Source organism: Alosa sapidissima, chromosome 14 (assembly GCF_018492685.1).
Source record: "Alosa sapidissima isolate fAloSap1 chromosome 14, fAloSap1.pri, whole genome shotgun sequence".
NCBI classification, from domain to species: Eukaryota; Metazoa; Chordata; class Actinopteri; order Clupeiformes; family Clupeidae; genus Alosa; species Alosa sapidissima.
The window spans coordinates 1-232823 of record NC_055970.1 but is presented as its reverse complement, the minus strand read 5'-3'; the positions used below and the strand labels follow the sequence as shown (position 1 = coordinate 232823).

General features: G+C 41.2%; 4 long non-coding RNA genes, 553 other non-coding genes and 1 pseudogene across 557 annotated transcripts; 554 read left to right on the top strand and 4 right to left on the bottom strand.

The window, feature by feature from the left end:
* Window positions 1–20991: 20991 nt before the first annotated feature.
* LOC121682392 lies at window positions 20992–21909 on the top strand (annotated as a pseudogene).
* Window positions 21910–38675: 16766 nt separating this feature from the next.
* Window positions 38676–45733, bottom strand: LOC121681121. Its single transcript, XR_006021991.1, has 3 exons — window positions 45339–45733; window positions 39132–39278; window positions 38676–38902 (listed from the first exon to the last, which is right to left on the bottom strand). It is a non-coding gene; the product is annotated as an uncharacterized LOC121681121 (long non-coding RNA).
* LOC121681122 lies at window positions 41257–44719 on the bottom strand. The gene is made up of 3 exons (XR_006021992.1): window positions 43985–44719; window positions 41909–41943; window positions 41257–41704 (listed from the first exon to the last, which is right to left on the bottom strand). It is a non-coding gene; the product is annotated as an uncharacterized LOC121681122 (long non-coding RNA).
* A 48951-nt stretch (window positions 45734–94684) lies between the features above and the next one.
* LOC121682372 lies at window positions 94685–95440 on the bottom strand. The gene is made up of 3 exons (XR_006022537.1): window positions 95375–95440; window positions 95094–95152; window positions 94685–94750 (listed from the first exon to the last, which is right to left on the bottom strand). It is a non-coding gene; the product is annotated as an uncharacterized LOC121682372 (long non-coding RNA).
* Window positions 95441–100723: 5283 nt separating this feature from the next.
* trnav-cac lies at window positions 100724–100796 on the top strand. The gene has a single exon. It is a non-coding gene; the product is annotated as a tRNA-Val (tRNA).
* A 110-nt stretch (window positions 100797–100906) lies between these two features.
* On the top strand, window positions 100907–100979 carry trnav-aac. The gene has a single exon. It is a non-coding gene; the product is annotated as a tRNA-Val (tRNA).
* Window positions 100980–101089: 110 nt separating this feature from the next.
* trnav-cac lies at window positions 101090–101162 on the top strand. The gene has a single exon. It is a non-coding gene; the product is annotated as a tRNA-Val (tRNA).
* A 293-nt stretch (window positions 101163–101455) lies between these two features.
* Window positions 101456–101528, top strand: trnav-aac. The gene has a single exon. It is a non-coding gene; the product is annotated as a tRNA-Val (tRNA).
* A 109-nt stretch (window positions 101529–101637) lies between these two features.
* trnav-uac lies at window positions 101638–101710 on the top strand. The gene has a single exon. It is a non-coding gene; the product is annotated as a tRNA-Val (tRNA).
* Window positions 101711–101827: 117 nt separating this feature from the next.
* On the top strand, window positions 101828–101900 carry trnav-cac. The gene has a single exon. It is a non-coding gene; the product is annotated as a tRNA-Val (tRNA).
* Window positions 101901–102010: 110 nt separating this feature from the next.
* Window positions 102011–102083, top strand: trnav-cac. The gene has a single exon. It is a non-coding gene; the product is annotated as a tRNA-Val (tRNA).
* Window positions 102084–102193: 110 nt separating this feature from the next.
* Window positions 102194–102266, top strand: trnav-cac. The gene has a single exon. It is a non-coding gene; the product is annotated as a tRNA-Val (tRNA).
* Window positions 102267–102376: 110 nt separating this feature from the next.
* Window positions 102377–102449, top strand: trnav-aac. The gene has a single exon. It is a non-coding gene; the product is annotated as a tRNA-Val (tRNA).
* A 109-nt stretch (window positions 102450–102558) lies between these two features.
* trnav-uac lies at window positions 102559–102631 on the top strand. The gene has a single exon. It is a non-coding gene; the product is annotated as a tRNA-Val (tRNA).
* A 118-nt stretch (window positions 102632–102749) lies between these two features.
* Window positions 102750–102821, top strand: trnav-cac. The gene has a single exon. It is a non-coding gene; the product is annotated as a tRNA-Val (tRNA).
* A 109-nt stretch (window positions 102822–102930) lies between these two features.
* trnav-aac lies at window positions 102931–103003 on the top strand. Its single transcript has one exon. It is a non-coding gene; the product is annotated as a tRNA-Val (tRNA).
* A 109-nt stretch (window positions 103004–103112) lies between these two features.
* Window positions 103113–103185, top strand: trnav-uac. Its single transcript has one exon. It is a non-coding gene; the product is annotated as a tRNA-Val (tRNA).
* A 118-nt stretch (window positions 103186–103303) lies between these two features.
* On the top strand, window positions 103304–103375 carry trnav-cac. Its single transcript has one exon. It is a non-coding gene; the product is annotated as a tRNA-Val (tRNA).
* A 109-nt stretch (window positions 103376–103484) lies between these two features.
* On the top strand, window positions 103485–103557 carry trnav-aac. The gene has a single exon. It is a non-coding gene; the product is annotated as a tRNA-Val (tRNA).
* A 109-nt stretch (window positions 103558–103666) lies between these two features.
* Window positions 103667–103739, top strand: trnav-uac. The gene has a single exon. It is a non-coding gene; the product is annotated as a tRNA-Val (tRNA).
* Window positions 103740–103856: 117 nt separating this feature from the next.
* On the top strand, window positions 103857–103929 carry trnav-cac. Its single transcript has one exon. It is a non-coding gene; the product is annotated as a tRNA-Val (tRNA).
* A 110-nt stretch (window positions 103930–104039) lies between these two features.
* Window positions 104040–104112, top strand: trnav-cac. Its single transcript has one exon. It is a non-coding gene; the product is annotated as a tRNA-Val (tRNA).
* A 110-nt stretch (window positions 104113–104222) lies between these two features.
* Window positions 104223–104295, top strand: trnav-aac. The gene has a single exon. It is a non-coding gene; the product is annotated as a tRNA-Val (tRNA).
* Window positions 104296–104404: 109 nt separating this feature from the next.
* trnav-uac lies at window positions 104405–104477 on the top strand. The gene has a single exon. It is a non-coding gene; the product is annotated as a tRNA-Val (tRNA).
* Window positions 104478–104595: 118 nt separating this feature from the next.
* trnav-cac lies at window positions 104596–104667 on the top strand. The gene has a single exon. It is a non-coding gene; the product is annotated as a tRNA-Val (tRNA).
* Window positions 104668–104776: 109 nt separating this feature from the next.
* Window positions 104777–104849, top strand: trnav-aac. The gene has a single exon. It is a non-coding gene; the product is annotated as a tRNA-Val (tRNA).
* A 109-nt stretch (window positions 104850–104958) lies between these two features.
* trnav-uac lies at window positions 104959–105031 on the top strand. The gene has a single exon. It is a non-coding gene; the product is annotated as a tRNA-Val (tRNA).
* A 117-nt stretch (window positions 105032–105148) lies between these two features.
* Window positions 105149–105221, top strand: trnav-cac. The gene has a single exon. It is a non-coding gene; the product is annotated as a tRNA-Val (tRNA).
* A 110-nt stretch (window positions 105222–105331) lies between these two features.
* Window positions 105332–105404, top strand: trnav-aac. Its single transcript has one exon. It is a non-coding gene; the product is annotated as a tRNA-Val (tRNA).
* A 110-nt stretch (window positions 105405–105514) lies between these two features.
* Window positions 105515–105587, top strand: trnav-cac. The gene has a single exon. It is a non-coding gene; the product is annotated as a tRNA-Val (tRNA).
* A 10594-nt stretch (window positions 105588–116181) lies between these two features.
* Window positions 116182–116254, top strand: trnav-uac. The gene has a single exon. It is a non-coding gene; the product is annotated as a tRNA-Val (tRNA).
* Window positions 116255–116371: 117 nt separating this feature from the next.
* On the top strand, window positions 116372–116444 carry trnav-cac. Its single transcript has one exon. It is a non-coding gene; the product is annotated as a tRNA-Val (tRNA).
* Window positions 116445–116554: 110 nt separating this feature from the next.
* trnav-aac lies at window positions 116555–116627 on the top strand. The gene has a single exon. It is a non-coding gene; the product is annotated as a tRNA-Val (tRNA).
* A 110-nt stretch (window positions 116628–116737) lies between these two features.
* On the top strand, window positions 116738–116810 carry trnav-aac. Its single transcript has one exon. It is a non-coding gene; the product is annotated as a tRNA-Val (tRNA).
* Window positions 116811–116919: 109 nt separating this feature from the next.
* On the top strand, window positions 116920–116992 carry trnav-uac. Its single transcript has one exon. It is a non-coding gene; the product is annotated as a tRNA-Val (tRNA).
* Window positions 116993–117109: 117 nt separating this feature from the next.
* On the top strand, window positions 117110–117182 carry trnav-cac. The gene has a single exon. It is a non-coding gene; the product is annotated as a tRNA-Val (tRNA).
* Window positions 117183–117292: 110 nt separating this feature from the next.
* On the top strand, window positions 117293–117365 carry trnav-aac. Its single transcript has one exon. It is a non-coding gene; the product is annotated as a tRNA-Val (tRNA).
* A 110-nt stretch (window positions 117366–117475) lies between these two features.
* On the top strand, window positions 117476–117548 carry trnav-cac. Its single transcript has one exon. It is a non-coding gene; the product is annotated as a tRNA-Val (tRNA).
* A 110-nt stretch (window positions 117549–117658) lies between these two features.
* On the top strand, window positions 117659–117731 carry trnav-aac. Its single transcript has one exon. It is a non-coding gene; the product is annotated as a tRNA-Val (tRNA).
* Window positions 117732–117840: 109 nt separating this feature from the next.
* Window positions 117841–117913, top strand: trnav-uac. Its single transcript has one exon. It is a non-coding gene; the product is annotated as a tRNA-Val (tRNA).
* A 117-nt stretch (window positions 117914–118030) lies between these two features.
* On the top strand, window positions 118031–118103 carry trnav-cac. The gene has a single exon. It is a non-coding gene; the product is annotated as a tRNA-Val (tRNA).
* Window positions 118104–118213: 110 nt separating this feature from the next.
* trnav-aac lies at window positions 118214–118286 on the top strand. Its single transcript has one exon. It is a non-coding gene; the product is annotated as a tRNA-Val (tRNA).
* Window positions 118287–118396: 110 nt separating this feature from the next.
* On the top strand, window positions 118397–118469 carry trnav-cac. The gene has a single exon. It is a non-coding gene; the product is annotated as a tRNA-Val (tRNA).
* Window positions 118470–118579: 110 nt separating this feature from the next.
* trnav-aac lies at window positions 118580–118652 on the top strand. Its single transcript has one exon. It is a non-coding gene; the product is annotated as a tRNA-Val (tRNA).
* Window positions 118653–118761: 109 nt separating this feature from the next.
* On the top strand, window positions 118762–118834 carry trnav-uac. Its single transcript has one exon. It is a non-coding gene; the product is annotated as a tRNA-Val (tRNA).
* Window positions 118835–118951: 117 nt separating this feature from the next.
* trnav-cac lies at window positions 118952–119024 on the top strand. The gene has a single exon. It is a non-coding gene; the product is annotated as a tRNA-Val (tRNA).
* Window positions 119025–119134: 110 nt separating this feature from the next.
* On the top strand, window positions 119135–119207 carry trnav-aac. The gene has a single exon. It is a non-coding gene; the product is annotated as a tRNA-Val (tRNA).
* A 110-nt stretch (window positions 119208–119317) lies between these two features.
* Window positions 119318–119390, top strand: trnav-cac. Its single transcript has one exon. It is a non-coding gene; the product is annotated as a tRNA-Val (tRNA).
* Window positions 119391–119500: 110 nt separating this feature from the next.
* On the top strand, window positions 119501–119573 carry trnav-aac. Its single transcript has one exon. It is a non-coding gene; the product is annotated as a tRNA-Val (tRNA).
* Window positions 119574–119682: 109 nt separating this feature from the next.
* On the top strand, window positions 119683–119755 carry trnav-uac. Its single transcript has one exon. It is a non-coding gene; the product is annotated as a tRNA-Val (tRNA).
* A 117-nt stretch (window positions 119756–119872) lies between these two features.
* trnav-cac lies at window positions 119873–119945 on the top strand. Its single transcript has one exon. It is a non-coding gene; the product is annotated as a tRNA-Val (tRNA).
* Window positions 119946–120055: 110 nt separating this feature from the next.
* On the top strand, window positions 120056–120128 carry trnav-aac. Its single transcript has one exon. It is a non-coding gene; the product is annotated as a tRNA-Val (tRNA).
* Window positions 120129–120238: 110 nt separating this feature from the next.
* trnav-cac lies at window positions 120239–120311 on the top strand. The gene has a single exon. It is a non-coding gene; the product is annotated as a tRNA-Val (tRNA).
* Window positions 120312–120421: 110 nt separating this feature from the next.
* On the top strand, window positions 120422–120494 carry trnav-aac. Its single transcript has one exon. It is a non-coding gene; the product is annotated as a tRNA-Val (tRNA).
* A 109-nt stretch (window positions 120495–120603) lies between these two features.
* On the top strand, window positions 120604–120676 carry trnav-uac. The gene has a single exon. It is a non-coding gene; the product is annotated as a tRNA-Val (tRNA).
* A 117-nt stretch (window positions 120677–120793) lies between these two features.
* Window positions 120794–120866, top strand: trnav-cac. Its single transcript has one exon. It is a non-coding gene; the product is annotated as a tRNA-Val (tRNA).
* Window positions 120867–120975: 109 nt separating this feature from the next.
* On the top strand, window positions 120976–121049 carry trnav-aac. Its single transcript has one exon. It is a non-coding gene; the product is annotated as a tRNA-Val (tRNA).
* Window positions 121050–121158: 109 nt separating this feature from the next.
* On the top strand, window positions 121159–121231 carry trnav-cac. The gene has a single exon. It is a non-coding gene; the product is annotated as a tRNA-Val (tRNA).
* Window positions 121232–121340: 109 nt separating this feature from the next.
* Window positions 121341–121413, top strand: trnav-uac. The gene has a single exon. It is a non-coding gene; the product is annotated as a tRNA-Val (tRNA).
* A 117-nt stretch (window positions 121414–121530) lies between these two features.
* Window positions 121531–121603, top strand: trnav-cac. Its single transcript has one exon. It is a non-coding gene; the product is annotated as a tRNA-Val (tRNA).
* Window positions 121604–121713: 110 nt separating this feature from the next.
* Window positions 121714–121786, top strand: trnav-cac. Its single transcript has one exon. It is a non-coding gene; the product is annotated as a tRNA-Val (tRNA).
* Window positions 121787–121896: 110 nt separating this feature from the next.
* trnav-aac lies at window positions 121897–121969 on the top strand. The gene has a single exon. It is a non-coding gene; the product is annotated as a tRNA-Val (tRNA).
* A 109-nt stretch (window positions 121970–122078) lies between these two features.
* Window positions 122079–122151, top strand: trnav-uac. Its single transcript has one exon. It is a non-coding gene; the product is annotated as a tRNA-Val (tRNA).
* A 117-nt stretch (window positions 122152–122268) lies between these two features.
* trnav-cac lies at window positions 122269–122341 on the top strand. The gene has a single exon. It is a non-coding gene; the product is annotated as a tRNA-Val (tRNA).
* Window positions 122342–122451: 110 nt separating this feature from the next.
* trnav-aac lies at window positions 122452–122524 on the top strand. Its single transcript has one exon. It is a non-coding gene; the product is annotated as a tRNA-Val (tRNA).
* Window positions 122525–122634: 110 nt separating this feature from the next.
* On the top strand, window positions 122635–122707 carry trnav-cac. The gene has a single exon. It is a non-coding gene; the product is annotated as a tRNA-Val (tRNA).
* A 110-nt stretch (window positions 122708–122817) lies between these two features.
* trnav-aac lies at window positions 122818–122890 on the top strand. The gene has a single exon. It is a non-coding gene; the product is annotated as a tRNA-Val (tRNA).
* A 109-nt stretch (window positions 122891–122999) lies between these two features.
* Window positions 123000–123072, top strand: trnav-uac. Its single transcript has one exon. It is a non-coding gene; the product is annotated as a tRNA-Val (tRNA).
* A 117-nt stretch (window positions 123073–123189) lies between these two features.
* Window positions 123190–123262, top strand: trnav-cac. The gene has a single exon. It is a non-coding gene; the product is annotated as a tRNA-Val (tRNA).
* A 110-nt stretch (window positions 123263–123372) lies between these two features.
* On the top strand, window positions 123373–123445 carry trnav-aac. Its single transcript has one exon. It is a non-coding gene; the product is annotated as a tRNA-Val (tRNA).
* Window positions 123446–123554: 109 nt separating this feature from the next.
* On the top strand, window positions 123555–123627 carry trnav-uac. The gene has a single exon. It is a non-coding gene; the product is annotated as a tRNA-Val (tRNA).
* Window positions 123628–123744: 117 nt separating this feature from the next.
* On the top strand, window positions 123745–123817 carry trnav-cac. The gene has a single exon. It is a non-coding gene; the product is annotated as a tRNA-Val (tRNA).
* A 110-nt stretch (window positions 123818–123927) lies between these two features.
* Window positions 123928–124000, top strand: trnav-aac. The gene has a single exon. It is a non-coding gene; the product is annotated as a tRNA-Val (tRNA).
* Window positions 124001–124109: 109 nt separating this feature from the next.
* trnav-uac lies at window positions 124110–124182 on the top strand. The gene has a single exon. It is a non-coding gene; the product is annotated as a tRNA-Val (tRNA).
* Window positions 124183–124299: 117 nt separating this feature from the next.
* Window positions 124300–124372, top strand: trnav-cac. Its single transcript has one exon. It is a non-coding gene; the product is annotated as a tRNA-Val (tRNA).
* A 110-nt stretch (window positions 124373–124482) lies between these two features.
* On the top strand, window positions 124483–124555 carry trnav-aac. Its single transcript has one exon. It is a non-coding gene; the product is annotated as a tRNA-Val (tRNA).
* A 109-nt stretch (window positions 124556–124664) lies between these two features.
* trnav-uac lies at window positions 124665–124737 on the top strand. The gene has a single exon. It is a non-coding gene; the product is annotated as a tRNA-Val (tRNA).
* A 117-nt stretch (window positions 124738–124854) lies between these two features.
* trnav-cac lies at window positions 124855–124927 on the top strand. The gene has a single exon. It is a non-coding gene; the product is annotated as a tRNA-Val (tRNA).
* A 110-nt stretch (window positions 124928–125037) lies between these two features.
* On the top strand, window positions 125038–125110 carry trnav-cac. Its single transcript has one exon. It is a non-coding gene; the product is annotated as a tRNA-Val (tRNA).
* Window positions 125111–125220: 110 nt separating this feature from the next.
* Window positions 125221–125293, top strand: trnav-aac. The gene has a single exon. It is a non-coding gene; the product is annotated as a tRNA-Val (tRNA).
* Window positions 125294–125402: 109 nt separating this feature from the next.
* On the top strand, window positions 125403–125475 carry trnav-uac. The gene has a single exon. It is a non-coding gene; the product is annotated as a tRNA-Val (tRNA).
* Window positions 125476–125592: 117 nt separating this feature from the next.
* On the top strand, window positions 125593–125665 carry trnav-cac. The gene has a single exon. It is a non-coding gene; the product is annotated as a tRNA-Val (tRNA).
* Window positions 125666–125775: 110 nt separating this feature from the next.
* Window positions 125776–125848, top strand: trnav-aac. Its single transcript has one exon. It is a non-coding gene; the product is annotated as a tRNA-Val (tRNA).
* A 110-nt stretch (window positions 125849–125958) lies between these two features.
* trnav-cac lies at window positions 125959–126031 on the top strand. Its single transcript has one exon. It is a non-coding gene; the product is annotated as a tRNA-Val (tRNA).
* Window positions 126032–126141: 110 nt separating this feature from the next.
* On the top strand, window positions 126142–126214 carry trnav-aac. The gene has a single exon. It is a non-coding gene; the product is annotated as a tRNA-Val (tRNA).
* A 109-nt stretch (window positions 126215–126323) lies between these two features.
* Window positions 126324–126396, top strand: trnav-uac. The gene has a single exon. It is a non-coding gene; the product is annotated as a tRNA-Val (tRNA).
* A 116-nt stretch (window positions 126397–126512) lies between these two features.
* Window positions 126513–126585, top strand: trnav-cac. The gene has a single exon. It is a non-coding gene; the product is annotated as a tRNA-Val (tRNA).
* Window positions 126586–126695: 110 nt separating this feature from the next.
* On the top strand, window positions 126696–126768 carry trnav-cac. The gene has a single exon. It is a non-coding gene; the product is annotated as a tRNA-Val (tRNA).
* Window positions 126769–126878: 110 nt separating this feature from the next.
* On the top strand, window positions 126879–126951 carry trnav-aac. The gene has a single exon. It is a non-coding gene; the product is annotated as a tRNA-Val (tRNA).
* A 109-nt stretch (window positions 126952–127060) lies between these two features.
* On the top strand, window positions 127061–127133 carry trnav-uac. Its single transcript has one exon. It is a non-coding gene; the product is annotated as a tRNA-Val (tRNA).
* Window positions 127134–127250: 117 nt separating this feature from the next.
* On the top strand, window positions 127251–127323 carry trnav-cac. The gene has a single exon. It is a non-coding gene; the product is annotated as a tRNA-Val (tRNA).
* Window positions 127324–127433: 110 nt separating this feature from the next.
* Window positions 127434–127506, top strand: trnav-cac. Its single transcript has one exon. It is a non-coding gene; the product is annotated as a tRNA-Val (tRNA).
* Window positions 127507–127616: 110 nt separating this feature from the next.
* trnav-aac lies at window positions 127617–127689 on the top strand. Its single transcript has one exon. It is a non-coding gene; the product is annotated as a tRNA-Val (tRNA).
* A 109-nt stretch (window positions 127690–127798) lies between these two features.
* On the top strand, window positions 127799–127871 carry trnav-uac. Its single transcript has one exon. It is a non-coding gene; the product is annotated as a tRNA-Val (tRNA).
* A 117-nt stretch (window positions 127872–127988) lies between these two features.
* On the top strand, window positions 127989–128061 carry trnav-cac. Its single transcript has one exon. It is a non-coding gene; the product is annotated as a tRNA-Val (tRNA).
* A 110-nt stretch (window positions 128062–128171) lies between these two features.
* trnav-aac lies at window positions 128172–128244 on the top strand. The gene has a single exon. It is a non-coding gene; the product is annotated as a tRNA-Val (tRNA).
* Window positions 128245–128354: 110 nt separating this feature from the next.
* On the top strand, window positions 128355–128427 carry trnav-cac. Its single transcript has one exon. It is a non-coding gene; the product is annotated as a tRNA-Val (tRNA).
* A 110-nt stretch (window positions 128428–128537) lies between these two features.
* On the top strand, window positions 128538–128610 carry trnav-aac. The gene has a single exon. It is a non-coding gene; the product is annotated as a tRNA-Val (tRNA).
* A 109-nt stretch (window positions 128611–128719) lies between these two features.
* trnav-uac lies at window positions 128720–128792 on the top strand. The gene has a single exon. It is a non-coding gene; the product is annotated as a tRNA-Val (tRNA).
* A 117-nt stretch (window positions 128793–128909) lies between these two features.
* trnav-cac lies at window positions 128910–128982 on the top strand. Its single transcript has one exon. It is a non-coding gene; the product is annotated as a tRNA-Val (tRNA).
* A 110-nt stretch (window positions 128983–129092) lies between these two features.
* Window positions 129093–129165, top strand: trnav-cac. The gene has a single exon. It is a non-coding gene; the product is annotated as a tRNA-Val (tRNA).
* Window positions 129166–129275: 110 nt separating this feature from the next.
* Window positions 129276–129348, top strand: trnav-aac. The gene has a single exon. It is a non-coding gene; the product is annotated as a tRNA-Val (tRNA).
* A 109-nt stretch (window positions 129349–129457) lies between these two features.
* Window positions 129458–129530, top strand: trnav-uac. Its single transcript has one exon. It is a non-coding gene; the product is annotated as a tRNA-Val (tRNA).
* Window positions 129531–129647: 117 nt separating this feature from the next.
* trnav-cac lies at window positions 129648–129720 on the top strand. Its single transcript has one exon. It is a non-coding gene; the product is annotated as a tRNA-Val (tRNA).
* A 110-nt stretch (window positions 129721–129830) lies between these two features.
* On the top strand, window positions 129831–129903 carry trnav-aac. The gene has a single exon. It is a non-coding gene; the product is annotated as a tRNA-Val (tRNA).
* A 110-nt stretch (window positions 129904–130013) lies between these two features.
* Window positions 130014–130086, top strand: trnav-cac. Its single transcript has one exon. It is a non-coding gene; the product is annotated as a tRNA-Val (tRNA).
* A 110-nt stretch (window positions 130087–130196) lies between these two features.
* trnav-aac lies at window positions 130197–130269 on the top strand. Its single transcript has one exon. It is a non-coding gene; the product is annotated as a tRNA-Val (tRNA).
* A 110-nt stretch (window positions 130270–130379) lies between these two features.
* trnav-aac lies at window positions 130380–130452 on the top strand. The gene has a single exon. It is a non-coding gene; the product is annotated as a tRNA-Val (tRNA).
* A 110-nt stretch (window positions 130453–130562) lies between these two features.
* trnav-cac lies at window positions 130563–130635 on the top strand. The gene has a single exon. It is a non-coding gene; the product is annotated as a tRNA-Val (tRNA).
* Window positions 130636–130745: 110 nt separating this feature from the next.
* Window positions 130746–130818, top strand: trnav-aac. The gene has a single exon. It is a non-coding gene; the product is annotated as a tRNA-Val (tRNA).
* A 109-nt stretch (window positions 130819–130927) lies between these two features.
* trnav-uac lies at window positions 130928–131000 on the top strand. Its single transcript has one exon. It is a non-coding gene; the product is annotated as a tRNA-Val (tRNA).
* Window positions 131001–131116: 116 nt separating this feature from the next.
* trnav-cac lies at window positions 131117–131189 on the top strand. Its single transcript has one exon. It is a non-coding gene; the product is annotated as a tRNA-Val (tRNA).
* Window positions 131190–131299: 110 nt separating this feature from the next.
* On the top strand, window positions 131300–131372 carry trnav-cac. Its single transcript has one exon. It is a non-coding gene; the product is annotated as a tRNA-Val (tRNA).
* A 110-nt stretch (window positions 131373–131482) lies between these two features.
* Window positions 131483–131555, top strand: trnav-aac. The gene has a single exon. It is a non-coding gene; the product is annotated as a tRNA-Val (tRNA).
* A 109-nt stretch (window positions 131556–131664) lies between these two features.
* On the top strand, window positions 131665–131737 carry trnav-uac. Its single transcript has one exon. It is a non-coding gene; the product is annotated as a tRNA-Val (tRNA).
* Window positions 131738–131854: 117 nt separating this feature from the next.
* trnav-cac lies at window positions 131855–131927 on the top strand. Its single transcript has one exon. It is a non-coding gene; the product is annotated as a tRNA-Val (tRNA).
* A 110-nt stretch (window positions 131928–132037) lies between these two features.
* On the top strand, window positions 132038–132110 carry trnav-cac. The gene has a single exon. It is a non-coding gene; the product is annotated as a tRNA-Val (tRNA).
* A 110-nt stretch (window positions 132111–132220) lies between these two features.
* On the top strand, window positions 132221–132293 carry trnav-aac. The gene has a single exon. It is a non-coding gene; the product is annotated as a tRNA-Val (tRNA).
* Window positions 132294–132402: 109 nt separating this feature from the next.
* trnav-uac lies at window positions 132403–132475 on the top strand. Its single transcript has one exon. It is a non-coding gene; the product is annotated as a tRNA-Val (tRNA).
* A 117-nt stretch (window positions 132476–132592) lies between these two features.
* Window positions 132593–132665, top strand: trnav-cac. The gene has a single exon. It is a non-coding gene; the product is annotated as a tRNA-Val (tRNA).
* Window positions 132666–132775: 110 nt separating this feature from the next.
* Window positions 132776–132848, top strand: trnav-aac. The gene has a single exon. It is a non-coding gene; the product is annotated as a tRNA-Val (tRNA).
* A 110-nt stretch (window positions 132849–132958) lies between these two features.
* trnav-cac lies at window positions 132959–133031 on the top strand. Its single transcript has one exon. It is a non-coding gene; the product is annotated as a tRNA-Val (tRNA).
* A 110-nt stretch (window positions 133032–133141) lies between these two features.
* trnav-aac lies at window positions 133142–133214 on the top strand. The gene has a single exon. It is a non-coding gene; the product is annotated as a tRNA-Val (tRNA).
* A 109-nt stretch (window positions 133215–133323) lies between these two features.
* On the top strand, window positions 133324–133396 carry trnav-uac. The gene has a single exon. It is a non-coding gene; the product is annotated as a tRNA-Val (tRNA).
* Window positions 133397–133513: 117 nt separating this feature from the next.
* Window positions 133514–133586, top strand: trnav-cac. Its single transcript has one exon. It is a non-coding gene; the product is annotated as a tRNA-Val (tRNA).
* Window positions 133587–133696: 110 nt separating this feature from the next.
* On the top strand, window positions 133697–133769 carry trnav-aac. The gene has a single exon. It is a non-coding gene; the product is annotated as a tRNA-Val (tRNA).
* A 110-nt stretch (window positions 133770–133879) lies between these two features.
* trnav-cac lies at window positions 133880–133952 on the top strand. The gene has a single exon. It is a non-coding gene; the product is annotated as a tRNA-Val (tRNA).
* A 110-nt stretch (window positions 133953–134062) lies between these two features.
* Window positions 134063–134135, top strand: trnav-aac. The gene has a single exon. It is a non-coding gene; the product is annotated as a tRNA-Val (tRNA).
* A 109-nt stretch (window positions 134136–134244) lies between these two features.
* On the top strand, window positions 134245–134317 carry trnav-uac. The gene has a single exon. It is a non-coding gene; the product is annotated as a tRNA-Val (tRNA).
* Window positions 134318–134434: 117 nt separating this feature from the next.
* Window positions 134435–134507, top strand: trnav-cac. The gene has a single exon. It is a non-coding gene; the product is annotated as a tRNA-Val (tRNA).
* A 110-nt stretch (window positions 134508–134617) lies between these two features.
* On the top strand, window positions 134618–134690 carry trnav-aac. Its single transcript has one exon. It is a non-coding gene; the product is annotated as a tRNA-Val (tRNA).
* Window positions 134691–134800: 110 nt separating this feature from the next.
* trnav-cac lies at window positions 134801–134873 on the top strand. The gene has a single exon. It is a non-coding gene; the product is annotated as a tRNA-Val (tRNA).
* A 110-nt stretch (window positions 134874–134983) lies between these two features.
* Window positions 134984–135056, top strand: trnav-aac. Its single transcript has one exon. It is a non-coding gene; the product is annotated as a tRNA-Val (tRNA).
* A 109-nt stretch (window positions 135057–135165) lies between these two features.
* Window positions 135166–135238, top strand: trnav-uac. The gene has a single exon. It is a non-coding gene; the product is annotated as a tRNA-Val (tRNA).
* Window positions 135239–135355: 117 nt separating this feature from the next.
* trnav-cac lies at window positions 135356–135428 on the top strand. The gene has a single exon. It is a non-coding gene; the product is annotated as a tRNA-Val (tRNA).
* A 110-nt stretch (window positions 135429–135538) lies between these two features.
* trnav-aac lies at window positions 135539–135611 on the top strand. Its single transcript has one exon. It is a non-coding gene; the product is annotated as a tRNA-Val (tRNA).
* Window positions 135612–135721: 110 nt separating this feature from the next.
* On the top strand, window positions 135722–135794 carry trnav-cac. Its single transcript has one exon. It is a non-coding gene; the product is annotated as a tRNA-Val (tRNA).
* A 110-nt stretch (window positions 135795–135904) lies between these two features.
* On the top strand, window positions 135905–135977 carry trnav-aac. The gene has a single exon. It is a non-coding gene; the product is annotated as a tRNA-Val (tRNA).
* A 109-nt stretch (window positions 135978–136086) lies between these two features.
* trnav-uac lies at window positions 136087–136159 on the top strand. The gene has a single exon. It is a non-coding gene; the product is annotated as a tRNA-Val (tRNA).
* Window positions 136160–136276: 117 nt separating this feature from the next.
* trnav-cac lies at window positions 136277–136349 on the top strand. The gene has a single exon. It is a non-coding gene; the product is annotated as a tRNA-Val (tRNA).
* A 110-nt stretch (window positions 136350–136459) lies between these two features.
* On the top strand, window positions 136460–136532 carry trnav-aac. Its single transcript has one exon. It is a non-coding gene; the product is annotated as a tRNA-Val (tRNA).
* A 110-nt stretch (window positions 136533–136642) lies between these two features.
* trnav-cac lies at window positions 136643–136715 on the top strand. The gene has a single exon. It is a non-coding gene; the product is annotated as a tRNA-Val (tRNA).
* A 110-nt stretch (window positions 136716–136825) lies between these two features.
* On the top strand, window positions 136826–136898 carry trnav-aac. The gene has a single exon. It is a non-coding gene; the product is annotated as a tRNA-Val (tRNA).
* A 109-nt stretch (window positions 136899–137007) lies between these two features.
* Window positions 137008–137080, top strand: trnav-uac. The gene has a single exon. It is a non-coding gene; the product is annotated as a tRNA-Val (tRNA).
* Window positions 137081–137197: 117 nt separating this feature from the next.
* On the top strand, window positions 137198–137270 carry trnav-cac. Its single transcript has one exon. It is a non-coding gene; the product is annotated as a tRNA-Val (tRNA).
* A 110-nt stretch (window positions 137271–137380) lies between these two features.
* Window positions 137381–137453, top strand: trnav-aac. Its single transcript has one exon. It is a non-coding gene; the product is annotated as a tRNA-Val (tRNA).
* A 110-nt stretch (window positions 137454–137563) lies between these two features.
* On the top strand, window positions 137564–137636 carry trnav-cac. Its single transcript has one exon. It is a non-coding gene; the product is annotated as a tRNA-Val (tRNA).
* A 110-nt stretch (window positions 137637–137746) lies between these two features.
* trnav-aac lies at window positions 137747–137819 on the top strand. The gene has a single exon. It is a non-coding gene; the product is annotated as a tRNA-Val (tRNA).
* Window positions 137820–137929: 110 nt separating this feature from the next.
* Window positions 137930–138002, top strand: trnav-cac. The gene has a single exon. It is a non-coding gene; the product is annotated as a tRNA-Val (tRNA).
* A 110-nt stretch (window positions 138003–138112) lies between these two features.
* Window positions 138113–138185, top strand: trnav-aac. The gene has a single exon. It is a non-coding gene; the product is annotated as a tRNA-Val (tRNA).
* Window positions 138186–138294: 109 nt separating this feature from the next.
* trnav-uac lies at window positions 138295–138367 on the top strand. The gene has a single exon. It is a non-coding gene; the product is annotated as a tRNA-Val (tRNA).
* A 117-nt stretch (window positions 138368–138484) lies between these two features.
* trnav-cac lies at window positions 138485–138557 on the top strand. The gene has a single exon. It is a non-coding gene; the product is annotated as a tRNA-Val (tRNA).
* Window positions 138558–138667: 110 nt separating this feature from the next.
* trnav-aac lies at window positions 138668–138740 on the top strand. Its single transcript has one exon. It is a non-coding gene; the product is annotated as a tRNA-Val (tRNA).
* Window positions 138741–138850: 110 nt separating this feature from the next.
* On the top strand, window positions 138851–138923 carry trnav-cac. The gene has a single exon. It is a non-coding gene; the product is annotated as a tRNA-Val (tRNA).
* Window positions 138924–139033: 110 nt separating this feature from the next.
* On the top strand, window positions 139034–139106 carry trnav-aac. Its single transcript has one exon. It is a non-coding gene; the product is annotated as a tRNA-Val (tRNA).
* A 109-nt stretch (window positions 139107–139215) lies between these two features.
* trnav-uac lies at window positions 139216–139288 on the top strand. The gene has a single exon. It is a non-coding gene; the product is annotated as a tRNA-Val (tRNA).
* A 117-nt stretch (window positions 139289–139405) lies between these two features.
* On the top strand, window positions 139406–139478 carry trnav-cac. The gene has a single exon. It is a non-coding gene; the product is annotated as a tRNA-Val (tRNA).
* Window positions 139479–139588: 110 nt separating this feature from the next.
* On the top strand, window positions 139589–139661 carry trnav-aac. The gene has a single exon. It is a non-coding gene; the product is annotated as a tRNA-Val (tRNA).
* Window positions 139662–139771: 110 nt separating this feature from the next.
* Window positions 139772–139844, top strand: trnav-cac. The gene has a single exon. It is a non-coding gene; the product is annotated as a tRNA-Val (tRNA).
* Window positions 139845–139954: 110 nt separating this feature from the next.
* On the top strand, window positions 139955–140027 carry trnav-aac. The gene has a single exon. It is a non-coding gene; the product is annotated as a tRNA-Val (tRNA).
* A 110-nt stretch (window positions 140028–140137) lies between these two features.
* trnav-cac lies at window positions 140138–140210 on the top strand. Its single transcript has one exon. It is a non-coding gene; the product is annotated as a tRNA-Val (tRNA).
* A 110-nt stretch (window positions 140211–140320) lies between these two features.
* On the top strand, window positions 140321–140393 carry trnav-aac. Its single transcript has one exon. It is a non-coding gene; the product is annotated as a tRNA-Val (tRNA).
* A 109-nt stretch (window positions 140394–140502) lies between these two features.
* trnav-uac lies at window positions 140503–140575 on the top strand. Its single transcript has one exon. It is a non-coding gene; the product is annotated as a tRNA-Val (tRNA).
* A 117-nt stretch (window positions 140576–140692) lies between these two features.
* Window positions 140693–140765, top strand: trnav-cac. Its single transcript has one exon. It is a non-coding gene; the product is annotated as a tRNA-Val (tRNA).
* Window positions 140766–140875: 110 nt separating this feature from the next.
* On the top strand, window positions 140876–140948 carry trnav-cac. The gene has a single exon. It is a non-coding gene; the product is annotated as a tRNA-Val (tRNA).
* Window positions 140949–141058: 110 nt separating this feature from the next.
* On the top strand, window positions 141059–141131 carry trnav-aac. The gene has a single exon. It is a non-coding gene; the product is annotated as a tRNA-Val (tRNA).
* Window positions 141132–141240: 109 nt separating this feature from the next.
* trnav-uac lies at window positions 141241–141313 on the top strand. The gene has a single exon. It is a non-coding gene; the product is annotated as a tRNA-Val (tRNA).
* A 117-nt stretch (window positions 141314–141430) lies between these two features.
* On the top strand, window positions 141431–141503 carry trnav-cac. Its single transcript has one exon. It is a non-coding gene; the product is annotated as a tRNA-Val (tRNA).
* A 110-nt stretch (window positions 141504–141613) lies between these two features.
* Window positions 141614–141686, top strand: trnav-aac. The gene has a single exon. It is a non-coding gene; the product is annotated as a tRNA-Val (tRNA).
* Window positions 141687–141796: 110 nt separating this feature from the next.
* Window positions 141797–141869, top strand: trnav-cac. The gene has a single exon. It is a non-coding gene; the product is annotated as a tRNA-Val (tRNA).
* Window positions 141870–141979: 110 nt separating this feature from the next.
* On the top strand, window positions 141980–142052 carry trnav-aac. Its single transcript has one exon. It is a non-coding gene; the product is annotated as a tRNA-Val (tRNA).
* A 110-nt stretch (window positions 142053–142162) lies between these two features.
* On the top strand, window positions 142163–142235 carry trnav-cac. The gene has a single exon. It is a non-coding gene; the product is annotated as a tRNA-Val (tRNA).
* A 110-nt stretch (window positions 142236–142345) lies between these two features.
* On the top strand, window positions 142346–142418 carry trnav-cac. The gene has a single exon. It is a non-coding gene; the product is annotated as a tRNA-Val (tRNA).
* A 110-nt stretch (window positions 142419–142528) lies between these two features.
* On the top strand, window positions 142529–142601 carry trnav-aac. Its single transcript has one exon. It is a non-coding gene; the product is annotated as a tRNA-Val (tRNA).
* A 109-nt stretch (window positions 142602–142710) lies between these two features.
* Window positions 142711–142783, top strand: trnav-uac. The gene has a single exon. It is a non-coding gene; the product is annotated as a tRNA-Val (tRNA).
* A 117-nt stretch (window positions 142784–142900) lies between these two features.
* trnav-cac lies at window positions 142901–142973 on the top strand. Its single transcript has one exon. It is a non-coding gene; the product is annotated as a tRNA-Val (tRNA).
* Window positions 142974–143083: 110 nt separating this feature from the next.
* On the top strand, window positions 143084–143156 carry trnav-aac. Its single transcript has one exon. It is a non-coding gene; the product is annotated as a tRNA-Val (tRNA).
* Window positions 143157–143266: 110 nt separating this feature from the next.
* On the top strand, window positions 143267–143339 carry trnav-cac. Its single transcript has one exon. It is a non-coding gene; the product is annotated as a tRNA-Val (tRNA).
* Window positions 143340–143449: 110 nt separating this feature from the next.
* trnav-aac lies at window positions 143450–143522 on the top strand. Its single transcript has one exon. It is a non-coding gene; the product is annotated as a tRNA-Val (tRNA).
* Window positions 143523–143631: 109 nt separating this feature from the next.
* On the top strand, window positions 143632–143704 carry trnav-uac. The gene has a single exon. It is a non-coding gene; the product is annotated as a tRNA-Val (tRNA).
* A 117-nt stretch (window positions 143705–143821) lies between these two features.
* On the top strand, window positions 143822–143894 carry trnav-cac. Its single transcript has one exon. It is a non-coding gene; the product is annotated as a tRNA-Val (tRNA).
* A 110-nt stretch (window positions 143895–144004) lies between these two features.
* Window positions 144005–144077, top strand: trnav-cac. Its single transcript has one exon. It is a non-coding gene; the product is annotated as a tRNA-Val (tRNA).
* Window positions 144078–144187: 110 nt separating this feature from the next.
* On the top strand, window positions 144188–144260 carry trnav-aac. Its single transcript has one exon. It is a non-coding gene; the product is annotated as a tRNA-Val (tRNA).
* Window positions 144261–144370: 110 nt separating this feature from the next.
* On the top strand, window positions 144371–144443 carry trnav-cac. The gene has a single exon. It is a non-coding gene; the product is annotated as a tRNA-Val (tRNA).
* A 110-nt stretch (window positions 144444–144553) lies between these two features.
* trnav-aac lies at window positions 144554–144626 on the top strand. The gene has a single exon. It is a non-coding gene; the product is annotated as a tRNA-Val (tRNA).
* Window positions 144627–144736: 110 nt separating this feature from the next.
* On the top strand, window positions 144737–144809 carry trnav-cac. The gene has a single exon. It is a non-coding gene; the product is annotated as a tRNA-Val (tRNA).
* Window positions 144810–144919: 110 nt separating this feature from the next.
* trnav-aac lies at window positions 144920–144992 on the top strand. The gene has a single exon. It is a non-coding gene; the product is annotated as a tRNA-Val (tRNA).
* Window positions 144993–145101: 109 nt separating this feature from the next.
* trnav-uac lies at window positions 145102–145174 on the top strand. Its single transcript has one exon. It is a non-coding gene; the product is annotated as a tRNA-Val (tRNA).
* Window positions 145175–145291: 117 nt separating this feature from the next.
* Window positions 145292–145364, top strand: trnav-cac. The gene has a single exon. It is a non-coding gene; the product is annotated as a tRNA-Val (tRNA).
* Window positions 145365–145474: 110 nt separating this feature from the next.
* Window positions 145475–145547, top strand: trnav-aac. Its single transcript has one exon. It is a non-coding gene; the product is annotated as a tRNA-Val (tRNA).
* Window positions 145548–145657: 110 nt separating this feature from the next.
* Window positions 145658–145730, top strand: trnav-cac. Its single transcript has one exon. It is a non-coding gene; the product is annotated as a tRNA-Val (tRNA).
* A 110-nt stretch (window positions 145731–145840) lies between these two features.
* On the top strand, window positions 145841–145913 carry trnav-aac. The gene has a single exon. It is a non-coding gene; the product is annotated as a tRNA-Val (tRNA).
* A 109-nt stretch (window positions 145914–146022) lies between these two features.
* On the top strand, window positions 146023–146095 carry trnav-uac. The gene has a single exon. It is a non-coding gene; the product is annotated as a tRNA-Val (tRNA).
* Window positions 146096–146212: 117 nt separating this feature from the next.
* trnav-cac lies at window positions 146213–146285 on the top strand. Its single transcript has one exon. It is a non-coding gene; the product is annotated as a tRNA-Val (tRNA).
* Window positions 146286–146395: 110 nt separating this feature from the next.
* On the top strand, window positions 146396–146468 carry trnav-aac. Its single transcript has one exon. It is a non-coding gene; the product is annotated as a tRNA-Val (tRNA).
* Window positions 146469–146578: 110 nt separating this feature from the next.
* trnav-cac lies at window positions 146579–146651 on the top strand. Its single transcript has one exon. It is a non-coding gene; the product is annotated as a tRNA-Val (tRNA).
* Window positions 146652–146761: 110 nt separating this feature from the next.
* trnav-aac lies at window positions 146762–146834 on the top strand. The gene has a single exon. It is a non-coding gene; the product is annotated as a tRNA-Val (tRNA).
* Window positions 146835–146944: 110 nt separating this feature from the next.
* Window positions 146945–147017, top strand: trnav-uac. The gene has a single exon. It is a non-coding gene; the product is annotated as a tRNA-Val (tRNA).
* Window positions 147018–147126: 109 nt separating this feature from the next.
* trnav-uac lies at window positions 147127–147199 on the top strand. The gene has a single exon. It is a non-coding gene; the product is annotated as a tRNA-Val (tRNA).
* Window positions 147200–147316: 117 nt separating this feature from the next.
* On the top strand, window positions 147317–147389 carry trnav-cac. Its single transcript has one exon. It is a non-coding gene; the product is annotated as a tRNA-Val (tRNA).
* Window positions 147390–147499: 110 nt separating this feature from the next.
* trnav-uac lies at window positions 147500–147572 on the top strand. Its single transcript has one exon. It is a non-coding gene; the product is annotated as a tRNA-Val (tRNA).
* Window positions 147573–147681: 109 nt separating this feature from the next.
* Window positions 147682–147754, top strand: trnav-uac. Its single transcript has one exon. It is a non-coding gene; the product is annotated as a tRNA-Val (tRNA).
* A 117-nt stretch (window positions 147755–147871) lies between these two features.
* trnav-cac lies at window positions 147872–147944 on the top strand. Its single transcript has one exon. It is a non-coding gene; the product is annotated as a tRNA-Val (tRNA).
* Window positions 147945–148054: 110 nt separating this feature from the next.
* Window positions 148055–148127, top strand: trnav-cac. The gene has a single exon. It is a non-coding gene; the product is annotated as a tRNA-Val (tRNA).
* Window positions 148128–148237: 110 nt separating this feature from the next.
* Window positions 148238–148310, top strand: trnav-cac. Its single transcript has one exon. It is a non-coding gene; the product is annotated as a tRNA-Val (tRNA).
* Window positions 148311–148420: 110 nt separating this feature from the next.
* trnav-aac lies at window positions 148421–148493 on the top strand. Its single transcript has one exon. It is a non-coding gene; the product is annotated as a tRNA-Val (tRNA).
* Window positions 148494–148602: 109 nt separating this feature from the next.
* trnav-uac lies at window positions 148603–148675 on the top strand. The gene has a single exon. It is a non-coding gene; the product is annotated as a tRNA-Val (tRNA).
* A 117-nt stretch (window positions 148676–148792) lies between these two features.
* Window positions 148793–148865, top strand: trnav-cac. Its single transcript has one exon. It is a non-coding gene; the product is annotated as a tRNA-Val (tRNA).
* Window positions 148866–148975: 110 nt separating this feature from the next.
* On the top strand, window positions 148976–149048 carry trnav-aac. Its single transcript has one exon. It is a non-coding gene; the product is annotated as a tRNA-Val (tRNA).
* A 110-nt stretch (window positions 149049–149158) lies between these two features.
* trnav-cac lies at window positions 149159–149231 on the top strand. Its single transcript has one exon. It is a non-coding gene; the product is annotated as a tRNA-Val (tRNA).
* Window positions 149232–149341: 110 nt separating this feature from the next.
* On the top strand, window positions 149342–149414 carry trnav-aac. The gene has a single exon. It is a non-coding gene; the product is annotated as a tRNA-Val (tRNA).
* Window positions 149415–149524: 110 nt separating this feature from the next.
* On the top strand, window positions 149525–149597 carry trnav-uac. The gene has a single exon. It is a non-coding gene; the product is annotated as a tRNA-Val (tRNA).
* A 109-nt stretch (window positions 149598–149706) lies between these two features.
* On the top strand, window positions 149707–149779 carry trnav-uac. The gene has a single exon. It is a non-coding gene; the product is annotated as a tRNA-Val (tRNA).
* Window positions 149780–149896: 117 nt separating this feature from the next.
* On the top strand, window positions 149897–149969 carry trnav-cac. Its single transcript has one exon. It is a non-coding gene; the product is annotated as a tRNA-Val (tRNA).
* Window positions 149970–150079: 110 nt separating this feature from the next.
* On the top strand, window positions 150080–150152 carry trnav-uac. The gene has a single exon. It is a non-coding gene; the product is annotated as a tRNA-Val (tRNA).
* A 109-nt stretch (window positions 150153–150261) lies between these two features.
* On the top strand, window positions 150262–150334 carry trnav-uac. The gene has a single exon. It is a non-coding gene; the product is annotated as a tRNA-Val (tRNA).
* A 117-nt stretch (window positions 150335–150451) lies between these two features.
* trnav-cac lies at window positions 150452–150524 on the top strand. The gene has a single exon. It is a non-coding gene; the product is annotated as a tRNA-Val (tRNA).
* A 110-nt stretch (window positions 150525–150634) lies between these two features.
* On the top strand, window positions 150635–150707 carry trnav-cac. The gene has a single exon. It is a non-coding gene; the product is annotated as a tRNA-Val (tRNA).
* Window positions 150708–150817: 110 nt separating this feature from the next.
* Window positions 150818–150890, top strand: trnav-aac. The gene has a single exon. It is a non-coding gene; the product is annotated as a tRNA-Val (tRNA).
* Window positions 150891–151000: 110 nt separating this feature from the next.
* trnav-cac lies at window positions 151001–151073 on the top strand. The gene has a single exon. It is a non-coding gene; the product is annotated as a tRNA-Val (tRNA).
* Window positions 151074–151183: 110 nt separating this feature from the next.
* Window positions 151184–151256, top strand: trnav-aac. The gene has a single exon. It is a non-coding gene; the product is annotated as a tRNA-Val (tRNA).
* Window positions 151257–151365: 109 nt separating this feature from the next.
* On the top strand, window positions 151366–151438 carry trnav-uac. Its single transcript has one exon. It is a non-coding gene; the product is annotated as a tRNA-Val (tRNA).
* A 117-nt stretch (window positions 151439–151555) lies between these two features.
* trnav-cac lies at window positions 151556–151628 on the top strand. The gene has a single exon. It is a non-coding gene; the product is annotated as a tRNA-Val (tRNA).
* A 110-nt stretch (window positions 151629–151738) lies between these two features.
* Window positions 151739–151811, top strand: trnav-aac. Its single transcript has one exon. It is a non-coding gene; the product is annotated as a tRNA-Val (tRNA).
* Window positions 151812–151921: 110 nt separating this feature from the next.
* On the top strand, window positions 151922–151994 carry trnav-cac. Its single transcript has one exon. It is a non-coding gene; the product is annotated as a tRNA-Val (tRNA).
* Window positions 151995–152104: 110 nt separating this feature from the next.
* On the top strand, window positions 152105–152177 carry trnav-aac. The gene has a single exon. It is a non-coding gene; the product is annotated as a tRNA-Val (tRNA).
* A 110-nt stretch (window positions 152178–152287) lies between these two features.
* Window positions 152288–152360, top strand: trnav-uac. Its single transcript has one exon. It is a non-coding gene; the product is annotated as a tRNA-Val (tRNA).
* Window positions 152361–152469: 109 nt separating this feature from the next.
* Window positions 152470–152542, top strand: trnav-uac. The gene has a single exon. It is a non-coding gene; the product is annotated as a tRNA-Val (tRNA).
* A 117-nt stretch (window positions 152543–152659) lies between these two features.
* On the top strand, window positions 152660–152732 carry trnav-cac. Its single transcript has one exon. It is a non-coding gene; the product is annotated as a tRNA-Val (tRNA).
* A 110-nt stretch (window positions 152733–152842) lies between these two features.
* trnav-cac lies at window positions 152843–152915 on the top strand. Its single transcript has one exon. It is a non-coding gene; the product is annotated as a tRNA-Val (tRNA).
* A 110-nt stretch (window positions 152916–153025) lies between these two features.
* On the top strand, window positions 153026–153098 carry trnav-aac. The gene has a single exon. It is a non-coding gene; the product is annotated as a tRNA-Val (tRNA).
* Window positions 153099–153208: 110 nt separating this feature from the next.
* On the top strand, window positions 153209–153281 carry trnav-cac. The gene has a single exon. It is a non-coding gene; the product is annotated as a tRNA-Val (tRNA).
* Window positions 153282–153391: 110 nt separating this feature from the next.
* On the top strand, window positions 153392–153464 carry trnav-aac. The gene has a single exon. It is a non-coding gene; the product is annotated as a tRNA-Val (tRNA).
* Window positions 153465–153573: 109 nt separating this feature from the next.
* Window positions 153574–153646, top strand: trnav-uac. Its single transcript has one exon. It is a non-coding gene; the product is annotated as a tRNA-Val (tRNA).
* Window positions 153647–153763: 117 nt separating this feature from the next.
* Window positions 153764–153836, top strand: trnav-cac. Its single transcript has one exon. It is a non-coding gene; the product is annotated as a tRNA-Val (tRNA).
* Window positions 153837–153946: 110 nt separating this feature from the next.
* trnav-cac lies at window positions 153947–154019 on the top strand. Its single transcript has one exon. It is a non-coding gene; the product is annotated as a tRNA-Val (tRNA).
* A 110-nt stretch (window positions 154020–154129) lies between these two features.
* Window positions 154130–154202, top strand: trnav-aac. The gene has a single exon. It is a non-coding gene; the product is annotated as a tRNA-Val (tRNA).
* A 109-nt stretch (window positions 154203–154311) lies between these two features.
* trnav-uac lies at window positions 154312–154384 on the top strand. Its single transcript has one exon. It is a non-coding gene; the product is annotated as a tRNA-Val (tRNA).
* A 117-nt stretch (window positions 154385–154501) lies between these two features.
* On the top strand, window positions 154502–154574 carry trnav-cac. The gene has a single exon. It is a non-coding gene; the product is annotated as a tRNA-Val (tRNA).
* Window positions 154575–154683: 109 nt separating this feature from the next.
* trnav-cac lies at window positions 154684–154757 on the top strand. Its single transcript has one exon. It is a non-coding gene; the product is annotated as a tRNA-Val (tRNA).
* A 109-nt stretch (window positions 154758–154866) lies between these two features.
* On the top strand, window positions 154867–154939 carry trnav-aac. The gene has a single exon. It is a non-coding gene; the product is annotated as a tRNA-Val (tRNA).
* A 110-nt stretch (window positions 154940–155049) lies between these two features.
* On the top strand, window positions 155050–155122 carry trnav-cac. Its single transcript has one exon. It is a non-coding gene; the product is annotated as a tRNA-Val (tRNA).
* Window positions 155123–155232: 110 nt separating this feature from the next.
* Window positions 155233–155305, top strand: trnav-aac. Its single transcript has one exon. It is a non-coding gene; the product is annotated as a tRNA-Val (tRNA).
* A 110-nt stretch (window positions 155306–155415) lies between these two features.
* Window positions 155416–155488, top strand: trnav-cac. The gene has a single exon. It is a non-coding gene; the product is annotated as a tRNA-Val (tRNA).
* A 110-nt stretch (window positions 155489–155598) lies between these two features.
* On the top strand, window positions 155599–155671 carry trnav-aac. Its single transcript has one exon. It is a non-coding gene; the product is annotated as a tRNA-Val (tRNA).
* Window positions 155672–155780: 109 nt separating this feature from the next.
* trnav-uac lies at window positions 155781–155853 on the top strand. The gene has a single exon. It is a non-coding gene; the product is annotated as a tRNA-Val (tRNA).
* A 117-nt stretch (window positions 155854–155970) lies between these two features.
* Window positions 155971–156043, top strand: trnav-cac. Its single transcript has one exon. It is a non-coding gene; the product is annotated as a tRNA-Val (tRNA).
* A 110-nt stretch (window positions 156044–156153) lies between these two features.
* On the top strand, window positions 156154–156226 carry trnav-cac. The gene has a single exon. It is a non-coding gene; the product is annotated as a tRNA-Val (tRNA).
* Window positions 156227–156336: 110 nt separating this feature from the next.
* Window positions 156337–156409, top strand: trnav-aac. Its single transcript has one exon. It is a non-coding gene; the product is annotated as a tRNA-Val (tRNA).
* A 109-nt stretch (window positions 156410–156518) lies between these two features.
* trnav-uac lies at window positions 156519–156591 on the top strand. Its single transcript has one exon. It is a non-coding gene; the product is annotated as a tRNA-Val (tRNA).
* Window positions 156592–156708: 117 nt separating this feature from the next.
* On the top strand, window positions 156709–156781 carry trnav-cac. Its single transcript has one exon. It is a non-coding gene; the product is annotated as a tRNA-Val (tRNA).
* Window positions 156782–156890: 109 nt separating this feature from the next.
* Window positions 156891–156964, top strand: trnav-cac. The gene has a single exon. It is a non-coding gene; the product is annotated as a tRNA-Val (tRNA).
* A 109-nt stretch (window positions 156965–157073) lies between these two features.
* Window positions 157074–157146, top strand: trnav-aac. Its single transcript has one exon. It is a non-coding gene; the product is annotated as a tRNA-Val (tRNA).
* A 110-nt stretch (window positions 157147–157256) lies between these two features.
* Window positions 157257–157329, top strand: trnav-aac. The gene has a single exon. It is a non-coding gene; the product is annotated as a tRNA-Val (tRNA).
* Window positions 157330–157438: 109 nt separating this feature from the next.
* Window positions 157439–157511, top strand: trnav-uac. The gene has a single exon. It is a non-coding gene; the product is annotated as a tRNA-Val (tRNA).
* Window positions 157512–157628: 117 nt separating this feature from the next.
* On the top strand, window positions 157629–157701 carry trnav-cac. The gene has a single exon. It is a non-coding gene; the product is annotated as a tRNA-Val (tRNA).
* A 110-nt stretch (window positions 157702–157811) lies between these two features.
* Window positions 157812–157884, top strand: trnav-cac. The gene has a single exon. It is a non-coding gene; the product is annotated as a tRNA-Val (tRNA).
* A 110-nt stretch (window positions 157885–157994) lies between these two features.
* trnav-aac lies at window positions 157995–158067 on the top strand. Its single transcript has one exon. It is a non-coding gene; the product is annotated as a tRNA-Val (tRNA).
* Window positions 158068–158177: 110 nt separating this feature from the next.
* Window positions 158178–158250, top strand: trnav-cac. Its single transcript has one exon. It is a non-coding gene; the product is annotated as a tRNA-Val (tRNA).
* Window positions 158251–158360: 110 nt separating this feature from the next.
* On the top strand, window positions 158361–158433 carry trnav-aac. The gene has a single exon. It is a non-coding gene; the product is annotated as a tRNA-Val (tRNA).
* Window positions 158434–158542: 109 nt separating this feature from the next.
* On the top strand, window positions 158543–158615 carry trnav-uac. The gene has a single exon. It is a non-coding gene; the product is annotated as a tRNA-Val (tRNA).
* Window positions 158616–158732: 117 nt separating this feature from the next.
* On the top strand, window positions 158733–158805 carry trnav-cac. The gene has a single exon. It is a non-coding gene; the product is annotated as a tRNA-Val (tRNA).
* Window positions 158806–158915: 110 nt separating this feature from the next.
* On the top strand, window positions 158916–158988 carry trnav-cac. The gene has a single exon. It is a non-coding gene; the product is annotated as a tRNA-Val (tRNA).
* Window positions 158989–159098: 110 nt separating this feature from the next.
* On the top strand, window positions 159099–159171 carry trnav-aac. Its single transcript has one exon. It is a non-coding gene; the product is annotated as a tRNA-Val (tRNA).
* Window positions 159172–159280: 109 nt separating this feature from the next.
* trnav-uac lies at window positions 159281–159353 on the top strand. The gene has a single exon. It is a non-coding gene; the product is annotated as a tRNA-Val (tRNA).
* A 117-nt stretch (window positions 159354–159470) lies between these two features.
* On the top strand, window positions 159471–159543 carry trnav-cac. Its single transcript has one exon. It is a non-coding gene; the product is annotated as a tRNA-Val (tRNA).
* Window positions 159544–159652: 109 nt separating this feature from the next.
* On the top strand, window positions 159653–159726 carry trnav-cac. Its single transcript has one exon. It is a non-coding gene; the product is annotated as a tRNA-Val (tRNA).
* A 109-nt stretch (window positions 159727–159835) lies between these two features.
* Window positions 159836–159908, top strand: trnav-aac. The gene has a single exon. It is a non-coding gene; the product is annotated as a tRNA-Val (tRNA).
* Window positions 159909–160018: 110 nt separating this feature from the next.
* trnav-aac lies at window positions 160019–160091 on the top strand. The gene has a single exon. It is a non-coding gene; the product is annotated as a tRNA-Val (tRNA).
* A 109-nt stretch (window positions 160092–160200) lies between these two features.
* trnav-uac lies at window positions 160201–160273 on the top strand. The gene has a single exon. It is a non-coding gene; the product is annotated as a tRNA-Val (tRNA).
* A 117-nt stretch (window positions 160274–160390) lies between these two features.
* trnav-cac lies at window positions 160391–160463 on the top strand. Its single transcript has one exon. It is a non-coding gene; the product is annotated as a tRNA-Val (tRNA).
* A 110-nt stretch (window positions 160464–160573) lies between these two features.
* Window positions 160574–160646, top strand: trnav-cac. Its single transcript has one exon. It is a non-coding gene; the product is annotated as a tRNA-Val (tRNA).
* A 110-nt stretch (window positions 160647–160756) lies between these two features.
* On the top strand, window positions 160757–160829 carry trnav-aac. The gene has a single exon. It is a non-coding gene; the product is annotated as a tRNA-Val (tRNA).
* Window positions 160830–160938: 109 nt separating this feature from the next.
* Window positions 160939–161011, top strand: trnav-uac. Its single transcript has one exon. It is a non-coding gene; the product is annotated as a tRNA-Val (tRNA).
* Window positions 161012–161128: 117 nt separating this feature from the next.
* Window positions 161129–161201, top strand: trnav-cac. Its single transcript has one exon. It is a non-coding gene; the product is annotated as a tRNA-Val (tRNA).
* A 110-nt stretch (window positions 161202–161311) lies between these two features.
* Window positions 161312–161384, top strand: trnav-aac. The gene has a single exon. It is a non-coding gene; the product is annotated as a tRNA-Val (tRNA).
* Window positions 161385–161494: 110 nt separating this feature from the next.
* On the top strand, window positions 161495–161567 carry trnav-cac. The gene has a single exon. It is a non-coding gene; the product is annotated as a tRNA-Val (tRNA).
* A 110-nt stretch (window positions 161568–161677) lies between these two features.
* On the top strand, window positions 161678–161750 carry trnav-aac. Its single transcript has one exon. It is a non-coding gene; the product is annotated as a tRNA-Val (tRNA).
* A 109-nt stretch (window positions 161751–161859) lies between these two features.
* On the top strand, window positions 161860–161932 carry trnav-uac. The gene has a single exon. It is a non-coding gene; the product is annotated as a tRNA-Val (tRNA).
* Window positions 161933–162049: 117 nt separating this feature from the next.
* On the top strand, window positions 162050–162122 carry trnav-cac. Its single transcript has one exon. It is a non-coding gene; the product is annotated as a tRNA-Val (tRNA).
* Window positions 162123–162232: 110 nt separating this feature from the next.
* trnav-aac lies at window positions 162233–162305 on the top strand. Its single transcript has one exon. It is a non-coding gene; the product is annotated as a tRNA-Val (tRNA).
* Window positions 162306–162414: 109 nt separating this feature from the next.
* On the top strand, window positions 162415–162487 carry trnav-uac. The gene has a single exon. It is a non-coding gene; the product is annotated as a tRNA-Val (tRNA).
* A 117-nt stretch (window positions 162488–162604) lies between these two features.
* On the top strand, window positions 162605–162677 carry trnav-cac. The gene has a single exon. It is a non-coding gene; the product is annotated as a tRNA-Val (tRNA).
* A 110-nt stretch (window positions 162678–162787) lies between these two features.
* Window positions 162788–162860, top strand: trnav-aac. The gene has a single exon. It is a non-coding gene; the product is annotated as a tRNA-Val (tRNA).
* A 110-nt stretch (window positions 162861–162970) lies between these two features.
* trnav-cac lies at window positions 162971–163043 on the top strand. The gene has a single exon. It is a non-coding gene; the product is annotated as a tRNA-Val (tRNA).
* Window positions 163044–163152: 109 nt separating this feature from the next.
* Window positions 163153–163225, top strand: trnav-uac. The gene has a single exon. It is a non-coding gene; the product is annotated as a tRNA-Val (tRNA).
* A 110-nt stretch (window positions 163226–163335) lies between these two features.
* On the top strand, window positions 163336–163408 carry trnav-cac. The gene has a single exon. It is a non-coding gene; the product is annotated as a tRNA-Val (tRNA).
* Window positions 163409–163518: 110 nt separating this feature from the next.
* Window positions 163519–163591, top strand: trnav-aac. The gene has a single exon. It is a non-coding gene; the product is annotated as a tRNA-Val (tRNA).
* A 109-nt stretch (window positions 163592–163700) lies between these two features.
* trnav-uac lies at window positions 163701–163773 on the top strand. Its single transcript has one exon. It is a non-coding gene; the product is annotated as a tRNA-Val (tRNA).
* A 117-nt stretch (window positions 163774–163890) lies between these two features.
* On the top strand, window positions 163891–163963 carry trnav-cac. Its single transcript has one exon. It is a non-coding gene; the product is annotated as a tRNA-Val (tRNA).
* Window positions 163964–164073: 110 nt separating this feature from the next.
* Window positions 164074–164146, top strand: trnav-aac. The gene has a single exon. It is a non-coding gene; the product is annotated as a tRNA-Val (tRNA).
* A 110-nt stretch (window positions 164147–164256) lies between these two features.
* trnav-cac lies at window positions 164257–164329 on the top strand. The gene has a single exon. It is a non-coding gene; the product is annotated as a tRNA-Val (tRNA).
* A 110-nt stretch (window positions 164330–164439) lies between these two features.
* On the top strand, window positions 164440–164512 carry trnav-aac. Its single transcript has one exon. It is a non-coding gene; the product is annotated as a tRNA-Val (tRNA).
* Window positions 164513–164621: 109 nt separating this feature from the next.
* On the top strand, window positions 164622–164694 carry trnav-uac. Its single transcript has one exon. It is a non-coding gene; the product is annotated as a tRNA-Val (tRNA).
* Window positions 164695–164811: 117 nt separating this feature from the next.
* trnav-cac lies at window positions 164812–164884 on the top strand. The gene has a single exon. It is a non-coding gene; the product is annotated as a tRNA-Val (tRNA).
* A 109-nt stretch (window positions 164885–164993) lies between these two features.
* On the top strand, window positions 164994–165067 carry trnav-cac. The gene has a single exon. It is a non-coding gene; the product is annotated as a tRNA-Val (tRNA).
* A 109-nt stretch (window positions 165068–165176) lies between these two features.
* On the top strand, window positions 165177–165249 carry trnav-aac. The gene has a single exon. It is a non-coding gene; the product is annotated as a tRNA-Val (tRNA).
* Window positions 165250–165358: 109 nt separating this feature from the next.
* Window positions 165359–165432, top strand: trnav-cac. Its single transcript has one exon. It is a non-coding gene; the product is annotated as a tRNA-Val (tRNA).
* Window positions 165433–165541: 109 nt separating this feature from the next.
* On the top strand, window positions 165542–165614 carry trnav-aac. Its single transcript has one exon. It is a non-coding gene; the product is annotated as a tRNA-Val (tRNA).
* Window positions 165615–165723: 109 nt separating this feature from the next.
* trnav-uac lies at window positions 165724–165796 on the top strand. Its single transcript has one exon. It is a non-coding gene; the product is annotated as a tRNA-Val (tRNA).
* Window positions 165797–165913: 117 nt separating this feature from the next.
* Window positions 165914–165986, top strand: trnav-cac. The gene has a single exon. It is a non-coding gene; the product is annotated as a tRNA-Val (tRNA).
* Window positions 165987–166096: 110 nt separating this feature from the next.
* On the top strand, window positions 166097–166169 carry trnav-aac. Its single transcript has one exon. It is a non-coding gene; the product is annotated as a tRNA-Val (tRNA).
* Window positions 166170–166279: 110 nt separating this feature from the next.
* trnav-cac lies at window positions 166280–166352 on the top strand. Its single transcript has one exon. It is a non-coding gene; the product is annotated as a tRNA-Val (tRNA).
* Window positions 166353–166462: 110 nt separating this feature from the next.
* Window positions 166463–166535, top strand: trnav-aac. Its single transcript has one exon. It is a non-coding gene; the product is annotated as a tRNA-Val (tRNA).
* Window positions 166536–166645: 110 nt separating this feature from the next.
* trnav-cac lies at window positions 166646–166718 on the top strand. The gene has a single exon. It is a non-coding gene; the product is annotated as a tRNA-Val (tRNA).
* A 110-nt stretch (window positions 166719–166828) lies between these two features.
* On the top strand, window positions 166829–166901 carry trnav-aac. The gene has a single exon. It is a non-coding gene; the product is annotated as a tRNA-Val (tRNA).
* Window positions 166902–167010: 109 nt separating this feature from the next.
* Window positions 167011–167083, top strand: trnav-uac. The gene has a single exon. It is a non-coding gene; the product is annotated as a tRNA-Val (tRNA).
* A 117-nt stretch (window positions 167084–167200) lies between these two features.
* On the top strand, window positions 167201–167273 carry trnav-cac. The gene has a single exon. It is a non-coding gene; the product is annotated as a tRNA-Val (tRNA).
* A 110-nt stretch (window positions 167274–167383) lies between these two features.
* Window positions 167384–167456, top strand: trnav-aac. Its single transcript has one exon. It is a non-coding gene; the product is annotated as a tRNA-Val (tRNA).
* Window positions 167457–167566: 110 nt separating this feature from the next.
* trnav-cac lies at window positions 167567–167639 on the top strand. The gene has a single exon. It is a non-coding gene; the product is annotated as a tRNA-Val (tRNA).
* A 110-nt stretch (window positions 167640–167749) lies between these two features.
* Window positions 167750–167822, top strand: trnav-aac. Its single transcript has one exon. It is a non-coding gene; the product is annotated as a tRNA-Val (tRNA).
* Window positions 167823–167931: 109 nt separating this feature from the next.
* trnav-uac lies at window positions 167932–168004 on the top strand. The gene has a single exon. It is a non-coding gene; the product is annotated as a tRNA-Val (tRNA).
* A 117-nt stretch (window positions 168005–168121) lies between these two features.
* On the top strand, window positions 168122–168194 carry trnav-cac. The gene has a single exon. It is a non-coding gene; the product is annotated as a tRNA-Val (tRNA).
* A 109-nt stretch (window positions 168195–168303) lies between these two features.
* trnav-cac lies at window positions 168304–168377 on the top strand. Its single transcript has one exon. It is a non-coding gene; the product is annotated as a tRNA-Val (tRNA).
* A 109-nt stretch (window positions 168378–168486) lies between these two features.
* trnav-aac lies at window positions 168487–168559 on the top strand. The gene has a single exon. It is a non-coding gene; the product is annotated as a tRNA-Val (tRNA).
* Window positions 168560–168669: 110 nt separating this feature from the next.
* Window positions 168670–168742, top strand: trnav-cac. Its single transcript has one exon. It is a non-coding gene; the product is annotated as a tRNA-Val (tRNA).
* A 110-nt stretch (window positions 168743–168852) lies between these two features.
* Window positions 168853–168925, top strand: trnav-aac. Its single transcript has one exon. It is a non-coding gene; the product is annotated as a tRNA-Val (tRNA).
* Window positions 168926–169034: 109 nt separating this feature from the next.
* On the top strand, window positions 169035–169107 carry trnav-uac. Its single transcript has one exon. It is a non-coding gene; the product is annotated as a tRNA-Val (tRNA).
* A 117-nt stretch (window positions 169108–169224) lies between these two features.
* trnav-cac lies at window positions 169225–169297 on the top strand. Its single transcript has one exon. It is a non-coding gene; the product is annotated as a tRNA-Val (tRNA).
* A 109-nt stretch (window positions 169298–169406) lies between these two features.
* Window positions 169407–169480, top strand: trnav-cac. Its single transcript has one exon. It is a non-coding gene; the product is annotated as a tRNA-Val (tRNA).
* A 109-nt stretch (window positions 169481–169589) lies between these two features.
* Window positions 169590–169662, top strand: trnav-aac. The gene has a single exon. It is a non-coding gene; the product is annotated as a tRNA-Val (tRNA).
* Window positions 169663–169772: 110 nt separating this feature from the next.
* trnav-cac lies at window positions 169773–169845 on the top strand. Its single transcript has one exon. It is a non-coding gene; the product is annotated as a tRNA-Val (tRNA).
* Window positions 169846–169955: 110 nt separating this feature from the next.
* On the top strand, window positions 169956–170028 carry trnav-aac. The gene has a single exon. It is a non-coding gene; the product is annotated as a tRNA-Val (tRNA).
* A 109-nt stretch (window positions 170029–170137) lies between these two features.
* On the top strand, window positions 170138–170210 carry trnav-uac. Its single transcript has one exon. It is a non-coding gene; the product is annotated as a tRNA-Val (tRNA).
* A 117-nt stretch (window positions 170211–170327) lies between these two features.
* On the top strand, window positions 170328–170400 carry trnav-cac. The gene has a single exon. It is a non-coding gene; the product is annotated as a tRNA-Val (tRNA).
* A 110-nt stretch (window positions 170401–170510) lies between these two features.
* On the top strand, window positions 170511–170583 carry trnav-aac. Its single transcript has one exon. It is a non-coding gene; the product is annotated as a tRNA-Val (tRNA).
* Window positions 170584–170693: 110 nt separating this feature from the next.
* On the top strand, window positions 170694–170766 carry trnav-cac. Its single transcript has one exon. It is a non-coding gene; the product is annotated as a tRNA-Val (tRNA).
* Window positions 170767–170876: 110 nt separating this feature from the next.
* On the top strand, window positions 170877–170949 carry trnav-aac. The gene has a single exon. It is a non-coding gene; the product is annotated as a tRNA-Val (tRNA).
* A 110-nt stretch (window positions 170950–171059) lies between these two features.
* Window positions 171060–171132, top strand: trnav-cac. The gene has a single exon. It is a non-coding gene; the product is annotated as a tRNA-Val (tRNA).
* A 110-nt stretch (window positions 171133–171242) lies between these two features.
* Window positions 171243–171315, top strand: trnav-aac. Its single transcript has one exon. It is a non-coding gene; the product is annotated as a tRNA-Val (tRNA).
* Window positions 171316–171423: 108 nt separating this feature from the next.
* trnav-cac lies at window positions 171424–171497 on the top strand. The gene has a single exon. It is a non-coding gene; the product is annotated as a tRNA-Val (tRNA).
* A 109-nt stretch (window positions 171498–171606) lies between these two features.
* On the top strand, window positions 171607–171679 carry trnav-aac. The gene has a single exon. It is a non-coding gene; the product is annotated as a tRNA-Val (tRNA).
* A 110-nt stretch (window positions 171680–171789) lies between these two features.
* On the top strand, window positions 171790–171862 carry trnav-cac. Its single transcript has one exon. It is a non-coding gene; the product is annotated as a tRNA-Val (tRNA).
* Window positions 171863–171972: 110 nt separating this feature from the next.
* Window positions 171973–172045, top strand: trnav-aac. Its single transcript has one exon. It is a non-coding gene; the product is annotated as a tRNA-Val (tRNA).
* A 109-nt stretch (window positions 172046–172154) lies between these two features.
* trnav-uac lies at window positions 172155–172227 on the top strand. The gene has a single exon. It is a non-coding gene; the product is annotated as a tRNA-Val (tRNA).
* A 117-nt stretch (window positions 172228–172344) lies between these two features.
* On the top strand, window positions 172345–172417 carry trnav-cac. Its single transcript has one exon. It is a non-coding gene; the product is annotated as a tRNA-Val (tRNA).
* A 110-nt stretch (window positions 172418–172527) lies between these two features.
* On the top strand, window positions 172528–172600 carry trnav-aac. Its single transcript has one exon. It is a non-coding gene; the product is annotated as a tRNA-Val (tRNA).
* Window positions 172601–172710: 110 nt separating this feature from the next.
* trnav-cac lies at window positions 172711–172783 on the top strand. The gene has a single exon. It is a non-coding gene; the product is annotated as a tRNA-Val (tRNA).
* A 110-nt stretch (window positions 172784–172893) lies between these two features.
* Window positions 172894–172966, top strand: trnav-aac. The gene has a single exon. It is a non-coding gene; the product is annotated as a tRNA-Val (tRNA).
* Window positions 172967–173076: 110 nt separating this feature from the next.
* Window positions 173077–173149, top strand: trnav-cac. The gene has a single exon. It is a non-coding gene; the product is annotated as a tRNA-Val (tRNA).
* A 110-nt stretch (window positions 173150–173259) lies between these two features.
* Window positions 173260–173332, top strand: trnav-aac. Its single transcript has one exon. It is a non-coding gene; the product is annotated as a tRNA-Val (tRNA).
* A 109-nt stretch (window positions 173333–173441) lies between these two features.
* On the top strand, window positions 173442–173514 carry trnav-uac. Its single transcript has one exon. It is a non-coding gene; the product is annotated as a tRNA-Val (tRNA).
* Window positions 173515–173631: 117 nt separating this feature from the next.
* Window positions 173632–173704, top strand: trnav-cac. Its single transcript has one exon. It is a non-coding gene; the product is annotated as a tRNA-Val (tRNA).
* A 110-nt stretch (window positions 173705–173814) lies between these two features.
* trnav-aac lies at window positions 173815–173887 on the top strand. The gene has a single exon. It is a non-coding gene; the product is annotated as a tRNA-Val (tRNA).
* Window positions 173888–173997: 110 nt separating this feature from the next.
* Window positions 173998–174070, top strand: trnav-cac. The gene has a single exon. It is a non-coding gene; the product is annotated as a tRNA-Val (tRNA).
* A 110-nt stretch (window positions 174071–174180) lies between these two features.
* trnav-aac lies at window positions 174181–174253 on the top strand. The gene has a single exon. It is a non-coding gene; the product is annotated as a tRNA-Val (tRNA).
* A 109-nt stretch (window positions 174254–174362) lies between these two features.
* Window positions 174363–174435, top strand: trnav-uac. Its single transcript has one exon. It is a non-coding gene; the product is annotated as a tRNA-Val (tRNA).
* Window positions 174436–174552: 117 nt separating this feature from the next.
* Window positions 174553–174625, top strand: trnav-cac. Its single transcript has one exon. It is a non-coding gene; the product is annotated as a tRNA-Val (tRNA).
* Window positions 174626–174735: 110 nt separating this feature from the next.
* Window positions 174736–174808, top strand: trnav-aac. Its single transcript has one exon. It is a non-coding gene; the product is annotated as a tRNA-Val (tRNA).
* Window positions 174809–174918: 110 nt separating this feature from the next.
* Window positions 174919–174991, top strand: trnav-cac. The gene has a single exon. It is a non-coding gene; the product is annotated as a tRNA-Val (tRNA).
* A 110-nt stretch (window positions 174992–175101) lies between these two features.
* Window positions 175102–175174, top strand: trnav-aac. Its single transcript has one exon. It is a non-coding gene; the product is annotated as a tRNA-Val (tRNA).
* A 109-nt stretch (window positions 175175–175283) lies between these two features.
* trnav-uac lies at window positions 175284–175356 on the top strand. Its single transcript has one exon. It is a non-coding gene; the product is annotated as a tRNA-Val (tRNA).
* Window positions 175357–175473: 117 nt separating this feature from the next.
* Window positions 175474–175546, top strand: trnav-cac. Its single transcript has one exon. It is a non-coding gene; the product is annotated as a tRNA-Val (tRNA).
* A 110-nt stretch (window positions 175547–175656) lies between these two features.
* trnav-cac lies at window positions 175657–175729 on the top strand. The gene has a single exon. It is a non-coding gene; the product is annotated as a tRNA-Val (tRNA).
* A 110-nt stretch (window positions 175730–175839) lies between these two features.
* Window positions 175840–175912, top strand: trnav-aac. The gene has a single exon. It is a non-coding gene; the product is annotated as a tRNA-Val (tRNA).
* Window positions 175913–176022: 110 nt separating this feature from the next.
* trnav-aac lies at window positions 176023–176095 on the top strand. The gene has a single exon. It is a non-coding gene; the product is annotated as a tRNA-Val (tRNA).
* Window positions 176096–176205: 110 nt separating this feature from the next.
* trnav-cac lies at window positions 176206–176278 on the top strand. Its single transcript has one exon. It is a non-coding gene; the product is annotated as a tRNA-Val (tRNA).
* A 110-nt stretch (window positions 176279–176388) lies between these two features.
* On the top strand, window positions 176389–176461 carry trnav-aac. The gene has a single exon. It is a non-coding gene; the product is annotated as a tRNA-Val (tRNA).
* A 109-nt stretch (window positions 176462–176570) lies between these two features.
* Window positions 176571–176643, top strand: trnav-uac. Its single transcript has one exon. It is a non-coding gene; the product is annotated as a tRNA-Val (tRNA).
* Window positions 176644–176760: 117 nt separating this feature from the next.
* On the top strand, window positions 176761–176833 carry trnav-cac. Its single transcript has one exon. It is a non-coding gene; the product is annotated as a tRNA-Val (tRNA).
* Window positions 176834–176943: 110 nt separating this feature from the next.
* trnav-cac lies at window positions 176944–177016 on the top strand. Its single transcript has one exon. It is a non-coding gene; the product is annotated as a tRNA-Val (tRNA).
* Window positions 177017–177126: 110 nt separating this feature from the next.
* On the top strand, window positions 177127–177199 carry trnav-aac. The gene has a single exon. It is a non-coding gene; the product is annotated as a tRNA-Val (tRNA).
* A 109-nt stretch (window positions 177200–177308) lies between these two features.
* trnav-uac lies at window positions 177309–177381 on the top strand. The gene has a single exon. It is a non-coding gene; the product is annotated as a tRNA-Val (tRNA).
* Window positions 177382–177498: 117 nt separating this feature from the next.
* trnav-cac lies at window positions 177499–177571 on the top strand. The gene has a single exon. It is a non-coding gene; the product is annotated as a tRNA-Val (tRNA).
* Window positions 177572–177681: 110 nt separating this feature from the next.
* On the top strand, window positions 177682–177754 carry trnav-aac. The gene has a single exon. It is a non-coding gene; the product is annotated as a tRNA-Val (tRNA).
* Window positions 177755–177864: 110 nt separating this feature from the next.
* On the top strand, window positions 177865–177937 carry trnav-cac. Its single transcript has one exon. It is a non-coding gene; the product is annotated as a tRNA-Val (tRNA).
* A 110-nt stretch (window positions 177938–178047) lies between these two features.
* trnav-cac lies at window positions 178048–178120 on the top strand. Its single transcript has one exon. It is a non-coding gene; the product is annotated as a tRNA-Val (tRNA).
* Window positions 178121–178229: 109 nt separating this feature from the next.
* On the top strand, window positions 178230–178303 carry trnav-cac. Its single transcript has one exon. It is a non-coding gene; the product is annotated as a tRNA-Val (tRNA).
* Window positions 178304–178412: 109 nt separating this feature from the next.
* Window positions 178413–178485, top strand: trnav-aac. Its single transcript has one exon. It is a non-coding gene; the product is annotated as a tRNA-Val (tRNA).
* Window positions 178486–178595: 110 nt separating this feature from the next.
* On the top strand, window positions 178596–178668 carry trnav-cac. Its single transcript has one exon. It is a non-coding gene; the product is annotated as a tRNA-Val (tRNA).
* A 110-nt stretch (window positions 178669–178778) lies between these two features.
* On the top strand, window positions 178779–178851 carry trnav-aac. Its single transcript has one exon. It is a non-coding gene; the product is annotated as a tRNA-Val (tRNA).
* A 109-nt stretch (window positions 178852–178960) lies between these two features.
* Window positions 178961–179033, top strand: trnav-uac. The gene has a single exon. It is a non-coding gene; the product is annotated as a tRNA-Val (tRNA).
* Window positions 179034–179150: 117 nt separating this feature from the next.
* Window positions 179151–179223, top strand: trnav-cac. Its single transcript has one exon. It is a non-coding gene; the product is annotated as a tRNA-Val (tRNA).
* Window positions 179224–179333: 110 nt separating this feature from the next.
* Window positions 179334–179406, top strand: trnav-cac. The gene has a single exon. It is a non-coding gene; the product is annotated as a tRNA-Val (tRNA).
* A 110-nt stretch (window positions 179407–179516) lies between these two features.
* On the top strand, window positions 179517–179589 carry trnav-cac. Its single transcript has one exon. It is a non-coding gene; the product is annotated as a tRNA-Val (tRNA).
* Window positions 179590–179699: 110 nt separating this feature from the next.
* On the top strand, window positions 179700–179772 carry trnav-cac. Its single transcript has one exon. It is a non-coding gene; the product is annotated as a tRNA-Val (tRNA).
* Window positions 179773–179882: 110 nt separating this feature from the next.
* trnav-aac lies at window positions 179883–179955 on the top strand. Its single transcript has one exon. It is a non-coding gene; the product is annotated as a tRNA-Val (tRNA).
* Window positions 179956–180064: 109 nt separating this feature from the next.
* On the top strand, window positions 180065–180137 carry trnav-uac. The gene has a single exon. It is a non-coding gene; the product is annotated as a tRNA-Val (tRNA).
* Window positions 180138–180254: 117 nt separating this feature from the next.
* On the top strand, window positions 180255–180327 carry trnav-cac. Its single transcript has one exon. It is a non-coding gene; the product is annotated as a tRNA-Val (tRNA).
* A 110-nt stretch (window positions 180328–180437) lies between these two features.
* On the top strand, window positions 180438–180510 carry trnav-aac. The gene has a single exon. It is a non-coding gene; the product is annotated as a tRNA-Val (tRNA).
* A 110-nt stretch (window positions 180511–180620) lies between these two features.
* Window positions 180621–180693, top strand: trnav-cac. The gene has a single exon. It is a non-coding gene; the product is annotated as a tRNA-Val (tRNA).
* A 110-nt stretch (window positions 180694–180803) lies between these two features.
* trnav-aac lies at window positions 180804–180876 on the top strand. Its single transcript has one exon. It is a non-coding gene; the product is annotated as a tRNA-Val (tRNA).
* Window positions 180877–180985: 109 nt separating this feature from the next.
* trnav-uac lies at window positions 180986–181058 on the top strand. The gene has a single exon. It is a non-coding gene; the product is annotated as a tRNA-Val (tRNA).
* Window positions 181059–181168: 110 nt separating this feature from the next.
* On the top strand, window positions 181169–181241 carry trnav-cac. Its single transcript has one exon. It is a non-coding gene; the product is annotated as a tRNA-Val (tRNA).
* Window positions 181242–181351: 110 nt separating this feature from the next.
* On the top strand, window positions 181352–181424 carry trnav-aac. The gene has a single exon. It is a non-coding gene; the product is annotated as a tRNA-Val (tRNA).
* A 109-nt stretch (window positions 181425–181533) lies between these two features.
* Window positions 181534–181606, top strand: trnav-uac. The gene has a single exon. It is a non-coding gene; the product is annotated as a tRNA-Val (tRNA).
* A 110-nt stretch (window positions 181607–181716) lies between these two features.
* On the top strand, window positions 181717–181789 carry trnav-cac. The gene has a single exon. It is a non-coding gene; the product is annotated as a tRNA-Val (tRNA).
* A 110-nt stretch (window positions 181790–181899) lies between these two features.
* On the top strand, window positions 181900–181972 carry trnav-aac. The gene has a single exon. It is a non-coding gene; the product is annotated as a tRNA-Val (tRNA).
* Window positions 181973–182081: 109 nt separating this feature from the next.
* trnav-uac lies at window positions 182082–182154 on the top strand. The gene has a single exon. It is a non-coding gene; the product is annotated as a tRNA-Val (tRNA).
* Window positions 182155–182271: 117 nt separating this feature from the next.
* trnav-cac lies at window positions 182272–182344 on the top strand. Its single transcript has one exon. It is a non-coding gene; the product is annotated as a tRNA-Val (tRNA).
* Window positions 182345–182454: 110 nt separating this feature from the next.
* Window positions 182455–182527, top strand: trnav-aac. Its single transcript has one exon. It is a non-coding gene; the product is annotated as a tRNA-Val (tRNA).
* A 109-nt stretch (window positions 182528–182636) lies between these two features.
* trnav-uac lies at window positions 182637–182709 on the top strand. Its single transcript has one exon. It is a non-coding gene; the product is annotated as a tRNA-Val (tRNA).
* Window positions 182710–182826: 117 nt separating this feature from the next.
* Window positions 182827–182899, top strand: trnav-cac. The gene has a single exon. It is a non-coding gene; the product is annotated as a tRNA-Val (tRNA).
* Window positions 182900–183009: 110 nt separating this feature from the next.
* On the top strand, window positions 183010–183082 carry trnav-cac. Its single transcript has one exon. It is a non-coding gene; the product is annotated as a tRNA-Val (tRNA).
* Window positions 183083–183192: 110 nt separating this feature from the next.
* trnav-aac lies at window positions 183193–183265 on the top strand. The gene has a single exon. It is a non-coding gene; the product is annotated as a tRNA-Val (tRNA).
* Window positions 183266–183374: 109 nt separating this feature from the next.
* On the top strand, window positions 183375–183447 carry trnav-uac. Its single transcript has one exon. It is a non-coding gene; the product is annotated as a tRNA-Val (tRNA).
* Window positions 183448–183557: 110 nt separating this feature from the next.
* On the top strand, window positions 183558–183630 carry trnav-cac. The gene has a single exon. It is a non-coding gene; the product is annotated as a tRNA-Val (tRNA).
* A 110-nt stretch (window positions 183631–183740) lies between these two features.
* trnav-aac lies at window positions 183741–183813 on the top strand. Its single transcript has one exon. It is a non-coding gene; the product is annotated as a tRNA-Val (tRNA).
* A 109-nt stretch (window positions 183814–183922) lies between these two features.
* trnav-uac lies at window positions 183923–183995 on the top strand. Its single transcript has one exon. It is a non-coding gene; the product is annotated as a tRNA-Val (tRNA).
* Window positions 183996–184112: 117 nt separating this feature from the next.
* trnav-cac lies at window positions 184113–184185 on the top strand. The gene has a single exon. It is a non-coding gene; the product is annotated as a tRNA-Val (tRNA).
* Window positions 184186–184295: 110 nt separating this feature from the next.
* Window positions 184296–184368, top strand: trnav-aac. Its single transcript has one exon. It is a non-coding gene; the product is annotated as a tRNA-Val (tRNA).
* Window positions 184369–184478: 110 nt separating this feature from the next.
* On the top strand, window positions 184479–184551 carry trnav-cac. Its single transcript has one exon. It is a non-coding gene; the product is annotated as a tRNA-Val (tRNA).
* Window positions 184552–184661: 110 nt separating this feature from the next.
* Window positions 184662–184734, top strand: trnav-aac. Its single transcript has one exon. It is a non-coding gene; the product is annotated as a tRNA-Val (tRNA).
* Window positions 184735–184843: 109 nt separating this feature from the next.
* trnav-aac lies at window positions 184844–184916 on the top strand. Its single transcript has one exon. It is a non-coding gene; the product is annotated as a tRNA-Val (tRNA).
* Window positions 184917–185026: 110 nt separating this feature from the next.
* Window positions 185027–185099, top strand: trnav-cac. Its single transcript has one exon. It is a non-coding gene; the product is annotated as a tRNA-Val (tRNA).
* A 110-nt stretch (window positions 185100–185209) lies between these two features.
* On the top strand, window positions 185210–185282 carry trnav-aac. The gene has a single exon. It is a non-coding gene; the product is annotated as a tRNA-Val (tRNA).
* A 109-nt stretch (window positions 185283–185391) lies between these two features.
* trnav-uac lies at window positions 185392–185464 on the top strand. The gene has a single exon. It is a non-coding gene; the product is annotated as a tRNA-Val (tRNA).
* A 117-nt stretch (window positions 185465–185581) lies between these two features.
* trnav-cac lies at window positions 185582–185654 on the top strand. The gene has a single exon. It is a non-coding gene; the product is annotated as a tRNA-Val (tRNA).
* Window positions 185655–185764: 110 nt separating this feature from the next.
* On the top strand, window positions 185765–185837 carry trnav-aac. Its single transcript has one exon. It is a non-coding gene; the product is annotated as a tRNA-Val (tRNA).
* A 110-nt stretch (window positions 185838–185947) lies between these two features.
* Window positions 185948–186020, top strand: trnav-aac. Its single transcript has one exon. It is a non-coding gene; the product is annotated as a tRNA-Val (tRNA).
* A 109-nt stretch (window positions 186021–186129) lies between these two features.
* On the top strand, window positions 186130–186202 carry trnav-uac. The gene has a single exon. It is a non-coding gene; the product is annotated as a tRNA-Val (tRNA).
* A 117-nt stretch (window positions 186203–186319) lies between these two features.
* On the top strand, window positions 186320–186392 carry trnav-cac. Its single transcript has one exon. It is a non-coding gene; the product is annotated as a tRNA-Val (tRNA).
* Window positions 186393–186502: 110 nt separating this feature from the next.
* Window positions 186503–186575, top strand: trnav-aac. Its single transcript has one exon. It is a non-coding gene; the product is annotated as a tRNA-Val (tRNA).
* Window positions 186576–186685: 110 nt separating this feature from the next.
* Window positions 186686–186758, top strand: trnav-cac. The gene has a single exon. It is a non-coding gene; the product is annotated as a tRNA-Val (tRNA).
* A 110-nt stretch (window positions 186759–186868) lies between these two features.
* Window positions 186869–186941, top strand: trnav-aac. The gene has a single exon. It is a non-coding gene; the product is annotated as a tRNA-Val (tRNA).
* Window positions 186942–187051: 110 nt separating this feature from the next.
* On the top strand, window positions 187052–187124 carry trnav-cac. The gene has a single exon. It is a non-coding gene; the product is annotated as a tRNA-Val (tRNA).
* Window positions 187125–187234: 110 nt separating this feature from the next.
* On the top strand, window positions 187235–187307 carry trnav-aac. Its single transcript has one exon. It is a non-coding gene; the product is annotated as a tRNA-Val (tRNA).
* Window positions 187308–187416: 109 nt separating this feature from the next.
* Window positions 187417–187489, top strand: trnav-uac. The gene has a single exon. It is a non-coding gene; the product is annotated as a tRNA-Val (tRNA).
* A 117-nt stretch (window positions 187490–187606) lies between these two features.
* trnav-cac lies at window positions 187607–187679 on the top strand. Its single transcript has one exon. It is a non-coding gene; the product is annotated as a tRNA-Val (tRNA).
* A 110-nt stretch (window positions 187680–187789) lies between these two features.
* trnav-aac lies at window positions 187790–187862 on the top strand. Its single transcript has one exon. It is a non-coding gene; the product is annotated as a tRNA-Val (tRNA).
* Window positions 187863–187972: 110 nt separating this feature from the next.
* On the top strand, window positions 187973–188045 carry trnav-aac. The gene has a single exon. It is a non-coding gene; the product is annotated as a tRNA-Val (tRNA).
* Window positions 188046–188154: 109 nt separating this feature from the next.
* trnav-uac lies at window positions 188155–188227 on the top strand. The gene has a single exon. It is a non-coding gene; the product is annotated as a tRNA-Val (tRNA).
* A 117-nt stretch (window positions 188228–188344) lies between these two features.
* On the top strand, window positions 188345–188417 carry trnav-cac. The gene has a single exon. It is a non-coding gene; the product is annotated as a tRNA-Val (tRNA).
* A 110-nt stretch (window positions 188418–188527) lies between these two features.
* trnav-aac lies at window positions 188528–188600 on the top strand. The gene has a single exon. It is a non-coding gene; the product is annotated as a tRNA-Val (tRNA).
* Window positions 188601–188710: 110 nt separating this feature from the next.
* trnav-cac lies at window positions 188711–188783 on the top strand. The gene has a single exon. It is a non-coding gene; the product is annotated as a tRNA-Val (tRNA).
* A 110-nt stretch (window positions 188784–188893) lies between these two features.
* trnav-aac lies at window positions 188894–188966 on the top strand. Its single transcript has one exon. It is a non-coding gene; the product is annotated as a tRNA-Val (tRNA).
* A 109-nt stretch (window positions 188967–189075) lies between these two features.
* Window positions 189076–189148, top strand: trnav-uac. The gene has a single exon. It is a non-coding gene; the product is annotated as a tRNA-Val (tRNA).
* Window positions 189149–189265: 117 nt separating this feature from the next.
* Window positions 189266–189338, top strand: trnav-cac. The gene has a single exon. It is a non-coding gene; the product is annotated as a tRNA-Val (tRNA).
* A 110-nt stretch (window positions 189339–189448) lies between these two features.
* Window positions 189449–189521, top strand: trnav-aac. Its single transcript has one exon. It is a non-coding gene; the product is annotated as a tRNA-Val (tRNA).
* Window positions 189522–189631: 110 nt separating this feature from the next.
* Window positions 189632–189704, top strand: trnav-cac. Its single transcript has one exon. It is a non-coding gene; the product is annotated as a tRNA-Val (tRNA).
* A 110-nt stretch (window positions 189705–189814) lies between these two features.
* Window positions 189815–189887, top strand: trnav-aac. Its single transcript has one exon. It is a non-coding gene; the product is annotated as a tRNA-Val (tRNA).
* Window positions 189888–189997: 110 nt separating this feature from the next.
* Window positions 189998–190070, top strand: trnav-cac. Its single transcript has one exon. It is a non-coding gene; the product is annotated as a tRNA-Val (tRNA).
* Window positions 190071–190180: 110 nt separating this feature from the next.
* Window positions 190181–190253, top strand: trnav-aac. Its single transcript has one exon. It is a non-coding gene; the product is annotated as a tRNA-Val (tRNA).
* A 109-nt stretch (window positions 190254–190362) lies between these two features.
* Window positions 190363–190435, top strand: trnav-uac. Its single transcript has one exon. It is a non-coding gene; the product is annotated as a tRNA-Val (tRNA).
* Window positions 190436–190552: 117 nt separating this feature from the next.
* On the top strand, window positions 190553–190625 carry trnav-cac. The gene has a single exon. It is a non-coding gene; the product is annotated as a tRNA-Val (tRNA).
* A 110-nt stretch (window positions 190626–190735) lies between these two features.
* Window positions 190736–190808, top strand: trnav-aac. Its single transcript has one exon. It is a non-coding gene; the product is annotated as a tRNA-Val (tRNA).
* Window positions 190809–190918: 110 nt separating this feature from the next.
* trnav-cac lies at window positions 190919–190991 on the top strand. Its single transcript has one exon. It is a non-coding gene; the product is annotated as a tRNA-Val (tRNA).
* Window positions 190992–191101: 110 nt separating this feature from the next.
* trnav-aac lies at window positions 191102–191174 on the top strand. Its single transcript has one exon. It is a non-coding gene; the product is annotated as a tRNA-Val (tRNA).
* Window positions 191175–191283: 109 nt separating this feature from the next.
* trnav-uac lies at window positions 191284–191356 on the top strand. The gene has a single exon. It is a non-coding gene; the product is annotated as a tRNA-Val (tRNA).
* Window positions 191357–191473: 117 nt separating this feature from the next.
* trnav-cac lies at window positions 191474–191546 on the top strand. The gene has a single exon. It is a non-coding gene; the product is annotated as a tRNA-Val (tRNA).
* A 110-nt stretch (window positions 191547–191656) lies between these two features.
* On the top strand, window positions 191657–191729 carry trnav-aac. The gene has a single exon. It is a non-coding gene; the product is annotated as a tRNA-Val (tRNA).
* A 110-nt stretch (window positions 191730–191839) lies between these two features.
* trnav-cac lies at window positions 191840–191912 on the top strand. Its single transcript has one exon. It is a non-coding gene; the product is annotated as a tRNA-Val (tRNA).
* A 110-nt stretch (window positions 191913–192022) lies between these two features.
* Window positions 192023–192095, top strand: trnav-aac. The gene has a single exon. It is a non-coding gene; the product is annotated as a tRNA-Val (tRNA).
* A 109-nt stretch (window positions 192096–192204) lies between these two features.
* Window positions 192205–192277, top strand: trnav-uac. Its single transcript has one exon. It is a non-coding gene; the product is annotated as a tRNA-Val (tRNA).
* A 117-nt stretch (window positions 192278–192394) lies between these two features.
* Window positions 192395–192467, top strand: trnav-cac. Its single transcript has one exon. It is a non-coding gene; the product is annotated as a tRNA-Val (tRNA).
* A 110-nt stretch (window positions 192468–192577) lies between these two features.
* On the top strand, window positions 192578–192650 carry trnav-aac. The gene has a single exon. It is a non-coding gene; the product is annotated as a tRNA-Val (tRNA).
* A 110-nt stretch (window positions 192651–192760) lies between these two features.
* Window positions 192761–192833, top strand: trnav-cac. Its single transcript has one exon. It is a non-coding gene; the product is annotated as a tRNA-Val (tRNA).
* Window positions 192834–192943: 110 nt separating this feature from the next.
* trnav-aac lies at window positions 192944–193016 on the top strand. The gene has a single exon. It is a non-coding gene; the product is annotated as a tRNA-Val (tRNA).
* Window positions 193017–193126: 110 nt separating this feature from the next.
* Window positions 193127–193199, top strand: trnav-cac. The gene has a single exon. It is a non-coding gene; the product is annotated as a tRNA-Val (tRNA).
* Window positions 193200–193309: 110 nt separating this feature from the next.
* trnav-aac lies at window positions 193310–193382 on the top strand. Its single transcript has one exon. It is a non-coding gene; the product is annotated as a tRNA-Val (tRNA).
* A 110-nt stretch (window positions 193383–193492) lies between these two features.
* Window positions 193493–193565, top strand: trnav-cac. The gene has a single exon. It is a non-coding gene; the product is annotated as a tRNA-Val (tRNA).
* A 110-nt stretch (window positions 193566–193675) lies between these two features.
* trnav-aac lies at window positions 193676–193748 on the top strand. Its single transcript has one exon. It is a non-coding gene; the product is annotated as a tRNA-Val (tRNA).
* Window positions 193749–193857: 109 nt separating this feature from the next.
* Window positions 193858–193930, top strand: trnav-uac. The gene has a single exon. It is a non-coding gene; the product is annotated as a tRNA-Val (tRNA).
* Window positions 193931–194047: 117 nt separating this feature from the next.
* Window positions 194048–194120, top strand: trnav-cac. The gene has a single exon. It is a non-coding gene; the product is annotated as a tRNA-Val (tRNA).
* A 110-nt stretch (window positions 194121–194230) lies between these two features.
* Window positions 194231–194303, top strand: trnav-cac. The gene has a single exon. It is a non-coding gene; the product is annotated as a tRNA-Val (tRNA).
* A 110-nt stretch (window positions 194304–194413) lies between these two features.
* Window positions 194414–194486, top strand: trnav-aac. Its single transcript has one exon. It is a non-coding gene; the product is annotated as a tRNA-Val (tRNA).
* A 109-nt stretch (window positions 194487–194595) lies between these two features.
* trnav-uac lies at window positions 194596–194668 on the top strand. Its single transcript has one exon. It is a non-coding gene; the product is annotated as a tRNA-Val (tRNA).
* Window positions 194669–194785: 117 nt separating this feature from the next.
* Window positions 194786–194858, top strand: trnav-cac. The gene has a single exon. It is a non-coding gene; the product is annotated as a tRNA-Val (tRNA).
* Window positions 194859–194968: 110 nt separating this feature from the next.
* Window positions 194969–195041, top strand: trnav-aac. The gene has a single exon. It is a non-coding gene; the product is annotated as a tRNA-Val (tRNA).
* Window positions 195042–195151: 110 nt separating this feature from the next.
* Window positions 195152–195224, top strand: trnav-cac. The gene has a single exon. It is a non-coding gene; the product is annotated as a tRNA-Val (tRNA).
* Window positions 195225–195334: 110 nt separating this feature from the next.
* Window positions 195335–195407, top strand: trnav-aac. Its single transcript has one exon. It is a non-coding gene; the product is annotated as a tRNA-Val (tRNA).
* A 109-nt stretch (window positions 195408–195516) lies between these two features.
* Window positions 195517–195589, top strand: trnav-uac. Its single transcript has one exon. It is a non-coding gene; the product is annotated as a tRNA-Val (tRNA).
* A 117-nt stretch (window positions 195590–195706) lies between these two features.
* trnav-cac lies at window positions 195707–195779 on the top strand. Its single transcript has one exon. It is a non-coding gene; the product is annotated as a tRNA-Val (tRNA).
* Window positions 195780–195889: 110 nt separating this feature from the next.
* Window positions 195890–195962, top strand: trnav-aac. Its single transcript has one exon. It is a non-coding gene; the product is annotated as a tRNA-Val (tRNA).
* A 110-nt stretch (window positions 195963–196072) lies between these two features.
* Window positions 196073–196145, top strand: trnav-cac. The gene has a single exon. It is a non-coding gene; the product is annotated as a tRNA-Val (tRNA).
* Window positions 196146–196255: 110 nt separating this feature from the next.
* trnav-aac lies at window positions 196256–196328 on the top strand. Its single transcript has one exon. It is a non-coding gene; the product is annotated as a tRNA-Val (tRNA).
* Window positions 196329–196437: 109 nt separating this feature from the next.
* On the top strand, window positions 196438–196510 carry trnav-uac. The gene has a single exon. It is a non-coding gene; the product is annotated as a tRNA-Val (tRNA).
* A 117-nt stretch (window positions 196511–196627) lies between these two features.
* trnav-cac lies at window positions 196628–196700 on the top strand. The gene has a single exon. It is a non-coding gene; the product is annotated as a tRNA-Val (tRNA).
* A 110-nt stretch (window positions 196701–196810) lies between these two features.
* trnav-aac lies at window positions 196811–196883 on the top strand. The gene has a single exon. It is a non-coding gene; the product is annotated as a tRNA-Val (tRNA).
* Window positions 196884–196993: 110 nt separating this feature from the next.
* trnav-cac lies at window positions 196994–197066 on the top strand. Its single transcript has one exon. It is a non-coding gene; the product is annotated as a tRNA-Val (tRNA).
* A 110-nt stretch (window positions 197067–197176) lies between these two features.
* trnav-aac lies at window positions 197177–197249 on the top strand. The gene has a single exon. It is a non-coding gene; the product is annotated as a tRNA-Val (tRNA).
* Window positions 197250–197359: 110 nt separating this feature from the next.
* trnav-cac lies at window positions 197360–197432 on the top strand. The gene has a single exon. It is a non-coding gene; the product is annotated as a tRNA-Val (tRNA).
* A 110-nt stretch (window positions 197433–197542) lies between these two features.
* Window positions 197543–197615, top strand: trnav-aac. The gene has a single exon. It is a non-coding gene; the product is annotated as a tRNA-Val (tRNA).
* A 109-nt stretch (window positions 197616–197724) lies between these two features.
* On the top strand, window positions 197725–197797 carry trnav-uac. The gene has a single exon. It is a non-coding gene; the product is annotated as a tRNA-Val (tRNA).
* Window positions 197798–197914: 117 nt separating this feature from the next.
* On the top strand, window positions 197915–197987 carry trnav-cac. Its single transcript has one exon. It is a non-coding gene; the product is annotated as a tRNA-Val (tRNA).
* Window positions 197988–198097: 110 nt separating this feature from the next.
* trnav-aac lies at window positions 198098–198170 on the top strand. Its single transcript has one exon. It is a non-coding gene; the product is annotated as a tRNA-Val (tRNA).
* A 110-nt stretch (window positions 198171–198280) lies between these two features.
* trnav-cac lies at window positions 198281–198353 on the top strand. Its single transcript has one exon. It is a non-coding gene; the product is annotated as a tRNA-Val (tRNA).
* Window positions 198354–198463: 110 nt separating this feature from the next.
* trnav-aac lies at window positions 198464–198536 on the top strand. The gene has a single exon. It is a non-coding gene; the product is annotated as a tRNA-Val (tRNA).
* Window positions 198537–198646: 110 nt separating this feature from the next.
* Window positions 198647–198719, top strand: trnav-cac. Its single transcript has one exon. It is a non-coding gene; the product is annotated as a tRNA-Val (tRNA).
* Window positions 198720–198829: 110 nt separating this feature from the next.
* trnav-aac lies at window positions 198830–198902 on the top strand. The gene has a single exon. It is a non-coding gene; the product is annotated as a tRNA-Val (tRNA).
* A 109-nt stretch (window positions 198903–199011) lies between these two features.
* Window positions 199012–199084, top strand: trnav-uac. Its single transcript has one exon. It is a non-coding gene; the product is annotated as a tRNA-Val (tRNA).
* Window positions 199085–199201: 117 nt separating this feature from the next.
* trnav-cac lies at window positions 199202–199274 on the top strand. The gene has a single exon. It is a non-coding gene; the product is annotated as a tRNA-Val (tRNA).
* Window positions 199275–199384: 110 nt separating this feature from the next.
* Window positions 199385–199457, top strand: trnav-cac. Its single transcript has one exon. It is a non-coding gene; the product is annotated as a tRNA-Val (tRNA).
* A 110-nt stretch (window positions 199458–199567) lies between these two features.
* On the top strand, window positions 199568–199640 carry trnav-aac. Its single transcript has one exon. It is a non-coding gene; the product is annotated as a tRNA-Val (tRNA).
* A 109-nt stretch (window positions 199641–199749) lies between these two features.
* trnav-uac lies at window positions 199750–199822 on the top strand. Its single transcript has one exon. It is a non-coding gene; the product is annotated as a tRNA-Val (tRNA).
* Window positions 199823–199939: 117 nt separating this feature from the next.
* On the top strand, window positions 199940–200012 carry trnav-cac. Its single transcript has one exon. It is a non-coding gene; the product is annotated as a tRNA-Val (tRNA).
* Window positions 200013–200121: 109 nt separating this feature from the next.
* Window positions 200122–200195, top strand: trnav-cac. Its single transcript has one exon. It is a non-coding gene; the product is annotated as a tRNA-Val (tRNA).
* Window positions 200196–200304: 109 nt separating this feature from the next.
* On the top strand, window positions 200305–200377 carry trnav-aac. The gene has a single exon. It is a non-coding gene; the product is annotated as a tRNA-Val (tRNA).
* A 110-nt stretch (window positions 200378–200487) lies between these two features.
* On the top strand, window positions 200488–200560 carry trnav-cac. Its single transcript has one exon. It is a non-coding gene; the product is annotated as a tRNA-Val (tRNA).
* A 110-nt stretch (window positions 200561–200670) lies between these two features.
* Window positions 200671–200743, top strand: trnav-aac. The gene has a single exon. It is a non-coding gene; the product is annotated as a tRNA-Val (tRNA).
* Window positions 200744–200853: 110 nt separating this feature from the next.
* On the top strand, window positions 200854–200926 carry trnav-cac. The gene has a single exon. It is a non-coding gene; the product is annotated as a tRNA-Val (tRNA).
* Window positions 200927–201036: 110 nt separating this feature from the next.
* On the top strand, window positions 201037–201109 carry trnav-aac. Its single transcript has one exon. It is a non-coding gene; the product is annotated as a tRNA-Val (tRNA).
* A 110-nt stretch (window positions 201110–201219) lies between these two features.
* On the top strand, window positions 201220–201292 carry trnav-cac. Its single transcript has one exon. It is a non-coding gene; the product is annotated as a tRNA-Val (tRNA).
* Window positions 201293–201402: 110 nt separating this feature from the next.
* Window positions 201403–201475, top strand: trnav-aac. Its single transcript has one exon. It is a non-coding gene; the product is annotated as a tRNA-Val (tRNA).
* A 109-nt stretch (window positions 201476–201584) lies between these two features.
* On the top strand, window positions 201585–201657 carry trnav-uac. The gene has a single exon. It is a non-coding gene; the product is annotated as a tRNA-Val (tRNA).
* Window positions 201658–201774: 117 nt separating this feature from the next.
* trnav-cac lies at window positions 201775–201847 on the top strand. Its single transcript has one exon. It is a non-coding gene; the product is annotated as a tRNA-Val (tRNA).
* A 110-nt stretch (window positions 201848–201957) lies between these two features.
* trnav-aac lies at window positions 201958–202030 on the top strand. Its single transcript has one exon. It is a non-coding gene; the product is annotated as a tRNA-Val (tRNA).
* Window positions 202031–202140: 110 nt separating this feature from the next.
* On the top strand, window positions 202141–202213 carry trnav-cac. Its single transcript has one exon. It is a non-coding gene; the product is annotated as a tRNA-Val (tRNA).
* A 110-nt stretch (window positions 202214–202323) lies between these two features.
* Window positions 202324–202396, top strand: trnav-aac. The gene has a single exon. It is a non-coding gene; the product is annotated as a tRNA-Val (tRNA).
* Window positions 202397–202505: 109 nt separating this feature from the next.
* On the top strand, window positions 202506–202578 carry trnav-uac. Its single transcript has one exon. It is a non-coding gene; the product is annotated as a tRNA-Val (tRNA).
* A 117-nt stretch (window positions 202579–202695) lies between these two features.
* trnav-cac lies at window positions 202696–202768 on the top strand. Its single transcript has one exon. It is a non-coding gene; the product is annotated as a tRNA-Val (tRNA).
* A 110-nt stretch (window positions 202769–202878) lies between these two features.
* On the top strand, window positions 202879–202951 carry trnav-cac. Its single transcript has one exon. It is a non-coding gene; the product is annotated as a tRNA-Val (tRNA).
* A 110-nt stretch (window positions 202952–203061) lies between these two features.
* trnav-aac lies at window positions 203062–203134 on the top strand. Its single transcript has one exon. It is a non-coding gene; the product is annotated as a tRNA-Val (tRNA).
* A 109-nt stretch (window positions 203135–203243) lies between these two features.
* trnav-uac lies at window positions 203244–203316 on the top strand. The gene has a single exon. It is a non-coding gene; the product is annotated as a tRNA-Val (tRNA).
* A 117-nt stretch (window positions 203317–203433) lies between these two features.
* On the top strand, window positions 203434–203506 carry trnav-cac. Its single transcript has one exon. It is a non-coding gene; the product is annotated as a tRNA-Val (tRNA).
* A 109-nt stretch (window positions 203507–203615) lies between these two features.
* Window positions 203616–203689, top strand: trnav-cac. Its single transcript has one exon. It is a non-coding gene; the product is annotated as a tRNA-Val (tRNA).
* A 109-nt stretch (window positions 203690–203798) lies between these two features.
* On the top strand, window positions 203799–203871 carry trnav-aac. Its single transcript has one exon. It is a non-coding gene; the product is annotated as a tRNA-Val (tRNA).
* Window positions 203872–203981: 110 nt separating this feature from the next.
* On the top strand, window positions 203982–204054 carry trnav-cac. The gene has a single exon. It is a non-coding gene; the product is annotated as a tRNA-Val (tRNA).
* Window positions 204055–204164: 110 nt separating this feature from the next.
* Window positions 204165–204237, top strand: trnav-aac. The gene has a single exon. It is a non-coding gene; the product is annotated as a tRNA-Val (tRNA).
* Window positions 204238–204347: 110 nt separating this feature from the next.
* trnav-cac lies at window positions 204348–204420 on the top strand. The gene has a single exon. It is a non-coding gene; the product is annotated as a tRNA-Val (tRNA).
* A 110-nt stretch (window positions 204421–204530) lies between these two features.
* trnav-aac lies at window positions 204531–204603 on the top strand. Its single transcript has one exon. It is a non-coding gene; the product is annotated as a tRNA-Val (tRNA).
* A 110-nt stretch (window positions 204604–204713) lies between these two features.
* trnav-cac lies at window positions 204714–204786 on the top strand. Its single transcript has one exon. It is a non-coding gene; the product is annotated as a tRNA-Val (tRNA).
* A 110-nt stretch (window positions 204787–204896) lies between these two features.
* trnav-aac lies at window positions 204897–204969 on the top strand. The gene has a single exon. It is a non-coding gene; the product is annotated as a tRNA-Val (tRNA).
* A 109-nt stretch (window positions 204970–205078) lies between these two features.
* trnav-cac lies at window positions 205079–205151 on the top strand. Its single transcript has one exon. It is a non-coding gene; the product is annotated as a tRNA-Val (tRNA).
* Window positions 205152–205261: 110 nt separating this feature from the next.
* On the top strand, window positions 205262–205334 carry trnav-aac. Its single transcript has one exon. It is a non-coding gene; the product is annotated as a tRNA-Val (tRNA).
* A 110-nt stretch (window positions 205335–205444) lies between these two features.
* trnav-cac lies at window positions 205445–205517 on the top strand. Its single transcript has one exon. It is a non-coding gene; the product is annotated as a tRNA-Val (tRNA).
* Window positions 205518–205627: 110 nt separating this feature from the next.
* Window positions 205628–205700, top strand: trnav-aac. The gene has a single exon. It is a non-coding gene; the product is annotated as a tRNA-Val (tRNA).
* Window positions 205701–205809: 109 nt separating this feature from the next.
* trnav-uac lies at window positions 205810–205882 on the top strand. Its single transcript has one exon. It is a non-coding gene; the product is annotated as a tRNA-Val (tRNA).
* Window positions 205883–205999: 117 nt separating this feature from the next.
* On the top strand, window positions 206000–206072 carry trnav-cac. The gene has a single exon. It is a non-coding gene; the product is annotated as a tRNA-Val (tRNA).
* Window positions 206073–206182: 110 nt separating this feature from the next.
* On the top strand, window positions 206183–206255 carry trnav-cac. The gene has a single exon. It is a non-coding gene; the product is annotated as a tRNA-Val (tRNA).
* Window positions 206256–206365: 110 nt separating this feature from the next.
* trnav-aac lies at window positions 206366–206438 on the top strand. The gene has a single exon. It is a non-coding gene; the product is annotated as a tRNA-Val (tRNA).
* Window positions 206439–206547: 109 nt separating this feature from the next.
* trnav-cac lies at window positions 206548–206620 on the top strand. The gene has a single exon. It is a non-coding gene; the product is annotated as a tRNA-Val (tRNA).
* A 110-nt stretch (window positions 206621–206730) lies between these two features.
* trnav-aac lies at window positions 206731–206803 on the top strand. Its single transcript has one exon. It is a non-coding gene; the product is annotated as a tRNA-Val (tRNA).
* A 110-nt stretch (window positions 206804–206913) lies between these two features.
* Window positions 206914–206986, top strand: trnav-cac. The gene has a single exon. It is a non-coding gene; the product is annotated as a tRNA-Val (tRNA).
* Window positions 206987–207096: 110 nt separating this feature from the next.
* Window positions 207097–207169, top strand: trnav-aac. The gene has a single exon. It is a non-coding gene; the product is annotated as a tRNA-Val (tRNA).
* A 109-nt stretch (window positions 207170–207278) lies between these two features.
* trnav-uac lies at window positions 207279–207351 on the top strand. The gene has a single exon. It is a non-coding gene; the product is annotated as a tRNA-Val (tRNA).
* Window positions 207352–207468: 117 nt separating this feature from the next.
* Window positions 207469–207541, top strand: trnav-cac. The gene has a single exon. It is a non-coding gene; the product is annotated as a tRNA-Val (tRNA).
* A 110-nt stretch (window positions 207542–207651) lies between these two features.
* Window positions 207652–207724, top strand: trnav-cac. The gene has a single exon. It is a non-coding gene; the product is annotated as a tRNA-Val (tRNA).
* Window positions 207725–207834: 110 nt separating this feature from the next.
* trnav-aac lies at window positions 207835–207907 on the top strand. The gene has a single exon. It is a non-coding gene; the product is annotated as a tRNA-Val (tRNA).
* A 109-nt stretch (window positions 207908–208016) lies between these two features.
* Window positions 208017–208089, top strand: trnav-uac. The gene has a single exon. It is a non-coding gene; the product is annotated as a tRNA-Val (tRNA).
* Window positions 208090–208206: 117 nt separating this feature from the next.
* On the top strand, window positions 208207–208279 carry trnav-cac. The gene has a single exon. It is a non-coding gene; the product is annotated as a tRNA-Val (tRNA).
* Window positions 208280–208389: 110 nt separating this feature from the next.
* trnav-aac lies at window positions 208390–208462 on the top strand. The gene has a single exon. It is a non-coding gene; the product is annotated as a tRNA-Val (tRNA).
* Window positions 208463–208572: 110 nt separating this feature from the next.
* trnav-cac lies at window positions 208573–208645 on the top strand. Its single transcript has one exon. It is a non-coding gene; the product is annotated as a tRNA-Val (tRNA).
* A 110-nt stretch (window positions 208646–208755) lies between these two features.
* Window positions 208756–208828, top strand: trnav-aac. Its single transcript has one exon. It is a non-coding gene; the product is annotated as a tRNA-Val (tRNA).
* Window positions 208829–208937: 109 nt separating this feature from the next.
* On the top strand, window positions 208938–209010 carry trnav-uac. The gene has a single exon. It is a non-coding gene; the product is annotated as a tRNA-Val (tRNA).
* Window positions 209011–209127: 117 nt separating this feature from the next.
* trnav-aac lies at window positions 209128–209200 on the top strand. The gene has a single exon. It is a non-coding gene; the product is annotated as a tRNA-Val (tRNA).
* Window positions 209201–209309: 109 nt separating this feature from the next.
* On the top strand, window positions 209310–209382 carry trnav-aac. Its single transcript has one exon. It is a non-coding gene; the product is annotated as a tRNA-Val (tRNA).
* Window positions 209383–209492: 110 nt separating this feature from the next.
* trnav-cac lies at window positions 209493–209565 on the top strand. The gene has a single exon. It is a non-coding gene; the product is annotated as a tRNA-Val (tRNA).
* A 110-nt stretch (window positions 209566–209675) lies between these two features.
* Window positions 209676–209748, top strand: trnav-aac. Its single transcript has one exon. It is a non-coding gene; the product is annotated as a tRNA-Val (tRNA).
* Window positions 209749–209857: 109 nt separating this feature from the next.
* trnav-uac lies at window positions 209858–209930 on the top strand. The gene has a single exon. It is a non-coding gene; the product is annotated as a tRNA-Val (tRNA).
* A 117-nt stretch (window positions 209931–210047) lies between these two features.
* trnav-cac lies at window positions 210048–210120 on the top strand. Its single transcript has one exon. It is a non-coding gene; the product is annotated as a tRNA-Val (tRNA).
* Window positions 210121–211623: 1503 nt separating this feature from the next.
* On the bottom strand, window positions 211624–213634 carry LOC121681861. Its single transcript, XR_006022325.1, has 3 exons — window positions 213417–213634; window positions 212297–212564; window positions 211624–212209 (listed from the first exon to the last, which is right to left on the bottom strand). It is a non-coding gene; the product is annotated as an uncharacterized LOC121681861 (long non-coding RNA).
* Window positions 213635–213782: 148 nt separating this feature from the next.
* On the top strand, window positions 213783–213855 carry trnav-cac. Its single transcript has one exon. It is a non-coding gene; the product is annotated as a tRNA-Val (tRNA).
* Window positions 213856–213965: 110 nt separating this feature from the next.
* Window positions 213966–214038, top strand: trnav-aac. Its single transcript has one exon. It is a non-coding gene; the product is annotated as a tRNA-Val (tRNA).
* Window positions 214039–214147: 109 nt separating this feature from the next.
* Window positions 214148–214220, top strand: trnav-uac. Its single transcript has one exon. It is a non-coding gene; the product is annotated as a tRNA-Val (tRNA).
* Window positions 214221–214330: 110 nt separating this feature from the next.
* trnav-cac lies at window positions 214331–214403 on the top strand. Its single transcript has one exon. It is a non-coding gene; the product is annotated as a tRNA-Val (tRNA).
* A 110-nt stretch (window positions 214404–214513) lies between these two features.
* On the top strand, window positions 214514–214586 carry trnav-aac. Its single transcript has one exon. It is a non-coding gene; the product is annotated as a tRNA-Val (tRNA).
* A 110-nt stretch (window positions 214587–214696) lies between these two features.
* trnav-cac lies at window positions 214697–214769 on the top strand. Its single transcript has one exon. It is a non-coding gene; the product is annotated as a tRNA-Val (tRNA).
* Window positions 214770–214879: 110 nt separating this feature from the next.
* Window positions 214880–214952, top strand: trnav-aac. Its single transcript has one exon. It is a non-coding gene; the product is annotated as a tRNA-Val (tRNA).
* A 109-nt stretch (window positions 214953–215061) lies between these two features.
* trnav-uac lies at window positions 215062–215134 on the top strand. The gene has a single exon. It is a non-coding gene; the product is annotated as a tRNA-Val (tRNA).
* Window positions 215135–215251: 117 nt separating this feature from the next.
* On the top strand, window positions 215252–215324 carry trnav-cac. Its single transcript has one exon. It is a non-coding gene; the product is annotated as a tRNA-Val (tRNA).
* A 110-nt stretch (window positions 215325–215434) lies between these two features.
* trnav-aac lies at window positions 215435–215507 on the top strand. Its single transcript has one exon. It is a non-coding gene; the product is annotated as a tRNA-Val (tRNA).
* A 110-nt stretch (window positions 215508–215617) lies between these two features.
* trnav-cac lies at window positions 215618–215690 on the top strand. The gene has a single exon. It is a non-coding gene; the product is annotated as a tRNA-Val (tRNA).
* A 110-nt stretch (window positions 215691–215800) lies between these two features.
* Window positions 215801–215873, top strand: trnav-aac. The gene has a single exon. It is a non-coding gene; the product is annotated as a tRNA-Val (tRNA).
* Window positions 215874–215982: 109 nt separating this feature from the next.
* Window positions 215983–216055, top strand: trnav-uac. The gene has a single exon. It is a non-coding gene; the product is annotated as a tRNA-Val (tRNA).
* Window positions 216056–216172: 117 nt separating this feature from the next.
* Window positions 216173–216245, top strand: trnav-cac. Its single transcript has one exon. It is a non-coding gene; the product is annotated as a tRNA-Val (tRNA).
* A 110-nt stretch (window positions 216246–216355) lies between these two features.
* On the top strand, window positions 216356–216428 carry trnav-aac. Its single transcript has one exon. It is a non-coding gene; the product is annotated as a tRNA-Val (tRNA).
* A 110-nt stretch (window positions 216429–216538) lies between these two features.
* On the top strand, window positions 216539–216611 carry trnav-cac. Its single transcript has one exon. It is a non-coding gene; the product is annotated as a tRNA-Val (tRNA).
* Window positions 216612–232823: the final 16212 nt, after the last annotated feature.

Here is a 232823-nt window from a genome sequence, read left to right as displayed (position 1 = left end):
ACAAAGAATTTTAAGGCTAAAAGTAGCTCCTAACTGGCGAATTTAGGAGCAACTCCTAAAAATAATGGGCGTGTCACTCCTAACTTTAGGACTCCTAATTTTTTCACAAAAAGTAATTCACGAAACATTTTAGACCTAAAAGTAGCACCTAAGTCTGGGACAGCTTAAGTCGAGAGGACTCCTAACTCACTAAGACCTATTCATAAACAGCTTTTTTGTGGCATTTTACGTTGCGATGTTTTGAAATAGCCTATGCGCAACAGGAGCTTCCAATCGCCAGGGAACAATTTTGCATTCATAAAAGGGATGCAATAACGCCACCAACAACAACACAAACTACTCATTGTTAACATGTAAATGAAATGTAACGTTTCATTGTGAATCAAATTAAAATGTTCTCCTCTTTGCAAACGTAGCCTAGGGATATGGTGACAGATTAATTTAATAATGTTGCAAAGGTAGTCTACTGCATCAATCCATAGGCCTATGTTTCATTAGGCTACTAAGCTATTTGTTTTGCCTTACTCTTTATTCATTTAGGCTAGGCCTTTTTATTCAGTTATTAATCATCTTCAGTCCTTCGCACTACTTGTGTAGCGCACGCATTCTCCGACCTGTCACCTGTCAGTCATCATCGGAAGAGAGGTGTTTGGAATTCCCGCGTTACAATCGTCAGCCAATCAAGGTGGTCACTTCAGTCAAGCTTGTGCATGAGTAATGACGTCATCCATAGCCACGAAGACTCACTCCTAGTTTAGGAGTTGTCTGAAAGGCTTTGTGAATAACTTTTAAGAGAAAACTCCAATCTAAAATCTTTAAGTGCGATTTAGGAGTAGCCTACTCCTAGTAGTAAGATAAAAGCCTTTGTGAATAGCCTACGGCCCCAGTTATTCATCATCTTCCGTCCTTGTGTAGCGCACGCATTCTGAGACCTGTCACTCATCATCGTAAGGGAGGTGTTTGGAATCATGCCCGCGTTACAATCATCAGCCAATCAGCCAATCAAGGTGGTCACGCTTGCCCATTTACCCAAATTAATGGTCGAATATTACTAATGATCATTGTTATTTCAGAACATGCAGTGTGTGTAGGGTACCAAAAACATCTTGCTCGTAAAAAAGCATCATAACGCACATTCTGGCGTGTCTGTTATTTACTGTAGGCTGCGCAAACCACATGCCTTTATTTTGGGCAAGCCTGCATTCATTCTAGCCTGGGTGTTCCCATGCTGCCTTGCGCACGATTTGATTCACGCTGCTAAGGCAGCCTGGAGACCATGGAGCAAATTTTCGCCTGAGATAGGGAACCAATCACAGAACAGGGGGGGAAGCAAGACGATGATGAGCTATGCACATACGCATTTGATAGACATCCGTGGCACCCAATAAACGGATCTGGGCATTTTTTTCTAATATGAGAAAATGAACGTTTAGTTCCCAGACCACGTCTCATTGAGAAGTGGTGGCGCTAGCCAGGCTACATTCATTCATTCATTCAACCTTTATTTATTCTCGGAGGGTCATTGAGGGAAGCCCTCATTTTCAATGAAGCCGAAATTACAGAAGCGAAGCAAACCGCTCCACAAACAAGACAACATTCGAGGCCTTCTGTTGAAGAATTTTATATAAAGCCTGCGCTGACAGTAATCCTCCTGCCCCTGATAGGCCTACCACAGCTGTGGATAGTGTGGAATGTTCAAGTAATAACACAATCCAATGTGTGTCTCAATTGTCCCCCGCTGACCACCTCACACATTTCTCTAGATTTTGCAACAAACTTACATGACACAATGCCATAAAATATGCCAGTTTTAGTACACAGAATAATGTTTGTAATGATACCAGGTAGGCCAGGTATTGTCGAAGGTATGGTGAAGTGAAATTCTTACTTTGGAAAACAAACATTTGCCGATATCATCGCCGATCATCAGAATATTGCAACAGATTATGTGTTCTGGACTGTAGGTAACTTGTTAAGCCAGTGGTTCTCAAACTTTTATTTCATTCCCCACTTTGATCAAGGGGCATGACTGATGATAGTAGAGATACCGTGTTATCCCAAGGCTTTTGCAAGTCAGCATCTTCGACGGTAGTCTATTAAAAAAAGTTTTCGATGTCCCAAACGGAGAGCCATACTTTATTGTTTTTAACGATCTCTATGCTACTCACAAAAATGTAGGCATGGGGACATGATGAAGTAGGTTATCCAACTGTCGTGTGTTAAATTATTGTGATTACGAGCCAGTGGTTTTCAAACATTATGCGTGACTCGGACATCTAACTAAATGCAACAGGCTCATATCGTCCTCGCATTCGCAAAATGAGGACCAGTGTTTTGTCAAATTGCAAATAGCTATTCGTTTTAACTATTTTTTTTATGATAGTAGCCTATACAAAAAGCACTTCATACTATCTTAATCTTGGAATATGGGGAGGGAAGTGGCGCATCTGCAGTCAGCCAAATATGAATGTAATTCTGCGGCATAAAGCAGATGTAATGACATGTCAAAAATGACATGTCAAGCAGTCAATTGACTACATTGCAGTCAAGAAGTAGGGCAAATTAATTTTTACGAAACCAAAACGTGGGTCATAGTTGTCTAAGCCTCTATTGCGTAGCTGTTAAAAACGTTGCCAGATAGTATTAAATCGGCAACAACATTGTTTTCTGCAGAAGCCTACCCAAGGCTACAGATTAATTCTGAACAGTTATTTCTCTACTGGCTCAATTATCACACCACTGTTTTGATTTGCGTAGTTGCGTTAACCCCAACACTGACAATAATGTAGACAGCAAATTTCAATTTCGATTTTCGTGTAGTCAAGCTTTAAGCCATACCCAAGTAGCCTAAATCGAGGTAATGTTTAATTATGCATGATTTATTTTGTTATTGAATTCGTAGGCTGGGATTACTCTCGGCAACAATTATGTAAGGGACGGCAGGCAGAGCGATGTACAGTGGCAGAGCGACGCACAGTGGCTGAAAGTGGTACTAAAGCTTCACGCAGATTCACGCCGCGTAATGCGCGAATGAAGTGGTCATTTGAAAGCGATGCCCACTGTACATTGCCTAATCTAGACATTCATCTTCTTATTTTATATGGTGATTGCAATCTGGCAATGGATCCCATTTAGGATTGTTCATCTCACTCTGTCAAGACCAGTCAGCACAAATAGTACAATCTTTCCTGGATACACATAAATTGATAGACCCATGGTGATTTAAAGGGGTCATAGAATGCAAAACCGAGTTTACTTTGTCATAGATGAATAGTGATAGTTCAGTGGGTGAAATGGACATACAGAGAACTTCAAAACCCCACCGACACCTCCTTCCTATGCAAATCTCACAATTCGAAACTCCCGCCATAAAACGGGCGAATCCAAACGAAGTTGCGAGTTTACGTAAACTCAAATTATTTTCGCAATTTCGAATGAGCAGGTATCACAAAGTAGCAAATGTCTCCAGTTTTAGTTACCAGAGTTGTAAGATCACATATTAGGCTACTACATGGAAAGAAGGTAATAACCTCAATCAGATGTCAGCAGGATAGTTACAAGATTACATTACACTGACTGTACCTACTGTATTTTAAACAGTGATATTTATAGGATTTTTGATTATTGTACTCTACTCCATTGTAGCCTACTATGTAAATTGCCCCTTGGGGATAAATAAGTGTTTTTGAATTGACACAAATTGGCCTAGTAATATTTTCGTTGACCTCGTTTCACTTCAGCCATAGGCTACACACTGCACAGAGCTCCTGCCCAGCTAACTGGACGTCCCGTTGTAAGATCATACATTACTACATGGAAAGAACGTAAAAATCTCGATAATCAGATGACTTAATCAGCAGGATAGTAGTTACACGAGTACATTAAGACCTACTGACATTACAAACGTAATATTTTCATTGATGCGAACAGTAGGCTACTCGTTTCACTTCAGCCATAACATTATAGCCTACGAACTGCACAGAGCTCCTGCCCAGCTAACTGGACGTCCTGTTGTAAGATCGCATATTACCACTACAATAATGTATGTAACTCCTAATCAGATGACCGATTCACCAGGAGAATATACTTACTGACTAAAACGAGTACTTTCCTTGCAAGCAGCACTCCTTTCACTACAGCATAGCCTGAACTGCCCACGACGGGCTACAAACTTTTCAGCTAGTTTCTAACTGGACATCTTGACAAAAATTGCACAAGGGTACAAGTTGTAAAACATTTGTTTGTGTGCAAATTAATAACTTCTGTTGCTTACAATGCTAAAAACGAACCTAATGCAATGTTTAGCTTAGTCTACGACACTAACGTGCGAGTATTACAGCTAGCTAACTGGGCTACGTGTTGCAAACTCAAGTAAATGACAAAACTCTGAAGTAGTCATTTCCAATCTATGGGCGACTGGTTGCTCCTCTATTTCAGATTCTTCCTCTGATTCAGGCTCAAATATGCTGTTCAACACCTATGTCTCCATAGTATTTCCACCTTGGCTGTTTCAGTGAGTGCTGTCGGCCATGTTTGCGTCTTTGCTCCGGAGCTTCGCTCGTTGTAAACCAACCAATCAGCACGCAGGTTATCTAAATATTCATGAGCATACCATAAAAGGAAGAAAACCTCTCGTTTCATTCTAGGGCTTTTAACCAGGCTTGCATTAGGGCGCATAGAACAGCACATATGCCATTTTCAGCCCAACCAATGTTACACACCCTATTCAGAGACCTTAAGGACCAGCACAAAATACCCTATATCATCATTCTATCACCCCTTTAAGATCCCACCAAATGGGAGTATTCTTTTTTTTTCTAATGTGGGCTACACAAATCATTTTCAAGAATATGTTTTTCTAGTGGATCCTTTTCTCCTGAATGCTATTTCTGAATGTAAATACTGTTGTGTGTTACAGAACAAATATATATCTACTTGGATACAAATGTTACTGATGACGTGTCAGCTTCAACTTTATAGGAAGCACTGAAGGTATATATTTTAGATCTTAGAATTAAGGCTTTGGATACCCTCATATCAACTAATCCAACCCCAGATCTGGTCAAAGCAAGAGTAGGCTTACAGACAGATGCTGATCTTCTATCAATTACTGAGGCAGAAAGGCTATCTATATATCCCGCAGTCAATTCTACGAAGAGGGCAATAAACCTTCTAAATAACTGGCCCGTCAGCTTTGTCAAAAAGCAGCATCTCATATCTCATAAATTAGATTATCTGATGGCTCAGTAACTGAGGACCATCAAGCCATCAATAACCACTTCAAAGAGTTCTACTCCAAATTATATTCATCAGACCTACTGTAGAACCAGATCAGCACCAATTTGACACATTTTTCTCTAATTTAAACATTCTCACAATTGACTGAAACCAAGGACAAAATTACAGTGCATACGGAAAATATTCACAGTGCTTAACTTTTTCCACATTTCATGTTACAGCCATATTCCAAAATGGATTCAATTATTTTGTTCCTCAAAATTCTACACACAATACCCCATAATGACAACATGAAAAACATTTTTCTAAAATCTTTGCAAATGTATTTATTATTTATTATAAAATGTAATATGAACATAAGTATTCACAGCCTTTGCTCAATACTTTGTTGTGGCACCTTTGGCACCTTAATCGCCCAGCGGCCAGGGTGAGACTACAGGGTACAATTGCCATTACACTTCAGTCCAGTAGATGGTAGTAATGCACTCTGAAAAAAAGAAGGGTTCGCTGGCCTGCCAGAGTAAGCCCCACTGAATTCTTTAAGATCCTCCATAGATGGCATATTTCCAATGTTAAACTAGAAAAAAAATTGTGTTTCTCTCCTTATTAGCTAGACATGCCATTCTTTTTAAATAGATGGATTCAATTCCTCCAACAAATAATCAATGGAGACAACATGCTAAATATAAAGCTAGAGAAGATAAGATATACTCAATGGCTCTGTTCATAAATTTTACAAAATGTAGGACCCTTTTGAACAGTATGTTAATATGTTATATGGCCTGGAACTGTGAGCATATATCTCATGTTTAGACTGTTGTTGATCTATCCTACTTAACAATATTAATTATACAGTGATGCACCCCTTTTTTTCTTTTGTTTATTATTATATATTTTTTTTTCTTTTACTTTGTCTTTGTCTATCAGGTGTGGTGTCAATTGTTGTGGTTGTTGTTTTGACTACAAAATATAATATTGTAATCAGCAAATGTATTATCTGTTTTATGACAATAAACACCATAAATAAAGTGTTTATAAATTGTCATGCTACAATATACCCTTTTACTCTTTAGAAACAGTGATGGCAGCATGGAGATGGAAGTAAGTTAGTTTGTCAAGCTACGCAAAGTGATTAACCACAAAAGATTGTAAAAACTACTGAACACACAACACATTTGCTTTGCACATTTTGATGCTGCTAGTTACACTTTTATATCTTGAATTTCCCCTTGAGGATCAATAAAGTATCTATCTATCTATATCAGTGTTTAAATTGTGTAGTTTCCCCTTCCTCTTCTGAATTGGTCTGTTCAGCCAGGGCATGACCTGACAAAGGCCAATATGGCCGTAACGCGTAGGCCCATGTGCTTTTAACCAGTTCTTGCCATAATAAATTAAAGGCTTTTTATACTTTGTCAACCTCAGAGTGCCTCTGCAAATTCTTTTTTCTTTATTTTTACACCCAATTTGGTTCATACTTCATACGTCATGACTTCATGGTCATGCTTCCTTGAATGAAGTTTATAATAAAAAAAAAGGGAAACAACAAACCACAAGCTGTTCTGACGCAAAAAGGACATTATGTGTCAAAATTCTTGAGAACTGAAATGATGTGGAGACAGACAGTAAGGAGTGTTTGACTGCACTTAAACAACAATATCATCAATGTAATATATCATTTTCACAAGTGTGTTTGGTTTGATTCAAACAATATCATCAATACTCATGTAACCTATCTTCTCCACTGATACAAAGATCTTTTCCTTGGATTTGCATGACTGCATAACTATGATCAGTGAGTCTGAGAAGATTGGCCAAGTATCAGTAATCTGAAGCTGATCAGAAACAAACATTAAAATGTAAAGAAGTTAATACACAGTGTAGAAAACACACCTTTACAGATGGGTGGTAAACACAGGACCTTCACAGATGGGTGATAAACACTGCAAAAACATGGAAACTAAAGACATTTAGCAATGTTGTTGATAAATACCCACTCAAACTGAGTAAACCATCTAAAGTGTCTTCATAAAGGTGAAAATCTTGCATAGTGTACCTTTAAATTTCCTCATCATAAAAACTGCACAAGAAGGCTGCAGAGGCTGACTACTGTCACATGACAAATGCCTTTTTTATGTTTCCTTATGCTTTTCCTTTATGCTTTCATGAGCTTCTAGTTTGTCAATAGACTTCAGTAGCTACTAATTAAATAGCAATGATGTCCGTTTCATTACTTTATGTTCATGTTATAATTGGGCTACTAACATAACTGTACTTCCAGTTCCGGCGCCGACAAGAGTGGCAGCACGTCAAGTAGCTCTGTGTCTTTGTGTTTTTTTTTCTACGTTTTTTGCTTAGTTTTCAATAGATCAATAAAATCTATCTATCTATCTATAACTAAGAAGGATAAATATGCTGAGCTTTGCCCTGAAATGTCTACAAGAACAATATGGTTTATTATTATGACCGCATCATAATATTATTATGACCGCAGCGAACGCCAAGTTTCGTGGAATTCCGTTCATGGGGTCCACACAATAAATTAATTTATGTTACTATACACCAACTGGCCTGTAGGTGGCCGGAGACAGTTTTCTGTGAATATCTCGAGAACCGTAGGGCCTAAGAGGTCCACCTTTTTTTTGTATGTTGGTCTTAAGGGGGCATGTCAACCCATCCCATTACCACTTATTTCATGTATAGCGCCACCTAGTTAAAAATTAAAAAGCAAAAAATTAGGTGTTTTCATCACAATATCTCTGGCTGACATGGTCAAAACTGCACGAAATTGAAAGTGTAGGATCATTATAACACCCTCCGAATGCATGCCAAGTTTTGTGAACTTTCGTTCATGGGGGGCCTTACAATAAAATAATTTATGTGTACATTTAGTGACCGTACACCAACAAGGATTCCCGGGACACTGAAAAACCGGGGTACACGAAACTTGGTGGGCATGTAACCCCACATGGATAGCATGGAACCATCGTTTTTCGTTTTGATCTGTAGCCCCCCCGCTGTACTGGACCCCCCGAAAGGAGGGTAGGGCAGACACAGTTTTCTGTGAATATCTTGAGAACCGTAGGGCCAGGGATGACCATTTTTTTCCGTATGTTTGCCTCCAGGGGTCACGTTAACCCATTCCATGTGCACACATGTGCATAAACAGATACACACGCACACACATACATTCACAGTAATCATACGTATGACACATACTCACACAGTAGACATATGTACGCATGCATGCACATGCACAAACACACATATGCAGGTAAACACACAAGCACGCACACACACACACACACATAAACATAAACATGAATGAGACCTGAGAATTTCTTAGAATTATGAATAGGCAAGATGGGGGTGGGGTTGTATAAAATGAATTTTACATGAGAAATCTATGAACTAATCATGTTTTGGTACTTGTTGTCTAGCAGATACCAGTGAGAATTGAGTGTGGATAATGCAATTTAGTGAGACAGTTAGAATCATATAGGCCTTTCAGCGTGATTTATTTTTGTGGAAAAAATGTGCTGGACTGGGCGGCGGTCATATTTTGTACCACTCGGCGGTACATCTAGTTGATATATTATTTCATCATGACCTGACCACTTGTTACATCACTAAACAGTCCATCTAATGCATCGAGCTGTGTAATCACCCTTGGTAGGAATACAAACTATATTCACAAACATCAGAGGAAAATAACCTACCATATGTCTATAAATAGGTTTCTATCACAATTTTCATGTGGACACACCGGACACACAGCAGAGCAGTTTCAGGATTCCGGCATCCACGCAAAAGCTATATTCCGGGTGGCAGATTTGGTCTGCACCCGGCAATGTGAGTAGCTCCTTTTTGCCTCAAACAACATAACGTGTATTAGTAGTGGTAGTTTGCTCCGTACTGCCAAAAGTCTCCTTTGTTTCAGCTGAGCGATTGCATCGCTGCTGGTGATCGGGTGGAGAGCTGAGTAGCCTACGATCTGTGGAGGACTTACGGGAAGGTACCGAGCGATTGGAACATTTGTGGGTTTGCCTTGCGGATGACTGCTTGGCTAGGCTAGGCCGGGAGAACACTGAAGCTACTAACTCGCCTGCTGCTTGCTTGCTCGTTTGTTTACTGCTGTGCTGTGCTGACTGTGGGGACTGCTGTGGGGCGTCTGGCGCTGCTGGTGGCTGGCGGCGGTATTACTGGCTGTGGTCTCTTGTTTTATTAGTGTTGTATTTGATGTACATTTTAACTGTGAATTCAATGTGATTGACTGTTTATTTATATTTAATTTAATAAATTTGTAATACGAGTTTGAGCCCCTTGCTTCACTGATTAATAGCACTGTCTACTGCTGTTTATCTTCAATTGCTTAGGTCAACCTATATTGCTGTCTGGTCACGGGCAGCCTTAAGGCTATTACTAATCTGGTGACATAAAGGCTACAGTAAGAGGTGACCAAAATGCATGTATAAAATGGAACAACAAAATTCCAGAAGAAACTCAAACAAAAAAATCATTAGTCTCTCCTCATTTGACCTGGACTGCCGACAGCATTTCAGTTTGGATCCTTTATTCATGGTGTCTGCGGTGAGGGCACTTGGGATTGATAGGACACACGCCAGCACCCAAACACACAGCAGAAGTGTCCTCTCTCCTTTATTCATGGTGTCTGCAGTGAGGACACTTGGGATTGATAGGACACACGCCAGCAACCAAACACACAGCAGAAGAGTCCTCTCTCCTTTCCTCCCCAGCTTGGCCCACTGGTCTCGGTGCAGCACCACCACGTACCTTTGGACGCTCATCAGAGTTACAGTAGACACACTGGTATTCATGGCGAGGGTGAAATATCCAGTCATTCAGGAGATAATGGATCCATATCGGTAGATTCTTTAGGCCCAAAATGTCAGAGGCTGCCAAATTCAGCATGAGATGCAGAGAGAAGTGTTCTTAAAGTAGCGCAATATGAAAACAACAGTCATTATATTTCCAGGAATACCCAATTCAAAAGATAGACGCAGGGGTCCCCAACCTTTTATGTACCATGGACCGGTTTGATTCCTTTTTTTTTTTCACGGACCGGGGGGGGAGGGGTTTGGGGGTTTCATGTTCCATATGTGTTGTGCATGCATTACTTGAAAAGAACTAGCTCCAGTTATGTATGAACAGTGAAGGTAACGATCTCTTGTGAAAAACGTGAACTTGAAGAAGTGAAAATTGAACAATATGAACTATGAATATTGAACAACTTGAAGCTACATCTATAAGTGTGAACATGCTTAACAAAATATGGGAACAAAACATGGGAACTAAACGTGCATTACGAATATAATCAGTGGGAGCCCTGCTTGTTTCCCTGCAACAAGAAGCTTCCATCTGGGGGTGATGGAAGACAGTGACACCCTCGGTGTGTTTGAAATGTCCAATCGATTGCGCAATTTGTCTAGTTGCAGTCATTGCCGAAAACCCGGCCTCGCATACATACATGGTGGGAAACGTTTTAAGCGCTTTTACGGCTATCTCGGGATATTCTGTTTTGGTTTTGATCCAAAAACTCGCCAGAGAGGTTTCCTTATACACACTCTTAAGACCACCGTCATTTGCAATTTCGATCAACTGCTCTTCCTCCTGCGCTGACAAGTTAGGACTATTCGGGATATTGACAAATGGGTTGCGGACCCACTCATTGGTTTGCCGTGGATCTTTGGAGGATGGGAAGTAACGCTCAAACTCATTTGAGAGCGCAACAAGGTGATCGCGCACCAGCTGCGAGAGAAAGGGCCCTGCCTCAGTCTCTCCCAAAACCCCCACTACTTTTTGGAACATATCAAATACACCCCGGTCCACTCGTCGTCCCTACAAATCAAGCTTGGCTTTAAATGCAGTGACTTGTATCTGCCAGTTTAAAGACAGTCGTCATTCTCCCCTGGAGTGACAGGTTGAGGTAATTAAGCAACCCGAATATGTCACACAGGTAAGCGAGTTTTGACACCCAGTCCTCATCACTAAAATGTGCAGCTAACGGTGACTTTTTTTCTGCTCTCGCAACTCAAACACTCTGGCCAGTGACCTGCTAAAGATGCTTGTTTTTTGTTGCTCATTCTAGCAGTTTAGCTAACTTCGTGTGACACTACCGTTCGCCAAGAACTGATCAAGTGAAGTGAGCTGACCTGAGGCTGCGCAGCGCTGAAGGCAATATGTAAAAGTGTTGAAGGCGGGACAGACAGACGTAAGAAAATAGACCTTGCAAAATGCAAACATGCGTGCAATCAAACAACTGCATATAGGCCTATGCCATGTAAAAACGTGACATTATTGCGAATTAAATTTAGTTTAGTTTGCATGCATTTTTTTTTTAAACTCATGTCGTAGGCTACGGCCCGGTTAGGAATGTCCTGCGGCCCGGTGTTTGGGGACCGCTGCATTACAACATTGCTAATCTGGTCATTCTTCCTTGAATGAAGTTTATGATAAAAAAGAGGGAAACAACAAACCACAAGCTGTTCTGACGCAAAAAGAACATTATGTGTCAAAATTCTTGAGAACTGAAATGATGTGGAGACAGACAGTAAGGAGTGTTTGACTGCACTTAAACAACAATGTCATTAATATATAGTTTCCACAAGTGTGTTTGATTTGATTCAAACAATATCATCAATACTCATGTAACCTATCTTCTCCACTGATACAAAGATATTTTCCTTGGATTTGCATGACTGCATAACTATGATCAGTGAGTCTGAGAAGATTGGCCAAGCATAATGATTTGTCTTTTAGTTCTATGTACTTAAGAGTATCGGGTCATTTATCATTTTGTGTGCACACTTTTCTTTAAAGTGCAATGGCTCATCATTTTTACTGACATTATAAGAATTCAGTAGAAATGCTATAATCTGAAGCTGATCAGAAACAAACATTAAAATGTAAAGAAGTTAATACACAGTGTAGAAAACACACCTTCACAGATGGGTGGTAAACACTGCAAAAACATGGAAACTAAAGACATTTAGCAATGTTGTTGAATTTGACTTGTCTTATGCAAATCTTTCTTTTTCACTTTCCACCCTGAACATAGGCAAAATGCACCACTGAGATCAATATTTTTTGTATAGAGCTACCACAGGTTACTCTATACAACCACAGGTAGCACTGTGGTAACTCTATATAAAACATATTGATGTCAATGGGGCATTTTGCCCATGTTCAGGGTGGAAAATAAAAAAGAAAGATTTGCATAAGACAAGTCAAATTGGTGTTTTTAAAAAGAAAAGATCATGGAGAATAAAGAAAAACATAAAAAATCTGTATATCCCCACAAGGTGTTTGGGTGCTCTGAAAATGAGAACCAAAATTATTTTTCAGACTCGTAAGGTCTGCTGTTCAGACCCTGAAGGAATTTACTTTCTGTTCATTGCTTTTTGTGAGAGTGTTTCTACTTATCTCAGTAAGGAAAATAAATCAAGAGCCTATGTTGAGTACAAATATGTCTTCTGAAGGCCTAAACAGAGCCCAGCCAAAAACTCCAATAACATTTGTATCAACTTTGAGGGACAACTATGACCATGCAGGATTATCCAGACCAAATGTGACGATTTTGCTACATAATATTCCTATTTATGTACCAGAATGCAAAATTTGAGCCGCCTACATGGTTTTAGTTCTTGCGCTGTGGGCTTGTGAACTTTGACAAAAAAAAGAGGCCGAACAAAACCGACACCCCCCTCCCCCTGTAAAACTGGCCGTATCTTGAAAAGTATTGATCTTACATAAGAGTAATTTTACAGTGTGTCTCCTGGGTACACTTGGTATTTGCCCCTGCTATTTATCAATGTAGCCTTTTATTGGTTTTTTGCCATGAATCGTCTAAGCTGTGATGAAATCGTGTGTTGTTTAAAGTTGGGACGATTGCTGTAGGCCTAGGCTACTGCCCATATTGGAATAAAAAAATAAAGGGCCCACCCTACTTCGCAAAAGTCCACTCTGTTGAAAAATCCTGGCTACGCCACTGTTAATGACCTCATGTCGGAATGGCAGGACGTTTGAAAAAAGGTCAAGTGCCGCTACTCCGACAATAAAAAAAAAAAAATTGTCGCTGTAGTGGGACGCTTGAAAATTAATGTTAATGCCGCCACTTTGACAATTAGATGCCAATGTCTAAGTAGCGGCATGTCGAAATAGCAGCATGTAACCGATCTGTCTGCGGCTTGCTTGCCAGCCTTTTCCAGTACTTCGCAAAAGTTGTGAAATATAACCGCATATTCCGTTTTTTGAATGTGACTGGCATAAAAACCGCATCTGTAAATGCGTTCATATGTGCGTGCTTGAGATGAAACCAGCCGTTTTTCAGCAGAAACATGCGAGGACCTGTCTCTTAATTAATGGGGGATTTCACTCTTCCCATACATTTTTTTAAAAACAAGTCAATGGTTTTACAATGTTTCAGTTAAGCTTTGGTTGGTTTAGATACAACTGAACGTATGCAAAATGTAAAGTATCCTAACGGATTAACTTTGATTTGCTTGATTTCAAAGCTGCCACCATCATACCCGTGCCAAAGAAATCATCACCATCAGCCCCCTGCTCTTCACACTGCTAACACATGACTGTACAACCACTCACAGCTCCAACCATCTGGTGAAGTTTGCGGACGACACAACACTGGTGGGCCTCATCACTAAGGGCGATGAGGCTCACTACAGAGAAGAAGTAGACCTGCTGGTTAAATGGTGCAAAGACAACAACCTCCTGCTGAATGTCAGCAAGACCAAGGAGATTGTTGTCAACTTTTAGAGAGGCCACAAACAACTGCCACCACTGTCCATCGATGGAGATGCTGTGGAGAGAGTGAGCAGCACAAAATTCCTGGGGGTGCGACGACCTCTCCTGGACCACCAACACAGCATCACTGGCGAAGAAAGCCCAGCAGCGCCTCTACTTCTTGCGCAAATTGAAGAAGGCAAGTGCCACGCCTCCCGTCATGACCACATTCTACAGAGGGACCATCGAGAGCATCGTGTCCAGCTGCATCACAGTGTGGGGCGGAAGCTGCACAGATCAGAACAGGAAGACCCTCCAGCACATTGTTAACACAGCTAAGAGGATCATTGGAGCACCACTCCCCTCCCTGCAGGACATTTACACCACCCGCCTCACCCGCAAAGCACTAATGATTGTCAAGGACACAACCCACCCTGCACACGAACTGTTCAGCCTCCTGCCCTCTGGAAAGAGGTACAGGAGCCTCCGCTCCCGCACCACCAGACTTGCAAGTAGCTTCATCCACCAAGCAATCTGGATACTGAACACTCTACCCACTCTCCCATCACTGACAGCCCCCCCACCCACCAGCCAGCCAGGAACCTAGGATCCTGTCTACCCTAACCCCCCCCCCCCCCCCCCCCCAGGACCGCTCTGTGGAACTGTACTGTGACTGCGCAGCCTAACATGTTGCTGCTTCATATCAAGCCTGATATACTTGAAATGACTGCATATCAATGTAAATATACAGTACACACAAGCACAAGTTTAAACTTTATGTAAATGTTATCAATGTTATTTATCACTCTGCCACAATGCTGCTGCTACTACTACTCTGTCAGAAGGTTACGCTAGGACTATGTAAATATACAACACAACTACCTCTATTTTTTTGATATATATTCTATATTTCAGTCTCGCACTTTAATGTCTGTATGTGGTATGTCTGTATATTTTTATTTTTTATTGTCTATGGCTATGTCTATGTCTAAAGTATGTCTATGTCTGTATTTAAAGCATGTCTATGTCTGCATGGGAAAGTAAGAAACGAAATTTCAATTCTTTGTATGACCAGTGCATGTAAAGAAATTGACAATAAAGCCGACTTGACTTGACTTGACTTGACTTGCTGTGATGCATCTGGGACAATAGATGCTCATAGTAAATTATATAAAGTAGGCATATTGAAATATTTATTAGTCTACCTTTGAAAAAAATATTGAAGGGGATTCAGTCCAGTACACATGTCTTTGGCAAGTAGCCTAGCAGGCTACAGACACAGGTGAAGAACAGTCAGCCTCAGCCAGTAGCAAAACCATATATGTACAGCCAGCTTCAAAAGCAACCAGCCCAGACCCTAAAAATTCAATACTGAATCACTGTATAAATCACTGTATCTATTTAAGTAGATGAATGTTAATACATGGTGTTTTTTCCACACTCTCTTTTGTTGTTTACATAAACCAAGTTCTTTATGTTTGTTAAGAACTGAAATGTGTATTTGTGGCATTCATTCATTTGTTTATTTATTTTTATGTGATCTTAGAAATGTTAGGCAAGGCTGGTTCACTTTGCAAGGCAGGTTCATCTGGTCAGTTTTTGAAATAGACACCCCAATGTTTTGAATAAATAAACACTGAACAAACATTTTTTAGCCTTTCCAGGAATATTTTTCCCTCTTCTGTAACACATGAATCATGATATATCATAGATCAAATTGTCTTGCAATGAACAGAGTATAGAGTAGGCCTACACCAGAGTCCTACAGGTATGTAATTATTCTTGCCTGGGGTACAAATAGCATACATTGATATTTGTACCAGACACGCTATTAACGGTCGTATCAGCAATGGCAGGGTAACGTCACTTCTGTTGACGTTCAAACAAAACAGAGCTAGCTCGCTTCTCCCTCCCCCTCCCTCCTGTGCAATTGAAACTCCTGAACGCGCATCTCGTCGTTATTGGTTGGAACACTTTATTTTGCCTTTGAGTGGTTGGCAACACTTGTTTTTGTGTGCAGATCTCAGAGACTAGGCTGCCTACATAGACACGTTTTTTTGACAGCCTGCTTATGGGGCAGGCAACAAGCGGATCGTTAGATGATCAAAGATTAAATGAATGTGATAATTTATGTTTGGGCCTTTTTTAGGCCTGCAATCACTGATACAACCTTTAATAGAACACATTGCTGTGTGCACCGGGGTACAAATAGCATTCACTTCTAATTGCACCAGGGTACGAATAGCATACACTGCAAATTGTACCAGGGGTGCAAATAGCCTCACCTGATAGTTTTTGCCTGTTGTTATTCCTTCTCCTCCACAACAAAAGCATTTTCATTGAGTACAGGGGGAACAAGCCATGAGAAGACACACACACACACACACACATCATGGTTTGTATCGAACCGTGGGTCAAAAATCATGATACAAACCAAATTGTGAGTTTGGTGTATTGTTACAGCCTTATTTGTGACTGCATAAAACATTTCTCCTTTAGCTTTGCATGTCTACAGCACTTTACTTCAAAGTGTGAAAGTGCAACAGGAAATCTGGTTAAAGATTAAGAGCAAACGTCATGTCGCTATGGTCTTAAAAAGCTTCTGCTTTTGAATTCTGCTGCAATATATTCTAAGACTCTGATCTGAAGATATGGAGCTATTTAGCAACAGCTCAAAGTCCACACAGCTCTCCTCTGTACAACTGGCAGGCATCTGGATACGGGGTTTCGTCTGTACGCTGGGTTTGGTGGGAAACATTGCGGTCGTGGTCGTCCTACTCCATCACCTTAAGAAGAAGAAGGAGAACTTCACCCTGCACCTGATGCTGAACCTGGCCGTGTGTGACATCTTGTGCATGCTCACCCTGCCTGTGTGGATGTACGGTTTATGGGTCGGCTGGACGCTGGACATAGCCGCCTGCCAGTTTGTCTGCTACATCGCATTTGTCTGTCTGTCCGTCAGCGTGATGGCAGTCACTCTCATGAGTGTGCAGCGCTACCTGCTAGTGTTCTTCCGTCCACAATGGGACAGACTGGGCAGGAGAGGGGAGAGGCTTTTGCTGCTTTCCCTCTGGATGGTGAGCTGTTTCACTGCCATCCCCTCTGTGAGCCTGTATGCCATCAGCGAGGTCAACTCCACTCGATTGTGTGAACCGGTCCCCAGGTCTGATGAGCAGAAGGTTGGGATTTATCTGTTTGAGACTGTCTTCGCGTTCGTCATTCCGTTAATCGTTCTCATGGCGTCTTACTGCACTCTTCACAGGAAGGTCTGTAAGAGGACTCAACATGTCAGCCGAAGGCTGGGGACCCTTGTGACTGCCATTGTGGTGACTTTTTTCATCTTTTACAGCCCTTATCACATTGTTAACATAATGACTATATTTACCCCATTAAGTAAGCATGACAACTCATCTGTGCATCTTCCTTACAGAGGTGCCAGGAACGTTGTTGAGGGTCTTGGATTTGTTAACAGCTGTGTGAACCCCTTCCTGTATGTGTTTAATTATCGGAGTTTGTATTCCAACACCGAAAAGTCATTGCAGGCAAAAGAAATTGTACCACAAACCACTGACCAACAAAGATCTGGTCAAAAGTAAAAGGCACAGTTAGTATGGTGTGCCTAGTGGCAAGACCCTAGCAAGAAGTACCCTGCAATGCAATGTGAAGACACACAGCTGAATGCCCTTGGGGTTCTTATTCACTCATTTGAATGTTATAGGGGTGAGTGTTGTTTTTTACTTGTTATGTATTTGTTGTAACCCTTTATCTTTTTATTTGGTAATGTATCCTGTACCAAACCTGTCCTGTTCTCGTGTCAGTTGTAGACAGAAGATGAATGAATGCATTTGCTAAGGGACTGTCCATATGCCTGTTACACACTATTTACTTGTAGGCTAAACAACCAAAATTAGGAAGCCCATTTCAAGACTACAAAGTGGATAATGGCTATAAAGAGTATGACTACTGTAAAAGTCCACAAGATGGCGCTGTTGCATATTTCATTTCATCTAGTGGACACAGTGATGCGGGCTGTGCAATAGACTAGGTGAACGAAACGGCTCTTCCTGTACACTCATTTATTTCCAGTGGAGCGTTAACTGTTAACAGAATGTTCTATTATATTCTGCTCCTCACATCTTCACTGAACACTGAATATCTTGTTTGCCAAATAATAAAAATTTTAACACACATAAATCTTTCTTTGTCGTACCATGCTGATTCCAAGTGCAACACCCAACCAGGTCCGTATAGACACAAAGGTGCGAATTCTCCCATTTGCGCGTAAGCCCTTTTTTATGCACTTCAGTTTCTGAATGAATTCCTGACTCCAGTCCAACTGTGCTATTGCATACTATTAGCATAATAAGTTAAGTTATAGAATAAAAGTTAATTTTAAAACATGAATAATTAAGAAGCTTAAGATAAAATATATACCACCCAAACTACCCCTACTCATTAATATAATAAAACCTTGTACTATTAAAAGTGTTCAATAAAAGTAGATCCAGGGTTTAGAGTGCAAGGTGCATTGTGCAGTTCATGAGGGAGGTGCATGACATGTTTTGATTCAGGAGCCTAACAGCTTGTGTATAAATTGAATTTAAAGTGAATTTGAAATTAAAGATAAACTTTAATCAATTTCCTTGGAACTACTTGCTCATATTAAGTAATCACGGCAAGCAACAATTTTGTAAACTGAAAGATAAATGCTTCATGAATTCTCGACATTTAATTTAATACAAGCGATGTCCAATTTAAAATTAAGTAAATCCCATGGGTTAATTGTTTAGCAAAGCTAACAATGTGCTTATAGTTGTGCAAATTATGTGCTGATGTTTTGCTCCTTGAGTATAAGGTATTACTAACTGTGGAATACTTTTTATTTTAGTGTTCTCTCTCTTCCTCTCTCAAGCACATGCGCACACACCTCTGACACATGCTTTTGGGTCTTTCCTCAGCTGCCTGACACATTTTTATTGTTTTCACATCATCAGATCCTTGGTTCATTCATTCAGTTTAATACCCTAAAACATAAAACATACTCCCCCCCCCTCTGTCTTTCTCTCCCTCTCAAGCACACACACACACACACACACACACCATATATATACATGCTTTTATGAGTGTTTCCCTCCTTTGCAGCCGGATAAATATTTATTCTTTTCACATCAGCAGATCCTCGGTCATTCATTTAGCAACAAACTCTCTCGATGAAAACTTTTTTTCACTCTCTTGATGCAAAGCTACAAACTCTCTTGATGCTACAAACTCTCTCGATGCAAACCTTTTCACTCTCTTGATCAGGCACAGGGCATTTCACTCTCTTGATCAGGCCCATTTTTGATCAGCCTCAACTTTGATCAAACAAAACCTTGATAGAAAAGTACACATGATATACACATGATACTCCTATGACACACACAACCCTGCCCACACATGACACACACACACACACCCCTGCCAAGCTGTACTAAACTGCACTGAGCAAATCTATCCATTAAATGTAAGAGATAAAAAAGAAAGAAAGAAAGAAAGACATTTTTTGTAGTTACTCTTCAGGCCACACCAATGTCACCAGCATGAAAAAAAAGTTGGTTTCACATCCTCCAAAACGCTATTGACCCACCTATAAACATTTTAAAGTTTTTGCTCAGGTCAACCTCTGCCATCAAGAAAATGCTTTCAAATAATATTGATAATGAAAGTCAAATTGATGTGCTAACATTATTCATCTGTGTAAGCTTGTTGGCATTAAACGCTGTCAAAGTGGTCTTGTGGTGTGCCTTTTTCTAAGAACAGTTCAGAAGTCAGTGACCTAATTGCACTGTGGTTTTGGGCCTATTCTGCATGCATGTCAGCTGGCTTGTACATAAATGTCAACCTGTGTGCCAGCAGATATAGAAACTTCTAACCACCCTAGCATGAGAAATGATCAGATGACCAGCATCATTTCAAACAGATCAGCTCATCAGATCAAAATTAAAACAAATTGTGTTAAAGGGTTGTGGTGGATTTGGTTGGTAGTTAGTTGATGGTTAAAAATAATAATACAAATATTCCTTTGAAATGGTATTAAAGATGCCTTTAAAATTGCATTGCTTTCTACATTTAAGCTATCAACATTTAAGCATTTTAACATTTAAGCTTTTAAACTACAGAGTCAAAGTTACAGCAGACTAGCGTTTAAACTACAGTGCAGAGGAGATAGTTAGGAATTACCACTGCATCTGCAGTGTTGGGAAGAATACTTTTAAAATGTTATCAGTTACAGAATACATGCCCTAAAATGTTATTTGTAACGTATTCCGTTACATTACTCCATCTAAGTACCGTATTCTAAATACTTGGATTACATAAGCGCTGTTTTACATTTTATCAAGTGTGAATCAAGCTGCTGTTTCAGTTTGGATAAACCTTTATAGGATAAACTGAAACATTATGTATTTTGTTAATGCACAAGATCATCTCACATAAATATTAAAAATTCAGTTCAAAAAGCCCAGAAATTCACATGAGAAGGATTCTAAAATTAATCCCTTAAAATGGCCAAAGTAACTATTCTGAATACCACCCATTGAAAATGTAACTGTAACTAAATACAGTTTCTCATATTTTGTATTCTGAATACGTAATCCCGAATACATGTATTCAGTTACTTCCAAACACTGTGCATCTGTCAATAACAATAATAACTTCTAGCTTTTGTTACCTAAAAAACAGGTATATCAAGACAAATTGTGTGTGTTGCATAAAATATGTACCGTAAAAATGACTTTTTTGTTCATTATATATCACCACTGTAAAACTATTACAGTATATCCTGTGTGTGAAAACTGAATATCCTGAAAGAGGATCTCTCTCTCTCTCTCAGTTTTCAAATGTTATCGCAACCTTTGATTGTCATGCAACCACACAACATCAGTTGTGCTTGAGTGTTTGACTTCACAAGTGAAACTCCACCGGTGAGAACAGAACTAGGTCAGTCTCATGGCTATGATACACAGCCTCACAAATGTCTCTGGATCCAACTTCACCCAGTGGGTCATTAGAGACCAGGTCAGCTGTGGTCTGCTTTGCTTATGCTTTCTGATGGGCGTCACTGGAAACATACAGTAGCCGTCATTGCAGTCATATTGCGGCACTTCAAGAAGGACAACTTCACAATGCATCTGATGCTGAATCTGGCTGCCTCCGACATTTTGTGCCTGCTCCCTCTGCCAGTTTTCATGCATGCCCTGCTCAATGGATGGAACTTCAGCAGTGCTCTGTGCAAGGGCCTGTCTTTTGTCATCTACACCAGCCTGTACACTGGCCTATTGACGGTGACTCTGATGAGTGTTCAGAGGTACTTGGCGGTTCTCTACCCACACCACTGGGCCAGGCTAGACTGGAGGGGGCAACGGGTTCTACTGTGCTCCATATGGGTTCTAGCGTTTACCCTCTCTAGTCCAGCAGTGGCCACCAACAACGTGATCGAAGATGGAGGGAAATTGAAATGTTGGCGAATCTCCATGTCGGATGGGAGGAGAGCTGCAGTGGTGTTATGTGAGACACTGCTGCGGTTTTGTCCTCCCATTCTCCATCCTGGTCTCCTCCTACTGTTGCCTCCACAAGAAGGTGAACCAGACGGCCTTCTTCAGCAATCAGAGACTGACCAGACTGGTGACTCTTATTGTAGTGACTTTCTTTGTTCTTTGGATTCCAGTTCACATCCTCAATCTGATGGATATTTTTGCCATTTTGATTAAATCAGCCAAACCATTGATTTATGAACAACTGTCCAGACTCAGAAGATCAAGTGAGGAAGTTGTAAAAAGTTTTACTTTTATAAATCGCTCAGTAAACCCTTTGCTATATGCGTTTGCTTCCCAACCAGAGATGAACACTGCAACCCTGATATCCCCTGTATGAACATCTCTGTGTATGAAGAAACACTGGGTGATATTTTTGCCGCCGGTAACTATTACATAAAATGAAATATTAAGATATCACAAATTAGGCATTAGAGGCATTGTATGTGAGAACCCTTTTTTTCCTGTTTCTTTTCTCAGTTCCTGTTTTCTCCTCTCTGTGCTTGGACATTAGCATAGCATTGGTGGAGTGGGTTGAAGGATGTGTGTGTGTGTGTGTGTGTGTGTGGGGGGGGGGGGTTATAACTGCCTGTATTATGTATTTATATTACACTTCTTGTACCGTTATGTTTTATGTACTCTGTATTTGCAATCTACTGTACTCATTCAACAAATAAATTCATATGGTAAGATTAGAATTCAACTACATGGAAACATAATTAGCTCTTGTGAATGATTGGCGAACAAATAGTTCGGAACGCACGCTGAACAAGAAACAAACGTTCTTTAGAACACAGCTGATCAACCAGTCATTTATACCCCTAGGGTGAAGAGTTTCAAGGGTGAAGATCCAAAAACATTCCCTTTGTACAAGTTTTCTTTCTGTTTCCCCCACTCTACGTGGAGGTTTGATATGTTCGACAACTGTGAAAGTAAGGGAGGACAGAGGGTCGCCAGCTTCAGTCAAATATCTAGCTACCGGAGATTTGGAGATTTCTCATCCTTGCATCTGATTGTGCTGTTGTGTTCAATAATACGGGTCTGTTTGTTCCCAACACCTCAGCGCTGGTGACGTGTTTCAAACTGGGAACACTAATGATTGGCTAGGCCCGAAACGTTTTTTGTTTTACTTTGTGTTTCATGGCTTAGAAGATATTTTGGCACTTTGAATCAGGGATTAGAAACGGTTCAAAGAATGCAAATGAAAACCAGAAACGAACACAATACGTAACCGAAAACAGGAACCTGCTCGAGTGAAAATGCTATTTTCAATTTTAAATAACCTGTTAGTATTGTTCTGATTAATCTTTCTTTGAATATTATTCAAACTTTGTTTGAAATAGCATAGGCAACCAGAGACACAGGGCTTAAAGCAAGGACATTGTAACTGAAGTTAGGCTATCAGACATTTATTTTTGAAGATCTGATATTATATAGGCTAATTGCCTACTTTAAAATACTTTAAAATCTCGCCCCATCCCTGAATTCAGGCACAGTGTTTTTAACAGTTAGCCTTGATAAATCAATGTAATTTTTAAAGGAACATTATTAACTGTTCTTCTATAACGTTCTAACCAGTTACCATTTAGTGGAGTGGCCTTGGAACACTGGAACAGGAACAAAAAAATAATGTTTTCGCTCAGAACGAACCGAAATTAAAATCCTCAAATTGACTCAAAGTCCCTGCTTTGAATACAATTGTGATATCATACAGCCCCTGTGTGTGTCACGGTTCCACGGGGAGAGCTTGAACCAAACGCAGGACAAAGCACAGCCAGGCAAGGTAATCCCAGAATCACAAGAATCTTTATTAACCCTTTAGGCGCCAGAGGTTTTTTTCCGAAACGATCAATTTTGACATCTTCATTTCAAAAGGCTTTATCTTAAAAGTGATAAGAGATAGAGACTTTCTGTAAATTAGAGAAATATTAAGGATGACCCAAAGTTTATGTAGAGATTAAATGTTTATATCTAATTTGCATATTATGACGTCATATGGTGGCGGCCATCTTGGATTATAGAATTTTCATGAAAAGTCGCATGTTTGAATGATAAAATGCACCACTTCTTTCCCCCCAAAATGTCCCTCACCTTCTGTATGCTATATTGCACAATACTGAATGCTCAGGTAAACAGTAAGTAGTGAACAAACTGTGTAAATCATTACTAATAAATGGCCGAAACAAACCAAATGCATGTAGCGGTAGACTGGCCTTTTGCTGTAGAGATTTTCCATTTACTACATACAGTAGGCACTCTGATTCCATGTATGGGGCACATATAGATTATTCAGATGACACACAAACACAAGTAGACAAGACCTGTTTAGTTCAAAAGCTCATTTGCCACGGCAAGGCACAGATCAGGAGTGAGATGACGAGACAAGACAAGAGACAATGTTAGTATTTTTTTTCTTTTTGTTGTTTTTGTTTATGTTTTTTTTCTTAGCTGACAAAGACACACACATCACAAGGACATGAACACACAAAAAGGAACACATAGTGTATGTCCTAAATGATCAGGGAAATAGATAGCAAATCAACAGTGTAAATCATTACTAATAAATGGCTGACATTTTTTTTTTTTATGTAGCAGGCCTTTTGCTGTAGAGATAATGACTCCCTATCCCTATCCATACAGGGCCGGCATTCCCATCATCTTGTGATAGACTATGCATGACCTAATGTGTGTGTGTGTGTGTGGGAGAGGGAGAGAGCGTGTCACCACCTCCACCATGCGAGCAGCATGGCCAGATCTGCCTCGCGCGCGCCGAGTGGAGAGAATTTGCGCAGCTCGGACTAGGCCTACTGTCATTCTCATTGCGACTACCCACACTACCACTACGTTTCCCCCTAACTCTCCTATGAGCACTTCGACCTCGTCTAACATACCCAGTCGCATTAGACAAAGGCTCCACCACGTTACTGTCGCCGCGATTGTGGAGAGGCAAAAGACAGAAGCTAGCGCTATTAGGCTACCTCCAGCCTTGTTCGCCACACCACTAACACCCTGCTAACTTCCCGATGAACACTCCGAACCCGTGAAACATTATTCCCACCAGTGACATTGGGCAAACGATTCAACGTTTGTGCTTGGTGTAAGCTAAACTATGGAGTAAACTCTCACTTTGTCCAGCTGCATCATTGAAGGCAGGGACGCATCTGAAGCCTCACTAAACGAATCACCGTCATTTCCTGAAGGCAGATATTCCCCTTCAGAATCAGGGTCCGCGAATAGAAGACCCAACACTTCATTTCAGGTAAACTTTTTTGATGCCATTAGACGATAATCTAATGCAAATACTCGCTAACGTTGACAATATCGCTCTGACTAAGTGGCTCACACGCACACTAGCTCCGGTATTGCACGCACTGATTCAATGCGCTGTAGCTCAAAACTTTTGTTTAAACCATGACCTTTTTCAGACTCGGGGATGACGTATGACATGTCTGCCACCTAGTGGAGTGGATGTCGAACGAAATATGACACCATATTTGACTAAATCGGCCGTTTTATTCAGTACCGCATCTTGTCGAGTAAACTCGACAGTGGCGCCTAGAGGGTTAAGCACTGAATCAACCGTGTGCAACACAACACACAATGACTAATAACCGACCACGACTGAGGGGAGACAGAGGGTTTAAATACACAGGGGTAACAGGCAGGGCTCCGAACCGGTTCAAGGAACGAAAACCGAAAACGAACGGAATTTTACGAGGAGCGGATACGGAAACTAAAAACAAAATGGTAAAAACAAAAAAACTGTTCCGGAACAGAAACGTTATTCTGAAATCGACAAAACCGGTTAATAACGGGTTTTTTTTTCGTTCTCTATATATTTTATAAAATTTCACAAAAGCATATCCTAAGTGTTCTACTCGTTTGATTGTAGGCGAACAGCCTAATAATTTGATTTCTGCTGTTTGAAAAAAAAAAAAAAACGATGTGTATATTTTGTCTTGCTGTTGTAATGTAACCTATCTAACCTAACCTACCTACCTAGTGAGCAAACCAAAGATCCTTGATTAACATTAGGCTACTGCTTGGACTTCTGCATGCGTGGCAAGAATATGGGGTTGTTTCATAGCACTGTTAGATCTGACACAAACAACAATTGACTACTTTTACCACTGCTAGGTAATAATAAAAATAATGAAACGAACATATGATCAATATTGAGCCAACTATATCTTCTTTTCCAGCCTTACTGTAGAAATGAAGTGGCCATGAGAACATAGTGCACCCCCATGGTTTCTAAATTTGTGCCATTCCAAAATACCTTTTTTTTTCTTTAGCAGCCAGTTGACAATGAAGTAGGGAAAGGACAGTCAATTTAGCAGAATCAGCACCTTAATTAATATCATTACCACCTGGGTCTGCTGTGAAAAAATGGTCCTTCGGCTCATATCCGTATCACAGGTTTGGGCCAAATCAGTGTTTTGTATTTTAAACGCATCTCCTGACTTCCAGTTGAGTTGCGGAAATTGGACCTGGGACAAATCTGTAAACCGGTGATAAAACAGCATTGCTAGCAGAGCTGAAACCTGTATCGGGAGTAGACCTGGCCCACAGTCAGATACCGTATGTCCGCTACAGGCGGATCTAAAGGCTTTTATGCGGATCCGGCCCAAAGGAAATTGCTATCTGGGATGCTACACATTTGTTTTCATTTAAAATCTTAAATGAATATTAAACATTTAACTAACACAGGCAAAAAGGGCTGTGTTCACACTAATTGTTTTGCTCTAATAAAGCATTTCATAAAAACATGTGCATTAATGAATATATTAGGTTTAACTCAAAATTAATGCTATATAATTATTAAACAATCATTTTTTGTCTAATTTATTTGATATACCAGTACATTATTTGCTATTCAAGTATTGATACAGTTGATATAAATGGAATCTTGTCACAGTGTCTTATTAGCAAAAGAGTATTGACAGTGAACAGACTACTCAGCATTCTAACAAAAGGGGGGGGCAGCCGTGCCTATACTGGTTAGCGCCTCAGACTTGTAACCGGAGGGTTGCCGGTTCAAACCCCGACCAGTAGGCCCAGCTGAAGTGCCCTTGAGCAAGGCACCTAACCCCTCACTGCTCCCCAAGCGCCGCTGTTGTTGCAGGCAGCTCACTGCGCTGGGATTAGTGTGTGCTTCACCTCACTGTGTGTGTGCTGAGTGTGTTTTACTAATTCACGGATTGGGATAAATGCAGAGACCAAATTTCCTACGGGATCAAAAGAGTATATATACTTATACTTAAAAAACAACTAAGACAGACGTTAGAATTTCATCAAATAATAATATAAAAAGATAAGATACTACAGTCACAATTGTTCCAAGGCAGTCCCTGTTTCAGTGGCAGAGTTCACCCCCTGGCTCTTTGTGACAGTTTTCCGAAAGTTGCGGTAAGCGGATGCATAGAGGAGTGGATTCACACAGCTGTTGATGACAACAAGGCTCTTTACAACAGGTCTACTCACTGTCTTAATGGCCATCAATTTTTTATGTAAAAGTATATTTTGTGATTTAATAGAGATGGCAAAAACTTCCAGCATGCTAACAAGATGACATGGTGTCCACAAGATGAGGAAAGTCACCACAATGCTCGTGATCAGCCTTGTTAGTCTCTGGTCAGAGAAAAAAGCAGTTTGGTTCACCTTCTTGTGGAGGAAAAAGTAAGATGCTGTGATGATGAAAAATGGAATGATGAACGTCAGCACAATCTCTGACAGAAGTATGGCAATCCTATACTGATCTGACATGTGGATTCTCCAACACAACATCCTGGATCCATCTGGTATGACGTCATGTGTAGAATACACCAGAATACAGTACATACATGCTGTTACCCATAAGATGAGAAGTAAAGCCCTCTCTCCTTTGCGGCCTAACTTGGCCCACTTGTTGGGGTGCAGAACAAACACATACCGATGAACACTAATCAATGTGACAGTCAGTAAGCTGACATACACACTGACATAGATAAGAAAGTAGAAGGTTTTGCAAAGCGCATGTCCAATGTACCAGCCAAAGAGCAGGTTGTAGATTCCCAGTGGAGCAGTGAGCAGGCAGAGGATGTCAGAGACTGCCAGGTTAAGCATCAGATGAAGGGTGAAGTTTTCTCTCTTGAAGTGTCGCAGAATGACCACCACAACCAGTATGTTTCCAGGTATTCCAAGCAAAAAACAAAATCCCAGCACTGCACTGCCCATCTGGTCTTTCAGAGAAGATTCTGTGATATTTGAAATGGTCTGTTGTTCCATGATCGCAAAGAGGATTTACAGTATTTTTTGTTTCTTTGTTTGTTTTATACCAATAGATTGTCAAGAATATCATTGAGGAGGTGTGGTTTCTTGTTTTTCAAGTCTACACTATTTAGGAAGTGGTAAAATATTTCACAGCCTGTCATGTGGAAGTCGTGTGTTTGCGCTAATGTCAGTGTCTGTAAAAATTCCAATGCATTTAACACAGTGCACAGTGTGTGTTTTGAATTGAACAGTGTCATTTATGCAGTCAATGAGGAGAAGTACAGAATTGTATCTATGTAGCCAGACTTGTCATGTGCTTAACTCTTCTGAGTGTTTGTCTTGTGTGTGCTATGTTAAAAGAACACTCCATTCATGTTTAATATACTTGAAAGTGTTTGGCAGTTTGCAAACAGAGTGCATTACCGCTATCTGCTGGACTGAGGTGTGATGGGCAAGTGTACCCATTAGCCTTGTTCTGGCTTACAATGGATGCCGGATGAATAAGTCAAGTCAAGTCAAGTCAAGTTTATTTATATAGCACATTTCATACACAGAGATCATTCAATGTGCTTTACATAAACAAAACCAAACAATAATAACAAATAAAAGCATAGAAGGGCAATATAGTCAAAGAATAGTTAAAAGGTAAAGATCATAATAAAAAGAAAACATAAAACACAAGGTAAAATCATTTAAAAATAAAGAATAATTAGTAAGCAAAAACAAAGGCAAAAGTAGTAAAAAAAAGTAATAAAAGACAAAGTAGAATAATTATCGAGGCAGATTCAGAATTTGTAACTCGGCACAGTTAGCAGAAAGCGTCTGAGAACAGTTTGGTCTTAAGTCTAGATTTAAAACTGGTTACAGTTGGGGCCTTTTTAATGTCATCCGAAAGTTGGTTCCACAGCTGAGCCGCATAGCAGCTAAAAGCTGCTTCACCATGTTTAGTTCTAACTGTAGGTTTTACTAGCAGGTTTTTCACCTGGGACCTGAGAGGACGAGAAGGTGTGTACTGCTGAAGCATGTCTGACAAGTATTTAGGTTCTGCTCCATTTACTGATTTATAAACAAGCAATAGTGCTTTAAAGTCAATTATGTGACTTACTGGAAGCCAGTGCAAGTACTTAAGAATTGGAGTAATGTGGTCAGTTCTTTTAGTTTTTGTTAGAGTCCTAGCTGCTGCATTTTGTATCACCTGAAGCTGTTTAATAGTATTTTTAGGAAGGCCTGTGAACAGTCCATTGCAGTAATCAACCCTGCTGGAGATAAATGCATGAATGAGTTTTTCTAAGTCATGTTTTGACATCAGCCCTCTGAGTTTGACAATATTTTTGAGGTGGTAAAAAGCTGATTTAGTTATCGCTTTCATGTGGCTGTTGAAATTTAGATCACTGTCAATTAATACACCAAGATTTTTAACAGTATCCTTTGCCTTCAACCCTTTTGTGTCAAGGAGAGTGGCAACCCTAAGTCTTTCCTCATTTTTACCAAATATAATTACTTCAGTTTTTTCTTTGTTCAGCTGAAGAAAATGTTGAGACATCCAGGTGTTGATTTGTTCTATACACTGACACATAGATTCAAGAGGACCATAGTTGTTTGGTGATAGAGCTAAGTAAATTTGTGTGTCATCTGCATAGCTATGATATGAAATCAAATTATTTTGAATGATTTGTCCAAGTGGGAGCATATAGAGGTTGAATAATAGTGGCCCCAAGATCGACCCCTGGGGAACACCACAGGTCAAGGACGTTGGTGTTGAGGTACAGTTTCCGATGGCAACAAAGAAGCTCCTTTCTTGTAGATATGATTTTAGCCAGCTGATAACTATGCCTGTGAATCCAACCCAGTGTTCTAGTCTGTGTAGTAAAATATTGTGATCAACAGTGTCAAATGCTGCACTAAGGTCCAGTAGCACTAGGACTGATGTTTTACCTGAATCTGTGTTGAGGCGTATGTCATTGGAAACTTTAATGAGAGCTGTTTCAGTGCTGTGATTTGCCCGAAAACCAGACTGAAAGTAATCAAAATACCCATTTGATGTTAGGAAGGTGGTTAATTGATTAAAGACTACTTTTTCAATAATTTTGCCAATAAAAGGTAGATTGGATATGGGCCTGTAATTGTTTAGCATGGAGGCATCAAGGTTATTCTTCTTGAGAAGTGGCTTTACAACAGCTGTTTTCAGTGACTTAGGAAAAGTGCCAGACAGCAGTGATACATTTACAATTTGAAGGACATCCGCCGCTATGAGGTGAAAAACAGTTTTGAAGAAATTGGTAGGCAGAGTGTCTAAGACACATGTGGAAGGGCTGAGATTCTGTACCGTTTTTTCAAGTGTTTCGTAGTCTATCAAGCTGAACTCTGACATCAAGTTTAGTTTCCCTCTGTTTGTTGCTGGAAGTTCAGGTTGTTGAATTTGTAATTGAGCAGATATGTTGAGTCTGATTTTGTCAATTTTACCTTTAAAAAAAGATGAAAACTCATTGCATTTATTAGTTGAGAGAAGTTCAGGCGCTAATTGTGAGGGGGGATTTGTTATGATTTGTAACTTATCAACAGTTGAAAATAGAATACGAGTGTTATTTGAACTTCTATTGATAATGTTAGAAAAGAAAGACTGTCTTGCTTTGCATATTTCAGAGTTATATGTGCGGAGCATCTCTTTATGGATTTCATAGTGGATCTGAAGTTTGTATTTACGCCATTTTCTTTCAGTCTTCCTACACTCTCTTTTTAGAAGTTTAACTGCTGGATTTTGCCTCCATGGTGCTTTCTGTTTGTCCTTAACTTTCTTGAATTGTAATGGAGCAATGTCATCCATAATGTTTGCCATTTTTGCATTAAAGTGATCAAATAAGTCTTCAGAGTCTGACAGTTGACTTGACTTTAGTGAAAGTGCTTGCTCAAAGAGAGCACTTGTCTGATCATTTATGATTCTCCTTTTTACCATCATAGCTGTGTTTTGAGTGTGTGGGGACATAGACACATCAAAGAACACGCAGAAATTATCAGATAAGGCCAGGTCTTTAACAGCTGTAGAGACATCGAGACCCTTTGTGATAACAAGGTCGAGGGTATGGCCGAGAGAGTGTGTTGGCCCCTGTACATGCTGTGTTAGGGAGAAAGTATCGATTAGTGCAATGAATTCCTTGGCATAATTGTTTTCAGGATTATCCACATGCAAGTTTAGATCCCCTGATATAATAAGACAGTCAAACTCTATGCAAACAACTGATAGCAGTTCACCTAGCTCTTCAAGAAAAACTTTAGCTGAATGTTTTGGAGGCCTGTAAATTGTCAGTAATAAAATCTGAGGAGAAAGCTTAATGCGTGCACACAGATATTCAAATGAAGTAAAGTCACCGAATGACGACTGATTGCACTGAAAAGACGTCTTGAAAATTGTGGCTATCCCCCCACCTCTTTTATTTGCTCTGGTAACACTCAAGAAACTGAAGTTTGGGGGAGCTGATTCGATGAGAGTAGCAGCACTGTTTGCTTGATCTAACCATGTCTCAGTTAAAAGTAAAAAATCAAGGTTGTGTGTGCAAATTAGATCATAAATTAAGAATGATTTGTTTGAAAGAGATCTGATATTTAGGAGTGCTAGTTTTGCTGTAAGTGTTGGGGAAATATGATCCATGGGGGAAATCTGAGGTTGATGTGGTACGGGTAGGAGATTGGACTGGTTTACCCTATAAGCTCGATGCATTTGTGTTCTATTTCTTGTCAATACAGGAATAGAGAATGTCATGGGCTTACTGGGTCCCGGCATGTTCTCAAAACTACTGTCAGTACCATTTATATTGCAGGGACCCTGATAATATCATGCAATACAGTCATCATATAATTGTCCCCTCCTGCTGCCATCTTTATTTTCCACTGCACATTCCATGCTATATGCCGGCTGAGAAAATGAACTAAGAGGTTGCTGCTGCTTAAGAGATCCTTCTAAACGGGGAGGGGGAGGACGAGGGGGTGGAGGTGTCCTTCGCTTCTTTGGTGCTAATGATCTTGGGCTAGTAAAACTCTGCATGGCTACTGGTAGCAGTCTCTCCATTCTTGCAGGGAACGTCATGTGCTTGGGTGGGGATGGTGATGGGTATTCAGGGGATCCTGTGGAGTTTGAGTGGGTGGTGGGATGAAGGGGTGGGGATGGTGATGGGAGATTAGGGGGGTTTGTGTGGCCTGGGGAGTTTGATTGGGTGGGGACGTGATTGGGTGTGGGTGGTGATGGGAAATCAAGGAGGTTGGGGTTGAAAATTGATCCAGAGTCTCCATCTGCCTGCTGAGGTTCTGGGAAGTTTGTTGCAGCAGCTTTGATAGGTGCTATCTCCTCATGCTCATCACATCCATTTGTTTGCTGAGATTCCAGGGAGTTTCACGCCAGTGATTGACTTTGAGTCATTTTAGCAGCACCCATCTTATCTTGTCCAGTGGACATGGCTTGGCATTGTTGAGCTGGTTGTTTATGTTTCTCCAAGGTCTGCATTTCAGTGGAGGCTAGCGGGTGGTTATCAGAGGGCCCCACAGCAGGGGAGGATGGGCATATCTCTGTTTCAGCCTGTGCAGAGTGTTTTGGTTTAGCTGAGTTGTTGATGTCATCCGCTTGTTCCGTCTGTATGGCCACTGAGCGCTTATCAGAGGCTCGGCTCAAGGTTGGCAGAAAAAATGTTGGGTGCAGGAGAGAGTGGTGATAGTATTCGGTTAAGATCTTGGCCCCAGTCCAACTCAGCTCTGTGCTATTTGGTCTGAAGTATTCCCTGCGATTCCAAAAAAGGTTAAAATTGTCAATAAAATTCATCCCAACTGAAAAGCATGTTTTTGCGAGCCAGGTGTTTAAACTGAATAGTCTGGAAAATACAAAGCTTCCCTCTGCTGGGAGTGGGCCACTGATGAAAATTTGTATTCCAAGCTCATATAGGGCCGAGAAAAGTTCCTTGAAATCTTCTTTGACATACAGCTGTTCTCTGTAGATGTCATTTGCTCCAACATGCACAATGATGCGCTTGATAGTTACATATTTTGACACCAGTTCTGCAAGCTTGTTTTTTGTGTCAGACACTGAAGCATTTGGGAAACAACATACAATCATCCTTTCCCCATTTATATGTCTCACAGCAGAGTTGCCTAGAACGAGTGCTGCTTCTTGTCTGTGCCCATCTTTCTATTGTTGTGGTTTGATCGCTGCCTGCTTTGGGTCTGTTCCCTGGGAAATTCCTCTCTCACGTCCCGGAGGCATTCAAATCTGTTCCATAGTGTTAGGGGCTGTGGGCTTCCCTTAGGACCACAAGCCCTGTAGTAGTTTGCTGATCTGTCTGTATTTCTGATACGAGGCCTGAAGTTAACATCTGAATTTACTGGTGTTGAGGTAATTACAGTTCTTGTATTACGTTTTTTGTTTTTTGGTCTGGCACCTTGCCTGTGCCAAGGCTCTGTACTCACATTTCCCTTTGTGAGGTCGATGCATTCATCTGCTCTATTAGCAGTGATATTAGACTGCTGGGTTACATTCTCTGCATTTCCAGTAGTTGCTGTACTCACTTCATGAGATGCCTCTCGTAGTTCATCTGTCGTTGATGGAAGGGCATGCATCTTTGATTCCAAAGTAGAAATCCTCTGTTCTAGCTCAGTACATTTTCTCTCAGTACATGGGTCTCTGGCCGGAGGAGCACATTTTGTTTTAATCCAACTTCAAGGTGAATTGCCGTTCAGTTTTTGCTCGTTGACTTGGCTGGCTCATTTAAAGTAAAAAACTAACCACTAAAGTTTCAGATTTAAATGTACTGGTTTCACTGTCTTTGCTAAACTAGCTTGTAAATGAAATAAAAGAATGAAAAAGAGTGGAAATTGCTAAAAGGATAGGTGAAGCAGGAGCAGTGTGAAATTGCTAAAAGGATAGGTGAAGCAGGAGCAGTGTGAAATGTGTCCTACTCGCTTGAGTAGGAGAGAGAGAAGCTCCTATTTGGCCGTCAGACACAAAACGCATCCAAATTTATACTCATTCGTCTCTGTTTAATTGTTCATGGAGTCCTTGTCAAACTGATATGGTCAGGAAGAATAATGGATTCATAATTTAAAAAAAAATATTTTATGTTTTTTTTGTATTTTATGTGGAGCATAAAAATAGTTTTAGATGACTAGTCTGATGAACGTATGCACTGCTATCACGTCTGGTGTAACCAGTTCCATTGATTATAGTGGAAGCTAATTGTTGCGCTAGGTAATGCGAACGGAATGCTTTAGTTACATGCCCGGTGTAGACTCCCTGTTAGTCTCCATGCTACACATTTGTTTTCATTTAAAATCTTAAATGAACATTAAACATTTAACTAACACAGGCAAAAAGGGCTGTGTTCACACTATTCATGATTGTTTTGCTCTAATAAAGTAGCCTGGGTGTTCCCATGCTGCCTTGCGCACAATTTGATTCACGCTGCTAAGGCAGCCTGGAGACCATGGAGCAAATTTTCGCCTGAGATAGGGGATCAATCACAGAACAAGGGGGAAAGCAAGACGATGATGAGCTATGCACATACGCATTTGATAGACATCCGTGGCACCCAATAAACGAATCTGGGCATTTTTTTCAAATACGAGAAAATTAACGTTTGGTTCCCAGACCACGTCTCATTGAGAAGTGGTGGCGCTAGCCAGGCTACTAATAAAGCATTCCATAAAAGCATGTCCATCAATAAATATATTAAGTTTATCTCAAAATTAATGCAATATAATAATTAAACAATCATATTATGTCTAATTTATTTGATAAACAGCAAATAACTTGCTATTCAAGTATTGATACAGTTTATATAAATGGAATCGGTAACACTTTATAATAACTACACACAATTCATCATTTATTAAGCCTTTGTTACTTATTAGTTAATGGTTTGTTCATCATTAGTAATTTCTAATTTATCATCAGTAAAGCATTTGTTCACACAGTTATAAATAGTTTGTTCATAGTAAATAAGCCTAAATCTAAAATATGTTTATACATTATTGTTAATACTTAATACATGATGCAATAATATGTTTTTGATTAAGTAATATTTTCATTATTTAATGGTTGTTACATACACATGCACTAATGATTAGTTAGGGTGAGGATACATATTTTATAAACTACTTCCTAATACTATAATTCATAATTAACTCAGAAGTTACAAGTGGTTAATTAATGATATTTTGCGAGCTCATCTATAAATGAGTTATAAAGTTTACACTTGCATTTATTCATTTAGCCGACACTTTCACCCAAAGCGACTTACACATCAATGAAATTAAAGGGCAAGGCCACATTGGTGGACACCAGGGTTTGAACCCCCAACAAACTACTGCATATTAACCCTGCTCCCTATCCACTACACTACCTCTGCCCAGTGGTATTACAACAGTAAATTCAAAAATATAATATAAATATGTGTGTTTACTATGAACAAACCATTTTTAACTGTGTGTAAACATAATTTACAGATGAGAATTAATGTAGGAAATAATGCTTTGCAAACGAAGAATACAGCATTTAATAATAGTTTACAGATGTTTAATAGCAGTGTGTAGTAGAAGATAACAGAAACTCTTGCATAATTGTGGGTATTTCTATCTGGGCCAAGGTAGTGTAGTGGATAAGGGGCTGGACCAGCATGCAGTAGCCTGAAAAGTTGGAGGTTCGATTCCCGGCTTTCACTGTTATGTCAATGTGTACGTCACTTGTCTGCTAAATAAATGAATGTGAATGTAATCTTTACAACTCATTTGAAAATGTGTTGCAAGGCATAGAAAGTCCTCACTTTAGATAAGCTCACAAAATATCATTAACTAACCACTTGTAACTCCTGAGTTAATCATGAATTATAGTATTAGGAAGTGGTTTATAAAATATGTATCCTTACCCTAACTAATCATAAGTGCATGTGTATGTAACAACTGTTAAATACTAGAAATATTACTTCATCAACAACATATTATTGCATAATTTATTAAGTATTAACAATAATTCATGAACATATTTTAGATATAGGCTTTACTATGAGCAAACCATTTATAACTGTGTGTACAAATACTTTATTTATGAGAATTAACATAGGAACAATGCTTAACAAATGATGAACAAAGCATTTTGTAATAGTTTGCAACTGGTTTATAACTAGATGTACCGCATAGCAGTACAAAATATGACCGCCGCTCAGTCCTGTACATCCGTTCCGCGAAAATAAATCACACTTCAATTTGTCTCCATATTTTACTCCATCCCCCACTCTTGAAACTTTTGTGTATGCTTGTTTGGCATGCCTGAGTGTGTGTGTGCGGCTGCACAGAAAGTAGCCTACTGGTGCTGAAAAGGTGAATAGATTGTAGAATAGCCAAAGAAGATGTAGCATTGTTATAAAACCTTTAACATCTCTAAACAATCACAAGTAGGGCAGTTCATCACAGTTCATCCATTGCAACTGGATTGATGAAAGGTCACTTACACCTGTAGGCTACATTGTATTTGGGAAAAGCACAAGGTATCAGCATAATGTTATTTATTTATTTATTTATAAACAAAACACATCTCTGTCAGTTCCATGCTGTTTTCAACAGCTATCAAAAACAAAGGTCTTTTTTGGATGGATGGATTTTTTGTGAATGTTTCTTCTTCTACATAAGATTTTAGTCATCTTTAGTTCATGTAATACTTTATTGTCAATGCACAAATTAATTAACAGTAGTCTGAAACGTTATTGTTAATGCACAAATTAAGTAACAGTAGTCTGAAACGAAATGCTGTTTTACATCTAACCAGTGGTGCAAATAACAGACGTGTCCAAATGGGCCTTGATGAAATGCGCCGCTAGACTGTTCATACACATTTTAACGGGCCAAAGTTGAAGAGCTGTTGTCCGTTATTGTTCGTGCAAATATAGGCTGATTCATGTTCCCTTGCATTGTGTAACTGAGGTCCATGGCTAGTCTGGCTTTCACCAGACCAAGCTCAATCTTTTAAGAAATCAAAAAATAAATAGCGATATTGTTTAATTTTCCGATTGAGATATCCACGCTCTGGCTATTCTAAATGCAAAAATGCATCAGGGAGTTATGACAAAACTGTAACAAACTAGATCCTAATAGAAAGCTGTTAGCTTCCCTAAGCTACAGGTAGGCTTATAAGGTAGGCCTATTTACAACATAAATTGTCAATAGGCTATGCTGGCGACACAAATAAAATCTCCTTTGGAAACCAATGGCTTACGCCTTATCAAGCGGACTTAAACTGCCATACCGTGGCGAAAAGTTGTAATAAAATTCACGCAGCTCCATGAGTCAAGGAAAGCGCGAATGAAGTAGCCACTTCTAAATGGGACCCACTACACAGTAGCTTAAAGGGGTCATAGAATGCAAAACCGAGTTTACTTTGTCATCGATGAATAGTGATAGTTCAGTGGGTGAAATGGACATACAGAGAACTTCAAAACCCCACCGACACCTCCTTCCTATGCAAATCTCACAATTCGAAACTCCCGCCATAAAACGGGCGAATCCAAACGAAGCTGCGAGTTTACGCAAACTCGCAGGTGGTTACTTATTTGGCTCTGGCCTGTACATTTGTCACGCCTCAAAATTTACATACAGACCAGCCCACTGGTGCTCTGAGCCCAGGAACGTGAATGGAGAGCGAAGATGAGACAAACACTAGTTTAGCTGCCTGCTCGTTTACTTCCACAGGAATTATAAAGCAGACAGTTCTTCAAGGATATCGAAAATGAGCCACGGTCGTAAATGCAGTGTTCCAGGCTGAAACTTAGGCTACAAATAAAGCTGAGACTTTCCATAGTCTTCCCAAGGATTCAAAAGTTCGAGGGGCATGGATAATGTTTTTCTACCAGAAGATCCCTACAAAGTTTGACACTCCATTACACCGAAGGCAGTTTTCAAAACCTTGTACAGTTAAGCAGGATTTGCTAAGCTGCTGTTATTAACCGCTAAGCAGTTATTAACCATGCTAACGTGTATCTAGCAAGTAGAATGTGTGATTTAGTTCATTGGCAAGGCTATTTCATTTCTCTGTGTGTCATTCGGATAAAACTAACTAACTGAAGCTGAGTAACACGATAATTTGGTTGCTAAGCTGTAATATAACCCATACCCATATAACCCATACCCATATAACACATACGTTTTTGACGTCAGAAGTGGAAACAACTTCACGTTATCAATTCAAATGATATCTAGTCGATATGTTGAAAACCGTGTTGTCTAGATACAATGGATTTATTTGCACGTTCTTATTTTAGAACATTACAAGAACGGCAGCATGCCAAACAGATGCCCCAAGTGTGGCATCATGCGGGGCTTAGAATATTAGCAAATGCTTTTGCTGTGAGATAACAGCTTGGTGTGTGCATGCAAAAGTGACTTTCACTTGTGTTACAACATTTCTGTTGTTTGGTTTAGGTTTTATCTAGCAGCCATGCACTTCAATGAGAATGCTGAGTCCCCACAACAGAAGACAGCCAAGGAGAAACTATGTACAGACTTGCCAAACAATTTGTAAGTTTAATAAAATATGTTTTTATTACAAACAACAAATCAAAATGTGCAACAGTATAGGCACTAAAAAGAACTTATCGATTCACACACAACAGGCTGTCTTAGACCTGATGCTACTGGTGTCAAAATCATCATCAGTACTGTAAACAAAGCACAATGTTCAGGGCCATACAATTTGTTTATTGTACAGTATACAGCCTGCAATGCACTGTATTACAGTATCCAATATAAGTCCTCTTTCTTGTCCTCTTCGAGATCATCAAAGACCCTCTTCCTTACTGGGATGCCGTCCAGCGGATTCCTGTGCCCCAGGACTTGTGCGCTCAGCTTGACAGACCTTCCATGGAGGATGCTGTTGCTGAACATGTGTCACGGTTCAGTCGAAAAGGGGTCTGAATCCAACGTACTGCCCTGAAGTATCCGGAAGCTCCCTCCATATGCGTAGCACCACACACAAGGGGATCATGACACGGACGCTTCTTCTAAGGAAACCCCAGCTCCTGCTCACAAAAGACCTGTAGGCCAAGTCACTTCATTGCCTGCAACGAGAACAGGGTGGAAAAGCAAATTGTTTTACTATTTATTTTTTAATTTTTACATCAGAGTATCACTGGACGATTGTTGAAAAAAAAAATAAAGTTTATCATTTTGTGGTGTTGATCAAACTGTGTTTTTGCAATATGCTGAACCAATAATGAATGTGTTTTGGTTAAAAATATTTTATTTTCTATACTGTAACTGCTAACACTTGTATCAGATTGTCCTCACCTTTCCATTCCTCTGATTCTCAAACGGCCATGGTCAGCTCTGTAAATATTCATTGCATTTTGCAAAGAATATAGAGGCACAACGGATTGAGGCCATAATGGTCATTCAGGTCAGCTCCTCAGGAACCTGGGTCATTCTTTTAATAACCTGTAAAAACAAACATAATTTCCCTGCTGTTATTTCGTAATTTTGAATGACCAGGTAGCACAAAGTCGCAAATGTCTCCAGTTTTAGTTACCAGAGTTGTAAGATCACATATTAAGCTACTACATGGAAAGAAGGTAATAATCTCAATCAGATGTCAGCAGGATAGTTACAAGATTACATTACACTGACTGTACCTACTGTATTTTAAACAGTGATATTTATAGGATTTTTGATTATTGTACTCTACTCCATTGTAGCCTACTATGGAAATTGCCCCTTGGGGATAAATAAGTGTTTTTGAATTGACACAAATTGGCCTAGTAATATTTTCGTTGACCTCGTTTCACTTCAGCCATAGGCTAAAAACTGCACAGAGCTCCTGCCCAGCTAACTGGACGTCCCGTTGTAAGATCATACATTACTACATGGAAAGAACGTAAAAATCTTGATAATCAGATGACTTAATCAGCAGGGGTGCGTTTCCCGTACAACTACGGAGGTTAGCTTTTTACTAACGTGGTACGATGCATCGTTCAACTAACCAACATGTAAGTTACGACTGTTTCCCAAAACCGTCGTACTTACATAGTACTTTGTTAGTTTGAACCATGTTGGTTTCAACCAACATAGTTCAGACTACAATGGTTGCAGATGTGTTCGGAGAATGTCGGGCTCTGTCGGTTAGAGCCGAACGCATGAAGTCACGTAAAAGTAATGAAATTTGACATTGCATGACGTTTCCTGGGCCCAGCAGTTATAATATCAATAATAATAATAATAATAATAATAATAATACTTATTACAAGAATAGGCAGTAATTTCAATAGGCCATAGGCTATGTATGCTTTTAAAAATATATATATATTAGGCTATTAATAATAATAATAGGCATAACATAATAATGATAATTTTAATAATAACGTCACAGTCTATTGAACGTAGCCTACTAATTAGCCTAATCAGTGAAGCATAAATCGCCAACCAAGCAAATGTGAACAAATAAGTTACACATTTAATGAAACACACCGAATAGCCTATAGGCTAAATACTGGCCAATATTTTCGCGTGTTGTGGCGTGAAAGGATAGACCTCTGCATTTCGGATCTTGTAGTCTTAGGTTCGAGCCTAGATAATGATCATATAACAATGGTTTTGGAATCTTGGATAGGCTCAATCACTAAATATTCCTATGATCGTTTAGAACCTGTAGTCCTAGTTTTAACTACTGATTGGAGACCATATGCTTACTAGCCTAGGCTTAGGATAAATGTATATTATGTTGTATGAAAATTGGCATGGTTAGATTAGATTCAACTTTATTGTTATTGTGCAGAGCACAAGTACAAATACAACCAAATACAGTTTGCATCTAACCAGAAGTGCCAAAAAGGCAGAAAAGTGCAATGTGATATATAAAGTATAGACAGGTGCATAGACAGGACAAGACATATAGTGCCGTGTAGACAGTAGTATACAGTTGGTTTGCAGAAGGTGATTTAGAGTAATATAAATGAAATATAAATATGTGCAGTATCTTAGCAGTTACCTTACAGTAAGAGCAGAATAAATATGGATATGTAATATGAACAATGTTGAACAACATGTTGTTGTGTGCTTTGGGTTTCACTCTTTCACTCTAAAAGCGCTATATAAATGAATACTTTACTGTATGATTGCCCTTCATTTCAATGCGATTTTGTCATGCCTTTATGCAGCATTTTTCCAATGTTGCCCTTGTTATGTGTTTTCATTGTGACACTGAAAACTGAATACTGTTACCACACACAAGTATTTCATGATATTTTAAATGCACAGATACAGTTTTTTTACCATTACTTTTTATCCATTGTAGTTATGAAGTTGTGTGTTGAATCACAACCACAAAATGACAGTTCACATAGCAGAAATGTTTCAATGCTCAAATGGTTGAAGGATCTTCGCCAGCTGTACTAACACACACACACAAACACACACACACAGTGTTATTGTAGGTGCTGCTCATGTTGTTGCCTTCTGCTGCTGAGATAGTAGCAAAGTCTATACTGTTGTTTTCAAATGCATGTCTATATTTCCTGAGTGCACTGACATTTCAAGACCTACTTTATTCCATCAACCCCCTATGATAATACAAGCATGTCAACTGCTCCATCTAGGAGCCCAACAGCGAGGCAGAGGCGCGATACAACAACGCCCATAGCCGGACCCGCGTTGTTTTGGAGAGGGCCCTGGGCATGTGGAAAGGTGTGTGAGCAAATCCGCTGGTGGCCTGAAGCTCCATCCTGCAAAGGCGTGCAGTGTAGTTTTAGTGGCGGCGCTTCTGCAACATGGCCCTTCAGGATCACATCCCACTGCCGGCTGATGAGGAGCTGTTAGTGGAGGAGGTGGAAGAGGTCATTCCAGTGGCTGCTGCACACCTTCCTGCTGGCCTGGAAGCACACTGGGAATTAGTTGCACATATGTTTGGCCCCTAAACACCCAAACCCCACAATCAATTCCCTGCCACTTTCCCACCATCACTTTCTCCCCATGATCCCTCCCACACACACACACACACACACACATGTTCCCTATGAGCCATGACATCAAAATACATACACAGATTGAAAGGTCACAAAGCAAAGGCAACTTACCATTTTTCCGCCTCCCATGACAGGCCTACCCATACCTGGGCCATGAAGGACAAGTTAAATCAGTGAAAATCATGTCACATTTTGACACTGACCACAGCACTCTGCATGCTCACTTAAGTCCCAGAGCCTGAGGTCTTAAAGTTCTCCAAGCGAGAGGCTACTCAACTTCACAGCAGCATTCTGTCATTGTACCAACATAATTTAGCGTAATTCATGTGTTCAAATATCAAGATCATATAATAACTGAGAGTAGCCTAACTTATACACCCGCTAAACATAGCTTGTGATCAGATAAGATACAACACAAACCCCACTCCACAGGCATACTCAGCAGTCATCCCATCACTTTTCAAAACTGCCACCATCATACCCGTGCCAAAGAAATCATCACCATCATGCTTCAATGACTACCGTCCTGTAGCACTCACGCCCATAATCATGAAGTGCTTCGAACGGCTAGTCATGTCACACATCAAAGCCACCCTACCCCCCACCCTGGACCCCTTCCAGTTTGCATACCGAGCCAAACGATCCACGGAGGATGCAATCTGCTCTGCCCTCCATCCAGCCCTCACCCACTTAGACAATAAAGACTCATATGTGAGAATGCTGTTCATAGACTTCAGTTCAGCATTCAATACCATAATACCACAACAACTCATCAGCAAACTGGACAAGCTAGGATTCAGTACCTCCCTCTGCAACTGGCTGCTGGATTTCCTGTTGCAGAGACCACAAGCAGTACGTGTCGGGAACAACACCTCAAGCACTCTGACCCTGAGCACGGGGGCCCCTCAAGGGTGTGTGCTCAGCCCCCTGCTCTTCACACTGCTAACACATGACTGTACAACCACTCACAGCTCCAACCATCTGGTGAAGTTTGCGGACGACACAACACTGGCGGGCCTCATCACTAAGGGCGATGAGGCTCACTACAGAGAAGAAGTAGACCTGCTGGCTAAATGGTGCAAAGACAACAACCTCCTGCTAAATGTCAGCAAGACCAAGGAGATTGTTGTCAACTTTCAGAGAGGCCACAAACAACTGCCACCACTGTCCATCGACGGAGATGCTGTGGAGAGAGTGAGCAGCACAAAATTTCTGGGGGTGCACATCAGCGACGACCTCTCCTGGACCACCAACACAGCATCACTGGCGAAGAAAGCCCAGCAGCGCCTCTACTTCTTGCGCAAATTGAAGAAGGCAAGTGCCACGCCTCCTGTCATGACTACATTCTACAGAGGGACCATCGAGAGCATCGTCTCCAGCAGCATCACAGTGTGGGGCGGAAGCTGCACAGATCAGAACAGGAAGACCCTCCAGCGCACTGTTAACACAGCTAAGAGGATCATTGGAGCACCACTCCCCTCCCTGCAGGACATTTACACCACCCGCCTCACCCGCAAAGCACTATTGATTGTCAAGGATACAACCCACCCTGCACATGAACTGTTCAGCCTCCTGCCCTCTGGAAAGCGGTACAGGAGCCTCCGCTCCCGCACCACCAGACTGGCAAGTAGCTTCATCCACCAAGCAATCAGGATGCTGAACACTCTACCCACTCTCCCATCACTGACAGCCCCCCCCCACCCACCAGCCAACCAGGAACCTAGGAAACTAGGATCCTGTCTACCAACCCCCCCCCCCCCCCCCCCAACACCGCCATGTGGAACTGCACTGTGACTGCGCAGCCAAACGTGTTGCTGCTTCACATCAAGCCTGATATACTTGAATTACTGCATACTGCATATCAATGTAAATATACAGGTCACACAAGCACAAGTTTAAACTTCATGTAACTGTTAAGACTATAGAAATATACAACACAACTACCTCTATTGTTTTTTTAATATATGTCCTATATTTCTATTTTGATACATACATGTTCTATATTTCAGTCTTGCACTTTAATTTAATGTTTATTGTCTATGGCTATGTCCATAGTATGTCTATGTCTGTATTTAAAGCATGTCTATGTCTGCATGGGAAAGTAAGAAACGAAATTTCAATTCTTTGTATGACCAGTGCATGTAAAGAAATTGACAATAAAAGCCGACTTGACTTGACTATACTCACCTCACACCCATCGACTCAGTCTTGAACCCCTGACCTCTCTCATGTAAAGCACACACGCTACAGTCTCTGCCACAGCACAGTCACTTCACCACATCATAATGGGCTGTAGAGTCCATATACCGTTAGCTATGTGTATGATTAGCAGATGCTTCATCCAAACACACTAAAATACGACTACAATGTAACGTTATCCTTTTATAACAATTACAATGCTAGCCTCACATAACAATACCGTTGGCATTCAAAAGCTTTATCACCAGATAACTTAACTTAACGGGTGTTCGAAAGAATCTGTGCTGACACATTAGCATTAGGCTACATGTAAATTCACGAATAATAACAACACAGATGATTGCGGTCACCATAGCACTTCACCACAGGCCGCTCTGTTGTGGGCTAACTCCACAACACTTCACTTTCCACTGTACCACATAACGTTGTCCAGTAATGTGCAATTGTAGCTTCCAGCAATGCTATGGTATGGTATCCCACAGCAATGTTATGGGATCGTTTAATGGCTACCTCTCATCCATCTGTCCTCTGCGTGTTCCGTCATCAGGGTTACGTCGTCTACTATGGTTCTTACTACATACTACAGGTCGAGAGGTGTAGCTGTAACTACACAACTTTACGATAGTGGTTGCGAACGTTAGTTGCTACTATGGTTTTGGGAAACACTGACGCAGTGTCACGATGCATCGTACTATGTAAGTTCCACCACCATAGTTCACACTATCCTTTTGGGGAACAGTTGTGTCGTACTTACATAGTTGCAACCATGTTAGTTGCTACCGTAGTTAGCAACGATGATTTTGGGAAACGCACCCCAGGATAGTAGTTACACGAGTACATTAGACCTACTGACGTTACAAACGTAATATTTTCATTGACGCGAGCAGTAGGCTACTCGTTTCACTTCAGCCATAACATTATAGCCTACGAACTGCACAGAGCTCCTGCCCAGCTAACTGGACGTCCTGTTGTAAGATCGCATATTACCACTACAATAATGTATGTAACTCCTAATCAGATGACCTATTCACCAGGAGAATATACTTACTGACTAAAACGAGTACTTTCCTTGCAAGCAGCACTCCTTTCACTACAGCATAGCCTGAACTGCCCACAACGGGCTACAAACTTTTCAGCTAGTTTCTAACTGGACATCTTGACAAAAATTGCACGAGGGTACAAGTTGTAAAACATTTGTTTGTGTGCAAATTAATAACTTCTGTTGCTTACAATGCTAAAAACGAACCTAATGCAATGTTTAGCTTAGTCTACGACACTAACATACGAGTATTACAGCTAGCTAACTGGGCTACGTGTTGCAAACTCAAGTAAATGACAAAACTCTGAAGTAGTCATTTCCAATCTATGGGCGACTGGTTGCTCCTCTATTTCAGATTCTTCCTCTGATTCAGGCTCAAATATGCTGTTCAACACCTATGTCTCCATAGTATTTCCACCTTGGCTGTTTCAGTGAGTGCTGTCGGCCATGTTTGCGTCTTTGCTCCGGAGCTTCGCTCGTTGTAAACCAACCAATCAGCACGCAGGTTATCTAAATATTCATGAGCATACCATAAAAGGAAGAAAACCTCTCGTTTCATTCTAGGGCTTTTAACCAGGCTTGCATTAGGGCGCATAGAACAGCACATATGCCATTTTCAGCCCAACCAATGTTACACACCCTATTCAGAGACCTTAAGGACCAGCACAAAATACCCTATATCATCATTCTATCACCCCTTTAAGGTGTGTTGCTAAAGCAATGAAATGAAGGTGTCATTGTTTGGATACTTCACACACACGTGCTTTTTAATTTCACAGACTACAACTACCAAGCTTTTAACTTCCAACAAAATTACGCCTCACTGCAACGATGCGCCATCTAGTGGACAAACGACTACTTATCGCCAATACTGGAAATGCAGCCATGATGATGATGATGAATATTTATTTTGGCTTTCTTTTAATGCTACTAAATTTGTAATTATGTATCGGCCGTTCTAATACCGATAGTATATGGGTGCCTGTGTGTGTGTGCATGTGTATATGTGTGCACCGCCATCTACAGGCCAATGAGTGTACAGTCACTAAATGTACACAAAACCTAATTTTGTTTAGACCCCCCCATGGATTAAATTCTACGAAACTTGGCATACCCCCAGAGAATGCCAGGTCAATCATACACATACAATTTGGTGCAGTTCTGAACATCTTAACTGAAGATAGGGGCGATTAAAGCAGAATAATATTGCATTTTCATTTTTTACCGGGGGGGGGGTGCAAATCACAAATGAGTGATTATGGGCCAGATTGATGTGGGCCCTTGAGACCAACATACCATAAAAGATTCTTCATCCTCAGTGCCACGGTTCAGGTAGTTATTTAGGAAAAACTGCTTTTTTTGCGGTTCGGGGGGCCCAGCACGGGGATGGAGTGGCCCCCGGGGACGAAACTAAATTTTTCCGTAAAAGTCTAGTGGGGCTACATACCCACCAAATTTCATGTGCCCCGGTGGTTCGGTATCCCGGGTATCGTTGACCAAAAATTCAGGAAGTAGATGACGGGGGGGTAAAAAAAAAAACAAAAAAAAAAAAAACTTTGACAATCCCTATATGACCGCTTCGCTAGCTTTGCTAGCGGCGGTCATAATAAGAAAATGATTTCATTATTAAGTGGTTGTTTCATTACTTATTAAGTATAAATCATGTACTTACAAACATATTTTTTTGATAGGCTTATTTACTATGAACAAACCATTTATAATTGTGTGAACAAATGCTTTACTGATGATAAATTATGTATGAACAAGAAATTACAAATTATGAACAAACCATTAACTAATAAGTAACAAAGGCTTAATAAATGATGAATTGTGTGTAGTTATTATAAAGTGTTACCATGGAGTCTTGTCACAATGTCTTATTAGCAAAAGAGTATTGACAGTGAACAGTCTAAAAGAGTATACACTTATACTTATATAAGAAGATAAGATAGTCACAATTGTTCCAAGACAGTCGCTGTTTGAGTGGCCAGTTCACCCCCTGTGGTAAGTGAATGCATAGAGGAACAGCTGTTGATGACAACAAGGCTCTTTACAACAGGTCTACTCACTGTCTTAATGGCCAATTTTTCATATAAAACTGTATTTTGTGAATTAATAGAGATGGCAAAAACGTCCAGCATGCTAACAAAATGACATGGTGTCCAAATGACATGGTGTCCTTTAGTGATTTAGTCTGTTTCATGATTTTTTTTTTTGTATTCTTATTGTTTTTATTTGTAAATATTATACACATATTTTACCTCTCCTAGAAAAAGATGGCTAACAGTGGTAAGGTCATGTCTAAAGCCTCTGCCATCTTACACCATAGTTTAGCAGAATGTCGTTTCACATGAATTGAACAAACCACAAGATGGTCTATCAAACAGGAAGCATATATGTGTATTTTTTGTGGCTTAAAGCCACTTCCTCACAAGTTATTCACTGATATGATGCATGAAACATTTAGACACACTTAATGTTCAGTACAAATAGGTGCATCAAATTTGCCTTTTGTACTATTGTGGCTGAATAGAAAAATAAAAACTGGGCAAAATCTGGTTAACCTGCTCATTTAATTTACTTCTTCTGAATTGATGTTCATCTCATCCCACCTACTCCTCATCACCACCTATCTTTGATCTTATCTTTGAGTTATATGAAATAAAAAATAATAATAAAACAGCCTATTTAAAAATATTAAATATGGTTTTGTCCAAATATCAATATTATATCTTATATAATGTATAGAAGCAATATACAATGAAACAATATGAAAATAAATGTGATGGGAGGTAGTTGTTTGATTCTGGATTTCCTATCTCATATGTACACTTGGGACTTCTAGATTCTCAGTTGATGAAATCCTGCTTGAGATATCTGCAGTGACTATCAAGTTAGCAGCTTCAAAGTGCACATGGTGTTTTGACCTCAGTGACTCAGAGTTGCCAAACGTCAACCCCATTGTGAATCTGCAGAGACTGCGGCCAAACAAGAAGTTTACTGGCAAACATGACAATTCAAAACTCATGTGAAGCCTTACTGCAGGGACACATGGTGGATTGACATCACTGATAATGTTTTCTGTCTGACACTGTCTTTCACTTCTGTAAAAAGAAACAAATAGTATGCAGTAAGACACATACACTGTGATCCATACAATCGTGCACTAAATTTACAATACCTATAGTAGCACCTTTCCAACTACCTATTAGCTCACCCAACAACTTCTCAGACTTTGACTCCAACTACCCGAAATGAATCCAGTATATCTCCAACCTTGTTATTGTAAGATGAGACTTATTGTTTAATCCATATGGGTGGTTATTGTTTGTTACATGTCAAACGGTTATGTGGAATTATATGACCTGTCACTAGGGGTTGGAAGGGTATAGATAGGTAAAGTGTTTCTTTGAGTAGAGGAGAGTGTGGTTTTGGCTTGATGAGGTGAACATTAAACTTCAGATGTGTTCAAGAAGCGGTTTGGTTCCACGCACTTTATTTCTACTCACGACCCCATCTAAATAAGTACTGTATATGCGGGAGCAGCTTGTAATATCAAGTATTACATTATTACAAGCTGGGATCAGACAGGACCAGAGACCAGACATCACAAGCACCCACTACGACTATGTTGTGATCCACTACGACTATGTTGTGATCCACTTTGGACTGATTAACTCCCCTGCTGCTCTTCAGGTCCTGATAAATAATGTGGTTTTTTAAAGTTTCACAGTTATGGTTTGAGTAAGCCAAGTGAGCCCCCTGGTGGCTGCTCTCCTTACTGTATGTTGGCATTGCATGGTAAAATACTGGTCACTCATCAAAAGTCTATTCAAATTTAGTAGGATGTCCAGTTCGCATTGGGAGGGGTTTCGTTATCAAACGTGGAGTGCATGGCGCAACAAGGTGTTCCTAGTTTTTTTAATCAGTCATATGGGTGTGTTTGGGGCGTAACATCATTTTAAACCAATGAGAATGACATCTGTCATTCCCTTTAACGGCGCAACGCGCGATATGTTAAATAAATGCATTGGTATTTTGGCATTCAACGGCGCATTTGAAGGAGGCTGCTTGCGAGACCGTATGGAATAGTCTTCTTAAACCATGCTTTACTAAAACCTAGCATAGCCTTCACACATTTGCACTCGTCTATTATTTGAACTCATTGGCAAAGTGAAACTAACTTCACCAAGGAGTCAGTCAACGACAAGACAGTTATATGCAGTTACTTTCACTATTGATTGACAATGGGTTACCACCGAAGACATAGGCTGGAAAAAGCAACACTTACGCTAATATTGCTCAAATGACTGAATAAAACATCATTTATCCTGCAGAGGAGTTGCTTATATCTCGTGACAGTGCGTCTTCAGCTGTGCTCCATACGTGTCTCTCGCCTCTCCCCTAATCTTTTAACCGTCATTACCAATTTGCAAATGATTGCAAACTCATCATGAGATGTACAGTATTTTGTAATATCTTTATTCTAATTATGTTTCCTAATGTAATTGTGCAATTTGTAATGCTTTGCATGACGTGCGCTGGTGTGCGTTCATGAATGATAGAAGGATGGTGCGTGCACCTGCCAATATGACTGTTGGCATGCTCTCTTAAAATAGCATATGAACAACTCGCCATTGACTTCTGACCAGGTTTAGGTGGTGTACGATAGCGATTTTTAGACAATGTGCCCGGTCCCTCCCTATTGCCACAGCCCTGGGCGCAATGTTTAAAAAATAAACGTGCAAAATACCGAATTAAACTTTGCGCGGGTGGAAAACGAGCTTTACGCCATGCGCTGGTGTGCAAAATACAGCCCATAGCTGTCCAGCGTTGTGTGACAAAAAGGCAGGCATAAACCTGTAGTGGATGATTATTCCTAATGGTTCACCAATGGCTTTAACAACACAAAAACTATTTTTCATGGTGAGAAATCTGTTGGGCCTCCTAACATGGGCTGAACATTCTTACATACAGCTAAATTATTACTTATAAGAATCGTTTACTTCTCTGTTTGATATATCAGTAGCAAGCATGGTCATCTCAGTTGACTTATGTCTAAGAGGACTGTAGCTAGATTGCATTGCAGCCTTTGCATAATTAAGGCAATATGGAACATTTAAACCATTCCATCTCAAACATCTACATAATAAAAGTTTGCTTTTTTAACAGATTTCCATTTGCATTCTACTGGTGTCTGTTAATAAACACTTACAATGTGAATGTACTTAGTAAACACTTTCTCAGAAACGTCTGTCTGTGGTTTTCAACACGTCATATCATAGTGTCACATGGATGATTCACGTTGGTAGGATGTGACACCTCAGAGGTCTGAGGTCAAAAAGGGCTGTGGGCTTCACACTATTCATAATTGTTTTGCTCTAATCAAGCATTTAAAAAAATGTATATGAATGAATATATTAATTCAGATGATCCAGAACGCGGCGGCGCGCCTGGTCAACAACCAACCCAAAAGGGCACATGTTACCCCGCTGCTCATCCAGCTACACTGGCTACCTATGGCGGCCCGCATCAAATTCAAGTCTCTAACGCTTGCCTACAAAGTAGTCTCCGGTTCTGCTCCCACCTACTTGAATGCCCTCATACAGACTTACACTACCTCCAGACCGCTGCGCTCCTCTGACGAACGACGTCTAGCTCTACCACCGGTACGCTCAAGCCAATCCAAACTTTTCTCATCTGTTGTTCCTCGTTGGTGGAACACACTGCCAGTTCCTACAAGGGCAGGGACATCCTTTTCCACTTTCAAAAAACTCCTGAAGACCCAGCTCTTTAGAGAACATCTACTCTCATAGCAACACTTACAACAAGTCTTACTGATCCTAGCACTCACCAGCCGTTTTAAACTGACAAGTAACTGTTAAAAACAGCACTCACCGACGCACTTATTCTTACTGTACTCTAATGTTTTTTTTAAACTGTCCTAAAATTGTGAGAATTGTTCTAAAAACTTACTGTTTACCATGTTGTTAGTCGCTTTGGTTAAAAAGCGTCAGCCAAATGTAATGTAATGTAATGTAATGTAATGTAATGTAATTTCATGCAATACAATTCTTACACAATAATTTTCCAGTACATAATTTTCTATTTGACACAGTTGATATAAGTTGATATAATTGAATAAAGCATTTCATAAAAACATGTGCATTAATGAATATATTAAGTTTAACTCAAAATGAATGCAATATAATTATTAAACAATTATTTTTTGTCTAATTTATTTGATATACCAGTACATAATTTGCTATTCAAGTATTGACACAGTTGATATAAATGCAATCTTGTCACAGCTTCTTATTAGCAAAAGAGTATTGACAGTGAACAGACTACTCCGCATTCTAACAAAAAGCAACTTAGACAGACGTTAGAATTTCATGAAAATGTAAATAATAATATAGAAAGATAAGATACTACAGTCACAAATGTTCCGAGGCAGTCCCTGTTTGAGTGGCAGAGTTCAATCCCTGCGGTCTCTGTTTGAGTGGCAGAGTTCAATCCCTGCGGTAAGTGAATGCATAGAGGAGTGGATTCACACAGCTGTTGATGACAACAAGGCTCTTTACAACAGGTCTACTCACTGTCTTAATGGCCATCAATTTTTTATGTAAAAGTATATTTTGTGATTTAATAGAGATGGCAAAAACTTCCAGCATGCTAACAAGATGACATGGTGTCCACAAGATGAGGAAAGTCACCTCGTGATCAGCCTTGCTAGTCTCTGGTCAGAGAAAAAAGCAGTTTGGTTCACCTTCTTGTGGAGGAAAAAGTAAGATGCTGTGATGATGAAAAATGGAATGATGAACGTCAGCACAATCTCTGACAGAAGTATGGCAATCCTATACTGATCTGACATGTGGATTCTCCAACACAACATCCTGGATCCATCTGGTATGACGTCATGTGTAGAATACACCAGAATACAGTACATACATGCTGTTGCCCATAAGATGAGAAGTAAAGCCCTCTCTCCTTTGCGGCCTAACTTGGCCCACTTGTTGGGGTGCAGAACAAACACATACCGATGAACACTAATCAATGTGACAGTCAGTAAGCTGACATACACACTGACATAGATAAGAAAGTAGAAGGTTTTGCAAAGCACATGTCCAATGTACCAGCCAAAGAGCAGGTTGTAGATTCCCAGTGGAGCAGTGAGCAGGCAGAGGATGTCAGAGACTGCCAGGTTAAGCATCAGATGAAGGGTGAAGTTTTCTCTCTTGAAGTGTCGCAGAATGACCACCACAACCAGTATGTTTCCAGGTATTCCAAGCAAAAAACTAAATCCCAGCACTGCACTGCCAATCTGGTCTTTCTGAGAAGATTCTGTGTTGTTCCATGATGAACAGTTCAGTGATGAGATGTTGTGTTGTTCCATGTCTGTGTATCACTATGAAAGCAGTGAAGAGTTTAAAGGACAGCATGGCCCTCCCCCTGTTGCTGTTGAGTGTGGGTTTTTGTAGGGGTTTTTTTTCACTAGCCATGAATAACATTTTCTGCTTGTTTCATACCTAGGGAATGTCAAGCCTACCATTGAGGAGATGACGTTCTTCTTGATTTTCCAAGTACACCATATAGGAAGTGGTAAAATAGTTCACAGTCTGTCATGTGGGAGTTGTGTGTTTGCACTAATGTCAGCATCTGTAAAAAAGCAAATCCTTTAACACAGTGCAGTGTGTGTTTTGAATTCAACAGTGTCATTTATGTGGTCAGTGAGGAGAAGTACAGAATTGTATCTATGTAGCCAGACTATGTCATGTGCTTAACTCTTCTGAGTGTTTGTCTTGTGTGTGAAGACAATCACTAGACAAGAGCTACATCACTGTCCTGATAATGTTTTACAAGTCTTCCGAGAAGTCTCTAGCTCGAGTTCATTGAACCAATAGGTTCAATGAACTCAAAATATTTGATGAAACGGATTACCTCAAAATATTTAGCTATGTTAAAAAATATTTTAAGTAATTTCTACTTAAAATGAGACTTGTGAAAAAAGGACAATGGTAAAATTAAAAAGAATAATGTGAGAAATAGATGTTTTAAGTTATTGTTACATTAGTCAGACAAGCTCTTAAGACTCCAAATATTTGAGAAAATGAACATTAAAACAAATTATTTCAACAAACAAACATTTTAAGTAATTACTACTCTAAACTAGAAGTTATTCACACTCATTTTTTTAGGAAGTTGATGAACTGAAACATAATAATTTGACAAACAAACATTGTAAGTAATCACTACTTAATCCATTGATAAGTTCAATGAACCATTTGGAAACCATTTTTAAAACAAACAAAATTGACACTGGAAATGGAGTTGATGTTTTTAAGTTATCACTCCTAATAATATATTCATGTTATCACCATGACTCATTCAGTTTCTCAGACCTAATCATTGTCACTTCAATCTCTTATATTTTTAAGTTGACTTCACTATATTGAAACACATTTTTTGACTGTTTAGGTTTACTATTTACCTCAAAATCAAACATTTTATTTGTATTATTCAAATAAAAAAAACTATTCAAAAGACAATTTCAATGCAGATTCCATTTATTTAAGAATTCCATTAGAATTCTAACAGAACAACATCCCCAGCAATGCGGTTAATACAGAAAGCAAAGATATAACATCCTTTTACCACTTCAAAGGTAATAATTAGGGCTGTCAAAATAACTGATTCATTTCGATTAATTAATTTGAGAAAAAATAACTGATTAAAAAAAAATAACGCAGATTAATCGATTCTGTATGACCTTTGACCCCGAGCCGTCCTAGTCAGTAGCCATTAGACTGTAAAAATGAAGGAGAGAGAAGAAAATGTGCTGACTAGATAATTGATTGGAACATTTACTTTTAAAAAACGGCCTGATGGTGTTGATAAAAATAAGGTGTTGATTAAAATAGTCCTTTACAATGTCTGCAGCAAGGAATTTGCATATCACCGGAGTTCGTCAACTCGCACATCAATGCAAAGAAATAGTGTTGACATAGAGGGGAGTGTTAATTTATTTTCATTGTGTACCCTAGGTTATATCTGTGGCCTTAAATGCCTGAATTTATTTCATCAGCATATTAGGTCATATCATAGATTATTATGGCCATTATTTGAACAGTGAAAATAATAATAAAAGAGTTTTTGAACTTTAATGTCACTAATGCTGATTATTCAATGATTCATTTGAATTTAAATATTTAAAATACTTTAACGCAAAAATTATATATGCGATTAATTTAGATTAATTAATCACAGAGTATGTAATTAATTTGATTATTTTTTTTAATCAATTGACAGCCCTAGTAATAATACTCAAATAACAAAATAATAGGCCAACATAAATAAAAGCGAAAAGCTCTATTGCTTGCTTGAGTATTAACATGCTGGCAGTACCAACCATGATATTTGGAGAACAGACTGCTTACTACAACAAGGATACAAGGAAGTTTATTGTCACATGCATATAGTTACTGGAAGTAAGAAATGCAGTGAAATTATGTCTGGTGTCAGCCTATTTGTGCAAAGTGGGGGGGGGGGTAAAAAGTGCAGTAGAAGAGGGGTTTAGTAGATTAAGGGGCCGTGCACACGACGCCGGTTTTTGTGAAACCGGTGAGGTTTTGTTAACGGTTACGCCTTGCGTGTACACAACACCGGCAGTTTAGGAGACTGAAACTGCTTTTGAAACCGGCTTCCGAAGTGGGAACTTTTGAAACCGCCGGCTAACTTTCGCTGTGTAGACGCCTGTAGGTGCGAAGCCGGCAACTTTATGATGACATAGCCCCACCTCTCAACTCAGCCATGGCACTCGACCTGACATGCTGCTTGTCAAAACAAACCAAACCATTTATTTATCATATTAAAATGTTTTTCTTTCCCCTGTCATGATTTATGTGCACAATGTAACCTATCAGCCTTTAGTGGCTAAGTTAGAAGCACACGTTAGCTTAACTTAGTTAAACATTAGCTTACTGCATGTTAGTGTTTTCTCCAGTGGTGCTCAGACCTAATGCAATGCGTAGGTAGGCTAAGCATTTGAAATTTCACATAGCAGTCACATACCTTGAAAATGAACTTTATTAGTTTAACAGAATTTGAATTGAAAACCGAATTGTCTGTAGTCTCCTTATTTCATGTGACTGCTTAACCAGAGCACTTATTAGACATTCTCTGGCTTAACAAACTGTTTTAACAATGTTTTCTTCTACGCGATTCACGCGAAATTATTGTGAAGCTTCTGCACAGCGGGGCCATCGACTGGTCTGGCATATGCACTACAGCACATTTAGCCGGTTACACCTCTGTGTGTACACGCGAGGTTTTTTCTTGCCGGAGTCGTTAAAGGTGTGAAAGCGGTAAGAGAAAATCCACCCGGCGGTGTCGTGTAAATGGCCTCTAAGTGGCAAGGGCTGCATAAGAAAGGTGGGTCACCAACAAGGAGCACCCAAGAGCAACAGGGGCATGGAAAAACTCCCTTACCAAGGAAGAAACCTTGGGCAGATCCACAGCTCAAGGGGCTAACCCAACTGCCAGGGGTCTTGGTGTGTGTGCTGGGGGGATGACAGGGGAGATGGGATAGTGTGCTGTGTATGTGGGGAGAGGGCAGTGTGCAATATTGTGTTGGAGAAGCTTCCTGATGAAATAATGTGCTGTGTATGTAGGAGGGGGGGGGCAGGGACTTGCTATTGCAAGCAGAGTACTGTATGTAATGTATGTGAGTGATGACAGTGAAGATGTGTGTGTGGGCGGGAGGGGAGTGGAGCAGTGACTGTGTGTGTGTGTGTGTGTAGTGTGTGTGTGGGTAGGTGGGGGCAGTGTGCTGTAAGTATGTAGAGGATGTGTGTTGGAGAAGATCCTGAAGACAATGTGCTGTGTATGTGGGGGGGGGGGGGGGGGGGCATTAAGATTTAAAACAAAACAAAAATGTGTCCCTGCCATATGTTATGTAATTGTGATGGGGGTTTTTTTCTACTAGATTCTTTAGTAGGCCTACTATGAAGCAAATAAACTGTGTTTTAAGGGCAATGTCATTTCCACCACCAAAAACAAAAAAGTAGTAAATATTTTTTAGTTCTTCCAATGACAAGAAAAGGATCATAGTTGAAGAATTACCCTGCAGTGTTACTTTGCATTACATCTAGCAGCTAATGCGAACCATATCGCTTAAGGCAGCTAGGTAGGCTACTAATAAAATGTTTAAAAGTGCGCTGCCTGTTTGTGCGTGTCATGTGTTTGATTTCCAACTTATGAAACGTTGCTTTGGTGTCTAACCTGCACGGCCAAAGTAGGCCACACCAGAAACGGTTAATAAAGGATCTTTGGTAATGCTAAACTATACTGTTTGTCTGTCCAGTTTCCACTAAAGTAGCCTAGTGCAATAACAGTCTGGCTGGCTGGGTGACAGCTCAAACAACAAACATTAGTTAACTCGCTAAAACATGCAGCTAGCCCGCAAAAGGTCTCTCTTACATAGCCTACACTTTAGCTGAGGTCTGCCCGCTGGAAGACGGTACACAAATAAATAAACAAAGTACACCTACATTAAGGCGCGTTCTTACCTTTGTGTAGAGGCTAAAAGGCTTGCAGTCTGATGATGATTGATGGATCATCTCACTGATTGCTTGCAGCTTGCCTGCCTACATCCGGGTGCGCAGCAGTCCTTGCAAACAATTAGTCTTAGGCCTACAATGTCAAAGTGTATCAATTTACAACTGCTACAATCGATCGTAGACTAGTTCATTCACCATTCATTGGGATTTCCGATTTTTTTATTGGTTTATGTTGGTCAGGGCTGTTTCAAGAAATTTGGGGGCCCCAAGCAAAATGGACATGGAGCCCCCCCCCCCGCACGCAAAGCCTACAGGAACCACTGCATAGCCATACAGTTTAAGTTCACCCACAGTTTATATAAATACAAAATTTTGACAGTGCAAATACTGTAGTTGCATATATATACTGTGCATTAGTTTTGAACATTTGCAAAAACACCACCGTACCATAAAATCCAATATAAATGTAAAAAAGTGCACATTAACTAAATCCAACATACTTAAACACACACATACACTCACATTAACATTTTTCAGTTCTCACAAAGTGAGAAAATAAAACACTGCCATCTTATGCAAAAAAAGGATGCATTGTTCAAACTATAAAGAGTGCAGGTTGTATAGCAATTTAAAAATCCAACATAAATACAAGTACACACATAGTCACACACACACACACACATAAGATTAACCTTTCAGGCCATCTTCATCAGTGGAGGTATCCTTAGGAAGAGCCTGAGGGCTGAGAAATTTAAGCAAAGCAGCTTGAGGGAGAAAGAAAAGATATATTAGCATTTCCATATTTTGATATTCAGAAGGGATGCAGCTGCTTTCACAACTACCAATGCTTACTGTAAAAACATCCCAAGCTAATGTTATACATTGACCTAGGCCTACTTGTAGCTTAACATAGCATTCAAGCATTCTGCTGTTTGAGAATTAGACAGACACACCTGGTGCTTTAAAGACAGTAAACAGCTGGCGTGCATGAATACTGCTAGACATGAAAGTTCCAGTCTGCTTTGATGCACGGAATTTATCGTGTGGTTTTCCTAACCCCCATTTGGTAAATAGATTATCACGGTCGAATAGTTAGTAGGCCTATAGCAGAGAAGCTATGCCACTTTCATCAAAACCTATTACAAAGCTATAGCAATGTTATGTCATTACATACGATAAACAGTGACTCTGGAATAGATCTGCGTCTTCCTTATCCCGTTAATAAACATATTACAGTATGTAACCATATTCCGTCCGTTCGGAAAAAAAAGTTGCGCTAACTGTTCTAGTCTGTTACAAGCAGCATGGGCCGTCAGGCTGGTAGTTAACATAAACATTTTTTGCTAGGCTAGCCTTCCTGCTGTGACATTACACCATTTGTACAAGACAAGTAGAGCTATTTTATCCAGTGTAATTTATCACTTACCACTATCTTGTTTTTTCTTGTCATCCTCTTCCTTTCTCTTCTGGCTTCCGGACGCATAACTCCGCTTCATTATGACTGCCGAGGTTTTATATTTTCGCGGCAGCAGCAGAGACCACAAACCTGGCTGGCTGGCTGCTGTCAGCGACTACTGAGAGGGGCCCCCTTGAGGCGGATCCCGGTATTGCCGGTAAAGTGTTGTTGCACTTTACTGCATTGACTATCAAAGGGGCGCTCACAGTTTGTCGTTGCCTTTTATTCTTAATCAGTCGTTGTCTTGGGGCCCCTGGCCAGCTCGGGGCCCCAAGCAATTGCTTGGTTTGCTTGCCTTCTAGCGACGGGCCTAGATGTTGGTTTGTGTAGGTTATTAGGTTATTTGCCATGTTGATATGAACCTAACCAATGAAGTTGCACGTCTTTATTACGTCAGACGTAATTTCAATCCACTCTTGAAAGAAATGAGTTTGGGGGTCAGTTCTACTCATATACTAAGAGCTAATCTTGTCAAAATAATCAATAACTGGGAAACTAGTTGAGTGAACTTAAAACTTTTATGGTGCCTGAACAATATGGCAGCTTTGAGTAAAGCTCTGCAATTTTATTGAGTTTAGAACACTGTTGGGGAATACAATGCTGAGAGACACTGTCCACTATGCTAAGTGCACAATATTCCCTATTACAACTTAGTTTACCACCAAAAGGGCTTCGGAGCTATTATATTAAGGTAAAGACTTGCATAGCACTGCTTTAACATTAATGTTACAATACTAAGTGCTGTACATCTGAATGTCTATCCTCAGTAGGCCTACATGCCTCCACCTGTATAGCACATATATAAACCTACTTGCCCATATTAGTTAATCACAGGAAACAACAATTTTGTAAACTGAAAGATAAATGCTTCATGAATTCTAGACATTTAATGTATGTGCAAGCGATGTACATGATTGATGGTGAATTTTAGCGAAGCGAATGTAGTAGTGTAGTAATGTAGTGGTTCCAATCATAAGTTATGTTTTATTAAATACACTTTCTTTCTCCAATATATTATAATGGAATTATAATGGAATATTGGGTCAGTTTCCTGCATGGAACGCACCTCAAAGATGTTATGCCCGGGCAATGCTGTAATAGCTGCCTGGGTAACTTGGGTCACTGGCTGGGACTCAAGTTGAGGTAATGAGGCCGGCAGAACTGTGCCCTGAACAAAGTCTGCAGGTCCAAGAGGGTCTGGGGGATGTTGTCGGGAAAGAGCATCCGCATTACGATTCTGCCTTCCAGAGCGGTATTTCACCTCAAAGTCAAACAAGGCCAGCTGCGCAGCCCAACGCTGCTCCAAGGCTCCCAGTTTTGCGGAGGACAGGTGGCTCAAGGGGTTGTTATCAGTGTAAACCACACAGCGATGACCTAGCAAGTACTCCCTAAACTTTTCGGTCATGGCCCACTTGAGCGCAAGAAACTCCAACTTCATGGAGCTGTAGTTTGACATATTGCACTCAGTGGGCCTCAGACCCCGGCTGGCATACGCAATGGGTCGCACTTTCCCCCCGTTCTTGGGAAAGGACTGCCCCCAATGCGCTATAACTCGCATCCACCTCTAAAATAAAAGGCAAGCTGAAGTCTTTTCTTCAATTCCTCAAAGCTTTGCTGGCATGCTTCTGACCATTGGGATACAACGTTCTGGCCTGAACCCCGTTTGGACTTGGTACCGCCCAGCGATGCCACCAACCTATGAAGGGGGGCAGCCAACTGGGCAAACCCCTCCACAAACCGACAGTAATAGCTGGCAAATCCCAAAAATGAACGCACCTTGGAGACTGTGGTGGGGCAGCGGCAGTTGGCCACTGCCTCGATCTTTTTAGGATCCATAGCAACCCCCCGACTAGAAATGACATGGCCTAGATAACCAACCTCCTGTTTAAAAAAGGCACATTTGCTCAACTTGGCCTTAAGGCCTTCTCGCTGTAAACGCCCCAGGACAAGTTCCAAGCGTTCCAGGTGTTGAGAAACCGAAGAGGAAAATATGACAATGTCATCTAGGTACAGTAGTAATGTCTGACATTGCTGGTCCCCAAAAAGCCGCTCCATTAACCTTTGAAAGGTTGCAGGAGCATTACAGAGCTCAAATGGCATGCGAGTCCACTCAAAAAGGCCAAAAGGTGTACAAAAAGCCGTTTTGGCACGATCACCTGCATCCACAGGAACCTGGTTATACCCGCTGGCTAAATCCATGGTGGAGAACCAGCGGGCACCTGCCAATGCGTCAAGAGACTCCTCGATGCGGGGGAGGGGAAACGCATCCTTACGAGTTTTAGCATTCAGCTGGCGGTAGTCAACACACATGCGCAGAGTACCGTCCTTCTTCCGCACCAAAACTATTGGGGAAGCATAGGGGCTACTACTCTCAGTTATGATCTGTGCTTCCAGCAATTGATTGATATGAGCCTTAGCTAACTCATACTCAGATGGTGTCGCTGTCGGACCGGGGTATCATCGACCAGTGGGATATTATGAGGTTGGTGCAACCCAAGTCTCCCTCATAAGAGGCGAAAACTCCACTAAACCTATGCAGCAGGGCCCTGACCTGATTTTGATCTGACACGGGCAAGCTGGAGAGGTCTGTTTCCTCAATCTGATCCCTCACAGAAGGTGCAACTGTTTGAGAAGCAACAGTCGCAGTCACCGTGTTAACCTCAGTTATGCTCGCTGGCAGGCTAACCACTTGCACACAGCACAGGCTACCTAACTCAGTACGAGGGTAAAGCAGAACATCTTCAGAACTCACATTGACTACTGGTATGTACCCAGTGCTACGAGTCACACTGACCAAAGATGGAGAAGCCAATAAACCAGCCGGTAGTCCTTTATCAGTAGGCTCAAACAGAGCAGGCGAGTTAGAAAATTGTGTAGCTGCTACCATTACCATAGTGCCACCTGGAATCCGATAAGTGTGGCCACCATGAACTTTGACCATCCCCGGCCTTATTGGACGACTTTCCGCATGATGACACCACTGCAAGGCTTCGACAACAGAGCTGTGGGCCTGAGAGACAGAGGGCAGGTTGAAAAGAGCAGGGCCATGCTGACCGAATAGTTCATGGTAGCATCTACTCAGTATATTCATACCAATCACTCCTGGTGCATGGGAACCTCCCCCGTCAGGCGGATCCCCAACAACAAGCACCCCGCAATGTGGTATTGACTTCCCACAAAGCTCCACATCCAATTCTAAGAAGCCAATATAAGGGATTGCAAGTCCATTGGCTGTCCGGAGCTGCAACCATTGACAAGAACGAAGTCGATCTAAACCCCACGGCTCAAAGTGGTTAACAAAGAAGGTTTCAGTAATCGTAGACACCATGGACCCAGTGTCTATCAAGCAGGGTACAGAAACCCTGCCAATAAGTACATTCAAATATGGACAAGACGACATTAAACTAGACTTGACAGATGAAGCACTTGAGCCAGCCCGTCCCCCACCTGAACTTTGGCCCTGCAGTTCGGTGGGTGCTAGTTTTCCGTCGCCGAGCGATGGGAAGACTGTCTATTAGACCTTGTGTGTTCTGCCAAGGGGGACCCGTTCTTCCTCACAATCTTGGGCATAGTGCCCAGGCTGCTGGCACCGTCGGCATATGATGGTACTGCCACGAGGCCTGTTCCGAGGCCCTTGTAGCAAGGCAACACTCTGTGAGAGCTGATTGATCTGATTTCTAGCATGGTCATGGTCGGTTGGCGTCGTATGAGCTGCTTAAGTTCTCTGCGCAAGGCCCCATCAATAACATGTTCAGAAAATTGTAATAGTCCCGATTCTGCTTGACCCTCCATCTCTGATCGGCCGTCCACCCGGCCGTCCGCCTGACCCTCCATCTCTGATCGGCCACCCAACGGATCGTCCGCCTGATCATCCGTCCCTGGCCAACCGTCCGCCTGACCCTCCGTCTCTGACCGGCCGTCCGCCTGACCCTCAGTCTCTGACCGGCCGTCCGCCTGATCCTCTGTCCCTGTCCGGCCATCCACCTGGCCGCCCGCCTGACCCTCCTGCCGTTAGCCCCCTCCGCCCACCCTGTTTGGACCTTTTTTTTTGTTTGGGCCGTCTGGAATCCGGCCCTTGGAGGGGGGGTAATGTAAGGGTCATGTCCGTGCTCCTTTGTTTGTTCCCCATGTGCTTTGTGTTTACCTGCCTGTCACCTGTCTTTGTCTCCGCCCCATCTCCTTATTTGGTCTGTGCTTCCTGTCTTGTTAGTTTTCCCTCCGTTTCTGTTTCCACACCTGTTCCCCGTTATTGTCTTGTTGGTCTCGTCCAGTCCTCTGTCTTTCTGTTAATTAGTCTGTTAGTTTAATATTGGTTTCCACCTGTCTCTTGTTTTACCTTGATCATTGTCCACCTGTTCCCTGTTACCCATTGTGTATGTAAACCCTCTGTCTCCTCTCCGTCCTTGTCGGTTATTAGTCTATGTGGTTTATGTTTAACCCTCTAGGCGCCACTGTCGAGTTTACTCGACAAGATGCGGTACTGAATAAAACGGCCGATTTAGTCAAATAGGGTGTCATATTTTGTTCGACCTCCACTCCACTAGATGGCAGACATGTCATACGTCATCCCCGAGTCCGAAAAAGGTCATGGTTTAAACAAAACTTTTGAGCTACAGCGCATTGAATCAGTGCGTGCAATACCGGAGCTAGTGTGCGTGTGAGCCACTTTGTCAGAGCGATATTGTCAACATCAGCGAGTATTTGCATTAGATTATCGTCTAATGGCATCAAAAAAGTTTACCTGAAATGAAGTGTTGGGTCTTCTATTCGCGGACCCTGATTGTGAAGGGGAATATCTGCATTCAGGAAATGACGGTGATTCGTTTAGTGAGGCTTCAGATGCGTCCCTGCCTTGCAATGATGCAGCTGGACAAAGTGAGAGTTTACTCCATAGTTTAGCTTACACCAAGCACAAACGTTGAATCGTTTGCCCAATGTCACTGGTGGGAATAATGTTTCACGGGTTCTGAGTGTTCATCGGGAAGTTAGCAGGGTATTAGTGGTGTGGCGAACGAGGCTGGAGGTAGCCTAATGTCCATAGCGCTAGCTTCTGTCTTGTGCCTCTCCACAATCGCGGCGACAGTAACGTGGTGGAGCCTTTGTCTAATGCCACTGGGTATGTTAGACGAGGTCGAAGTGCTCATAGGACAGTTAGGGGGGAACGTAGTGGCAGTGTGGGGAGTCGCAATGAGAATGACAGTAGGCCTAGTCCGAGCTGCGCAAATTCTCTCCACTCGGCGCGCGCGAGGCAGATCTGGCCATGCTGCTCGCATGGTGGAGGTGGTGACACGCTCTCTCCCTCTCCCACACACACACACATTAGGTCATGCATAGTCTATCACAAGATGATGGGAATGCCGGCCCTGTATGGATAGGGATAGGGAGTCATTATCTGTACAGCAAAAGGCCTGCTACATAAAAAAAAAAAAAAATGTCAGCCATTTATTAGTAATGATTTACACTGTTGATTTGCTATCTATTTCCCTGATCATTTAGGACATACACTATGTGTTCCTTTTTGTGTGTTCATGTCCTTGTGATGTGTGTGTCTTTGTCAGCTAAGAAAAAAAAAACATCAACAAAAACAACAAAAAGAAAAAAAATTCTAACATTGTCTCTTGTCTTGTCTCGTCATCTCACTCCTGATCTGTGCCTTGCCGTGGCAAATGAGCTTTTGAACTAAACAGGTCTTGTCTACTTGTGTTTGTGTGTCATCTGAATAATATATATGTGCCCCATACATGGAATCAGAGTGCCTACTGTATGTAGTAAATGGAAAATCTCTACAGCAAAAGGCCAGTCTACCGCTACATGCATTTGGTTTGTTTCTGCCATTTATTAGTAATGATTTACACAGTTTGTTCACTACTTACTATTTACCTGAGCATTCAGTATTGTGCAATATAGCATACAGAAGGTGAGGGACATTTTGGGGGGAAAGAAGTGGTGCATTTTATCATTCAAACATGCGACTTTTCATGAAAATTCTATAATCCAAGATGGCCGCCACCATATGACGTCATAATATGCAAATTAGATATAAACATTTAATCTCTACATAAACTTTGGGTCATCCTTAATATTTCTCTAATTTACAGAAAGTCTCTATCTCTCATCACTTTTAAGATATAGCCTTTTGAAATGAAGATGTCAAAATTGATCGTTTCGGAAAAAAACCCCTGGCGCCTAAAGGGTTAAAATAAAGATTCTTGCAACTCTGAAGATTGCCTTGCTGTACTTTGCCCTACGTTTGGGTCAAGCCCTTGCAACCGTGACCGTAGGAACTGTAACATGATTAATGACACTTACACCCAACTCTGCTCAGCTACGACTAGAGAAAGAATCTCCCGTGTGTAAGTTCACTCCAAGTTGGCCTACTCCATAAACTGCATGGCAGTAGGCCATTTCTATTTATCTATAAAATTACCAAATGCATTTGTTCAACTTTATGAAGCAGATTTACGCAGGCTATTTGCACACATTTTGTTTGCGCAAGAAAGAGAAAATACAGCGCACGCGATTTTGGGCTGCACTTTAAAACTCGTTCTGGCGCCCCTGCCTTGTTGCCTTTATGATTTCCTTATAACTTTCTTATACTAAATAGGAAATGCACTGACTGACTCGGTCTCTCTCTCGTGCGTGCGCTCTAAGCAGCCTACGTTTCAAATTATGGTTAAGGTAACGTTCAAGTTAGATCTGCTGCATGAAGGAGAGTGAGAGGAAACCCGTCCTGCTTTTATATTTGACAAATAGGTCCACCTCTTCTCACAGTTCCAATGCATAATCCGAATAATGGTATATTTGTTAGTCAACTTTGCAAAATACATTTGAGGCTACACTCGAAACATTCGGGGCTGAAGCCCCGGCAAAATCGCCTGGCGACACCCCTGATAAGATATATAAACTCACGCCATTGTATTATCATGTTTGGTAATGCATTATTTGGTAATGCGTGGCTCAACTGTCTCTGATTGTTCTACTGACTTGGAAACTGCGTCATGGAAGCAGTAAGTCAAGTCGCATCAAAAGTAGTAGTGGCAGAACTCCCAAGTGACACCTTGTGGTTGTTTGTGTCAACTGCAGTTTGTGCCATTTCTGCTGAGGAAATGGGGTGCGTGATTCATGAAGGAACCCGTCCAAACTTAACTGGGACCCACTGTATGTGTCTCAACTGTTTCTGCTATGACCTGGTAAGTAGCAGGCGACCCAAATCGATGGTTCAATACCCACAAAGTGCACATATTTAAACTGTACATGATATCTACCGCATGATTACATTTCAGTTCCATGATCTCCCGATGTAGATATAGTAGGGCTGAAACGATTCATCGAGTTACAGTGGGTCCCCGTTAAGTTTGGACGGGTTCCTTCATGAATCACGCACCCCATTTTCTCGGCAGAAATGGCACAAACTGCAGTTGACACAAACAACCACAAGGTGTCACTTGGGTGCCACTACTATTTTTGATGCGACTGACTTACTGCTTCCATGACGCAGCGGGGGCACGGGAACTTAAATTGATCACGGTAGTTTAAGCTTACACTTGACAAAACATTCTAATATGAAAATGTAGATGCAATTGTTGTAAAATGGTGCAGCTCCTTTAAGAAAGCACCGTGTGCAGGGATGGAGAGAGAGAAAGCGAGAGGGGATAGGCCTATGTGTGTTAGAACTTAGCGTGTGGAAAAAGTATGTGCTGTTGAGACTGGAGCGAGTCATATTCAAAATAATGCAAAAAAAAAAGCTATTATCCTCATTCATTGCAACCAAAGCATGCCTGCTTGCCGACGTTCAAACGAAAAATATATCAAAGCACCTTTTGCGTTTAAATGTAGCACGAAAAAATGTTTAAACAGCTGGACAAATGATTTAGCTAATTGATTATATAATTTACCTGTACAAGTACATTGACAGTAGCCCAGCCTAACAGCATGTTGTAGGCCTACTGTAGAAATTTCACTTAAATTGCAACCGTAACATGCCTGCTTGCCAACGTTCAAACGACAACGAAAAAGATAATAAAACAATAAGAGGGTTGAGTCTGAATGACACTGAGTTTTTAGACACTGAGTTTTTGTAGTTAAGAAATATTTTCGTATAAAAAAATTATTTTTGAGCACATCCGAATCCCAGGACATAACGCACTTATAATAGGCTCGAGATATAATTCCAAAGGGGGCAGATAGGGGCCACTGCACTTAAAACTTAAAAAGATTAAGCTTTCCGAACTTTGAAATCACGATCAGTGACTGGCATCGGGTGAACAAAGCTTTTCGAAGTTGAACAGGCTATTAACCCTTTAGGCGCCAGAGGTTTTTTTCCGAAACGATCAATTTTGACATCTTCATTTCAAAAGGCTATATCTTAAAAGTGATAAGAGATAGAGACTTTCTGTAAATTAGAGAAATATTAAGGATGACCCAAAGTGTATGTAGAGATTAAATGTTTATATCTAATTTGCATATTATGACGTCATATGGTGGCGGCCATCTTGGATTACAGAATTTTCATGAAAAGTCGCATGTTTGAATGATAAAATGCACCACTTCTTTCCCCCCAAAATGTCCCTCACCTTCTGTATGCTATATTGCACAATACTGAATGCTCAGGTAAATAGTAAGTAGTGAACAAACTGTGTAAATCATTACTAATAAATGGCAGAAACAAACCAAATGCATGTAGCGGTAGACTGGCCTTTTGCTGTAGAGATTTTCCATTTACTACATACAGTAGGCACTCTGATTCCATGTATGGGGCACATATATATTATTCAGATGACACACAAACACAAGTAGACAAGACCTGTTTAGTTCAAAAGCTCATTTGCCACGGCAAGGCACAGATCAGGAGTGAGATGACGAGACAAGACAAGAGACAATGTTAGTATTTTTTTTCTTTTTGTTGTTTTTGTTGATGTTTTTTTGTTTTTTTTCTTAGCTGACAAAGACACACACATCACAAGGACATGAACACACAAAAAGGAACACATAGTGTACTGTATGTCCTAAATGATCAGGGAAGTAGATAGCAAATCAACAGTGTAAATCATTACTAAATGGCTGACTTTTTTTTTTTTTATGTAGCAGGCCTTTTGCTGTAGAGATAATGACTCCCTATCCCTACAGGGCCGGCATTCCCATCATCTTGTGATAGACTATGCATGACCTAATGTGTGTGTGTGTGTGTGTGTGTGGGAGAGGGAGAGAGCATGTCACCACCTCCACCATGCGAGCAGCATGGCCAGATCTGCCTCGCGCGCGCCGAGTGGAGAGAATTTGCGCAGCTCGGACTAGGCCTACTGTCATTCTCATTGCGACTCCCCACACTGCCACAACGTTCCCCCCTAACTGTCCTATGAGCACTTCGACCTCGTCTAACATACCCAGTGGCATAAGACAAATGCTCCACCACGTTACTGTCGCCGCGATTGTGGAGAGGCACAAGACAGAAGCTAGTGCTATGGACATTAGGCTACCTCCAGCCTCGTTCGCCACACCACTAATACCCTGCTAACTTCCCGATGAACACTCAGAACCCGTGAAACATTATTCCCACCAGTGACATTGGGCAAACGATTCAACGTTTGTGCTTGGTGTAAGCTAAACTATGGAGTAAACTCTCACTTTGTCCAGCTGCATCATTGCAAGGCAGGGACGCATCTGAAGCCTCACTAAACGAATCACCGTCATTTTCTGAAGGCAGATATTCCCCTTCAGAATCAGGGTCCGCGAATAGAAGACCCAACACTTCATTTCAGGTAAACTTTTTTGATGCCATTAGACGATAATCTAATGCAAATACTCGCTGACGTTGACAATATCGCTCTGACAAAGTGGCTCACACGCACACTAGCTCCGGTATTTCATGCACTGATTCAATGCGCTGTAGCTAGAAAGTTTTGTTTAAAGCGTGTCCTTTTTTCGACTCGGGGATGACGTATGACATGTCTGCCATCTAGTGGAGTGGAAGTCGAACGAAATATGACACCCTATTTGACTAAATCGGCCGTTTTATTCAGTACCGCATCTTGTCGACTATAGTCGCCTGTGGCGCCTAGAGGGTTAAAAACTATTTGCGCACCTCCATGTCACAGGAGAGACTGGGCTCTCCCTTCTATGAAAAAGACGTTAGGCTACCTGCAAACTGGCCTATGATTTCATTGCCGAGTTTGCGGCAAAGCAAGAAAATGTTTTTTTTCCTGAGTCAGTGTCATTTATTTGTCCAATGTTAGCCTATAGATACAGACCAGTACATCTTATCAATAGTTTGAATGTCGTGTGTGTTTCTGCTCATTGTCAAATACCGTTCAGCACAATGATTCATGCCCAATTAATTCCCCCTGTTAAAGTGTTCGCCTTTGTTACACTATTTGGTTTCGTGATGTAGCCTATGATAAACACCATATGGCCAAATATGTGACTCAGCTAATGTTATAGGCTATACAATTGAATTTCCCCTCTTAAAGGCAAGCTGGTGTAGCTTATTAGACTAGGCTACTATTAAAATACACCGACGGTAGCCTTGGCTATGTGTAAAGTAAGATCGCATGATTTCATGCACGTAAGTGAAAAGGGCCTTGCATCTGTCAAGTTCGCACAGGGCCTCGCATCCCCTTGCGACGACCCTGCAGCTCCTCCTAAGACAGCGAGGAAAAAGTTAAAATACGCGATAAACCCGGGAAAAGTTGACAGGTTTGTTTCGGTCCCGGTGATTATTTGTGAAATTGTGCAAACGACAGCCTTTTCAAGGCATTTCAAGGAAGGAGTCGTAGCATGCAAGCTCCCAAATTGACCCAGTAGCCTAAGGCATCAATAAATTGTTGGGACTGGGGAGGGTCATGCGTTTTTTCTCAATCACTTTGGAGGGTCATAGAAAAAATTCTTGCTGGCGAGGGAGGGTCACGTCTTTTTTGACTAACGCTCCCAAAACTATATCCCCTTAGGTATCCCCTTAATTAAATAAATAACGAACAGTCCCTAATTGATTAATAGCCTAGGCCTACACCAGCAATTGTTGAACATTGACCTGTACAGGACATTGACAGTAGCCCAGCCTAACAAGCAAATGTTGCAAAATACATCAAAAGACACAATTAATCAGAAATAAATAATGTAATCTGCATCGCTTTATTTAACAAACTGCAAGCAACAAGAGCATTAAGTTCGCTGTAAGGCCAAACCCAAGAGCAAAGCCTATCTGTTAAGGCAGTCGATAGGCTATATAACGAGCTGTGTGCCTGGAAAGACGATAGATGACGGCTCTGGTCATCCCATACCCTCCCCCCACTTCCTGTAGCCTACCATTATGAAGGCCTGTAGCCTAAAACGACTCGTTGCCGTTTTGTGACATTAAGCTTTTTCACGTTAAGCCCCCCTCCCCCATCCCCTTCTTTCACAAGCAGTGGGGGAGCACGGGGCACAAAGTAACACTCTTTTTGGTAGACAAAGGAGGGTTGTCCGCGCTTCTGTCGTTTGGCCACAATCCGTTGCAACCAGGCCAGGACAGATATTTTAGAGAGAAGGAGAGACGCCGGTGAAGCTCAGATGTCTTCTTAATTTTCTTTATTCTTTAGTAAAAGGTGCAGAACATTATTAAACTTTGACTAACATTTCGATGTGTCGATGTTTTTGACTAACGAACATCGAAACGTTAGTCAAAGTTTAATAATGTTCTGCAACTTTTACTAAAGAATAAAGAAAATTAAGAAGACATCTGAGCTGCACCGGCGTCTCTCCTTCTCTAACACTTTTTGGCTTTGGCTAAAAATTTCTAAAATCATTTGAGTTTCACTAGTCACATGTTTTAAACAAGCAACACTTGTTATTGAACTAACAGACGTGTGTCGAAAATTGACTTTATTTTGCATACGGAGAAATAACATATGCAGAGTCTAACCAAGGTCAATCTTGCCAAAAAAGCCCTCAAACCTGAAAACACATGAGGCAAAAGTGCAAAACATCACAAAACTAACTAAACTAACACGCGCATATTTTTGTATTGCAATCATTGTAGCCTACAGTTGTAACAGCGCGTAACAGTCGTTTTACTCCCCGGATGCGCTCATTATAAAGAACGTTTAACGTGTCCCAAAAACAGCTATCAATTAATCACCAAACGTCTTATAAACAAGTATTGCCAGGAGCAACACCTTGCAAAAAATGATAACAACAGGCCTGGGCCTTTATATGGCTCTGCTCCTGCCTAGATTTGAACTCAGAACTGCCTGAAAGTTGCAGACCTGTTCTGGAAATACGTGCATTAACCCACTCGACCGTCAGACAACGCTATCTGCTTCGAGTAGGCCACTGGTTGCTGTGGCACAGTCTTGAGTGACCGAATTCGTTTTTTTTTTGTCATATGAATGTCATTTTGTTAACATTACTGTTAAGGAGATGCTGTAGGCAAAGTCTATATTTCAACCTTATTAGTGTAGTAAAAAAAATCAGAACTATTCACAAGGTTTCTGGGCAGCATATTTATGTTCTGTTAGCAAGCGAACTTCTCATGACTACCGACAAAGTAGCCTACTGCCAGCTGACGAAGCTCTCATTTTAAAACATTACTGAGAGACAGGCACTGTACAATCAAGAAATCTTGCCACTGAATCCAAAACTATATTTAACATTATGTACAAGGCTTAGGCTACAGTGGACTAGCATGTTGCAGGGGCTGCTAAAAACACAGAGAAACGCACTGAAAACTCGGCCAGTCACAGCCCTTGGTGTCGAATGCGCCGTCTGGTTCGACCGTGGAACTCCACAGCGGACTATGCTGCCCCCAAGCGGCTGCAGTTGTACTTACATTTCACCATTCACCATGATCGTGAATGAAGTGTCAATTTTTAACTGGGACCCACTGTACTCGAATAAGTCGATTACAAAAATTACTCGAGGCAAAAACCCTGCCTCGAAGCCTTGTTAAATTCATATGACGCGCACTATACGCGCAGGGATCTGATTGTTCCACACGGACCGTTGTTCAGGAAGCACACCACTAGCGCGTGAATCGTGATACATGTACTGTACATAGCTGGCGCGATGGCGGAGTCAAGGTGTCCATGTATGGCAGAGAATGTCTAAAGTTTTCAAGTAAAGTTTTAGGATCATTACATACTCAAAAAGGAAAAGAACAAGTATCTGAACCGAAAACATCCACTCCATGCTGTTTCATCAAGCGTCAATAAAGTAGGCCTACATTGATGTTGGCTGATTTTAATCACATACTGTATTTGTAGCGATGTCGTGATATAATGTTTAGCTTTGATGTTTTTAAGAAGTAAACTCATTCACGTTCAATTGCAAGACAGTATGCCTAAAAAAGAACCCCTTCTTATACACACATGCATGCACCCTCATCTTCCCTCACGCGTGCACACACACAGGTTGCTAGGTTACCATAGCAAATAGGCTCACCCCAGAAATGATTTTTTAGTAGCCTAATGGTAAAATTATTTGTTAGCCTAATGGTAGGCTATTTGTTAGTATCCTAATGGTAAAATTATTTGGTAGTAGCCTAATGGTAAATGCTGCAGGTGTAGAATTCTACATAAAACAGATATTTACTTTGATGTCAGGTCTAGATTACAGCATGAAACTTGTGCATATTAATACATATTGCTATTCTACATAAAACAGATATTTACTTTGATGTCAGGTCTAGATTACAGCATGAAACTTGTTGTGCATATTAATACATTAAATTGCTTTCCCTCTTCTCCCTCCCAGCACTTCACAACATAGTATGGACAGCTTTGTTTGCCCGGCTAAGTCATGCACAAGAGGCTGCAATTTTACAGAGAGCATTTTTAACATTATTTAATTGTTGGCACTGGCACTTATAAACACTAAATGGGTAAATTGCAATAAATGGGCTTAGTTTTGTAGCCTATACAGTTAGAATAAATACCTCTGTGCCAACTGCTTGATCATTTTACAGCCATGTAATTTTCGTTATGCATTATTTGTTTTGGTTGTTTAAAAATGCAAAAAAAAATGTATCCGATTAATCGATCGATAAAGTGCTAGATTAATCGATTACAAAAAGAATCGATAGCTGTAGCTCTAAGATATAGTATCTGTAAACATAATTATGTACGGTTAAATCCTATTGTTGTGTCTCGTATACTCATAATTGACATAAGCTATCACAGGATAATGATGAATGATGACAATGAACGCTGGCCGCCTGTGTTCATTGTCGACACGTTACCGCTGAGCCATCAGATATTTATACTGAATTTGTGGCTATATTCATAATAACAATACCACACTAGCATGGAGTGGAAAAGGGACATGCTAAAGTGAATGTAAAACATTGTTGAGAAAACATACAGATTTATTACAAACAAAGGCTAGCATACATTTTGCAGGAACGTAGACATAGAAGTGAACTTGGTAGCCTATTAGCATGACCTAAGTAGCCAATGCTCCACCAAGGAAGATTTTACATTCATGTAGCTTAGGTAGCCTACAGAAATACTTCTGACAAATATTGGTCGGCTCAAGTAAACTGTTTTATTTGCTAACAATAGCTTTAGGTTTTTGTTAATGATATTGGCAGCATTCATCACTTGTGGTTGAAGTTAGACACGTCAACACGGGCAGGCTGTGGCAGAAAATTTCTAGTGGGTGGGATACGTTGCCACTTTTTCCACCAATGAAATGTACCGCTGCATCATCAACAACGTTGTTGGAACTACGGAGTTTGAACATCAGAAGTAGTGAATTGCGACCAAGGTACGATGCTTTCTGGAAACAGGTGTAACAGTGTCGTTGTTTGGTCGCAAGTTGCGTCGTACCATGGTGGTTGAGCAACGTCGTTGCTAGCTTTTCTAGAAACGACCCCCAGTTCGGTAGCATAGATTTTGGTCATTTTTTCCCCCTATTAACAGTACTCAGTGACGTCTTGCGATCAAGACCCATGTAAGTAAGAATCAACCATATTTTTCCTTTCAACTATGAAGTAGCAAGTTATTTAACTAAGCAAGTAATGTTCAGCACACATTGCCCACTTTAGAAGGTGAGCAATAATCAATTAAATTTACAGCAAATACATTGTTGCAGTTGGCTCAGCAATGCAATTGCAGGAATGTTGATGATAAGCACATTGATGTGTAGTGTGTGCTACAATGCTGAAATGTATTAGTTGTCAATGTGCAGGGTTCTATCACGAATGTTTTTACAAAGGCAAACTGCCCACTTCTGCACATCAGCCACCCACAGCTGCACTGTGTCATCATCAATGCCAAGCTCCTTTTTTGCAGCATTCAGGCTGTCAAGATGTTCTTTGAGTATCCTTACAGTCTAATATTAGTAACAACAACAACTACAAAAACAATCAGTCAATCCCATTTGTATGAATGCTAGTTCAGTTCATTATGACAATAAAATTGTTGAAAAAACAACCTTTAGGTATCTCAGTCTTAAAGTGTGACTCATGTTTTCCAACTTCCTTTCATTCCACCCTAAAGCCAAGAGGGTAAGCATGTATTTTTGTCCTGATTTCAAGAAAAGCAGATTACAGATCATCTTTCCAGCTTGTTTTCTGAAAATAAACTATTCCATTGTAGTTACTAACAGTACAGACACACACAATTCTAGCCACTCCTACATACCTGCTTTAGACATGTACTTAGTGGTGATAGCTGCCCTGGACAGGAAACTGTTTACCTGTTCAACCTCTTCTCCGATAGTGGAACCAGCACCTTCCTGGAACGCGCCTCCCCATTTGATTTGATTCTACAACAGCTAAGGGGCGTTGTTAGGCACGATGCGCTAGCAACAACGCCCCTTAGCTGTTGTAGAATCAGCGTAACCTACGGACTTGCTTAGCTTATTGCTTTTCTAAAACTGTCACTATAAATACCTGGCAAAGTTTCATAAAGTAAAGGTACAGCAACTAGAAATATAACAAGTTATTCCTAGATATTCATTCTTCCGCCAGGAAATGTATTTCCTCTATCTGAATGGTTGCCAAGCAACATCGAGACGCAGCTACTTTAACTTTTGTTGTGGTTGTGGTAGCACAGTAATATAGAATGGAATGCGGTCAAGGTGTATGTTTGTACTGGATTTTACAACGGCATCTAACGCGATTCAGCCAATCACAATCAAGGACCGGAACTAACAGTTTTAGAAAAATGAATTATTGTGCACCTACAAAATTAGTCAGTAAAGCTGAAAAGTACCTCGCATTTCCCAGAGTGTGCCTTCGCATGGACAGAAGATTCTTGAGCTCAGGACACTGCTGAACCACCTTAGCCAAATAAGGAAAACATTTACAGGCTACATCTGAACACAGGAATGAGATTGTTCCTGCGGCACTTTCTGCTAACTTCTTCTGGAGGAAGAGAGGGTACGCAAACATCTCTCCTCTAAACATATTCAGTGCCCCAAGGAGGACCCAATGGCGGCAGACAGCTATCTCCAGTCCCTCCTCATCCAGTTTTCCTGATTTTTTTCTGGAGGACTACTTAGCTGCTGTCCATGTTGAAGAACCACAAGAACCCTTTCCAGAGGCCTATACAAGGATTGTAATAGCATGACATGATTAATGAAGCCCTCTAAGGCACATGACTGTCAACAACTCTTCTCTGGCATCACAATTTGGCAGTTGTATTATTTACAGTAGAAGAAGGCATGCATGTACATTTGGGAAGTTAAAGCCTCCTTGCTCTCAATACTGCCAGTAATGTTACAATGTTAGTGTCATGAGCTCTCTCTCTGCCTGGTAACACGTGCTGATTGAAGTCTGATGACCTCCACCTGTTCCTGCTCTGCTCTGCCTCACCCTCGTTAACCTACCAGCTGCACTGCATTCACCACTCATCATGTCCTGTATATAAAGCCTTGCTTTTCAGTCCACACTTGTCAGATCGTCTGCAACCAGCACCAGTTACCTGCCTGTTTTGGAAAACGCCTCTGACTCTTTGCCTGTGATCCCAGACCCGCTCGACTACTTCTGTGTTCTCCAGCCCCGGTAATCTTGACCTGCCTTCCGTCCCTCTTCTACGAATACCGCCTAGTCCTTGACTGTACTGCTGCTTCGTTTCAATTGCTGTTGTGTGTGTGCTTCCCCCAGGACTTCCCGGATCATCCAGCTCCTGCCATCGCTGTTCGGCTACTGGGGGAACACACACACGCAGACTCTTGGAACTCCTGTACCCCCCCCGGAACCCCCTTAACCCCCAACCCTTAAATAAACTTTTGAACGTGACGCTTTTGTGGTCCTCGTCCTGTTTGGTGTCTGAATAGTTAGCTAACAGCAAATGTTAATGAACAATGTAGTGCAAACAATTATGACAGCAATTTCATTTAATAATTTCTCCATTTTACATGTGCTGTTCATACAATCTACTAGTTAATTGACATGTCATTGACAATGTAATGTACCTTGAATTTGATTTGAAGCGATAAAGCTTGTGATTACCATCCACGGACACTGCAAGCATGTCTGGACTGCAGGCCAGGCAACTGAAGAACTGCTTCATACAGTTTTTTTACTTCATATTTTACAGCCACCCATTCTGAGAAGCTTTTGTAAAATGTGTCTGGTGATACCTTACCAGTCTTAAGACAAACAAAATGACAGGGATATTTGCGCAGGTTGTGCTGTAGCTCAACATAAATGGTGATTAATAGAATGCATGAAATTAAATTGCATTTTGTCGCACTGTCCTTGCATCAAGTAAAGATGTCAGTGGCATATAGCGTGCAGAAGTTTGTGGTGCCACTGCCTGGCCAGTATCCATCACGCTGGATGTCCTTGATGGAGGGGGACCATCCCATACAAAAATGTGGTATATGGCAATATATGAACATATATGTCAAATAACAGGGAATTTTACTTTTTACATGCCTCACTTAAGGGAAGAGGAGAGATAGACTTCTCTGCATAGTCTGTCTGCCTCTTCATCCCCTCCATGTTTGGTACTGTCTGTCCACTAGCCACTTGTACCACTGTCTTTATGCCTCACTGTTTGCGTGCTATATTAGCACATATGCATAACCCCCCCCTTCATGCCACAGCCAAACTGTGGCCACACTTAGACATTTTCTTAAATAGTTAAATATATAGATATATAGACTTTACTTTACTTTATTTCTGCATTGTTGCACTGTTGACTTACTCATTTGCACTATCACCATGACCACTATCACCATTGCACTACCACCATGACACTCATTCATTCACACAGAGCACCTTAGAGCACCTTACCATACCTTACTATGCACAGAGAATCATAGGCTCAGTCCCTGCCTCAGTCATTGCAAGCGCCTCTGATTTATTAATCACCACTATGTGGATACTGTTTTTAGAATTGATTTAGATTAAGTGTTAGTATAATTTGTAATTTTGTTATTTGTATTTTAGTATATTTTTATATATTGTATTAAGTGTTAGTATAATTTGTATTTTAGTATATTTAGCATATTCTTTATCTTCTACTGTCCTTACTGCTTAGTTGTGTTTTTATATTATATACTTTAATTACTCTTCTGATGTTAAAGAATGTGTTTGTCTTGTATGTATGCTGCTGAGACCTTGAATTTCCCCTGGGGATCAATAAAGTATCTATCTATCTATCTATCTACAAAATATTTTAATTTCCCATATAAGATGCTATATATCTTCATATACTAGATCCAATTATTTGTTTTCCAAATATATGGAGAAGTTTATGTGTGAATATGTGACAGACTTATATGTAGTCTCTATGTATGGTGGCATACATATCCATACACTAGATTCCACTACTAGCGAAGCGGCGGTCATATAGGTTTAGTCAGATTTTTTTCTTTTTCGCATGCCCAAATTTTCGTCAATGATTCCCGGGACACTGAAAGACCGGGGTACACGAAACTTGGTGGACATGTAACCCCACATGGATAGCATGGAACCATCGTTTTTCGTTTTGATCTGTAGCCCCCCCGCTGGACTGGACCCCCCGAAAGGAGGGTAGGGCAGACACAGTTTTCTGTGAATATCTCGAAAACCGTAGGGTTTAGGAGGACCATTGTTTTTTTGTATGTTGATCTCAAGGGGCCATGTCAACCCATTCCATAACCACTCATTTCATGTATAGCGCCACCTAGTTAAACACAAAAAAGTAAAAATGAGGTGTTGTAATTGAAGGTATCTGTGACCTAACATAGTCTAAACTGCACAAAATTGGAAGTGTAGGATCATTATGGCACCCTCTGTATGCACGCCAAGTTTTGTGGAATTCCGTTCATGGGGGGCCACACAATAAATTAATTTATGTTACTATACACCAACTGGCCTGTAGGTGGCCGGAGACAGTTTTCTGTGAATATCTCGAGAACCGTAGGGCCTAGGAGGTCCACCTTTTTTATGTATGTTGGTCTTAAGGGGGCATGTCAACCCATCCCATTACCACTTATTTCATGTATAGCGCCACCTAGTAAAAAATTAAAAAGCAAAAAATTAGGTGTTTTCATCACAATATCTCTGGCTGACAAGGTCAAAACTGCACGAAATTAAAAGTGTAGGATCATTATGACACCCTCCGAATGCATGCCAAGTTTTGTGTACTTTCGTTCATGGGGGGCCTTACAATAAAATAATTTATGTGTACATTTAGTGACGTACACCAACAAGGATTCGAACAAGGACACTGAAAGACCGGGGTACACAAAACTTGGTGGGCATGTACCCCCACATGGATAGCATGGAACCGTCATTTTTCGTTTTGATCTGTAGCCCCCCCCGCTGGACTGGACCCCCCGAAAGGAGAGTAGGGCAGACACAGTTCTCTGTGAATATCTTGAGAACTGTAGGGCCTAGGATGACCAATTTTTTCCGTATGTTTGCCTCCAGGGGTCATGTTAACCCATTCCATGTGCACACATGTGCATAAACAGATACACACGCACACACATACATTTACAGTAATCATATGTATGACACATACTCACACAGTAGACATATGTACGCATGCATGCACATGCACAAACACACATACGCAGGCAAACACACAAGCACGCACATACACACACACACCCACACACATAAACATAAACTTGTACATGCACACAATTCAAGAATTTGTCCCGTCATCTACTTCCTGAATTCCTGATACCCAGGACACCGAACCACCGGGGTACATGAAATTTGGTGGGTATGTAGCCCCAAAAGTAGTAAAAAATGAAAATGCAATATTATTCTGCTTTAATCGCCCCTATCTTCAGTTAAGATGTTCAGAACTGCACCAAATTTTATGTGTATGATTGACCTGGCATTCTCTGGGGGTATGCCAAGTTTCGAAGAATTTCATCCATGGGGGGGTCTAAAAAAATTAGGTTATGTGTACATTTAGTGACTGTACACTCATTGGCCTGTAAATGGCGGTGCACACATATACACATGCACACACACAGGCACCCACATACTATCGGTATTAGAACGGCCGATACATAATTACAAATTCAGTAGGATTAAAAGAAAGCCAAAATATTCATCATCATCATCATGGCTGCATTTTCAGTATTGGCGATAAGTAGTCGTTTGTCCACTAGATGGCGCATCGTTGCAGTGAGACGTAATTTTGTTGGAAGTTAAAAGTGGGTTGGGGAAAAACAATGGACACTTCCTACAAGGACTGTAATTTACCGCAGCGAACATCTAATAAGGACAGGACGATGTTCACATGAAGTGTAATTCCCATTTCTTCTTGAAGCCGAAATAAATCTGAGGATGTTTATCGGACATGCTTGGTTTTTACTGCAGGTACGTTAATCTTGTAATATCAATAAGGACCTAGGTAATGTTACCGTTAGCGTTGGTTGAGTGATGGAGGCCCATTTGATTGATTGCATTTGTAGAAAACTATAAATGCGGTTATACCAAGCAAATTGATAGCAGCACTGTTTGTATCTTTCGACTGTCATTTATTGCACGTGCTACATAATCATTCTGTGCAATGGAAGATTTACCAACGTTACACCGGTCTGATACAGTTTTGCCTATACATGCGTGAGACTGCGACGCCTGTTTATTTTGTTTTAAGTGCGTGCAGGGTGTGAGAGGGCAATCGATGTGCTTTGATTCCAGCTTGGTAGTTGTAGTCTGTGAAATTAAAAAGCACGTGTGTGTGAAGTATCCAAACAATGACACCTTCATTTCATTATGGCTGCTTTTAGCAACACATCTTAAGCTACTGTGTAGTGGGTCCCATTTAGAAGTGGCTACTTCATTCGCGCTTTCCTTGACTCATGGAGCTGCGTGAATGTTATTACAACTTTTCGTCACGATATGGCAGTTTAAGTCCGCTTGATACTGTAAGTCGTAAGCCATTGGTTTCCAAAGGAGATTTTATTTGTGTCGCCAGCATAGCCTATTGACAATTTATGTTGTAAATAGGCCTACCTTATAATCCTACCTGTAGCTTAGGGAAGCTAACAGCTTTCTATTAGGATCTAGTTTGTTAGTTACAGTTTTGTCATAACTCCCTAATGCATTTTTGCATTTAGAATAGCCAGAGCGTGTATATCTCAATCTGAAAATTAAACAATATCGGGTGCCTATGGACTAGGCTGGGTGAACCCAGCCTGATCTGCCCGCTATTTATTTTTTGATTTCTTAAAAGATTGAGCTTGGTCTGATGAAAGCCAGACTAGCCATGGACCTCAGTTACACAATGCAAGGGAACATGAATCAGCCTATATTTGCACGAACAATAACGGACAAAAGCTCTTCAACTTTGGCCTGTTAAAATGTGTATGAACAGTCTAGCAACGCATTTCATCAAGGCCCATTTGGACATGTCAGTTATTTGCACCACTGGTTAGATGTAAAACAGCATTTCGTTTCAGACTACTGTTACTTAATTTGTGCATTAACAATAACGTTTCAGACTACTGTTACTTAATTTGTGCATTGACAATAAAGTATTACATGAACTAAAGATGACTAAAATCTTATGTAGAAGAAGAAACATTCACAAAAAATCCATCCATCCAAAAATGACCTTTGTTTTTGATAGCTGTTGAAAACGGCATGGAACTGACAGAGATGTTTTTGTTTATAAATACATAAAAAATAAATAAATAAATAAATAAATAACATTATGCTGATACCTTTTGCTTTTCCCAAATACAATGTAGCCTACAGGTGTAAGTGACCTTTCATCAATCCAGTTGCAATGGATGAACTGTGATGAACTGCCCTATTTGTGATTGTTTAGAGATGTTAAAGGTTTTATAACAATGCTACATCTTCTTTGGCTATTCTACAATCTATTCACCTTTTCAGCACCAGTAGGCTACTTTCTGTGCAGCCGCACACACACACTCAGGCATGCCAAACAAGCATACACAAAAGTTTCAAGAGTGGGGGATGGAGTAAAATATGGAGACAAATTGAAGTGTGATTTATTTTCGCGGAATGGATGTACAGGACTTAGCGGCGGTCATATTTTGTACCGCTATGCGGTACATCTAGTTTAAAAAGTACCTGGTCTTTCCTTGCAGTAGATAAGTCAGGGAGGGGATGATCTAAATAAAACATTAGAAAACCATTAAATATTGCCTTCATTGTCAGAAATGAAGCAACATTATGTATAACTTCGATATAAGGGGTTTGCACAGCGTGTCATAAGGGGTTTGCACAGATCGGACGTCGCCATATTGGAGATACTCGCATCACAAGAAAGCACTACAGTACATGCACTGAAGTAGATCCCAAACATCGCCAAGGAAAATGGATAATTATTGCCCTTTTAGGTACCAATAGGTCAGACCTAGAATAACATCTGGAGTATTATTGACTTCCAAAAGTTATTCAAAGCCAGAGAGGAATGCCAAAAGTTATCAGAGAAAAGGAGGCGCCTGTGGTTGGACTTGGAATTTTGTCGAACTCGCTCAGCCAACTCATATGGATCCGCTGTAATTTCTTCATTCAGTTCCTACCATGTTCCTTACACGACATGACCCAGTGTCCTTTTGTAACATGCAGTCAATCTAGCACAACTAATATTGATATCAGCGAATCACACTCTCTGTTTGTCACCCAACAAACCTAGATATTATTTGTTATACACGTGTCTACATGTCATACGTTTTTTTGCGGATTCTAAATTAAATTTGATCCTTGGCTCTCTTGGGATGTAACTTTTACAGACAGCGTGAATATCACTCGGAATGTCAGTCCACCTGTGACTGCTACCCCCTGTTGCATGAGCGATGTATTGCATTTCACGTATCTCCCGCGTTGCTTGCGTCCGCGTTAACTGCCCTTACCGCCCAGAACGTGATGTCCGTGCAAACGTCTAATTTAACTTTATGAGCTTGCTGTAAGATCTCTGCGACCACATATCCTAAAGTTCAGACACAAAAAACGCCCCTAACTGGCTGTCTAAACCAACCTTGTCCAGTGAAGCTAACTATCTCTAGTAACTAAATCTGTCATAGCCTTCATGAATTTACTTAAGCACGTAATTATGATGACACACATTATGATACACACTCACCTTCTCCACCGATGTTCTGTATGCGAGGGAATTGAGGCACTCGTGCACAGATAGGCCCGATATTTAATTTTTGGCATTTCTTCTCCGAAACATGTTCTACTCAACTGAGTTCGACTGAAGATCTTGAAGATAGCGATTACCGCCACTTCGGATGACGTAAATGATAACGTCATCAAGAAAGAGAATAAAACAAATTTGATACCATTAATATCACCAAGGGGAAAAGTAAAGAAAAACTTAATAAATAAGCAAATAATAATAATTTTTGTAAAAACTTACATCACCTGAATTTAATTGTAGGCTAGTACACAATGGCTATGATGGCCATAGCGACAATGTCGGTTGCCATAACAACACCCGCTCTTAATCAGAGACGTTAGTCACAGTCACTTCGCGCTTGCAGAGCAGCCTTGAGCCAATTTTTCAAAGAAACTACATATACTATGTATGCACTTATTAACTGGGCTGGGGGGGGGACGATGAGGCCAAGTATAGTGTCGTGCCAGTCAAAACCATCCAGAACTTTGATTCCGATGCCTCTCTGGATGGCCTGATTTCATCGGAAGAGGAATTTGCCATTGAATGGGGTCAGGGATAACGACCAAAGGGCGGTTTCCCTATATTCATGGCGACGGTGCAAAAAGTAGCAGGTAAGAGTTTTTCCATTATTAAACCTTAGTTAAACTAATAGCATTACAGTCTATATTTAAAATCATGATTTATGAGATTGACATTATGCAGGTGTAGTTACCTTTGGCTTAGGTAAACCAAGCTACCTTTGTTAGCTAACATAACTGTTCTGCTAACAGCAGAGAGAGCGACATTGGAAAAGGTTATGGCCTCGCGGCACTGTGAACAGGATGACGAAGACATTTTGAAAAGGCACTGTGTGCCGAAAAGGCTCTGGGATGAGGAGGACTCCTCGTCATTACAGAATGATGTGGCCCGCCCATTACCACTTCAAAAGGTGACTGAAAATGACACTGCCACATGCCAAAGACATGCCAAAATCAACATTACATCAATATTTGCCTGGGGTATGAATCATTTTGTTCTTAACTGTGTATATATATATATATATATATATATATGGGTGGTTGACGTGACGCTCAATTTTTGTGTTCCCAGTGACAAATATAACTAAAATTTGATAATATTTCATTAAAAATCATTTTTTAATATGCAGTTCATTCTTCTACATCTGAACCATCTGCAAAACAATAAGTATTGTTCTTCAATTTTCTGTTATTCTGTTTTGAAGATGGCATTTGTCCACCCGTGCAACTGTCCGGGGTAGCATTACTTATCTTAAAACGACTGTAATTTAATGAAAAATGAATCTAAATACATTAAAATACTTGAATGCATGTCATACAAGTGTTTACTTAATGAATCTAGAGGTTATAAGTGTTAAGGTCCCTATGTAGAATTATTATGACAAATTACATTTTGTCCGCAAAACTGGTGGCCTCCTGGAGCAACGGCATTATGTAGATATAAAACAGGCATTAATGTGACCACCCCATTACTGAAAGGGGTCCTTCCAGAATCAGGAAGGACAGAAGACATCACTGGAGCAGATGGACTGCACACAAGGTCAGTTCTGTCTAAAATATTTTCATAATATTACTATTTCCATGCAGTGTTCGAACTGGTCGTCTTAAGGTAGTCCTTTGGTACAACGCAATTTAAGTATTGATCTGAATATTTTTATCAATTTACATTCATTGATCATTGAAAATAATGTAAACCTTAACACTGTTACTCAGGATGAATAATGTCTCTCATATAGCTAGGCCGCAAACTAGCATTGATTTTGAAAATGTCCACTGGTGCAACGCACTGTCCTATAGCACAACATGAAGTCATTTTCACTTATTTTTTTCCTTTACTCCTATCATAATGAAACTTAACATAGTGAAAGCAAACATGTAAACAAACATTTTTTGTATTACAAGTTTTATTGAAAAATTAGTTTAAATATGCAAAAGAGATATAATCCGAGTCTAAAAAATGAATGGAGGTTAATGGATGGCCGCATTTGGATGGCCCGTCAACTCAAACCTTCCTTCCCTGTTTTGTTAAAGCTAGTTTGATTTCCCAGCAAGAATAACAACAACACGGCTCCGACCAGATATGATCATTGTTTCTGATTCCACCAAACAATTGATCATTCTGGAACTGACAGTGCCCTGGGAAGAACGCATGGAGGAGGCTAATGAGCGGAAGCGTGCCAAGTCCCAGGAGCTGGTGGAGGAGTGTAGGAGCCAAGGCTGGAGGACTTACTGTGAACCCCTGGAGGTGGGATGCCGAGGATTTGCAGGGCGGCCCCTCTGCAAAGTCCTCACCATGCTGGGCCTCACCGGTGAGGCAAAGAGGAAGGCCATCAGATCTGCAACTGAAGCCGCAGAAAGAGCCACAAGATGGCTTTGGATCAAGAGGGCTGATCCGTGGAAGAATGCTGCTGGGACACAGGCCGGAGTCTGATCAACTCTGGTCGGGTTGCCTGGGCGAGGGTGTCTGATGTTGAAAGACCCGAAACACCCAGTGACCCCAGGTTACATCACTGATGATGTGTCCCAGCGCATCAGCAAGATGTATCTTTCAACGATTTCAATGTTGAAAGTGAGAGGCTGAGATGACCACCAAGGAAAGGTCCAGGAAGTTTAGGGAGAGGCTGAATGAAGATCCTGAGAGGAAAGAGAACTTCCTGAGAGAGAGACGCAGAAAGTAAATTTGACATTTGAAGAATTAAAACATTTCATGAAATTATTAATGCACCATCATATCACAATACTCATTGTTTGGTTTTATCATTTTCTCCACAGATATTAGCAGAAGAAAGCATGCGGGAAAATTGTTCATCTAAGCGTAAAGTCTGTGCCGCCAGCAACACAGAAGAAGCTACGAGAGAAATGGAGAGAGCCAAAGCGGAGATGTAGGGCAAGGGGAAAAAGCCACTAATGCTGTCCTTGATATTACACCACAATCACCTCAGGATCATGACCAGCCATTCGAAGAGATCAATGACCCCCCAGTGGCAAGGCCAGTTATCAATGGAGCCCCAGTGGCAAGGCCGGTTCTGCATGAATTGATCAATGAAGCCCCAGTACCAGTACCTGTTTTGTGTAGCACACCAGAGAAGTCCCCCCGAGACCAAAATCCTCCCCAAAAAAGAAGAAAATCTTCAATGACCAAAGAACTGCGGAAACTACGAAAACAAAATGAGACATTAATGAAGAAACTTGAGGCTGAAAAAAGAAGAGCAAATAGGTTTAGACAAAAGAATCAATGCCTCGTGCAAATACGGAATATGGATAAACATGCTGACAGATAAACACAAGCAAAACAAAGCAAGGAAACACTGCCCACGAAAAGAAGAAACAAGTGGAGTCCTTCTTATTAAGGGATGAGAACAGCAGGCTTCTTCCAGGGAAGAAAGACACCATTGGAAGGAAAGAAAAAATGCAGAGGAGAGTACTTTCAAAATCATTGGTTGACTTGCACAAGGAATACTTTGAATTTCCCCTGGGGATCAATAAAGTATCTATCTATCTATCTACCTCCAGACTGCTGGACCACACCTTCGCCTGTCTTACAGACCGTTTGTACGCTACAGGCCATTTTATGTAACAGAAGCCAAATCAAATGACGCAATACATGCGCCTGCTACCAACACGAGAACCTGCGTTTACTTATTGATGCGTTATCACAGCGTGGTATCCTACCATCAAAAAGCCTATCAGATCTTCTTTCCAGCATAACCTGTAATACTGAGAACTTGAAATGCATGGAGCGCACATGCACTGAGTGCTGCTTTGATGAAGTCCAGCTTGCCACACACAACCCAGATGATCGGGCCAGATGGGAACACTGGGCGAAGGAAGATGTGGTGGTCGGAGACAAAACATATAAAAACTGGGTGAAGAAGACTGAGAATGGTACAGTGGGAGAACTGGTTGAAGAGTTTGCAGTGAATTGCATGGAGCAAGTAAGCAACAAAAACATATTCAAGTGGCCTGCTAAAAAAGACTGTATTTTGTACAGCGAGGACCAACTTGTTAGTGTAATTTCTGAGCCAGAGCCCTACCAGCGGGCCGCACAACACGCCAAGTACGACTGGCTGGTTTTCAATGAGGTGTGAAAAGGGAATGAGTTTCTGCTAAACACTAAAGCTTTTTATTTTGCTTGTATTTCATGGTGTAGTAAGTTGTACAGCACAGTTTATAATGAATCAAATCACAGGATGTTTTGCTGTGTTGTCTTGACTGGTTGTTCAATTCATTTTACCCAGTTATTTTCTTGTTTAATTCCATTTATGGTTATGTGAAAGTATGGCTATCAGAATGTGTTTTAACTTGTGGGTAACGCTTTATTAGGTATTAACAGTGCATAATAAGCAGTTAACAATTTATTACTAACAGTTAGTTAACTGTTGTTATCCTTTAATAACATTAACTAACGGTTAACATGCCGCTTGTAAGTGTTAATAAGCAGCCTTTTAAGTGACTTACAAGCATATTTGTTAACAGCTAACATGCAGCTTGTAAGTGTTAACAAGCAGCTTGTTAATGCTTGTCAATGTTGTATAAGACAAAGAGGTGGATAACTAATACGCTTATAAGACCTTTTTTATTTATTTGTAGTAAATTTTGCAGCCCCCCAATCTAAAGCGAGGACCATGTAGCCTATAGCTCCACAAGCCCAACCTTCTATCTCTACTGCATCTATCTATCTAGCTTGGTTTAGCTGTGCGAAATGCACCTTCAAAATTGCTGCAGTGAGCAGGAATTGAACCCTGGTCTCCTGAGTCATAGAGTGGTTTGCTACTAACTGAGCTAAACTAGGCTACTTTACTGTAACAGTATTGATGAAATTGTTCATTTTGTTCACAGCTATGCGCTGACAAGTGACTAGCAGTTGAGGAGCTTTGCTTAAACTTAATATACTGTTGCAAGTTCACTTGAGTATAAACTATCCACTTTAACTAATGTCAGTAATGTTATTCATCTAGTTGTCATTTTAAAGAAATTACACTTCTCCATTTAAAATGTTACCTTAGATAGGCGGCTAGCTAACTTGCTAGCAACTGGACAGTAACTGACAGTAGCATGGTCTGATATTAAGTTATTTTGTTTACAAATTTTCCCCAAAAACCCTCAACAAATCCAGAGAGACATAATGACCAATTTTTGGTAAAATTCCACAAGTCTCCCATTGACATTGATGCAGCAACAGTCCACAAATGTTCGCCTCTGTTCAAGGCAAAGGTTTCAAATTGATCGCGAACATTCGCCTATGTTTGCGACATTGAACGCACCCACTTGTCGTCTTTAACTCTCGGTTGCTATGTAACCAAACTATAAACAAAGCTGGCATAATATCAAAGATCCTTGATTAACCCCCTCTGATAATATCTTTAGACTGCTGACAAACTGACTGTTCACTGAACAAAGATTATGGAAATTAAACGCCACTTTTTTTTTATCAGAAACATATTTGTAAAAGGCATAACTGGTATGATATAGAACATTAACAGAATATAGAATCAAGATGATCATTACATTCAAAGACAGGAACGTGGCTCAGTCAGTAGCACTTCACTCTTTGCCACAGGAGACCGGGGTTCAATTCCTGCTCGCTGCAGCAATTTTGAAGGTGCATTTCTCACAGCTTAAACAAACTAGATAGATGCAGTAGATATATAGAGATAGAAGGTTGGGCTTGTAGAATAGGCTACATGGTCCTCGCTTTAGATTGGGGGGCTGCAAAATGTACTACAAATAGGTAAGAAAGGTCTTATAAGCATATTCGTTATCCACCTCTTTGTCTTATACACCATTAACAAGCATTAACAAGCTGCTTGTTAACACTTACAAGCTGCATGTTAACCGTTAGTTAATGTTATTAAAGGATAACAACAGTTAACTAACCGTTAGTAATGAATTGTTAGCTGCTTATTATGCACTGTTAATACATAATAAGCACATGTTATTCTAAAGCGTTACCAACTTGTGTTGTACTTTTGTTGTATTGCTTTTGTGTTGTTATTTTGCTTGTATTGAATGGTGTACTATGTTGTACAGCACAGTTCAGGAAATAACAAATTAATTCACAATGGATTATTTTAAAGGAGCACAGGATGTTTCACTGTGTTGTGTTGATGGGTTGTTCAATGAATTTGACCCAGTTATTTTATAGAATTCCATTCATGGTTATGTGAAAGTATGGCTATCATACTGAGGAAGGGCTGTAACGGTTGAGGTTGTAAAACGGCCCCGACGCGAAGCGGAGCATTCATTTCTGTGAACAGGCCACCGTGGAGTCCATTATCCCGCTTATTCCACTGTTGTCACTTGCGTTGTGTTTATTTCCTGTTACAATTTAAATGTTTTAATCGCTAAAACTCTTGTTTGTAGATCTACTTTCTTAAGGGCCGCCGTGGCCTACTGTTTAGCGGACTTGGACTTGGAACCGGAGGGTTGCCGGTTCGAACCCCCGACCAGTAGGAAGCGGCTGAAGTGCCCGTGAGCAAGGCACCTAACCCCAAGCGCCGCTGTTGTAGCAGGCAGCTCACTGCGCCGGGATTAGTGTGTGCTTCACCTCACTGTGTGTTCACTGTGTGCTGAGTGTGTTTCACTAATTCACAGATTGGGATAAATGCAGAGACCAAATTTCCCTCACGGGATCAAAAGAGTATATATACTTATACTTCTGACACATATCAACTAATTTCTCAACTTGCAGGAAAACTGCCGTTACTAGTTCTAAATGGATGGTTGCCACGGCCAAAGGCCAGTCGTTAGTTTTATCTCTCCCGTTGTCAAGCGTATCCCAAGATTCTGAAGAACTTTAGCTTTGAAACATCACTATTTTACTTAGCCTGCTTTCATCCATCTAGCTAAAAGCCACCTCCGTTATATGCTACAATGTTGCTATGTTCTTAACGTCTGTATTTTACAGCTCGGATGCAACGTGACGGTTCATTTAAACTTCACAACGAGTTCGCCGAATTAATATACAAGTGTGATACGGCCAAACAATGGATCTACTTCATAGGTGTGCAAATAACATACAGTTCATGGTTGTTCTAAATTACGTAGGACAATGGGAAATTCAACCAAGCAGTGGAATAAATATATATATTTGTTTATTTATTTTTTCAGAAAAAAATGGCCGCGAAGCTTGACCAAGAGACGGCAATCCTGTCCTCTCTTCCACACCAAGAGCCTCCGCGAGATGACACCACAGAAATAATACTTCAAGAGTTACAGGAGCTGAAAAATTATGTGTTCACAGGTAAGTTAACAGAAGAGTTAAAACAAACTATAAATCTCATATTTTCTGAAATATGATTATTTGCTTAAAGTGTAAATTGCAGGCTAATTTTTCATAGAAAAATACATAGAATGTTATTAAAAATAGGATACTTTTGGTTCATAGATTTTATTACATGTAAAAACAGGGATGGGTGAAATAAACACTAATGTGTGCTTGCTTGGAAAGGGCCTGTGATCCTGCCTAAAATGGGTGTAAGTGATTTTTGTGAGTTGAAATGTAGACCCTGTCTACTGGTTTGCATGTTACTGGTTACCTTTTCCCTCATGTTTTGCAGAGCTCCCAAAAATCAAACAGATGTTACAGAGCCTGGAAGGCGGAAGAGAGGTGGCACTGTCCCTACCCAACAGCCCCTCACCTGTTCAGTCTGGGTTAGGGTTAGAGGTGGCCCTGTCCCTACCCAACAGCCCCTCACCTGTTCAGTCTGTGAGTTCCATTTTAGTTATTGCACCATTGACTAGAATAGTATATCTCCATCTTTAAAAACATTAAAAAACAATGTTATTTAATCGTGTATTTCAGGTAATATAAGGGCAATTCCATGCAAAATTGATCCATAACGCCAATACAATGCCATCGTATTTAGTTGCCGTTTTGGGCGTGACAGTTTTGCATGGAATTGTCCATAAATAAAATTGCAGATGTGTTGTTTTTATTGAGTAGACATCAATCAAATAATTGGGTTTTCCCATGCTGCCTTACGCGCACAATTTTATTCATGCTGCTAGGCAGCCTGGATTCCATTCCAGCAAATTTTCGCCTCAGTTAGGGGACCAATCACAGAACGGACGGAGGGTAGCAAGACGATGACGACACACCGAAGCAGTTATGAGCTAGATAGACGCATTTGATAGACATTTGTAGCGCCCAATTTACGGCTCTGGGCATTTGTAAACCACGTTTCAAATACGAGAAAATGAATGTCTAGTTCCCAGACCCCATCTCAATGAGATAAGGGCTGACGTTAGCCAGGCTAGAGTTCTACTGAAATTACTTGGAAAACAACACAAAGAAAAATTATGTATGTAAAATCATTAAAATGGTGTTTATAGCATTTTGGAACCAAACTCTTCACATTACTGTTTATGACTCCATTTCATTGGGGGCCAACGAGCAAAGCATTGTGGTAAAATTGTGACATTTATTTGGGACTGTCCCATGAGTTTCCTACAATTTCCTACACTTCAGCTAGGGAGCAACCTCAAGGTTAGAGAAATCGGACTTGTGATCAAAGGTAGATCCTAGTTTTGATTCTGGTGCTGGCAGGAATGAGCTGAAGTGCCCTTGAGCACCTAACCCCCAATTGCTCCCTGGGCACCATAGCTAAGGGCCCGTCCACACGGAGACGCTTTTTAGGTTAAACGCAGAGGTTTTGCTTCGTCTTGGCCGAGCGTCCAAACGAATCCTGTAAACGCACTGCCCGAAACCGCACTTTTCTGAAACCTGGTCCCAGAGTGGAGAAATCTGAAACCGTAGCCCGTTTGAATTCGTTTAGACAGCGAAACCGCACATCCTGCTTGCGTATCGATGATGTCACCTCAGCTGCCCTGGACTTACACTTATAGTATTGCCTAACAATACTAGTTTTCATACATGACATTACCTACGATTACACTCCGTAAGATAAATATCACAACTGGTGCTGCGCAGCGCCGATAGCTTATGACTTGGTGGACTGAACACTGTTTTTCCCGTTTTTTTTTAATGCATTCTAGCTACTGTCAGTGACGCGAGAGAACTTAAGTTATTAGGAAAGTGCGGTGTAAGTTCAGGCTACATTAATTTGTGCGTAGTGCCAGTGTCATTCATTTATTTTACATGTCTTACAACATATATACATGCATTCACAGTCGAGTGAAATCAGATATAAGCATACAAAGACGCTTAGAACTCACGTTAAGCCGATGATAGAACACTGATTGCAAATGCGCGATTTGATTTGATGCAGGCAAACGTATTGTTACTAACGAAGGTTTTATAGAAATATTATAAATGTGGCGACAGAATAGCCTAGAACTTGGGTAAGCCTTGCGTTTAGTGATAGCCAAACCTAATGTGAATCACGGACTACAACCAAAGAAAGTAAAGGTGATTAGTAGGCCTACCTGCGTTAGCCATATAAAGGACTGGACTGCACCCTTCGCAAACCGTAAAATAAAGTTTATTAGTTTTACAGTTGACTACAGTTGACAGTTCACCATCAGTCCACACAAACAATTCTAGTTTCCTTGCACTAGCCATTTTGTCATAGCTTATTCTGTCTGTTTGTAAAGCACAAACTTTGGTCAATTTCTGTAAAGAAACAGTGCCACCTATAGGCCTGGGGTATGAAGTAACGTGTTGAGTCGTGTTGAGATGGATCCGTTTGGACGCAAATATTCTTGATGCGGTTTCAGGGAAGACGGAGGAAAAAAAGATAGGTTTAGTACGTGTTGACTAGCCCTAAGACTGCTCACTGCTTTGTGTGTGTGTGCTCGTTGAACACTGCTCCTTGTGTGTGTGCGCGTGTGTGTATCACAGATAAGTTAAATAAAGAGGATGCATTTCGAGTGTGTGTCAGCACACTTGACAAAATAAACACTTTCACTGAACTCTCAGTGCCAAAACGGTTGGAGAACCCTGTTGTACACCAATGATTTAAATTAATGAAAGATCTTTTTATCATGTCTACACAGGAAGAAATATTCCCTGGCAGTGGAGTGTCTGTGCCACAAAATGTGTGGAGGGCTGCAAACCAGGCTCCCTCTGACACAGCCATGGCTCGAGTGCTGCTGCTGGGGGTGTTTGATTTTGATACATTGATTCAGAGCAACTTGAGAGGAAATGGAAGACTGCTTTACGGACAAAGAGGGACATTATGTTTTAGTAGTGGGGAAAATAGAAGGGATAGAGTTCTCTTTTCTAAATGTATACTATCCCCCAGGCATGGGTCTTGAATTCATGATCACATTAATAGATTTACTAGTTACAAAGACTAAGGGAATTGTAATTTTGGCAGGGTACTTAAACTTAGTTATGAATTCTAAACTAGACTCAACAAGCAACAGGCAACATAAAGCAGAAAAGAATGCTAGTTTATTGAGGAAAGCATGCTCAGAGTTGGGGCTTGTAGATGTTTGGAGAGAGCTCCATCTGAACAAAAAAGAATACACCTGCTACTCGGGAAGACACTCAGTTTACAATAGATTAGATTGTTTTTTATGTATAAAAACAATGTAACTTTAGTTAAATCATGTCAAATTAGCTCCATAAACATGTCAGATCATGCTGCTATTTCCCTGATATTGAAACTACACGCTAATAAAGGTAAGTCTTTGTGGAAATTAAACAACTCACTTTTACAAGAACCAATATTCATAGAAAAAATTAAAAAGGAACTAAAACAATATGTGGAATTAAATGACACAAAGGATATAGACCCGATCATATTATGGGAAGCAGCAAAGGCAGTAATAAGAGGTATTATCATTTCTTGCTCCTCATCAAGAAAAAAGGCAAGAGTTGCACTGGAGAAACGGCTAACTGAAGAAATTAAAATATTAGAGAATAGACACAGTATAACAGATAGTAAGAAGGACAGGTTGGAATTGAAAGAGAAGCGAGTAAAATTAGACAAATTACGTATGTTTGAGATGAAGAAGTTAATGCAGTTTACGCAACAAGAAAGATATGATGGTGGGCCAAAGTCTCTGAACATTTTAGCTTATAAACTTTAGAAACAACAGAAGAGGGCACATATAACACAACTAAATACAGATCAAACTGGAATGGTAACTGATAAGGATGGGATCGCGGAATAATTTGCTAAGTATTATGAAAAACTTTATAAATCAGAGACAAATGGAGATAAAGAATATTTAAATAATATTTAAATATTATTTAGACGAGACGAGACGAAATATGTTCGTCAACGACCTTTTTTTTAATGACTAAGACGAGACGATGACGAGACGGCAGTATTGTCCTGAAACACTGACTAAGACTATCTTAAGATGCATTATTGTTGACGAAAAAAGACGAGACTAAAATGTTTTGCATGAAATAAAAACTAAGATAAAATCTCTCTTCATTTTCGTCTACAAAATGAGAAGACAGAATATCTAGCTGTTACGTTTTCAAAATATTCCGAATGAGTTCAAACGCAACAGCTTTCCTGTAGGCTAGTCTACGTGCTGTTGCTGCAACCCTGTGGCTGCAACACGAAACTACATGGAACAAGAACACTGGAGATTTCTGCCAGAGTTAGCAAACTAATTACCTAAGCTTTATGCCACAATGCTACATACCCAGAAGTTGAAGCTTCTCTCATACAAATTAACATCCACCAGAATGTCCATACGAAAATGTTCATCATGTAATGTCAACTATTTAACTAGTTAGACTGATGATGCAAAGTTTGCTAGCAAGTAAGCTAATATGGAAAGTTCGCTAGCAAGTTAGCTATGGCTAAGATGGAGAGTCTGTTTGGGGAATGTGTTGTGTTTGGGCGCATATCGCCATCTAGCGAGACGGAGTAAAACATTAATACTTTGGACTACGACAGTGTTTCTCAAACTTTTTCAGTTTCAGGACCACTTAACTAACCCTAGCTAAAAAAAAAAAAGATTAGACCTACTTCAACAGTAGCCTATAATTAGTCTACATTATTGGCCTACTCACTGAACCACCTTGCTTATTGTCTTTGCACTTTGCTTACTGTGTGGATTCATACTGTATGATTTAAACTGGCATATCTTACATAGACAGTGTTGCAGAACTGTTTTTACATACAAGTTGGTTCAATATTGCAAACAACTCATCTATATTATATTTTACCACGTCTGCTCGCGGACCACTTGGGATAGCTTGCAGACCACCAGTGATTCCCGGACCACACTTTGAGAAACACTGGTCTACGAGTATGACAGTGGTCCAGTCAAATCTTTTACTGTCTATGGTCAAATCCCAGCCGAGCTATAACTGTAACTGACTGACAACAAATCAGAATGAGTAATTATAACAGACGAGTAGCCCTGTGGACACACAATATTGTTGGAAAACTGAGATGTGTGAAACACTATTTGACTCAAATGGTAATCAGAAATAATTTGTTATAAAAAAAAGACTAAAATGTGTTGACTAAAACTGACTAAGACTAAGATACCTTTAGTTTTCTTTTGACTAAAACTAGACTAAAATGACGAGACTTTTAGTCGACTAAAACTTGACTAACAAAAATGATATTTGAATGACTAAATATGACAAAGACTAAAAAGCACATTTCATCACAAGACTAAGACTAAGACTAAATTAAAAATAGGTGACAAAATTAACACTACTCTACAGGATGCATTTCCCAAAGTACAGGAAGGGAGAGTGCAGGGTGAAACCCATCAAAACCGAGACAACATTCCATAAGTTACATAATTTTTTATTTATCAACAATAAAAGATCTGTTCATTTTGCATGCTATTGCACTATGGTGTCTTTACAATGAACAAAACAAATAAATGTACAATGAAATGCTTTACAAACTATGTACATAGTTACGAAGTGTGAAATATTGCACAGGGTATGTGGAAGACTTGATGGGCTTCATCATGGGTGAGGTTTTTGTGGACCAAGAAGCATACAGGGAGGAACTCCTGAAAATAAGCATTCCTCCGGACCTGTCCTCAGAGTTTGAGCACCCAGAGAAGGAGGAGGTGATCGCCAACTATGTGTCTCGCTTCAATCCAGGGGAGGCAGTTTGAAGCCCACGTGTTGTCTTTGGCTGTCAGGAAACTCCGACGAACACGCAGGACCACACATGACGGGATGACAACCCTTATTCTGCATCCAAGGAATCCCCAACACCAAATGACAAAGCTCCTGTAGGCAAGCTATCTGTAACGACTAAAGAAAAAAAAAACATTGCAGTAGTTAGCAGGTTACATAATCTGTCAGTTCTGTCAAAAGTGCACAAAGCACAATTGTCATATTGCATATGTCATGTTTTATTTCTGTTTTGTGTAATAAATATATTGTAATGTCTTTAATGTGTCACGAGTGTATGTTTGATACCTGCTGAATTTGCAGACAATAGCCATACATAAAAAGAAAGAAAACAACAATTGGGGCATGTGTTGGTGTGTAAGGCCATTAGTGACCTATGAACATTAGTGAACATTGCTGATAAAAATGGTAGCCTGTCACTTCTCATAAACACTGGGAAAGTAGCTTAATAAATAACACATACTGCTCTATTCCCCGTAGCCGTAAGGCCCCATGGTCAGCTCTGTATATGTTCAGTGCGTTCTGAAGAGAATAAACATTCAGGCACACCGGTATATAAACCCGTCTGCTGCAAACATCGTGTGATCTATAATGGTAAGGTAAGGTGAGTGCTATGCTAGCACAGTCCCTAGCATTATTCGTAAATGAGTGAGTAATATGGCAGCATACTCGCTAGCTCATTTGTAAATAAGTTAGTAACACGGTAACATATTTGCAGGCCTTTCTGTAGCTTAGAAAAGTTACCTGTGTAATCTCCTGGCAGCATATACTCTGCCTCAGTTGGCATTGCCCAACAATTTCCACAAGCACATCTATATAATAATTAAAATAATAATAATAAAAGCTAATCAAGTGCTGTGAATCTAGTGACGTTTCAAATACAAGCAAATGTTAAATATTGTAAAAAGACTGGCTTTGTCACGAAAAATTACATTAAGTTTACTTCGTAACAGGCTGAACAGGGTAAAGCCAATAGCCAAGACTAATTTGGCAGGTAGGAGAGATAGCAACACATTGATTTAAAAAGTTAACAAACCCTTTAGAAACTGCTTGCAGCATTCGTGAAGGTGTTTCTGCAGGTGGCTCCTCTTCATCTTGATCTGGGTCCGACTCTGGGTCGAAAATGTTGGGCTAGAGTGCGCCTCTGTATTCCGTCATTTTCACCCAAGCAGTGGAGGTTTTCACGTGAAGAAAACCAACAGCGTAAACATCTGACAGGTGGGCGTGGCCAGCAGTAGCTTATTTGCATAAAAGTGACAGAGTCCTTAAACGGCTCATTCTGAAAGGGACTGAAGCTGGCAAGAATAGAGGCTGCAGAGATCTCTTTATGTGAGATTGATTTTGTGCAAAAAACTTTATGAACATGTTTTGTATAGCCCATAGACCTATTCTAACTTGTTTAAAAAGAGGTATAATATGTCTCCATTAAAGTTAAAGCTATCATGGGTAAGTTAAGGTTTTATTCTGTGTCATTATCTACCTGTCTTTCACCTGTCCGCACCTCCATTTGTCCACGTTACAAAATTTGAACGAAGTTTCTACGTTAAACGGTTGAAGCTGAATTAGACACAGAAATTTGGTGAGAAGAAGACTTTCATTAAGTATGAAAATGGCTTAATCAGTAATTATTGCCTATGTTACTAGATGCTGTTATGGTGAAACATCCAGGTGTCACCCAAGGCCAGATTGGGACAGCCATGAATAGTAAAATGGCGGAGCTGCATCAACCAAGAAAAATGTAAATCAGTAAAAAAAAAAAAAAAAAAATGTGGAAAAACTAAAACTTAAATAATAAAAGGTTAAACAAATATTTTGTGCGTTTTCTTTGGAACATCAACAATGTTATATTTGTGAAATATACATCTATTTTGACATATTTCTATACTACATAAATGTGACATAGCAGAACATTACATATATTTTACAATATATTTGACTCCCTAACATTTTGACATATTTTTATACTACATAAATGTGACATAGCAGAACATTTCATATATTTGCAATATATTTGATTCCCTAAATATGTCATAGACATATATTTGCAATATATTGGTATCCCTAGTATGCGTACAAATACATAACTTATCATATATTAACATATATGCAACTGGCATATATTTGTAATATATTTGTATATCTGGGAAAATATATGTGACATATAAAAACGGCCAATTTTGAAATATATTTGACATGTATGTGTATATATGTGACTTATATGTGTGAGGCATATATTGACATACACATTATATATGTAATTTACATATATCACATTTTTGTATGGGATGTGAGACAACAGCTGGTGCAACTCACCACTGGCATTGAAAGGTTGTAGCGGCCTGTACGGAGCATGAATCCAAATAAAGTAATACTGTCTTCGGTTGTAATAAACTGTTTGTGAAGTGTAACTAGTCAACATTCTGAATGAAGACTGATTCAATTTGTATTTGGATGGTTAAAGCTACTCAATTTTGCTGTACTTCCAAATTGAAACACCAACATTTCACTGAAGAGAAGATTGCTACTTAGTGATAAAGCTGTTATTGTGAAATATTGCAGGACTGTGTGTGTAATCATCATGGATTTCATGATTCCAATAATATAATTACAACTAAACAACTGTGTTGATACAGATGTTGTTTGGATGATACACCTAAAACCAGGCAATAAGTCCCCTGAAGTCAAAATGCCTGGGCGTCATCGGTGACCCCTCCCTCTCAGTCCGGTCAACTAACAAAAAGTTCACCTAAATCTGCCTTCTAACCACCTAAAAAACCTCTCAAAAGCACTCTGAAACTGAAACTCGCATTCACTCTTTCATCAGCTCCTGTCTGGCCCATATTGCAATGGTGTCCTATCTACTCTGCCCAGCAAAGCCCTGGACAGTCCAGAATTCTACTGTCAGGATCCTAAGACGTCCCACATACTCGACGCACCCGACCAGTAGCGCGACAATGTGACGTCACAGAAGCGCCGTAACCATTTATACTCGCGCGTGGTGATGGCGACACTAGTTGCAATATTCTCCTGAACAGAGGTGTCGCTGTTGTAAAAAGACTAACGTTAACTACGTTACACAGCAGAAGAAGCTGCAGTAAGAAACACTAGTAGCTAGCATAGACATAAGCTAGCCTCTGTGATGGTACTTCAGACTTTGGTTGCTACTACAGTGGGTCCCAGTTAACCCGTTTAATCCCAAATTTTTCCCAGACTTGAATATATCAAAATCATGTGTCTTGAGTAACCCTTTGAAGTAATCAATTACTATTTTTTCAAATTTTCCTGAAAAAGTGGGTGAAAAGAAGTGTTTTATGCTTGGTCACAATTGTGACGGTTGGGAAACAACATAGTCCGATTTTAGGGATTTTCACACATTTCATTGTGCAATCATCTAATTTTCAATAAATTCCAGTCAGAGATGATAAGGGGACATTGTCCCAGGTCTGTTCTTTACTTTTAATTTTGTATCACAATACAATACTCAACATTGCCTCTGCAATTCTCTATCACATATAAACCTGAGGAGCATAGGAGCCTGCTCTGACCTCAGTTATTGGCCTAATCTAGTGTTAGAGGGGTGTGATGTCCACTATATTGCTAAATTTGATTCATTTTACCACTGAAAATGCATACAACAGCATTACCATATGAGCCTGTCTTGCATCAAACACACAAGTGGAGAGGTGTGTTTTGGTAAGTGCTGTTAAACATATTTTCATCACAGCGTGCAACTAAGTAACTTGCCATCTTCATAAGGCCCTATATTCCCAGTGTCCTACAGTATGTATCCTGGGATCTATGCTCATTCGGGTACCTATTATGTGCTTTATAAAGCTGGAGGACCCTGGAAACATACAATGCTTGACCTGAGGAACACAGGACCCCTGTCCATAATCCTATTACATATAAAACTGAGGAGCATAGGAGCCTGCTCTGACCTCAGTTATTGGCCTAATATAGTTTCAGAGGGGTGTGATATCCACTATATTGCTAAATTTAATTAATTTTACCACTAAATTAAGGTTCTAAATGCATAATAGGAAACATTCTGTAATTTGGACATACAATAGTGTGAGAGCAGATTTTTGAGACACTTGATCTTTATTTTTGATCACATGAAGCTTTGCCTGTGGCAGAGGCCCTTTACTGTACATAAGTGGAGGGGGTATTGTTGGGAAAAGGGGTGGGGAATACATTTTCTGGTAAGGTTGTTCATGTCTACTGCAAGTCTATGCATAAATTCAGCCAATATGCCTTCAACAGGCTGACTGGCAAGTTGATTATACCCCCACCACCTTGTTTATATGTGACATATGTAATATAATAGTCAATAAGTATAATGATTTACTGTTTTTGAGGTGTGATTGTAAAATCTGGGCAGTCAGTTATATCTGATATGTGCAGGAAGTGACTTAAAGTGAAATTAAAATAAAGAACAGCATAGAAAATCAGCTATTACAATAGCTATGTATAATAGTGTGGTATAATGGATTTTCTATGTAAAAATTGGCACACTTAGAATATAATAGAGAATTTCAGAGGCCATGTTGAGAAATGCCATGTGATACAAATTTAAAAGTAAAGAACAGACCTGGGACAATGTCCCCATATCATCTCTGAATGGAATTTAGTGGAAATTAGATGATTGTACAATGAAATGTGTGAAAATCCCTAAAATCGGACGGAAAATGTTGTTTCCCAACGGTCACAATTGTGACCATCATCAGGTTCACTCATGCTATGAGAACGCTGAACAAAGTTCATATATTTCAATTTCATCCCTCCATACTAGACACCTTAAAGATGATGTGTACCTAAAATCTGTCCTATGTTTACATAAACATACTTTTCTAAGCTTTAGTTTGGGAGCTTTTGGGTGGACATTTTCTGGTCAGGGTGCAACCAAAACATAAGCAGCTCTGGTCATATGACAAATTACACTACACATTTGGCACTGCACATATTTAACTGAGACCCTTTCAGGTTTCTATTATTGGGAGAAATGTATTGATAATTCATCCAGTAACAGTTTTAAAGGCACAAGAGCAAGATTTTTTTGTACGGTCACAATTGTGACCGTTGGGATTAAACGGGTTAAACATCAGGCATCTTGTTTACACATTTAAACCATATTTGCACTTCGAATTTCGACTCCAAATTGTAGTAACTGCATCTACGAAGTCTAAGGAAGATAACCAGGTAGTCTTTTCAAAGATTACGTCGATTTTATGAGAACGCCAGCCCTCAGAAAAGCAGTAACTATTCATTCATTCACTTCCTTTTTTCTAGCTCGCAAAATTGCAGTTGTTCTGTTTACACATTAAAACCATATTTACACTTAGAATTTTGCCTCCAAATTGTAGTAACTACATCTACAAAGTCTAAGGAAGATAATCATGTAGTCTGTTCAAAGATAAGATACATTTTGACAGAACTACAGACCTTGTGAAAGTTGTACCTAAAATGACTCCAATTCACTTCATTGCAAAATCGCGGTTGGTCTGTTTACACATTAAAACCATACTAACAATTTACATTTCGACTCCACATCATTGTAACACCATACCAAGGGTCTTAAGAAGTGAGTCAATTTGGCTGATTACGTTTTTAACGCATTTCCACGCATTTCCACGCATTTTTAACACTTGTCAGCTCAAAAAAAAGCAGTGGCTATTGCTAACGCATTCATTTTCAATGCTTAGCATGTTAGCTAACATTAATAGGTTTGTATATGTGCTAACGCTTACTTGAACGTTCCCTATTGTGGCTTGTGGGGTAGAATCTAACTTGTTGACACATTTGTGTACAAGAGCAGGACCCTGCTGGCTGTGATTGATTATAATATGCACAATCGACACGTGCCAGCACTAAACAAGGATGACCACAAAATGTAAGTGTCAGAAGCACTCTCCATATTTAAGATCCCGGTTATCACGTTCGCTTTACACGCGAAAGGTCCCCAGTTCGAAACTGGGTGGAAACAAAATCTTATTTGGAAGGATCTTACATTGATCTGAAGTACTCCATCTCAAAATGTCTTCTACTAGAATTTGACTTGGCAAAAGTTATGGAGGTGACTACTTTCATCAGGATGTTTCCATAGTGTAGTGGTTATCACGTTCGCCTCACACGCGAAAGGTCCCCAGTTTGAAACTGGGTGTAAACAAATTCTTATTTGGAGGGATCTTTCATTGATCTGAAGTACTGTGTCTCACGATGTCTTCTACTAGAATTTGACTTGCCAAAAGTCATGGAGGTGACTTCTTCCTTCAGGATGTTTCCATAGTGTAGTGGTTATCACGTTCGCCTAACACGCAAAAGGTCCCCAGTTAGAAACTGGGTGGAAACAAATTCTTATTTGGAAGGATCTTGCATTTATCTGAAGTACTCCATCTCAAAATGTCTTCTACTAGAATTTGACTTGGCAAAAGTTATGGAGGTGACTACTTTCATCAGGATGTTTCCATAGTGTAGTGGTTATCACGTTCGCCTCACACGCGAAAGGTCCCCAGTTCGAAACTGGGTGGAAACAAATTCTTATTTGGAAGGATCTTGCATTTATCTGAAGTACTCCATCTCAAAATGTCTTCTACTAGAATTTGACTTGGTAAAAGTTATGGAGGTGACTACTTTCATCAGGATGATTCCATAGTGTAGTGGTTGTCACGTTCGCCTCACACACGAAAGGTCCTCAGTTCGAAACTGGGTGGAAACAAATTCTTATTTGGAGGGATCTTTCATTGATCTGAAGTACTTTATCTCAAGATGTCTTCTACTAGAATTTGACTTGCCAAAAGTCATGGAGGTGACTTCTTCCTTCAGGATGTTTCCATAGTGTAGTGGTTATCACGTTCGCCTAACACGCGAAAGGTCCCCAGTTCGAAACTGGGTGGAAACAAATTCTTATTTGGAAGGATCTTGCATTGAGCTTTATATTTCTATCTTATGATGTCTTCAACTAGAGTTTGACTTGTCAAAAGTAATCGAGGTGACCTTTTTGTCAGAATGTTTCCATAGTGTAGTGGTTATCACGTTCGCTTTACAAGCAAAAGGTCCCCAGTTCGAAACTGGGTGGAAACAAATTCTTATGGGGGAGACTGTTGGTTTCCTTGGCCAAAGTAAAGCTTCACTCTACTATTCAAGTATTCTTTAATTGAACTTCCTGTGTTACCATGTCAAACAGAAAACTTTCCACAAGTTTCCATAGTGTAGTGGTTATCACGTTCGCCTCACACGCGAAAGGTCCCCAGTTCGAAACTGGGTGGAAACAAATTCTTATTTGGAAGGATCTTGCATTTATCTGAAGTACTCCATCTCAAAATGTCTTCTACTTGAATTTGACTTGGTAAAAGTTATGGAGGTGACTACTTTCATCAGGATGTTTCCATAGTGTAGTGGTTATCACGTTCGCCTCACACGCGAAAGGTCCCCAGTTCGAAACTGGGTGGAAACAAATTCTTATTTGGAAGGATCTTGCATTTATCTGAAGTACTCCATCTCAAAATGTCTTCTACTTGAATTTGACTTGGTAAAAGTTATGGAGGTGACTACTTTCATCAGGATGTTTCCATAGTGTAGTGGTTATCACGTTCGTCTCACACGCGAAAGGTCCTCAGTTCGAAACTGGGTGGAAACAAATTCTTATTTGGAGGGATCTTTCATTGATCTGAAGTACTTTATCTCAAGATGTCTTCTACTAGAATTTGACTTGCCAAAAGTCATGGAGGTGACTTCTTCCTTCAAGATGTTTCCATAGTGTAGTGGTTATCACGTTCGCCTAACACGCGAAAGGTCCCCAGTTCGAAACTGGGTGGAAACAGCTTCTTATTTGGAAGGATCTTGCATTGAGCTTTATATTTCTATCTTATGATGTCTTCAACTAGAGTTTGACTTGTGAAAAGTAATCGAGGTGACCTTTTTATCAGGATGTTTCCATAGTGTAGTGGTTATCACGTTCGCTTTACACGCGAAAGGTCCCCAGTTCGAAACTGGGTGGAAACAAATTCCTATTGGGGCGACTGTTTGTTTCCTTGGCCAAAGTACAGCTTCACTCTACTAATAAAGTATTCTTTAATTGAACTTCCTGTGTTACCATGTCAAACAGAAAACTTTCCATGAGTTTCCATAGTGTAGTGGTTATCACGTTCGCCTCACACGCGAAAGGTCCCCAGTTCGAAACTGGGTGGAACAAATTCTTATTTGGAGGGATCTTTCATTGATCTGAAGTACTTTATCTCAAGATGTCTTCTACTAGAATTTGACTTGCCAAAAGTCATGGAGGTGACTTCTTCCTTCAGGATGTTACCATAGTGTAGTGGTTATCACGTTCGCCTAACACGCGAAAGGTCCCCAGTTCGAAACTGGGTGGAAACAAATTCTTATTTGGAAGGATCTTGCATTGAGCTTTATATTTCTATCTTATGATGTCTTCAACTAGAGTTTGACTTGTCAAAAGTAATCGAGGTGACCTTTTTGTCAGGATGTTTCCATAGTGTAGTGGTTATCACGTTCGCTTTACACGCGAAAGGTCCCCAGTTCGAAACTGGGTGGAAACAAATTCCTATTGGGGCGACTGTTTGTTTCCTTGGCCAAAGTACAGCTTCACTCTACTAATAAAGTATTCTTTAATTGAACTTCCTGTGTTACCATGTCAAACAGAAAACTTTCCATGAGTTTCCATAGTGTAGTGGTTATCACGTTCGCCTCACACGCGAAAGGTCCCCAGTTCGAAACTGGGTGGAACAAATTCTTATTTGGAGGGATCTTTCATTGATCTGAAGTACTTTATCTCAAGATGTCTTCTACTAGAATTTGACTTGCCAAAAGTCATGGAGGTGACTTCTTCCTTCAGGATGTTACCATAGTGTAGTGGTTATCACGTTCGCCTAACACGCGAAAGGTCCCCAGTTCGAAACTGGGTGGAAACAAATTCTTATTTGGAAGGATCTTGCATTGAGCTTTATATTTCTATCTTATGATGTCTTCAACTAGAGTTTGACTTGTCAAAAGTAATCGAGGTGACCTTTTTGTCAGAATGTTTCCATAGTGTAGTGGTTATCACGTTCGCTTTACACGCGAAAGGTCCCCAGTTCGAAACTGGGTGGAAACAAATTCTTATGTGGGCGACTGTTGGTTTCCTTGGCCAAAGTAAAGCTTCACTCTACTAATGAAGTATTCTTTAATTGAACTTCCTGTGTTACCATGTCAAACAGAAAACTTTCCACGAGTTTCCATAGTGTAGTGGTTATCACGTTCGCCTCACACGCGAAAGGTCCCCAGTTCGAAACTGGGTGGAAACAAATTCTTATTTGGAAGGATCTTGCATTTATCTGAAGTACTCCATCTCAAAATGTCTTCTACTTGAATTTGACTTGGTAAAAGTTATGGAGGTGACTACTTTCATCAGGATGTTTCCATAGTGTAGTGGTTATCACGTTCGCCTCACACGCGAAAGGTCCTCAGTTCGAAACTGGGTAGAAACAAATTCTTATTTGGAGGGATCTTTCATTGATCTGAAGTACTTTATCTCAAGATGTCTTCTACTAGAATTTGACTTGCCAAAAGTCATGGAGGTGACTTCTTCCTTCAAGATGTTTCCATAGTGTAGTGGTTATCACGTTCGCCTAACATGCGAAAGGTCCCCAGTTCGAAACTGGGTGGAAATAGCTTCTTATTTGGAAGGATCTTGCATTGAGCTTTATATTTCTATCTTATGATGTCTTCAACTAGAGTTTGACTTGTGAAAAGTAATCGAGGTGACCTTTTTATCAGGATGTTTCCATAGTGTAGTGGTTATCACGTTCGCTTTACACGCGAAAGGTCCCCAGTTCGAAACTGGGTGGAAACAAATTCCTATTGGGGCGACTGTTTGTTTCCTTGGCCAAAGTACAGCTTCACTCTACTAATAAAGTATTCTTTAATTGAACTTCCTGTGTTACCATGTCAAACAGAAAACTTTCCATGAGTTTCCATAGTGTAGTGGTTATCACGTTCGCCTCACACGCGAAAGGTCCCCAGTTCGAAACTGGGTGGAACAAATTCTTATTTGGAGGGATCTTTCATTGATCTGAAGTACTTTATCTCAAGATGTCTTCTACTAGAATTTGACTTGCCAAAAGTCATGGAGGTGACTTCTTCCTTCAGGATGTTACCATAGTGTAGTGGTTATCACGTTCGCCTAACACGCGAAAGGTCCCCAGTTCGAAACTGGGTGGAAACAAATTCTTATTTGGAAGGATCTTGCATTGAGCTTTATATTTCTATCTTATGATGTCTTCAACTAGAGTTTGACTTGTCAAAAGTAATCGAGGTGACCTTTTTGTCAGAATGTTTCCATAGTGTAGTGGTTATCACGTTCGCTTTACACGCGAAAGGTCCCCAGTTCGAAACTGGGTGGAAACAAATTCTTATGGGGGCGACTGTTGGTTTCCTTGGCCAAAGTAAAGCTTCACTCTACCAATGAAGTATTCTTTAATTGAACTTCCTGTGTTACCATGTCAAACAGAAAACTTTCCACGAGTTTCCATAGTGTAGTGGTTATCACGTTCGCCTCACACGCGAAAGGTCCCCAGTTCGAAACTGGGTGGAAACAAATTCTTATTTGGAAGGATCTTGCATTTATCTGAAGTACTCCATCTCAAAATGTCTTCTACTAGAATTTGACTTGCCAAAAGTCATGGAGGTGACTTCTTCCATCAGGATGTTTCCATATTGTAGTGGTTATCACGTTCGCCTAACACGCGAAAGGTCCCCAGTTCGAAACTGGGTGGAAACAAATTCTTATTTGGAAGGATCTTACATTGATCTGAAGTACTCCATCTCAAAATGTCTTCTACTTGAATTTGACTTGGTAAAAGTTATGGAGGTGACTACTTTCATCAGGATGTTTCCATAGTGTAGTGGTTATCACGTTCGCCTCACACGCGAAAGGTCCTCAGCTCAAAACTGGGTGGAAACAAATTCTTATTTGGAGGGATCTTTCATTGATCTGAAGTACTTTATCTCAAGATGTCTTCTACTAGAATTTGACTTGCCAAAAGTCATGGAGGTGACTTCTTCCTTCAAGATGTTTCCATAGTGTAGTGGTTATCACGTTCGCCTAACACGCGAAGGCCAGCCGCGTATAGGTGTAACGGAGAAACAGCCAATCAAATTGAAGCCTTAATCTGACGTGCGCATATCATTATCTGTGTCAATTTTACACCGAAATCGCAGGTTCGAATCCCGACAGAAGCATTAAAAATATATGACGAATATGTAGAAATGAGTATGTAGAAATGTAGAAATGAGTGTAAATGTTGTAAAAACTCTTTAAATACCTTTTAAAATGTGAACAATTCTAAAAGACCTGATTGCTGATTTGCATTATATTATAAAATAAAGTCTTATAATGTATATTATAATGTCATCCTTCCTTTCTCCATGATTGAGACAGTGTTTAATAGTATATTTTCTCTTGTTGACAGGAGTGTGTGATCATTTCAATGTAAAAGTCACAGGCAGAATTTAACAATAAATAAACTTTATTTATGAATAATCATGTACATTAGTTATGGGGTGCTGGTAGCACTCCACAATAAATAAGAAAAACTATACTTTCTTTTTCTAAAATGAAACAGGTTTTTTTTAATGTATACTTATGCAACGTGTTATATAGGTCATGGTAGAATTAGGATGTAGGCTGTGCTTGTGAAAAAATAACAGTATGGGCTTTTCGGGTTTCAGTAAAATCAACTTTTAATGAACACATTATTATTCACAAACAAACAACAAAAAAATCCAGCCTCTGGAAAGCATAAATAACCAATAACCTAAAGTATGAACCATATAAACATATATGTGCAGTAGAACAATAGAATATGGCTATGCACATTTGTAAATAAATAGACATTATGGATGGGATAGAGTAGTGGGAGGGGGGGGAGGAGGCTGTCCGCCTCCTTGTTGTCCCTGTCAAGACTGCCACGGTCGTGGACACCTTAACAGGCACAGGCAAGGAGGCATCAGGCGGGATAACCAATAAACTAAGTAAATAAATAAACAAACCAGTAAACAAACAAGTATAACAAAATATATACACAATATAAACTATACATAGCCTACAAAAGAGGGGAGAGAGAGAGAGAGAGAGAGGAGCGGCTGGTGTAATATATATATATATATATATATATATATATATATATATATATATACACACATATTATATCATATAATATATTATATTACGATTATATTATTAATAATTTTATTATTGTTATTATTATTATTGTATTATCATATCATATATCACATACATTATATTACTATTACATTATTAATATAATTATTACTATCATATCATATATTACTAGTATATTATTACTATTATTATTATTATCATATTATATAGTATCTTATAAGATCATATCATATTATTATTATTATTATTATTATAATTATTATAGGCAAGGAGAGGCTGGGCCTACCCATTCCCAACTCTGGTTGACCCTGGTGGGTCCCAGGTCCACCTAGCGCTGCGTGTTCAGCTCCTCCAGGTGTACCTGCAACACCCCCAGGAACCAGAGCTGAGGACTAAAGATCACCACATGCCCCTGAGGGTCTGCTGTTAAAGACCCAGATTCTTAAAGAAAAAAAATCAAAATTATTATGTTGTGGAAAAATTATACAAAGATTAGTGTAAAAATCGAGGTGCATAAATAAGATTAAGCAGATATGTTGTCATTTAACCAAAAAAAAGTGAAAATAGTGCGTGTGTGTGTTTCAAGATGGTGTTTATCTGTATAAATAACAATACAACTGGAAACATTGCCCCTTTACAATAATACAAACTAGATTGAATGAACAAAAGAAAACAGCGTGTGTGTCTGTATCTGTGCGTCTATGAGTGTGTGTGTGTATCTGTGCGTCTATGAGTGCGTGAGTGAGTGTGTGTGTGTGTGTGTGTGTGTGTGTTTCAAGATGGTGTAATAGGAGTCAGAACAGGGATGTTTATCCGTATAAATAACAATACAACTGGAAACATTGCCCCTTGACAATAATACAAACTACATTGAATGAACAAAAGAACACAGCGTGTGTGTCTGTATCTGTGCGTCTATGAGTGTGTGTGTGTGTGTGTGTGTGTGTATCTGTGCGTCTATGAGTGCGTCTATGAGTGCGTGAGTGAGTGTGTGTGTGTGTGTGTGTGTGTTTCAAGATGGTGTAATAGGAGTCAGAACAGGGATGTTTATCCGTATAAATAACAATACAACTGGAAACATTGCCCCTTGACAATAATACAAACTACATTGAATGAACAAAAGAACACAGCGTGTGTGTATGTATCTGTGCGTCTATGTGTGTGTGTGTGTGTGTGTGTGTGTGTGTGTGTGTGTGTCTGTATAATACAATATATACATTCGAAACTGAGGTGAACTGTGAGCAATCACTTTCCCTTCTCTGCAGCCCATCTCTCCTTTTCAGCTTCGTAAAAGGATGATTGACAGAATTCATCCCAAGTCATCTCTTGAGTCATCCCCTCTGCTTGATAGAGGGAAAAGACTCTGGCAGGACAATATACGTATTTCCCTGCCACACCAGGGAACCCAGTATGTAGGTGTGGACTGTCTGGACCCTGCTTGAGTGGCTTGTGGCAGAACCTGCAAAGCCGACCAGTCGGATGCTGCTCCAAGGCCTTCCGCTTTCCCCGCTCCTCAATGACCCGCCTGGATTCAGCAGAACGCTGCTTTGCAGCCTCTAGTTCACGCTTAAAAAAAGGCGTCTCTGCAAAGTCCAGAAACGGCATCCGAGGGTTGGTGAGGCCTTCCTCTGCATAGGTCTGGTGCACCTTTGTAGAACAGTAGAAGTACTTCACCTCCCCTGACTGGTAGAAAAAATGAACGGAGGAGCCATCACCAAGATAACGGGACTTTGGTTGACCACACGCAAGACAGTTCCTCGTCCTCTTTGGCACAGGCTGCTGATGCTGTTGTTGCTTCTGCACAAGCTCCTTCACCATTTGTTCTATCTCCCCCTTGGTTAGAGGGGGCTCCTGGGCCTTACTACTGGGCAAATTCACCGGTGCAGGTGGGAGGGTTACCACTGGAACAGCCACAGTTTCACTCCCCTCTGTGAGGTGATGCCAAAGTTGCTGGGTCTCCAGGAGCTTCTCTGGGCTGATGTTAAGGCACGAACTGGTGTTAGTCAGCTTGGCCAGGTGCTTCACGTACCGTGAGAGATGCTGTTTGGTGGTGGGGTGTAACAGGCTGTTAGGATCCCTGGAGGCAGCCTGTACAAGGCCTGCATACTCAAAGTCCACCTTGGTGAGCAGGTCTTTCTGGCCGTGGTGCTTTGCCAGAAGGCCATCAATGGCATCCTTCATTGGCTGTGTCCAGCGAGAATGGTCAAGAACAAAAAGTAGACCACCTGCCTTGATGGGACCTGTGCGTGCAGCACGTGGAGAGGCAGACCGGGGCAATGGCGGAGTCACTGGGACAACTGAAGGAAAGGGGGAGAGAGACAGAGAGAGAGAGAAACAGCCAATGATTTTCACATTGTTCTTCATGAAATAAATGTAGCATTCATATATAAAGTCAGTTATTTTAAGAGATAAAAAATTGAACTAAATTACCTTCCACTTTGACTGGCTGTGCAGGTTGACTCACAGCAAGTGAGTCAAGAGAAGCCACACCAAAGCGATCACCCTGGAACATCTCCTCAGGAGCATCATCTGTGAAAATCTCACAGAGAGCAGACATCTGAGTGATGGCATCTGAGTGATGCTCTCCCTCTCCTGCAACAGGAACCCTCTGGGACTTGTGCTTGTCCCAGTCCAGCGGGACAGGGCGACAGCCAGGTTCCACATACTGCAGACCAAACCTTTCTCCTGTGTCTGTGTGCGAGACACGTAAAACAGGATACTTTGCCTGGCCTGTCAGTGCCTCAGAGAGCTTATTCAGCTCCATGATCAGAACCGGATCAAAAACTGCAGGCAGCTTCACATCTGGCAGCTTCAGGTCCACAAGGCGCTGGAAATTCCAGCGAGCCACGCCAGTCATGCCCTGCGCCTGAAAGAGTTCTGTGGAGACCTGAGTGCCGGTGACCCATTTTGCCTGGTGAAAATGAAACCCCTCCTGCTGAGAGGTGCCTCTCACAGGGATCCACAGGGGTAGAGCTGCCCCCTCTCCCTTGACATGGTTCAGCTGCACTGTTCCACCATGCCTGTAAAGGATTCCCTCTTTAACCTCGGGGTCACTCAGGCAACCTCTGAGGATGTGGACCCGCTGAATCCTCCACACCTTCAGCATTGACGGCTTAAACAGCGGCACTCCATCAGGATCACATTCTGAATGGAACCTGTGCAGGACGCTCTCCACTCTCTCCAGCAGCTCTTTTGGGGGTGGGACCCTGGTGCGACAGTGTTCCCTGATGTGCTGCTTTGTTGGACTAGCAGGCACTATCCCACAAAAGACGTAGGCCTGCGTCAGTCTCTGCAGGTCGGTCTGGTCCACAACACTAAAAGCTGCTGAGAGGAACTTGCAAAAAGAGCTGTGCAGTGGATGGTGCTCTGACACACACTCTCTAGAGAAACGTCGCATGCAATGAAACAAGTCCAGCTTGATATTCATGCTGCTGTTATACTTGCTGCGGGAGGCACAGGTGTTGGGGAGGTGCCCAGAGGTTGCCTGAGTCACGACAGCCTCTGTGGTCTTCCAAGAGTCCCAGAGAAGGTGCTCCTGGGGCCCGGAGTTTGGAACCCTGAAGGCCGCACAGCAATCCCTGTTCACACACATAGGTAAGTTATATAATACATGCATGCAGTTGATTTACTTTATTTAGGGTCACTAAACAAACAGAAATAACTGGAAAGGCAAATGTGGCTGTTGGCTCTTACCTGTCAACCCACTGGTACTTCGCTTTGGGAAGCCCTGCCGAAATGTAACGGCAGGACAGCCCCTCGTACATGGGTTCCAGGGATTTGTCACTCTCTGACTGCAGCATCACCCATGACAAGATCATCCAGTTCTCGTTCATGATAGCATAGGAGGACATAGTGCCTGATGCCAGCACCACCTTTCGGGCCACCTTACGGGTGTGGTCAGCCCTTAAGGCCTGTCCAAAAGTGCCTTGCAGCAGCAGAGTGAGGGTGTCTTCCTGCCTGTGGTACTCCTGGATGAGACAGTCAACCAGGTAGTGGGCTGAAACTGTCACTCCATACCAGCCATCCGCATCACCATACGCACCAAAGGGAGCAGGAGTTGTTGTTGTTCTCACTGCCCCAGTGATGGTTCGCTGTCCATATACTCCACTGTCTCCATCCAGGACGTTCTTAACAGTGGACAGGTAAGCCAAATGCGCACGCTCATAGCGGAGATGGAGAGCCTCATTCAGCTGATTGGCCATGTCGTTTGGAGACTTTCCAGAGCGGCGCAGCTCATCCAACACAGTCTTACATATGGCCTTTTTGTGTGTTAGAAAAGCTGGCAAGATGTTGCTGAAGCGACTCGGCAGCAGGTCCATCCACTGCGGCTTGTCAGCAAACCAGTACCTCTTACAGGCTCTGCAACTGAGCCGAGAGGCCAGTATGTAGTACTGGCCACTTGTGCCTATGATGACACGTGGTCGTCCAACTCCAGATGACACCACATGGGGATTCGGACAGCTGTACAGGCATGGCAGGGTGTAGGTGCTCTTCACTCTTTCCATGATGGTGTGCTCCGGCTTCCATATGAAGAAAGGGTGAAGCTGGAAATACTTAGGTGATGGCAGGTCAAAAACAGCATCAACAAGCTCAGGCTGAGGTGGGTAACGCCATAAGGAGAGCATGTTCATTGGATGTCTCACTGGTCGAGAGCCTGGCCACATGCCCAAGGCTTCCATCTCAGTTTTCATCCACATTCTCTGCTGGTGAGAGCAATTCCATCTGCTCACATCCTGGTCATAACTCGGGAGTGGTGGATCAGCAGAGGCCTCCAACTGAGCCGAGGGGTACCATGAAGAGTCTGCTTCACGGGGTGCTGCAGACGGAGCAGAGACAGCATGGGGTGCTGCAGATGCAGTACAGACAGCATGGGGTGCTGCAGATGCAGTACAGACAGCATGGGGTGCTGCAGATGCAGTAGAGACAGCACGGGGTGCTGCAGATGCAGTACAGACAGCATGGGGTGCTGCAGATGCAGTACAGACAGCATGGGGTGCTGCAGATGCAGTAGAGACAGCACGGGGTGCTGCAGATGCAGTACAGACAGCATGGGGTGCTGCAGATGCAGTACAGACAGCACGGGGTGCTGCAGATGCAGTAGAGACAGCTGGAATGATGGTGAGGAGTGGGGGGAGAGGGAGAAAAGGGGACAGAGACAGTTAAAGAGTGAAAAAAAAAAACAGAATACAAAGTAAATAATTGACACTGAATGTCTGAGAGAGTGCAGTGTGTTAAACAAACACAGAAATGTTAAAGAACGTAGAGTGCTACTACAGTGTGTGTGTGTGTGTGTGTGTGTGTGTGTAGTGGTTGTAGGAGAACCAAAGACTGACCAGTGGCTGCAGAGGCTGCTCTGGGAGGACGCACTGGTCTCAAAGGTGATGTGGTCTTGCTTGAAGATAACCCCAAGGCAAGCAGCTCGGGAGGCACTGGCAATGGAGCCCTCACTGGAACTGGTGGAAAATCACTGATCAGAAACAGGCATGTCTGTCAAGTAGAGTTAAGTTAGCAGGTGTACGTGCGCATATGCCAACCTGGCCGTGGAGATGTAAGGCCACTATCAGGCCGGTCTGGTTTTGAGAGCGTTGCTGTTGGTTTCAGCCTCCCTAACACAGAAAACATATGTCAGTCTAATCCCCTTAATCATTGTCCCTTAGTAAATGTGTCAACAAGTATCACCATAAACGCATGTAAACCCATAAAACATATGTTAGGGTGTGGTATTTTGATGCATCTACACTGCATGGGTAATCTACAGCTTCATGTATCAAATTGAATGTAATTCTAGTCCAAAAATAAATAAATATTTACTATACCAATGTATACACTATATACACTATGCAATTTGGAAGTGTAGTTCTTTATGCTGTAGACCATTTAAATACCAAACCCTTAAGGTATAGCAACAAAATAACATGCAAAACAAGAACTCAACTGTACTTACCCTCAACGATGAGTTATAAATGCCTTCAATGTTAGTAGAACAATTGAACATAAGCATTAGAACAGACCAGAACGTGGCCTAACCAACAAATCAATGTAGAACAGATAATCCTGATTCATGTCAGGATCATCACTATAATGCAGTAGGAGTAAAACCTTTGACCACCGGGACTCCAACAACTTCTGAACCTGAAAGTAGAGTAAAGACAGTTTAACTTTCCAAGCATTTACTGCTTAAACAGGCGGAGTGGCATACAAAACCTCTACTATTTGCAATTCATGGGCATTATAACAGGCCTGACGTTGGCCTAGTAAACTCAAGGCAGTGTGGAGTAGATAAGATTGATGTCAGAATCATCTCCAGTGTGCAGTAAGACCATTGGCCACAGGGACTCCAGCAACTTGTGAACCTGTGCACAGTGCAGAAACAGTGTAACATCCCAAGCATTTATCATTTTACATAACACTGAATAAAACCACAGTTTAACAGAGGTCTGTGTGTGTGTGTGTGTGTGTGTGTGTGTGTGTGTGTGTGTGTGAGAGAGAGCATGTATGTGGGTCTCACTCAGTGGGTCTGGAAGTGGTGCCTCTGGCATCATCATCCTCTGCAACTCTTCACCTTCCTCCACTTCAACAGAAAAAAAAGCAAAAGCAAAGGTCTCAATTATAAATATAGTCATCCATTGTGTGTGTGTGTGTGTGTGTGTGTGCGCATGCGTGCGTGATTTTCTTACTCAGCTGGCCCTGGAGTTTGGATGGGGATATAGACATCATCATTCTCTCCAACTCTTCATCATCATCCATTTCTGTGAAACAGCACAAAAGCAAAGATGTGAGGTTACACATTTACAGATTTTAATTTGACTGAATACTCAACTGCATTGTCAACAAACCTGGATGATGACAGGCGGATGATACAAGGCCTGAGGAAGCAGGTTCCTCAGGACCACTCTGAAGCTCTCTCTCTTTCTGAGCGAGGTAATGCTTCAGCCGATCCATTTTGCTGCCTGGCACACACTCTTTCCGGAGGATGAACGCAGCGTACCCATCAGCTCTGTTCCTCCAAATATCCCCCCAAGTCTTCTTAGCATGATTGCCAAAACCAACCAGGTTGTCAGCATCATTCAGTGCTGGTGGTGCCACAGATCTTTCAGCAAGATACTTCAGAAGGTCTTCTATCTCTTTGAAGCTTCTGCTATACTCGAGGAATGACAGTAGGCTATCCTTCTTGGGATCATCTGCTCTGAACTGTCCAGCTCTCTCCTCCTCCTCAACCTTCTTGATCAGGTACACAATGTAGCCTACGTCATTTTCCAGTAGCCACCGGAATGACTTTCCTTTATATTTCCCAAATTGTAGAATATACTCCCCGAGCACCTCCTGTCTGTCAGACACATCTCCTCCTCTCATGAAGACAATGGAACGGGCATTGTCTTTCACCTTTTCTTCCCTCTGAGGTGCAGACTTGTCCTGGAGGTCAGGATTGTCCTTCAGCCTCTTGGCTTCCTCTGATGGATCTTGCCGCAGATAGCCTGTTGGTCCTCTCCTAAAGGTCACCTTGACCTTGCCTGGAAATATCAATTTGACCTTCATCCTGCTGGCTGTAAAACAAACTAACAAACAAATAATGATGGTGAAATCAAAACTTATTTTAGATATTTACTGCATCACATTTGACAACCTAGCTCAAAGAGAATTGGCCTGATACAATTGTTGTTGCTGTACAGCTTTGCTGACCTGTGAACTTCACAGTTCAAAAGATCAATAGTTTTTCAACACCTCTTTGATCTTTATCTACTCTGAGCCTAGGAAGAGGGCACATGTGCAGGCCCAAGTGTGTGTGTGTGTGTGTGTGAGAACTGCAAGGGGAGGGAAGGGGGGAGGCAGCAGTGTGTGTGTGTGTGTGTGTGTGTGTACAAGAACGGGGGTGATAGGTGAGAGGAGTGGGAGAAATGGAAAAGTACTCTGTGTGTTTGTCTATAGGTATGAACAAGGAGAGAGCAAAAGGGTGTGGGGGCAGGATAAATGTATCATATGATAGGCAATAAATATAAATAGATAGGTCAGCCCATGTTGAGATGGTATTAATAGCTTAGTAGTCTTTCCTCAGTGTATAGGTTCGTCAGACAGACAATAGCCTACCCCAAGCCTATAGATAACCTGCAAACAACTAGATTATATACGTATACATGCTGAGTATCGATTATTTAACGTCACACCATTCACATACAAGTAAAACACGATCATATTTATTCATTGTGGACTTATAGGGCATAAACGTTAGCGTCCGTCTACCAGTAGAACGATGCTGAGGTAAAAAGTACCTGGCGTGACGTCAACGCTACTACCTGGTTAACACTACTTTGGAATAAACCGACTGACACCACTTTTAACGTTATAAAATGATGACTAGACACGCGAATATATAAAACGAGAATGTAATTTCACTCTTCAGTGCGTTATTTTACCACAAGCCAACAAAACACCAGCGTTACGTTAAGTTACGCCATGGTTAACTTAGCAGCTAGCTGCTGCTACGCCAGCGTCAGTCGTCAACAATACTACTACGCTAGCGATGCTAACGTTGGTATTATATCAATATGTATCGTCAGATACGGGCTGACAAGTTCATTTGACGTAATGATATGAAAACTGTGCTCATTAACATATAAAACCATCGTTTTTATTCATCATACAGTATGTAGTTTAACCACAGCCCCTACTTGTATCGCTTGGCAACCGAGCGGTGCTAGCCTAGCCAATCGATGGTACAAAATAGTGTCAGTAAGGCGCTGACGAAATAAAATCACGTAAAACCATATAAATCCGGCACATTATCAAAAAATATATATAGCTTCATTCATTAATTAGCACGTAATTAGACCAAACATGTCTGAGAGGGAAAAGCCGGTTGGCTCCATCATCAATCAAACGAATTAGCAGCGATCAAAAATATTACTATTAAAGAGCTAACTGCTATGAAAAAAACTGGCGATATGGTGGTACCTTTATCCCGTTGCTGTAAATTTACCCCACACAACATATCTTACCTTAGATAAATGAATACTGAATAAAATCCGAGTAGCGAGTAGCTTGACCTGTCGTCTCCACCGTTTTCTCAGAATAAACTTTTTCCAGGCGAAGCGCGTCTCTAAACAAACCGCCCAACAGCGCCACAATATCCACCGGTGGCCAAAAGTATATTACATCCGTAGTGTTAAGAACTACCATAGAGAATGAATGGGAAAAGTTAAGAAAGTTAAGCTTAACTATCCACGGCTCCCGCGCGAAAGGTCCCCAGTTCGAAACTGGGTGGAAACAGCTTCTTATTTGGAAGGATCTTGCATTGAGCTTAATATTTCTATCTTATGATGTCTTCAACTAGAATTTGACTTGTGAAAAGTAATCGAGGTGAACTTTTTGTCAGGATGTTTCCATAGTGTTGTGGTTATCACGTTCGCTTTACACGCGAAAGGTCCCCAGTTCAAAACTGGGTGGAAACAAATTCCTATTGGTGCGACTGTTTGTTTCCTTGGCCAAAGTACAGCTTCACTCTACTAATAAAGTATTCTTTAATTGAACTTCCTGTGTTACCATGTCAAACAGAAAACTTTCCATGAATTTCCATAGTGTAGTGGTTATCAAGTTCGCCTCACACGCGAAAGGTCCCCAGTTCGAAACTGGGTGGAAACAAATTCTTATTTGGAGGGATCTTTCATTGATCTGAAGTACTTTATCTCAAGATGTCTTCTACTAGAATTTGACTTGCCAAAAGTCATGGAGGTGACTTCTTCCTTCAGGATGTTACCATAGTGTAGTGGTTATCACGTTCGCCTAACACGCGAAAGGTCCCCAGTTCGAAACTGGGTGGAAACAAATTCTTATTTGGAGGGATTTTTCATTGATTTGAAGTACTTTATCTCAAGATGTCTTCTACTAGAATTTGACTTGCCAAAAGTCATGGAGGTGACTTCTTCCTTCAGGATGTTTCCATAGTGTAGTGGTTATCACGTTCGCCTAACACGCGAAAGGTCCCCAGTTCGAAACTGGGTGGAAACAGCTTCTTATTTGGAAGGATCTTGCATTGAGCTTTATATTTCTATCTTATGATTTATTCAACTAGAGTTTGACTTGTGAAAAGTAATCGAGGTGACCTTTTTGTCAGGATGTTTCCATAGTGTAGTGGTTATCACGTTCGCTTTACACGCGAAAGGTCCCCAGTTCGAAACTGGGTGGAAACAAATTCTTATGGGGGCGACTGTTGGTTTCCTTGGCCAAAGTAAAGCTTCACTCTACTAATGAAGTATTCTTTAATTGAACTTCCTGTGTTACCATGTCAAACAGAAAACTTTCCACGAGTTTCCATAGTGTAGTGGTTATCACGTTCGCCTCACACGCGAAAGGTCCCCAGTTCGAAACTGGGTGGAAACAAATTCTTATTTGGAAGGATCTTGCATTTATCTGAAGTACTCCATCTCAAAATGTCTTCTACTAGAATTTGACTTGCCAAAAGTCATGGAGGTGACTTCTTCCATCAGGATGTTTCCATATTGTAGTGGTTATCACGTTCGCCTAACACGCGAAAGGTCCCCAGTTCGAAACTGGGTGGAAACAAATTCTTATTTGGAAGGATCTTACATTGATCTGAAGTACTCCATCTCAAAATGTCTTCTACTAGAATTTGACTTGGCAAAAGTTATGGAGGTGACTTCTTTCATCAGGATATTTCCATAGTGTAGTGGTTATCACGTTCGCCTCACACGCGAAAGGTCCCCAGTTCGAAACTGGGTGGAAACAAATTCTTATTTGGAGGGATCTTTCATTGATCTGAAGTACTTTATCTCAAGATGTCTTCTACTAGAATTTGACTTGCCAAAAGTCATGGAGGTGACTTCTTCCTTCAGGATGTTTCCATAGTGTAGTGATTATCACGTTCGCCTAACACGCGAAAGGTCCCCAGTTCGAAACTGGGTGGAAACAGCTTCTTATTTGGAAGGATCTTGCATTGAGCTTTATATTTCTATCTTATGATGTCTTCAACTAGAGTTTGACTTGTGAAAAGTAATCGAGGTGACCTTTTTGTCAGGATGTTTCCATAGTGTAGTGGTTATCACGTTTGCTTTACACGCGAAAGGTCCCCAGTTCGAAACTGGGTGGAAACAAATTCTTATGGGGGCGACTGTTAGTTTCCTTGGCCAAAGTAAAGCTTCACTCTACTAATGAAGTATTTTTTAATTGAACTTCCTGTGTTACCATGTCAAACAGAAAACTTTTCTCGAGTTTCCATAGTGTAGTGGTTATCACGTTCGCCTCACACGCGAAAGGTCCCCAGTTCGAAACTGGGTGGAAACAAATTCTTATTTGGAAGGATCTTGCATTTATCTGAAGTACTCCATCTCAAAATGTCTTCTACTAGAATTTGACTTGCCAAAAGTCATGGAGGTGACTTCTTCCTTCAGGATGTTTCCATAGTGTAGTGGTTATCACGTTCGCCTAACACGCGAAAGGTCCCCAGTTCGAAACTGGGTGGAAACAAATTCTTATTTGGAAGGATCTTACATTGATCTGAAGTACTCCATCTCAAAATGTCTTCTACTAGAATTTGACTTGGCAAAAGTTATGGAGGTGACTTCTTTCATCAGGATGTTTCCATAGTGTAGTGGTTATCACGTTCGCCTCACACGCGAAAGGTCCCCAGTTCGAAACTGGGTGGAAACAAATTCTTATTTGGAGGGATTTTTCATTGATTTGAAGTACTTTATCTCAAGATGTCTTCTACTAGAATTTGACTTGCCAAAAGTCATGGAGGTGACTTCTTCCTTCAGGATGTTTCCATAGTGTAGTGGTTATCACGTTCGCCTAACACGCGAAAGGTCCCCAGTTCGAAACTGGGTGGAAACAGCTTCTTATTTGGAAGGATCTTGCATTGAGCTTTATATTTCTATCTTATGATTTATTCAACTAGAGTTTGACTTGTGAAAAGTAATCGAGGTGACCTTTTTGTCAGGATGTTTCCATAGTGTAGTGGTTATCACGTTCGCTTTACACGCGAAAGGTCCCCAGTTCGAAACTGGGTGGAAACAAATTCTCATGGGGGCGACTGTTAGTTTCCTTGGCCAAAGTAAAGCTTCACTCTACTAATGAAGTATTCTTTAATTGAACTTCCTGTGTTACCATGTCAAACAGAAAACTTTCCACGAGTTTCCATAGTGTAGTGGTTATCACGTTCGCCTCACACGCGAAAGGTCCCCAGTTCGAAACTGGGTGGAAACAAATTCTTATTTGGAAGGATCTTGCATTTATCTGAAGTACTCCATCTCAAAATGTCTTCTACTAGAATTTGACTTGCCAAAAGTCATGGAGGTGACTTCTTCCTTCAGGATGTTTCCATAGTGTAGTGGTTATCACGTTCGCCTAACACGCGAAAGGTCCCCAGTTTGAAACTGGGTGGAAACAAATTCTTATTTGGAAGGATCTTACATTGATCTGAAGTACTCCATCTCAAAATGTCTTCTACTAGAATTTGACTTGGCAAAAGTTATGGAGGTGACTTCCTTCATCAGGATGTTTCCATAGTGTAGTGGTTATCACGTTCGCCTCACACGCGAAAGGTCCCCAGTTCGAAACTGGGTGGAAACAAATTCTTATTTGGAGGGATCTTTCATTGATCTGAAGTACTCCATCTCTAGATGTCTTCTACTAGAATTTGACTTGCCAAAAGTCATGGAGGTGACTTCTTCCTTCAGGATGTTTCCATAGTGTAGTGGTTATCACGTTCGCCTAACACGCGAAAGGTCCCCAGTTCGAAACTGGGTGGAAACAGCTTCTTATTTGGAAGGATCTTGCATTGAGCTTTATATTTCTATCTTATGATGTCTTCAACTAGAGTTTGACTTGTGAAAAGTAATCGAGGTGACCTTTTTGTCAGGATGTTTCCATAGTGTAGTGGTTATCACGTTCGCTTTACACGCGAAAGGTCCCCAGTTCGAAACTGGGTGGAAACAAATTCTTATGGGGGCGACTGTTGGTTTCCTTGGCCAAAGTAAAGCTTCACTCTACTAATGAAGTATTCTTTAATTGAACTTCCTGTGTTACCATGTCAAACAAAAAACTTTCCACGAGTTTCCATAGTGTAGTGGTTATCACGTTCGCCTCACACGCGAAAGGTCCCCAGTTCGAAACTGGGTGGAAACAAATTCTTATTTGGAAGGATCTTGCATTTATCTGAAGTACTCCATCTCAAAATGTCTTCTACTAGAATTTGACTTGCCAAAAGTCATGGAGGTGACTTCTTCCTTCAGGATGTTTCCATAGTGTAGTGGTTATCACGTTCGCCTAACACGCGAAAGTTCCCCAGTTCGAAACTGGGTGGAAACAAATTCTTATTTGGAAGGATCTTACATTGATCTGAAGTACTCCATCTCAAAATGTCTTCTACTAGAATTTGACTTGGCAAAAGTTATGGAGGTGACTTCTTTCATCAGGATGTTTCCATAGTGTAGTGGTTATCACGTTCGCCTCACACGCGAAAGGTCCCCAGTTCGAAACTGGGTGGAAACAAATTCTTATTTGGAGGGATCTTTCATTGATCTGAAGTACTTTATCTCAAGATGTCTTCTACTAGAATTTGACTTGCCAAAAGTCATGGAGGTGACTTCTTCCTTCAGGATGTTTCCATAGTGTAGTGGTTATCACGTTCGCCTAACACGCGAAAGGTCCCCAGTTCGAAACTGGGTGGAAACAGCTTCTTATTTGGAAGGATCTTGCATTGAGCTTTATATTTCTATCTTATGATGTCTTCAACTAGAGTTTGACTTGTGAAAAGTAATCGAGGTGACCTTTTTGTCAGGATGTTTCCATAGTGTAGTGGTTATCACGTTCGCTTTACACGTGAAAGGTCCCCAGTTCGAAACTGGGTGGAAACAAATTCTTATGGGGGCGACTGTTAGTTTCCTTGGCCAAAGTAAAGCTTCACTCTACTAATGAAGTATTCTTTAATTGAACTTCCTGTGTTACCATGTCAAACAGAAAACTTTCCACGAGTTTCCATAGTGTAGTGGTTATCACGTTCGCCTCACACGCGAAAGGTCCCCAGTTCGAAACTGGGTGGAAACAAATTCTTATTTGGAAGGATCTTGCATTTATCTGAAGTACTCCATCTCAAAATGTCTTCTACTAGAATTTGACTTGCCAAAAGTCATGGAGGTGACTTCTTCCTTCAGGATGTTTCTATAGTGTAGTGGTTATCACGTTCGCCTAACACGCGAAAGGTCCCCAGTTCGAAACTGGGTGAAACAAATTCTTATTTGGAAGGATCTTACATTGATCTGAAGTACTCCATCTCAAAATGTCTTCTACTAGAATTTGACTTGGCAAAAGTTATGGAGGTGACTTCTTTCATCAGGATGTTTCCATAGTGTAGTGGTTATCACGTTCGCCTCACACGCGAAAGGTCCCCAGTTCGAAACTGGGTGGAAACAAATTCTTATTTGGAAGGATCTTGCATTGAGCTTTATATTTCTATCTTATGATGTCTTCAACTAGAGTTTGACTTGTGAAAAGTAATCGAGGTGACCTTTTTGTCAGGATGTTTCCATAGTGTAGTGGTTATCACGTTCGCTTTACACGCGAAAGGTCCCCAGTTCGAAACTGGGTGGAAACAAATTCTTATGGGGGCGACTGTTAGTTTCCTTGGCCAAAGCAAAGCTTCACTCTACTAATGAAGTATTCTTTAATTGAACTTCCTGTGTTACCATGTCAAACAGAAAACTTTCCACGAGTTTCCATAGTGTAGTGGTTATCACGTTCGCCTCACACGCGAAAGGTCCCCAGTTCGAAACTGGGTGGAAACAAATTCTTATTTGGAAGGATCTTGCATTTATCTGAAGTGCTCCATCTCAAAATGTCTTCTACTAGAATTTGAATTGCCAAAAGTTATGGAGGTGACTTCTTCCTTCAGGATGTTTCCATAGTGTAGTGGTTATCACGTTCGCCTCACACGCGAAAGGTCCCCAGTTCGAAACTGGGTGGAAACAAATTCTTATTTGGAGGGATCTTTCATTGATCTGAAGTACTTTATCTCAAGATGTCTTCTACTAGAATTTGACTTGCCAAAAGTCATGGAGGTGACTTCTTCCTTCAGGATGTTTCCATAGTGTAGTGGTTATCACGTTCGCCTAACACGCGAAAGGTCCCCAGTTCGAAACTGGGTGGAAACAGCTTCTTATTTGGAAGGATCTTGCATTGAGCTTTATATTTCTATCTTATGATGTCTTCAACTAGAGTTTGACTTGTGAAAAGTAATCGAGGTGACCTTTTTGTCAGGATGTTTCCATAGTGTAGTGGTTATCACGTTCGCTTTACACGCGAAAGGTCCCCAGTTCGAAACTGGGTGGAAACAAATTCTTATGGGGGCGACTGTTGGTTTCCTTGGCCAAAGTAAAGCTTCACTCTACTAATGAAGTATTCTTTAATTGAACTTCCTGTGTTACCATGTCAAACAGAAAACTTTCCACGAGATTCCATAGTGTAGTGGTTATCACGTTCGCCTCACACGCGAAAGGTCCCCAGTTCGAAACTGGGTGGAAACAAATTCTTATTTGGAAGGATCTTGCATTTATCTGAAGTACTCCATCTCAAAATGTCTTCTACTAGAATTTGACTTGCCAAAAGTCATGGAGGTGACTTCTTCCTTCAGGATGTTTCCATAGTGTAGTGGTTATCACGTTCGCCTAACACGCGAAAGGTCCCCAGTTCGAAACTGGGTGGAAACAAATTCTTATTTGGAAGGATCTTACATTGATCTGAAGTACTCCATCTCAAAATGTCTTCTACTAGAATTTGACTTGGCAAAAGTTATGGAGGTGACTTCTTTCATCAGGATGTTTCCATAGTGTAGTGGTTATCACGTTCGCCTCACACGCGAAAGGTCCCCAGTTCGAAACTGGGTGGAAACAAATTCTTATTTGGAGGGATCTTTCATTGATCTGAAGTACTTTATCTCAAGATGTCTTCTACTAGAATTTGACTTGCCAAAAGTCATGGAGGTGACTTCTTCCTTCAGGATGTTTCCATAGTGTAGTGGTTATCACGTTCGCCTAACACGCGAAAGGTCCCCAGTTCGAAACTGGGTGGAAACAGCTTCTTATTTGGAAGGATCTTGCATTGAGCTTTATATTTCTATCTTATGATTTATTCAACTAGAGTTTGACTTGTGAAAAGTAATCGAGGTGACCTTTTTGTCAGGATGTTTCCATAGTGTAGTGGTTATCACGTTCGCTTTACACGCGAAAGGTCCCCAGTTCGACACTGGGTGGAAACAAATTCTTATGGGGGCGACTGTTAGTTTCCTTGGCCAAAGTAAAGCTTCACTCTACTAATGAAGTATTCTTTAATTGAACTTCCTGTGTTACCATGTCAAACAGAAAACTTTCCACGTGTTTCCATAGTGTAGTGGTTATCACGTTCGCCTCACACGCGAAAGGTCCCCAGTTCGAAACTGGGTGGAAACAAATTCTTATTTGGAGGGATCTTTCATTGATCTGAAGTACTTTATCTCAAGATGTCTTCTACTAGAATTTGACTTGCCAAAAGTCATGGAGGTGACTTCTTCCTTCAGGATGTTTCCATAGTGTAGTGGTTATCACGTTCGCCTAACACGCGAAAGGTCCCCAGTTCGAAACTGGGTGGAAACAGCTTCTTATTTGGAAGGATCTTGCATTGAGCTTTATATTTCTATCTTATGATGTCTTCAACTAGAGTTTGACTTGTGAAAAGTAATCGAGGTGACCTTTTTGTCAGGATGTTTCCATAGTGTAGTGGTTATCAAGTTCGCTTTACACGCGAAAGGTCCCCAGTTCGAAACTGGGTGGAAACAAATTCTTATGGGGGCGACTGTTGGTTTCCTTGGCCAAAGTAAAGCTTCACTCTACTAATGAAGTATTCTTTAATTGAACTTCCTGTGTTACCATGTCAAACAGAAAACTTTCCACGAGTTTCCATAGTGTAGTGGTTATCACGTTCGCCTCACACGCGAAAGGTCCCCAGTTCGAAACTGGGTGGAAACAAATTCTTATTTGGAAGGATCTTGCATTTATCTGAAGTACTCCATCTCAAAATGTCTTCTACTAGAATTTGACTTGCCAAAAGTCATGGAGGTGACTTCTTTCATCAGGATGTTTCCATAGTGTAGTGGTTATCACGTTCGCCTAACACGCGAAAGGTCCCCAGTTCGAAACTGGGTGGAAACAGCTTCTTATTTGGAAGGATCTTGCATTGAGCTTTATATTTCTATCTTATGATTTATTCAACTAGAGTTTGACTTGTGAAAAGTAATCGAGGTGACCTTTTTGTCAGGATGTTTCCATAGTGTAGTGGTTATCACGTTCGCTTTACACGCGAAAGGTCCCCAGTTCGACACTGGGTGGAAACAAATTCTTATGGGTGCGACTGTTAGTTTCCTTGGCCAAAGTAAAGCTTCACTCTACTAATGAAGTATTCTTTAATTGAACTTCCTGTGTTACCATGTCAAACAGAAAACTTTCCACGTGTTTCCATAGTGTAGTGGTTATCACGTTCGCCTCACACGCGAAAGGTCCCCAGTTCGAAACTGGGTGGAAACAAATTCTTATTTGGAGGGATCTTTCATTGATCTGAAGTACTTTATCTCAAGATGTCTTCTACTAGAATTTGACTTGCCAAAAGTCATGGAGGTGACTTCTTCCTTCAGGATGTTTCCATAGTGTAGTGGTTATCACGTTCGCCTAACACGCGAAAGGTCCCCAGTTCGAAACTGGGTGGAAACAGCTTCTTATTTGGAAGGATCTTGCATTGAGCTTTATATTTCTATCTTATGATGTCTTCAACTAGAGTTTGACTTGTGAAAAGTAATCGAGGTGACCTTTTTGTCAGGATGTTTCCATAGTGTAGTGGTTATCAAGTTCGCTTTACACGCGAAAGGTCCCCAGTTCGAAACTGGGTGGAAACAAATTCTTATGGGGGCGACTGTTGGTTTCCTTGGCCAAAGTAAAGCTTCACTCTACTAATGAAGTATTCTTTAATTGAACTTCCTGTGTTACCATGTCAAACAGAAAACTTTCCACGAGTTTCCATAGTGTAGTGGTTATCACGTTCGCCTCACACGCGAAAGGTCCCCAGTTCGAAACTGGGTGGAAACAAATTCTTATTTGGAAGGATCTTGCATTTATCTGAAGTACTCCATCTCAAAATGTCTTCTACTAGAATTTGACTTGCCAAAAGTCATGGAGGTGACTTCTTTCATCAGGATGTTTCCATAGTGTAGTGGTTATCACGTTCGCCTCACACGCGAAAGGTCCCCAGTTCGAAACTGGGTGGAAACAAATTTTTATTTGGAGGGATCTTTCATTGATCTGAAGTACTTTATCTCAAGATGTCTTCTACTAGAATTTGACTTGCCAAAAGTCATGGAGGTGACTTCTTCCTTCAGGATGTTTCCATAGTGTAGTGGTTATCACGTTCGCCTAACACGCGAAAGGTCCCCAGTTCGAAACTGGGTGGAAACAGCTTCTTATTTGGAAGGATCTTGCATTGAGCTTTATATTTCTATCTTATGATGTCTTCAACTAGAGTTTGACTTGTGAAAAGTAATCGAGGTGACCTTTTTGTCAGGATGTTTCCATAGTGTAGTGGTTATCACGTTCGCTTTACACGCGAAAGGTCCCCAGTTCGAAACTGGGTGGAAACAAATTCTTATGGGGGCGACTGTTAGTTTCCTTGGCCAAAGCAAAGCTTCACTCTACTAATGAAGTATTCTTTAATTGAACTTCCTGTGTTACCATGTCAAACAGAAAACTTTCCACGAGTTTCCATAGTGTAGTGGTTATCACGTTCGCCTCACACGCGAAAGGTCCCCAGTTCGAAACTGGGTGGAAACAAATTCTTATTTGGAAGGATCTTGCATTTATCTGAAGTGCTCCATCTCAAAATGTCTTCTACTAGAATTTGAATTGCCAAAAGTCATGGAGGTGACTTCTTCCTTCAGGATGTTTCCATAGTGTAGTGGTTATCACGTTCGCCTAACACGCGAAAGGTCCCCAGTTCGAAACTGGGTGGAAACAAATTCTTATTTGGAAGGATCTTACATTGATCTGAAGTACTCCATCTCAAAATGTCTTCTACTAGAATTTGACTTGGCAAAAGTTATGGAGGTGACTTCTTTCATCAGGATGTTTCCATAGTGTAGTGGTTATCACGTTCGCCTCACACGCGAAAGGTCCCCAGTTCGAAACTGGGTGGAAACAAATTCTTATTTGGAGGGATCTTTCATTGATCTGAAGTACTTTATCTCAAGATGTCTTCTACTAGAATTTGACTTGCCAAAAGTCATGGAGGTGACTTCTTCCTTCAGGATGTTTCCATAGTGTAGTGGTTATCACGTTCGCCTAACACGCGAAAGGTCCCCAGTTCGAAACTGGGTGGAAACAGCTTCTTATTTGGAAGGATCTTGCATTGAGCTTTATATTTCTATCTTATGATGTCTTCAACTAGAGTTTGACTTGTGAAAAGTAATCGAGGTGACCTTTTTGTCAGGATGTTTCCATAGTGTAGTGGTTATCACGTTCGCTTTACACGCGAAAGGTCCCCAGTTCGAAACTGGGTGGAAACAAATTCTTATGGGGGCGACTGTTGGTTCCTTGGCCAAAGTAAAGCTTCACTCTACTAATGAAGTATTCTTTAATTGAACTTCCTGTGTTACCATGTCAAACAGAAAACTTTCCACGAGTTTCCATAGTGTAGTGGTTATCACGTTCGCCTCACACGCGAAAGGTCCCCAGTTCGAAACTGGGTGGAAACAAATTCTTATTTGGAAGGATCTTGCATTTATCTGAAGTACTCCATCTCAAAATGTCTTCTACTAGAATTTGACTTGCCAAAAGTCATGGAGGTGACTTCTTTCATCAGGATGTTTCCATAGTGTAGTGGTTATCACGTTCGCCTCACACGCGAAAGGTCCCCAGTTCGAAACTGGGTGGAAACAAATTCTTATTTGGAGGGATCTTTCATTGATCTGAAGTACTTTATCTCAAGATGTCTTCTACTAGAATTTGACTTGCCAAAAGTCATGGAGGTGACTTCTTCCTTCAGGATGTTTCCATAGTGTAGTGGTTATCACGTTCGCCTAACACGCGAAAGGTCCCCAGTTCGAAACTGGGTGGAAACAGCTTCTTATTTGGAAGGATCTTGCATTGAGCTTTATATTTCTATCTTATGATGTCTTCAACTAGAGTTTGACTTGTGAAAAGTAATCGAGGTGACCTTTTTGTCAGGATGTTTCCATAGTGTAGTGGTTATCACGTTCGCTTTACACGCGAAAGGTCCCCAGTTCGAAACTGGGTGGAAACAAATTCTTATGGGGGCGACTGTTAGTTTCCTTGGCCAAAGCAAAGCTTCACTCTACTAATGAAGTATTCTTTAATTGAACTTCCTGTGTTACCATGTCAAACAGAAAACTTTCCACGAGTTTCCATAGTGTAGTGGTTATCACGTTCGCCTCACACGCGAAAGGTCCCCAGTTCGAAACTGGGTGGAAACAAATTCTTATTTGGAAGGATCTTGCATTTATCTGAAGTACTCCATCTCAAAATGTCTTCTACTAGAATTTGACTTGCCAAAAGTCATGGAGGTGACTTCTTTCATCAGGATGTTTCCATAGTGTAGTGGTTATCACGTTCGCCTCACACGCGAAAGGTCCCCAGTTCGAAACTGGGTGGAAACAAATTCTTATTTGGAGGGATCTTTCATTGATCTGAAGTACTTTATCTCAAGATGTCTTCTACTAGAATTTGACTTGCCAAAAGTCATGGAGGTGACTTCTTCCTTCAGGATGTTTCCATAGTGTAGTGGTTATCACGTTCGCCTAACACGCGAAAGGTCCCCAGTTCGAAACTGGGTGGAAACAGCTTCTCATTTGGAAGGATCTTGCATTGAGCTTTATATTTCTATCTTATGATGTCTTCAACTAGAGTTTGACTTGTGAAAAGTAATCGAGGTGACCTTTTTGTCAGGATGTTTCCATAGTGTAGTGGTTATCACGTTCGCTTTACACGCGAAAGGTCCCCAGTTCGAAACTGGGTGGAAACAAATTCTTATGGGGGCGACTGTTAGTTTCCTTGGCCAAAGCAAAGCTTCACTCTACTAATGAAGTATTCTTTAATTGAACTTCCTGTGTTACCATGTCAAACAGAAAACTTTCCACGAGTTTCCATAGTGTAGTGGTTATCACGTTCGCCTCACACGCGAAAGGTCCCCAGTTCGAAACTGGGTGGAAACAAATTCTTATTTGGAAGGATCTTGCATTTATCTGAAGTGCTCCATCTCAAAATGTCTTCTACTAGAATTTGAATTGCCAAAAGTCATGGAGGTGACTTCTTCCTTCAGGATGTTTCCATAGTGTAGTGGTTATCACGTTCGCCTAACACGCGAAAGGTCCCCAGTTCGAAACTGGGTGGAAACAAATTCTTATTTGGAAGGATCTTACATTGATCTGAAGTACTCCATCTCAAAATGTCTTCTACTAGAATTTGACTTGGCAAAAGTTATGGAGGTGACTTCTTTCATCAGGATGTTTCCATAGTGTAGTGGTTATCACGTTCGCCTCACACGCGAAAGGTCCCCAGTTCGAAACTGGGTGGAAACAAATTCTTATTTGGAGGGATCTTTCATTGATCTGAAGTACTTTATCTCAAGATGTCTTCTACTAGAATTTGACTTGCCAAAAGTCATGGAGGTGACTTCTTCCTTCAGGATGTTTCCATAGTGTAGTGGTTATCACGTTCGCCTAACACGCGAAAGGTCCCCAGTTCGAAACTGGGTGGAAACAGCTTCTTATTTGGAAGGATCTTGCATTGAGCTTTATATTTCTATCTTATGATGTCTTCAACTAGAGTTTGACTTGTGAAAAGTAATCGAGGTGACCTTTTTGTCAGGATGTTTCCATAGTGTAGTGGTTATCAAGTTCGCTTTACACGCGAAAGGTCCCCAGTTCGAAACTGGGTGGAAACAAATTCTTATGGGGGCGACTGTTGGTTTCCTTGGCCAAAGTAAAGCTTCACTCTACTAATGAAGTATTCTTTAATTGAACTTCCTGTGTTACCATGTCAAACAGAAAACTTTCCACGAGTTTCCATAGTGTAGTGGTTATCACGTTCGCCTCACACGCGAAAGGTCCCCAGTTCGAAACTGGGTGGAAACAAATTCTTATTTGGAAGGATCTTGCATTTATCTGAAGTACTCCATCTCAAAATGTCTTCTACTAGAATTTGACTTGCCAAAAGTCATGGAGGTGACTTCTTTCATCAGGATGTTTCCATAGTGTAGTGGTTATCACGTTCGCCTCACACGCGAAAGGTCCCCAGTTCGAAACTGGGTGGAAACAAATTCTTATTTGGAGGGATCTTTCATTGATCTGAAGTACTTTATCTCAAGATGTCTTCTACTAGAATTTGACTTGCCAAAAGTCATGGAGGTGACTTCTTCCTTCAGGATGTTTCCATAGTGTAGTGGTTATCACGTTCGCCTAACACGCGAAAGGTCCCCAGTTCGAAACTGGGTGGAAACAGCTTCTTATTTGGAAGGATCTTGCATTGAGCTTTATATTTCTATCTTATGATGTCTTCAACTAGAGTTTGACTTGTGAAAAGTAATCGAGGTGACCTTTTTGTCAGGATGTTTCCATAGTGTAGTGGTTATCACGTTCGCTTTACACGCGAAAGGTCCCCAGTTCGAAACTGGGTGGAAACAAATTCTTATGGGGGCGACTGTTAGTTTCCTTGGCCAAAGCAAAGCTTCACTCTACTAATGAAGTATTCTTTAATTGAACTTCCTGTGTTACCATGTCAAACAGAAAACTTTCCACGAGTTTCCATAGTGTAGTGGTTATCACGTTCGCCTCACACGCGAAAGGTCCCCAGTTCGAAACTGGGTGGAAACAAATTCTTATTTGGAAGGATCTTGCATTTATCTGAAGTGCTCCATCTCAAAATGTCTTCTACTAGAATTTGAATTGCCAAAAGTCATGGAGGTGACTTCTTCCTTCAGGATGTTTCCATAGTGTAGTGGTTATCACGTTCGCCTAACACGCGAAAGGTCCCCAGTTCGAAACTGGGAGGAAACAAATTCTTATTTGGAAGGATCTTACATTGATCTGAAGTACTCCATCTCAAAATGTCTTCTACTAGAATTTGACTTGGCAAAAGTTATGGAGGTGACTTCTTTCATCAGGATGTTTCCATAGTGTAGTGGTTATCACGTTCGCCTCACACGCGAAAGGTCCCCAGTTCGAAACTGGGTGGAAACAAATTCTTATTTGGAGGGATCTTTCATTGATCTGAAGTACTTTATCTCAAGATGTCTTCTACTAGAATTTGACTTGCCAAAAGTCATGGAGGTGACTTCTTCCTTCAGGATGTTTCCATAGTGTAGTGGTTATCACGTTCGCCTAACACGCGAAAGGTCCCCAGTTCGAAACTGGGTGGAAACAAATTCTTATTTGGAAGGATCTTGCATTTATCTGAAGTGCTCCATCTCAAAATGTCTTCTACTAGAATTTGAATTGCCAAAAGTCATGGAGGTGACTTCTTCCTTCAGGATGTTTCCATAGTGTAGTGGTTATCACGTTCGCCTAACACGCGAAAGGTCCCCAGTTCGAAACTGGGTGGAAACAAATTCTTATTTGGAAGGATCTTACATTGATCTGAAGTACTCCATCTCAAAATGTCTTCTACTAGAATTTGACTTGGCAAAAGTTATGGAGGTGACTTCTTTCATCAGGATGTTTCCATAGTGTAGTGGTTATCACGTTCGCCTCACACGCGAAAGGTCCCCAGTTCGAAACTGGGTGGAAACAAATTCTTATTTGGAGGGATCTTTCATTGATCTGAAGTACTTTATCTCAAGATGTCTTCTACTAGAATTTGACTTGCCAAAAGTCATGGAGGTGACTTCTTCCTTCAGGATGTTTCCATAGTGTAGTGGTTATCACGTTCGCCTAACACGCGAAAGGTCCCCAGTTCGAAACTGGGTGGAAACAGCTTCTTATTTGGAAGGATCTTGCATTGAGCTTTATATTTCTATCTTATGATGTCTTCAACTAGAGTTTGACTTGTGAAAAGTAATCGAGGTGACCTTTTTGTCAGGATGTTTCCATAGTGTAGTGGTTATCACGTTCGCTTTACACGCGAAAGGTCCCCAGTTCGAAACTGGGTGGAAACAAATTCTTATGGGGGCGACTGTTGGTTCCTTGGCCAAAGTAAAGCTTCACTCTACTAATGAAGTATTCTTTAATTGAACTTCCTGTGTTACCATGTCAAACAGATAACTTTCCACGAGTTTCCATAGTGTAGTGGTTATCACGTTCGCCTCACACGCGAAAGGTCCCCAGTTCGAAACTGGGTGGAAACAAATTCTTATTTGGAAGGATCTTGCATTTATCTGAAGTACTCCATCTCAAAATGTCTTCTACTAGAATTTGACTTGACAAAAGTCATGGAGGTGACTTCTTTCATCAGGATGTTTCCATAGTGTAGTGGTTATCACGTTCGCCTCACACGCGAAAGGTCCCCAGTTCGAAACTGGGTGGAAACAAATTCTTATTTGGAGGGATCTTTCATTGATCTGAAGTACTTTATCTCAAGATGTCTTCTACTAGAATTTGACTTGCCAAAAGTCATGGAGGTGACTTCTTCCTTCAGGATGTTTCCATAGTGTAGTGGTTATCACGTTCGCCTAACACGCGAAAGGTCCCCAGTTCGAAACTGGGTGGAAACAGCTTCTTATTTGGAAGGATCTTGCATTGAGCTTTATATTTCTATCTTATGATGTCTTCAACTAGAGTTTGACTTGTGAAAAGTAATCGAGGTGACCTTTTTGTCAGGATGTTTCCATAGTGTAGTGGTTATCACGTTCGCTTTACACGCGAAAGGTCCCCAGTTCGAAACTGGGTGGAAACAAATTCTTATGGGGGCGACTGTTAGTTTCCTTGGCCAAAGCAAAGCTTCACTCTACTAATGAAGTATTCTTTAATTGAACTTCCTGTGTTACCATGTCAAACAGAAAACTTTCCACGAGTTTCCATAGTGTAGTGGTTATCACGTTCGCCTCACACGCGAAAGGTCCCCAGTTCGAAACTGGGTGGAAACAAATTCTTATTTGGAAGGATCTTACATTGATCTGAAGTACTCCATCTCAAAATGTCTTCTACTAGAATTTGACTTGGCAAAAGTTATGGAGGTGACTTCTTTCATCAGGATGTTTCCATAGTGTAGTGGTTATCACGTTCGCCTCACACGCGAAAGGTCCCCAGTTCGAAACTGGGTGGAAACAAATTCTTATTTGGAGGGATCTTTCATTGATCTGAAGTACTTTATCTCAAGATGTCTTCTACTAGAATTTGACTTGCCAAAAGTCATGGAGGTGACTTCTTCCTTCAGGATGTTTCCATAGTGTAGTGGTTATCACGTTCGCCTAACACGCGAAAGGTCCCCAGTTCGAAACTGGGTGGAAACAGCTTCTTATTTGGAAGGATCTTGCATTGAGCTTTATATTTCTATCTTATGATGTCTTCAACTAGAGTTTGACTTGTGAAAAGTAATCGAGGTGACCTTTTTGTCAGGATGTTTCCATAGTGTAGTGGTTATCACGTTCGCTTTACACGCGAAAGGTCCCCAGTTCGAAACTGGGTGGAAACAAATTCTTATGGGGGCGACTGTTGGTTTCCTTGGCCAAAGTAAAGCTTCACTCTACTAATGAAGTATTCTTTAATTGAACTTCCTGTGTTACCATGTCAAACAGAAAACTTTCCACGAGTTTCCATAGTGTAGTGGTTATCACGTTCGCCTCACACGCGAAAGGTCCCCAGTTCGAAACTGGGTGGAAACAAATTCTTATTTGGAAGGATCTTGCATTTATCTGAAGTACTCCATCTCAAAATGTCTTCTACTAGAATTTGACTTGCCAAAAGTCATGGAGGTGACTTCTTCCTTCAGGATGTTTCCATAGTGTAGTGGTTATCACGTTCGCCTAACACGCGAAAGGTCCCCAGTTCGAAACTGGGTGGAAACAAATTCTTATTTGGAAGGATCTTACATTGATCTGAAGTACTCCATCTCAAAATGTCTTCTACTAGAATTTGACTTGGCAAAAGTTATGGAGGTGACTTCTTTCATCAGGATGTTTCCATAGTGTAGTGGTTATCACGTTCGCCTCACACGCGAAAGGTCCCCAGTTCGAAACTGGGTGGAAACAAATTCTTATTTGGAGGGATCTTTCATTGATCTGAAGTACTTTATCTCAAGATGTCTTCTACTAGAATTTGACTTGCCAAAAGTCATGGAGGTGACTTTTTCCTTCAGGATGTTTCCATAGTGTAGTGGTTATCACGTTCGCCTAACACGCGAAAGGTCCCCAGTTCGAAACTGGGTGGAAACAGCTTCTTATTTGGAAGGATCTTGCATTGAGCTTTATATTTCTATCTTATGATGTCTTCAACTAGAGTTTGACTTGTGAAAAGTAATCGAGGTGACCTTTTTGTCAGGATGTTTCCATAGTGTAGTGGTTATCACGTTCGCTTTACACGCGAAAGGTCCCCAGTTCGAAACTGGGTGGAAACAAATTCTTATGGGGGCGACTGTTGGTTTCCTTGGCCAAAGTAAAGCTTCACTCTACTAATGAAGTATTCTTTAATTGAACTTCCTGTGTTACCATGTCAAACAGAAAACTTTCCACGAGTTTCCATAGTGTAGTGGTTATCACGTTCGCCTCACACGCGAAAGGTCCCCAGTTCGAAACTGGGTGGAAACAAATTCTTATTTGGAAGGATCTTGCATTTATCTGAAGTACTCCATCTCAAAATGTCTTCTACTAGAATTTGACTTGCCAAAAGTCATGGAGGTGACTTCTTCCTTCAGGATGTTTCCATAGTGTAGTGGTTATCACGTTCGCCTAACACGCGAAAGGTCCCCAGTTCGAAACTGGGTGGAAACAAATTCTTATTTGGAAGGATCTTACATTGATCTGAAGTACTCCATCTCAAAATGTCTTCTACTAGAATTTGACTTGGCAAAAGTTATGGAGGTGACTTCTTTCATCAGGATGTTTCCATAGTGTAGTGGTTATCACGTTCGCCTCACACGCGAAAGGTCCCCAGTTCGAAACTGGGTGGAAACAAATTCTTATTTGGAGGGATCTTTCATTGATCTGAAGTACTTTATCTCAAGATGTCTTCTACTAGAATTTGACTTGCCAAAAGTCATGGAGGTGACTTCTTCCTTCAGGATGTTTCCATAGTGTAGTGGTTATCACGTTCGCCTAACACGCGAAAGGTCCCCAGTTCGAAACTGGGTGGAAACAGCTTCTTATTTGGAAGGATCTTGCATTGAGCTTTATATTTCTATCTTATGATGTCTTCAACTAGAGTTTGACTTGTGAAAAGTAATCGAGGTGACCTTTTTGTCAGGATGTTTCCATAGTGTAGTGGTTATCACGTTCGCTTTACACGCGAAAGGTCCCCAGTTCGAAACTGGGTGGAAACAAATTCTTATGGGGGCGACTGTTGGTTTCCTTGGCCAAAGTAAAGCTTCACTCTACTAATGAAGTATTCTTTAATTGAACTTCCTGTGTTACCATGTCAAACAGAAAACTTTCCACGAGTTTCCATAGTGTAGTGGTTATCACGTTCGCCTCACACGCGAAAGGTCCCCAGTTCGAAACTGGGTGGAAACAAATTCTTATTTGGAAGGATCTTGCATTTATCTGAAGTACTCCATCTCAAAATGTCTTCTACTAGAATTTGACTTGCCAAAAGTCATGGAGGTGACTTCTTCCTTCAGGATGTTTCCATAGTGTAGTGGTTATCACGTTCGCCTAACACGCGAAAGGTCCCCAGTTCGAAACTGGGTGGAAACAAATTCTTATTTGGAAGGATCTTACATTGATCTGAAGTACTCCATCTCAAAATGTCTTCTACTAGAATTTGACTTGGCAAAAGTTATGGAGGTGACTTCTTTCATCAGGATGTTTCCATAGTGTAGTGGTTATCACGTTCGCCTCACACGCGAAAGGTCCCCAGTTCGAAACTGGGTGGAAACAAATTCTTATTTGGAGGGATCTTTCATTGATCTGAAGTACTCCATCTCAAGATGTCTTCTACTAGAATTTGACTTGCCAAAAGTCATGGAGGTGACTTCTTCCTTCAGGATGTTTCCATAGTGTAGTGGTTATCACGTTCGCCTAACACGCGAAAGGTCCCCAGTTCGAAACTGGGTGGAAACAGCTTCTTATTTGGAAGGATCTTGCATTGAGCTTTATATTTCTATCTTATGATGTCTTCAACTAGAGTTTGACTTGTGAAAAGTAATCGAGGTGACCTTTTTGTCAGGATGTTTCCATAGTGTAGTGGTTATCACGTTCGCTTTACACGCGAAAGGTCCCCAGTTCGAAACTGGGTGGAAACAAATTCTTATGGGGGCGACTGTTGGTTTCCTTGGCCAAAGTAAAGCTTCACTCTACTAATGAAGTATTCTTTAATTGAACTTCCTGTGTTACCATGTCAAACAAAAAACTTTCCACGAGTTTCCATAGTGTAGTGGTTATCACGTTCGCCTCACACGCGAAAGGTCCCCAGTTCGAAACTGGGTGGAAACAAATTCTTATTTGGAAGGATCTTGCATTTATCTGAAGTACTCCATCTCAAAATGTCTTCTACTAGAATTTGACTTGCCAAAAGTCATGGAGGTGACTTCTTCCTTCAGGATGTTTCCATAGTGTAGTGGTTATCACGTTCGCCTAACACGCGAAAGTTCCCCAGTTCGAAACTGGGTGGAAACAAATTCTTATTTGGAAGGATCTTACATTGATCTGAAGTACTCCATCTCAAAATGTCTTCTACTAGAATTTGACTTGGCAAAAGTTATGGAGGTGACTTCTTTCATCAGGATGTTTCCATAGTGTAGTGGTTATCACGTTCGCCTCACACGCGAAAGGTCCCCAGTTCGAAACTGGGTGGAAACAAATTCTTATTTGGAGGGATCTTTCATTGATCTGAAGTACTTTATCTCAAGATGTCTTCTACTAGAATTTGACTTGCCAAAAGTCATGGAGGTGACTTCTTCCTTCAGGATGTTTCCATAGTGTAGTGGTTATCACGTTCGCCTAACACGCGAAAGGTCCCCAGTTCGAAACTGGGTGGAAACAGCTTCTTATTTGGAAGGATCTTGCATTGAGCTTTATATTTCTATCTTATGATGTCTTCAACTAGAGTTTGACTTGTGAAAAGTAATCGAGGTGACCTTTTTGTCAGGATGTTTCCATAGTGTAGTGGTTATCACGTTCGCTTTACACGCGAAAGGTCCCCAGTTCGAAACTGGGTGGAAACAAATTCTTATGGGGGCGACTGTTGGTTTCCTTGGCCAAAGTAAAGCTTCACTCTACTAATGAAGTATTCTTTAATTGAACTTCCTGTGTTACCATGTCAAACAAAAAACTTTCCACGAGTTTCCATAGTGTAGTGGTTATCACGTTCGCCTCACACGCGAAAGGTCCCCAGTTCGAAACTGGGTGGAAACAAATTCTTATTTGGAAGGATCTTGCATTTATCTGAAGTACTCCATCTCAAAATGTCTTCTACTAGAATTTGACTTGCCAAAAGTCATGGAGGTGACTTCTTCCTTCAGGATGTTTCCATAGTGTAGTGGTTATCACGTTCGCCTAACACGCGAAAGTTCCCCAGTTCGAAACTGGGTGGAAACAAATTCTTATTTGGAAGGATCTTACATTGATCTGAAGTACTCCATCTCAAAATGTCTTCTACTAGAATTTGACTTGGCAAAAGTTATGGAGGTGACTTCTTTCATCAGGATGTTTCCATAGTGTAGTGGTTATCACGTTCGCCTCACACGCGAAAGGTCCCCAGTTCGAAACTGGGTGGAAACAAATTCTTATTTGGAGGGATCTTTCATTGATCTGAAGTACTTTATCTCAAGATGTCTTCTACTAGAATTTGACTTGCCAAAAGTCATGGAGGTGACTTCTTCCTTCAGGATGTTTCCATAGTGTAGTGGTTATCACGTTCGCCTAACACGCGAAAGGTCCCCAGTTCGAAACTGGGTGGAAACAGCTTCTTATTTGGAAGGATCTTGCATTGAGCTTTATATTTCTATCTTATGATGTCTTCAACTAGAGTTTGACTTGTGAAAAGTAATCGAGGTGACCTTTTTGTCAGGATGTTTCCATAGTGTAGTGGTTATCACGTTCGCTTTACACGCGAAAGGTCCCCAGTTCGAAACTGGGTGGAAACAAATTCTTATGGGGGCGACTGTTAGTTTCCTTGGCCAAAGTAAAGCTTCACTCTACTAATGAAGTATTCTTTAATTGAACTTCCTGTGTTACCATGTCAAACAGAAAACTTTCCACGAGTTTTCATAGTGTAGTGGTTATCACGTTCGCCTCACACGCGATAGGTCCCCAGTTCGAAACTGGGTGGAAACAAATTCTTATTTGGAAGGATCTTGCATTTATCTGAAGTACTCCATCTCAAAATGTCTTCTACTAGAATTTGACTTGCCAAAAGTCATGGAGGTGACTTCTTCCTTCAGGATGTTTCCATAGTGTAGTGGTTATCACGTTCGCCTAACACGCGAAAGGTCCCCAGTTCGAAACTGGGTGGAAACAAATTCTTATTTGGAAGGATCTTACATTGATCTGAAGTACTCCATCTCAAAATGTCTTCTACTAGAATTTGACTTGGCAAAAGTTATGGAGGTGACTTCTTTCATCAGGATGTTTCCATAGTGTAGTGGTTATCACGTTCGCCTCACACGCGAAAGGTCCCCAGTTCGAAACTGGGTGGAAACAAATTCTTATTTGGAAGGATCTTGCATTTATCTGAAGTACTCCATCTCAAAATGTCTTCAACTAGAATTTGACTTGCCAAAAGTCATGGAGGTGACTTCTTCCTTCAGGATGTTTCCATAGTGTAGTGGTTATCACGTTCGCCTAACACGCGAAAGGTCCCCAGTTCGAAACTGGGTGGAAACAAATTCTTATTTGGAAGGATCTTACATTGATCTGAAGTACTCCATCTCAAAATGTCTTCTACTAGAATTTGACTTGGCAAAAGTTATGGAGGTGACTTCTTTCATCAGGATGTTTCCATAGTGTAGTGGTTATCACGTTCGCCTCACACGCGAAAGGTCCCCAGTTCGAAACTGGGTGGAAACAAATTCTTATTTGGAGGGATCTTTCATTGATCTGAAGTACTCCATCTCAAGATGTCTTCTACTAGAATTTGACTTGCCAAAAGTCATGGAGGTGACTTCTTCCTTCAGGATGTTTCCATAGTGTAGTGGTTATCACGTTCGCCTAACACGCGAAAGGTCCCCAGTTCGAAACTGGGTGGAAACAGCTTCTTATTTGGAAGGATCTTGCATTGAGCTTTATATTTCTATCTTATGATGTCTTCAACTAGAGTTTGACTTGTGAAAAGTAATCGAGGTGACCTTTTTGTCAGGATGTTTCCATAGTGTAGTGGTTATCACGTTCGCTTTACACGCGAAAGGTCCCCAGTTCGAAACTGGGTGGAAACAAATTCTTATGGGGGCGACTGTTGGTTTCCTTGGCCAAAGTAAAGCTTCACTCTACTAATGAAGTATTCTTTAATTGAACTTCCTGTGTTACCATGTCAAACAAAAAACTTTCCACGAGTTTCCATAGTGTAGTGGTTATCACGTTCGCCTCACACGCGAAAGGTCCCCAGTTCGAAACTGGGTGGAAACAAATTCTTATTTGGAAGGATCTTGCATTTATCTGAAGTACTCCATCTCAAAATGTCTTCTACTAGAATTTGACTTGCCAAAAGTCATGGAGGTGACTTCTTCCTTCAGGATGTTTCCATAGTGTAGTGGTTATCACGTTCGCCTAACACGCGAAAGTTCCCCAGTTCGAAACTGGGTGGAAACAAATTCTTATTTGGAAGGATCTTACATTGATCTGAAGTACTCCATCTCAAAATGTCTTCTACTAGAATTTGACTTGGCAAAAGTTATGGAGGTGACTTCTTTCATCAGGATGTTTCCATAGTGTAGTGGTTATCACGTTCGCCTCACACGCGAAAGGTCCCCAGTTCGAAACTGGGTGGAAACAAATTCTTATTTGGAGGGATCTTTCATTGATCTGAAGTACTTTATCTCAAGATGTCTTCTACTAGAATTTGACTTGCCAAAAGTCATGGAGGTGACTTCTTCCTTCAGGATGTTTCCATAGTGTAGTGGTTATCACGTTCGCCTAACACGCGAAAGGTCCCCAGTTCGAAACTGGGTGGAAACAGCTTCTTATTTGGAAGGATCTTGCATTGAGCTTTATATTTCTATCTTATGATGTCTTCAACTAGAGTTTGACTTGTGAAAAGTAATCGAGGTGACCTTTTTGTCAGGATGTTTCCATAGTGTAGTGGTTATCACGTTCGCTTTACACGCGAAAGGTCCCCAGTTCGAAACTGGGTGGAAACAAATTCTTATGGGGGCGACTGTTAGTTTCCTTGGCCAAAGTAAAGCTTCACTCTACTAATGAAGTATTCTTTAATTGAACTTCCTGTGTTACCATGTCAAACAGAAAACTTTCCACGAGTTTTCATAGTGTAGTGGTTATCACGTTCGCCTCACACGCGAAAGGTCCCCAGTTCGAAACTGGGTGGAAACAAATTCTTATTTGGAAGGATCTTGCATTTATCTGAAGTACTCCATCTCAAAATGTCTTCTACTAGAATTTGACTTGCCAAAAGTCATGGAGGTGACTTCTTCCTTCAGGATGTTTCCATAGTGTAGTGGTTATCACGTTCGCCTAACACGCGAAAGGTCCCCAGTTCGAAACTGGGTGGAAACAAATTCTTATTTGGAAGGATCTTACATTGATCTGAAGTACTCCATCTCAAAATGTCTTCTACTAGAATTTGACTTGGCAAAAGTTATGGAGGTGACTTCTTTCATCAGGATGTTTCCATAGTGTAGTGGTTATCACGTTCGCCTCACACGCGAAAGGTCCCCAGTTCGAAACTGGGTGGAAACAAATTCTTATTTGGAAGGATCTTGCATTTATCTGAAGTACTCCATCTCAAAATGTCTTCAACTAGAATTTGACTTGCCAAAAGTCATGGAGGTGACTTCTTCCTTCAGGATGTTTCCATAGTGTAGTGGTTATCACGTTCGCCTAACACGCGAAAGGTCCCCAGTTCGAAACTGGGTGGAAACAAATTCTTATTTGGAAGGATCTTACATTGATCTGAAGTACTCCATCTCAAAATGTCTTCTACTAGAATTTGACTTGGCAAAAGTTATGGAGGTGACTTCTTTCATCAGGATGTTTCCATAGTGTAGTGGTTATCACGTTCGCCTCACACGCGAAAGGTCCCCAGTTCGAAACTGGGTGGAAACAAATTCTTATTTGGAGGGATCTTTCATTGATTTGAAGTACTTTATCTCAAGATGTCTTCTACTAGAATTTGACTTGCCAAAATTCATGGAGGTGACTTCTTCCTTCAGGTTGTTTCCATAGTGTAGTGGTTATCACGATCGCCTAACACGCGAAAGGTCCCCAGTTCGAAACTGGGTGGAAACAGCTTCTTATTTGGAAGGATCTTGCATTGAGCTTTATATTTCTATCTTATGATTTATTCAACTAGAGTTTGACTTGTGAAAAGTAATCGAGGTGACCTTTTTGTCAGGATGTTTCCATAGTGTAGTGGTTATCACGTTCGCTTTACACGCGAAAGGTCCCCAGTTCGAAACTGGGTGGAAACAAATTCTTATGGGGGCGACTGTTAGTTTCCTTGGCCAAAGTAAAGCTTCACTCTACTAATGAAGTATTCTTTAATTGAACTTCCTGTGTTACCATGTCAAACAGAAAACTTTCCACGTGTTTCCATAGTGTAGTGGTTATCACGTTCGCCTCACACGCGAAAGGTCCCCAGTTCGAAACTGGGTGGAAACAAATTCTTATTTGGAAGGATCTTACATTGATCTGAAGTACTCCATCTCAAAATGTCTTCTACTAGAATTTGACTTGGCAAAAGTTATGGAGGTGACTTCTTTCATCAGGATGTTTCCATAGTGTAGTGGTTATCACGTTCGCCTCACACGCGAAAGGTCCCCAGTTCGAAACTGGGTGGAAACAAATTCTTATTTGGAGGGATCTTTCATTGATCTGAAGTACTCCATCTCAAGATGTCTTCTACTAGAATTTGACTTGCCAAAAGTCATGGAGGTGACTTCTTCCTTCAGTATGTTTCCATAGTGTAGTGGTTATCACGTTCGCCTAACACGCGAAAGGTCCCCAGTTCGAAACTGGGTGGAAACAGCTTCTTATTTGGAAGGATCTTGCATTGAGCTTTATATTTCTATCTTATGATGTCTTCAACTAGAGTTTGACTTGTGAAAAGTAATCGAGGTGACCTTTTTGTCAGGATGTTTCCATAGTGTAGTGGTTATCACGTTCGCTTTACACGCGAAAGGTCCCCAGTTCGAAACTGGGTGGAAACAAATTCTTATGGGGGCGACTGTTGGTTTCCTTGGCCAAAGTAAAGCTTCACTCTACTAATGAAGTATTCTTTAATTGAACTTCCTGTGTTACCATGTCAAACAAAAAACTTTCCACGAGTTTCCATAGTGTAGTGGTTATCACGTTCGCCTCACACGCGAAAGGTCCCCAGTTCGAAACTGGGTGGAAACAAATTCTTATTTGGAAGGATCTTGCATTTATCTGAAGTACTCCATCTCAAAATGTCTTCTACTAGAATTTGACTTGCCAAAAGTCATGGAGGTGACTTCTTCCTTCAGGATGTTTCCATAGTGTAGTGGTTATCACGTTCGCCTAACACGCGAAAGGTCCCCAGTTCGAAACTGGGTGGAAACAAATTCTTATTTGGAAGGATCTTACATTGATCTGAAGTACTCCATCTCAAAATGTCTTCTACTAGAATTTGACTTGGCAAAAGTTATGGAGGTGACTTCTTTCATCAGGATGTTTCCATAGTGTAGTGGTTATCACGTTCGCCTCACACGCGAAAGGTCCCCAGTTTGAAACTGGGTGGAAACAAATTCTTATTTGGAGGGATCTTTCATTGATCTGAAGTACTTTATCTCAAGATGTCTTCTACTAGAATTTGACTTGCCAAAAGTCATGGAGGTGACTTCTTCCTTCAGGATGTTTCCATAGTGTAGTGGTTATCACGTTCGCCTAACACGCGAAAGGTCCCCAGTTCGAAACTGGGTGGAAACAGCTTCTTATTTGGAAGGATCTTGCATTGATCTGAAGTACTCCATCTCAAAATGTCTTCTACTAGAATTTGACTTGGCAAAAGTTATGGAGGTGACTTCTTTCATCAGGATATTTCCATAGTGTAGTGGTTATCACGTTCGCCTCACACGCGAAAGGTCCCCAGTTCGAAACTGGGTGGAAACAAATTCTTATTTGGAAGGATCTTACATTGATCTGAAGTACTCCATCTCAAAATGTCTTCTACTAGAATTTGACTTGGCAAAAGTTATGGAGGTGACTTCTTTCATCAGGATGTTTCCATAGTGTAGTGGTTATCACGTTCGCCTCACACGCGAAAGGTCCCCAGTTCGAAACTGGGTGGAAACAAATTCTTATTTGGAGGGATCTTTCATTGATTTGAAGTACTTTATCTCAAGATGTCTTCTACTAGAATTTGACTTGCCAAAAGTCATGGAGGTGACTTCTTCCTTCAGGATGTTTCCATAGTGTAGTGGTTATCACGTTCGCCTAACACGCGAAAGGTCCCCAGTTCGAAACTGGGTGGAAACAGCTTCTTATTTGGAAGGATCTTGCATTGAGCTTTATATTTCTATCTTATGATTTATTCAACTAGAGTTTGACTTGTGAAAAGTAATCGAGGTGACCTTTTTGTCAGGATGTTTCCATAGTGTAGTGGTTATCACGTTCGCTTTACACGCGAAAGGTCCCCAGTTCGAAACTGGGTGGAAACAAATTCTTATGGGGGCGACTGTTAGTTTCCTTGGCCAAAGTAAAGCTTCACTCTACTAATGAAGTATTCTTTAATTGAACTTCCTGTGTTACCATGTCAAACAGAAAACTTTCCACGAGTTTCCATAGTGTAGTGGTTATCACGTTCGCCTCACACGCGAAAGGTCCCCAGTTCGAAACTGGGTGGAAACAAATTCTTATTTGGAAGGATCTTGCATTTATCTTAAGTACTCCATCTCAAAATGTCTTCTACTAGAATTTGACTTGCCAAAAGTCATGGAGGTGACTTCTTCCTTCAGGATGTTTCCATAGTGTAGTGGTTATCACGTTCGCCTAACACGCGAAAGGTCCCCAGTTCGAAACTGGGTGGAAACAAATTCTTATTTGGAAGGATCTTACATTGATCTGAAGTACTCCATCTCAAAATGTCTTCTACTAGAATTTGACTTGGCAAAAGTTATGGAGGTGACTTCTTTCATCAGGATGTTTCCATAGTGTAGTGGTTATCACGTTCGCCTCACACGCGAAAGGTCCCCAGTTCGAAACTGGGTGGAAACAAATTCTTATTTGGAGGGATCTTTCATTGATCTGAAGTACTCCATCTCAAGATGTCTTCTACTAGAATTTGACTTGCCAAAAGTCATGGAGGTGACTTCTTCCTTCAGGATGTTTCCATAGTGTAGTGGTTATCACGTTCGCCTAACACGCGAAAGGTCCCCAGTTCGAAACTGGGTGGAAACAGCTTCTTATTTGGAAGGATCTTGCATTGAGCTTTATATTTCTATCTTATGATGTCTTCAACTAGAGTTTGACTTGTGAAAAGTAATCGAGGTGACCTTTTTGTCAGGATGTTTCCATAGTGTAGTGGTTATCACGTTCGCTTTACACGCGAAAGGTCCCCAGTTCGAAACTGTGTGGAAACAAATTCTTATGGGGGCGACTGTTGGTTTCCTTGGCCAAAGTAAAGCTTCACTCTACTAATGAAGTATTCTTTAATTGAACTTCCTGTGTTACCATGTCAAACAAAAAACTTTCCACGAGTTTCCATAGTGTAGTGGTTATCACGTTCGCCTCACACGCGAAAGGTCCCCAGTTCGAAACTGGGTGGAAACAAATTCTTATTTGGAAGGATCTTGCATTTATCTGAAGTACTCCATCTCAAAATGTCTTCTACTAGAATTTGACTTGCCAAAAGTCATGGAGGTGACTTCTTCCTTCAGGATGTTTCCATAGTGTAGTGGTAATCACGTTCGCCTCACACGCGAAAGGTCCCCAGTTCGAAACTGGGTGGAAACAAATTCTTATTTGGAAGGATCTTGCATTTATCTGAAGTACTCCATCTCAAAATGTCTTCTACTAGAATTTGACTTGCCAAAAGTCATGGAGGTGACTTCTTCCTTCAGGATGTTTCCATAGTGTAGTGGTTATCACGTTCGCCTAACACGCGAAAGGTCCCCAGTTCGAAACTGGGTGGAAACAAATTCTTATTTGGAAGGATCTTACATTGATCTGAAGTACTCCATCTCAAAATGTCTTCTACTAGAATTTGACTTGCCAAAAGTCATGGAGGTGACTTCTTCCTTCAGGATGTTTCCATAGTGTAGTGGTTATCACGTTCGCCTCACACGCGAAAGGTCCCCAGTTCGAAACTGGGTGGAAACAAATTCTTATTTGGAGGGATCTTTCATTGATCTGAAGTACTTTATCTCAAGATGTCTTCTACTAGAATTTGACTTGCCAAAAGTCATGGAGGTGACTTCTTCCATCAGGATGTTTCCATATTGTAGTGGTTATCACGTTCGCCTAACACGCGAAAGGTCCCCAGTTCGAAACTGGGTGGAAACAAATTCTTATTTGGAAGGATCTTACATTGATCTGAAGTACTCCATCTCAAAATGTCTTCTACTAGAATTTGACTTGGCAAAAGTTATGGAGGTGACTTCTTTCATCAGGATATTTCCATAGTGTAGTGGTTATCACGTTCGCCTCACACGCGAAAGGTCCCCAGTTCGAAACTGGGTGGAAACAAATTCTTATTTGGAGGGATCTTTCATTGATCTGAAGTACTTTATCTCAAGATGTCTTCTACTAGAATTTGACTTGCCAAAAGTCATGGAGGTGACTTCTTCCTTCAGGATGTTTCCATAGTGTAGTGGTTATCACGTTCGCCTAACACGCGAAAGGTCCCCAGTTCGAAACTGGGTGGAAACAGCTTCTTATTTGGAAGGATCTTGCATTGAGCTTTATATTTCTATCTTATGATGTCTTCAACTAGAGTTTGACTTGTGAAAAGTAATCGAGGTGACCTTTTTGTCAGGATGTTTCCATAGTGTAGTGGTTATCACGATCGCTTTACACGCGAAAGGTCCCCAGTTCGAAACTGGGTGGAAACAAATTGTTATGGGGGCGACTGTTAGTTTCCTTGGCCAAAGTAAAGCTTCACTCTACTAATGAAGTATTCTTTAATTGAACTTCCTGTGTTACCATGTCAAACAGAAAACTTTTCTCGAGTTTCCATAGTGTAGTGGTTATCACGTTCGCCTCACACGCGAAAGGTCCCCAGTTCGAAACTGGGTGGAAACAAATTCTTATTTGGAAGGATCTTGCATTTATCTGAAGTACTCCATCTCAAAATGTCTTCTACTAGAATTTGACTTGCCAAAAGTCATGGAGGTGACTTCTTCCTTCAGGATGTTTCCATAGTGTAGTGGTTATCACGTTCGCCTAACACGCGAAAGGTCCCCAGTTCGAAACTGGGTGGAAACAAATTCTTATTTGGAAGGATCTTACATTGATCTGAAGTACTCCATCTCAAAATGTCTTCTACTAGAATTTGACTTGGCAAAAGTTATGGAGGTGACTTCTTTCATCAGGATGTTTCCATAGTGTAGTGGTTATCACGTTCGCCTCACACGCGAAAGGTCCCCAGTTCGAAACTGGGTGGAAACAAATTCTTATTTGGAGGGATCTTTCATTGATCTGAAGTACTTTATCTCAAGATGTCTTTTACTAGAATTTGACTTGCCAAAAGTCATGGAGGTGACTTCTTCCTTCAGGATGTTTCCATAGTGTAGTGGTTATCACGTTCGCCTAACACGCGAAAGGTCCCCAGTTCGAAACTGGGTGGAAACAGCTTCTTATTTGGAAGGATCTTGCATTGAGCTTTATATTTCTATCTTATGATGTCTTCAACTAGAGTTTGACTTGTGAAAAGTAATCGAGGTGACCTTTTTGTCAGGATGTTTCCATAGTGTAGTGGTTATCACGTTCGCTTTACACGCGAAAGGTCCCCAGTTCGAAACTGGGTGGAAACAAATTCTTATGGGGGCGACTGTTAGTTTCCTTGGCCAAAGTAAAGCTTCACTCTACTAATGAAGTATTCTTTAATTGAACTTCCTGTGTTACCATGTCAAACAAAAAACTTTCCACGAGTTTCCATAGTGTAGTGGTTATCACGTTCGCCTCACACGCGAAAGGTCCCCAGTTCGAAACTGGGTGGAAACAAATTCTTATTTGGAAGGATCTTGCATTTATCTGAAGTACTCCATCTCAAAATGTCTTCTACTAGAATTTGACTTGCCAAAAGTCATGGAGGTGACTTCTTCCTTCAGGATGTTTCCATAGTGTAGTGGTTATCACGTTCGCCTAACACGCGAAAGGTCCCCAATTCGAAACTGGGTGGAAACAAATTCTTATTTGGAAGGATCTTACATTGATCTGAAGTACTCCATCTCAAAATGTCTTCTACTAGAATTTGACTTGGCAAAAGTTATGGAGGTGACTTCTTTCATCAGGATGTTTCCATAGTGTAGTGGTTATCACGTTCGCCTCACACGCGAAAGGTCCCCAGTTCGAAACTGGGTGGAAACAAATTCTTATTTGGAGGGATCTTTCATTGATCTGAAGTACTTTATCTCAAGATGTCTTCTACTAGAATTTGACTTGCCAAAAGTCATGGAGGTGATTTCTTCCTTCAAGATGTTTCCATAGTGTAGTGGTTATCACGTTCGCCTAACACGCGAAAGGTCCCCAGTTCGAAACTGGGTGGAAACAGCTTCTTATTTGGAAGGATCTTGCATTTATCTGAAGTACTCCATCTCAAAATGTCTTCTACTAGAATTTGACTTGGTAAAAGTTATGGAGGTGACTACTGTCATCAGGATGTTTCCATAGTGTAGTGGTTATCACGTTCGCCTTACACGCGAAAGGTCCCCAGTTCGAAACTGGGTGGAAACAGCTTCTTATTTGGAAGGATCTTGCATTGAGGTTTATATTTCTATCTTATGATGTCTTCAACTAGATTTTGACTTGTGAAAAGTAATCGAGGTGACCTTTTTGTCAGGATGTTTCCATAGTGTAGTGGTTATCACGTTCGCTTTACACGCGAAAGGTCCCCAGTTCGAAACTGGGTGGAAACAAATTCCTATTGGGGCGACTGTTGGTTTCCTTGGCCAAAGTACAGCTTCACTCTACTAATGAAGTATTCTTTAATTGAACTTCCTGTGTTACCATGTCAAACAGAAAACTTTCCATGAGTTTCCATAGTGTAGTGGTTATCACGTTCGCCTCACACGCGAAAGGTCCCCAGTTCGAAACTGGGTGGAAACAGCTTCTTATTTGGAAGGATCTTGCATTTATCTGAAGTACTCCATCTCAAAATGTCTTCTACTAGAATTTGACTTGGTAAAAGTTATGGAGGTGACTACTGTCATCAGGATGTTTCCATAGTGTAGTGGTTATCACGTTCGCCTTACACGCGAAAGGTCCCCAGTTCGAAACTGGGTGGAAACAGCTTCTTATTTGGAAGGATCTTGCATTGAGGTTTATATTTCTATCTTATGATGTCTTCAACTAGATTTTGACTTGTGAAAAGTAATCGAGGTGACCTTTTTGTCAGGATGTTTCCATAGTGTAGTGGTTATCACGTTCGCTTTACAAGCGAAAGGTCCCAAGTTCGAAACTGGGTGGAAACAAATTCCTATTGGGGCGACTGTTGGTTTCCTTGGCCAAAGTACAGCTTCACTCTACTAATGAAGTATTCTTTAATTGAACTTCCTGTGTTACCATGTCAAACAGAAAACTTTCCATGAGTTTCCATAGTGTAGTGGTTATCACGTTCGCCTCACACGCGAAAGGTCCCCAGTTCGAAACTGGGTGGAAACAAATTCTTATTTGGAAGGATCTTGCATTTATCTGAACTACTCCATCTCAAAATGTCTTCTACTAGAATTTGACTTGGTAAAAGTTATGGAGGTGACTAATTTCATCAGGATGTTTCCATAGTGTAGTGGTTATCACGTTCGCCTCACACGCGAAAGGTCCTCAGTTCGAAACTGGGTGGAAACAATTTCTTATTTGGAGGGATCTTTCATTGATCTGAAGTACTCCATCTCAAAATGTCTTCTACTAGAATTTGACTTGGCAAAAGTTATGGAGGTGACTTCTTCCTTCAGGATGTTTCCATAGTGTAGTGGTTATCACGTTCGCCTCACACGCGAAAGGTCCCCAGTTCGAAACTGGGTGGAAACAAATTCTTATTTGGAGGGATCTTTCATTGATCTGAAGTACTTTATCTCAAGATGTCTTTTACTAGAATTTGACTTGCCAAAAGTCATGGAGGTGACTTCTTCCTTCAGGATGTTTCCATAGTGTAGTGGTTATCACGTTCGCCTAACACGCGAAAGGTCCCCAGTTCGAAACTGGGTGGAAACAGCTTCTTATTTGGAAGGATCTTGCATTGAGCTTTATATTTCTATCTTATGATGTCTTCAACTAGAGTTTGACTTGTGAAAAGTAATCGAGGTGACCTTTTTGTCAGGATGTTTCCATAGTGTAGTGGTTATCACGTTCGCTTTACACGCGAAAGGTCCCCAGTTCGAAACTGGGTGGAAACAAATTCTTATGGGGGCGACTGTTAGTTTCCTTGGCCAAAGTAAAGCTTCACTCTACTAATGAAGTATTCTTTAATTGAACTTCCTGTGTTACCATGTCAAACAAAAAACTTTCCACGAGTTTCCATAGTGTAGTGGTTATCACGTTCGCCTCACACGCGAAAGGTCCCCAGTTCGAAACTGGGTGGAAACAAATTCTTATTTGGAAGGATCTTGCATTTATCTGAAGTACTCCATCTCAAAATGTCTTCTACTAGAATTTGACTTGCCAAAAGTCATGGAGGTGACTTCTTCCTTCAGGATGTTTCCATAGTGTAGTGGTTATCACGTTCGCCTAACACGCGAAAGGTCCCCAATTCGAAACTGGGTGGAAACAAATTCTTATTTGGAAGGATCTTACATTGATCTAAAGTACTCCATCTCAAAATGTCTTCTACTAGAATTTGACTTGGCAAAAGTTATGGAGGTGACTTCTTTCATCAGGATGTTTCCATAGTGTAGTGGTTATCACGTTCGCCTCACACGCGAAAGGTCCCCAGTTCGAAACTGGGTGGAAACAAATTCTTATTTGGAGGGATCTTTCATTGATCTGAAGTACTTTATCTCAAGATGTCTTCTACTAGAATTTGACTTGCCAAAAGTCATGGAGGTGATTTCTTCCTTCAAGATGTTTCCATAGTGTAGTGGTTATCACGTTCGCCTAACACGCGAAAGGTCCCCAGTTCGAAACTGGGTGGAAACAGCTTCTTATTTGGAAGGATCTTGCATTTATCTGAAGTACTCCATCTCAAAATGTCTTCTACTAGAATTTGACTTGGTAAAAGTTATGGAGGTGACTACTGTCATCAGGATGTTTCCATAGTGTAGTGGTTATCACGTTCGCCTTACACGCGAAAGGTCCCCAGTTCGAAACTGGGTGGAAACAGCTTCTTATTTGGAAGGATCTTGCATTGAGGTTTATATTTCTATCTTATGATGTCTTCAACTAGATTTTGACTTGTGAAAAGTAATCGAGGTGACCTTTTTGTCAGGATGTTTCCATAGTGTAGTGGTTATCACGTTCGCTTTACACGCGAAAGGTCCCCAGTTCGAAACTGGGTGGAAACAAATTCCTATTGGGGCGACTGTTGGTTTCCTTGGCCAAAGTACAGCTTCACTCTACTAATGAAGTATTCTTTAATTGAACTTCCTGTGTTACCATGTCAAACAGAAAACTTTCCATGAGTTTCCATAGTGTAGTGGTTATCACGTTCGCCTCACACGCGAAAGGTCCCCAGTTCGAAACTGGGTGGAAACAGCTTCTTATTTGGAAGGATCTTGCATTTATCTGAAGTACTCCATCTCAAAATGTCTTCTACTAGAATTTGACTTGGTAAAAGTTATGGAGGTGACTACTGTCATCAGGATGTTTCCATAGTGTAGTGGTTATCACGTTCGCCTTACACGCGAAAGGTCCCCAGTTCGAAACTGGGTGGAAACAGCTTCTTATTTGGAAGGATCTTGCATTGAGGTTTATATTTCTATCTTATGATGTCTTCAACTAGATTTTGACTTGTGAAAAGTAATCGAGGTGACCTTTTTGTCAGGATGTTTCCATAGTGTAGTGGTTATCACGTTCGCTTTACACGCGAAAGGTCCCAAGTTCGAAACTGGGTGGAAACAAATTCCTATTGGGGCGACTGTTGGTTTCCTTGGCCAAAGTACAGCTTCACTCTACTAATGAAGTATTCTTTAATTGAACTTCCTGTGTTACCATGTCAAACAGAAAACTTTCCATGAGTTTCCATAGTGTAGTGGTTATCACGTTCGCCTCACACGCGAAAGGTCCCCAGTTCGAAACTGGGTGGAAACAAATTCTTATTTGGAAGGATCTTGCATTTATCTGAACTACTCCATCTCAAAATGTCTTCTACTAGAATTTGACTTGGTAAAAGTTATGGAGGTGACAAATTTCATCAGGATGTTTCCATAGTGTAGTGGTTATCACGTTCGCCTCACACGCGAAAGGTCCTCAGTTCGAAACTGGGTGGAAACAATTTCTTATTTGGAGGGATCTTTCATTGATCTGAAGTACTCCATCTCAAAATGTCTTCTACTAGAATTTGACTTGCCAAAAGTCATGGAGGTGACTTCTTCCTTCAGGATGTTTCCATAGTGTAGTGGTTATCACGTTCGCCTAACACGCGAAAGGTCCCCAGTTCGAAACTGGGTGGAAACAAATTCTTATTTGGAAGGATCTTACATTGATCTGAAGTACTCCATCTCAAAATGTCTTCTACTAGAATTTGACTTGGCAAAAGTTATGGAGGTGACTTCTTTCGTCAGGATGTTTCCATAGTGTAGTGGTTATCACGTTCGCCTCACACGCGAAAGGTCCCCAGTTCGAAACTGGGTGGAAACAAATTCTTATTTGGAGGGATCTTTCATTGATCTGAAGTACTTTATCTCAAGATGTCTTTTACTAGAATTTGACTTGCCAAAAGTCATGGAGGTGACTTCTTCCTTCAGGATGTTTCCATAGTGTAGTGGTTATCACGTTCGCCTAACACGCGAAAGGTCCCCAGTTCGAAACTGGGTGGAAACAGCTTCTTATTTGGAAGGATCTTGCATTGAGCTTTATATTTCTATCTTATGATGTCTTCAACTAGAGTTTGACTTGTGAAAAGTAATCGAGGTGACCTTTTTGTCAGGATGTTTCCATAGTGTAGTGGTTATCACGTTCGCTTTACAAGCGAAAGGTCCCCAGTTCGAAACTGGGTGGAAACAAATTCTTATGGGGGCGACTGTTAGTTTCCTTGGCCAAAGTAAAGCTTCACTCTACTAATGAAGTATTCTTTAATTGAACTTCCTGTGTTACCATGTCAAACAAAAAACTTTCCACGAGTTTCCATAGTGTAGTGGTTATCAAGTTCGCCTCACACGCGAAAGGTCCCCAGTTCGAAACTGGGTGGAAACAAATTCTTATTTGGAAGGATCTTGCATTTATCTGAAGTACTCCATCTCAAAATGTCTTCTACTAGAATTTGACTTGCCAAAAGTCATGGAGGTGACTTCTTCCTTCAGGATGTTTCCATAGTGTAGTGGTTATCACGTTCGCCTAACACGCGAAAGGTCCCCAATTCGAAACTGGGTGGAAACAAATTCTTATTTGGAAGGATCTTACATTGATCTGAAGTACTCCATCTCAAAATGTCTTCTACTAGAATTTGACTTGGCAAAAGTTATGGAGGTGACTTCTTTCATCAGGATGTTTCCATAGTGTAGTGGTTATCACGTTCGCCTCACACGCGAAAGGTCCCCAGTTCGAAACTGGGTGGAAACAAATTCTTATTTGGAGGGATCTTTCATTGATCTGAAGTACTTTATCTCAAGATGTCTTCTACTAGAATTTGACTTGCCAAAAGTCATGGAGGTGATTTCTTCCTTCAAGATGTTTCCATAGTGTAGTGGTTATCACGTTCGCCTAACACGCGAAAGGTCCCCAGTTCGAAACTGGGTGGAAACAGCTTCTTATTTGTAAGGATCTTGCATTTATCTGAAGTACTCCATCTCAAAATGTCTTCTACTAGAATTTGACTTGGTAAAAGTTATGGAGGTGACTACTGTCATCAGGATGTTTCCATAGTGTAGTGGTTATCAAGTTCGCCTTACACGCGAAAGGTCCCCAGTTCGAAACTGGGTGGAAACAGCTTCTTATTTGGAAGGATCTTGCATTGAGGTTTATATTTCTATCTTATGATGTCTTCAACTAGATTTTGACTTGTGAAAAGTAATCGAGGTGACCTTTTTGTCAGGATGTTTCCATAGTGTAGTGGTTATCACGTTCGCTTTACACGCGAAAGGTCCCCAGTTCGAAACTGGGTGGAAACAAATTCCTATTGGGGCGACTGTTGGTTTCCTTGGCCAAAGTACAGCTTCACTCTACTAATGAAGTATTCTTTAATTGAACTTCCTGTGTTACCATGTCAAACAGAAAACTTTCCATGAGTTTCCATAGTGTAGTGGTTATCACGTTCGCCTCACACGCGAAAGGTCCCCAGTTCGAAACTGGGTGGAAACAAATTCTTATTTGGAAGGATCTTGCATTTATCTGAACTACTCCATCTCAAAATGTCTTCTACTAGAATTTGACTTGGTAAAAGTTATGGAGGTGACTAATTTCATCAGGATGTTTCCATAGTGTAGTGGTTATCACGTTCGCCTCACACGCGAAAGGTCCTCAGTTCGAAACTGGGTGGAAACAATTTCTTATTTGGAGGGATCTTTCATTGATCTGAAGTACTCCATCTCAAAATGTCTTCTACTAGAATTTGACTTGCCAAAAGTCATGGAGGTGACTTCTTCCTTCAGGATGTTTCCATAGTGTAGTGGTTATCACGTTCGCCTAACACGCGAAAGGTCCCCAGTTCGAAACTGGGTGGAAACAGCTTCTTATTTGGAAGGATCTTACATTGATCTGAAGTACTCCATCTCAAAATGTCTTCTACTAGAATTTGACTTGGCAAAAGTTATGGAGGTGACTTCTTTCATCAGGATGTTTCCATAGTGTAGTGGTTATCACGTTCGCCTCACACGCGAAAGGTCCCCAGTTCGAAACTGGGTGGAAACAAATTCTTATTTGGAGGGATCTTTCATTGATCTGAAGTACTTTATCTCAAGATGTCTTTTACTAGAATTTGACTTGCCAAAAGTCATGGAGGTGACTTCTTCCTTCAGGATGTTTCCATAGTGTAGTGGTTATCACGTTCGCCTAACACGCGAAAGGTCCCTAGTTCGAAACTGGGTGGAAACAGCTTCTTATTTGGAAGGATCTTGCATTGAGCTTTATATTTCTATCTTATGATGTCTTCAACTACAGTTTGACTTGTGAAAAGTCATCGAGGTGACCTTTTTGTCAGGATGTTTCCATAGTGTAGTGGTTATCACGTTCGCTTTACACGCGAAAGGTCACCAGTTCGAAACTGGATGGAAACAAATTCTTATGGGGGCGACTGTTAGTTTCCTTGGCCAAAGTAAAGCTTCACTCTACTAATGAAGTATTCTTTAATTGAACTTCCTGTGTTACCATGTCAAACAGAAAACTTTCCACGAGTTTCCATAGTGTAGTGGTTATCACGTTCGCCTCACACGCGAAAGGTCCCCAGTTCGAAACTGGGTGGAAACAAATTCTTATTTGGAAGGATCTTGCATTTATCTGAAGTACTCCATCTCAAAATGTCTTCTACTAGAATTTGACTTGGTAAAAGTTATGGAGGTGACTAATTTCATCAGGATGTTTCCATAGTGTAGTGGTTATCACGTTCGCCTCACACGCGAAAGGTCCTCAGTTTGAAACTGGGTGGAAACAAATTCTTATTTGGAAGGATCTTGCATTTATCTGAAGTACTTTATCTCTAGATGTCTTCTACTAGAATTTTACTTGCCAAAAATCATGGAGGTGACTTTTTCCTTCAGGATGTTTCTATAGTGTAGTGGTTATCACGTTCGCCTAACACGCGAAAGGTCCCCAGTTCGAAACTGGGTGGAAACAGCTTCTTATTTGGAAGGATCTTGCATTGAGCTTTATATTTCTATCTTATGATGTCTTCAACTAGAGATTGACTTGTGAAAAGTAATCGAGGTGACCTTTTTGTCAGGATGTTTCCATAGTGTAGTGGTTATCACGTTCGCTTTACACGCGAAAGGTCCCCAGTTCGAAACTGGGTGGAAACAAATTCTTATGGGGGCGACTGTTAGTTTCCTTGGCCAAAGTAAAGCTTCACTCTACTAATGAAGTATTCTTTAATTGAACTTCCTGTGTTACCATGTCAAACAGAAAACTTTCCACGAGTTTCCATAGTGTAGTGGTTATCACGTTCGCCTCACACGCGAAAGGTCCCCAGTTCGACACTGGGTGGAAACAAATTCTTATTTGGAAGGATCTTGCATTTATCTGAAGTACTCCATCTCAAAATGTCTTCTACTAGAATTTGACTTGCCAAAAGTTATGGAGGTGACTTCTTTCATCAGGATGTTTCCATAGTGTAGTGGTTATCACGTTCGCCTCACACGCGAAAGGTCCCCAGTTCGAAACTGGGTGGAACAAATTCTTATTTGGAGGGATCTTTCATTGATCTGAAGTACTTTATCTCAAGATGTCTTCTACTAGAATTTGACTTGCCAAAAGTCATGGAGGTGATTTCTTCCTTCAGGATGTTTCCATAGTGTAGTGGTTATCACGTTCGCCTAACACGCGAAAGGTCCCCAGTTCGAAACTGGGTGGAAACAGCTTCTTATTTGGAAGGATCTTGCATTTATCTGAAGTACTCCATCTCAAAATGTCTTCTACTAGAATTTAACTTGGTAAAAGTTATGGAGGTGACTACTTTCATCAGGATGTTTCCATAGTGTAGTGGTTATCACGTTCGCCTCACACGCGAAAGGTCCTCAGTTCGAAACTGGGTGGAAACAAATTCTTATTTGGAGGGATCTTTCATTGATCTGAAGTACTTTATCTCAAGATGTCTTCTACTAGATTTTGACTTGCCAAAAGTCATGGAGGTGACTTCTTCCTTCAAGATGTTTCCATAGTGTAGTGGTTATCACGTTCGCCTAACACGCGAAAGGTCCCCAGTTCGAAACTGGGTGGAAACAAATTCTTATTTGGAAGGATCTTACATTGATCTGAAGTACTCCATCTCAAAATGTCTTCTACTAGAATTTGACTTGGCAAAAGTTATGGAGGTGACTTCTTTCATCAGGATGTTTCCATAGTGTAGTGGTTATCACGTTCGCCTCACACGCGAAAGGTCCCCAGTTCGAAACTGGGTGGAAACAAATTCTTATTTGGAGGGATCTTTCATTGATCTGAAGTACTTTATCTCAAGATGTCTTTTACTAGAATTTGACTTGCCAAAAGTCATGGAGGTGACTTCTTCCTTCAGGATGTTTCCATAGTGTAGTGGTTATCACGTTCGCCTAACACGCGAAAGGTCCCTAGTTCGAAACTGGGTGGAAACAGCTTCTTATTTGGAAGGATCTTGCATTGAGCTTTATATTTCTATCTTATGATGTCTTCAACTACAGTTTGACTTGTGAAAAGTCATCGAGGTGACCTTTTTGTCAGGATGTTTCCATAGTGTAGTGGTTATCACGTTCGCTTTACACGCGAAAGGTCACCAGTTCGAAACTGGATGGAAACAAATTCTTATGGGGGCGACTGTTAGTTTCCTTGGCCAAAGTAAAGCTTCACTCTACTAATGAAGTATTCTTTAATTGAACTTCCTGTGTTACCATGTCAAACAGAAAACTTTCCACGAGTTTCCATAGTGTAGTGGTTATCACGTTCGCCTCACACGCGAAAGGTCCCCAGTTCGAAACTGGGTGGAAACAAATTCTTATTTGGAAGGATCTTGCATTTATCTGAAGTACTCCATCTCAAAATGTCTTCTACTAGAATTTGACTTGGTAAAAGTTATGGAGGTGACTAATTTCATCAGGATGTTTCCATAGTGTAGTGGTTATCACGTTCGCCTCACACGCGAAAGGTCCTCAGTTTGAAACTGGGTGGAAACAAATTCTTATTTGGAAGGATCTTGCATTTATCTGAAGTACTTTATCTCTAGATGTCTTCTACTAGAATTTTACTTGCCAAAAATCATGGAGGTGACTTTTTCCTTCAGGATGTTTCTATAGTGTAGTGGTTATCACGTTCGCCTAACACGCGAAAGGTCCCCAGTTCGAAACTGGGTGGAAACAGCTTCTTATTTGGAAGGATCTTGCATTGAGCATTATATTTCTATCTTATGATGTCTTCAACTAGAGATTGACTTGTGAAAAGTAATCGAGGTGACCTTTTTGTCAGGATGTTTCCATAGTGTAGTGGTTATCACGTTCGCTTTACACGCGAAAGGTCCCCAGTTCGAAACTGGGTGGAAACAAATTCTTATGGGGGCGACTGTTAGTTTCCTTGGCCAAAGTAAAGCTTCACTCTACTAATGAAGTATTCTTTAATTGAACTTCCTGTGTTACCATGTCAAACAGAAAACTTTCTACGAGTTTCCATAGTGTAGTGGTTATCACGTTCGCCTCACACGCGAAAGGTCCCCAGTTCGACACTGGGTGGAAACAAATTCTTATTTGGAAGGATCTTGCATTTATCTGAAGTACTCCATCTCAAAATGTCTTCTACTAGAATTTGACTTGCCAAAAGTCATGGAGGTGATTTCTTCCTTCAGGATGTTTCCATAGTGTAGTGGTTATCACGTTCGCCTCACACGCGAAAGGTCCCCAGTTCGAAACTGGGTGGAACAAATTCTTATTTGGAGGGATCTTTCATTGATCTGAAGTACTTTATCTCAAGATGTCTTCTACTAGAATTTGACTTGCCAAAAGTCATGGAGGTGATTTCTTCCTTCAGGATGTTTCCATAGTGTAGTGGTTATCAGGTTCGCCTAACACGCGAAAGGTCCCCAGTTCGAAACTGGGTGGAAACAGCTTCTTATTTGGAAGGATCTTGCATTTATCTGAAGTACTCCATCTCAAAATGTCTTCTACTAGAATTTGACTTGGTAAAAGTTATGGAGGTGACTACTTTCATCAGGATGTTTCCATAGTGTAGTGGTTATCACGTTCGCCTAACACGCGAAAGGTCCCCAGTTCGAAACTGGGTGGAAACAGCTTCTTATTTGGAAGGATCTTGCATTGAGCTTTATATTTCTATCTTATGATGTCTTCAACTAGAGTTTGACTTGTGAAAAGTAATCGAGGTGACCTTTTTGTCAGGATGTTTCCATAGTGTAGTGGTTATCACGTTCGCTTTACACGCGAAAGGTCCCCAGTTCGAAACTGGGTGGAAACAAATTATTATGGGGGCGACTGTTGGTTTCCTTGGCCAAAGTAAAGCTTCACTCTACTAATGAAGTATTCTTTAATTGAACTTCCTGTGTTACCATGTCAAGCAGAAAACTTTCCACGAGTTTCCATAGTGTAGTGGTTATCACGTTCGCCTCACACGCGAAAGGTCCCCAGTTCGAAACTGGGTGGAAACAAATTCTTATTTGGAAGGATCTTGCATTTATCTGAAGTACTCCATCTCAAAATGTCTTCTACTAGAATTTAACTTGGTAAAAGTTATGGAGGTGACTACTTTCATCAGGATGTTTCCATAGTGTAGTGGTTATCACGTTCGCCTCACACGCGAAAGGTCCTCAGTTCGAAACTGGGTGGAAACAAATTCTTATTTGGAGGGATCTTTCATTGATCTGAAGTACTTTATCTCAAGATGTCTTCTACTAGATTTTGACTTGCCAAAAGTCATGGAGGTGACTTCTTCCTTCAAGATGTTTCCATAGTGTAGTGGTTATCACGTTCGCCTAACACGCGAAAGGTCCCCAGTTCGAAACTGGGTGGAAACAAATTCTTATTTGGAAGGATCTTACATTGATCTGAAGTACTCCATCTCAAAATGTCTTCTACTAGAATTTGACTTGGCAAAAGTTATGGAGGTGACTTCTTTCATCAGGATGTTTCCATAGTGTAGTGGTTATCACGTTCGCCTCACACGCGAAAGGTCCCCAGTTCGAAACTGGGTGGAAACAAATTCTTATTTGGAGGGATCTTTCATTGATCTGAAGTACTTTATCTCAAGATGTCTTTTACTAGAATTTGACTTGCCAAAAGTCATGGAGGTGACTTCTTCCTTCAGGATGTTTCCATAGTGTAGTGGTTATCACGTTCGCCTAACACGCGAAAGGTCCCTAGTTCGAAACTGGGTGGAAACAGCTTCTTATTTGGAAGGATCTTGCATTGAGCTTTATATTTCTATCTTATGATGTCTTCAACTACAGTTTGACTTGTGAAAAGTCATCGAGGTGACCTTTTTGTCAGGATGTTTCCATAGTGTAGTGGTTATCACGTTCGCTTTACACGCGAAAGGTCACCAGTTCGAAACTGGATGGAAACAAATTCTTATGGGGGCGACTGTTAGTTTCCTTGGCCAAAGTAAAGCTTCACTCTACTAATGAAGTATTCTTTAATTGAACTTCCTGTGTTACCATGTCAAACAGAAAACTTTCCACGAGTTTCCATAGTGTAGTGGTTATCACGTTCGCCTCACACGCGAAAGGTCCCCAGTTCGAAACTGGGTGGAAACAAATTCTTATTTGGAAGGATCTTGCATTTATCTGAAGTACTCCATCTCAAAATGTCTTCTACTAGAATTTGACTTGGTAAAAGTTATGGAGGTGACTAATTTCATCAGGATGTTTCCATAGTGTAGTGGTTATCACGTTCGCCTCACACGCGAAAGGTCCTCAGTTTGAAACTGGGTGGAAACAAATTCTTATTTGGAAGGATCTTGCATTTATCTGAAGTACTTTATCTCTAGATGTCTTCTACTAGAATTTTACTTGCCAAAAATCATGGAGGTGACTTTTTCCTTCAGGATGTTTCTATAGTGTAGTGGTTATCACGTTCGCCTAACACGCGAAAGGTCCCCAGTTCGAAACTGGGTGGAAACAGCTTCTTATTTGGAAGGATCTTGCATTGAGCATTATATTTCTATCTTATGATGTCTTCAACTAGAGATTGACTTGTGAAAAGTAATCGAGGTGACCTTTTTGTCAGGATGTTTCCATAGTGTAGTGGTTATCACGTTCGCTTTACACGCGAAAGGTCCCCAGTTCGAAACTGGGTGGAAACAAATTCTTATGGGGGCGACTGTTAGTTTCCTTGGCCAAAGTAAAGCTTCACTCTACTAATGAAGTATTCTTTAATTGAACTTCCTGTGTTACCATGTCAAACAGAAAACTTTCTACGAGTTTCCATAGTGTAGTGGTTATCACGTTCGCCTCACACGCGAAAGGTCCCCAGTTCGACACTGGGTGGAAACAAATTCTTATTTGGAAGGATCTTGCATTTATCTGAAGTACTCCATCTCAAAATGTCTTCTACTAGAATTTGACTTGCCAAAAGTCATGGAGGTGATTTCTTCCTTCAGGATGTTTCCATAGTGTAGTGGTTATCACGTTCGCCTCACACGCGAAAGGTCCCCAGTTCGAAACTGGGTGGAACAAATTCTTATTTGGAGGGATCTTTCATTGATCTGAAGTACTTTATCTCAAGATGTCTTCTACTAGAATTTGACTTGCCAAAAGTCATGGAGGTGATTTCTTCCTTCAGGATGTTTCCATAGTGTAGTGGTTATCAGGTTCGCCTAACACGCGAAAGGTCCCCAGTTCGAAACTGGGTGGAAACAGCTTCTTATTTGGAAGGATCTTGCATTTATCTGAAGTACTCCATCTCAAAATGTCTTCTACTAGAATTTGACTTGGTAAAAGTTATGGAGGTGACTACTTTCATCAGGATGTTTCCATAGTGTAGTGGTTATCACGTTCGCCTAACACGCGAAAGGTCCCCAGTTCGAAACTGGGTGGAAACAGCTTCTTATTTGGAAGGATCTTGCATTGAGCTTTATATTTCTATCTTATGATGTCTTCAACTAGAGTTTGACTTGTGAAAAGTAATCGAGGTGACCTTTTTGTCAGGATGTTTCCATAGTGTAGTGGTTATCACGTTCGCTTTACACGCGAAAGGTCCCCAGTTCGAAACTGGGTGGAAACAAATTATTATGGGGGCGACTGTTGGTTTCCTTGGCCAAAGTAAAGCTTCACTCTACTAATGAAGTATTCTTTAATTGAACTTCCTGTGTTACCATGTCAAGCAGAAAACTTTCCACGAGTTTCCATAGTGTAGTGGTTATCACGTTCGCCTCACACGCGAAAGGTCCCCAGTTCGAAACTGGGTGGAAACAAATTCTTATTTGGAAGGATCTTGCATTTATCTGAAGTACTCCATCTCAAAATGTCTTCTACTAGAATTTGACTTGCCAAAAGTCATGGAGGTGACTTCTTTCATCAGGATGTTTCCATAGTGTAGTGGTTATCACGTTCGCCTCACACGCGAAAGGTCCCCAGTTCGAAACTGGGTGGAAACAAATTCTTATTTGGAGGGATCTTTCATTGATCTGAAGTACTTTATCTCAAGATGTCTTCTACTAGAATTTGACTTGCCAAAAGTCATGGAGGTGACTTCTTCCTTCAGGATGTTTCCATAGTGTAGTGGTTATCACGTTCGCCTAACACGCGAAAGGTCCCCAGTTCGAAACTGGGTGGAAACAGCTTCTTATTTGGAAGGATCTTGCATTGAGCTTTATATTTCTATCTTATGATGTCTTCAACTAGAGTTTGACTTGTCAAAAGTAATCGAGGTGACCTTTTTGTCAGAATGTTTCCATAGTGTAGTGGTTATCACGTTTGCTTTACACGCGAAAGGTCCCCAGTTCGAAACTGGGTGGAAACAAATTCTTATGGGGGCGACTGTTAGTTTTCTTGGCCAAAGTAAAGCTTCACTCTACTAATGAAGTATTCTTTAATTGAACTTCCTGTGTTACCATGTCAAACAGAAAGCTTTCCACGAGTTTCCATAGTGTAGTGGTTATCACGTTCGCCTCACACGCGAAAGGTCCCCAGTTTGAAACTGGGTGGAAACAAATTCTTATTTGGAAGGATCTTGCATTTATCTGAAGTACTCCATCTCAAAATGTCTTCTACTAGAATTTGACTTGCCAAAAGTCATGGAGGTGACTTCTTCCTTCAGGATGTTTCCATAGTGTAGTGGTTATCACGTTCGCCTAACACGCGAAAGGTCCCCAGTTCGAAACTGGGTGGAAACAAATTCTTATTTGGAAGGATCTTACATTGATCTGAAGTACTCCATCTCAAAATGTCTTCTACTAGAATTTGACTTGGCAAAAGTTATGGAGGTGACTTCTTTCATCAGGATGTTTCCATAGTGTAGTGGTTATCACGTTCGCCTCACACGCGAAAGGTCCCCAGTTCGAAACTGGGTGGAAACAAATTCTTATTTGGAGGGATCTTTCATTGATCTGAAGTACTTTATCTCAAGATGTCTTTTACTAGAATTTGACTTGCCAAAAGTCATGGAGGTGACTTCTTCCTTCAGGATGTTTCCATAGTGTAGTGGTTATCACGTTCGCCTAACACGCGAAAGGTCCCTAGTTCGAAACTGGGTGGAAACAGCTTCTTATTTGGAAGGATCTTGCATTGAGCTTTATATTTCTATCTTATGATGTCTTCAACTACAGTTTGACTTGTGAAAAGTCATCGAGGTGACCTTTTTGTCAGGATGTTTCCATAGTGTAGTGGTTATCACGTTCGCTTTACACGCGAAAGGTCACCAGTTCGAAACTGGATGGAAACAAATTCTTATGGGGGCGACTGTTAGTTTCCTTGGCCAAAGTAAAGCTTCACTCTACTAATGAAGTATTCTTTAATTGAACTTCCTGTGTTACCATGTCAAACAGAAAACTTTCCACGAGTTTCCATAGTGTAGTGGTTATCACGTTCGCCTCACACGCGAAAGGTCCCCAGTTCGAAACTGGGTGGAAACAAATTCTTATTTGGAAGGATCTTGCATTTATCTGAAGTACTTTATCTCTAGATGTCTTCTACTAGAATTTTACTTGCCAAAAATCATGGTGGTGACTTTTTCCTTCAGGATGTTTCTATAGTGTAGTGGTTATCACGTTCGCCTAACACGCGAAAGGTCCCCAGTTCGAAACTGGGTGGAAACAGCTTCTTATTTGGAAGGATCTTGCATTGAGCTTTATATTTCTATCTTATGATGTCTTCAACTAGAGATTGACTTGTGAAAAGTAATCGAGGTGACCTTTTTGTCATGATGTTTCCATAGTGTAGTGGTTATCACGTTCGCTTTACACGCGAAAGGTCCCCAGTTCGAAACTGGGTGGAAACAAATTCTTATGGGGGCGACTGTTAGTTTCCTTGGCCAAAGTAAAGCTTCACTCTACTAATGAAGTATTCTTTAATTGAACTTCCTGTGTTACCATGTCAAACAGAAAACTTTCCACGAGTTTCCATAGTGTAGTGGTTATCACGTTCGCCTCACACGCGAAAGGTCCTCAGTTCGAAACTGGGTGGAAACAAATTCTTATTTGGAGGGATCTTTCATTGATCCGAAGTACTTTATCTCAAGATGTCTTCTACTAGAATTTGACTTGCCAAAAGTCATGGAGGTGACTTCTTCCTTCAAGATGTTTCCATAGTGTAGTGGTTATCACGTTCGCCTAACACGCGAAAGGTCCCCAGTTAGAAACTGGGTGGAAACAGCTTCTTATTTGGAAGGATCTTGCATTTATCTGAAGTACTCCATCTCAAAATGTCTTCTACTAGAATTTGACTTGGTAAAAGTTATTGAGGTGACTACTTTCATCAGGATGTTTCCATAGTGTAGTGGTTATCACGTTCGCCTCACAAGTGAAAGGTCCTCAGTTCGAAACTGGGTAGAAACAAATTCTTATTTGGAGGGATCTTTCATTGATCTGAAGTACTTTATCTCAAGATGTCTTCTACTAGAATTTGACTTGTCAAAAGTAATCGAGGTGACCTTTTTGTCAGAATGTTTCCATAGTGTAGTGGTTATCACGTTCGCTTTACACGCGAAAGGTCCCCAGTTCGAAACTGGGTGGAAACAAATTCTTATTTGGAGGGATCTTTCATTGATCTGAAGTACTTTATCTCAAGATGTCTTCTACTAGAATTTGACTTGCCAAAAGTCATGGAGGTGACTTCTTCCTTCAAGATGTTTCCATAGTGTAGTGGTTATCACGTTCACCTCACACGCGAAAGGTCCCCAGTTCGAAACTGGGTGGAAACAAATTCTTATTTGGAGGGATCTTTCATTGATCTGAAGTACTTTATCTCAAGATGTCTTCTACTAGAATTTGACTTGCCAAAAGTCATGGAGGTGACTTCTTCCTTCAGGATCTTTCCATAGTGTAGTGGTTATCACGTTCGCCTAACACGCGAAAGGTCCCCAGTTCGAAACTGAGTGGAAACAAATTCTTATTTGGAAGGATCTTGCATTGAGCTTTATATTTCTATCTTATGATGTCTTCAACTAGAGTTTGACTTGTCAAAAGTAATCGAGGTGACCTTTTTGTCAGAATGTTTCCATAGTGTAGTGGTTATCACGTTCGCTTTACACGCGAAAGGTCCCCAGTTCGAAACTGGGTGGAAACAAATTCTTATGGGGGCGACTGTTAGTTTCCTTGGCCAAAGTAAAGCTTCACTCTACTAATGAAGTATTCTTTAATTGAACTTCCTGTGTTACCATGTCAAACAGAAATCTTTCCACAAGTTTCCATAGTGTAGTGGTTATCACGTTCGCCTCACACGCGAAAGGTCCCCAGTTCGAAACTGGGTGGAAACAAATTCTTATTTGGAAGGATCTTGCATTTATCTGAAGTACTCCATCTCAAAATGTCTTCTACTAGAATTTGACTTGCCAAAAGTCATGGAGGTGACTTCTTCCTTCAGGATGTTTCCATAGTGTAGTGGTTATCACGTTCGCCTAACACGCGAAAGGTCCCCAGTTCGAAACTGGGTGGAAACAAATTCTTATTTGGAAGGATCTTACATTGATCTGAAGCACTCCATCTCAAAATGTCTTCTACTAGAATTTGACTTGGCAAAAGTTATGGAGGTGACTTCTTTCATCAGGATGTTTCCATAGTGTAGTGGTTATCATGTTCGCCTCACACGCGAAAGGTCCCCAGTTCGAAACTGGGTGGAAACAAATTCTTATTTGGAGGGATCTTTCATTGATCTGAAGTACTTTATCTCAAGATGTCTTTTACCAGAATTTGACTTGCCAAAAGTCATGGAGGTGACTTCTTCCTTCAGGATGTTTCCATAGTGTAGTGGTTATCACGTTCGCCTAACACGCGAAAGGTCCCTAGTTCGAAACTGGGTGGAAACAGCTTCTTATTTGGAAGGATCTTGCATTGAGCTTTATATTTCTATCTTATGATGTCTTCAACTAGAGTTTGACTTGTGAAAAGTAATCGAGGTGACCTTTTTGTCAGGATGTTTCCATAGTGTAGTGGTTATCACGTTCGCTTTACACGCGAAAGGTCCCCAGTTCGAAACTGGGTGGAAACAAATTCTTATGGGGGCGACTGTTAGTTTCCTTGGCCAAAGTAAAGCTTCACTCTACTAATGAAGTATTCTTTAATTGAACTTCCTGTGTTACCATGTCAAACAGAAAACTTTCCACGAGTTTCCATAGTGTAGTGGTTATCACGTTCGCCTCACACGCGAAAGGTCCCCAGTTCGACACTGGGTGGAAACAAATTCTTATTTGGAAGGATCTTGCATTTATCTGAAGTACTCCATCTCAAAATGTCTTCTACTAGAATTTGACTTGCCAAAAGTTATGGAGGTGACTTCTTTCATCAGGATGTTTCCATAGTGTAGTGGTTATCACGTTCGCCTCACACGCGAAAGGTCCCCAGTTCGAAACTGGGTGGAACAAATTCTTATTTGGAGGGATCTTTCATTGATCTGAAGTACTTTATCTCAAGATGTCTTCTACTAGAATTTGACTTGCCAAAAGTCATGGAGGTGATTTCTTCCTTCAGGATGTTTCCATAGTGTAGTGGTTATCACGTTCGCCTAACACGCGAAAGGTCCCCAGTTCGAAACTGGGTGGAAACAGCTTCTTATTTGGAAGGATCTTGCATTTATCTGAAGTACTCCATCTCAAAATGTCTTCTACTAGAATTTGACTTGGTAAAAGTTATGGAGGTGACTACTTTCATCAGGATGTTTCCATAGTGTAGTGGTTATCACGTTCGCCTCACACGCGAAAGGTCCCCAGTTCGAAACTGGGTGGAACAAATTCTTATTTGGAGGGATCTTTCATTGATCTGAAGTACTTTATCTCAAGATGTCTTCTACTAGATTTTGACTTGCCAAAAGTCATGGAGGTGACTTCTTCCTTCAAGATGTTTCCATAGTGTAGTGGTTATCACGTTCGCCTAACACGCGAAAGGTCCCCAGTTCGAAACTGGGTGGAAACAGCTTCTTATTTGGAAGGATCTTGCATTGAGGTTTATATTTCTATCTTATGATGTCTTCAACTATATTTTGACTTATGAAAAGTAATCGAGGTGACCTTTTTGTCAGGATGTTTCCATAGTGTAGTGGTTATCACGTTCGCTTTACACGCGAAAGGTCCCCAGTTCGAAACTGGGTGGAAACAAATTCTTATGGGGGCGACTGTTAGTTTCCTTGGCCAAAGTAAAGCTTCACTCTACTAATGAAGTATTCTTTAATTGAACTTCCTGTGTTACCATGTCAAACAGAAAACTTTCCACGAGTTTCCATAGTGTAGTGGTTATCACGTTCGCCTCACACGCGAAAGGTCCCCAGTTCGAAACTGGGTGGAAACAAATTCTTATTTGGAAGGATCTTGCATTTATCTGAAGAACTCCATCTCAAAATGTCTTCTACTAGAATTTGACTTGCCAAAAGTCATGGAGGTGACTTCTTCCTTCAGGATGTTTCCATAGTGTAGTGGTTATCACGTTCGCCTAACACGCGAAAGGTCCCCAGTTCGAAACTGGGTGGAAACAAATTCTTATTTGGAAGGATCTTACATTGATCTGAAGAACTCCATCTCAAAATGTCTTCTACTAGAATTTGACTTGGCAAAAGTTATGGAGGTGACTTCTTTCATCAGGATGTTTCCATAGTGTAGTGGTTATCATGTTCGCCTCACACGCGAAAGGTCCCCAGTTCGAAACTGGGTGGAAACAAATTCTTATTTGGAGGGATCTTTCATTGATCTGAAGTACTTTATCTCAAGATGTCTTTTACCAGAATTTGACTTGCCAAAAGTCATGGAGGTGACTTCTTCCTTCAAGATGTTTCCATAGTGTAGTGGTTATCACGTTCGCCTAACACGCGAAAGGTCCCCAGTTCGAAACTGGGTGGAAACAGCTTCTTATTTGGAAGGATCTTGCATTTATCTGAAGTACTCCATCTCAAAATGTCTTCTACTAGAATTTGACTTGGTAAAAGTTATGGAGGTGACTACTTTCATCAGGATGTTTCCATAGTGTAGTGGTTATCACGTTCGCCTCACACGCGAAAGGTCCTCAGTTCGAAACTGGGTGGAAACAAATTCTTATTTGGAGGGATCTTTCATTGATCTGAAGTACTTTATCTCAAGATGTCTTCTACTAGATTTTGACTTGCCAAAAGTCATGGAGGTGACTTCTTCCTTCAAGATGTTTCCATAGTGTAGTGGTTATCACGTTCGCCTAACACGCGAAAGGTCCCCAGTTCGAAACTGGGTGGAAACAGCTTCTTATTTGGAAGGATCTTGCATTGAGGTTTATATTTCTATCTTATGATGTCTTCAACTAGATTTTGACTTATGAAAAGTAATCGAGGTGACCTTTTTGTCAGGATGTTTCCATAGTGTAGTGGTTATCACGTTCGCTTTACACGCGAAAGGTCCCCAGTTCGAAACTGGGTGGAAACAAATTCTTATGGGGGCGACTGTTAGTTTCCTTGGCCAAAGTAAAGCTTCACTCTACTAATGAAGTATTCTTTAATTGAACTTCCTGTGTTACCATGTCAAACAGAAAACTTTCCACGAGTTTCCATAGTGTAGTGGTTATCACGTTCGCCTCACACGCGAAAGGTCCCCAGTTCGAAACTGGGTGGAAACAAATTCTTATTTGGAAGGATCTTGCATTTATCTGAAGAACTCCATCTCAAAATGTCTTCTACTAGAATTTGACTTGCCAAAAGTCATGGAGGTGACTTCTTCCTTCAGGATGTTTCCATAGTGTAGTGGTTATCACGTTCGCCTAACACGCGAAAGGTCCCCAGTTCGAAACTGGGTGGAAACAAATTCTTATTTGGAAGGATCTTACATTGATCTGAAGAACTCCATCTCAAAATGTCTTCTACTAGAATTTGACTTGGCAAAAGTTATGGAGGTGACTTCTTTCATCAGGATGTTTCCATAGTGTAGTGGTTATCATGTTCGCCTCACACGCGAAAGGTCCCCAGTTCGAAACTGGGTGGAAACAAATTCTTATTTGGAGGGATCTTTCATTGATCTGAAGTACTTTATCTCAAGATGTCTTTTACCAGAATTTGACTTGCCAAAAGTCATGGAGGTGACTTCTTCCTTCAGGATGTTTCCATAGTGTAGTGGTTATCACGTTCGCCTAACACGCGAAAGGTCCCTAGTTCGAAACTGGGTGGAAACAGCTTCTTATTTGGAAGGATCTTGCATTGAGCTTTATATTTCTATCTTATGATGTCTTCAACTAGAGTTTGACTTGTGAAAAGTAATCGAGGTGACCTTTTTGTCAGGATGTTTCCATAGTGTAGTGGTTATCACGTTCGCTTTACACGCGAAAGGTCCCCAGTTCGAAACTGGGTGGAAACAAATTCTTATGGGGGCGACTGTTAGTTTCCTTGGCCAAAGTAAAGCTTCACTCTACTAATGAAGTATTCTTTAATTGAACTTCCTGTGTTACCATGTCAAACAGAAAACTTTCCACGAGTTTCCATAGTGTAGTGGTTATCACGTTCGCCTCACACGCGAAAGGTCCCCAGTTCGACACTGGGTGGAAACAAATTCTTATTTGGAAGGATCTTGCATTTATCTGAAGTACTCCATCTCAAAATGTCTTCTACTAGAATTTGACTTGCCAAAAGTTATGGAGGTGACTTCTTTCATCAGGATGTTTCCATAGTGTAGTGGTTATCACGTTCGCCTCACACGCGAAAGGTCCCCAGTTCGAAACTGGGTGGAACAAATTCTTATTTGGAGGGATCTTTCATTGATCTGAAGTACTTTATCTCAAGATGTCTTCTACTAGAATTTGACTTGCCAAAAGTCATGGAGGTGATTTCTTCCTTCAGGATGTTTCCATAGTGTAGTGGTTATCACGTTCGCCTAACACGCGAAAGGTCCCCAGTTCGAAACTGGGTGGAAACAGCTTCTTATTTGGAAGGATCTTGCATTTATCTGAAGTACTCCATCTCAAAATGTCTTCTACTAGAATTTGACTTGGTAAAAGTTATGGAGGTGACTACTTTCATCAGGATGTTTCCATAGTGTAGTGGTTATCACGTTCGCCTCACACGCGAAAGGTCCCCAGTTCGAAACTGGGTGGAAACAAATTCTTATTTGGAGGGATCTTTCATTGATCTGAAGTACTTTATCTCAAGATGTCTTTTACTAGAATTTGACTTGCCAAAAGTCATGGAGGTGACTTCTTCCTTCAGGATGTTTCCATAGTGTAGTGGTTATCACGTTCGCCTAACACGCGAAAGGTCCCCAGTTCGAAACTGGGTGGAAACAGCTTCTTATTTGGAAGGATCTTGCATTGAGCTTTATATTTCTATCTTATGATGTCTTCAACTAGAGTTTGACTTGTGAAAAGTAATCGAGGTGACCTTTTTGTCAGGATGTTTCCATAGTGTAGTGGTTATCACGTTCGCTTTACACGCGAAAGGTCCCCAGTTCGAAACTGGGTGGAAACAAATTCTTATGGGGGCGACTGTTAGTTTCCTTGGCCAAAGTAAAGCTTCACTCTACTAATGAAGTATTCTTTAATTGAACTTCCTGTGTTACCATGTCAAACAGAAAACTTTCCACGAGTTTCCATAGTGTAGTGGTTATCACGTTCGCCTCACACGCGAAAGGTCCCCAGTTCGACACTGGGTGGAAACAAATTCTTATTTGGAAGGATCTTGCATTTATCTGAAGTACTCCATCTCAAAATGTCTTCTACTAGAATTTGACTTGCCAAAAGTTATGGAGGTGACTTCTTTCATCAGGATGTTTCCATAGTGTAGTGGTTATCACGTTCGCCTCACACGCGAAAGGTCCCCAGTTCGAAACTGGGTGGAACAAATTCTTATTTGGAGGGATCTTTCATTGATCTGAAGTACTTTATCTCAAGATGTCTTCTACTAGAATTTGACTTGCCAAAAGTCATGGAGGTGATTTCTTCCTTCAGGATGTTTCCATAGTGTAGTGGTTATCACGTTCGCCTAACACGCGAAAGGTCCCCAGTTCGAAACTGGGTGGAAACAGCTTCTTATTTGGAAGGATCTTGCATTTATCTGAAGTACTCCATCTCAAAATGTCTTCTACTAGAATTTGACTTGGTAAAAGTTATGGAGGTGACTACTTTCATCAGGATGTTTCCATAGTGTAGTGGTTATCACGTTCGCCTCACACGCGAAAGGTCCTCAGTTCGAAACTGGGTGGAAACAAATTCTTATTTGGAGGGATCTTTCATTGATCTGAAGTACTTTATCTCAAGATGTCTTCTACTAGATTTTGACTTGCCAAAAGTCATGGAGGTGACTTCTTCCTTCAAGATGTTTCCATAGTGTAGTGGTTATCACGTTCGCCTAACACGCGAAAGGTCCCCAGTTCGAAACTGGGTGGAAACAGCTTCTTATTTGGAAGGATCTTGCATTGAGGTTTATATTTCTATCTTATGATGTCTTCAACTAGATTTTGACTTATGAAAAGTAATCGAGGTGACCTTTTTGTCAGGATGTTTCCATAGTGTAGTGGTTATCACGTTCGCTTTACACGCGAAAGGTCCCCAGTTCGAAACTGGGTGGAAACAAATTCTTATGGGGGCGACTGTTAGTTTCCTTGGCCAAAGTAAAGCTTCACTCTACTAATGAAGTATTCTTTAATTGAACTTCCTGTGTTACCATGTCAAACAGAAAACTTTCCACGAGTTTCCATAGTGTAGTGGTTATCACGTTCGCCTCACACGCGAAAGGTCCCCAGTTCGAAACTGGGTGGAAACAAATTCTTATTTGGAAGGATCTTGCATTTATCTGAAGAACTCCATCTCAAAATGTCTTCTACTAGAATTTGACTTGCCAAAAGTCATGGAGGTGACTTCTTCCTTCAGGATGTTTCCATAGTGTAGTGGTTATCACGTTCGCCTAACACGCGAAAGGTCCCCAGTTCGAAACTGGGTGGAAACAAATTCTTATTTGGAAGGATCTTACATTGATCTGAAGAACTCCATCTCAAAATGTCTTCTACTAGAATTTGACTTGGCAAAAGTTATGGAGGTGACTTCTTTCATCAGGATGTTTCCATAGTGTAGTGGTTATCATGTTCGCCTCACACGCGAAAGGTCCCCAGTTCGAAACTGGGTGGAAACAAATTCTTATTTGGAGGGATCTTTCATTGATCTGAAGTACTTTATCTCAAGATGTCTTTTACTAGAATTTGACTTGCCAAAAGTCATGGAGGTGACTCCTTCCTTCAGGATGTTTCCATAGTGTAGTGGTTATCACGTTCGCCTAACACGCGAAAGGTCCCCAGTTCGAAACTGGTTGGAAATAAATTCTTATTTGGAAGGATCTTACATTGATCTGAAGTACTCCATCTCAAAATGTCTTCTACTAGAATTTGACTTGGCAAAAGTTATGGAGGTGACTTCTTTCATCAGGATGTTTCCATAGTGTAGTGGTTATCACGTTCGCCTCACACGCGAAAGGTCCCCAGTTCGAAACTGGGTGGAAACAAATTCTTATTTGGAGGGATCTTTCATTGATCTGAAGTACTTTATCTCAAGATGTCTTTTACTAGAATTTGACTTGCCAAAAGTCATGGAGGTGACTTCTTCCTTCAGGATGTTTCCATAGTGTAGTGGTTATCACGTTCGCCTAACACGCGAAAGGTCCCCAGTTCGAAACTGGGTGGAAACAGCTTCTTATTTGGAAGGATCTTGCATTGAGCTTTATATTTCTATCTTATGATGTCTTCAACTAGAGTTTGACTTGTGAAAAGTAATCGAGGTGACCTTTTTGTCAGGATGTTTCCATAGTGTAGTGGTTATCACGTTCGCCTCACACGCGAAAGGTCCCCAGTTCGAAACTGGGTGGAACAAATTCTTATTTGGAGGGATCTTTCATTGATCTGAAGTACTTTATCTCAAGATGTCTTCTACTAGAATTTGACTTGCCAAAAGTCATGGAGGTGATTTCTTCCTTCAGGATGTTTCCATAGTGTAGTGGTTATCACGTTCGCCTAACACGCGAAAGGTCCCCAGTTCGAAACTGGGTGGAAACAGCTTCTTATTTGGAAGGATCTTGCATTTATCTGAAGTACTCCATCTCAAAATGTCTTCTACTAGAATTTGACTTGGTAAAAGTTATGGAGGTGACTACTTTCATCAGGATGTTTCCATAGTGTAGTGGTTATCACGTTCGCCTCACACGCGAAAGGTCCTCAGTTCGAAACTGGGTGGAAACAAATTCTTATTTGGAGGGATCTTTCATTGATCTGAAGTACTTTATCTCAAGATGTCTTCTACTAGATTTTGACTTGCCAAAAGTCATGGAGGTGACTTCTTCCTTCAAGATGTTTCCATAGTGTAGTGGTTATCACGTTCGCCTAACACGCGAAAGGTCCCCAGTTCGAAACTGGGTGGAAACAGCTTCTTATTTGGAAGGATCTTGCATTGAGGTTTATATTTCTATCTTATGATGTCTTCAACTAGATTTTGACTTATGAAAAGTAATCGAGGTGACCTTTTTGTCAGGATGTTTCCATAGTGTAGTGGTTATCACGTTCGCTTTACACGCGAAAGGTCCCCAGTTCGAAACTGGGTAGAAACAAATTCTTATGGGGGCGACTGTTAGTTTCCTTGGCCAAAGTAAAGCTTCACTCTACTAATGAAGTATTCTTTAATTGAACTTCCTGTGTTACCATGTCAAACAGAAAACTTTCCACGAGTTTCCATAGTGTAGTGGTTATCACGTTCGCCTCACACGCGAAAGGTCCCCAGTTCGAAACTGGGTGGAAACAAATTCTTATTTGGAAGGATCTTGCATTTATCTGAAGAACTCCATCTCAAAATGTCTTCTACTAGAATTTGACTTGCCAAAAGTCATGGAGGTGACTTCTTCCTTCAGGATGTTTCCATAGTGTAGTGGTTATCACGTTCGCCTAACACGCGAAAGGTCCCCAGTTCGAAACTGGGTGGAAACAAATTCTTATTTGGAAGGATCTTACATTGATCTGAAGAACTCCATCTCAAAATGTCTTCTACTAGAATTTGACTTGGCAAAAGTTATGGAGGTGACTTCTTTCATCAGGATGTTTCCATAGTGTAGTGGTTATCATGTTCGCCTCACACGCGAAAGGTCCCCAGTTCGAAACTGGGTGGAAACAAATTCTTATTTGGAGGGATCTTTCATTGATCTGAAGTACTTTATCTCAAGATGTCTTTTACTAGAATTTGACTTGCCAAAAGTCATGGAGGTGACTCCTTCCTTCAGGATGTTTCCATAGTGTAGTGGTTATCACGTTCGCCTAACACGCGAAAGGTCCCCAGTTCGAAACTGGTTGGAAACAAATTCTTATTTGGAAGGATCTTACATTGATCTGAAGTACTCCATCTCAAAATGTCTTCTACTAGAATTTGACTTGGCAAAAGTTATGGAGGTGACTTCTTTCATCAGGATGTTTCCATAGTGTAGTGGTTATCACGTTCGCCTCACACGCGAAAGGTCCCCAGTTCGAAACTGGGTGGAAACAAATTCTTATTTGGAGGGATCTTTCATTGATCTGAAGTACTTTATCTCAAGATGTCTTTTACTAGAATTTGACTTGCCAAAAGTCATGGAGGTGACTTCTTCCTTCAGGATGTTTCCATAGTGTAGTGGTTATCACGTTCGCCTAACACGCGAAAGGTCCCCAGTTCGAAACTGGGTGGAAACAGCTTCTTATTTGGAAGGATCTTGCATTGAGCTTTATATTTCTATCTTATGATGTCTTCAACTAGAGTTTGACTTGTGAAAAGTAATCGAGGTGACCTTTTTGTCAGGATGTTTCCATAGTGTAGTGGTTATCACGTTCGCTTTACACGCGAAAGGTCCCCAGTTCGAAACTGGGTGGAAACAAATTCTTATGGGGGCGACTGTTAGTTTCCTTGGCCAAAGTAAAGCTTCACTCTACTAATGAAGTATTCTTTAATTGAACTTCCTGTGTTACCATGTCAAACAGAAAGCTTTCCACGAGTTTCCATAGTGTAGTGGTTATCATGTTCGCCTCACACGCGAAAGGTCCCCAGTTCGAAACTGGGTGGAAACAAATTCTTATTTGGAGGGATCTTTCATTGATCTGAAGTACTTTATCTCAAGATGTCTTTTACTAGAATTTGACTTGCCAAAAGTCATGGAGGTGACTCCTTCCTTCAGGATGTTTCCATAGTGTAGTGGTTATCACGTTCGCCTAACACGCGAAAGGTCCCCAGTTCGAAACTGGTTGGAAACAAATTCTTATTTGGAAGGATCTTACATTGATCTGAAGTACTCCATCTCAAAATGTCTTCTACTAGAATTTGACTTGGCAAAAGTTATGGAGGTGACTTCTTTCATCAGGATGTTTCCATAGTGTAGTGGTTATCACGTTCGCCTCACACGCGAAAGGTCCCCAGTTCGAAACTGGGTGGAAACAAATTCTTATTTGGAGGGATCTTTCATTGATCTGAAGTACTTTATCTCAAGATGTCTTTTACCAGAATTTGACTTGCCAAAAGTCATGGAGGTGACTTCTTCCTTCAGGATGTTTCCATAGTGTAGTGGTTATCACGTTCGCCTAACACGCGAAAGGTCCCTAGTTCGAAACTGGGTGGAAACAGCTTCTTATTTGGAAGGATCTTGCATTGAGCTTTATATTTCTATCTTATGATGTCTTCAACTAGAGTTTGACTTGTGAAAAGTAATCGAGGTGACCTTTTTGTCAGGATGTTTCCATAGTGTAGTGGTTATCACGTTCGCTTTACACGCGAAAGGTCCCCAGTTCGAAACTGGGTGGAAACAAATTCTTATGGGGGCGACTGTTAGTTTCCTTGGCCAAAGTAAAGCTTCACTCTACTAATGAAGTATTCTTTAATTGAACTTCCTGTGTTACCATGTCAAACAGAAAGCTTTCCACGAGTTTCCATAGTGTAGTGGTTATCACGTTCGCCTCACACGCGAAAGGTCCCCAGTTCGAAACTGGGTGGAAACAAATTCTTATTTGGAAGGATCTTGCATTTATCTGAAGTACTCCATCTCAAAATGTCTTCTACTAGAATTTGACTTGCCAAAAGTCATGGAGGTGACTTCTTCCTTCAGGATGTTTCCATAGTGTAGTGGTTATCACGTTCGCCTAACACGCGAAAGGTCCCCAGTTCGAAACTGGGTGGAAACAAATTCTTATTTGGAAGGATCTTACATTGATCTGAAGTACTCCATCTCAAAATGTCTTCTACTAGAATTTGACTTGGCAAAAGTTATGGAGGTGACTTCTTTCATCAGGATGTTTCCATAGTGTAGTGGTTATCACGTTCGCCTCACACGCGAAAGGTCCCCTGTTCGAAACTGGGTGGAAACAAATTCTTATTTGGAGGGATCTTTCATTGATCTGAAGTACTTTGTCTCAAGATGTCTTTTACTAGAATTTGACTTGCCAAAAGTCATGGAGGTGACATCTTCCTTCAGGATGTTTCCATAGTGTAGTGGTTATCACGTTCGCCTAACACGCGAAAGGTCCCTAGTTCGAAACTGGGTGGAAACAGCTTCTTATTTGGAAGGATCTTGCATTGAGCTTTATATTTCTATCTTATGATGTCTTCAACTACAGTTTGACTTGTGAAAAGTCATCGAGGTGACCTTTTTGTCAGGATGTTTCCATAGTGTAGTGGTTATCACGTTCGCTTTACACGCGAAAGGTCACCAGTTCGAAACTGGGTGGAAACAAATTCTTATGGGGGCGACTGTTAGTTTCCTTGGCCAAAGTAAAGCTTCACTCTACTAATGAAGTATTCTTTAATTGAACTTCCTGTGTTACCATGTCAAACAGAAAACTTTCCACGAGTTTCCATAGTGTAGTGGTTATCACGTTCGCCTCACACGCGAAAGGTCCCCAGTTCGAAACTGGGTGGAAACAAATTCTTATTTGGAAGGATCTTGCATTTATCTGAAGTACTCCATCTCAAAATGTCTTCTACTAGAATTTGACTTGGTAAAAGTTATGGAGGTGACTAATTTCATCAGGATGTTTCCATAGGGTAGTGGTTATCACGTTCGCCTCACACGCGAAAGGTCCTCAGTTTGAAACTGGGTGGAAACAAATTCTTATTTGGAAGGATCTTGCATTTATCTGAAGTACTTTATCTCTAGATGTCTTCTACTAGAATTTTACTTGCCAAAAATCATGGAGGTGACTTTTTCCTTCAGGATGTTTCTATAGTGTAGTGGTTATCACGTTCGCCTAACACGCGAAAGGTCCCCAGTTCGAAACTGGGTGGAAACAAATTCTTATTTGGAAGGATCTTGCATTTATCTGAAGTACTCCATCTCAAAATGTCTTCTACTAGAATTTGACTTGCCAAAAGTCATGGAGGTGACTTCTTCCTTCAGGATGTTTCCATAGTGTAGTGGTTATCACGTTCGCCTAACACGCGAAAGGTCCCCAGTTCGAAACTGGGTGGAAACAAATTCTTATTTGGAAGGATCTTACATTGATCTGAAGTACTCCATCTCAAAATGTCTTCTACTAGAATTTGACTTGGCAAAAGTTATGGAGGTGACTTCTTTCATCAGGATGTTTCCATAGTGTAGTGGTTATCACGTTCGCCTCACACGCGAAAGGTCCCCTGTTCGAAACTGGGTGGAAACAAATTCTTATTTGGAGGGATCTTTCATTGATCTGAAGTACTTTGTCTCAAGATGTCTTTTACTAGAATTTGACTTGCCAAAAGTCATGGAGGTGACATCTTCCTTCAGGATGTTTCCATAGTGTAGTGGTTATCACGTTCGCCTAACACGCGAAAGGTCCCTAGTTCGAAACTGGGTGGAAACAGCTTCTTATTTGGAAGGATCTTGCATTGAGCTTTATATTTCTATCTTATGATGTCTTCAACTACAGTTTGACTTGTGAAAAGTCATCGAGGTGACCTTTTTGTCAGGATGTTTCCATAGTGTAGTGGTTATCACGTTCGCTTTACACGCGAAAGGTCACCAGTTCGAAACTGGGTGGAAACAAATTCTTATGGGGGCGACTGTTAGTTTCCTTGGCCAAAGTAAAGCTTCACTCTACTAATGAAGTATTCTTTAATTGAACTTCCTGTGTTACCATGTCAAACAGAAAACTTTCCACGAGTTTCCATAGTGTAGTGGTTATCACGTTCGCCTCACACGCGAAAGGTCCCCAGTTCGAAACTGGGTGGAAACAAATTCTTATTTGGAAGGATCTTGCATTTATCTGAAGTACTCCATCTCAAAATGTCTTCTACTAGAATTTGACTTGGTAAAAGTTATGGAGGTGACTAATTTCATCAGGATGTTTCCATAGGGTAGTGGTTATCACGTTCGCCTCACACGCGAAAGGTCCTCAGTTTGAAACTGGGTGGAAACAAATTCTTATTTGGAAGGATCTTGCATTTATCTGAAGTACTTTATCTCTAGATGTCTTCTACTAGAATTTTACTTGCCAAAAATCATGGAGGTGACTTTTTCCTTCAGGATGTTTCTATAGTGTAGTGGTTATCACGTTCGCCTAACACGCGAAAGGTCCCCAGTTCGAAACTGGGTGGAAACAGCTTCTTATTTGGAAGGATCTTGCATTGAGCTTTATATTTCTATCTTATGATGTCTTCAACTAGAGATTGACTTGTGAAAAGTAATCGAGGTTACCTTTTTGTCAGGATGTTTCCATAGTGTAGTGGTTATCACGTTCGCTTTACACGCGAAAGGTCCCCAGTTCGAAACTGGGTGGAAACAAATTCTTATGGGGGCGACTGTTAGTTTCCTTGGCCAAAGTAAAGCTTCACTCTACTAATGAAGTATTCTTTAATTGAACTTCCTGTGTTACCATGTCAAACAGAAAACTTTCCACGAGTTTCCATAGTGTAGTGGTTATCACGTTCGCCTCACACGCGAAAGGTCCCCAGTTCGAAACTGGGTGGAAACAAATTCTTATTTGGAAGGATCTTGCATTTATCTGAAGTACTCCATCTCAAAATGTCTTCTACTAGAATTTGACTTGCCAAAAGTCATGGAGGTGACTTCTTCCTTCAGGATGTTTCCATAGTGTAGTGGTTATCACGTTCGCCTAACACGCGAAAGGTCCCCAGTTCGAAACTGGGTGGAAACAAATTCTTATTTGGAAGGATCTTACATTGATCTGAAGTACTCCATCTCAAAATGTCTTCTACTAGAATTTGACTTGGCAAAAGTTATGGAGGTGACTTCTTTCATCAGGATGTTTCCATAGTGTAGTGGTTATCACGTTCGCCTCACACGCGAAAGGTCCCCAGTTCGAAACTGGGTGGAAACAAATTCTTATTTGGAGGGATCTTTCATTGATCTGAAGTACTTTATCTCAAGATGTCTTCTACTAGAATTTGACTTGCCAAAAGTCATGGAGGTGACTTCTTCCTTCAGGATGTTTCCATAGTGTAGTGGTTATCACGTTCGCCTCACACGCGAAAGGTCCCCAGTTCGACACTGGGTGGAAACAAATTCTTATTTGGAAGGATCTTGCATTTATCTGAAGTACTCCATCTCAAAATGTCTTCTACTAGAATTTGACTTGCCAAAAGTTATGGAGGTGACTTCTTTCATCAGGATGTTTCCATAGTGTAGTGGTTATCACGTTCGCCTCACACGCGAAAGGTCCCCAGTTCGAAACTGGGTGGAACAAATTCTTATTTGGAGGGATCTTTCATTGATCTGAAGTACTTTATCTCAAGATGTCTTCTACTAGAATTTGACTTGCCAAAAGTCATGGAGGTGATTTCTTCCTTCAGGATGTTTCCATAGTGTAGTGGTTATCACGTTCGCCTAACACGCGAAAGGTCCCCAGTTCGAAACTGGGTGGAAACAGCTTCTTATTTGGAAGGATCTTGCATTTATCTGAAGTACTCCATCTCAAAATGTCTTCTACTAGAATTTGACTTGGTAAAAGTTATGGAGGTGACTACTTTCATCAGGATGTTTCCATAGTGTAGTGGTTATCACGTTCGCCTCACACGCGAAAGGTCCTCAGTTCGAAACTGGGTGGAAACAAATTCTTATTTGGAGGGATCTTTCATTGATCTGAAGTACTTTATCTCAAGATGTCTTCTACTAGATTTTGACTTGCCAAAAGTCATGGAGGTGACTTCTTCCTTCAAGATGTTTCCATAGTGTAGTGGTTATCACGTTCGCCTAACACGCGAAAGGTCCCCAGTTCGAAACTGGGTGGAAACAGCTTCTTATTTGGAAGGATCTTGCATTGAGGTTTATATTTCTATCTTATGATGTCTTCAACTAGATTTTGACTTATGAAAAGTAATCGAGGTGACCTTTTTGTCAGGATGTTTCCATAGTGTAGTGGTTATCACGTTCGCTTTACACGCGAAAGGTCCCCAGTTCGAAACTGGGTGGAAACAAATTCTTATGGGGGCGACTGTTAGTTTCCTTGGCCAAAGTAAAGCTTCACTCTACTAATTAAGTATTCTTTAATTGAACTTCCTGTGTTACCATGTCAAACAGAAAACTTTCCACGAGTTTCCATAGTGTAGTGGTTATCACGTTCGCCTCACACGCGAAAGGTCCCCAGTTCGAAACTGGGTGGAAACAAATTCTTATTTGGAAGGATCTTGCATTTATCTGAAGAACTCCATCTCAAAATGTCTTCTACTAGAATTTGACTTGCCAAAAGTCATGGAGGTGACTTCTTCCTTCAGGATGTTTCCATAGTGTAGTGGTTATCACGTTCGCCTCACACGCGAAAGGTCCCCAGTTCGAAACTGGGTGGAAACAAATTCTTATTTGGAAGGATCTTACATTGATCTGAAGAACTCCATCTCAAAATGTCTTCTACTAGAATTTGACTTGGCAAAAGTTATGGAGGTGACTTCTTTCATCAGGATGTTTCCATAGTGTAGTGGTTATCATGTTCGCCTCACACGCGAAAGGTCCCCAGTTCGAAACTGGGTGGAAACAAATTCTTATTTGGAGGGATCTTTCATTGATCTGAAGTACTCCATCTCAAAATGTCTTCTACTAGAATTTGACTTGGCAAAAGTTATGGAGGTGACTTCTTTCATCAGGATGTTTCCATAGTGTAGTGGTTATCAAGTTCGCCTCACACGCGAAAGGTCCCCAGTTCGAAACTGGGTGGAAACAAATTCTTATTTGGAGGGATCTTTCATTGATCTGAAGTACTTTATCTCAAGATGTCTTTTACTAGAATTTGACTTGCCAAAAGTCATGGAGGTGACTTCTTCCTTCAGGATGTTTCCATAGTGTAGTGGTTATCACGTTCGCCTAACACGCGAAAGGTCCCCAGTTCGAAACTGGGTGGAAACAGCTTCTTATTTGGAAGGATCTTGCATTGAGCTTTATATTTCTATCTTATGATGTCTTCAACTAGAGTTTGACTTGTGAAAAGTAATCGAGGTGACCTTTTTGTCAGGATGTTTCCATAGTGTAGTGGTTATCACGTTCGCTTTACACGCGAAAGGTCCCCAGTTTGAAACTGGGTGGAAACAAATTCTTATGGGGGCGACTGTTAGTTTCCTTGGCCAAAGTAAAGCTTCACTCTACTAATGAAGTATTCTTTAATTGAACTTCCTGTGTTACCATGTCAAACAGAAAACTTTCCACGAGTTTCCATAGTGTAGTGGTTATCACGTTCGCCTCACACGCGAAAGGTCCCCAGTTCGAAACTGGGTGGAAACAAATTCTTATTTGGAAGGATCTTGCATTTATCTGAAGTACTCCATCTCAAAATGTCTTCTACTAGAATTTGACATGGCAAAAGTTATGGAGGTGACTTCTTCCTTCAGGATGTTTCCCTAGTGTAGTGGTTATCACGTTCGCCTAACACGCGAAAGGTCCCCAGTTCGAAACTGGGTGGAAACAGCTTCTTATTTGGAAGGATCTTGCATTTATCTGAAGTACTCCATCTCAAAATGTCTTCTACTAGAATTTGACTTGGTAAAAGTTATGGAGGTGACTACTTTCATCAGGATGTTTCCATAGTGTAGTGGTTATCACGTTCGCCTCACACGCGAAAGGTCCTCAGTTCGAAACTGGGTGGAAACAAATTCTTATTTGGAGGGATCTTTCATTGATCTGAAGTACTTTATCTCAAGATGTCTTCTACTAGATTTTGACTTGCCAAAAGTCATGGAGGTGACTTCTTCCTTCAAGATGTTTCCATAGTGTAGTGGTTATCACGTTCGCCTAACACACGAAAGGTCCCCAGTTCGAAACTGGGTGGAAACAGCTTCTTATTTGGAAGGATCTTGCATTGAGGTTTATATTTCTAGCTTATGATGTCTTCAACAAGATTTTGACTTGTGAAAAGTAATCGAGGTGACCTTTTTGTCAGGATGTTTCCATAGTGTAGTGGTTATCACGTTCGCTTTACACGCGAAAGGTCCCCAGTTCGAAACTGGGTGGAAACAGCTTCTTATTTGGAAGGATCTTGCATTTATCTGAAGTACTCCATCTCAAAATGTCTTCTACTAGAATTTGACTTGGTAAAAGTTATGGAGGTGACTACTTTCATCAGGATGTTTCCATAGTGTAGTGGTTATCACGTTCGCCTCACACGCGAAAGGTCCTCAGTTCGAAACTGGGTGGAAACAAATTCTTATTTGGAGGGATCTTTCATTGATCTGAAGTACTTTATCTCAAGATGTCTTCTACTAGATTTTGACTTGCCAAAAGTCATGGAGGTGACTTCTTCCTTCAAGATGTTTCCATAGTGTAGTGGTTATCACGTTCGCCTAACACGCGAAAGGTCCCTATTTCGAAACTGGGTGGAAACAGCTTCTTATTTGGAAGGATCTTGCATTGAGGTTTATATTTCTATCTTATGATGTCTTCAACTAGATTTTGACTTGTGAAAAGTAATCGAGGTGACCTTTTTGTCAGGATGTTTCCATAGTGTAGTGGTTATCACGTTCGCTTTACACGCGAAAGGTCCCCAGTTCGAAACTGGGTGGAAACAGCTTCTTATTTGGAAGGATCTTGCATTTATCTGAAGTACTCCATCTCAAAATGTCTTCTACTAGAATTTGACTTGGTAAAAGTTATGGAGGTGACTACTTTCATCAGGATGTTTCCATAGTGTAGTGGTTATCACGTTCGCCTCACACGCGAAAGGTCCTCAGTTCGAAACTGGGTGGAAACAAATTCTTATTTGGAGGGATCTTTCATTGATCTGAAGTACTTTATCTCAAGATGTCTTCTACTAGATTTTGACTTGCCAAAAGTCATGGAGGTGACTTCTTCCTTCAAGATGTTTCCATAGTGTAGTGGTTATCACGTTCGCCTAACACGCGAAAGGTCCCCAGTTCGAAACTGGGTGGAAACAGCTTCTTATTTGGAAGGATCTTGCATTGAGCTTTATATTTCTATCTTATGATGTCTTCAACTAGAGATTGACTTGTGAAAAGTAATCGAGGTGACCTTTTTGTCAGGATGTTTCCATAGTGTAGTGGTTATCACGTTCGCTTTACACGCGAAAGGTCCCCAGTTCGAAACTGGTTGGAAACAAATTCCTATTGGGGCGACTGTTTGTTTCCTTGGCCAAAGTACAGCTTCACTCTACTAATAAAGTATTCTTTAATTGAACTTCCTGTGTTACCATGTCAAACAGAAAACTTTCCATGAGTTTCCATAGTGTAGTGTTTATCACGTTCGCCTCACACGCGAAAGGTCCCCAGTTCGAAACTGGGTGGAAACAAATTCTTATTTGGAGGGATCTTTCATTGATCTGAAGTACTTTATCTCAAGATGTCTTTTACTAGAATTTGACTTGCCAAAAGTCATGGAGGTGACTTCTTCCTTCAGGATGTTTCCATAGTGTAGTGGTTATCATGTTCGCCTAACACGCGAAAGGTCCCCAGTTCGAAACTGGGTGGAAACAGCTTCTTATTTGGAAGGATCTTGCATTGAGCTTTATATTTCTATCTTATGATGTCTTCAACTAGAGTTTGACTTGTGAAAAGTAATCGAGGTGATCTTTTTGTCAGGATGTTTCCATAGTGTAGTGGTTATCACGTTCGCTTTACACGCGAAAGGTCCCCAGTTCGAAACTGGGTGGAAACAAATTCTTATGGGGGCGACTGTTAGTTTCCTTGGCCAAAGTAAAGCTTCACTCTACTAATGAAGTATTCTTTAATTGAACTTCCTGTGTTACCATGTCAAACAGAAAACTTTCCACGAGTTTCCATAGTGTAGTGGTTATCACATTCGCCTCACACGCGAAAGGTCCCCAGTTCGAAACTGGGTGGAAACAAATTCTTATTTGGAAGGATCTTGCATTTATCTGAAGTACTCCATCTCAAAATGTCTTCTACTAGAATTTGACTTGGTAAAAGTTATGGAGGTGACTACTTTCATCAGGATGTTTCCATAGTGTAGTGGTTATCACGTTCGCCTCACACGCGAAAGGTCCTCATTTCGAAACTGGGTGGAAACAAATTCTTATTTGGAGGGATCTTTCATTGATCTGAAGTACTTTATCTCAAGATGTCTTCTACTAGATTTTGACTTGCCAAAAGTCATGGAGGTGACTTCTTCCTTCAAGATTTTTCCATAGTGTAGTGGTTATCACGTTCGCCTAACACGCGAAAGGTCCCCAGTTCGAAACTGGGTGGAAACAGCTTCTTATTTGGAAGGATCTTGCATTGAGGTTTATATTTCTATCTTATGATGTCTTCAACTAGATTTTGACTTGTGAAAAGTAATCGAGGTGACCTTTTTGTCAGGATGTTTCCATAGTGTAGTGGTTATCACGTTCGCTTTACACGCGAAAGGTCCCCAGTTCGAAACTGGGTGGAAACAACTTCTTATTTGGAAGGATCTTGCATTTATCTGAAGTACTCCATCTCAAAATGTCTTCTACTAGAATTTGACTTGGTAAAAGTTATGGAGGTGACTACTTTCATCAGGATGTTTCCATAGTGTAGTGGTTATCACGTTCGCCTCACACGCGAAAGGTCCTCAGTTCGAAACTGGGTGGAAACAAATTCTTATTTGGAGGGATCTTTCATTGATCTGAAGTACTTTATCTCAAGATGTCTTCTACTAGATTTTGACTTGCCAAAAGTCATGGAGGTGACTTCTTCCTTCAAGATGTTTCCATAGTGTAGTGGTTATCACGTTCGCCTAACACGCGAAAGGTCCCCAGTTCGAAACTGGGTGGAAACAGCTTCTTATTTGGAAGGATCTTGCATTGAGGTTTATATTTCTATCTTATGATGTCTTCAACTAGATTTTGACTTGTGAAAAGTAATCGAGGTGACCTTTTTGTCAGGATGTTTCCATAGTGTAGTGGTTATCACGTTCGCTTTACACGCGAAAGGTCCCCAGTTCGAAACTGGTTGGAAACAAATTCCTATTGGGGCGACTGTTTGTTTCCTTGGCCAAAGTACAGCTTCACTCTACTAATAAAGTATTCTTTAATTGAACTTCCTGTGTTACCATGTCAAACAGAAAACTTTCCATGAGTTTCCATAGTGTAGTGTTTATCACGTTCGCCTCACACGCGAAAGGTCCCCAGTTCGAAACTGGGTGGAAACAAATTCTTATTTGGAGGGATCTTTCATTGATCTGAAGTACTTTATCTCAAGATGTCTTTTACTAGAATTTGACTTGCCAAAAGTCATGGAGGTGACTTCTTCCTTCAGGATGTTTCCATAGTGTAGTGGTTATCACGTTCGCCTAACACGCGAAAGGTCCCCAGTTCGAAACTGGGTGGAAACAAATTCTTATTTGGAAGGATCTTACATTGATCTGAAGCACTCCATCTCAAAATGTCTTCTACTAGAATTTGACTTGGCAAAAGTTATGGAGGTGACTTCTTTCATCAGGATGTTTCCATAGTGTAGTGGTTATCATGTTCGCCTCACACGCGAAAGGTCCCCAGTTCGAAACTGGGTGGAAATAAATTCTTATTTGGAGGGATCTTTCATTGATCTGAAGTACTTTATCTCAAGATGTCTTTTACTAGAATTTGACTTGCCAAAAGTCATGGAGGTGACTTCTTCCTTCAGGATGTTTACATAGTGTAGTGGTTATCACGTTCGCCTAACACGCGAAAGGTCCCCAGTTCGAAACTGGGTGGAAACAGCTTCTTATTTGGAAGGATCTTGCATTGAGCTTTATATTTCTATCTTATGATGTCTTCAACTAGAGTTTGACTTGTGAAAAGTAATCGAGGTGACCTTTTTGTCAGGATGTTTCCATAGTGTAGTGGTTATCACGTTCGCCTAACACGCGAAAGGTCCCCAGTTCGAAACTGGGTGGAAACAAATTCTTATTTGGAAGGATCTTACATTGATCTGAAGTATTCCATCTCAAAATGTCTTCTACTAGAATTTGACTTGGCAAAAGTTATGGAGGTGACTTCTTTCATCAGGATGTTTCCATAGTGTAGTGGTTATCACGTTCGCCTCACACGCGAAAGGTCCCCAGTTCGAAACTCGGTGGAAACAAATTCTTATTTGGAGGGATCTTTCATTGATCTGAAGTACTTTATCTCAAGATGTCTTTTACTAGAATTTGACTTGCCAAAAGTCATGGAGGTGACTTCTTCCTTCAGGATGTTTCCATAGTGTAGTGGTTATCACGTTCGCCTAACACGAGAAAGGTCCCCAGTTCGAAACTGGGTGGAAACAGCTTCTTATTTGGAAGGATCTTGCATTGAGCTTTATATTTCTATCTTATGATGTCTTCAACTAGAGTTTGACTTGTGAAAAGTAATCGAGGTGACCTTTTTGTCAGGATGTTTCCATAGTGTAGTGGTTATCACGTTCGCTTTACACGCGAAAGGTCCCCAGTTCGAAACTGGGTGGAAACAAATTCTTATGGGGGCGACTGTTAGTTTCCTTGGCCAAAGTAAAGCTTCACTCTACTAATGAAGTATTCTTTAATTGAACTTCCTGTGTTACCATGTCAAACAGAAAACTTTCCACGAGTTTCCATAGTGTAGTGGTTATCACATTCGCCTCACACGCGAAAGGTCCCCAGTTCGAAACTGGGTGGAAACAAATTCTTATTTGGAAGGATCTTGCATTTATCTGAAGTACTCCATCTCAAAATGTCTTCTACTAGAATTTGACTTGGCAAAAGTTATGGAGGTGACTTCTTCCTTCAGGATGTTTCCATAGTGTAGTGGTTATCACGTTCGCCTAACACGCGAAAGGTCCCCAGTTCGAAACTGGGTGGAAACAAATTCTTATTTGGAAGGATCTTGCATTTATCTGAAGTACTTTATCTCTAGATGTCTTCTACTAGAATTTTACTTGCCAAAAATCATGGAGGTGACTTTTTCCTTCAGGATGTTTCTATAGTGTAGTGGTTATCACGTTCGCCTAACACGCGAAAGGTCCCCAGTTCGAAACTGGGTGGAAACAGCTTCTTATTTGGAAGGATCTTGCATTGAGCTTTATATTTCTATCTTATGATGTCTTCAACTAGAGATTGACTTGTGAAAAGTAATCGAGGTTACCTTTTTGTCAGGATGTTTCCATAGTGTAGTGGTTATCACGTTCGCTTTACACGCGAAAGGTCCCCAGTTCGAAACTGGGTGGAAACAAATTCTTATGGGGGCGACTGTTAGTTTCCTTGGCCAAAGTAAAGCTTCACTCTACTAATGAAGTATTCTTTAATTGAACTTCCTGTGTTACCATGTCAAACAGAAAACTTTCCACGAGTTTCCATAGTGTAGTGGTTATCACGTTCGCCTCACACGCGAAAGGTCCCCAGTTCGAAACTGGGTGGAAACAAATTCTTATTTGGAAGGATCTTGCATTTATCTGAAGTACTCCATCTCAAAATGTCTTCTACTAGAATTTGACTTGCCAAAAGTCATGGAGGTGACTTCTTCCTTCAGGATGTTTCCATAGTGTAGTGGTTATCACGTTCGCCTAACACGCGAAAGGTCCCCAGTTCGAAACTGGGTGGAAACAAATTCTTATTTGGAAGGATCTTACATTGATCTGAAGTACTCCATCTCAAAATGTCTTCTACTAGAATTTGACTTGGCAAAAGTTATGGAGGTGACTTCTTTCATCAGGATGTTTCCATAGTGTAGTGGTTATCACGTTCGCCTCACACGCGAAAGGTCCCCAGTTCGAAACTGGGTGGAAACAAATTCTTATTTGGAGGGATCTTTCATTGATCTGAAGTACTTTATCTCAAGATGTCTTCTACTAGAATTTGACTTGCCAAAAGTCATGGAGGTGACTTCTTCCTTCAGGATGTTTCCATAGTGTAGTGGTTATCACGTTCGCCTAACACGCGAAAGGTCCCCAGTTCGAAACTGGGTGGAAACAGCTTCTTATTTGGAAGGATCTTGCATTGATCTGAAGTACTCCATCTCAAAATGTCTTCTACTAGAATTTGACTTGGCAAAAGTTATGGAGGTGACTTCTTTCATCAGGATGTTTCCATAGTGTAGTGGTTATCACGTTCGCCTCACACGCGAAAGGTCCCCAGTTCGAAACTCGGTGGAAACAAATTCTTATTTGGAGGGATCTTTCATTGATCTGAAGTACTTTATCTCAAGATGTCTTTTACTAGAATTTGACTTGCCAAAAGTCATGGAGGTGACTTCTTCCTTCAGGATGTTTCCATAGTGTAGTGGTTATCACGTTCGCCTAACACGAGAAAGGTCCCCAGTTCGAAACTGGGTGGAAACAGCTTCTTATTTGGAAGGATCTTGCATTGAGCTTTATATTTCTATCTTATGATGTCTTCAACTAGAGTTTGACTTGTGAAAAGTAATCGAGGTGACCTTTTTGTCAGGATGTTTCCATAGTGTACTGGTTATCACGTTCGCTTTACACGCGAAAGGTCCCCAGTTCGAAACTGGGTGGAAACAAATTCTTATGGGGGCGACTGTTAGTTTCCTTGGCCAAAGTAAAGCTTCACTCTACTAATGAAGTATTCTTTAATTGAACTTCCTGTGTTACCATGTCAAACAGAAAACTTTCCACGAGTTTCCATAGTGTAGTGGTTATCACATTCGCCTCACACGCGAAAGGTCCCCAGTTCGAAACTGGGTGGAAACAAATTCTTATTTGGAAGGATCTTGCATTTATCTGAAGTACTCCATCTCAAAATGTCTTCTACTAGAATTTGACTTGGCAAAAGTTATGGAGGTGACTTCTTCCTTCAGGATGTTTCCATAGTGTAGTGGTTATCACGTTCGCCTAACACGCGAAAGGTCCCCAGTTCGAAACTGGGTGGAAACAAATTCTTATTTGGAAGGATCTTGCATTTATCTGAAGTACTTTATCTCTAGATGTCTTCTACTAGAATTTTACTTGCCAAAAATCATGGAGGTGACTTTTTCCTTCAGGATGTTTCTATAGTGTAGTGGTTATCACGTTCGCCTAACACGCGAAAGGTCCCCAGTTCGAAACTGGGTGGAAACAGCTTCTTATTTGGAAGGATCTTGCATTGAGCTTTATATTTCTATCTTATGATGTCTTCAACTAGAGATTGACTTGTGAAAAGTAATCGAGGTTACCTTTTTGTCAGGATGTTTCCATAGTGTAGTGGTTATCACGTTCGCTTTACACGCGAAAGGTCCCCAGTTCGAAACTGGGTGGAAACAAATTCTTATGGGGGCGACTGTTAGTTTCCTTGGCCAAAGTAAAGCTTCACTCTACTAATGAAGTATTCTTTAATTGAACTTCCTGTGTTACCATGTCAAACAGAAAACTTTCCACGAGTTTCCATAGTGTAGTGGTTATCACGTTCGCCTCACACGCGAAAGGTCCCCAGTTCGAAACTGGGTGGAAACAAATTCTTATTTGGAAGGATCTTGCATTTATCTGAAGTACTCCATCTCAAAATGTCTTCTACTAGAATTTGACTTGCCAAAAGTCATGGAGGTGACTTCTTCCTTCAGGATGTTTCCATAGTGTAGTGGTTATCACGTTCGCCTAACACGCGAAAGGTCCCCAGTTCGAAACTGGGTGGAAACAAATTCTTATTTGGAAGGATCTTACATTGATCTGAAGTACTCCATCTCAAAATGTCTTCTACTAGAATTTGACTTGGCAAAAGTTATGGAGGTGACTTCTTTCATCAGGATGTTTCCATAGTGTAGTGGTTATCACGTTCGCCTCACACGCGAAAGGTCCCCAGTTCGAAACTGGGTGGAAACAAATTCTTATTTGGAGGGATCTTTCATTGATCTGAAGTACTTTATCTCAAGATGTCTTCTACTAGAATTTGACTTGCCAAAAGTCATGGAGGTGACTTCTTCCTTCAGGATGTTTCCATAGTGTAGTGGTTATCACGTTCGCCTAACACGCGAAAGGTCCCCAGTTCGAAACTGGGTGGAAACAGCTTCTTATTTGGAAGGATCTTGCATTGAGCTTTATATTTCTATCTTATGATGTCTTCAACTAGAGTTTGACTTGTGAAAAGTAATCGAGGTGACCTTTTTGTCAGGATGTTTCCATAGTGTAGTGGTTATCACGTTCGCTTTACACGCGAAAGGTCCCCAGTTCGAAACTGGGTGGAAACAAATTCTTATGGGGGCGACTGTTAGTTTCCTTGGCCAAAGTAAAGCTTCACTCTACTAATGAAGTATTCTTTGATTGAACTTCCTGTGTTACCATGTCAAACAGAAAACTTTCCACGAGTTTTCATAGTGTAGTGGTTATCACGTTCGCCTCACACGCGAAAGGTCCCCAGTTCGAAACTGGGTGGAAACAAATTCTTATTTGGAAGGATCTTGCATTTATCTGAAGTACTCCATCTCAAAATGTCTTCTACTAGAATTTGACTTGCCAAAAGTCATGGAGGTGACTTCTTCCTTCAGGATGTTTCCATAGTGTAGTGGTTATCACGTTCGCCTAACACGCGAAAGGTCCCCAGTTCGAAACTGGGTGGAAACAAATTCTTATTTGGAAGGATCTTACATTGATCTGAAGTACTCCATCTCAAAATGTCTTCTACTAGAATTTGACTTGGCAAAAGTTATGGAGGTGACTTCTTTCATCAGGATGTTTCCATAGTGTAGTGGTTATCACGTTCGCCTCACACGCGAAAGGTCCCCAGTTCGAAACTGGGTGGAAACAAATTCTTATTTGGAAGGATCTTGCATTTATCTGAAGTACTCCATCTCAAAATGTCTTCTACTAGAATTTGACTTGCCAAAAGTCATGGAGGTGACTTCTTCCTTCAGGATGTTTCCATAGTGTAGTGGTTATCACGTTCGCCTAACACGCGAAAGGTCCCCAGTTCGAAACTGGGTGGAAACAAATTCTTATTTGGAAGGATCTTACATTGATCTGAAGTACTCCATCTCAAAATGTCTTCTACTAGAATTTGACTTGGCAAAAGTTATGGAGGTGACTTCTTTCATCAGGATGTTTCCATAGTGTAGTGGTTATCACGTTCGCCTCACACGCGAAAGGTCCCCAGTTCGAAACTGGGTGGAAACAAATTCTTATTTGGAGGGATCTTTCATTGATTTGAAGTACTTTATCTCAAGATGTCTTCTACTAGAATTTGACTTGCCAAAAGTCATGGAGGTGACTTCTTCCTTCAGGTTGTTTCCATAGTGTAGTGGTTATCACGTTCGCCTAACACGCGAAAGGTCCCCAGTTCGAAACTGGGTGGAAACAGCTTCTTATTTGGAAGGATCTTGCATTGAGCTTTATATTTCTATCTTATGATTTATTCAACTAGAGTTTGACTTGTGAAAAGTAATCGAGGTGACCTTTTTGTCAGGATGTTTCCATAGTGTAGTGGTTATCACGTTAGCTTTACACGCGAAAGGTCCCCAGTTCGAAACTGGGTGGAAACAAATTCTTATGGGGGCGACTGTTAGTTTCCTTGGCCAAAGTAAAGCTTCACTCTACTAATGAAGTATTCTTTAATTGAACTTCCTGTGTTACCATGTCAAACAGAAAACTTTCCACGTGTTTCCATAGTGTAGTGGTTATCACGTTCGCCTCACACGCGAAAGGTCCCCAGTTCGAAACTGGGTGGAAACAAATTCTTATTTGGAAGGATCTTGCATTTATCTGAAGTACTCCATCTCAAAATGTCTTCTACTAGAATTTGACTTGCCAAAAGTCATGGAGGTGACTTCTTCCTTCAGGATGTTTCCATAGTGTAGTGGTTATCACGTTCGCCTAACACGCGAAAGGTCCCCAGTTCGAAACTGGGTGGAAACAAATTCTTATTTGGAAGGATCTTACATTGATCTGAAGTACTCCATCTCAAAATGTCTTCTACTAGAATTTGACTTGGCAAAAGTTATGGAGGTGACTTCTTTCATCAGGATGTTTCCATAGTGTAGTGGTTATCACGTTCGCCTCACACGCGAAAGGTCCCCAGTTCGAAACTGGGTGGAAACAAATTCTTATTTGGAGGGATCTTTCATTGATCTGAAGTACTCCATCTCAAGATGTCTTCTACTAGAATTTGACTTGCCAAAAGTCATGGAGGTGACTTCTTCCTTCAGGATGTTTCCATAGTGTAGTGGTTATCACGTTCGCCTAACACGCGAAAGGTCCCCAGTTCGAAACTGGGTGGAAACAGCTTCTTATTTGGAAGGATCTTGCATTGAGCTTTATATTTCTATCTTATGATGTCTTCAACTAGAGTTTGACTTGTGAAAAGTAATCGAGGTGACCTTTTTGTCAGGATGTTTCCATAGTGTAGTGGTTATCACGTTCGCTTTACACGCGAAAGGTCCCCAGTTCGAAACTGGGTGGAAACAAATTCTTATGGGGGCGACTGTTGGTTTCCTTGGCCAAAGTAAAGCTTCACTCTACTAATGAAGTATTCTTTAATTGAACTTCCTGTGTTACCATGTCAAACAAAAAACTTTCCACGAGTTTCCATAGTGTAGTGGTTATCACGTTCGCCTCACACGCGAAAGGTCCCCAGTTCGAAACTGGGTGGAAACAAATTCTTATTTGGAAGGATCTTGCATTTATCTGAAGTACTCCATCTCAAAATGTCTTCTACTAGAATTTGACTTGCCAAAAGTCATGGAGGTGACTTCTTCCTTCAGGATGTTTCCATAGTGTAGTGGTTATCACGTTCGCCTAACACGCGAAAGTTCCCCAGTTCGAAACTGGGTGGAAACAAATTCTTATTTGGAAGGATCTTACATTGATCTGAAGTACTCCATCTCAAAATGTCTTCTACTAGAATTTGACTTGGCAAAAGTTATGGAGGTGACTTCTTTCATCAGGATGTTTCCATAGTGTAGTGGTTATCACGTTCGCCTCACACGCGAAAGGTCCCCAGTTCGAAACTGGGTGGAAACAAATTCTTATTTGGAGGGATCTTTCATTGATCTGAAGTACTTTATCTCAAGATGTCTTCTACTAGAATTCGACTTGCCAAAAGTCATGGAGGTGACTTCTTCCTTCAGGATGTTTCCATAGTGTAGTGGTTATCACGTTCGCCTAACACGCGAAAGGTCCCCAGTTCGAAACTGGGTGGAAACAGCTTCTTATTTGGAAGGATCTTGCATTGAGCTTTATATTTCTATCTTATGATGTCTTCAACTAGAGTTTGACTTGTGAAAAGTAATCGAGGTGACCTTTTTGTCAGGATGTTTCCATAGTGTAGTGGTTATCACGTTCGCTTTACACGCGAAAGGTCCCCAGTTCGAAACTGGGTGGAAACAAATTCTTATGGGGGCGACTGTTAGTTTCCTTGGCCAAAGTAAAGCTTCACTCTACTAATGAAGTATTCTTTGATTGAACTTCCTGTGTTACCATGTCAAACAGAAAACTTTCCACGAGTTTTCATAGTGTAGTGGTTATCACGTTCGCCTCACACGCGAAAGGTCCCCAGTTCGAAACTGGGTGGAAACAAATTCTTATTTGGAAGGATCTTGCATTTATCTGAAGTACTCCATCTCAAAATGTCTTCTACTAGAATTTGACTTGCCAAAAGTCATGGAGGTGACTTCTTCCTTCAGGATGTTTCCATAGTGTAGTGGTTATCACGTTCGCCTAACACGCGAAAGGTCCCCAGTTCGAAACTGGGTGGAAACAAATTCTTATTTGGAAGGATCTTACATTGATCTGAAGTACTCCATCTCAAAATGTCTTCTACTAGAATTTGACTTGGCAAAAGTTATGGAGGTGACTTCTTTCATCAGGATGTTTCCATAGTGTAGTGGTTATCACGTTCGCCTCACACGCGAAAGGTCCCCAGTTCGAAACTGGGTGGAAACAAATTCTTATTTGGAAGGATCTTGCATTTATCTGAAGTACTCCATCTCAAAATGTCTTCTACTAGAATTTGACTTGCCAAAAGTCATGGAGGTGACTTCTTCCTTCAGGATGTTTCCATAGTGTAGTGGTTATCACGTTCGCCTAACACGCGAAAGGTCCCCAGTTCGAAACTGGGTGGAAACAAATTCTTATTTGGAAGGATCTTACATTGATCTGAAGTACTCCATCTCAAAATGTCTTCTACTAGAATTTGACTTGGCAAAAGTTATGGAGGTGACTTCTTTCATCAGGATGTTTCCATAGTGTAGTGGTTATCACGTTCGCCTCACACGCGAAAGGTCCCCAGTTCGAAACTGGGTGGAAACAAATTCTTATTTGGAGGGATCTTTCATTGATCTGAAGTACTTTATCTCAAGATGTCTTCTACTAGAATTTGACTTGCCAAAAGTCATGGAGGTGACTTCTTCCTTCAGGATGTTTCCATAGTGTAGTGGTTATCACGTTCGCCTAACACGCGAAAGGTCCCCAGTTCGAAACTGGGTGGAAACAGCTTCTTATTTGGAAGGATCTTGCATTGATCTGAAGTACTCCATCTCAAAATGTCTTCTACTAGAATTTGACTTGGCAAAAGTTATGGAGGTGACTTCTTTCATCAGGATGTTTCCATAGTGTAGTGGTTATCACGTTCGCCTCACACGAGAAAGGTCCCCAGTTCGAAACTGGGTGGAAACAAATTCTTATTTGGAGGGATCTTTCATTGATCTGAAGTACTTTATCTCAAGATGTCTTCTACTAGAATTTGACTTGCCAAAAGTCATGGAGGTGACTTCTTCCTTCAGGATGTTTCCATAGTGTAGTGGTTATCACGTTCGCCTAACACGCGAAAGGTCCCCAGTTCGAAACTGGGTGGAAACAGCTTCTTATTTGGAAGGATCTTGCATTGAGCTTTATATTTCTATCTTATGATGTCTTCAACTAGAGTTTGACTTGTGAAAAGTAATCGAGGTGACCTTTTTGTCAGGATGTTTCCATAGTGTAGTGGTTATCACGTTCGCTTTACACGCGAAAGGTCCCCAGTTCGAAACTGGGTGGAAACAAATTCTTATGGGGGCGACTGTTGGTTTCCTTGGCCAAAGTAAAGCTTCACTCTACTAATGAAGTATTCTTTAATTGAACTTCCTGTGTTACCATGTCAAACAGAAAACTTTCCACGAGTTTCCATAGTGTAGTGGTTATCACGTTCGCCTCACACGCGAAAGGTCCCCAGTTCGAAACTGGGTGGAAACAAATTCTTATTTGGAAGGATCTTGCATTTATCTGAAGTACTCCATCTCAAAATGTCTTCTACTAGAATTTGACTTGCCAAAAGTCATGGAGGTGACTTCTTTCATCAGGATGTTTCCATAGTGTAGTGGTTATCACGTTCGCCTCACACGCGAAAGGTCCCCAGTTCGAAACTGGGTGGAAACAAATTCTTATTTGGAGGGATCTTTCATTGATCTGAAGTACTTTATCTCAAGATGTCTTCTACTAGAATTTGACTTGCCAAAAGTCATGGAGGTGACTTCTTCCTTCAGGATGTTTCCATAGTGTAGTGGTTATCACGTTCGCCTAACACGCGAAAGGTCCCCAGTTCGAAACTGGGTGGAAACAGCTTCTTATTTGGAAGGATCTTGCATTGAGCTTTATATTTCTATCTTATGATGTCTTCAACTAGAGTTTGACTTGTGAAAAGTAATCGAGGTGACCTTTTTGTCCGGATGTTTCCATAGTGTAGTGGTTATCACGTTCGCTTTACACGTGAAAGGTCCCCAGTTCGAAACTGGGTGGAAACAAATTCTTATGGGGGCGACTGTTAGTTTCCTTGGCCAAAGCAAAGCTTCACTCTACTAATGAAGTATTCTTTAATTGAACTTCCTGTGTTACCATGTCAAACAGAAAACTTTCCACGAGTTTCCATAGTGTAGTGGTTATCACGTTCGCCTCACACGCGAAAGGTCCCCAGTTCGAAACTGGGTGGAAACAAATTCTTATTTGGAAGGATCTTGCATTTATCTGAAGTACTCCATCTCAAAATGTCTTCTACTAGAATTTGAATTGCCAAAAGTCATGGAGGTGACTTCTTCCTTCAGGATGTTTCCATAGTGTAGTGGTTATCACGTTCGCCTAACACGCGAAAGGTCCCCAGTTCGAAACTGGGTGGAAACAAATTCTTATTTGGAAGGATCTTACATTGATCTGAAGTACTCCATCTCAAAATGTCTTCTACTAGAATTTGACTTGGCAAAAGTTATGGAGGTGACTTCTTTCATCAGGATGTTTCCATAGTGTAGTGGTTATCACGTTCGCCTCACACGCGAAAGGTCCCCAGTTCGAAACTGGGTGGAAACAAATTCTTATTTGGAGGGATCTTTCATTGATCTGAAGTACTTTATCTCAAGATGTCTTCTACTAGAATTTGACTTGCCAAAAGTCATGGAGGTGACTTCTTCCTTCAGGATGTTTCCATAGTGTAGTGGTTATCACGTTCGCCTAACACGCGAAAGGTCCCCAGTTCGAAACTGGGTGGAAACAGCTTCTTATTTGGAAGGATCTTGCATTGAGCTTTATATTTCTATCTTATGATGTCTTCAACTAGAGTTTGACTTGTGAAAAGTAATCGAGGTGACCTTTTTGTCAGGATGTTTCCATAGTGTAGTGGTTATCACGTTCGCTTTACACGCGAAAGGTCCCCAGTTCGAAACTGGGTGGAAACAAATTCTTATGGGGGCGACTGTTGGTTTCCTTGGCCAAAGTAAAGCTTCACTCTACTAATGAAGTATTCTTTAATTGAACTTCCTGTGTTACCATGTCAAACAGAAAACTTTCCACGAGTTTCCATAGTGTAGTGGTTATCACGTTCGCCTCACACGCGAAAGGTCCCCAGTTCGAAACTGGGTGGAAACAAATTCTTATTTGGAAGGATCTTGCATTTATCTGAAGTACTCCATCTCAAAATGTCTTCTACTAGAATTTGACTTGCCAAAAGTCATGGAGGTGACTTCTTCCTTCAGGATGTTTCCATAGTGTAGTGGTTATCACGTTCGCCTAACACGCGAAAGGTCCCCAGTTCGAAACTGGGTGGAAACAAATTCTTATTTGGAAGGATCTTACATTGATCTGAAGTACTCCATCTCAAAATGTCTTCTACTAGAATTTGACTTGGCAAAAGTTATGGAGGTGACTTCTTTCATCAGGATGTTTCCATAGTGTAGTGGTTATCACGTTCGCCTCACACGCGAAAGGTCCCCAGTTCGAAACTGGGTGGAAACAAATTCTTATTTGGAGGGATCTTTCATTGATCTGAAGTACTTTATCTCAAGATGTCTTCTACTAGAATTTGACTTGCCAAAAGTCATGGAGGTGACTTCTTCCTTCAGGATGTTTCCATAGTGTAGTGGTTATCACGTTCGCCTAACACGCGAAAGGTCCCCAGTTCGAAACTGGGTGGAAACAGCTTCTTATTTGGAAGGATCTTGCATTGAGCTTTATATTTCTATCTTATGATGTCTTCAACTAGAGTTTGACTTGTGAAAAGTAATCGAGGTGACCTTTTTGTCAGGATGTTTCCATAGTGTAGTGGTTATCACGTTCGCTTTACACGCGAAAGGTCCCCAGTTCGAAACTGGGTGGAAACAAATTCTTATGGGGGCGACTGTTGGTTTCCTTGGCCAAAGTAAAGCTTCACTCTACTAATGAAGTATTCTTTAATTGAACTTCCTGTGTTACCATGTCAAACAGAAAACTTTCCACGAGTTTCCATAGTGTAGTGGTTATCACGTTCGCCTCACACGCGAAAAGTCCCCAGTTCGAAACTGGGTGGAAACAAATTCTTATTTGGAAGGATCTTGCATTTATCTGAAGTACTCCATCTCAAAATGTCTTCTACTAGAATTTGACTTGCCAAAAGTCATGGAGGTGACTTCTTCCTTCAGGATGTTTCCATAGTGTAGTGGTTATCACGTTCGCCTAACACGCGAAAGGTCCCCAGTTCGAAACTGGGTGGAAACAAATTCTTATTTGGAAGGATCTTACATTGATCTGAAGAACTCCATCTCAAAATGTCTTCTACTAGAATTTGACTTGGCAAAAGTTATGGAGGTGACTTCTTTCATCAGGATGTTTCCATAGTGTAGTGGTTATCATGTTCGCCTCACACGCGAAAGGTCCCCAGTTCGAAACTGGGTGGAAACAAATTCTTATTTGGAGGGTTCTTTCATTGATCTGAAGTACTTTATCTCAAGATGTCTTCTACTAGAATTTGACTTGCCAAAAGTCATGGAGGTGATTTCTTCCTTCAGGATGTTTCCATAGTGTAGTGGTTATCACGTTCGCCTAACACGCGAAAGGTCCCCAGTTCGCAACTGGGTGGAAACAGCTTCTTATTTGGAAGGATCTTGCATTTATCTGAAGTACTCCATCTCAAAATGTCTTCTACTAGAATTTGACTTGGTAAAAGTTATGGAGGTGACTACTTTCATCAGGATGTTTCCATAGTGTAGTGGTTATCACGTTCGCCTCACACGCGAAAGGTCCTCAGTTCGAAACTGGGTGGAAACAAATTCTTATTTGGAGGGATCTTTCATTGATCTGAAGTACTTTATCTCAAGATGTCTTCTACTAGATTTTGACTTGCCAAAAGTCATGGAGGTGACTTCTTCCTTCAAGATGTTTCCATAGTGTAGTGGTTATCACGTTCGCCTAACACGCGAAAGGTCCCCAGTTCGAAACTGAGTGGAAACAGCTTCTTATTTGGAAGGATCTTGCATTGAGGTTTATATTTCTATCTTATGATGTCTTCAACTAGATTTTGACTTATGAAAAGTAATCGAGGTGACCTTTTTGTCAGGATGTTTCCATAGTGTAGTGGTTATCACGTTCGCTTTACACGCGAAAGGTCCCCAGTTCGAAACTGGGTGGAAACAAATTCTTATGGGGGAGACTGTTAGTTTCCTTGGCCAAAGTAAAGCTTCACTCTACTAATGAAGTATTCTTTAATTGAACTTCCTGTGTTACCATGTCAAACAGAAAACTTTCCACGAGTTTCCATAGTGTAGTGGTTATCACGTTCGCCTCACACGCGAAAGGTCCCCAGTTCGAAACTGGGTGGAAACAAATTCTTATTTGGAAGGATCTTGCATTTATCTGAAGAACTCCATCTCAAAATGTCTTCTACTAGAATTTGACTTGCCAAAAGTCATGGAGGTGACTTCTTCCTTCAGGATGTTTCCATAGTGTAGTGGTTATCACGTTCGCCTAACACGCGAAAGGTCCCCAGTTCGAAACTGGGTGGAAACAAATTCTTATTTGGAAGGATCTTACATTGATCTGAAGAACTCCATCTCAAAATGTCTTCTACTAGAATTTGACTTGGCAAAAGTTATGGAGGTGACTTCTTTCATCAGGATGTTTCCATAGTGTAGTGGTTATCATGTTCGCCTCACACGCGAAAGGTCCCCAGTTCGAAACTGGGTGGAAACAAATTCTTATTTGGAGGGATCTTTCATTGATCTGAAGTACTTTATCTCAAGATGTCTTTTACTAGAATTTGACTTGCCAAAAGTCATGGAGGTGACTCCTTCCTTCAGGATGTTTCCATAGTGTAGTGGTTATCACGTTCGCCTAACACGCGAAAGGTCCCCAGTTCGAAACTGGTTGGAAACAAATTCTTATTTGGAAGGATCTTACATTGATCTGAAGTACTCCATCTCAAAATGTCTTCTACTAGAATTTGACTTGGCAAAAGTTATGGAGGTGACTTCTTTCATCAGGATGTTTCCATAGTGTAGTGGTTATCACGTTCGCCTCACACACGAAAGGTCCCCTGTTCGAAACTGGGTGGAAACAAATTCTTATTTGGAGGGATCTTTCATTGATCTGAAGTACTTTGTCTCAAGATGTCTTTTACTAGAATTTGACTTGCCAAAAGTCATGGAGGTGACATCTTCCTTCAGGATGTTTCCATAGTGTAGTGGTTATCACGTTCGCCTAACACGCGAAAGGTCCCTAGTTCGAAACTGGGTGGAAACAGCTTCTTATTTGGAAGGATCTTGCATTGAGCTTTATATTTCTATCTTATGATGTCTTCAACTACAGTTTGACTTGTGAAAAGTCATCGAGGTGACCTTTTTGTCAGGATGTTTCCATAGTGTAGTGGTTATCACGTTCGCTTTACACGCGAAAGGTCACCAGTTCGAAACTGGGTGGAAACAAATTCTTATGGGGGCGACTGTTAGTTTCCTTGGCCAAAGTAAAGCTTCACTCTACTAATGAAGTATTCTTTAATTGAACTTCCTGTGTTACCATGTCAAACAGAAAACTTTCCACGAGTTTCCATAGTGTAGTGGTTATCACGTTCGCCTCACACGCGAAAGGTCCCCAGTTCGAAACTGGGTGGAAACAAATTCTTATTTGGAAGGATCTTGCATTTATCTGAAGTACTCCATCTCAAAATGTCTTCTACTAGAATTTGACTTGGTAAAAGTTATGGAGGTGACTAATTTCATCAGGATGTTTCCATAGGGTAGTGGTTATCACGTTCGCCTCACACGCGAAAGGTCCTCAGTTTGAAACTGGGTGGAAACAAATTCTTATTTGGAAGGATCTTGCATTTATCTGAAGTACTTTATCTCTAGATGTCTTCTACTAGAATTTTACTTGCCAAAAATCATGGAGGTGACTTTTTCCTTCAGGATGTTTCTATAGTGTAGTGGTTATCACGTTCGCCTAACACGCGAAAGGTCCCCAGTTCGAAACTGGGTGGAAACAGCTTCTTATTTGGAAGGATCTTGCATTGAGCTTTATATTTCTATCTTATGATGTCTTCAACTAGAGATTGACTTGTGAAAAGTAATCGAGGTTACCTTTTTGTCAGGATGTTTCCATAGTGTAGTGGTTATCACGTTCGCTTTACACGCGAAAGGTCCCCAGTTCGAAACTGGGTGGAAACAAATTCTTATGGGGGCGACTGTTAGTTTCCTTGGCCAAAGTAAAGCTTCACTCTACTAATGAAGTATTCTTTAATTGAACTTCCTGTGTTACCATGTCAAACAGAAAACTTTCCACGAGTTTCCATAGTGTAGTGGTTATCACGTTCGCCTCACACGCGAAAGGTCCCCAGTTCGAAACTGGGTGGAAACAAATTCTTATTTGGAAGGATCTTGCATTTATCTGAAGTACTCCATCTCAAAATGTCTTCTACTAGAATTTGACTTGCCAAAAGTTATGGAGGTGACTTCTTTCATCAGGATGTTTCCATATTGTAGTGGTTATCACGTTCGCCTCACACGCGAAAGGTCCCCAGTTCGAAACTGGGTGGAACAAATTCTTATTTGGAGGGATCTTTCATTGATCTGAAGTACTTTATCTCAAGATGTCTTCTACTAGAATTTGACTTGCCAAAAGTCATGGAGGTGATTTCTTCCTTCAGGATGTTTCCATAGTGTAGTGGTTATCACGTTCGCCTAACACGCGAAAGGTCCCCAGTTCGAAACTGGGTGGAAACAGCTTCTTATTTGGAAGGATCTTGCATTTATCTGAAGTACTCCATCTCAAAATGTCTTCTACTAGAATTTGACTTGGTAAAAGTTATGGAGGTGACTACTTTCATCAGGATGTTTCCATAGTGTAGTGGTTATCACGTTCGCCTCACACGCGAAAGGTCCTCAGTTCGAAACTGGGTGGAAACAAATTCTTATTTGGAGGGATCTTTCATTGATCTGAAGTACTTTATCTCAAGATGTCTTCTACTAGATTTTGACTTGCCAAAAGTCATGGAGGTGACTTCTTCCTTCAAGATGTTTCCATAGTGTAGTGGTTATCACGTTCGCCTAACACGCGAAAGGTCCCCAGTTCGAAACTGGGTGGAAACAAATTCTTATTTGGAAGGATCTTACATTGATCTGAAGAACTCCATCTCAAAATGTCTTCTACTAGAATTTGACTTGGCAAAAGTTATGGAGGTGACTTCTTTCATCAGGATGTTTCCATAGTGTAGTGGTTATCATGTTCGCCTCACACGCGAAAGGTCCCCAGTTCGAAACTGGGTGGAAACAAATTCTTATTTGGAGGGATCTTTCATTGATCTGAAGTACTTTATCTCAAGATGTCTTTTACTAGAATTTGACTTGCCAAAAGTCATGGAGGTGACTCCTTCCTTCAGGATGTTTCCATAGTGTAGTGGTTATCACGTTCGCCTAACACGCGAAAGGTCCCCAGTTCGAAACTGGTTGGAAACAAATTCTTATTTGGAAGGATCTTACATTGATCTGAAGTACTCCATCTCAAAATGTCTTCTACTAGAATTTGACTTGGCAAAAGTTATGGAGGTGACTTCTTTCATCAGGATGTTTCCATAGTGTAGTGGTTATCACGTTCGCCTCACACGCGAAAGGTCCCCAGTTCGAAACTGGGTGGAAACAAATTCTTATTTGGAGGGATCTTTCATTGATCTGAAGTACTTTATCTCAAGATGTCTTTTACTAGAATTTGACTTGCCAAAAGTCATGGAGGTGATTTCTTCCTTCAGGATGTTTCCATAGTGTAGTGGTTATCACGTTCGCCTAACACGCGAAAGGTCCCCAGTTCGAAACTGGGTGGAAACAGCTTCTTATTTGGAAGGATCTTGCATTGAGCTTTATATTTCTATCTTATGATGTCTTCAACTAGAGTTTGACTTGTGAAAAGTAATCGAGGTGACCTTTTTGTCAGGATGTTTCCATAGTGTAGTGGTTATCACGTTCGCTTTACACGCGAAAGGTCCCCAGTTCGAAACTGGGTGGAAACAAATTCTTATGGGGGCGACTGTTAGTTTCCTTGGCCAAAGTAAAGCTTCACTCTACTAATGAAGTATTCTTTAATTGAACTTCCTGTGTTACCATGTCAAACAGAAAGCTTTCCACGAGTTTCCATAGTGTAGTGGTTATCACGTTCGCCTCACACGCGAAAGGTCCCCAGTTCGAAACTGGGTGGAAACAAATTCTTATTTGGAAGGATCTTGCATTTATCTGAAGTACTCCATCTCAAAATGTCTTCTACTAGAATTTGACTTGCCAAAAGTCATGGAGGTGACTTCTTCCTTCAGGATGTTTCCATAGTGTAGTGGTTATCACGTTCGCCTAACACGCGAAAGGTCCCCAGTTCGAAACTGGGTGGAAACAAATTCTTATTTGGAAGGATCTTACATTGATCTGAAGTACTCCATCTCAAAATGTCTTCTACTAGAATTTGACTTGGCAAAAGTTATGGAGGTGACTTCTTTCATCAGGATGTTTCCATAGTGTAGTGGTTATCACGTTCGCCTCACACGCGAAAGGTCCCCTGTTCGAAACTGGGTGGAAACAAATTCTTATTTGGAGGGATCTTTCATTGATCTGAAGTACTTTGTCTCAAGATGTCTTTTACTAGAATTTGACTTGCCAAAAGTCATGGAGGTGACATCTTCCTTCAGGATGTTTCCATAGTGTAGTGGTTATCACGTTCGCCTAACACGCGAAAGGTCCCTAGTTCGAAACTGGGTGGAAACAGCTTCTTATTTGGAAGGATCTTGCATTGAGCTTTATATTTCTATCTTATGATGTCTTCAACTAGAGTTTGACTTGTGAAAAGTAATCGAGGTGACCTTTTTGTCAGGATGTTTCCATAGTGTAGTGGTTATCACGTTCGCTTTACACGCGAAAGGTCACCAGTTCGAAACTGGGTGGAAACAAATTCTTATGGGGGCGACTGTTAGTTTCCTTGGCCAAAGTAAAGCTTCACTCTACTAATGAAGTATTCTTTAATTGAACTTCCTGTGTTACCATGTCAAACAGAAAACTTTCCACGAGTTTCCATAGTGTAGTGGTTATCACATTCGCCTCACACGCGAAAGGTCCCCAGTTCGAAACTGGGTGGAAACAAATTCTTATTTGGAAGGATCTTGCATTTATCTGAAGTACTCTATCTCAAAATGTCTTCTACTAGAATTTGACTTGGTAAAAGTTATGGAGGTGACTACTTTCATCAGGATGTTTCCATAGTGTAGTGGTTATCACGTTCGCCTCACACGCGAAAGGTCCTCAGTTCGAAACTGGGTGGAAACAAATTCTTATTTGGAGGGATCTTTCATTGATCTGAAGTACTTTATCTCAAGATGTCTTTTACTAGAATTTGACTTGCCAAAAGTCATGGAGGTGACTTCTTCCTTCAGGATGTTTCCATAGTGTAGTGGTTATCACGTTCGCCTAACACGCGAAAGGTCCCCAGTTCGAAACTGGGTGGAAACAGCTTCTTATTTGGAAGGATCTTGCATTGAGCTTTATATTTCTATCTTATGATGTCTTCAACTAGAGATTGACTTGTGAAAAGTAATCGAGGTTACCTTTTTGTCAGGATGTTTCCATAGTGTAGTGGTTATCACGTTCGCTTTACACGCGAAAGGTCCCCAGTTCGAAACTGGGTGGAAACAAATTCTTATGGGGGCGACTGTTAGTTTCCTTGGCCAAAGTAAAGCTTCACTCTACTAATGAAGTATTCTTTAATTGAACTTCCTGTGTTACCATGTCAAACAGAAAACTTTCCACGAGTTTCCATAGTGTAGTGGTTATCACGTTCGCCTCACACGCGAAAGGTCCCCAGTTCGAAACTGGGTGGAAACAAATTCTTATTTGGAAGGATCTTGCATTTATCTGAAGTACTCCATCTCAAAATGTCTTCTACTAGAATTTGACTTGCCAAAAGTTATGGAGGTGACTTCTTTCATCAGGATGTTTCCATATTGTAGTGGTTATCACGTTCGCCTCACACGCGAAAGGTCCCCAGTTCGAAACTGGGTGGAACAAATTCTTATTTGGAGGGATCTTTCATTGATCTGAAGTACTTTATCTCAAGATGTCTTCTACTAGAATTTGACTTGCCAAAAGTCATGGAGGTGATTTCTTCCTTCAGGATGTTTCCATAGTGTAGTGGTTATCACGTTCGCCTAACACGCGAAAGGTCCCCAGTTCGAAACTGGGTGGAAACAGCTTCTTATTTGGAAGGATCTTGCATTTATCTGAAGTACTCCATCTCAAAATGTCTTCTACTAGAATTTGACTTGGTAAAAGTTATGGAGGTGACTACTTTCATCAGGATGTTTCCATAGTGTAGTGGTTATCACGTTCGCCTCACACGCGAAAGGTCCTCAGTTCGAAACTGGGTGGAAACAAATTCTTATTTGGAGGGATCTTTCATTGATCTGAAGTACTTTATCTCAAGATGTCTTCTACTAGATTTTGACTTGCCAAAAGTCATGGAGGTGACTTCTTCCTTCAAGATGTTTCCATAGTGTAGTGGTTATCACGTTCGCCTAACACGCGAAAGGTCCCCAGTTCGAAACTGGGTGGAAACAAATTCTTATTTGGAAGGATCTTACATTGATCTGAAGAACTCCATCTCAAAATGTCTTCTACTAGAATTTGACTTGGCAAAAGTTATGGAGGTGACTTCTTTCATCAGGATGTTTCCATAGTGTAGTGGTTATCATGTTCGCCTCACACGCGAAAGGTCCCCAGTTCGAAACTGGGTGGAAACAAATTCTTATTTGGAGGGATCTTTCATTGATCTGAAGTACTTTATCTCAAGATGTCTTTTACTAGAATTTGACTTGCCAAAAGTCATGGAGGTGACTCCTTCCTTCAGGATGTTTCCATAGTGTAGTGGTTATCACGTTCGCCTAACACGCGAAAGGTCCCCAGTTCGAAACTGGTTGGAAACAAATTCTTATTTGGAAGGATCTTACATTGATCTGAAGTACTCCATCTCAAAATGTCTTCTACTAGAATTTGACTTGGCAAAAGTTATGGAGGTGACTTCTTTCATCAGGATGTTTCCATAGTGTAGTGGTTATCACGTTCGCCTCACACGCGAAAGGTCCCCAGTTCGAAACTGGGTGGAAACAAATTCTTATTTGGAGGGATCTTTCATTGATCTGAAGTACTTTATCTCAAGATGTCTTTTACTAGAATTTGACTTGCCAAAAGTCATGGAGGTGATTTCTTCCTTCAGGATGTTTCCATAGTGTAGTGGTTATCACGTTCGCCTAACACGCGAAAGGTCCCCAGTTCGAAACTGGGTGGAAACAGCTTCTTATTTGGAAGGATCTTGCATTGAGCTTTATATTTCTATCTTATGATGTCTTCAACTAGAGTTTGACTTGTGAAAAGTAATCGAGGTGACCTTTTTGTCAGGATGTTTCCATAGTGTAGTGGTTATCACGTTCGCCTCACACGCGAAAGGTCCCCAGTTCGAAACTGGGTGGAAACAAATTCTTATTTGGAAGGATCTTGCATTTATCTGAAGTACTCCATCTCAAAATGTCTTCTACTAGAATTTGACTTGCCAAAAGTCATGGAGGTGACTTCTTCCTTCAGGATGTTTCCATAGTGTAGTGGTTATCACGTTCGCCTAACACGCGAAAGGTCCCCAGTTCGAAACTGGGTGGAAACAAATTCTTATTTGGAAGGATCTTACATTGATCTGAAGTACTCCATCTCAAAATGTCTTCTACTAGAATTTGACTTGGCAAAAGTTATGGAGGTGACTTCTTTCATCAGGATGTTTCCATAGTGTAGTGGTTATCACGTTCGCCTCACACGCGAAAGGTCCCCTGTTCGAAACTGGGTGGAAACAAATTCTTATTTGGAGGGATCTTTCATTGATCTGAAGTACTTTGTCTCAAGATGTCTTTTACTAGAATTTGACTTGCCAAAAGTCATGGAGGTGACATCTTCCTTCAGGATGTTTCCATAGTGTAGTGGTTATCACGTTCGCCTAACACGCGAAAGGTCCCTAGTTCGAAACTGGGTGGAAACAGCTTCTTATTTGGAAGGATCTTGCATTGAGCTTTATATTTCTATCTTATGATGTCTTCAACTAGAGTTTGACTTGTGAAAAGTAATCGAGGTGACCTTTTTGTCAGGATGTTTCCATAGTGTAGTGGTTATCACGTTCGCTTTACACGCGAAAGGTCACCAGTTCGAAACTGGGTGGAAACAAATTCTTATGGGGGCGACTGTTAGTTTCCTTGGCCAAAGTAAAGCTTCACTCTACTAATGAAGTATTCTTTAATTGAACTTCCTGTGTTACCATGTCAAACAGAAAACTTTCCACGAGTTTCCATAGTGTAGTGGTTATCACATTCGCCTCACACGCGAAAGGTCCCCAGTTCGAAACTGGGTGGAAACAAATTCTTATTTGGAAGGATCTTGCATTTATCTGAAGTACTCTATCTCAAAATGTCTTCTACTAGAATTTGACTTGGTAAAAGTTATGGAGGTGACTACTTTCATCAGGATGTTTCCATAGTGTAGTGGTTATCACGTTCGCCTCACACGCGAAAGGTCCTCAGTTCGAAACTGGGTGGAAACAAATTCTTATTTGGAGGGATCTTTCATTGATCTGAAGTACTTTATCTCAAGATGTCTTCTACTAGATTTTGACTTGCCAAAAGTCATGGAGGTGACTTCTTCCTTCAAGATGTTTCCATAGTGTAGTGGTTATCACGTTCGCCTAACACGCGAAAGGTCCCCAGTTCGAAACTGGGTGGAAACAGCTTCTTATTTGGAAGGATCTTGCATTGAGCTTTATATTTCTATCTTATGATGTCTTCAACTAGAGATTGACTTGTGAAAAGTAATCGAGGTGACCTTTTTGTCAGGATGTTTCCATAGTGTAGTGGTTATCACGTTCGCCTCACACGCGAAAGGTCCCCAGTTCGAAACTGGGTGGAAACAAATTCTTATTTGGAAGGATCTTGCATTTATCTGAAGTACTCCATCTCAAAATGTCTTCTACTAGAATTTGACTTGCCAAAAGTCATGGAGGTGACTTCTTCCTTCAGGATGTTTCCATAGTGTAGTGGTTATCACGTTCGCCTAACACGCGAAAGGTCCCCAGTTCGAAACTGGGTGGAAACAAATTCTTATTTGGAAGGATCTTACATTGATCTGAAGTACTCCATCTCAAAATGTCTTCTACTAGAATTTGACTTGGCAAAAGTTATGGAGGTGACTTCTTTCATCAGGATGTTTCCATAGTGTAGTGGTTATCACGTTCGCCTCACACGCGAAAGGTCCCCTGTTCGAAACTGGGTGGAAACAAATTCTTATTTGGAGGGATCTTTCATTGATCTGAAGTACTTTGTCTCAAGATGTCTTTTACTAGAATTTGACTTGCCAAAAGTCATGGAGGTGACATCTTCCTTCAGGATGTTTCCATAGTGTAGTGGTTATCACGTTCGCCTAACACGCGAAAGGTCCCTAGTTCGAAACTGGGTGGAAACAGCTTCTTATTTGGAAGGATCTTGCATTGAGCTTTATATTTCTATCTTATGATGTCTTCAACTAGAGTTTGACTTGTGAAAAGTAATCGAGGTGACCTTTTTGTCAGGATGTTTCCATAGTGTAGTGGTTATCACGTTCGCTTTACACGCGAAAGGTCACCAGTTCGAAACTGGGTGGAAACAAATTCTTATGGGGGCGACTGTTAGTTTCCTTGGCCAAAGTAAAGCTTCACTCTACTAATGAAGTATTCTTTAATTGAACTTCCTGTGTTACCATGTCAAACAGAAAACTTTCCACGAGTTTCCATAGTGTAGTGGTTATCACATTCGCCTCACACGCGAAAGGTCCCCAGTTCGAAACTGGGTGGAAACAAATTCTTATTTGGAAGGATCTTGCATTTATCTGAAGTACTCTATCTCAAAATGTCTTCTACTAGAATTTGACTTGGTAAAAGTTATGGAGGTGACTACTTTCATCAGGATGTTTCCATAGTGTAGTGGTTATCACGTTCGCCTCACACGCGAAAGGTCCTCAGTTCGAAACTGGGTGGAAACAAATTCTTATTTGGAGGGATCTTTCATTGATCTGAAGTACTTTATCTCAAGATGTCTTCTACTAGATTTTGACTTGCCAAAAGTCATGGAGGTGACTTCTTCCTTCAAGATGTTTCCATAGTGTAGTGGTTATCACGTTCGCCTAACACGCGAAAGGTCCCCAGTTCGAAACTGGGTGGAAACAGCTTCTTATTTGGAAGGATCTTGCATTGAGCTTTATATTTCTATCTTATGATGTCTTCAACTAGAGATTGACTTGTGAAAAGTAATCGAGGTGACCTTTTTGTCAGGATGTTTCCATAGTGTAGTGGTTATCACGTTCGCTTTACACGCGAAAGGTCCCCAGTTCGAAACTGGTTGGAAACAAATTCCTATTGGGGCGACTGTTTGTTTCCTTGGCCAAAGTACAGCTTCACTCTACTAATAAAGTATTCTTTAATTGAACTTCCTGTGTTACCATGTCAAACAGAAAACTTTCCATGAGTTTCCATAGTGTAGTGTTTATCACGTTCGCCTCACACGCGAAAGGTCCCCAGTTCGAAACTGGGTGGAAACAAATTCTTATTTGGAGGGATCTTTCATTGATCTGAAGTACTTTATCTCAAGATGTCTTTTACTAGAATTTGACTTGCCAAAAGTCATGGAGGTGACTTCTTCCTTCAGGATGTTTCCATAGTGTAGTGGTTATCACGTTCGCCTAACACGCGAAAGGTCCCCAGTTCGAAACTGGGTGGAAACAAATTCTTATTTGGAAGGATCTTACATTGATCTGAAGCACTCCATCTCAAAATGTCTTCTACTAGAATTTGACTTGGCAAAAGTTATGGAGGTGACTTCTTTCATCAGGATGTTTCCATAGTGTAGTGGTTATCATGTTCGCCTCACACGCGAAAGGTCCCCAGTTCGAAACTGGGTGGAAATAAATTCTTATTTGGAGGGATCTTTCATTGATCTGAAGTACTTTATCTCAAGATGTCTTTTACTAGAATTTGACTTGCCAAAAGTCATGGAGGTGACTTCTTCCTTCAGGATGTTTACATAGTGTAGTGGTTATCACGTTCGCCTAACACGCGAAAGGTCCCCAGTTCGAAACTGGGTGGAAACAGCTTCTTATTTGGAAGGATCTTGCATTGAGCTTTATATTTCTATCTTATGATGTCTTCAACTAGAGTTTGACTTGTGAAAAGTAATCGAGGTGACCTTTTTGTCAGGATGTTTCCATAGTGTAGTGGTTATCACGTTCGCTTTACACGCGAAAGGTCCCCAGTTCGAAACTGGGTGGAAACAAATTCTTATGGGGGCGACTGTTAGTTTCCTTGGCCAAAGTAAAGCTTCACTCTACTAATGAAGTATTCTTTAATTGAACTTCCTGTGTTACCATGTCAAACAGAAAACTTTCCACGAGTTTCCATAGTGTAGTGGTTATCAAGTTCGCCTAACACGCGAAAGGTCCCCAGTTCGAAACTGGGTGGAAACAGCTTCTTATTTGGAAGGATCTTGCATTGAGCTTTATATTTCTATCTTATGATGTCTTCAACTAGAGTTTGACTTGTGAAAAGTAATCGAGGTGACCTTTTTGTCAGGATGTTTCCATAGTGTAGTGGTTATCACGTTCGCCTAACACGCGAAAGGTCCCCAGTTCGAAACTGGGTGGAAACAAATTCTTATTTGGAAGGATCTTACATTGATCTGAAGTATTCCATCTCAAAATGTCTTCTACTAGAATTTGACTTGGCAAAAGTTATGGAGGTGACTTCTTTCATCAGGATGTTTCCATAGTGTAGTGGTTATCACGTTCGCCTCACACGCGAAAGGTCCCCAGTTCGAAACTGGGTGGAAACAAATTCTTATTTGGAGGGATCTTTCATTGATCTGAAGTACTTTATCTCAAGATGTCTTTTACTAGAATTTGACTTGCCAAAAGTCATGGAGGTGACTTCTTCCTTCAGGATGTTTCCATAGTGTAGTGGTTATCACGTTCGCCTAACACGAGAAAGGTCCCCAGTTCGAAACTGGGTGGAAACAGCTTCTTATTTGGAAGGATCTTGCATTGAGCTTTATATTTCTATCTTATGATGTCTTCAACTAGAGTTTGACTTGTGAAAAGTAATCGAGGTGACCTTTTTGTCAGGATGTTTCCATAGTGTAGTGGTTATCACGTTCGCTTTACACGCGAAAGGTCCCCAGTTCAAAACTGGGTGGAAACAAATTCTTATGGGGGCGACTGTTAGTTTCCTTGGCCAAAGTAAAGCTTCACTCTACTAATGAAGTATTCTTTAATTGAACTTCCTGTGTTACCATGTCAAACAGAAAACTTTCCACGAGTTTCCATAGTGTAGTGGTTATCACATTCGCCTCACACGCGAAAGGTCCCCAGTTCGAAACTGGGTGGAAACAAATTCTTATTTGGAAGGATCTTGCATTTATCTGAAGTACTCCATCTCAAAATGTCTTCTACTAGAATTTGACTTGGCAAAAGTTATGGAGGTGACATCTTCCTTCAGGATGTTTCCATAGTGTAGTGGTTATCACGTTCGCCTAACACGCGAAGGCCAGCCGCGTATAGGTGTAACGGAGAAACAGCCAATCAAATTGAAGCCTTAATCTGACGTGCGCATATCATTATCTATTTTATTATTTAATTATTTACTTGAAAGGCACAGGTTCAAATCCCGTCAGGAACATTATGAAGTATGAAAAAAATGAGTAGAAAGCATTGAAAATAATCATTCTTTAAAGAAATTTGCAACTGTAAATGTAAAATATAACTTAATATTTTATATAATTTGTTTTTGATGGAAGAAATGCTGCTCCTTCAGCACAGTAAAATACTGCAATAATAATAACAATAATAATAATAATAATATAATGCAACATTGCAGAGGAGAGTACTTTTCCAGTTATTCTCTTATTTTTTGTTTAATTATCATTAATGTCTTCCAGAAGAAAAAAGAAAGGCAAAGTATTTCAGAAGCAAGGTTCCATTTTATTTGTGAACAAGTTATAAATTACAGATAGTAAACAGTTATGAACAACATTGATTAAAAAAAACAGCATTCTGTGTGTGTGTGTGCGTGAGAGGCAGTGTGTGTGCATGTGTGTGTCTAATCCTGTGTGTGTGTGTGCGTGTGAAGGTGTCCGTGCGTGACAGCGTGTGTGTGTGTGTGTGTGTGTGTGTGTGTGTGTGTGTGTGATAAAATCATCTCTAAAAAATAATAAAAGTTGGTAAATTAAAGATTTAAGTTATGGTTATTGGATTTTGCAGACGCTTTTGTCCAAAGCGACACACACATACATAAACAACATAATATTTAAAATTTAACAGGGAACAGATTAGAATGTTGGTCAAACTATAATAAGGAGAATAACAATACTAAACAACAATGACAATTCAATCAATAGCCTAATAAAATAAGTAATGAAAATGAGGGGAAAAGCGAAAATAAACAATAATGTCCATTCCATCAATAATATAAAAAAAACAATGACATGGTAAGACCATATTAAGGATTATATTAAGTGATATAAGTTGGTAAATTAAAGGTTTAAGTTATGGATATGATTATGGGATTTTGCAGACGCCTTTGTCCAAAGCGACACACACATACATAAACAACATAATATTTAAAATTTAACAGGGAACAGATTAGAATGTTGGTCAAACTATAATAAGGAGAATAACAATACTACTATAAAAAAAACAATGACATGGTAAGGCTATATTAAGGATTATATTAAGTGATACAAAAAATTACAGAACATTGGAGAACAGCATACTATGACTAAATGAACATCAGCTGAAGAAGGCAAAGTGTGTGTGTGTGTGTGTGTGTGTGTGTGTGTGTGTGTGTGTGTGTGTGTGCGTGTGCCTGTGTGCCTGTGTGTGTGTGTGTGTGTGCCTGTGTGCGTGTGTGTGGGTCGGCTGCTTCTGGACGATACACTTAGACACCAGGGTTGTGCACAATTCGAATTGCAATTCTGCTTCCTGTTTGCTACCTCATTTGAAATGCAAGTAAAATTCAAGAATTAAATTGGAATTTAAGAGCCAGTTTCAATTCCATTCTGGAATTTTGCACAAGCCTGTTAGACACTGCTGCTGGCCCTGGGTCCGCTGTTGCTGGGCGATACACTGACACTGCTGGTGGCCCTGGGTCCGCTGCTGATCCAGCGCCATTGCTGCTGGATCCTGGGTGCGCTGCTGTCACTGCTGATGCTGCTGGGCCCTGGGTCAGCTCATGTTGGACGATACACTGCCGATGCTGCTGGGCCCTGGGTCGGCTGCTGTCAGACGATACACCGCCACTGCTGAACCGGCCGCTGCTGTCAGACGATACACCGCCACTGCTGCTGGGCTGTGGGTCCACTGCTGCTGGACGATACGTTGCCGATGCTGCTTGGTTCTGGGTCGCCCCCGCTGAGCCCGTCTGCAGTGCCTGGTCAAGGTGCCACCACAGTCCTCTCTGTCTCCCTCTGTGTTCTGACGGACCTGTACAGATAATTAAATGTCACCATTTATGTACAGTCCTTAAAGCGGGTAACTGACCACAGCGTTGTGCTAAAACATTTGACCTACCATTGGGAGAGTGCCCTTTGATTTAGCTCACACAGCTGTATCGGCACCCGACCCATCAGCCTGCGCACATCACGCTCTGGGGTCGCCTCCTTTCAGTGCCACTGTGTCCCTTGCCTCCATGCACACCCTGTCCACCCTCTTGATCTTCTAGCTAGGTAGTGGTCCCCTTCTGGCAGTACTCAAGGGCCAGTTCTGCTGCAGCGGAGAGCCACAGGGTCAGTTGGGAGGACGAGGGCTCAAACCTAAAGGGGGACACAGACGCAACTTTCTACGAGGAAAAGACAAACAATTTAAATCACACCATACAGAATCCATTTTGAAGACACACACAGATCCCTGGAGTTGTAATAATAGCCTATCACTATTAGTTTGATAGTGGTGTACTCATTAACACACATAAAAAATCAGGTGTTCTGTTTACATATCTAAAGCATACTTAGACTTCGAATTTCGATTTCACAATGTAGTAAAAACATCTAGAGGGTCTAAACATGCTAGCCAGATTATCTGATGAGGGCTTAAATACATTTACAGAGACCACCAGCCCTTGTAAAAGTAGTAAACAAAAATAGTCCATTCATCACTGTTTTTAGCATGGAATTCCCGGTTGACATGTTTACACTTCAAAAGCATATTTACACCTCAAATTCCAACTCCAAACTGTTGTAACACCATCTCTATGGTCTTAAGAAGTGAGCTAGGGTGTCTGATCACGTTTTTAAAGTATTTCCAGTGATCGTCAGGTCTTTACAGTGGCGATTGGTAGCTCATTCGTTTTCAATGCATTTAGCTGCTAGCATGCTAATCGTGGTTGATATTCTAACGCATCTAAAGCATATTTGCACTTTACATTTCGAGTCCACACAGTAGCAGTACATTCTCCAAGGTCTCAACATGTAAAACCAATAGTCTGATCGCATTTTAAACGCATTTCAGAGAGATCGAACCTAGCTACTTGAATGTAAACAAGCGGTGCTAGCCTAGCCAATTGGTGGCAGAGAATTAGTGTCAGTACGGCGCTAACAAGATATTATCACGTAAAATCATGAATATCAGACAAAGTATCCAAAAATATAGCGAGTTTCATTCATTGGATAGCACGTAATTAGACCAAACTTACCTGAGAGTAAAAAGTCAGTCCGATATCTGTCATCAGTAACGCCGACCACAACAAATGATTCAAAGATGGCTGCCAATATTTTTTAAAAAGCAGCTCAACAGCGCAACAGCGCCAAAATGCGTAGTGGACAAAAGCATATTGCATCCGTAGTGTTAAGAACTACCATAGAGAATGAATGGGAAAAGTTAAGAAAGTTAAGCTTAACTATCCACGGCTCCCGCGCGAAAGGTCCCCAGTTCGAAACTGGGTGGAAACAGCTTCTTATTTGGAAGGATCTTGCATTTATCTGAAGTACTCCATCTCAAAATGTCTTCTACTAGAATTTGACTTGGTAAAAGTTATGGAGGTGACTACTTTCATCAGGATGTTTCCATAGTGTAGTGGTTATCACGTTCGCCTCACACGCGAAAGGTCGTCATTTCGAAACTGGGTGGAAACAAATTCTTATTTGGAGGGATCTTTCATTGATCTGAAGTACTTTATCTCAAGATGTCTTCTACTAGATTTTGACTTGCCAAAAGTCATGGAGGTGACTTCTTCCTTCAAGATTTTTCCATAGTGTAGTGGTTATCACGTTCGCCTAACACGCGAAAGGTCCCCAGTTCGAAACTGGGTGGAAACAGCTTCTTATTTGGAAGGATCTTGCATTGAGGTTTATATTTCTATCTTATGATGTCTTCAACTAGATTTTGACTTGTGAAAAGTAATCGAGGTGACCTTTTTGTCAGGATGTTTCCATAGTGTAGTGGTTATCACGTTCGCTTTACACGCGAAAGGTCCCCAGTTCGAAACTGGGTGGAAACAGCTTCTTATTTGGAAGGATCTTGCATTTATCTGAAGTACTCCATCTCAAAATGTCTTCTACTAGAATTTGACTTGGCAAAAGTTATGGAGGTGACTTCTTTCATCAGGATGTTTCCATAGTGTTTTGGTTATCACGTTCGCCTCACACGCGAAAGGTCCCCAGTTCGAAACTGGGTGGAAACAAATTCTTATTTGGAGGGATCTTTCATTGATCTGAAGTACTTTATCTCAAGATGTCTTTTACTAGAATTTGACTTGCCAAAAGTCATGGAGGTGACATCTTCCTTCAGGATGTTTCCATAGTGTAGTGGTTATCACGTTCGCCTAACACGCGAAATGTCCCCAGTTCGAAACTGGGTGGAAACAAATTCTTATTTGGAAGGATCTTACATTGATCTGAAGTACTCCATCTCAAAATGTCTTCTACTAGAATTTGACTTGGCAAAAGTTATGGAGGTGACTTCTTTCATCAGGATGTTTCCATAGTGTAGTGGTTATCACGTTCGCCTCACACGCGAAAGGTCCCCAGTTCGAAACTGGGTGGAAACAAATTCTTATTTGGAGGGATCTTTCATTGATCTGAAGTACTTTATCTCAAGATGTCTTTTACTAGAATTTGACTTGCCAAAAGTCATGGAGGTGACGTCTTCCTTCAGGATTTTTCCATAGTGTAGTGGTTATCACGTTCGCCTAACACGCGAAAGGTCCCCAGTTCGAAACTGGGTGGAAACAGCTTCTTATTTGGAAGGATCTTGCATTGAGCTTTATATTTCTATCTTATGATGTCTTCAACTAGAGTTTGACTTGTGAAAAGTAATCGAGGTGACCTTTTTGTCAGGATGTTTCCATAGTGTAGTGGTTATCACGTTCGCTTTACACGCGAAAGGTCCCCAGTTCGAAACTGGGTGGAAACAAATTCTTATGGGGGCAACTGTTAGTTTCCTTGGCCAAAGTAAAGCTTCACTCTACTAATGAAGTATTCTTTAATTGAACTTCCTGTGTTACCATGTCAAACAGAAAACTTTCCACGAGTTTCCATAGTGTAGTGGTTATCACGTTCGCCTCACACGCGAAAAGTCCCCAGTTCGAAACTGGGTGGAAACAAATTCTTATTTGGAAGGATCTTGCATTTATCTGAAGTACTCCATCTCAAAATGTCTTCTACTAGAATTTGACTTGCCAAAAGTCATGGAGGTGACTTCTTCCTTCAGGATGTTTCCATAGTGTAGTGGTTATCACGTTCGCCTAACGCGCGAAAGGTCCCCAGTTCGAAACTGGGTGGAAACAAATTCTTATTTGGAAGGATCTTACATTGATCTGAAGTACTCCATCTCAAAATGTCTTCTACTAGAATTTGACTTGGCAAAAGTTATGGAGGTGACTTCTTTCATCAGGATGTTTCCATAGTGTAGTGGTTATCACGTTCGCCTCACACGCGAAAGGTCCCCAGTTCAAAACTGGGTGGAAACAAATTCTTATTTGGAGGGATCTTTCATTGATCTGAAGTACTTTATCTCAAGATGTCTTTTACTAGAATTTGACTTGCCAAAAGTCATGGAGGTGACTTCTTCCTTCAGGATGTTTCCATAGTGTAGTGGTTATCACGTTCGCCTAACACGCGAAAGGTCCCAAGTTCGAAACTGGGTGGAAACATCTTCTTATTTGGAAGGATCTTGCATTGAGCTTTATATTTCTATCTTATGATGTCTTCAACTAGAGTTTGACTTGTGAAAAGTCATCGAGGTGACCTTTTTGTCAGGATGTTTCCGTAGTGTAGTGGTTATCACGTTCGCTTTACACGCGAAAGGTCTCCAGTTCGAAACTGGGTGGAAACAAATTCTTATGGGGGCGACTGTTAGTTTCCTTGGCCAAAGTAAAGCTTCACTCTACTAATGAAGTATTCTTTAATTGAACTTCCTGTGTTACCATGTCAAACAGAAAACTTTCCACGAGTTTCCATAGTGTAGTGGTTATCACGTTCGCCTCACACGCGAAAGGTCCCCAGTTCAAAACTGGGTGGAAACAAATTCTTATTTGGAGGGATCTTTCATTGATCTGAAGTACTTTATCTCAAGATGTCTTTTACTAGAATTTGACTTGCCAAAAGTCATGGAGGTGACTTCTTCCTTCAGGATGTTTCCATAGTGTAGTGGTTATCACGTTCGCCTAACACGCGAAAGGTCCCCAGTTCGAAACTGGGTGGAAACAAATTCTTATTTGGAAGGATCTTACATTGATCTGAAGTACTCCATCTCAAAATGTCTTCTACTAGAATTTGACTTGGCAAAAGTTATGGAGGTGACTTCTTTCATCAGGATGTTTCCATAGTGTAGTGGTTATCACGTTCGCCTCACACGCGAAAGGTCCCCACTTCGAAACTGGGTGGAAACATACGACTCTTGACTTAGCGGGTTTTCACTCTTGGCCCCTTAGTGGCAGTATGGGAGAATGACAGTCTGTTACATTTTCCATCACATATGACTCTTGAGTTAGCGCGTATTCACTCTTGGCCCCTTAGTGGCAGTATGGGAGAATGACAGTCTGTTACATTTTCCATCACATACGAGTCTTGAGTTAGCGCTTTTTCAGTCTTGGCCCCTTAGTGGCAGTATGGGAGAATGACAGTCTGTTACATGTTCATCACATATGACTCTTGAGTTAGCGCCTGGAGGTTTGCTAGGGCCGGAATCATATACGAACCCGCAGGTATACCATGGGTTTGAGATTTTTTCGGCTCTGCTTAAGGCTTTAACCCTTGCGAGGTTAGCTTAAGTGGGGCACAGTGCACCAGTACTTATCGGTGCTTAAGCCTGGTTTTCCGTGGGGGGGGTGGTACCCAGAGGGGGGGGGTGTTTGCCACTTTGTGTTGCGGGCTTAGCATAGAGGGTGTTAGCTAGTTTGATAAAAAAAGTTGACCATTCCCACTTCAGAGGTGGACCTGTGGGTGGTAGCATGGAGCTACGAGTCTGAAATTCAAGTCAGACCTTCTGCACATGACCCAGATGGAGCGTGCAAAGTTTCATCTCTCTAGCTGTAACGCAAAGCAATGTGCCTGCAAAAACTACTTTTTTGGCGATTTAACATTTTGCCAATTTTACATTTTTAGCCAAAAAACTCCCTTATGTTGGTCCGATCAGTATGAAATCAGAATATGTTTAACAACGGGACGTCACAAACAAGCCAGGCTCAGTTTGGAGTGGGTGGATTATTCCCGGAAGGAGATAAACGGTTCGAAACGTACAAGGTTTCCCTCTTCTGCCTCGGTAACGCTAGGTGCTAGAGGGATGGGACCAAGACGCAAGGCACCGCCTAGAGGCCCCTGACAACTGTTCCAAAAGTGGGATCTCTGAGACATCCACACAAAAAACTGTGTAGGAAAAACATAAAAAAAATTGACCATTCCCACTTCAGAGGTGGACCTGTGGGTGGCAGCATGGAGCTACGAGTCTGAAATTCAAGTCAGACCTTCTGCACATGACCCAGATGGAGCGTGCAAAGTTTCATCTCTCTAGCTGTAACGCAAAGCAATGTGCCTGCAAAAACTACTTTTTTGGCGATTTAACATTTTGCCAATTTTACATTTTTAGCCAAAAAACTCCCTTATGTTGGTCCGATCAGTGTGAAATCAGAATATGTTTAACAACGGGACGTCACAAACAAGCCAGGCTCAGTTTGGAGTGGGTGGATTATTCCCGGAAGGAGATAAACGGTTCGAAACGTACAAGGTTTCCCTCTTCTGCCTCGGTAACGCTAGGTGCTAGAGGGATGGGACCAAGACGCAAGGCACCGCCTAGAGGCCCCTGACAACTGTTCCAAAAGTGGGATCTCTGAGACATCCACAAAAAAAACTGTGTAGGAAAAACATAAAAAAAATTGACCATTCCCACTTCAGAGGTGGACCTGTGGGTGGCAGCATGGAGCTACGAGTCTGAAATTCAAGTCAGACCTTCTGCACATGACCCAGATGGAGCGTGCAAAGTTTCATCTCTCTAGCTGTAACGCAAAGCAATGTGCCTGCAAAAACTACTTTTTTGGCGATTTAACATTTTGCCAATTTTACATTTTTAGCCAAAAAACTCCCTTATGTTGGTCCGATCAGTATGAAATCAGAATATGTTTAACAACGGGACGTCACAAACAAGCCAGGCTCAGTTTGGAGTGGGTGGATTATTCCCGGAAGGAGATAAACGGTTCGAAACGTACAAGGTTTCCCTCTTCTGCCTCGGTAACGATAGGTGCTAGAGGGATGGGACCAAGACGCAAGGCACCGCCTAGAGGCCCCTGACAATTGTTCCAAAAGTGGGATCTCTGAGACATCCACACAAAAAACTGTGTAGGAAAAACATAAAAAAAATTGACCATTCCCACTTCAGAGGTGGACCTGTGGGTGGCAGCATGGAGCTACGAGTCTGAAATTCAAGTCAGACCTTCTGCACATGACCCAGATGGAGCGTGCAAAGTTTCATCTCTCTAGCTGTAACGCAAAGCAATGTGCCTGCAAAAACTACTTTTTTGGCGATTTAACATTTTGCCAATTTTACATTTTTAGCCAAAAAACTCCCTTATGTTGGTCCGATCAGTATGAAATCAGAATATGTTTAACAACGGGACGTCACAAACAAGCCAGGCTCAGTTTGGAGTGGGTGGATTATTCCCGGAAGGAGATAAACGGTTCGAAACGTACAAGGTTTCCCTCTTCTGCCTCGGTAACGATAGGTGCTAGAGGGATGGGACCAAGACGCAAGGCACCGCCTAGAGGCCCCTGACAACTGTTCCAAAAGTGGGATCTCTGAGACATCCACAAAAAAAACTGTGTAGGAAAAACATAAAAAAAATTGACCATTCCCACTTCAGAGGTGGACCTGTGGGTGGCAGCATGGAGCTACGAGTCTGAAATTCAAGTCAGACCTTCTGCACATGACCCAGATGGAGCGTGCAAAGTTTCATCTCTCTAGCTGTAACGCAAAGCAATGTGCCTGCAAAAACTACTTTTTTGGCGATTTAACATTTTGCCAATTTTACATTTTTAGCCAAAAAACTCCCTTATGTTGGTCCGATCAGTATGAAATCAGAATATGTTTAACAACGGGACGTCACAAACAAGCCAGGCTCAGTTTGGAGTGGGTGGATTATTCCCGGAAGGAGATAAACGGTTCGAAACGTACAAGGTTTCCCTCTTCTGCCTCGGTAACGCTAGGTGCTAGAGGGATGGGACCAAGGGTTAGGGTTAGGGTTAGGTGTGAGACAATGTACAACGATCCTCCCCAAACTTGGATTTACTCCAAGCGAGGTTGAAAGGAGGAGTCGAGGGAAATGCACGGGCCGGCGCTTGTTAAGCATTGTCACAAGACCTGTGGTTATTTCTGGTGTGGAAAGCTTTTATGGGCTTAGAATTCCTCTTAATCCTATCTATATATCAGATTTTTAAAGTGGCGACTTCACGGATCAAAATGGTGAGTTTCTAGAATAATTAGGTCTAGAGTTGGATTTTAAGTTTTATTATTGGATTAAAGTGTATGGTTAAAACAAGAGACTAAGACGGTTATTATTTACTCAGTTATTCAAGTCAGGAGAGAAACACAAATGCTACAGAGAGGAACTCTTCGCGGCACCCAAGGCGTCCACGGCTTTATGTGTTCTCAGACCAGATTCTGAGAAAAGATTGAAGACAGCGTAAAATTAAGGTACCCAGTTAAGGTTAGCGAGATGCTGAGTTTTAGAAGTCAGGCCGTGTATGGGTTAAATTCAGAATTAAGATTAGGTATAATGTTGTAGTGACAGGTTAAGATTAGTAGTTGGGTAAGATTCAGGGATACCATATATATGTGTTTTTGGTTAAGATTAGGCATAATGTTGTAGTGATAGGTTAAGGATAGCAGTTGGGTAAGATTCAGGGATACAATATCTCTGTGTTCCGAGTGAGTCTGTAGTTGGGTTTGACATGACATATAGTGTTGAGTTTTAAGAGGCCAAACTGTTTTAAGGTTAAGTTTTAGAATTGAGTTTAGGTGTAGTGGTTACGATGAGAGACCACGCAGTTTTGAGTTTTAGAGGGGTCAGGTCCTACTGGGGTTAAGTTTTAAAAATTGAATTTTTAGGTGTAGGGTCAAAATGAGAAAACCTATTGATGTGGGTTGATTAAATTAAGGGTTAAGATTAGGCATAATGTTGTAGTGACAGGTTAAGGTTAGTAGTTGGGTAAGATTCAGGGATACAATATATATGTGTTTTTTAGTTAAGATTAGGCATAATGTTGCAGTGACAGGTTAGGGTTAGGGTTAGGTTAGGGGAACATGATATTTGGTGGAGTGGGTGACTGTGAGTGCACTGGCCGATTGGATCCAACCACACCAACAAGGAGGGGAAAGGGTATGAAAAGGTCAACTGTCTGTCTATAAAATAATATAAATATGAAAAATATTTAATAAAGAAATAAGTAAATTAGAAAAGGGAAAAAAAGAAGAAAAATAAATAAATAAATAAACAAACAACTCATGAAGGGTTAGGATAAGGGGTGGGGGGCTGGAGGTTAGGTTGAGGGATGGGGGTGGGGGTTGGGTTTAGGGATAGGGGCTGGGGTTGGCCTAAGGGTTGGGTTAGGGGTTAGGGTTAGGTTAAGGGGCTGGGGTAGGAATGTAGCCAAGTGGCTGAGGGTTAGGTTTAGGGATGGGGTTTAGGGATAGGGGCTGGGGTTGGCCTAGGGGTTAGGGTTAGGTTAAGGGGCTGGGGTAGGAATGTAGGGTTAGGGTTAGGGTTAGGGTTAGGGTTAGGGTTAGGGTTAGGTTATAGGCTTAAAACCCCGAATTAGATGGGCGTCTAATAACTCGGCCTCATTGCTAATGGCTATAACTCAAGATAGGAAGGTAGTAGAGACGTGCAACCAACTATGCTATGTAGTAAAGGGCCAGACCTTTCGATTGAGCCCACCCTCGACCTCCTCCGATGACCGGAAGTGGGTTAGGGTTAGGGTTAGGGTTAGGGTATAGGGCAAAAAACGAACTTTCTCCAAGCTAGGGTTAGGGTTAGGGTTAGGGTTAGGATAAGGGGTAACGGCAAGATCGGCACAAGTGCCGATCGTCTTACAACTCAGGACAGGAAGGTCCTAGAGACTTGAAAACAACTCCATTCCCTTCCCTTTTTGATGCCGGACCTTTTGAGACCACTCTCGACTTCCTGCGATGACCGGAAGTTGGTTAAAAACCGGAAATAAACATAAAAATCCTTATATCTCGAGAACGGAAGGTCGTAGAAAGAAGCGGACAAGTTCCCCGGCTTCCTCGTGGCCGGTTTTGGGGAGGCGGAAAAGAAAATATTTGACCTATGACCTTTCGTTCCGGAGTTATAGCCGTTTTTAGTTTCCCCATTGAAATGAATGGGAAAAATCAAAAATTCTTCTAAGTCCAAAGTGGGTTTTGAAAAAAGTTCCCCCAGAAAGTGTATAGGAGTACGTTTCAGATGATTCTGAGTCGAATGGCATACCTTTGTAGTGAACTTTTTTTTTTTCCTAACAAATTTTTTTTACTGTTTGAGTGGATAGATCTTTGAAAATGACTTACTGTTGCACCCCTCCATTTCGCCACTAGGGGTAGGGTTCGGGTTAGGGTTAGGGTTAGGGTTAGGGTTAGGGTTAGGGTATAGGGCAAAAAACGAACTTTCTCCAAGCTTGGAGAAGACTAGGGTTAGGGTTAGGGTTAGGGTTAGGGTTAGGGTTAGGGTTAGGGTTAGGATAAGGGGTAACGGCAAGATCGGCACAAGTGCCGATCGTCTTACAACTCAGGACAGGAAGGTCCTAGAGACTTGAAAACAACTCCATTCCCTTCCCTTTTTGATGCCGGACCTTTTGAGACCACTCTCGACTTCCTGCGATGACCGGAAGTTGGTTAAAAACCGGAAATAAACATAAAAATCCTTATATCTCGAGAACGGAAGGTCGTAGAAAGAAGCGGACAAGTTCCCCGGCTTCCTCGTGGCCGGTTTTGGGGAGGCGGAAAAGAAAATATTTGACCTATGACCTTTCGTTCGGAAGTTATAGCCGTTTTTAGTTTCCCCATTGAAATGAATGGGAAAAATCAAAAATTCTTCTAAGTCCAAAGTGGGTTTTGAAAAAAGTTCCTCCAGAAAGTGTATAGGAGTACGTTTCAGATGATTCTGAGTCGAATGGAATACCTTTGTAGTGAACTTTTTTTTTTTCCTAACAAATTTTTTTTACTGTTTGAGTGGATAGATCTTTGAAAATGACTTACTGTTGCACCCCTCCATTTCGCCACTAGGGGTAGGGTTCGAGAGTTATGAAAGAAAATGTGTTTGAATGGAAACCCAATGGAAATATGTTGGACGAATGGTTAGGGTTAGGACAAGGGTATGGTATGATAGGGGGTAATAGCCAAAAGTGCACCGGGGTGCAGTTGGTTTTTAGGGTTAGGGTTAGGAATAGGAATAGGGGTAAAAACCACCGATCAGTCATCGACTGATCTCTGCTGGGTTAGGGTTAGGGTTAGGTTAGGGGAACATGATCTTTGGTGGAGTGGGTGACTGTGAGTGCACTGGCCGATTGGATCCAACCACACCAACAAGGAAGGGAATAGGGTATGAAAAGGTCAACTGTCTATAAATAAAATAATATGTATATATAAATAAAGAAAAATAAATAAATAAACAAACAACTCATGAAGGGTTAGGATAAGGGGCTGGCTAGGATAAGGGGTGGGGGGCTGGCTAGGATAAGGGGTGGGGGGCTGGAGGTTAGGTTGAGGGATGGGGGTTAGGTTGAGGGATGGGGGTTAGGTTGAGGGGTGGGGGTTGGGTTAAGGGATTAGGGTTAGGGTTAGGGTTAGGGTTAGGTTAGGGTTTATCCTTTACCAGGACCCCCGGATCAGAGGGGAAGACCCCAGAGTCGGGTTTGGGTTAGGGTTAGGGTTAGGGTTAGGGTTAGGGTTAGGGTTAGGGTTAGGATAAGGGGTAACGGCAAGATCGGCACAAGTGCCGATCGTCTTACAACTCAGGACAGGAAGGTCCTAGAGACTTGAAAACAACTCCATTCCCTTCCCTTTTTGATGCCGGACCTTTTGAGACCACTCTCGACTTCCTGCGATGACCGGAAGTTGGTTAAAAACCGGAAATAAACATAAAAATCCTTATATCTCGAGAACGGAAGGTCGTAGAAAGAAGCGGACAAGTTCCCCGGCTTCCTCGTGGCCGGTTTTGGGGAGGCGGAAAAGAAAATATTTGACCTATGACCTTTCGTTCGGAAGTTATAGCCGTTTTTAGTTTCCCCATTGAAATGAATGGGAAAAATCAAAAATTCTTCTAAGTCCAAAGTGGGTTTTGAAAAAAGTTCCTCCAGAAAGTGTATAGGAGTACGTTTCAGATGATTCTGAGTCGAATGGAATACCTTTGTAGTGAACTTTTTTTTTTTCCTAACAAATTTTTTTTACTGTTTGAGTGGATAGATCTTTGAAAATGACTTACTGTTGCACCCCTCCATTTCGCCACTAGGGGTAGGGTTCGAGAGTTATGAAAGAAAATGTGTTTGAATGGAAACCCAATGGAAATATGTTGGACGAATGGTTAGGGTTAGGACAAGGGTATGGTATGATAGGGGGTAATAGCCAAAAGTGCACCGGGGTGCAGTTGGTTTTTAGGGTTAGGGTTAGGAATAGGAATAGGGGTAAAAACCACCGATCAGTCATCGACTGATCTCTGCTGGGTTAGGGTTAGGGTTAGGTTAGGGGAACATGATCTTTGGTGGAGTGGGTGACTGTGAGTGCACTGGCCGATTGGATCCAACCACACCAACAAGGAAGGGAATAGGGTATGAAAAGGTCAACTGTCTATAAATAAAATAATATGTATATATAAATAAAGAAAAATAAATAAATAAACAAACAACTCATGAAGGGTTAGGATAAGGGGCTGGCTAGGATAAGGGGTGGGGGGCTGGCTAGGATAAGGGGTGGGGGGCTGGAGGTTAGGTTGAGGGATGGGGGTTAGGTTGAGGGATGGGGGTTAGGTTGAGGGGTGGGGGTTGGGTTAAGGGATTAGGGTTAGGGTTAGGGTTAGGGTTAGGTTAGGGTTTATCCTTTACCAGGACCCCCGGATCAGAGGGGAAGACCCCAGAGTCGGGTTTGGGTTAGGGTTAGGGTTAGGGTTAGGTAAGGGTTTGTCCTTTGCCCAGCTCTCCGGGTCAGAGGGGGGGACCCAGGGTCAAGGGTTATGGTTAGGATTAGGGCTAGGGGTGGGCTTGGGGTAGGATATTGGTTGGGGGTTGGGGGTGGGGGTTAGGGTTAGGGCAAGGGTCAGGTCAGGGTCATCCCCCTCCTCACCAGGAGCCAGGCAAGGTTGGGCACTGTCCATCACCCACACCCAACGCGATTGTCCACTCAGCAGGTCTACTGTAACCTTTGCCTTCCTATTAATTTCCCCCGTCTGTAGGGAGGTTTCCCCGGGGTAACTGTCAATTTACAGTATTTACTTCTTGTACTCATACGTGTGGCAGGTTTGGGGGTTACTGTTTGTTCTTGTGTGGTCAGTGCTGGCGAACTCGCCGTCTGCACTGGTGTGATTGGCGTTTGTGGGATTGGTGTTAGTTTTTCTATTTCTTTTTCCGCAGGTGAGTTGGAGGATTGTGGAGTCAGCGGTGGAAGTCCAGGTTCCAGGATGAACTCAAGTAAGTCCCTAGCTGTTTGGTTATTCTCTGCAAGTGTACTCCATGTATTCTTTTTGTGTTCTATTTGGATTTTAACCCTTGGTTGTTTTGGTGCTTGCAGGTGCACTGGAGTAAGAGGAGGGTCCCGTGGTGTTGGAAGGAGAGGAAAGTCCTCATCCAATGACCACTCGCCTCTTAGTCCTTCGCCTAAGAGTTCCTCAGCCCGAGCAACAGTCTCCATTTTTAGTCTCTTTCCCAGATGTTTGGTTGCCCACCCCTTTGCAATATTAAAGGCTGTATGCCCATCTCTCCCCATCAAAGACCCCAATTTTCTGAGTGTCTCTTGAATTTCAAGTTCATAATGTTCTTCCAAAATGACTTGTGTTGTGTACATCCAATTTTTTGCATTGCCAGTAAGTAATTCTTGCACTTTTGCACTGGGGGAGGCTGGTTTTATGATTTCCGTGAGGAATTTTTCCAATCTTTGGAAGGATGCAGGTGGGTTTTCATTTTTTGTTTCTATGTTTTTTAGGTGATGTATCATCGTTATCAATTTTTGCATTAGTTTGACTGTTTTTCTTAGCTCTGGACTGGTAGGTATGTATTTGTTTTTCTTATTGTCTTTAGGCATATAATTGTTTTCTCTGTTGTCTTTAGTTGATGCTTTTTTTGCCTTTTGGTCATATCGGTTATTGCTGAAACGGTCCGCATTCCACTTTTGGGAAGCCCCATCGTTTCCGTGTCCACATCGGTTATTTCGCCCAAATCGGTTTTTATTGCAGCGGTCCGCATTCCCGTTTCGGGAAGCCACATCGCTGCAATGTCTAAATCCATAATGTTTTTTGTCATAATCAGGTAGGTTTTGGTTTTTGTCATAATCATGTAGATTTTGTTTTTTAGGAACCCTATGTCCTTTTTTATAGTGAACCTCTGTCCATTCATTGTTGTTAGTCATTGTTCAAGCTTTAGCACGACGTTTCGATATTTTTTTATATCTTTATCAAGTGAGCTTGAACTGTTAGCTAGCTTTTTTTAGGCTGAGGTAGGCTTCAGGCGATGTTCACCGTCCGGTGACTCAAGCAAGACTGAGACTCAATCGGTCTACGCCTCCTTTTATAACCTCTGAGAGGTTTCCACGATGTTCGATGTTTGATGTATTTGTTTGGTATTGTTTGATCAGTAAGTCATATTTATGTACAAGAGTACTTTTGTTGGTCCAGGTAAGTGGTTTGTATTTCTTTTTTTATTTTTTGTTGACATATATTTTGGTATTATTTCACCAGGTATGTATTGGGTCATTTTTGTGTACAATAATACTTTTGCAGGTCCAGGTAAGTGGTTTGTATTTTGGGTAAGTATTTCTTGTAGACATATGTTTGTATAAATTGTTTTTGTAATTTGTTTCTTTTTAGAAATCGGGTTGCTGAGCGACGGTGATGTTGGGGGGGGAAGGCACTGGCGTGTTAGGTAAGGGTTTGTCCTTTGCCCAGCTCTCCGGGTCAGAGGGGGGGACCCAGGGTCAAGGGTTATGGTTAGGATTAGGGCTAGGGGTGGGCTTGGGGTAGGATATTGGTTGGGGGTTGGGGGTGGGGGTTAGGGTTAGGGCAAGGGTCAGGTCAGGGTCATCCCCCTCCTCACCAGGAGCCAGGCAAGGTTGGGCACTGTCCATCACCCACACCCAACGCGATTGTCCACTCAGCAGGTCTACTGTAACCTTTGCCTTCCTAGGGTTAGGGTTAGGGTTAGGGTTAGGGTTAGGGTTAGGGTTAGGGTTAGGGTTAGGATAAGGGGTAACGGCAAGATCGGCACAAGTGCCGATCGTCTTACAACTCAGGACAGGAAGGTCCTAGAGACTTGAAAACAACTCCATTCCCTTCCCTTTTTGATGCCGGACCTTTTGAGACCACTCTCGACTTCCTGCGATGACCGGAAGTTGGTTAAAAACCGGAAATAAACATAAAAATCCTTATATCTCGAGAACGGAAGGTCGTAGAAAGAAGCGGACAAGTTCCCCGGCTTCCTCGTGGCCGGTTTTGGGGAGGCGGAAAAGAAAATATTTGACCTATGACCTTTCGTTCGGAAGTTATAGCCGTTTTTAGTTTCCCCATTGAAATGAATGGGAAAAATCAAAAATTCTTCTAAGTCCAAAGTGGGTTTTGAAAAAAGTTCCTCCAGAAAGTGTATAGGAGTACGTTTCAGATGATTCTGAGTCGAATGGAATACCTTTGTAGTGAACTTTTTTTTTTTCCTAACAAATTTTTTTTACTGTTTGAGTGGATAGATCTTTGAAAATGACTTACTGTTGCACCCCTCCATTTCGCCACTAGGGGTAGGGTTCGAGAGTTATGAAAGAAAATGTGTTTGAATGGAAACCCAATGGAAATATGTTGGACGAATGGTTAGGGTTAGGACAAGGGTATGGTATGATAGGGGGTAATAGCCAAAAGTGCACCGGGGTGCAGTTGGTTTTTAGGGTTAGGGTTAGGAATAGGAATAGGGGTAAAAACCACCGATCAGTCATCGACTGATCTCTGCTGGGTTAGGGTTAGGGTTAGGTTAGGGGAACATGATCTTTGGTGGAGTGGGTGACTGTGAGTGCACTGGCCGATTGGATCCAACCACACCAACAAGGAAGGGAATAGGGTATGAAAAGGTCAACTGTCTATAAATAAAATAATATGTATATATAAATAAAGAAAAATAAATAAATAAACAAACAACTCATGAAGGGTTAGGATAAGGGGCTGGCTAGGATAAGGGGTGGGGGGCTGGCTAGGATAAGGGGTGGGGGGCTGGAGGTTAGGTTGAGGGATGGGGGTTAGGTTGAGGGATGGGGGTTAGGTTGAGGGGTGGGGGTTGGGTTAAGGGATTAGGGTTAGGGTTAGGGTTAGGGTTAGGTTAGGGTTTATCCTTTACCAGGACCCCCGGATCAGAGGGGAAGACCCCAGAGTCGGGTTTGGGTTAGGGTTAGGGTTAGGGTTAGGGTTAGGGTTAGGGTTAGGGTTAGGGTTAGGGTTAGGGTTAGGGTTAGGGTTAGGGTTAGGGTTAGGGTTAGGGTTAGGGTTAGGGTTAGGGTTAGGGTTAGGGTTAGGGTTAGGGTTAGGGTTAGGGTTAGGGTTAGGGTTAGGGTTAGGGTTAGGGTTAGGGTTAGGGTTAGGGTTAGGGTTAGGGTTAGGGTTAGGGTTAGGGTTAGGGTTAGGGTTAGGGTTAGGGTTAGGGTTAGGGTTAGGGTTAGGATAAGGGGTAACGGCAAGATCGGCACAAGTGCCGATCGTCTTACAACTCAGGACAGGAAGGTCCTAGAGACTTGAAAACAACTCCATTCCCTTCCCTTTTTGATGCCGGACCTTTTGAGACCACTCTCGACTTCCTGCGATGACCGGAAGTTGGTTAAAAACCGGAAATAAACATAAAAATCCTTATATCTCGAGAACGGAAGGTCGTAGAAAGAAGCGGACAAGTTCCCCGGCTTCCTCGTGGCCGGTTTTGGGGAGGCGGAAAAGAAAATATTTGACCTATGACCTTTCGTTCGGAAGTTATAGCCGTTTTTAGTTTCCCCATTGAAATGAATGGGAAAAATCAAAAATTCTTCTAAGTCCAAAGTGGGTTTTGAAAAAAGTTCCTCCAGAAAGTGTATAGGAGTACGTTTCAGATGATTCTGAGTCGAATGGAATACCTTTGTAGTGAACTTTTTTTTTTTCCTAACAAATTTTTTTTACTGTTTGAGTGGATAGATCTTTGAAAATGACTTACTGTTGCACCCCTCCATTTCGCCACTAGGGGTAGGGTTCGAGAGTTATGAAAGAAAATGTGTTTGAATGGAAACCCAATGGAAATATGTTGGACGAATGGTTAGGGTTAGGACAAGGGTATGGTATGATAGGGGGTAATAGCCAAAAGTGCACCGGGGTGCAGTTGGTTTTTAGGGTTAGGGTTAGGAATAGGAATAGGGGTAAAAACCACCGATCAGTCATCGACTGATCTCTGCTGGGTTAGGGTTAGGGTTAGGTTAGGGGAACATGATCTTTGGTGGAGTGGGTGACTGTGAGTGCACTGGCCGATTGGATCCAACCACACCAACAAGGAAGGGAATAGGGTATGAAAAGGTCAACTGTCTATAAATAAAATAATATGTATATATAAATAAAGAAAAATAAATAAATAAACAAACAACTCATGAAGGGTTAGGATAAGGGGCTGGCTAGGATAAGGGGTGGGGGGCTGGCTAGGATAAGGGGTGGGGGGCTGGAGGTTAGGTTGAGGGATGGGGGTTAGGTTGAGGGATGGGGGTTAGGTTGAGGGGTGGGGGTTGGGTTAAGGGATTAGGGTTAGGGTTAGGGTTAGGGTTAGGTTAGGGTTTATCCTTTACCAGGACCCCCGGATCAGAGGGGAAGACCCCAGAGTCGGGTTTGGGTTAGGGTTAGGGTTAGGGTTAGGTAAGGGTTTGTCCTTTGCCCAGCTCTCCGGGTCAGAGGGGGGGACCCAGGGTCAAGGGTTATGGTTAGGATTAGGGCTAGGGGTGGGCTTGGGGTAGGATATTGGTTGGGGGTTGGGGGTGGGGGTTAGGGTTAGGGCAAGGGTCAGGTCAGGGTCATCCCCCTCCTCACCAGGAGCCAGGCAAGGTTGGGCACTGTCCATCACCCACACCCAACGCGATTGTCCACTCAGCAGGTCTACTGTAACCTTTGCCTTCCTATTAATTTCCCCCGTCTGTAGGGAGGTTTCCCCGGGGTAACTGTCAATTTACAGTATTTACTTCTTGTACTCATACGTGTGGCAGGTTTGGGGGTTACTGTTTGTTCTTGTGTGGTCAGTGCTGGCGAACTCGCCGTCTGCACTGGTGTGATTGGCGTTTGTGGGATTGGTGTTAGTTTTTCTATTTCTTTTTCCGCAGGTGAGTTGGAGGATTGTGGAGTCAGCGGTGGAAGTCCAGGTTCCAGGATGAACTCAAGTAAGTCCCTAGCTGTTTGGTTATTCTCTGCAAGTGTACTCCATGTATTCTTTTTGTGTTCTATTTGGATTTTAACCCTTGGTTGTTTTGGTGCTTGCAGGTGCACTGGAGTAAGAGGAGGGTCCCGTGGTGTTGGAAGGAGAGGAAAGTCCTCATCCAATGACCACTCGCCTCTTAGTCCTTCGCCTAAGAGTTCCTCAGCCCGAGCAACAGTCTCCATTTTTAGTCTCTTTCCCAGATGTTTGGTTGCCCACCCCTTTGCAATATTAAAGGCTGTATGCCCATCTCTCCCCATCAAAGACCCCAATTTTCTGAGTGTCTCTTGAATTTCAAGTTCATAATGTTCTTCCAAAATGACTTGTGTTGTGTACATCCAATTTTTTGCATTGCCAGTAAGTAATTCTTGCACTTTTGCACTGGGGGAGGCTGGTTTTATGATTTCCGTGAGGAATTTTTCCAATCTTTGGAAGGATGCAGGTGGGTTTTCATTTTTTGTTTCTATGTTTTTTAGGTGATGTATCATCGTTATCAATTTTTGCATTAGTTTGACTGTTTTTCTTAGCTCTGGACTGGTAGGTATGTATTTGTTTTTCTTATTGTCTTTAGGCATATAATTGTTTTCTCTGTTGTCTTTAGTTGATGCTTTTTTTGCCTTTTGGTCATATCGGTTATTGCTGAAACGGTCCGCATTCCACTTTTGGGAAGCCCCATCGTTTCCGTGTCCACATCGGTTATTTCGCCCAAATCGGTTTTTATTGCAGCGGTCCGCATTCCCGTTTCGGGAAGCCACATCGCTGCAATGTCTAAATCCATAATGTTTTTTGTCATAATCAGGTAGGTTTTGGTTTTTGTCATAATCATGTAGATTTTGTTTTTTAGGAACCCTATGTCCTTTTTTATAGTGAACCTCTGTCCATTCATTGTTGTTAGTCATTGTTCAAGCTTTAGCACGACGTTTCGATATTTTTTTATATCTTTATCAAGTGAGCTTGAACTGTTAGCTAGCTTTTTTTAGGCTGAGGTAGGCTTCAGGCGATGTTCACCGTCCGGTGACTCAAGCAAGACTGAGACTCAATCGGTCTACGCCTCCTTTTATAACCTCTGAGAGGTTTCCACGATGTTCGATGTTTGATGTATTTGTTTGGTATTGTTTGATCAGTAAGTCATATTTATGTACAAGAGTACTTTTGTTGGTCCAGGTAAGTGGTTTGTATTTCTTTTTTTATTTTTTGTTGACATATATTTTGGTATTATTTCACCAGGTATGTATTGGGTCATTTTTGTGTACAATAATACTTTTGCAGGTCCAGGTAAGTGGTTTGTATTTTGGGTAAGTATTTCTTGTAGACATATGTTTGTATAAATTGTTTTTGTAATTTGTTTCTTTTTAGAAATCGGGTTGCTGAGCGACGGTGATGTTGGGGGGGGAAGGCACTGGCGTGTTAGGTAAGGGTTTGTCCTTTGCCCAGCTCTCCGGGTCAGAGGGGGGGACCCAGGGTCAAGGGTTATGGTTAGGATTAGGGCTAGGGGTGGGCTTGGGGTAGGATATTGGTTGGGGGTTGGGGGTGGGGGTTAGGGTTAGGGCAAGGGTCAGGTCAGGGTCATCCCCCTCCTCACCAGGAGCCAGGCAAGGTTGGGCACTGTCCATCACCCACACCCAACGCGATTGTCCACTCAGCAGGTCTACTGTAACCTTTGCCTTCCTAGGGTTAGGGTTAGGGTTAGGGTTAGGGTTAGGGTTAGGGTTAGGGTTAGGGTTAGGATAAGGGGTAACGGCAAGATCGGCACAAGTGCCGATCGTCTTACAACTCAGGACAGGAAGGTCCTAGAGACTTGAAAACAACTCCATTCCCTTCCCTTTTTGATGCCGGACCTTTTGAGACCACTCTCGACTTCCTGCGATGACCGGAAGTTGGTTAAAAACCGGAAATAAACATAAAAATCCTTATATCTCGAGAACGGAAGGTCGTAGAAAGAAGCGGACAAGTTCCCCGGCTTCCTCGTGGCCGGTTTTGGGGAGGCGGAAAAGAAAATATTTGACCTATGACCTTTCGTTCGGAAGTTATAGCCGTTTTTAGTTTCCCCATTGAAATGAATGGGAAAAATCAAAAATTCTTCTAAGTCCAAAGTGGGTTTTGAAAAAAGTTCCTCCAGAAAGTGTATAGGAGTACGTTTCAGATGATTCTGAGTCGAATGGAATACCTTTGTAGTGAACTTTTTTTTTTTCCTAACAAATTTTTTTTACTGTTTGAGTGGATAGATCTTTGAAAATGACTTACTGTTGCACACCCTCCATTTCGCCACTAGGGGGTAGGGTTTCGAGAGTTATGAAAAGAAAATGTGTTTGAATGGAAACCCAATGGAAATATGTTGGACGAATGGTTAGGGTTAGGACAAGGGTATGGTATGATAGGGGGTAATAGCCAAAAGTGCACCGGGGTGCAGTTGGTTTTTAGGGTTAGGGTTAGGAATAGGAATAGGGGTAAAAACCACCGATCAGTCATCGACTGATCTCTGCTGGGTTAGGGTTAGGGTTAGGTTAGGGGAACATGATCTTTGGTGGAGTGGGTGACTGTGAGTGCACTGGCCGATTGGATCCAACCACACCAACAAGGAAGGGAATAGGGTATGAAAAGGTCAACTGTCTATAAATAAAATAATATGTATATATAAATAAAGAAAAATAAATAAATAAACAAACAACTCATGAAGGGTTAGGATAAGGGGCTGGCTAGGATAAGGGGTGGGGGGGCTGGCTAGGATAAGGGGTGGGGGGGCTGGAGGTTAGGTTGAGGGATGGGGGTTAGGTTGAGGGATGGGGGTTAGGTTGAGGGGTGGGGGTTGGGTTAAGGGATTAGGGTTAGGGTTAGGGTTAGGGTTAGGTTAGGGTTTATCCTTTACCCAGGACCCCCCGGATCAGAGGGGAAGACCCCAGAGTCGGGTTTGGGTTAGGGTTAGGGTTAGGGTTAGGGTTAGGGTTAGGGTTAGGGTTAGGGTTAGGGTTAGG